This window comes from Thamnophis sirtalis, unplaced genomic scaffold, assembly GCF_051295495.1.
Source record: "Thamnophis sirtalis isolate CommonGarterSnake01/CBP01778 unplaced genomic scaffold, rThaSir2_p1.2 scaffold_8, whole genome shotgun sequence".
Lineage (NCBI taxonomy): Eukaryota > Metazoa > Chordata > Lepidosauria > Squamata > Natricidae > Thamnophis > Thamnophis sirtalis.
The window spans coordinates 50,152,220-50,426,459 of record NW_028261388.1 but is presented as its reverse complement, the minus strand read 5'-3'; the positions used below and the strand labels follow the sequence as shown (position 1 = coordinate 50,426,459).

At 38.1% G+C, this 274,240-nt stretch overlaps 6 protein-coding genes across 11 annotated transcripts; 4 read left to right on the top strand and 2 right to left on the bottom strand.

Moving 5' to 3' along the window:
• Positions 1-37,377: 37,377 nt before the first annotated feature.
• On the bottom strand, positions 37,378-39,423 carry OLIG1 (oligodendrocyte transcription factor 1). Its single transcript, XM_014068071.2, has one exon. It carries the CDS (start codon positions 39,208-39,210, stop codon positions 38,515-38,517), a length of 696 nt encoding a protein of 231 aa, XP_013923546.1. The 5' UTR covers positions 39,211-39,423; the 3' UTR covers positions 37,378-38,514.
• Positions 39,424-68,064: 28,641 nt separating this feature from the next.
• OLIG2 (oligodendrocyte transcription factor 2) lies at positions 68,065-71,897 on the bottom strand. The gene is made up of 2 exons (XM_014068060.2): positions 71,759-71,897; positions 68,065-70,377 (listed from the first exon to the last, which is right to left on the bottom strand). Exon 2 carries the CDS (start codon positions 70,353-70,355, stop codon positions 69,429-69,431), a length of 927 nt encoding a protein of 308 aa, XP_013923535.1. The 5' UTR covers positions 70,356-70,377; positions 71,759-71,897; the 3' UTR covers positions 68,065-69,428.
• Positions 71,898-151,323: 79,426 nt separating this feature from the next.
• EPCIP (exosomal polycystin 1 interacting protein) lies at positions 151,324-154,126 on the top strand. Its single transcript, XM_014070042.2, has one exon. It carries the CDS (start codon positions 151,915-151,917, stop codon positions 152,557-152,559), a length of 645 nt encoding a protein of 214 aa, XP_013925517.2. The 5' UTR covers positions 151,324-151,914; the 3' UTR covers positions 152,560-154,126.
• A 640-nt stretch (positions 154,127-154,766) lies between these two features.
• On the top strand, positions 154,767-186,624 carry PAXBP1 (PAX3 and PAX7 binding protein 1). Its single transcript, XM_014070041.2, has 18 exons — positions 154,767-155,373; positions 160,075-160,200; positions 163,201-163,377; positions 165,346-165,567; positions 167,088-167,191; positions 168,162-168,379; positions 169,763-169,952; positions 174,896-175,019; positions 175,907-176,006; positions 176,758-176,873; positions 177,801-178,000; positions 178,632-178,776; positions 178,867-178,988; positions 179,996-180,072; positions 180,184-180,250; positions 181,126-181,272; positions 183,245-183,399; positions 185,611-186,624. The coding sequence occupies exons 1-18, from the start codon at positions 154,893-154,895 to the stop codon at positions 185,726-185,728; spliced, it is 2,889 nt and encodes a 962-aa protein (XP_013925516.2). The 5' UTR covers positions 154,767-154,892; the 3' UTR covers positions 185,729-186,624.
• A 3,656-nt stretch (positions 186,625-190,280) lies between these two features.
• Positions 190,281-249,401, top strand: SYNJ1 (synaptojanin 1). 5 transcript variants are annotated; one of them, XM_087721601.1, is made up of 32 exons: positions 190,281-190,334; positions 192,667-192,720; positions 192,862-193,007; positions 197,413-197,499; positions 198,717-198,984; positions 199,736-199,961; positions 200,858-200,941; positions 201,646-201,707; positions 202,124-202,220; positions 202,823-202,992; positions 203,230-203,311; positions 204,701-204,853; positions 208,689-208,854; positions 209,647-209,670; positions 210,858-211,049; positions 211,145-211,229; positions 214,240-214,380; positions 219,505-219,697; positions 221,753-221,911; positions 224,140-224,296; positions 224,702-224,819; positions 224,923-225,138; positions 226,737-226,815; positions 227,789-227,951; positions 229,387-229,599; positions 232,266-232,394; positions 233,149-233,187; positions 234,912-234,956; positions 237,220-237,290; positions 242,024-242,141; positions 243,401-243,609; positions 246,644-249,401. In XM_087721601.1, the coding sequence occupies exons 3-32, from the start codon at positions 192,884-192,886 to the stop codon at positions 247,460-247,462; spliced, it is 4,689 nt and encodes a 1,562-aa protein (XP_087577727.1). In that variant the 5' UTR covers positions 190,281-190,334; positions 192,667-192,720; positions 192,862-192,883; the 3' UTR covers positions 247,463-249,401. The 5 variants fall into 5 exon arrangements, with proteins under 5 accessions (XP_087577727.1, XP_087577731.1, XP_087577728.1 ...); XM_087721602.1 differs by lacking the exon at positions 209,647-209,670 and having other exon boundaries at positions 190,282-190,334; XM_087721603.1 differs by lacking the exon at positions 233,149-233,187 and having other exon boundaries at positions 190,282-190,334.
• A 9,960-nt stretch (positions 249,402-259,361) lies between these two features.
• On the top strand, positions 259,362-273,692 carry CFAP298 (cilia and flagella associated protein 298). 2 transcript variants are annotated; one of them, XM_087721599.1, is made up of 8 exons: positions 259,362-259,445; positions 266,650-266,790; positions 267,402-267,569; positions 269,619-269,686; positions 271,277-271,435; positions 272,492-272,623; positions 273,152-273,247; positions 273,341-273,692. In XM_087721599.1, exons 2-8 carry the CDS (start codon positions 266,652-266,654, stop codon positions 273,452-273,454), a joined length of 876 nt encoding a protein of 291 aa, XP_087577725.1. In that variant the 5' UTR covers positions 259,362-259,445; positions 266,650-266,651; the 3' UTR covers positions 273,455-273,692. The 2 variants fall into 2 exon arrangements, with proteins under 2 accessions (XP_087577725.1, XP_087577726.1); XM_087721600.1 differs by lacking the exon at positions 259,362-259,445 and adding an exon at positions 262,090-262,306.
• Positions 273,693-274,240: the final 548 nt, after the last annotated feature.

The window sequence follows — 274,240 nt, the reverse complement described above, 5'->3', positions numbered from 1 at the left end:
ATCATTACTGTTAGGAAATTACAGTGACAGAAAATGGTAAGATAAAGCCATTTAATAGGATTATATTTAGAAGAAGAATTTTCAGCTAGTTAAAATATTGTCCATTAAAACCAAGTGGGAATAAACATTCAAGAATTGTACTTAAATTTAAAATAATTAACTTTATCCTATTTCAGACCTTTCAAGTTCAGATTTTCAGATTTTCTATTTCAGATTTTCCAATGCTTTTGTAAAATAAGTTTTGAAATGGGCTAAGTGTATCACAAAAAAATCTAGTTTTCATCTATGACTATCATAATGTTGAACAGAAATATAATATAGATACGTTTCTCTGTTAATTTGCTTTATAATATTGCTTAGTAAGTAAAGTAAACTTTACATAATTATACTTGAAACTTCTTCATGTTTCAAGCCCTGGGCAGCAGTGCTAACATTTTACATTTTATTTATGCTTGGCTAAAATCCAAACTTTACTTTACTTTACTTTTTTTGAAGATGAACAGGATTAACTTAAATTTGAATTTTTGGGGCTTGCATTGGGTACAATATGGATTATGTACATAATGGTACAACACTGTGAGTTCTATACATGACTTTATAGTTTGTGATAATGAAGTTTTAATTTTCTTTATCATGGTAATCTTTAAGCAACAGGGCAAACATGCACATCTACTCAAGGAAAATAAAAGAATGTTCTAAGAAAGAGATCAAGGAAAATAAATGCAATGAATAAAGGAACTTTCCTAAACTTAAAGAGTATACTTTCTATAGATCATTTTCTTTTCAAAGATTTTGTTTCTGTTTGCCAAGGGATCAGTTACAGACATTTTTGAACTATTATATATGAAAATCTGCAGCTGCTTCTTCAGAGCTGGATCTATAAAAACAAGTTTTTATTGGGTAAGTGGTTGAAGTAATAAAGATTCGTGTTAGACTGCAATTGATAAAAATGGCCCACAATGAAGTTTAAAAACTTCTACAGTAGCTTCCAATGTAATTAATTAACCAATTAATTTTTGTTTACCTGCATGTTCCTTTGAGTTTGTCTTGACTCTTGGCAACTGCATGGACTAATCGCTGCAGTTTTTTGGGCAACAGTTTCAGAAGTGATTTGCCATTGCCTGCTTCCTGGGGCTGAGAGAGAATGACTGATCCAAAGTCCTTTCCCAGAGGCTTGGAGGGTCTGGTTGGGGGAGAACAGGCTTCAGCTCAAACCTGGCAAGTGGCAGTTGCTGTGGATTTTAACATCCTCTGGCTCCATATTTAACTCTAGATGGGGATGCATTTCACAGTTGGTGTGCATTTGTGGGGAGGTCCTCCTGGGCTCTCATTTCCTATTTAAAGAGCTACAGGTAGCCATGGCCAGAGGGGGAGGGGCGCATGTCTTCTCCACATCCTTTGGTTTACTCTAATGTACTGTACATGGAACTGGCCTTGAAGAGCATTTGGAAGTGACATTGGTCCAGAATGTAGTGGTGCAGACAGTTTTTGGAATTTTGAATTATGCTTAGGCAATATTGCTATTCCACAAGCCACGCTTGCTCTCTATAGGCTTTGAGATGCAATTCAAGGTGCTATAAAGCCTTCCATGGCATAGGGCCAAGATAGTTGCAGAGCCACCTTTTTCCTATTGTTTCTGCTCACCCCACCAGATCTAGAAGAAAGGGGTCCTTCTATCCAACAAATCATCTTGTTGGTCCCAACCCCAAAGTCATGTCCCTTAGTGGCAGCATTTGCCCTATGGAAAAGCATCCCCCTGATAATTTGGATGACCCAAACCCTATTAGGCTTTTGCAAGACATTGAAGACAAGGCTGATTCTCCAGGCATTTGTGTCAGGTGAGTAAATGACCTCTGCTACTATTGATGGTGAGTGTGGTCATTGTTTATCCTTGGGCACTAGGGGGTGATGTTTGGTGAGTTTATATGTTTTAATCCTGTAAGCCACCTGAAGTTATTTATGTGAGACAGTTGGCTATATAAATTAAATACCATAAGTAAAACAAAAATAGAATAGTCAAATATGAAAATATTTCATTTACATACACACATATACAATTTTGAAGATACTCTCCCTCTGAGCTTTTGCCCCTTTCCCAAACATCAACTTTTTAATTGTGCATGCAGTGAAATCTATATTTTTTAGAATTCATTTTGTCCTCCCCCCCTTCCCGTTATATTAGAGTATTTTCCCAATTATGTGCAACTGATGAAGTAACCTAATGAGAATGAAGCCCATAGGAATAACAGAGAGAAGAATAATGCATGACTAATCCTTCGGGATTGGAGGGATTTGAGTTTCAAGACAATGAAAGAAAATCCATTGAGCCAATATTCTCTGACCCAACACCCTCCAGATGTAATGGACAGCCACTCTCAACATGCTAGCTGGGGAAACTGTTGCATAAAGCTAAGAAAAAAAGTGGAGGTACTGCTAGAAAGTAAGTTTTGAATAGTTATTGTGTGAAACAGAAAGATAAAATGAATGATAAACTATGACCAAAGTCTGTTAGTTCATTCCCAAAAAAAGTCTAGAGCAGTCATTTCTCTCCAGATGTGAAAAATAAAAGCATGATGATTAGAGAATTCTGGGAGTTGAACTCCAAAAATCTGAAAAGTTGCCATGTTTTATATGTCATTAAAAATCCCAAAACCTCACAACAGAGGCAGTAAAGGTGAGTGTCGCTCTGGCTTTAATTCACGTAATCTCCCCCCCCCCCCAGCAATGTATTTTCTTTCCAGAGTGTTCTTCAGAAGCACATTTCTGGATAGCGTTATTGATGGGCGATGAGCCCCTCCCCCTTGAATTTTTGAACTCCTGCAGTTGAATGGTAGAAGTTCATTTATATAGAAATCATTGTAGTTTCCCCCCTCTTTAGATCCACATTATCAGAAAAAGAGCACAGGAGGGTCTGCATGATCTGTTCACTTAGTTTTGGCAAGCTTTAATAATACTAAACTTCTCCATTAAGATCTGGCCTGACACTAAACATTGAAGCCTTGGTGCCTGATGTTTGTGCACAGGTGCCCGAGTTTCCACTCAAAACATCTGGTCCCTTGACAAATTGTTACAGTTACTGTTCCTCACCACACTGTTGGTCCCTGGAAGATTGCAGAGCCCTACGGCACACGTACTGCTAGGGATCTGTTCTCAAGTTGTTGCCATGAGCCAGCCGTATGATGACAATTAGAGGCAGTTAGTGTGCAGATGAGACTTGCGAGTGGCAGGTGGTGAGGATGAGACTCAATTAACTAACATGCACAAAATCCCTTCCTAATGAGGCTAGGCCAGCCCAGATGAGCAAAAACCATGTGTCTCTGACAGCAACAGAGGACTGGAAGTTGAAAAGGAGAGAAAGTGGTCAACAGGTATTAGCAGTACAATGAAAATACTCTTTCAAGTTCCTTTTGGGCTAGGAGTCAAATAAATTGTTATTTTGGTAATAATAAAGACTGTTTGCTTGTCTTCAGCAAATAAACCCATTGTGTTTGAATGTGCTTTTGGCCCTTAATCATTCCTTGGACACTCATTTACGTGTTTCTTGCGCTGCATTTTATTGTGTTTTTTTTTCATTGTTACCTATTCAGTGTCTGTCAGCATTTGATGAGATGTACATCCTGGAAAACAAATACTGGGTGTTTGTGTGTTGTGTGTGTGTGTGTAATGTATGATTTCAAATGCCAACTGTCACCAATCCATCCCCTTGATTCAACCTAATGGAAAAAAAATTGAAAATCAATCTTTCTTTACTATTATCTGGCATGTTAATTGGTCCAAAAATATTACTCTATCATGAATTATGTAGAAGTATATTCTACATTTTAGTTGTCTAGTGTGTAAACATATAGCATCCATAATATTCTTTATTCCAATTAATGTGTATTCTGATTATTTTTCTTTTTTAAAAAAATCTAACAATGTAAAATTTATCTGCTTCTTTTCTTTTATCGTTTGCCTGGTTTCCCTGCAGTTCATAAAAAGTTTGAAGTATTGTCCAACTACATAGGATGAGAGGGTGTCTAAAGGTGGAAAATAAGGACCAGTGGGAGTGGGAGTAGGAGGTTATTGATCTTTACTTGCAGATTTTTCTTTGGAAATGATCTCTTAAACCAAGCTCCAAAATGGAAATAATCCTGAATGGAAAATATCAGAGATACGAGAATAATTTCATACATCCACAGAGATTTCATCCTACCTCCTCTCATCCATCTGAATCATTTTAGTTCATGAATCTCAATCTGGCTTCCTGATGTATAATTAGTACTATTTTGGATGCTGTCTTCAAAAATATTTTGGAATACAGGTGACAGAGGGAAAGGCCATGGCTGTTTTGTGGAGTTGCAAATATATGCCCTGCTTCTATTTCTGCATGTTCCCAATCCTAATCCATGGTGCTACACAGTCTGCCTCTCTTTTATGCTGTTATTAAAAAAGTAATTCTAAGACAGAGGAATCTTGAATAAGGGACAAGAGTTTAACTTAGCCCAGCCCAGCCCTCCCCAACTGATTTCTTTCACAGATCTTGGGCGCTCATTTTCAAAAAGACAATTCAAATTGGTAATACTAGAATCATGCTACTAATTCAGCTAGAAGGCACCAAGAAGAAAGCTGATTTGGTCTATAACAGTGTAATATTTACAAGATCTTTACAAGATTTACAAGATCTACAAGTTTTATGGAAAAATATCCTTAACTAGGTACAGGTTGCTTCTGCAACCAATGGAAATCCATAATGGCATAAGAGAAAAAGTAAAATCACGCCCATTCTAATCTATTCAGAACTTTTAAAAAGCCCCAATCAACTGGAAATGTCCATAAAAAGTTCCTTGCCAGCAATTGAGCTGTCAAATTATGTTTGTCTGAAACAGTACAGAGGTATTGTTTCTAATTACTGTGATAATGCTCAGTTTTGACAGCTGCAATACCTGGTTCAGGATAGCAGTTAACAAAAGTCAACCATTAAATGTGTTTTCTAAAAACATGAATTAGGAAGTTATTACCTTTCAGCAGCTCCAGCTAATTAGATGAGACAAGTTGAAGTTAATTTGGTGGAAAAGATTTCTTGACTTAATGACATTTATGGGTAATTAGGCATGTTGTAAGGGAGGAGTACACATTTACATTTCAGCTTATTTTCAGTACCTAGTCACCTCTTTTTTTCACCAGAGGTTTCATATTCTCTAAGGAGCAGCTTTAACCACAGATAGCAAGCTGGATCCCCTTGTTATTCTGGAAGCTAACAATTATTTGTGCAACAGCTTATCACACAGAATGGAGGAATATGGAGCCAAAATGAGGCATAATAATAACAGTAATAATAGCAATAGTAATATAATTCTTCCTCTTTGTAATTGCCCTGACTAAGGCTTCTTTGAGCACTTTCCGATCCAATTCCTTCTAATAGTTTTGTGTTTTGATGGGCTCTGGCTTTGCTCTGCAGATCTGTCTTGTATTCTCAAGAGTTCTGCATTGTTTTATAAACATCCTCATCCAATTATGTAAAACTATGCTGGATCATATCAGCCTGTGTGCCTTCAGATAATAGCCTGTTTTAGCACCACTAGAAAACTGAAACAGACAGATAGGGACAGATCAACTTACTTAGTTAATGTCCATGAATTCATACCAGCTTGATGGCATATTCTAGATTAAAATAAAAACACCCAACTTCATAAAAATAACCTACTGCAGTGAATATCAGAACTAAATATTATGTTTACTTTTCTGTGCTCAAACAGCCTTGGTGGTAGCGTTTAAGTTAATCAGTGTTGCATTCGAGATGTTTGTTCATCAAATACATTTGCAAAACAAATACAGTCAGGGACTTTTCAGGGTGGGCAGTAAACTGAGCAATTGGTGTAAGTCTCACATATAGAGGAGACTGTGCAAAAATAGTTCAGAACTTGGAACAATTGAATTGATGAATATTTTGTTAGAGGGGGGAAATGGAAACAGTTCAAATATACCAGCAAAAGATATTTTGTTTTTGTCTGCAGCAGGAGTTTTTACCTTTTCCATTTAATCAAGTCAGTAATATGATTCGTTTAAATTTATGGTGATTGCTTATTATAGATTGCCAATGGCTAGAGAGGTATCTCTAATTGATCAGCATACTATAATAGAACTATCAATTAAATGTATCTTCATTCAACATTTTTAATAAGCTTACCAAAAGTTGTGATAAATCTGATAAAAATAATAACTGATAAGTAACAAAACAAAGTTTTGCCAAGAAGTGAAAAAAATAAAATGGCTCAGCAGGTATAAAATACACAAATATGGTGGTGTTTCAAGCTCTATATCAGTGGTTCTCAACCTTCCCAATGCCCTGATCCTTTAATACAGTTCCTCATGTTGTGGTGACCCACAACCATAAAATTGGTGTTTCGGTTCCTAAGACCATCAAAAATATATGTTTTCCAATAATCTTAGGCGACCCCTGTGAAAGGGTCGTTCGACCCCCAAAGGGGTCCCCACCCACAGGTTGAGAACCACTGCTCTATATGTTCACCTGTCTCAGAGCATTTTTATTTTTGCATGTTTCACATTTCTGTTTATTGAGTTCTGACACTTCTGTCAAATAGTGGTTGTGGCCTCATTTCTGAAGGTCTTTAAAATTCCATATACTATAGAAACAATGTTTCCTCACTTCCTACTGAATCACATTTAATTTTAAATCAATTCCCCTTGATCTATGGCAGTGGTTCCCAAACTTGGCAACTTTAAGACTTGTGGACTTCAACTCCCAGAATTCTCCAGCCAGCTCTGCTCTGCTGGCTGGAGAATTCTGGGAGTTGAAGTCCACAAGTCTTAAAGTTGCCAAGTTTGGGAACCATTGATCTATGGACCTTAACATTTCATATTTCACAGAGTGTCCCTGACATGAATCACAAACTGGTTGGACTCAAAAGGGAGAGAGGGCAGTTCCACTGGTGCCAACTGAAGCTTCTGTTGCCTGACCTAATGGAGGTTTGCTTAGCCACAGCTGCATTGGCTGCTGGCCACAGATGGCTGAAATCTGGGCAAAGATTCAGTGTAAACAAGGCCAAAGATCAGCAGGCCAGGATTTTCCTCTCTAAAGAATGCTGTTGTTTGAAGTACCATCAGTCATCTTTGGCAAACTGCAATAGCATGTTAAAAAAAAATTTCTGGCAGGAAAAATTTAAGAAGCTCCAAGACAGAAATGGAATTGAAGATGCAGGCAGAGGAAAACAATTAGCCTAGATTTAATTGATCCTTAACAGTTTGCTAACTGATGATATTTATGCATCACAGACTCCAGTTTGCTACCCAAGGAAAAGATGGAACCCATCTCTATTATGCACAGAAGATGATCAGACATTAACACCAGAGATGAGATGCACAATTTTAAGGTAATGGGGTATTTACATTGCACCCCTTGTTCTTGTTTCTAGTTTCCAAAATCTCAGGCAACTGCCCCACTCTACCTTATGACAACCTGGCCTTCAAAGAAAACAGTCTGCTTCTCAATACTTCTCAAGGCCTGCTGTGAGTTTCTCAGAGGCATCTGACCAGCCTCTGTGGATACAGAATACTGAACTAGAATGGCTTTTGGTCGAATGTAGCAAAGACATTTTCTCTGAGAATTAAAAAAACAACAACCCTAAAACAAAGAGGCTCTTTATTATTTATATACTTCTGCTTGGGGTGAGTGGTGGGTGGGTGGGGAGAAAGTATGAGAGTGAATCTTACATTCTTGGTGAAGTATACAAACAGCAGATTCATACCCACTTGAAGAGATGTGGCATTGGTAATTCCCACTGGTGGTAATTTGAGAGTGATAGAATGGGGTAGAAGTGCCTCTCCATTGGCAGACTCTTTGTCCACAGTGGCATCTTGATATTTCAATCAATTGCCATATGTATGTAGACCTTCTGTCAGTGGTGTTTTCTCCAATGATGGGTTCAAAAGTGGGGCATGTGGGGGACATTCCAAAAAACTGATATCCAGTGCATTGATTTGTTGGATCAAAATTCTCTTCCTGTCTCCAACAATTCCAAAAATCTGGCCTCACTCCTACATATCTTCTGAACTGGTAGTGGTAAATAATTTACTACACAACAGCCCATTTCTATTTAGGATTACTTGGCAAGAAGGCCAGATGCTTTATAGACTGCTATTAATCACCGCTAACCCAAATTAACTGATAGGATCTGTGTCTGGAGGTTGCAACTTTCCCCTCTATTCCTGTCCCATCCTAGCTATGAGATTTTACCCCCATTTATTTTTTGTGTAATGTTACTTTATTGGGAATTAACATATCTAAATGTAATTTTAATTGTAGGAATTCTCTAGATTTAAAACTAGAAATTTTAAATCTGAGATATTTTATTTGAAGCAATCTACCACAGCTATTTTGTAAAAGAATCTGGTAAACTGGGTGCATTTTTGAGTTTGTGTAATATTTATGCATCACAGCATTTCCCCACAATGAAAGAAATTTTCTGTGGTTACTCACCCAATTTGAAAAATGCTGCCTTAAAATCTAGAGTTACAAAAGAATGATACCTTCGAGGGCCTATTTGAGGTTTAGTATTCTGCCTTACATTCAAAATGAACTTGGGGGAGTTCCTGCGAGAAAAGGAATTTTAGAAAATTAGTGACTGAGGTCAAGAGAAACCGTGCATTTTTTAAACCCTTTGGTTCTCTGACCAGTAAGGGGCACTGTTAATCAGTCAGTAACATAAGGACCAATAGTTGTTGGGGGCTGCTGATTCACAAAGACACAGACACAGACACAATACTACAATTTATATTGAGCGAGTTGTTCTCAAATCTAACTATTTCATTGTAAGTTGATGTAGTTCGACAATCATCAACTAATTAGATGTGTTCACTATAAGCTAGAGTTAAACAAGTACATGTAATCACTTTTAGTTCTTTATTTCCTTCAGGTAAGACATTTTAGGAGGGAGAGATTTGGCATGAAGAAATACAGAGGGAACGGAAGGAGTTCATTTGTTTAAATATTTATTATAAATAATAGTTTGTCTTATACTAAGTGGCCAATTGACTTTGATTTTACCTGGGACTTGTGACCTGGCAAAAAGCAGTTATAATCTCCCATTTTAAAATCCCCAGAGTTTCATCTGGCCTCTTGCTAATACCAGAGGCAAATGCTAGTTAGATATTCAGAATGACTAAGGAGCAGACAAGCCTAGAATGATGTGGGATGCACCATATGAGTTCCTCCTCAAGTGTCCATCCTCAAATTCCCATCCCTATTAAGGGGAACTGGCGTGCCTGCAAAGGGTTTGTGTGTGTGTGTGCTGTACATTTCCAGATGGGGCAAGGCACATGGTGGTCAGAGCAGTACTATGGAGGGTGTTGCAGAGAAGGCTCGCTCCTTTCTTGGCCCTTCACAGATGGCTTTTGTCCCTATACCGTAAGTCAAAGGGTCAGCACTCTGTGCTTTGCTGTGTGCAGACAAAAGCGTTTCTTGAAAGGTAGGCAGGGGTTCTGGCTTCTCACTTTGTCCAGCTGGATATTCACTTTCCTCCCTGCACAGAGGATGAAATGATATGCATTGTAGCATATAGTATTTCCTCTGGGCAGAAGCAGCCGTGAAGATTCTCCCCCTCCCCACAAGAAAAGGACTCTATGCAGGACCAAATGGAAGGGCCAGTGTGTCCTGCATGTGCTGAGCATTGGATGACGTAGAAGGTTCAGCTTTTTGGAAGGGTTCAGTTCCCTTGTCCTATCTCTGGATATCAGGTAGAAACACTGAGCACCCGGCCTCTGAACCAGAGTCACTCTCCGTTAATTGTGCACACATCTCCTTTCTATGTGGTCATTCAGAGAGAATCATTTTGCATATTAATTCCTCTCCTGAATCAATCTATGCAATTCTAGGATATGCCACATATATATTACACCACAATTTTAAATTCTATATACTGTGACTATCTTTTATTTTCAGTAATTTAGGAATAATGCTATATGGATGGAATGGATGCTCCATCTATATGTTGGGGAGGGGAAAAAGTAAATCAAGCTTATATGAAGTTAAGAATTTCTGGCTGGCAATGCAAATTAAACTTACAATCATTTTATGAATTGCTTCTTTCTTTCTTTCTTTCTTTCTTTCTTTCTTTCTTTCTTTTTTTCTTTTTTTCTTTCTTTTAAAGGAAGGCTCATTAAAATGGGACTATAAATTCACCACCTGCAGAGCACTTGGTTGTTTCAGATTTGGGACAGGAATCCTTCTTTGGCATGTTTGTCTGGGTGTGGGGGTTGTCCCCCCTTAGGGTAAAAATCCAGCTGCTTCCTATGGGGTTGACCAGATCTCTTCAAATGATTGAAAGATGCCAGAAAGCAGGAATTGAAAGATAATTATTCCAACTGTAGTGAGCTACTTTGAAAATGAATAGAAGCTGTCAGACAGTCATTTGAAAGCAGAAGTTGCCTGCCAGGACAGAACATATTAAATGGATATATGAAGAGGCAAGCAAGGTGGCATTTTATTTTGATAATAAGCATGAAAATTTGAAGGAAAGCAAGCAAGCTATGAAGATATTAGAAAAATAAAAATGCTATTTTTTTACCAGGAAAATATTTTGTCCTCTATCAACTGAAAGCAAAAATATCTTGTTTTGCCTATAAAGATTTGAAAATGAAAACTTCCATGCTACTTTGAGATTTTCCATATACGACTGATGTTTTGTTCAACAAAATAATTCCTGTTTTCCCCATCTAATTCTCCTACTCTCAACACATTTTTTGGGAAAGCAATCAACTTGCAAAAACATTCTTATGTAGACATGTTTGATCTCTACACAATGACATGTACACATTTGGAGGAATCTAGCATTGGGGTTAAAATTGGTGGTAGGAATATCAACAATCTCCAATATGCAGATGATACAATATTGCTCATGGAAAGCAAGGAGGATCTGGAGTGGTTAGCCCTCAGAGTCAAAGATGAAAGTGAAAAATTTGGACTTAACATCAAGAAAACAAAGATAATGACAACTGCAGAGAACAGAACTGCTGACAGATCGACAATGAGACCATCAAAATAGTAAAGGAATTAATCTTCCTGGGCTCTAAAATCAACAAAAGTAATGATTACAGACCTGAAAATAGAAGGAGTATAGTACTTGGAAGAACTGCAATGTCTGGCATGAATAACATCTATAAGAGAAAAGACATCACAACCAAATGCTGATTAGATAACACAATAATTTTTCAAATTGCTTCTTATGGCTGTGAAATTTGAACTCTGGAAAAGGAAGAGGGATTAGGGTTAGGGTGGATTCCTCTGAACTGTGGTGCTGGAGACAACTATTACACATCCCATGGACTGCAAAAATAACAAAGAAATCATAGGTTGACGCTCACTGTATCACTTGAAGCCAAATTCACAAAATGGAGGCTGTCATACCATACTTTGGTCATGTCATGAGAGCTGACTCACTTGAAAAGTCAATCATGCTGGGAGTGATCATCAGAAAAAGGAGAAGGGGCCACCCTAATACCCACTACAAAGGATGACAACAGGATGACCATGTCAGTGCTGAAGGAGGCAGTGTGAGATAGAGGGGCGTGTGGAGTGCTGAGCCATAGAGTGGCTGAGTGTCAGACACGACTGAATGGCTGCTGCTGCTGCTGATGATGATGATGATGATGATGACTGTCAAGCAAATAGCCAGTGATGGCTACTCTCACTGTTGCTGGTGAAAGGTTCTTCGCAGCCTTTTACTTCCTGAGATTCATTAGCCCTAGCTGTGTTGGCATGTTCCAGATCTTCAAGGATCTGTTCCTCCAGGCAAGATAGATAGATAGTGATAGATAGATAGATAGATAGATAGATAGATAGATAGATAGATAGATAGATAGATACATAGATAGATAGATACATACATACATACATACATACATACATACATACATACATACATACATACATACATACATACTAGATTGGATGAAGAGGGACAAAGAGAGAGAGCCGAATAGATGCTTAATTGTTTGCATGGTTCCTTAAGTTTTTATTTAATGTTGTTCTCTTTTTTCTCATTTCTATTTCCAATTTGGCTCCTTGGTTGCACACCTGCTCATCTTTAACAGTTTGTTACTTCGTATTTTATTTCTTCTATTAAAATAATCCTCCATCAACCAAAAATATCCCATTTTTACTTTCTTTCCTTTTAAAGATGTTAATGGGAATCCCACCCCGGGTACATGCGAAAGCTTCATAAGTGCTGATGGTACCAGGTCTCAGGCAGTAAGCATAACTTTGACTAAATGATGTTGATATATCTTGCCAGGCAGTCTATACTGCAATAGATCTAACATAACACAGAGACTGGTTAATGGTTTCAGGTAAACGCTAATTGAAGAATGAAACACAGAGTTTAATAGCATCCTGAAGTTTGATTTCTTAAAGACCAGAAATCCAGTTAAAAAAAGGCAAACTAGTCGCTATTAACTAATCGTGAACTTGTGTTTTTTCTTGAGTGGAATATTTTAGAAAATGCCTAAAAGGAAATTCATGCAGGTACATTGAACTGTAGTAATTGATTTCCCCACTCTTCAGTATAAGAGGTTGCTAGTTCCACACTATGAGTAATATCATTAAGCATTACTTTAAAAAAAATAACCAGAAACCCATTGTTGGAGTAAGTCCTATCCAAAGGTATTTCCCCTTTTCTTCTCCTCATAAAAATACAACTGCTGCTGCTCAGACCCCAAAACTAGTTACCATCCTAAACCAGTTATTTGAAATAGATGTTGGAACCAAGACTAAATGGTTCCAGGGAATCCTATAACAAATTGGTAAAAAATCTCCTACTGAAATATTCAATAGAATTAATTAACCTCTAAATATGGAAGGCAGGTTACACTGGTGAGGATGATCAATACTTTTCTTAAAAGGAAAGGAAAGGATCAAATGAATGTTATTAGAGAAGAGAAAAGTAATTATATCATAGTGAGCTGTGAAAATTAATGTAGCCCAGGTTTAATACTAGTAAGGTCCTCTATGCTGATGACAAGAAACAATACTTACCAAACATTTTTACAGTAACTCCAGATACATGGATACCTTGGGTCCAATAGACATCCAGAAGAGCAAGAATTTTGTGTCATCAAAGAACATTTTGTTTAGTTCAAATGATTAACCAAACTGCCTCCTCTATATTGGTCCAGTTTCATATCAGTGGCATGGCCTTCCTTAAATACATTCATCTTTTAATTAGACTGTATTTTTCTTCTTTGCTATTTTTTTTCTTTCAAAACTGCCACAGATCAAACCTTGTAAAAATAAATCAACCTTTTTAAAAAGAAAGTTATTTTTCTTTCCTTGAGATGGGTCCTTTCTTTGGTTAGCACTCTCCCTTTCCCATATTCATGAAACAGCCATTCAGGTGGAAGATCATTATGAGTGACTTCTTAAGCTAAGGGACTATTTGTAAGGCTGTGGCAGACTTTGGACATTCCAGTTGGCATGAGGAGAAAGAGCTGCTTGTTTATGGAAGGGCAAGAAAAAAGACGGGTGCAGGTGGTGAACCATCAGTGAAACATTGTGGTGAGAAAAACTTGCAGGTGCTAATTCTGCAAAGAGATGTGTACTTCCTGGACTGAGCTCAAGCTAAAGACGTCTGCCAATGCACAACAGAAGTGTACTGTTGCCTTAAGAGTGAATAAGAAAAGATGTTTCAATGCTGTCGTCGGACCTGGATGATTTGCCACAGAGGACAAAAAGTCTCCTATAAAATTTGATTTCAATAGTCCGATCTCACTTGCACCCTGGGTGACCAGATTCAATTGTGCTGGTGTCTCCTATACAGTATGATATCATAGCTTCAGAGGAAGCCTTTCTTTGGAGGTCACATTAGTTTGTCCTGTGGATGCAATCATTTTTGTGGCACGGACAATGTTTTACTGTGACGATATGGGCCAGATGGCTCAGTCATTTGCAGTCCAGAACTGAACAGTCTCTTCATTGTTGGGGGATCAACAGAACTGATTGTTTCTCGTTCATGAAACTGTAGTACCCATCACTGTTTCAACACAAACTATTATATTTTGTGTCTTGGTAAGAATATGCAAAACAACCAAGGGTGGGCCACAGATTTTGACATTTATAACACGTCCCCATTTAATCCTCCACATTATTACCAAAAAATTACCAAGCCACCTACTCGATACATCTTTGAAATCCTTAACTTCTACCACGGATGCTGCCACGACCTTTCCACCAGTCTGAGCACAGACAAAGCAGGAGTGGAAAATGAGATGTCAAACTACAAATCCCTGCAGCAATAAACAGGACAGACAGTCAAAGATGTCCTGAGAAAACCACAAAATCTTAATTCTTGGTAGAAGATATTTACCCATCTGGTTCTTCCTGATATCATGTTATACAGTGCAAGTGATGTACCTCTCAAAAGAGTGGGAGCAAGCACTTGGGCAGCATTACGGGAAGCACAAAACATCCAGTTGCCAGCCAAGCAAATCAAATATCAATATTCAGCATTCCTCATTCCCCAAATATATCTCAGATGTCTGGTACAGATTCTCAATTATATGGTTCTTTAATGAATTTATATCTTGTCTGAGGTTTTCTAAAACTCAACCTAAAGCTTTTCTATGCTGTGTAAGACATCAATTAAAAATAACTATTAGATCAAAAGCTTAGAAATGAATGAAACCAGCCAAACAAGACCAGATCAATAGGAAAGTGAAAGCAGCAGTTCAAGTATTTTTGTCATAGATTATTGAAACATGGAAAGCTTAGGAAAATAAAGCTGAAGCTTAACAGCTGATAGGGCAACTTTAGCACCCCCATGTAAAGAGAAATTCTTATAAAGCCCCAAACTTGCTATTTATTATAAATTCCCACTTGCTATGTGTTTGAACTCTCTGAAGCAAGATGTTATGGAAAAGAGGAGGTCTGATTAAATGAGCAATCTTGTGCTAGAGAAAATTATCCTTTAGGAACCTGGGCTCCAGTATTTCAAAGTCAAGTTCCTATAGGAGATGAGCAAGCTAACCCCAAGGGCGGGGTCAAATACGTCTTCAGTTTGGAGTCATTGCGCTCCCACGAGAGACCCAAGTCCATCCACCCCCCAAATTTCAAACTTCCAGTGCCGATTTGGCTTGACCATTAGAGGATCAGATTTTTATGTATATGTAGATATAATAAACTTTTAGAGCTTTGAAATTAACTCATGTTCCTGGTTACTTGCACCTGACAGTTCCAGCACTTTCAATTTTGCACAAAAAGGATCAAGAAGTAATATAATTGTTTAAGCGCTAAATATGTTTATTTTTATTCTTCCCAGTTAGCACTTGAGCAGTGATTTTTAATGTAGGTATTATTTTAAATGGATTTCAAAGATAGCGCTTTGTGATTGGAAATGTACTGGTTATGAGATATATCCTATTGGTAAAAGCTGTTGGACAGCATAAGTAAGTTCTTCACTGAATGTTTTTAAGCAAAAAACTATATGCTGTGCTATTGTTCCTGAACTAGATTAGAGGATGTCCAAATTTATTTTTATTTCCATAACTTTGCAATTCTATAACCCTATACTGTATTATAAGAGATGATTTTCACATCAAATGGCATGACCTTCAAAATCTCATTGTGCTCAAGAAGCACAAAATAAATGCCTTCCAAAACATACCCAATTTCTACAAGGAGCGAAGTTAAAGGAGTATCATGTGAAAATAAATGAGTGTGTTCTGGATCAGTAAAGTACAATTCTTTCCTTTATCTCCTTACATTATGTATAATTTATCTTCAATTATTGGATCATGGAGATTATTTTTCCCTTTCAATGAAATTGAGTTCTTAATGTTAACTTTCTTGTACAATAATTTCTGACAGATGAATTATTTTTCAATAAGCAACTCCATGGGCTTTCCCCCACTTCTGTCTGCCTTATCCCATCTGTGACTTTCTTTGCAATGTCAAAAGTTCCTCTTTTCTCTCTTTAATTGCATCCAAAACTAACCTTGACTGGCAAAGGGAAAATCGTGACAGCTTTGGGCTCAGTCCAGACCTTCTCAGAGATCATGTCAGCTGGTTGTTTGACAGTATGCAAATATATGTAAATACAGGGGCACTGGATAACACCTGCAAAAAAGTGACCATTACCAGTCCTATGAAATATCTTATAGAAGACACTTTAAAAAAATAAAATCTTACTTCATGTCTCTCAGTTTTATTGTGAATTTATCAGCAGAAGATGGAACAAAAAAAAAAGTACTTTTGTCCTGATGAACCCCAAAGATCCACATGGAATTTCAAGTGCCACCAATACTGAAATAACTTCTTCCAACCTTCATGGGTCTTTATTTCTTTTCTTTTCTTTTGGTTGGTGTGCTCACATCAAAGAAGGCCATTTGTTTATCTGGAATTAAAGGCATCTACTTCCTTGACTCTTTACAAAATGAGTGAGATTGTTTGAACAAATTGAGCATCTGGAACATAGAAGCTTTTAAGATACTGCACGAACAAACCTAAAATCTGCATCCGATTTGCATTAGCTATCCCAGAAGGACAGTCTTTAGGCTGAACTAGATAAACTATGGAACTACAAGATGATTACATTTTTAACTGTTTGTTGACAATATTAAAGTGCTTATTAGTTTCCAGTTAAGTACTGGGCCAATAAACACTAAACTAATTGTACAGAATTGTAAACTTAAATAGTGCCCCAATATTAAGCATTCAACTGGACATCATAATGGTGCTATTCTGCCCTTCAGGATAACCGTAAGACATTGAATCTCAAAATGGAGGGGTGATGGAGTTGGTATCTAAATTCAATTTTAAAAAGCATCAGTCTGTAATTTAGAGAGTAAGGAAGAGAAATTCCTTAAAACAGTCTAGAACAGAGACCCACAAATGCTACTAATGGCATCTTTCCACTTTTCAGGACTCCCATCTGTTCAGTCTCACTCCATCAGGCTGTTTTGTAGTATATTATCTACAGCACCCAACAAAGGAATGTGTGATTCACACATAGAGCTTTTATTGGTGCCACTGACTCCTCACTTGTCATTTCTTCAGGTTCTTTACAGGTTTTAGCTCCTGCCACGTATCTCCCACCTGCCTCTGTTTACCATGTTGTTCTTCATAAGGGTTTTGGGAGACTAAGAATGTTTTTGATGACTTCCAAGGCAAATCAAGAGTCACAGCTTGAGAATACTTGGGCAAACAGATGTTCTAGGCGTGTGATTACTATTATTTAGTGTTTGGATGGAACCAATAATAAAAACAATAAATTCAGCAATGCAGCTCTTTGCTACAATCATCCTAGCTGAGCTGTAGGGTCACTGACAAACAGATGTTAACCTCATGCAAACAAGTAGCCCAGCAGAATTTGAACAAGGCCATTGAGACAGAAAAGACTCTTGAGAAGCAACCCAGGACAAAGGAAATCTTGAAAGAATGCACATGCACAAGCAGGGATACACAGCCGCACACACGTCCATTAAATGTGGCCGCCAGTTTGCTGCTTTGACTGCAGAAACAAAAAGATCAATTGAAACTCATAATATACAGAAAATAGAATCTCTGAATATTGCATAATTTCAGCTTAAGTTATTTCAGGTGTCAGTGTATTGAGTACTAACAATACATGGTGTACACATATACACATACATACATACATACATACATACATACATACATATAAATTAACGTGGACAGTTCACTTTTCCGACTGGAGCTGAATCACTTTGTAATGATGAACATTGTTTATGAGAGTTCACTCAGGGAAGTGTGTGTGTGTGTGTGTGTGTGTAGATATAGAAATTGTTACTTAATGCTGGCTCTCTCACTCTTTCCTACCCCCCAACACATTGTGAAGCCTAAGGTAGTTGCATTTAAGCTGCTGAATGAGCTTTCATTGCTGCTGCTACTGCTGAAGAAGAATTGAGGTCACTCAGGCAGCAATAACTTTGAAAAAATGACCCGTCTACACCCAAACAATAACAGAATCCCCCTTTTTATGTTGGCAACGCCCACTGCTTTCTGTTCATTTCGAGACTCCCCACGTAGATGCAACTGTTTGACCAGCCTTCTTCTGAACAACTTAATTAAGCAAAAGAAAAAGTGTCAGTTACTGCCAACCTCAGAAAAACACAGAGCTATGGAGGTAAAAAGGGTGGGCTGCATTAACCCACATTTCTTAACTGGTTAACGAAAGGAAAGCTTTGCTTTATAGTGCTGCCAAGAATATTCTTTCACCAGCTTGCTATTCAGATGATCAAGACATATTGTTTTGTACATCACACCAAACACAATCAAGAGCTCGCAACAACCTATGTCTTAACAACTGGAATTAAAGTGATCCTGAGAATTACAAAATCTTTGTCAGTACACAGCACGGACACTCTCCCTCCCTCCCTCCCTCCTCCTTCTCTCAGCCATTCTCCATTCATTTTGAACTGCACAGGGGGACCAAACAGATTGTTCAGTGCTTTGAAACTGGAAAGGGTTTTAATTCTCTTCATTCTCCTTGAACCACATACAGCCTGAGAAATCGCAGTGTGAGATATTTGCTCCTGATACTCATAAAAACATTTGGAAGTTGGGAATGGATGTGTCATTTATTGCATTGCCCAGATTCACATCCAGGGTTATAGGGAGAGATAAGCATCCACATGGATAGACACCCCACAGCGCTGCAATAACCACCAAGATGAGAAGGAATAACAAATAAAAAGTAACATTTGTAGAGAGATTTGAATTTCTTTTGAAGGAATAAATTCTGGAACTCAAGTATGAAAGGACACTATTCCAAGTGATGTGCCATTTATGTACATAGCACATATTGCCTCATCCATTCTTCATACTGATGGCAATTGAAATAAAAATGATTGACAGACTTATAGTAAAGCAGCATACATGCAAACATATAGGCACATATCAGGCTTTTCCTTTGGGGGCTGAATAACATTATGCAAAGTGCAGAAAGGAGGTTCGAAATAAATAGCAAGGTCAAGAAATTTAAAGGCAAAAAAAAAGAAGGAAAGGAAAGGAAATACAGCTAAATCTAATTTACAACAATACAATCCATTCTATTTCTCCATACCTTTCTATCTTTGAAAATCTTTTTGCTCCCACCATGTCTATATACCAATTACATGATTAAAATGATGGGTCAAGGAGTCTGCAGCCCTCAAATATTGCCAAATTCATATTTCTAGCATTCCTTACACTTGGCAAATCTAGCTAAATGATTTTTGGGGTATCATTAGAAAGATCTGGAGGGATGTAAATGTAAAACATAGATCTTCATAGCAAACAAGAATTATATTTCATCTCTTCGCTTGATACTGAAGTGTTTTTATAGGACAATACATCTGAGAAGGCAGTTTTCAATATATATGTAAACAAATATGTACGTGCCTAAGTTTCTGAATATTAGGATTATTTATAAAGGGAGAGAATGAAATTAAGATTGGTGCATTAAATTAGATCTGGATCCTGACCTCATCATAGTAAAAAAAAAACACCACTGAAATCAATAGATCTTATTATTGACTTAAACTAGAATCAATGAGTGTTTTTAAAGTATAAATAAATTTGGAACCTAAAGTCAACATACTGATATCAGCCATCCCTGATGAGGTGGTTCTAAATATTTAAAGATCTCACAGAAGATCCTACTCCTTAGATACATTGTTAAGAAACATTTCCCTTATTAATCAGCACAATTGTAGTCACCCAAGTGAAAAGTGCCCATTCAATACATCCCAGTTTCTCATGTTAGGTGGTTCACAATAAAACTGCTAGAATTGCCGCTTCCTCCTTCAGCCAATTAATAATAAAATAGTAAGAAATGAGCAATCCCTCCTTTTTCATCCTGCAAGCATTTCAGTCTTTCTGCCCAACAGTACAAAAACCATAGACTTTATTGTGATTAATATCTGGGAGTGTCTTGAACAAGGCCAACTTGATAGGGGGCTCTTGTTGGGTGAAATTTATGGCTGGGTACTTCCTCAGCAAGACTTCCCACGTTGAATTGTTGAGCACCATTGACCTTACTACCCAGCACAAGGCAAGGGGAGGAGTTAGTTGGTGATTGGCTTTACAGAGATGTCTGGTAACTGTGGAAGGTGCAGAAATCCAGAAGGGGAATAACCTGAATCCCTTCCATTGGAAGGGGCTGGTGAACAGAGGTCAGAGGAAGGCTTTCATCAGGATGCAAGTCTCAGTATTTGGGGGCAGTTTTTTTGTTTTTTTTTTATATTAGTGCAGTTCATGGCCGGGCCATCCCACCTGAATAACAATCAGTTTGATTCACAGCAGTCCTGAAGAGGGCAAGGGATTTCTGCAGAGCTGTGCATATGGAGCCAAGCCTGGGGAAGTTCAGAACCTTCTCAGACCCAAATGGTTCTGCCTGACACATTTGGCAACTGACCAGAAACCACCTATGGGGACAGAAAAGCCATCAAGATGTTTCATAGACTGCATTTGCGAAAACAAAGCCAGATGGGAAGGAAAGTGCTGCTTTTGTGTTAGTGACCATTCATGAATCGGAGTCTCCTCTGTTGTTGCAGTTGTTTTACAAGACAGTTGTTAATAACAGCCTTATATTCTTTTTTCATTTAAATCAAGTCCATTGACCATTATCTATTTTTAAGAATAGATCTTACAAAATATAAGATTTCAACACTCTTGTAGAAATGCTTTGTAACAGATTTTTTTTAAAGTTATTCGGGGTTAACAAAAGGCCAGAATCACAGAAATCATAGCTTGCTCTTCTGATTCCAGCTTTCAGGCAGGCCAAATGCCACTTTCCTTAATGCTAATCCACCATTTTAGGGAAAGCTAAAAGCAGTAGAAACTAAGGATTTTCTGGTCGGCTTCTATTGCTTAGTTCTAATACAATCATCCCAGATAAGCAATGAATTTAGAAAGATGGGTGTACAGCCCACATGCATATAGAACCATGCACATCACACATAGACCCTTAGCCCATACTTTGCTGGGAAAGATACAAGCTTTATCATTGAGATTAAGAAAGAGCAAAGAACTTGAAAGCACTCCTAGATCAAACTGTAGGTCCAGAGCTTATGTTGGGAGAGTGAAATTTTAGTTTTGTCTTCAGCCGGATTCTCTCCTCTCCCCCACAAATCATGCCTCTGTGGCTCTGCAGGCATTAAAAAGGATTCAGAAGAATTGCTCAGGATGTTGCACGTGCATAGGTACCGTACCTCTCTGCTATACATTAAAAAACACACATCTTTTTCCTGACTTCACATGAGCCTCAAAGAAAATGCCACCATTGTTTGAGACATTGGTAAATCTACCCCTGAAACACTGGTTTTATTTTTTCAGGTTTGCCTGAGGCTCTGAAGTCCTTCTCTCCTAAACCATTTTCAAAACCTGCACAGGCTTCATAACTTTCACATACATTTATTCCATAATTATGACTACGTTTCTAAGCTGACTTTAAGCAGGAAAATCTCAAAAGGCAGTTTACCTATAAAACAACAACAACACGTTAATAAAACCTAAGATAAAATTGAAATAGTACCATAATTAAAACATCCATCCTAAATATCAGATTCTACAAGCAACCTTGGGCAGAATGGTGAGATCTGGTAACCTCTTCCTACTGAAACAGGCAGAAACAGTTGGGCCATCCACTTCAAGGAACAGCAGCAATTGCCCCCATATCTTGGGAGATTGGATCAGGAAACCAATCCCTGAACTTGCCTTGAAAGGTATAGCTCTTTCTTTGCCAATGACTGAAAGCAACCAAAAGAGCAACTCAGACTGGGGAAATGGTGAATGGTTGAACTATCTACCTACTGCACCAGTATGATTTCTAGTTAAATTAACAACCAGTCTAACTCCAAAACCTTATTAGTATGCATGGTACCTCTAGCGTAGATTGTCCCATGCATAGTAATGGTTGGAATGAATTCACCTCAGGGCCTCTTAAATCCCCTAAAATTCTTTGAAGTTTAGCCAAGTTTGGAGACAATACAATATGATTTGAGGAGATCCCAATGTGCTTTGTATGGACTATTTGTCCTTGAACTGTGTATTATTAAAATTAAATTAAATTGTTAAAATGTGATCAGCTGGGATCTACAGCTGTCTGCAGCAGTTAAGCTGTAATATTTTTTACTTTATATTTCCTTGTCATTCCTTATCATTTCTTGCTTTTTTACCATTTCTCAACAGTCATTTCATTTAGCAATTGTGGACTGAGTGGACTTGCAAACATATTATCCCGTGAGTCAAAAAGTTTTCCTTTAGGACTTGCTATAAAACAATAAAACTTATCCCGGGCACAAAGAAAATCTCAAAATGATCTGAGTCAAATGCTCTTTAAGTTTCATGGCCAAAAAGAAATAATAAAAAGATTAAAATAAATAATAGTTGTGCAGAAGATTAGTTGACTGGAGTCCCATATTGTTAGTAAATTTTTCCAGCTCTACAGAAAAAACTGAACTTGAAAAAAAATCAATACTAGTAATGTAATTAGGTAATGTAATAAATAAAAAGAAACAATGCATGATTCTGGTGTGATTCCTGAAAAACTAAAAAATATATATATGAAAATCTGCTGGAAGATGATAGCCAAGACAAGCAATTTAGCCAATGCTCTTTGCATCATTTCCACTGGATACCCAAAGTTTAATTTTGCTTGGAAGGACAATTCAAGAATTATTATTTTTTTAATCCACAGGAGGATGGCTAAGACCTTGTTCCATATTCTGTGTTTCTTCTTAACTGGTCCTCTCTTCAGTGTCCTATTCCAGAATAACAGTCAAAAGTGTTTAGTGACTTTGTCACACTACAACTTCAATCTTTTGTTCTTTAAAATTGACCGTCTTGTTTTTTCACGTGAGAGCCTTTGGGCAGGGTTATTAAAGACAGCTCTTCTACTTTGGAATACAGTTCACTGAATGGGAAGAAACCAGGAAGTACCTAAGTCAAGCATAAGGTGACCAGATGTCCCGATTTCAACGGGACAATCACACTTTATAACAATTTGTTTAGTTTAGTTTAGTTTAGTTTCACTTTATTTGTATGCCGCCCTTTTCCCTGGGGGGACTCAGGGCGGCTCACAGTTCAAAGGGGGGGGGAAGGACAAACAATTTACAACATAAAGGCACTACATCATTTAAGAACTCAACAGTCATACAATTCGAGAAGGGGTTAGAGTCTTTAATCCCAGGCCAGCCGGGATAGCCAGATTTTAAGGGTGGCGTGGAAGGTCTGGAGGGTGGTGAGGATCCGGATCTCCATGGGGAGTTCGTCCCGTTTGTCCTGTGTCCCGGGCCGTTTTTAAAAAGTCCTGATTTTCTGGCTTCGTGTTGAAAGCCCAGTGGATTTGCTTAAGAAATCCTAACCGGGGCAAGACAAAAGACACCCTGTCTAATCCCTCTCTCTGTCTCAGTACTTTCATTGAAGATATTAAAACGTTAAAGCAACAAAACGGACCCCTCCCCGTACCCCTTTTACCTCATTTTATAAGAAAAAATGACCAAGTACCATAGAGCTCCAGGAAACACTTGGCTAGAGAGGTCGCAAGTGTTATTTCCTGGATTTTCCGGAGGGGCACGGAGGTTGGAGGTCTGCTCGTATGCGAAAAATGGTGGCAAAGTTTCTTTGAAAAATATTTCCCTGACTAATTTCACCATTTCAATTTGCTCAGTTCTTTGTATTAACATCTACATCATTCTGGGTTTACTTGGAGTGCAAGCCTGCTGGTAAGTGAGCTAGGTTTTTTTCTTTTATTTTTTTAATGTATTTTAAAATAATATTTTATTTATTGTGCATAGGATTTTTAAAAATTCTGTGTGGATTCTTTTTTTAAATTGTCTTAGGCTATTTAAAAAAAGATTCTATCCAAAATACAAAATACCAGTTGCAGTTATTCACTTAAGAACTGTGGCTAGAAAGGTGGTATAAGGGGCTTAGTAACCAAAGTTACAATGGCATTGAAAAAAGTGACTGATGACCATTTTTCACACTTAGCAACCATTTTCACACTTAGAGACTGTTGCAGCATCCTCATGGTCACGTGATCAAAATTTTGATGTTTGGCAATAGACTCGTATTTATAATGGTTTCAGTGTCCTGGGGTCATATAATCACCTTTTGGCAAAGTCAAATGGGGAAACCAGATTCACTTATGTTACTAACTTATCAGCTGCAGTTATTCACTTAAGAACTGTGGCCAGAAAGGTGGTATAGTGACCAAAGTTACAATGGCATTGAAAAAAGTGACCCCCGGTCAAAGGTGTCCCTCTTTACCAATCTGAAAATCTGGTCACCTTAGTCAAGCATATTGTGAAATTTAAAATATGAACCCCTTGAGATTTAATCATTATTGAGTTAGATCTTTATGTTAATCAGGCAAATAAAAGAAAAAAATATCAGAAATCAAACTTACAGAAATCCAGATGGTTCTGGCTAACTCATAGTCATTTGTCCATACCTACGGATTGAACTAGAACTAAACTGGCTCATAATGTGAAGTTGAAGACATTGTATATGTTCAGAATGGCTATGTTTAGGCCTTATCATAAAGATAAACATTTAAAAAACTTAGAAATGCATCTTTCTAATTTTTTAAAAAAAGATACAACAGCTGAAGTGAAAAACTGCAAATATTTTTAACTCTCAGAATTCAAATCTGCCATTTAAATTTATTTCAAATTCCACCATATTACCTGAAAAAATGATGACCCTGAACTTGACAATCCCTCACAAAATGTAAGAAGAATACAATTATAAATTGAATATTCCACATTACTAACCTTATCAAACCTGGTTGAAACCAATTTTAGAAAATTTCCACGTAAATAATATGTACACATGATATATTTCACATGCATGTGTACATATATACATTTGCCAAAAGCAACATTAAAAGAGGCTAGGACCAGGTCAAGAGATTAGAGATAGAGATGATAGAGAGATAGAAATTGATGCAAATATGACATATAATTGCCTATGAAATAATATACATTAATTACCGATAAACCCAAAACACTTTATTGTGATTTATTATTTATGCACTGTAATATATAAAAGCATAGTTTTTAAAAAAAATTATACCCTTCCAGATAGATATGATCGGGGAGAGACACATGCTATGAACATTTTCCAGTATGGTTGGACCCAGCCAATGCCTTTCTGAGGAGGGAATGGAAATAACGCCTCCCAGTAAACAGAGATATAGTGTTTAATGGCATGTTTCCATTACTGCCTCAGAAAGTTTGGCTACGGTACTGATGATATTTTTATTGAAAACAGAAAATAAAAACTCTGTATGGATACCACCTTTGTATATACCATGCAGGATGTTATTGCCTGATAAGTGAAACAACTGAGTCCATTACATCCCTATAAAAAATCACCATACAACAGGACATGGGTGATGGTTTTGATTTCTCAAATCTATAAGTAAGTTTTTTTTTTTTAAAAGTATCCACCCAGCAAGGAAGCAGATGACAAGGTGTTATGCTGTGTCCAGAAGGATTCCCTCCTCAACTTAGGGAAAGATGTCAGACCTTAACCTCCAAGCTGCAGATAAGTACTCTCACACAAGAACTAATCACTCCCACGGATAGATATAAATACAGGGCCTCCCCTCTCCCCTTCCATAAGAAAAAACAAAAAAAGAAACATCAGGGGTGTCATAAGAAACTAAAGATGAGTAGAAGACATAATTGAGAGACAGAGAGTGAGTGAGTGAGTGAGTGAGGCAGAGAGAGATGTCTTGTTTAGATAGAACAAAAAGTGTTAAATGATGCAGGACCCTAGCCCCTCACCACCATCTTAGTTGGTCCTGGTGAAATTCAAGAAAGGTTGAATCTGGTTAGTACTTGATCATGAAACCATAAGGAAATCTCAGAACTATAACGTAGAAAGAGAAGTAGAAAAGACATTCTGGAAAAAGGCACTTTCACACCTCTTTCTTATATAGGAGGGATGTGGGGGACCCCTTACAGGGTAAGCCTGAGGAGTATGCCCAGTTCTTAGCGGACAAAGTTGCTCGGTTTCGGTCGGACTTGGACTCCACCTCTGCAGACCCAGCCGAGACACAGGGGGATTACTTGGCAAACCATCTCTGGGATGAGTTTCAGGATGTTGCCTCTGGGGATGTGGACAAGGCCATACGAGCTGTGAGTGCCTCCACCTGTATACTGGACCCGTGTCCCTCCTGGCTGGTTGCCAACAGCAGCGAGGTGATACACGGCTGGATCCAGGCGGTCGTGACCGCCTCCCTTCGGGAGGGGCACTTCCCCACCACGCTTAAAACGGCGGTGGTGAGACCCCTCCTGAAGAAACCATCCTTGGATCCAGCCGTTTTTAACAATTACCGTCCAGTCTCCAACCTCCCCTTTGTTGGGAAGGTTGTCGAGAAGGTGGTAGCCTTCCAGCTTCAACGGTCCTAGCTACCTTGACCCCTTCCAGTCCGGCTTCAGACCTGGTTACAGCACAGAAACCGATTTGGTCGCATTGACCGATGATTTCTGGAGGGCCAGAGATGGAGGCCATGCGTCCATCCTGGTTCTCCTTGACCTCTCGGCGGCTTTCGATAGCATCGACCATGGTATCCTTCTGCGACGACTGCGGGAGGTGGGGGTGGGAGGCACTGTGTTGCAGTGGTTCTCCTCCTACCTCTCGGACAGGTCGCAGTCGGTGTTGGTCGGGGGGCAGAGATCATCCCTGAGGCCCCTAACATATGGGGTGCCGCAGGGTTCGGTCTTATCCCCCCTACTATTTAACATATACATGAAACCACTGGGCGAGATCATTCGGAGGCACGGGATAAAATACCATCAATACGCGGACGATACTCAATTGTATCTGTCCGCCCCGTGCCAACTCAATGAAGCGGTGGACGTGATGAACCGGGGTCTTGAGGCCGTTAAGAACTGGATGAGTGCTAACAAACTGGTACTCAACCCAGACAAGACCGAGTGGCTGTTGTGTTTCCCTCCCAACAATTTGGCCAGTGTTCCATCGCTCAGGTTGGGGGGTCAAATTTTACACCCCTCAGATAGGGTTCGCAACTTGGGAGTCCTCCTGGACCCACAGCTGACTTTCGACCATCATTTGTCGGCTGTGACCAGGGGGGCATTTGCCCAGGTTCGCCTGGTCCGCCAGTTGCGACCCTACCTGAACCGGGAGGCCCTCGCAACAGTCACTCGAGCCCTTGTGATCTCTAGGCTGGAATACTGCAACGTGCTCTACATGGGGCTGCCCCTGAAGTGCATTCGGCGACTGCAGTTAGTCCAGAATGCAGCCGCGCGAGTGATAGTGGGCGCACCGCGGTTCGCCCACATAACACCTATCCTCCGCGAGCTGCACTGGCTACCTGTTGATCTCCGGGTGCGCTTCAGGGTATTACTTACCACCTATAAAGCCCTCCATGGTAGTGGATCTGAGTACTTGAGAGACCGCCTCCTGCCGATTACCTCCCTCCGACCAATTAGATCGCACAGATTGGGCCTCCTCCGAATCCCATCCGCCAGTCAATGCCGACTGGCGACTACGCGGAGGAGAGCCTTTTCAGTAGCAGCTCCGACCCTGTGGAACGACCTCCCCGTCGAGATTCGCACCCTCGCCACCGTCCAGACCTTCCGCACAGCCCTTAAGACCTGGCTATCCCGTCAGGCCTGGGGATAAGTTTCTAATTCGCCCCACCCGAGTGTTGAGTGTTGAATGAAAGTTGTGTTTTTACTGTTTATTTTATTCACATATTGTTTATGTCTATGTATTGCACCCCCCTTTCCCTGTGAATGTAAGCCGCCCTGAGTCCCCTCAGGGAAAAGGGCGGCCTATAAATCCCAAATAAATGAAATAAATGAAATGAAAAATTGTTGTGAAGGAAACCATATGAATGTGCCATGCATGTCACTGAGAGTTGTGCTTGACTGAAGGGCATTTTAATCTTGAAATTATCAGTGATTTTCAGAAGTGACATCTGTAGCCATTTGTACTGTGGGCTAATTTCTTTCTTGTTGATAGCTCTTATTGTTCTCAAAGTGTGGAAGGCAAGTAATTATTTGAGGGAAAAGACTCCATTCACATTTTTAAATCTTTCAGAGGCTGTTAGTTATCAATTGCCTTGCATGGCATATACTATCAAAGGCTCAATACTGAGGGGAGAACTTTAGTGGAAGTGTGTATGAATCTATGTAGGAATGCTAAGGTAGTTATCAGTGATAGTATATCCTGTGCACATATTTTCTACTAATCTCATTTTTTACTATCCCACATCAAGAATCAGAGTTATTTCTATAGCAATAGCAGTAGACTTCTTTTTCAAGATGAGACTCCATATATCTACTGAAGGGGCCTTAGTCCAGGAAAGCTAACACCATAATACTGCTACTGTTTAGAATAGGATACTATACAAAACTGTGTGTTGTCCTTCCTGCAAGCAAGATTACACAGTGATAACATGATGAAACTGGTTGCTGCTTTTTTTAATGTACAGAATCCTAAGCAGCTGTGCAACTGTGTACAGAAGGAAGGTAAAGACATTCATATTCCTACTGCAACAAACATACTACAGTAGATGTTCTGCATGGAGCAAATCTCCACCTTTTGATATAAGCTGTTCTTAGACAGGTATGGATTTATTTGCTATTTGTGGGATCTCTGTTATTGTTGGTAGAAAACTGAGATCTACTTGTTAAAACTGGTGGAAAAGTTATGCTCTTATCACTATACATCATTCCAAAGTGGAGGTTATTTAAAATGTTTTCTTAAATCTGAGCTTTATTGTTAACTTACACAATAAAACATAATGTATGATGAAACTTAATAAGCATCATTAATCCAATTACTGATAAATTAGGAATGTATAATATATATTTCATAATGGATGAACTGTCTCCAGAAGTATAAACTGAGAAGATAAACATTTACTAATAACTTTTCCTTTGCTAAATTATTGGCAGACCTCTACTGATATATAGATTTTTTTAAAGCAATTTTCCAAATTTCAAACAGAATGGTACATGTGCACATTGAGGCCTTTTGAGTCCATTGATATTTACTTTTGAGCCACAAGAGCTGGATAAAATTCTACAGGGAACTGAAGAAAAATTGATTAAAAAATATATCACTATTTATTAAAAATCAAAATGGAAGAAGAAACTGTGAAAGAAACGATGATAACATGGGCGATAAATTTTGGGTATAGTATAGAATTGGCGGAATGGGAAAAATTTGGGAAATAAATTACAAATTAACGATGGCAATGGCATATAGAGAGAACATGTACAAGATGTTCTACAGATGGCACCTTCCACCAGCGAGAATTGTGAAAATGTTCCTGGAGTGTTCACCTATCTGTTGGAAATGCAACCAACAACATGGAACATACTACCGTATGTGTCGTGGATGTGTACATCTGTGAAAAAGTATTGGAAAAAAATAAAAGATTGGCTAGAGGAGATTACTACACACCAAACTGTACTAAAACCTGAATTATTTTTGTTAGGAATTATAAAAGGAAATTATGAAAAAAATATTGGATACTTAATTCTACACATAATTACGGCAGCAAGAATTACATACACACAAAACTGGAAAAATAATTATACACCAACAGAAGAAAATGTAATTATAAAAAGTATTGGAATGTGCAAAGATGGATAGGCTCATGAAAGAACTAAGAGAAAGAAGAATCTGAATGCTACTCCGTATGGGATTTATTGTGCAATTGGCTAGAGAAAAGAGGGGGGAAAGCAGGAAAGCAAAAAAAAAAAAAAGGAAGAAAGATCGATAAATCAATAGACAACTACAAAACCGGAAAATGATTAAAAAATAGAAATATAAGATAGACTATATCAAATAAATATTATAAAAAACGACTTAAATGTAGTAAAAACTGTTATACATAGAATATATAGAATATTATATATAGAATGAAAAAAGTATGAAATAATGTAAGTACACAAATATATAAAATTATGTAAATGTTTTGCAAAGATGTGAAGTTTGTACAAACAAAATTTAAAAAAGAATTAAAAAGAGAACAAGTATAAATAGTGTTGCAGCCATAATATTCAATGCGTAGACAGTATTTAAACATAGTATGTGAAATTATGCTTTGAAATGGGCCTTGGTCTCTGCCATTGATGATTAGACAGAAACTGCACCTTTTTTTTTCTTTCATTGTATGCACCTTGGCCAGGATTGCCTTCCATTGGAAGTTCTACTAATGGCATCATGGTTTCTAAACTTCCTTCACCAGTAATTAGTCAATTCTCAGTGGAACTAAATTATTATTCGGGTTGATTGTACAGGCAGCCAGATGTTTAGACTGGATTTGGCATTTTTATTCACCTTATTATTATGGTTAGACACACAGTCAGATGTTTAGATTGTATTTGGAATGTTTATTCACCTATTGAGTCCTTCCAAAGGACCTCAGATAGGCAGAAATTGAGGGTATTAAATGCGTTGTTTCAGGATATAAACTGTTCAAAATAAAATTGCCGTTTGCAATTGACTGATGGTGATTTTGTCAATGCCAGTGATGTTCAAGTGGTGCTCCAAATGTTTTGGGATTACATGCAAGTTATCTATTACTGCTGGTACTATCTTAGCTTTCTTTTGCCATAATTGTTCTACTTCTATTTGCAGGTCTTTTGTGCTTTTATTATTATTATCCTTTAATAGTGGTGAGAAGGGAGGTAAAGGAAGACATTTCTTCCTTTAAAATACCTTTCAGAACAAGCTGTTATTCATTTGAATGTGTGCCACATAAACTTTGTTTCAGGAGTGTATTTCATTGATAATGAGCTATTAACCAAACAACTCAGCCAATTCATGAACAAATGTATTGGATTGCATTTTTGTATATTTTGGTGGCAATGCAAAGCATGCATTCTATGTTTATTAAGAAGTAGCCAAAATTTCTATTTTTTATTACTCTTTTCCTTTAATTTACTTAAAGGAAAAGAGCTTGGTTTATGTTCTCCAACTCCTGCTTGTATGAAACTGTTTATCAAAGCATACAAGTTTGTGTGGAACAACAAACTTTCAAAGTTCAAATATATATTGGAGAAAAAAAGATAATGGCTTTTTTTATTAATTAGAAACCAACTGTCCCCGGTTTGATATGTAGGATTACAACCCTAATCATCAGCCATGCTGGCTGGAAATAATTGAAATCTTAGCCCAAAACATCTGAGGTTTCTCCAGTTAGAGAAGGCTGATTAACACCCCCTCCCCCAAATAACCTAGTGTTCATTTGGCATTAATTACAGCATGGGTGGTTCTCTTAGGATTAAAAGAAGGTGCATTCATGGACTGAACTCCTATAATTAGCAATATTGATATTTTGTGGAGGGGGGGAAGTCAAGAATAGATGTATAATTTATTACAGCAGCTTTTGGTAGCTTTTTGTAGCTAACTGATTATAGCTATTCTATTCTTGACTCCTTTGCTTAAAAAACTTAATGGAATTAAAAATTTACTTGAAAGAATTATGCATGGACTTCCATGAATAACTATAACTCTTAGCTCCATCTTATTAACTAAAAGCAATTTAGAGATAAATACAATGAATTTTAATGAAAAGCAAAGAATGGAAAATTGTTTAAGTGGCCAAAGAAACTTTATCCTATTGTGATGCAAGCCAAGCTATGCCAGCTATATGTAAATGTATGCAGTAGCTTGTGTGCATGTGTCCACTTTGAAGTTGCCATCTGAATTTAATTCTGCCTTTGTGATTAAATCAGGCCATTACATTTAATCTCACTTAATAGTAAGAAACGCTCTTTGTTGTTTTCTATAGGAAACATATTCTGCCCCTAACATATACAGCTTGGCATTCAGACTTTACTATTAATCCCCGATGGCTGATAATTGCTTCATCTCCAAGTTCTCTGTTCAATTCACAAGAGAACTGATTGCAACTATTCTTCCCCTATACATTAATGCACTGTTTTGGTCTTACTTCTTTGGCTCAGTGAACCCTATCAAGCTGTCCACATTTTCTGGGCATGTGGATGTATTGTAAGTTGTTAAATTAAATTCTGCACTGCCCCTCCACCCCCTTCTTAACCATCAGAATCTATTAGCACCACAAGTTAGCTTGACTATCAACTAAAGGTACTTTTCTACTCAAGAACCTGATATTTTTTTAAAAAATAGAACAAAACACAAATGTCTATTTCATGTGCAAATCTGTGGTCTTCCACCTGATGACTTTCCACTTAAAATTTCATTACCACAGCTGGATCAGTAGTTTGTCTTGATGTTCAATCATTGATCTTACAGTTGTGAAGTTTCTCTAACTTTCCTTGGAGTTGAGATTTTGAACTGAGAGTGTGAAGAATTCCACTACGTGTTACCATGAAATGCATTTTTAATGAAGCTCAAAGCAAAATTGTATCTCAACTCTTTACTGTGTGCATTTTCCATTTGGCATAATCCATCTCAGACTGAGGAAAATTGTTATTTATTGTTATTTATCACCTCATAAATTTAAGCATCATGCCTTAAAATATTGAAGAAAAGCAATATTAGAAAGAGGCCCATCCTGCCCAGAAGTCTGAGCTTCCCAAATTTATGTTAAACTAAACTAGTTTAGTTTAACTAGCTGGACCCCTGGCTATATATTAGACCTCTTCTTATGTTCCTTACAATACAATTCAAAGCTTCTATAGACATTTCTCAGTAGTAATTCCAGTGTTCTTTTTCTAGTAAATATTCTACCCAATATTTTCATCCATCCATTAATTAATATTGATGTAAGTTAATCCCAGTGGTTAACTGCACAGTGGTTCAGAAAATACACTTGCAAATACTGCAAGAGATGCATACTCCAAAGTACTACAATTAAAGAATCATTTCTTTTGCAGCCATTTAGCTTCCATTTCATAAAAGAGGAGGAGGAGGATTTCTCTGAATTCAGAGGGCAGCTCTAAAAAATATTCTCTGGAACAAAATTGATAGCTAGGGGTATATTTACCCATCTGATTTTGATTTGGACCATTTCAAATTCTGTTTTCTATATGTCAAAAGTATTTGAAATATAAATCAAAGTGAGGTTGACTGTATTATAAAACAAATTGATGCTGATGTAACTATTTTTATACTTCCAGGGTTGGGGGGGGGGATACATGTAAAATTTCAAATCAAATGAGGAAAAAAACTTAGTTGGAACCACATGTAGTAATTTCAGCCAGGATATAAATATTTGCGTTGTATGTGTGTGTAATTTTCAATTAATCATGATTAATTTGATTTCTTTCAGAAGTATAGTCACACTTGTGCCTATTCTGTTGCATAGAATATTATTAAATATTTATTAAAATGGAACACACACTCTTGGCATAAATTAATTAAAGTAAGCTGAAAGTAGATTGCAATCTACTGGCAGAACTCAGAATTATCTGTGATAGACGAGCAAAGCTTTTTTTATTACTTTGACTTGTTCAACAATAATCTTCCACTTCTTAAATTATACTGCTAAAAATTAAGAGAAGATATAACCAGGACTGAATATTTGCCTGGAACAAAACTAGACTCTGACCCAACACGAAAATAGAAAGCCTGCTAGGTACGGTAACTATTAGTTAACTGTGGCTGATATTCAAAAAACTAAGTATGGTTGGCCATTGGTCATATTTGGAAATTTCAGAGCTGAAAGTTGAACTGCAAATTAAAAAGAAATTCCCAAAAGAAAGCAGTGGCAACCTACCTTCATATTATTGTCAATACAATTGCATGGAGGGTGGAGAGTGCCAGGGTGGTTATCGGAAGTTGAGCTTGACTGCAAGGAATTATTACTCTAATAACAACACACCAAATTCCTGGTCTTAGAATTTAATTCTAATTGTGTAGATGTCCATAGAAGCCATGTTACTGATTGCTTACGAGGAGAAACAGATCTGTTCCCCTTTGTACCTCTTTCTCCTTTAGAAGATTCTACAGCTGGTTGGGTTGCAAAAGGGGGAAAGAGGATTCTATATACTAGTGGAAGTCTGCTAGTATGACTTCTGATTCTGTCTTCTATACTCTTGTTTATGTAGATTCAATGGAGAAGTGGCAGATGTGAAAAGGTCTAGTTAAAACAAAAGAGAACAAAACAAAACTACAAAGTAGATACTTGAAATCTGCTCCTGATAGAATGTGAACAATCCACTCATGGAACAATTCCCTATGCAGATATCCACCCGGATTACTCATAATGTAAAGAAGTGCTGTAAATTAATAAAGCTGCAGACATTTTTCCCTAATCTCTTCCCAGGAAGTTAATCGATCTTTATGTGCAAATGATGTTCTACCTTATCAGTGCCTGCATCAACTCTCAGGAGCAGGAAATAAAAATATTATAGCGTTGCATAAGCAACATGGACTCTATAAGGTAAAGATAAAGGTTCCTCTCGCACATATGTGCTAGTTGTTCTCGACTCTAGGGGGTGGTGCTCATCTCTGTTTCAAAGCAAAAGAGCCAGCACTGTCCAAAGACATCTCTGTGGTCATGTGGCCGCATGACTAAGTGCCGAAGGTGCACGGAACGCTGTTACTTTACTACATATTTTTCTACTTGCATTTTTATGTGCTTTCGAACTGCTAGGTTGGCAGAACCTGGAACAAGTAACGGGAGCTCACTCCATTATGTGGCACTAGGGATTCAAACCGCTGAACTCCCGACCTTTCTGATCAACAAGCTCAGTGTCTTAGCAACTCAGACACCGTATCACTTGGCACTCTATAGCTCCATTCAAACAAAGGTAGTTCTCCCTGTAATCCAGATCACAAAGAGCAGCTATAAAACTTGCCCTTAAATTCAGTTTATAATCATCAACATTTTAGTTATTTCTATATTTTTAGAATCCTTTCAGATGCAGAGAATCTCAAGGAAGAGTTATGAGCTTAATAGTAACAACTTAAATATCTGAGATCTCCAGGTAAGGCTTAAACTTTGGTTTCCAAAGCTAGACAGTCATTGCCAAATAATATCAGCAACATCAGGCAAGTTGAACCAATTCTCTGACTCAGTATAAGGCAGCTTCTGACATTTCTGATTCTTGGCTAGTTTTTGTACTGTAAAAGCTATTGAACAGAGGAAACCATTTTTTTAAAAAAAGTTTAAAATCCACAAGGATTTTAAAAAGTTTATTCAAACCATGTTTTTAAATGTTAAATATTTTAAAGGAGTGAATTTGTGCTGTGACTTCATTATTATTGACATCCTTTCATCTGTTATTTCTTTTGTTTTGTTTTCTATATTTTTAAATATTTTTATAAGTGATTTTAGCTTTGTTGTACATCCCCAGAGTCACTTTTATAAATAAGATAAACATGTCTCATGCATGAGCATTCCAGAGTTTTATTTCATCTGATGGGTAGTTTCCCCACCCCCATTTTTCTGAAATTAATTGTGGAATTAAGAAATAAACTTTCTACAGGCAATCCTTGACTTACAACCACGACTGGGATCAAAACTTTCATCACTTAAGTGATACATTCATAAAGTTCGATGTCATGTAACCGCATCTCTTAGCAGTGGTGATTCCACCACTCGCCATTGTTATTAATCAAATTCCATTGGTCAATAGTTGAGGACCCACCCCAATTCAAGTCTTCAAACCTCAACTGCCCCAGTCCAGTCCCAGCCAGTCACCCTTGCCACCCTCAACTCTGAGACTCCTGTGGCCTCAGCTGAATTCCACTATCTTCTTGCTTCTCTTCACTGAGGTGTGCCTGCTCTGACCCTTCCCAAGGCAGCTGTGAAGCCATCTTCTCCAGATCTTATGAAAAAACCATGCATGGCATGAGGAAGGAAGTCTCATGTGGCCAGCAGCTGCTTTGTAAGGGGCCAAGCCAGGCATATATGGTCAGCAGCAGGAGGAAGAATATGGTGAACGTCCGCTAGGGCAGCAGGGGCCATAGAATGCAGGGTGTCACAGGGCATAGATGGGGGGAAATAGAGAGGGGGGAGTTGGAGTGCATCTACCATCGTAAACATGAATGGGGTAACAAGCACCCGAATTTTGATCACGCAACCATGAAGCCACTGCAAAAGCTGTAAAGTCAGGGACCAGTCATAAGTCCCTTCGTTCAGTGCTGTTGTAACTACATCGGAGTGAATGGGATGTATTCTGTAGCAAAACTGTGCTTTATAGCACCCACATCCTGCTTTTAATATAGTCTATCCTAAAAATGTTTGATTAATTTTGTTCTGTATTACCTTGTAAATCTAAGCACCAGCAGTTCTTCAGATATCCAGTGTGATTTTCTGACTATACAGTTTTGAGATATGGTGCAATATTCTTATATCTTATTGAGAAGTTTAAGTTGGTATTCTTGGCATTGCTATAGAGGTATCTTCATTTTTGCTGTTACAGAAAAAATATTAAAATAATTTTAGATTAATCCATTACATTAAGACAATAATAATGCATCAGAGTACTGTGCATGCAAATTGATGACCACAATATTGGTAAGAAGCCTACAAGCATTCCACTCAAAGTTGTGAAGTCAGTACATTCATGTCTTCTCTCAATGCAATTTAGAAGTGCTCTGATAAATTCTGTTCCTGTTTCCTTAAAAGTAAGGCCCAGTAATTCAGTGGATCTTATTTCCTAATAGGTGTGCTTCTGATTGAAACTCTTAATATTATGTGATTGCTATATAGATAATTCAGCTGCTGGCATTGAACAAAAGTATGTGAATAACGCTGTATTTAAACTAGTTTAAACAAAATCAATCCATTACACTGGGATATTAGTACATAAAATGAACTGATCTATAGGATTTAACTTCTCCATAAGCAGAGACATGTTGTTTTATGTAATTTTTGAAAACCAAAAATTATTAAGTATTATTTTCGCAATGCAATAGCTGTGGATTGTGACTGATAGACAATCTACAACTAATATAAGTAGCCAATAAAAATACAAATGTCAGTCTCGGAATTGCAAAGACTTTCATCAATAGAAGAGAGACTAGTTATTGTACTGAACAATGGAACAAGTAGGACTTAAGCAGAGTTAAGTTTCACTGATTTCATGGGGGGAAAGCCTGAGCACACCTTGGAAATTAGGGACACAAATGTGATCTTATACATCTTGTTTGAAAGAAAATTCCACTGCATTTAGGAGCAACTAAATTAAAAAAAAATATTACATGACATTTTGATTAGTTAAATAATGGTTGGCTGGTATATCTGTTAAGGGGATCCATAGCCGGCTTGAAAACTCTGCTCAAAGAATACTAATTGAATTGCAGTTAAGTATCACAGGGCTAGGCTTGATTCATTATTTTCATTAATGTGGATAAATTGGTGGAAGCAAGTGCTTAACAGGTTTGCAGATTATACAAAACGGAATACAATAGCTAATATATTAATAGACAGAAAAAATCAAGATAATTTAGATATATTGACTGAAAAAAAGAATGAAATTTAATAGAGAAAGTTCTTCATGTAGAAAAAGAAATCAAATACAAGATATCGAATGGGGGAATCAGTTCCTAAATATGAATCAGTTGACATAGTTGCTGAAAAGGCAAATACAGCTTAGTATATTTTTCAAATCCCAGAAGTAGAGAGTTATATTACATTCTTAGTATCATGAGTTTCTGGGCGCTGCCACTTAAGAGGGAATCTGAAAAATTGGAACAGGTGCCCAGTATAAAACCTTACCAAGATTATCCAAACACTGAATATTTAGCCAGGACCTCAACTAGAATCTTATGGCATTTCTGAATGTCACCAAGCCATGACTGAAGTGTTTGAAAACTTCTCTCCTTGCTGTTTTAGATGCCAAAAGTCACTACTGTAGTGTGAATCCTGGTTGCCTTACAAGAAATTGGGAATGTTTAAGACCAGAAATAATGAGGATGGTTAGAATCATACTTTTCAAGTGCCTGAAAATGGCTCCTATAGAAGAAAGACTTGTTCTCTGCATCCCAGAATGTGGGACATAGAATAAGATGTCCAATTACAGGAGGTTATTCCAATTGATAAAGCAGTTTGACAATGGAACCAAATGCCATGGGCTGTGACTCTCCTTTGGTGGATGTGCTCAGTCAGAGGCTGGAGGCCATTTGTCATTTGGATTTTGCACCAAGCAGAGGAAAGTTTCTTCCCTTCTGGTCTTCCATGAAATCTTTTATAGATCTTAACAGGCTTATACTGATTTCATATCCTGTGCAAATCTGTATTCATCACACGGCCACCTTGGGTTATAGTTGGACTAGTTATTTGGACCTATTTAATATAATTGTCCCATTCTCCCCCTCTCTTTCACATTCGTACCCGAGGGCCAAAATCAGACTTTCGTCCCAGTGATCGTGTAACCGATTTGAGAAGAAAACGTGCAAAACTGTCCTTTTCAGGGTCTTAAAACATTTTCGTCTCTCTGCCCCCAGCTGTCGCTCCATCCAGACCGAATAATACAAATAGGAGAAGCCGCGAGGAGCCTTGAGCCCTCCGGGCCCCGTCCTCCCACCCGCTTCGATTGCAGCCTGCGGGGCCCCCTCCATTTCCATCCCTCCTCAGCTCAGGAGGGCCAGGCTCATTTGGAAAACTGCGCCTGCACAGCGGCCACCCCGAAGGCGGAAGGAAACAAGTGAGGGAATTTGCAAGCGGCGCAGGAGCAAAGGGTCGCCCCATCGGGTACGCGCCCTTGGCCGCACTGCTGCTCCTCCAGGGCCGCCGAGAGGTATTTGTTGGCCGGTCGCAGCCTCTCCGGGTGGTGGTGGTGGTGGTGCAGGTGATGGTGACTGACCGGGCTCGGCGTTAGCAGCACCGGGCCCGGGGCGACGGCGGCGGCGAAGAGAGGCAGTCCAGCCAGCAGCAGCCTGGGACCCGAGGAGCCGCTAATCTCCCCTATGATTCTCCGGAGCTCTTGCAAGGAGCTGCCCAACAAAAGAATGTAATTCCGAGCCAAGAGCAGCGTGGCGATCTTGGAGAGCTTCCGCCCCGGCGAGCTCTGGCAATGAGCCGTCGAATAAGGCAGGATCACCTCTCGCAGCGCGTCCATGGCCAAGTTGAGGTCCTGCATCCGCTTCCGTTCGCGGCTGTTGATCTTTCTCCGCAGCTGTTGCTGCTCGCTCTTGCCACCGCCCGCCCGGCTGGTCCCAGTCCCGGGTCGCGTCTGGAGCTGCTCCGCCGCGAAGTCCGGCCTGCTCTCCTCCGCTTGTTTGGGAAGCAAGGCGGGAGGGGCCTGCGTGTAGCGAACCAGCTCGTACGAAAAGTGTTGCCTCAACATGATGGCCTTGCGGGCTCTTCAGAGCGGGCAACGGGCTGTCATCGCCTTAAAAAGCTCGTGGGAAGAAAAGGCGGCAGGGAAATGGGGGTCGGCGCTCGAAGAACGGTTTCAAAAGGGGGATAAGGATCGACCGATCAGTTACTATTTTAATCTCCCTGCTGCGATTAGCGCCGAGATGTGAGGAAATGGATTATTGAGCGCAGATCCTCTAACTCCAACCCTGTATTCGAGCGAAGGAATGACAGGCTGCAGCCAATGGGAGTGCAGATCTGGAGGAAAAGAGGCGCTCATTGGCTGCCACCAGATGCTTAGGGAAACCGTTGCGGTAGGACAAGACCTTTATTGTGAAGTCTGGTGCTCCAGTTTTTCAGTTTTGAGTCTTCTGGTAGCTTAGCCCAAACTTACAGAAAACCCGCCCTTCACCTCTGTTTTCTAATTATTGTTGACATTATTAATGCCTCTTTTTACAGGTGCAGAATTTATAAACAGGCATTTCAGATGGCAATTTTAAAATAAAATAGGGCCAAGCTCATGTGCATCCCAGAGATAGATGTCTATGGACATTCTCAGTCATCCAGGTCATGATTGTCCCAAAGGTGCTTTTTTCAAGAAGCAACTGGAGTTTATGTTTTTTCTTTGAAGATGTTTCGCTTCTCATCCAAGAATCCTTCCATTCCCCACCATCCAGTCAGAGCTGAAGAAGCTTCTTAGATGAGAAGCAAAACATGTTCAAAGAAAACCAGAAAGTGCAGTTGCCTCTTGAAAAAGCACTTTTGGGACCTCAAAGATAGGTTCACACATACTCTTATGCACTTCTCTGGATTAATGTCTGTCAGCTTTCAATTTCTTCTGCCCTGTGTTTTGTTTTGCATCCAGAATCCCGTGTAGAGAAGACAGTTATGGATAAAAGTTCTAGATATTTTATGTCCCATTTGTGTCTGATACAATACTGACAGAGATGAGTCTACCAACCAAGATATATGTCTACCCAAGCCTACTGCTTTTCAGCAGTGGACAATACAATGGCATAGCAAGCAAAGTGTAAGGCTATTATATTCCTATATTTTTCCTTCTCTTAACCTTCATAATTAGAATTCAGAAATATCCAGTTCTCTCTGGCTTCACTCCATGTTTATATCCTTGCTTCTTGAGTCCCAGTCCTTCACAGTTGATCGCAGTCAAAACTAGGAATAATCAGTAGAAACCTCCTGGATGAGATGTTAGGCCATATAATTCAGCATTTGTTGTCAAACAGTAATGAATAGATGTACCTGAGAATATCTAAGAGGTGGACCACTTAGCAGTAACCCCCTAACAGCCATCAAAGAAGTAGTTACTTGTAGCCTGATCTTCTATAAAACTGTTAAGTGCCCTTTTAAAATCACCCAAATCAACTATTTGCACACCTGCTACCATTTCAACTATATGCTGTATGGAAACTATTTCCTTCTGTCCACCATTAATTTTCAGTGATGACCTTGAGCTCTAACATTGAGAGAGGGAGGAAGATTTTTCTGTCTCTATCTTGTGTCACCTGAACCATAAGGTGGGTGGCAAATAAATGACTGATAAATATATGCCATTCATGATTTTATGTGCCTTTATTTTATATTGCCTCTTCTATAACTTTCATTCCAAATTAAAGAATACTGTTGCTTTAACCTTTATATGGGAACTGCTGTAGCTCCATAATCATTTTTGTTGCAATCATTGCATAATCTTGAACAATATAATATGCCTAATACACCATGTGATGTATGGACAATGGTGTGATATATGAACAACACTATTTTAGCAATTCAGTTTTCAGTTTTCTTCCTAATGATTTCAAGCATGGAATATGCCTTTTTATTAAAAGCAGTTGTAGGCTCAATTGACATTTTTACTGAACTACTCACATGACTTCAAACTCCATAGTAAGTCCATACTATCTCAAATCTCATTAATTAATTTATCTCATTACATAATCCAGATGTTTTGTGTCAGCACTATCACTTGATACTAAAGTGCATTTGCCATTTGAAATCCATTCCTCCAGTTGGGAAAGAGACTATTGCAGTTTCTTACAGTTCTTTTTGACATTATCACCCTAAAGATGTTGATAGGAACTGCCAAAATGGCCTGTTCACTATCACCCCATGGATCACTAGTATGCCTGTTTGCTCCTATTCTTTTTGTTTTTAACAAGTCATGTGAGAATACAAGATATTGCAGTAGCTTATTTTCCTCTAGACTAAAATCCAGGGAGAGGAAATCATAGGGGTTTTCCCTGTCCAGTTTGTACCTAAATTTTAATCAGGATTGTATACATCCAATAGCGGATTATTGGTATACATTATTATCTGCTGCTATTTTAAGTGAATTCATAGTGAAATGACCAGCTGTTAGATATACAGTATATGAAAGCACAATAATCTAGCTGCAATACAGAGTATGGAGGGGGGGGGGCAACCTACAGAAATTTATTCAATGACTTTAAACAAAAACATTAAAATATACTAAAAATCACATTTTATAAACATACATTTATCAAAAATGGATAGCTGCTTACTGCAATTAAGTAAAAGAACAATATATTGAAACATGGCAAATTTTCTAGTTTTAAAATTAAATGCTTTCATTTCTGTATCTTCTGGCTAGATCTATTTTTTCCAATGAGAAGAAAATTACAGTCTGTTGACAGAGAAAAAATGCCCCCCCTGTTTGTGTGTGTGTGTGTGTGTGTGTGTGTGTGTAAGGAGAGAGAGAGAAGTCTCTTCTTTTACTTTGTAAATGAGTTTAAAATAGGCCATCAACATTGATTTTAAATTTTGGAATAGGCTTTAAAGTATTCTTGTGTGTAGGGCAGTTAAACAGTCTTAAAACAATGTGATTCAGTGTGCTGTGAAATTGCATCCACAGATCTCTAAAACTTATTTCAAAGAGTGAATTTCTTTGGAAGTTTTAAAAAAAGACAAAACCTCAACTTAAACCCTTTAAGCCATTCTGTAGTTAGTAGTTTAAGCCAATTCCTGTGCAAGCTTTCTCTGATGCAATAAAAGAGACAGTTTGCTTAGAAGGCGCTAACTGATTTATAGCACAATGGCCAATGGCATAGTCAGGGCTGTTTTTCTGGGGGTGGGGGTGTCCTTTTATATTTTGTTTTTGTTGCAACAACACCCTGGCAAAAGTCTCAGGAGTCGTCAAAAGAGGCGAGTGATTCTGCTTGCTTCTGGGATGTTCCAAACGTTCAAACAAACCCGTTCACTGGGACGCCTGGCCAAGTGTGTGTTCCAAGGAATGAAAGGGAAAAACAAAGATTGCTCTGAAGTAATTTCCCTGCACTAAATCCAGCCATCCGGTTTTACTCTTTCTTCATTGAATGGTCAGAATGCAACAGGAAGAGCAAGGCTGAAAGAGAACAACTGGCCAAATGTACTGGCAAAGGGAACTGCAAGAGACGGCAGGGACAGCTTGATGCAAAATGACCATTCTTTGCTCTTGGAAGGAAATGAATGATCAATGTTAATAAATGTGTCTTGCTGCAAAGCCAGGGCCAAGTTCCTACGACACCTGCAAAGACAGGAGAAGCTTTATAGATCCAAGCAGCAATCTCTTTATTGGAAACAGACGGGAGATAGCGGATAAAGAGGATACTGTTTGTCATTTGCCTCATTCCTTTACTGCGGCTGGCTCAGTCTTCTTATCTATTTAGGCAGCAGCCATGCCTGCTGCCCTTCTGCATAAAACCCCATTAAGGGAACCGGACAGAGAGGGAGTGCACAATTGGCTGCAGAAAAGTTAATACCAAATCTGCATTTCTCCCTGGCTGCCCCAGGATCAGTCTGTGGGAAATAGAAATAGGGGACCTGCAGCATTCCAGATGTTCCCGGATTATAACTCCAGGCCGCCCTGTCAACCAAGCCAATGAAAAAGGAGGTTCAGATTGTAGTAAAATCTGCTAGGGGGAAGAGAGTACCCAAATTTTTCACCAGTAGACTAAGGGTTATTCTACCCCATTATTAGAAAAATGTGAGCTGAGGCCTAGCTTGAAATCCCCACCTTGGATGCAAACAGACTGTCATTCCAGATCCCATAATGTTAGAGTCTGCAGTGGCACAAAACATTTTGAAAGACCATATAAGATGACTTGAACACTAACTGGCTAACTGTAGAGAGTAAAGAAATTTTCTTCCAAGAGATATGCAGAACTGTTACCTAGGCAAAAGGGCCCAAATATTTTGTAAAGCCAGAATAATAATATTCAGAAGCAGCTCAGGCAGATGTCCCCCCCCCCATTTCCTGAAACATAAAAAAAGGAGGTGGAGGTGGTAGAGCACATCAGGCTTGCAAGATTCTGTTACTATAGCAATTGCAGTAAAAGTAGTTTAACCTTCCTGTGGGGTTCATTTCCTGGTCTGGTCTACTTAGTGGGGCTGACACCAACCCTGCTCTCTTTTGTAGATGCTTCTATCAAGGACTTCTCTTTAGGATTCCAGCCCAAACCTCAATATCAAACCACATTTGGGGTCCCTGGGATTCAGCACTCCACGTAAGGGTGCCTATAGGGTATTGTCAAAGAAATCAAGATGATGGGCAGTTGTGGCAGTATGACTGAAATTCTGCTCATGCAATGTATTGTGGCCTGCCAGATTCAGACAGTGAGGAGGTTGGGGAGGAATATGGGCCAGTTCTGGAGTCTGGGGAAGGTTCTGATGAGGGCTCTGTGTCAGAGGCAGAGAGGGGGCCAGAACCGTTTGCCAGTTATCAGCTACCTTCAGAGTCAAACATCAGTGAGGCAGACGAACAGCTGGAGCCTGTTCCCAGTGTGCGCATGCACAGAGTTGCCAGATGAAGGGGATAGCTAAAGAACACATATTGACTTGGGAGTAAGGCCACAGGTGGATGATGAATGGCCCCTCCCAGAGGAAATAAAAGAGGAGCGAAAGGGGAGTGGAGTTTGCAGGAGACAATTAATTTGCTTAATTGGTTTGTGACCCTCTGAGACTCCTTGCCAAGTTTTGCAGATATCGGCCTGTCAGCTCTCCAAGCCAGATAAGGTCTGTGACTATAAATCCTCCCTCGAAAGACCGTTGGATGTTAATGAGCAGAGTTCACATTAAATTAATAAAAGGGTTTTTGTCGGGACAAGGAGTTTGCTTCATGATCTTGGGAAGCCTAGGTCAGAACACAAGCTCATAAAGGTCACACCATCAAGGCTGCCATCCTGATCTTATGGACCTGACCCTAAACATGCCCCTGACTCCAGTGGTGGGATTCAGCTAGTTCGCACCACTTCAGGAGAACCGGTTGTTAACTTTCTGAGCAGTTTGGTGAACTGGTTGTTGGAAGAAATCATTAAGGCAGAGAACCTTAATGATTGTTAAATTGTTTGAATCCCACCATTGCTTCACTCTATGCATAAACGTAAGGAAGAAGGCAAGATGTCATGATTCCCAGTTAGACTGAACTCTGAGGAGCTGTTGTTGGAGAACATAGATGAATGAATTTAGAACATCAGGGATTTATCTGTTAGCCAACAGGGATCGAAGACACTGTTGGGGACCCTTCTCCACTGGAAAAATATTTTTACTACTAGTCTGCTAAGCTGGACTTTAGTAAGCTGATCTTTGGCAGTTTGTTAAATGGTGCTTAGTGCTATTAAGTTAAAAGTATTACTTTGACATTTTGGCCTCCTTATCTGTACTTTGAAGTCTAATTTATAGATGGCTGATTAGTCAGAAGAGAGTTAACCACTTTGGAGTATATCTTTAATTACCATTGTAAGTAATTTGGGTTTTTGTAAATATCTTGGTTTTTTTAAATAGACATTTTATTAGCAATATCTTGTTTTAGCTGTAAACATACTTTACAAATGGAGATTAATATTTGAATTTGCCACTCTTTGGGAGTTAAAGGAGTTGGAGAGGGGTCCAGAAAACCAAGGCGATTATGACTACTGAGTCAAAGCCCTGTCTCTTTCTAGCGTATGGGTGTGATGTGTATCATTGTTGCACCTAAAACAGGGGTAGTTTTCAATCTTGTGGTCATAATCACCATTTTGTATGATCCTATTCCCATAGACATCTCCGTTGGAATATGGCATGGGTGTCAAACTCACATCATCACGGCATTGTCATGTGATGTATCATGACTTTCCCTCCTTCGCTAAACCAGGCATTGTGTGTAGCCAGTGTGTGTTGCATCCAACCTGCAGGCTTCAAGTTTGACATCCCTGGGATATGGCATCGACAAGCTTTCCAGACATCCTCAGTGCTTTGATATGACTTTAACTATCTAAGATTTGGAACAAAAGCAACCAGGGGTTCTATTGTTGGTATAACAATAGGAGTGTCCAACACTCTGGCCACACCCAGTCCCGGTATAAAGCTGTATTTATTCATGTGTTTATTATCTTCGGTATTTACATCTGAGGACTGATGGCAGGTGCAAATGGTCCAGGAACCCATACCCAGATGCAAGTCAGTTTTGTTAGCCTTCTAGTAACAGAAACTTAGAAGAGCTCTGCTAGAAACCTGTCTCTCCTTCCTCTCTGTTCCAAGTTGAAACTGTTTTTGCCCTAGCTCTCTTTCTCCATCCACATTACTATTAATAATTCTTAATAGGAGGTGAGGTACCCTGGGATGCAAGAAGGATTGTCAGCTGACAATTGGTGAAGTTGTTAAAAAGAAATGTTGGTTTTTTCCAAAGTGCACAGATGATTGTTCAGGAATTCATGGCCAGCCATGTTCTACCAAGTCTTTTCATCCAGATGTTTGATGAGCATACATCATCTCCTCATCCTTTCCTGGGGGCGTTGCTTCTGTTATTATTACTACATTACAACAATGAAGCAAGGTTTTAGTTGTGCTGCAGATGAGAGAAATCCTGCTTTAAAATCAGCTCCAGTTCCCATATGGACAAAAGTGATGTGTAGATGGATCAGTATACAGAATCTTATATTGAAGAAGATAATACGTATCTGTGGTATTACAAAAATATTGGACATTTTTCAGAGTTGTCATTTCAGGTACCCAACCCTTTTGATTCCCATACAAAATCCACCTGAGATCAAATTAGGCTCTTTCTGAATTCCTGTTTTTCTTTCCTTAGAACATCCTAGGACCGTGATGACGAACCTGTGGGATGCGTGCCAGAGGTGGCGCACACAGCCCTCTCTGTGGGCAGGCGCACCATCGGCAGCTGCTCTTCCGGATTCTGTTGCGCGAAGACCAACTGGCCGGAGTGCATGTGCGCACGATGGAACTAGCTGCTCTCTTCCAGGTTCCAGTGCTCTGGTGCACGTACGCACGCACCTGCGTTCCACTTTTTTGGGAAGAGGGTGGGGTGTCAGTTTCAAAGAAAATAGCTGTCGTGAGTGGGGAGACAGAGAATCAAGTTTTCCTCTCTGATTTAGTCTTAATAATCTCAGGTAAAGTAGGTCTTACCCAAAACTTTTCAAAATGAACTACTTCATAGTTTCAGAAGCTGTAAGGCTTCTGGATCCGATGAATTCATATATTGTGCAAAATTATATGTATATTCAATATTCACAAGAATTTCTTGTTATTGTTTTTCAAAATCTCTTACTTAAGATATTAAGACCATACTTTATTTAAATTAAAACTTCTAGCCCTTTCCTACCATGGAATTAAAATGCTGTCCACCATCCTTGAATTAGTATAAACAATATGCTGTTGCTTGTTGCAAGTTCCCATCTGCCTCTATTTTATCTCTTCTGAGTCACAGTCAAAGCCCTGCTTTGTGAGTGTGCAACATATTGTTCATACATTTCCCTAACTACAGCTGAAGCTACCTCATCATTATCAAGGACACATCATAAGACCCTTCCTGTTCTATTCCTACCACATAGTAATAATGGAGAAACTAAACTTGGCATTTAGTTGCTCCAGCATCAAAGTAATATTTTCTATCTTCTAACATAAATCTTGTTCTATGCATAATTTCTGCTGTTTCAGCAATGATGGTGACATGATCAGGAGCCAAGATAATAATCAGGAGCCAAGATAGGTAATTGGCCTACTGCCAATTACCTCCACTAGACCGATAAGATCGCATAGATTAGGCCTCCTCCGAATTCCATCAGCCAGCCAGTGTAGACTGGCAACTACCCGGAGGAGAGCCTTCTCGGTGGCTGCTCCGACCCTCTGGAACGAACTCCCCGTGGAGATTCGGACCCTCACCACCCTCCAGTCCTTCCGCACCGCCCTTAAAATCTGGCTGTCCCGGCTGGCCTGGGGTTAACGATTCTAACCCCACTCGAATTGTATGACTGTTGTGTTCTTAAATGATGTAGTGTCTCCATGTTGTAAATTGTTTGTCCTTCCCCCCCCGTTTTTGAACTGTGAGCCGCCCTGAGTCCCCCCAGGGAAAAGGGCGGCATACAAATAAAGTGAAAATGAAAAAAAAAATGAAAAAAGATCTGGCCAGCTTCCATTGGTCAATTTGGCTCCAGTGCACTAGCACTCTCCCACTTAGCTGTTGAGTGTTGCCTTCCATGGCCATTGGGGTCCATGTGGTTGGACTGACATGATATCTGGCTTCTGCAAACAGTTGCTCATGTAATGGCTGATTGGCACTTTCTGAAGCACTGTCAAGTCTAAGGCAGGCTCCCCATGAACAATATTCACTGCTTTTGTGAAGTAGCACTAGACTTCTTTCTAGCACTAGAAAGACCATTAACCTATGCCTTTAGAAAATTAAACCACATAACACAAAATCTTTTTCAAAATCAACTCTCTCACAGGTCAATTTTACAAGGTAGAGAAGTTCATGTTACCTGTTACTGCTGTCAATGAAGGAGCATTCCTTTGACTGTTTCTAATTTATTTTGGGTGCTGTTTGTCTACCCTCTAGAAACTGGACCATCTTTTCCTTGCTTGCTGTCTCTCACAGCAGCAAGATAGCTATAAATACTGTGGCAAGATGGCCATGCAGGTAGTTTCTATTGCTACTGTAGTTGCTTGTAGGGCAATGGGAACAATTGTGGCAAGAAACCTTAGTGGCCTTGCTCTTAAACTTTCCAGCAATCTGTCAAAAAGAGTATTCAGCTGTGCAATGAAGTGGGAGAGCAGCTCAGCTGGCAATCTCTTTGGGTTCCCTCCAACTTTATTCCATGTCCCCTCATTGCATCCCTGACCTATTAACCTGAGGATCCTTTGAGATGTGTGTCTCTTGCTCTTCTGAATAAGCTAGAACCAAGTTTACAACCACTCCAAGTGAGAATCCTACCATCACAGAACATCTTAGCACTCTCTTTTGGGCAACTTTAAAGCAGGTATGTGGCATGTATTTTCTTTCAATTTGATTAACTGTGAACAGATCTGTGTCACAACTTCTGGTAAAGGAAGAGGGCCAAGTCTCTGATAAGCTCTTGTCACTCAATCCATCCCACCATGGCATCAAGGAAGACAATTGGTGGGGGGGGGTGGTTTCCTGATTAAAAAATGTGAGAATGAACACTCACGAGAGGGGCAGTGGTGTCACAGGACTAGCCCTTAACTTGTTTCTCCTTAAAAGTATAAAGAGCAGTGCCATTCATCCAGCTTTTTACTGAGCCTGATTAGAAATTGGTTGTTGGAAGAGCATGTTATATCAGCATATTTTGCACCACTTCACAGAAAGGCGGAGAGCATATTAAAACAACTGTGTGATTTAACCCATGGCCAAGTTCTTTTCTTGATCTTTTCCTGTGACTTTACTAATTAACTAATTTCAAAATGAATGAGGCAGGGAAAGGGGAAACAGTGAAACTGGCAAATGCAGGGAAACAGGCAAATATAAACATGTCCTTTTTCTTTTGCAAATGACATCATGGAGGTCTACTTTCTCTTCTCTAGCCTGTTGGGAGTATGAAGAGAAACTGATGCCAAGAAGAGACCAATGGGTAAACATAAAGTGCTAATGGAGATAGCAAACACAGGGAGAGAAATGGCTCTGATGGAAACTAGCTAGTGACCAGAGGAGAGGGCCATGCTTTTCAGCACAAAAAACACTTCTGATCATCCACAGTATTAAATAATCTGGTTTTATATCTAAAGTAAAGGCAAGTAGATTGAAGCTGCCCTTGGATATCTGTATACTTACAGTTTCCTGTTAGCAAAGTGGCTCAAAATTCTTCAGGGTGAACTTTTATTTTTAAAACAAAAGAGAGAAAACACAGCTTAAAGAATTGCTCTCTATAAGTGCTCTAGCATCACTTGCTCTAGTTGAATCCAAGAAAAGTAAAGAGGGGGAAATACTTCTTGACATCACTGGTGTTCTTGAAAATTATTTCTCACAGTTGCAGGTGACACCCTTAACAAATCCCCAGGAGCAGATGAGAAATGTATGGGCTGTTAATAAACCGTAACTAATCAATGAATGCTGCTGGACTGTGCTCAAGCTGCTTGGGGCCATCCGTTCTTGGGAGAAAGAACATTCGTTGCCCGCTTTAATTCAGGCCTGCAGAAGCATGTGGCAGACCTCGATGTCTGTTAGTCTGCAGAGACATATGTCCCTTGCCCTGCCATGTAGCATATTCAATTAAATCACACAATAATAGGTTGTTGCCCAGGGCAGTTTCAAATAAGACATTGTCATTCTTTAGTCACTGAACCACCACCACCACCACCACCACCAAATTAAATGGGCTCTCTATGGATCTCAGACAATATATTCTCAAAACACTCATGAATAAATGCACACATGAATGTAAAAAAGATCCCTCAGCTATGCTGAGTTATTAATTGTCTGTACTGCTTTTGATTATTAGGGTTAAGAAACTATACTCACTCATTTCTTTATTCTTTGTGTCATGAGAATCAGATTAATGGCATAAATATATGCAACTGAACCCAGATCTGCCTTTGGCAGACAGAAGACTTCTTCTTCACTCTGAGTGTTTCTGAACTGAAAGAGGATTTCTACTGGCTTCTTTCTCTACAGATTCTCTGCAGATTCAAATCGCTTCCCTGGCACTTAGGAGAGATGGTGCTGAAGGCTGTGGGCCCAAGAAATGGTGACTTTTCTTGCTTGCTCACTGTTTCATTCCTACTGGAGTAAACTATAGAGGATGGGTGGGATTTCGGAAAATATTGAGCACATCCAGAACCAAAAGTGCCAGGGCCTCCTATTTTTTCCCCTTTATTTTTCCAGTGGAAAAAACACATTAGTCTTTCTAAAAAATAAAACTGCCACATTTACAACCTCTCAAAACTCTTCATTGTTCTCCCTTCCCTAAACCATCTTTTTTTCTCTTTCTGGTTCCTCATTTAATATTCCTTCAAATGGTTTTTCAAAACTAAATATCTTGTAACATTAAGCTAACAGCCAACAATGGTCCTGAGCGAACAGGTTGGCCTTCTCTATTGCAGAAAAAGAGGGAAATGACAAAAACATCGCAGTATCTTATGGCACTCTAAAGGTTAACTCATTTATTGCTTCATAAACTGGAATATACAACTTTTATAAAGTACATTGTGTTTGGTGTAGGTTGCTTTTGAAATAATAACTTATGATGCCAGTATTTGGGGAGTTACGCAAAGAACGAATCACATGTTCAAAAGTTTCCATGTACAGTTGATTTAATTAATCATTTGAGAGAAATGGGTCATCTGAATGTCTGAATGTATGTCACTATTTACACAAATCAATGCAAATGATCAAATTATAACAACTTTTCAATCTGCTCTTGGATTGTTGTTTGGACTGTGAAGTAAAACTTTTTTCTATTAATTCCATTGATTGGTCTATTGATTCTATTAATTGAATTGTACTTTGGAAAATTGAAGTTTGACTGTACAATTTTCCTTGCAATGCTGAGCAACATTTTCTGTATTGCTGCAAAATAATAAATTCTGTAATGCAGGAGATATGAAAATGATGAATTCAATAATTTGACAGAGATATATCCTGACATTACATTTGAACTGGTGCAGGGATGCAGGGCACAATCATCAGGAAAGAAGACTGTTTCCCATATAATTTAAGACAAGATATCTGAGGTTTTCAAGATTGAATTGCCAGTCATGGATCCCTTGGGCTTTGCTGCAATTCTGTAGCATGTTTCAAGCGCACTGGGAGTTTTTGCAGGACTTGCTCAGCTATGCTTTCCATTACATGGTGCTCAGCAAGTTAATATCCAAGATGGGAAAATGACAATGATTTTCTCCACACTATTCATACTTCTAGAAAAACCTACCATGTTCTATCTTTTTTTCACTGTTGAGGATCCTCAAACCCCATATATTATTTTATGATAGGACAGTTGCTAGAGAAAATATGTTTTTAGACGAGGTGACTAAAATTGTTCATAATGTTTGAAGTGTCACTGGAATATAGATACACATAAAGCTATTATGATAGCAGCAGTTACATATTCAGTTTTTTCTTAATGATATTGACATGAAATTGCCTTTGCTATGGTAGGAGTTTATGATGTGAATGAGCAATCCCTCTTTTTCAGTCATTGCACTCAGATCTCAAGAAAGTGTACAATATGTGAATTTAGGGTCTCGAGAGGTAGCCTTAATATGCATATTTATACCAGCTGGGTCTTAGATAAACAACTCTAGGATTTGTATTTAGCTTTCATTAATCAAAATCATTCCTACCCTCTCTCTTCAAAACTATACATAATTTATTCAATGCTTTTATAATTAAAGTCAGGACTTCGAAAGTGATCAGTGACATAATTCAAATTGAATAAACAAACTTACTGATATGAATTATTGATGAATTCATAGAACAAATTCTGGAAATTAGTACTTAAACTGTAGAATGTAATAGGAGATAAATCTGATTTGATTTTTATATCACATTGATACATTCAGAAGGCAAGTCTATAAATGTCTTTTGATTGAAGAGATATATTCAGCACCAATATCTATTTTGATATTTAGTCAATCAATGATCAATTTAACATTAGGAATGATAACAGATCACACTAAATAGTATTTATGCAACAGGTTGATAGCCTATTGTTTTCCAGATTACTAAGACATATATAAGCTCAAAAGACTAGCTATCATTATTTTCAGTTAAAGACGCATATTTTACTGAAAATAATGTAACAATTGTTTTTTTATTTGTCTAATCCCATACAATCCGGCACTGTAATCAATCTCCAAGCTGGTGACATTGATGGATGGCCTTCTCTTCTAAGGGGATCAACTCGGGGAATATATTAAAACCCAAAGGCACACTTCTTACTTCCAGGAAGCCCTCTTGTGCACTGGGCCTGATCCAATTGTATTGGTTTGGCAGGGGAAATACTATGATTGATGGTGGCTGGGCAGCCAAGATCTGCTAGCAGAACAGTCTGAGTCTCTTGCCTTAGAGCTCTCTCCAAAGGCTCCCTGCTGGCATAAGAACATACAGGAGAAAGAACAATGGAACTGGGTGGCCCATCTAGAAAGCCCCTTCAAATGCATATGGCCAGTTCTGACCTACCAACTCAAAAAGAAAAAAGCTGATGGGAAATTAAGTTTGTTGAGACATTTCCAAAAGTGAAAATAAATAGGACAAAACTTCTAAAGATTAAACCCAAGTAGAGAGACAAAGATGGGAGAAGAGGCGAGCAAAAGAACCTTTTTCAAGAGCAAGTCATGGACAGAAATAAAATGATGGAAATAACTTTGCTTCCAATAAATACCAGTACTAATAAATAATATAAAACAATGTGGCTCAATAAATCTTCACATCTATAACTATAAAAATAGTGGTTTGATTAATCAGCTTCAATATACTTATTGACAAAATAGGAAAGGTTTTGCTTTTAAAGGCTTGGAGTGAGATGCTTTGTTGTCTGTATAGTTAGCCATCATTATCCATTGTAGCTAAAAGACTCTAATCATACACTCTCCAGATTACTATTTCCCTTTAGTGAAAGTTATTGTTTCAATGTTCATTTTAAATATTTATGTCATGAACACAATCTTATAGCACGTCTTCAGATTATAATCCTGTGAAAAGTGTATGTGTGTGTGTGTGTTAAGGAACTTGAGCTTTTATAAAATGGATGAATGGTTTACTGTTTCTTTTATTTGGGTAGAGATGCCAAGGTAGATGTCTTTAAGTGCCCATAAATAATCTTGCTGTAGAAGAAAGATACCCACTCAAAAGTCTTGCCCTGTAAATCATTCAAAGTAATTGGTGAATTTAAATAACCCTCCTTCTCTCCAGGTTCCTTGTTTGCTCTCAGATAAGAATCTCCATTATCCCTACTCCAACAGAAGCAAAGTGTGTGTGGTATCCCGGTAGGAACTTCTGACTACTAGCAAAGTCTGGTTAACTAACTACAATGAATTAATTTAGAAAGAAGATGAGTTGTAGGCAATTAACCTGAACTGGGATCAGCTGCTAAGAGGCAGAAGCAGTAGTTTTCTAATTCTATGGTAGTCTAAATGCTACCACCAGCATCCAGCATGTTCAATGATGCTAGGAACTGTAATTAATTGCAATTAAAAATATGTAGATTCCACATCCTTGAAGTGATCCAGCGCTGAAACTCCAAATATAAGAGTTGTCCTACATAAATGCTAGTTCATAATCTGATTCTACATTATCTGTCAGTGTGATCTAACTAAAAACACAGAAAACACGGTAACATGATAAACATATTTCTGTCCCAAAGGACAGAACAGGAGCTAATCAGTAGAAAGAACAATAAAAGAGAGAGAAGTATAAGCTGGCCAATTTCTATGCCTTAATTAGGAGGTTTCCTTGCTCTTCAGACAGAGAGCTGTAAATTAACTGCACTATATATTCTCTACTATCATTGCCTACAAATCTTCCTTATGCTGCAGGCAGTGTAGCAAAGATTTGAAAAAGAAAAAGAACAGTTCCCCAAAAATCTGGGGGAAATGTCTAAAAGACAGTTCCTTGCATCCATAATGATTGATTTGGCTGGCTTGGGTTGAATGGAATTGCATTTTAAAGCAACCAGAGGGACACAGCTTGGTGAAGGTTGCTCTAGAGACTATGAATGAGAATTCTTGGACAGGTGTCATGTTTGGCCAGCTGGAGAATTATGGCCAAATGAAGAGGAAAGGTTATCAATCAGCAATAAAACACAACAGGTAGATTAAGAATGAGGGCAGTTAAAAGAAGTAGAAATGTTTGTAGGGTGTTAAATGAGAATTGCATAAAAATAACATTTTAGAGATAATCATAATACAGTTTAAAAGCAGGTTTATTAAAAAAACCTTATAAAATGGATAATTATTTTTATTTTAAATATTTTATTTGCATAGTGATTCCTATTATTGTAATCAGTTCATAATTATATAAAACTCTCTAGTTAAGTATTTTCTTCTTACAATAAGCCTAACATAAAATTGTAACTCATCATGAATTTTAACTAAAAATAAAAATAGAACATAGATTTATTTCTCTACTGAGTGAGTTGAATCTCTATTGAGTTTAAATCTGTTTCTATTAACTTTAGATAATATTTGACACATGGTTTCTGCCATCTTATTATACTGTCTGGATATCAAATGAAGGTTAACTGTTGACATGAAATTCAGCCTTATTGGACAATGCAGTTCAGATAAGGCTCTTCAAAGGATCAGCTTTATCAATTTAGGAGTTGAAGCTTAAGCCAGACAAAAAGACAGAAGTGGTTGAGAATTTGAATGAGAAGCTGGAAAGATCTGTTTTACTTGTTTTCAATGTCATTTCTTCTTTGGAGAATAATTATAGATGAAGTATATGCAATCAAGTACTCTTTTGGGAAGATTCAGGAATATTTAGCATTTATGATGCCATTCAAGCTGCAAGTAATACAAGTTTCTTTTACCCTCATATAGGCAGATAAATGTCTTCAGTTTTGGACCATACTTCATGACCTAAAGGTCCATGTAAGTTGTTGTGTGACTAGGCTGAAACTGCCATACCTAAGATGAAGCAGGCAAATAAGCAGGGTGGATGAAAGCCAGGAAATTTGTCTACAAGATCCTTTGGGGAGTTAAGAAGGAGTCAAGTCATTAAGGATACAAAGAAAAAATGTCACCTGAATGAGACAAAAGAAGTTGGGCTTCAGCACATGGAATCCGTCCCCACAAGTCCCATCAACCGCTACCAGACTTGAAAACCAGCAAGGCAAGAGTAGCTGTCAGTCTTGTGAATCAATAAAGTAAAAATTTGGGGGATTGAAAGGACCCTGAAGTCCACCCACTCTTTGAGTTGTCTTTGAATCCAGACTTAGTGACTTCCATCTCTCTGACTAATGCCTGGCAACCAAAATGAGAAGGACGTAAGTAAGTATGGATGAGTGAAAGTGTGTGCATATGGGAAAGAGCAAATGTACATTGTAACCAGTAAATTTTTGCTGACACATCAAATTCACTACCTCTCTATGTATTGTAAAAAAACCTTTTGTGACTCAGTATTCATCTGAAAGTGATTTAAGAGTGTTATTTCCCAGAGGGAGGAGTCACGTCGCGATGTTACAATGTGCAGTCTCGATACTCTGAGACTGCGGTTGATACTTTTGCTGCTTGGGGGTCCATTGAGACCTAAACCATCCCATAGAGATGGTGATCAGGAAGACAAAGCCTTGCTGGTCTCAGGGATATCGCAAAATCCCTGATAGACCCAAGGGAAGTGCTTCAAGCCCACGGTAAACAGGTAGCTCCTAGGCTGATGAAATTGGAACATTCCGGAAGGAAGGAAGTGAAAAGAGAAAGTGAGTCCATCTAGTGAGGTATTTTTTCTATTTTGCTAAAGACTGCCCAAAGAAATGTTTCTTTAAAGCCAAATTAGATCCTTAAACAAAAGAACGGAGCGGCGAAAATAATTCTAATGGGATCACTGTGGAAAGGTTTTTTTTCCTTTGCTTTCTAACTATTTTTTGTGGATTGAAATGCTCGTAACATTCTTCATCTCTCCTCTTAAAGTGAATGGATTGATTTTTTCTTCTGCTGCTTCTTGCTGCTTTATTTTTTGACTTCTGGATTAAAACCTTCCTTTTTATTTTAACAATTCTTCCTATTACTTGTTATTAAACCACACTAAAAGAAATCTAAAGAACTTTGTTTCCTACAGAAGGTGAATATTAACTGCGACTTGGAGTTTTTTTGAAACAAGTATCTCTCTTCTTACTTGACTTCACTAACTTTGCAGCTGAAGGGTTTGCAAGTTGTTTACAGAAACTGATAAAAAACCAAGGGCACGAACTGTTTTCACAGGTGCCTCTGAGAATTATTTTGGCAGGGAAAGAAAGAAAGGGAGGGAGGGAGGGAGGAAGGAAGGAAGGAGAACAGAACCCTTCCCCTTTGAAGAGTATAAAAGAACTTGTATTCAAGTCAATTTAAAATAAAAGTAAGAGAGGCCTGGAAGACTAGAGTTGCAGTCATTATTAGTTTTTTTTTCCTTTTTCTTTCTCTCTTCTGTTTTGGAAACATGAATCAATACTTAGATGAGGAAACCTTAAGATTCCAAAATATCTTGGCTGGAATTCAAAATCTATTGGAAGGATATGGGAGAATTGAGAAGAAGTTGGAAAGACTAGTCTTCCTCACAGCAAAAGATGATGGGGTTAGAGCCCCAAAAATTAAAGTGGAGAATGAAGATATAGAAGATAAAGATAAGACAACAGATGAATTTATTAATGGAGCAAATGTGGGTGAAAATGGAAAGAAGGGAATATGGAAAAGGGAATTCAACAAATTGGAGCTCTACCCCAGATTCCAGGACACAGAAGAAAAAAAAATACTAATGATGATAGACATAAGAAAAGAATTTTTTTCAGAAGCAAGATTGACAAACAAAAACAAGTTAACTTTAGTAGCAACTGCTGGGCAAGGAGATTATCTTAGAGACCCTTCAAGCAACGAAGTGCAGAGAGAAGCCTATAAAAACCTTATAAATGAGATAAAAAGAAGACTGACTCCACAATTGGCAAGAGAGATAAGACTGTTTTGTTACTGGAAAGATACAGGTTGACAATGAAAGTTGGTAATAAAAATAGTTTTTTTAATTATTGGTGATTAATAAGTAGGAATTTTTAACTCCTAGATTGTTTTAGATTGTTATTAAATGTTTGCTCACTAACAATTAATTAACTATAAATAATAATAATGAAATGATAATGGATATAGCTTAATGATATATACATGTATTGACAATTTAGTAAAAGAAATTTGGATATAAATTGTAAATTGTGACTTGGGAAAAAGACCTATAAATTTTATTAACAAATTTTCATTTAGATCTTCTTATAAAGGTGTAAGGTTTTGGGGGGGAGGGTGGAAGCCCTGATGAGAGGAGATGGGGCATAAATAGTAAATGATTTTAAGCCAATTATAATAACAACAAGGAAATGTTAATGGACATTGTTTAACAATATATACATGCTATGGTATTGGCTAAAGTAACTTGGATATAAATTTTAGTCAGTGAGTTGGGAAAAAAGGGGGGAAAGGCTTAGAAACTTTATTAATTGACTTTTACTTAAAAGATGCTATAAAGATGTAATGTTATTGGAGGATTTTTTTGAAATAGCTGATGAATGCCATTATGTGGTTGTGTCTTTAAGTATGAATGATTTGAGGTAAAAGCATGTTCAAATAATTGTAATCAAATGAAAATTGTGGTATATTGATAGTAAGATATACAAAGATTTTTGACTTAAAGTGTATAATCTAATATGAACTATAAGTAATGACTGTGGAAGAAATGCACGAAAGTTATCTGTAACCAATTGACACGCTTTCTACAAGATATAATGAAGGATGATTCTTTTTTGTGTTTTTGTTCAATTAAAATAAAAATAAATAAAAAGAGTGTTATTTCCCAAATTATTTCCCAGCTGTTGACCAGGACTGTGAGAGTGTGAGTAAAATGATCATAAGCCAAACCTGGGAGAGCATGTAACAGCATAAAGAGCTGGATCATTGTGAAGCATCTCAAGGATTGACTTCTTTCTGAGGACTCTTTTCTGTGCATACGGTACTAAAGTTCTTCATGAAAAGTGGTTGTTGTTAGTCGCGAAGTCATGTCTGACCCATCGCAGCCTCATGGGCAACGTTCCTCCAAGCCTTACTGTCCTCTACCACTCTTCAGACATTTAAGTTCATGCTGACCTCTTCAGTGACTCCATCCAGCCACCACATTCTCTGTCGTCCCCTTCTTCTTTTGTCCTCAATCTTTCCCAGCATTAGGCTCTTCTCCAGTGAGTCATTCCTTCTCATTAGGAGACCAAAGTACTTGAGTTTCATCTTCAGGATCTGGCCTTCTAAAGAACAGTCAGGGTTGACCTCCTCTAGAACTGACTGGTTTGATTGCCTTGCAGTCCAAGGGACTCTCAGCAGTCATGAAAAGTAGGGCTACCCAAACTAGGCTGCCTAAACATGAACAACCAATAGATAGCAGCAAAGAGCGCTCATCCACATTCTTGCTGACAAGATCTGATATCCCGTCAGGATTCACACTCTTTTTGGGGAAGATTAAATCATCACATGAATGAACAGGACTTTCTCAGCAGAGGTCCAAACTTGGTGGAATTACCTTTTTGAAAAGGTTCTCTCTGCTTGAGAAGTCAATGCAGTATGCTTCTTTGTATGCTTCTTTGACCTTTGTATATTCCAGAAAGCTTTTGGTTAGATAAAGATATGGATATATTTTGGCAGCATTACTATTGCTAACAATCCCATTTTTAAAGGTTCAATTTCCCAAACTTGTATGTTTCTGAGACATATGCAACATGTTAGGCCAGGTTAAAATCAGACAGAGTAGTGTTGTAGATTCCCACATTTTGTCTTAGCATGTCTTATAAACCTGGCAATCATGTTAAGCCATACTATAGTTTATTTAGGCATAGTATGTGGCTCTGAACATAACAAATGTATTTGGTTAGCCCAGGTTTAATGCCCAGTGTGTTGCGTGAACCCAACCAATAAGTAACTGTGTAACTTTAGTTCTAGAATTAGAAGTTAATGGGACTGGATAGTAGTAGGTGAGGGGTCCTTGATGGTCTCTGAGTTTGGTTGTTTTCTTGAAAACATTTCATTACCCAAACTTGGTAACATCATTGGTACACCAATGCATTACTAGTGCACTGGTAGGTGACCCAATTGTCGGGGCTCATGTTTTTACATTTTATATGTCCCAAAGTTTATTTAGATTGAAGCAAATGAGCTATCCTGATTAGCAAAGAATCCCTAAAAACATTTTTACAATGTTATCCAAATTGCGATTGCACAATCACTAAGAAGTTATGCAGCTCTATGCCTGAATGGACACACTTATGACACTGGCAGCTACATTTCCTATGGCTTGAGACATCTTTATAAACTCACTGCTGTGAAACCAGAAACCCTGCAATATCATTCCCTCCATGGACCAGGCCTTGTGATCATCTGTTAAAGGCTGGATTGCATTCCCCCCTGAACACCCTCCTCTGCAATATTATTACAGAATACTATTCTGTGCCAAGTGCCTATAGCAGACTTGATCCAGAAGTACCTCCCTCCCTCCTTCCCTCTCTCTTCCTCCAGTTAACTTAAATAACTCTCCTGTGCAAAGAGAGCTGTACTTCTTGTTCATTGATCAGAATATCAGGGATGTTATGTTGCTGGCTGAGCCAGTCTGTAGGAAGGGCTTGTTATATTTTTCCAAGTTGCTTCTCAGCTTTTATTGTTCCAGGCTTAATGGAATAAAACGTACAATATTTATAACTGCTTTAAAACACATTTGATGATAGCGGGAATGGATTTTCCAAGAGACACCAGGAAGATGGGTGGTGGGGGAAGATACATCTGTATTGGTTGTATCTAATTTAGATAACAACTACATCGTGTCTTTTTAGTGCCAATTAAGTTTCCTGCAGAATCTGCTCTGCCGAATCTACCTGCCCAATTCCATTTTGTAGCCCTTGGAATTCCCCCATAGTTTAGGAAAGTTAGTTTTTCTTTCTTCTGACCTCATTCACTTGCATCATGGAGTTGTAATGACATTCACTGCCGTAACCAAGACCCCTTTAAACTGTTAACTAAAAACTGGAACTTTTTAAACAGATTCCAAAAATCAATTAACTAAGGGGTCTGGAAATGTCACTACTTCAAGTATCATTAAGTGAAGCTGATTTACTTTTAACAAGAGCCCATAATTATTTTAGTTTTTTGGAACTTTTAACCTTTACACGAGAAACAGAACTTTTGCATGGCTGTCCACTCTCTGCTTATGTACATCAAGTAAAGTGAAACTCATCACTCTTTAAACATTCTGCTCTGTTAACTCACTCACATATAAAAATCTTAACATTTCCCTTTAGCTAAAGAAGTCATCACCACCATCCTTGAAGAGAGTTCATTTTTCAAAACAAGACTATTATTGAAATCTTGCATTTACTGGGATTTAAATGGAAGCATTATTATTTTTATTTAGGATTAAAGATGCCAAGAGCATAATTATTACAAGTTAACAGCATCCTGCTATATATATGTTTATAGAATATGTTTATGTGTTTATCATCAGTGTAGCCTCAAAAAAGCTTGTCTAAGCCTCCTAATCACATCCAGAAAATCTGAAATAAAAGTGACTTGGTGAAATGTGAAGCATACAGAAAATCCCCATTACCTCAAATCCTGCAATTTCAGATGAACTGATTGGATTGAAGTACAATAGCTACCAAAAATATAATAAACAGGATCCTCTGGGGGCTTCCTTGGGTAGAACCAACTGGCAAACATATGGGAACAACAGAGTGATGATAACATTGGTAAATGATACTTCCCGAAAGGTAATCATATTGCAAAAGCAGCAGAATTTTGCTGCATTTTAAAAAAATGATCTTATTTATTATGGCACTGATCTTGTGGGCTGCACTTGTTTAGATGCATAAAAGGCTGGTCTCAGGGCAGGTACTATATATATATATGCACATCATTTGGAATAAAACTATAATTGCTGACGTTACAGAAATGAAATAAAAACTAAATAAGATGTGCACAGACACACAACCTTCTCACTCAACTAAGAAGCATTTTAATGATATTTTCTTCCAACTATACATTATCTGGAAAAAATATTAATTCCACTGAATTAAAATGTTCCCTGGGTCAATCAGAACAAACCCCCTTGCTTGGAATAAAAAGCTTCCCTTTTCCCCTACTCTCTGCACTTTTTGAACTAGTGTCGTCAGCAACTGTACAGTATATATATCATCTTGTCTCTCGGTGTGTGCACACACAATAAATGCTTCCAAGTTCACTACAGGAGGATTATAGCACCTGTTTGCCACACCTTAAATAGGGATCTGTGGGTCTTCAGGTTCAATGCCAAAAGGTGTTTCAAAACAAATGAAGCATCATCCCAGGAAGACAGATGCTTTAAGAGTTGCAGACAGATATGACTGGTACCTTCAGAAAAAGAAAATTTTTGGCATTAAATCTGGGTATTGTATGGGTATTGCAAAACCCAGCATCAGCCTGGTAACTCTCAGGATCAGTTCTAATCCTTGCCTTATGGCCTATGGTGGACTGAGCTCCATTTGTTGCAACCCCACTGATGAAAAACTTCCTCTTTACAGTTTCAAATGGAATAGACAGAAATCTTTTGGTTCCCTCATCAGAAGCATTATAGAAAGTTCTCCCCATGCAAATTCCAGTCACTTTTGACAAAACTGGGCTCTCACATTGTCAGGCTGAGCACAGGTGTCTTAGTCAAAGCCAGACAAATCAGATTAGGATGCTGTGCATTGTGAGGCCTCAGTTTACAAGAGGGGGAAACATGAAGGAAATCATGCGGAGGTCCTCTTGGAAAATAAGTTTCAATTGAGAATTCTCATTCTATCTCCCTGGTTTGTCAAAATATGAAGAAAAAATGTTCATGCCAATGCATGAGAACAAGGGCTATTGAAGTCAATAAGTCTGCCTTTTAAAACAGAACTTAGAGGAGCACAGTAAAATGCCTCTGGCAGGTGAAATCTACATGGCTGGGCTATATGATCAGAACACTTAGAATTAAAACAATGGGTAAATCAATAAAAATCATCTCAAAAGACAGAAGAGTTTTAAGGGCACTAGGAGTAACACCAGCCTTTATTGCCCAGGAATACTGCCAACCTAGGCTGTGTCTTTCCGGGTTCTATACCAGGTCGCCACATTCCGTTATCATGTGGTTTGTTGATGGGGCCAAAGTGAATATCATACTCCACACCGCGATATTTATCTTAATGCCTGGTACTCGCGGTATTGTTTTTAATCTTTCTGAAAGCAGCCGCAGCGCTGTTCTTTTCACGCCAGCATTTGCTTCTTCGTAGCTGGCCCAAGGCCGGCTCAAAACCCCGGAGCTTGGCAAGCTTTTTGAACCGGGAATCCAAACTTGAGCGATCGGCCCGTTGCACTGAATCCTCGCTTTGGAGGCAAACCTCGATCCGTTCTCCTGATGCTTACTTGCCAATTTAGGCCTGGAGAATAGGGAAAGACTCAAATATTACTATTGAAAAAAACATTTCTTTCTATAATTTTGACCCGGAGAAAGGGAGGTGAGACTTCTCCACGCTTCCAACGACCGCGTCCTCGGAAATGCCTGGAGTACACCTGGAGTTTTTGACTGTCTGAATATACCCGCCCGTGGGAGCAAAAGTGCATTTTCAGGAAGCAACTAGACTTTCTTGGGTTTTTTTTTCCTTTTGAAGACGTTTCGCTTCTCATCCCAAAAGCTTCTTCAGCTCTGGCAGGATAGTGGGGAATCCTGTCAGAGCTGAAGAAGCTTTTGGGATGAGAAGCGAAGCATCTTCAAAAGAAAAAACAAGAAAGTCCGTTGCCTCCTGAAAAAGCACCTTTGGGACAACCAAATAATTGAGCCGGGGATCCAGTCTCAGTCGGTCCCGTTTACTTGGACATAAGGAGCGATAAATTCGGCCGGATGACTTTCCTTGGAGTAAGAAGAATGCGGAGAACGGCGCACCAGCGTTAGCGGCAAAAAGTACGCAAGGCTACTCCAAGTAGGGTTTACTCTCAAGAGTCCGCAAGCGTTCCGTAAACCTGCCTCTTCTGGCAGCCCAACAATTGGGGGACGACGGGGCGCTTACTTACTCCAACACCTGTAACGGGCAGCATTGACAGAAGGGATGTCCCTGATTCCTTCCTTGGAAATCACAAATCATCACAACCCATCCTCGGACCGTGTTCACACGGCATGATTAATTTAGCGGCTAGATCTAACTGCCACGTCGTTAGTTGATGTGTGCGATTCCTGTTCAGGGATGGTTTTCTCTATTTTGCGCTTCGGCAGGTTACCTTATTGTGTGAAGTCTGGTCGTTTGATTCGTTTAAAGTTCATTGCATTGTGAGATCCATCCAGTATATTTTTTTAACTCAGTAACTATCTTTCTAAACTGAGGCCAAAATGGCCTCTGCCTCTCTTCCCATCATTTCCCCCAAGATGGAGAGGCGAAGTTTGCAGAAGTGAAGAAGCCCGGGGGCCAATGGCCTTGCAAGATATGCCGACCCTGGACGATCACTTGCGTTAGTTGTACGGCCAAGGCAGAAACCTTTCCTCTCGCTAATAGTCGCCGCGCTAACAGAGGTTTAAAAAACAACCCAAACCCTCAAGGCTGTAGATCAGAGGTAGGGAACAGTGGCCCTTTGATGACTTGGGGACTTCAGCTCCCATGCTGTCTCAGGAATTATGGGAGTTGAAGTCCACAAGTCATGAAAGGGCCATAAATGGCTCTCCACCCTTGCTCTAGCTCAGCAAGGAAGGAGTCAAAACAGTCAAGATGGCGATGCTCATAAAAAGCAGAAGTGTCAATACAAGGACCTTGACTTTGACCTCCCCCTTCGGACACCCCTGAACCTGAGGCTGCTTTTCCTCCGAGAGGTTCAGGACTCATTCCATACCAAAACTTGTAACCAGTGATTGCCCTGATCCTCACCACATTCAGTGGAAGCGCAAAAAGGTCTGGTTCATTCTAAATCGGTGTCAAATCGCGCTTCCTAAGAAGCGGTTGGTAAATCAAGGGTCAGGTTAGCTCCACATACGAAAGAGGTCACAAGCCAGAGGCTCGGCTTACAAGGCAATTGTATTATTTCGTGGTTATTTTGGATTAAGGGGAAATCGTATTTTTTACAAGCTTTGATCAGAAGAGTCTGTGTTCCTTATTTTTCCGAGAAAAAAAACAGGATGTCGCAAACTGATGCCTTTTGGAACAAAAGGTAGTTTAAAAAAAAAAAAGAGCCGGGCTGAAATCTCACCCGGGAGGGAATCTACCTGTGTCCTGTGTGGACTATTCGAGACTTGAGCAGGCAGCTTCTCCTTCTTTCATCTCCCATTCTCTGGAAGACCAGGACTCTCCCAACTTCTGCCTAGTCTTTTGGCGGGTTTCGGCGGCCTGCCTTTTCTAGTGAACCTCCCCACATTCCTTTAACACATAGGCATCTATGTTGGCTTGCCTACACTAAAAGAAAATCCTACTCCAAGTGCATATACACTTATGTGGCGATGCTCCTGTTCCAAGCGACAGGTGCTCCCCACGCACCCCAGTATGGAAAGAAAGGCCGAGAACAAACTCCAGAGGGGCGCTTTTTGCTGGAATGAGCCCCCCCCCGACGCCCCAGAGGAATGTATGAGGTTGAGGATATGGCTTTAGTCGCAGGGTGGTCGTCCTGCAAACGTGAGGATCCCTACTTTACTGAAAAAAGGGGGTGCGTGTATGAGTGTAGGTTGGCTTTAATACCCTGCAAGATGGAATAATCCCGAGAATAGAAAATTCCTTTGGAAAACGGGATAAACTGCGTGCAAAACGATTCCTATTAGTTTGAGATAGGAATGCACTGAAGGTCATAATCTACACCATCCGGGAACCGTGGTCCATCTACTACTTCCGGTACAAAAATATTTCTCCTAAAGCAGTGTTTCTCAACCATGGTGACTTTAAGTCCTGTGGACTTCAACTCCCAGAATACCCCAGCCACCTGGCTGGGGAATTCTGGGAGTTGAAGTCCACAGGATTTAAAGCTGCCAAGGTTGAGAAACACAGTTCTAAAGGAAGGGATTTCTATCTTGAATTGCCTATAAGCAGGGAATTTGGAGTTGGTCTCCGGGACGCGTTGAACGAAGAGAGCGCAGCTTCCCTCTCCGATGCAAGATGGTGAGAACTTGGCAGAGGTCTACGGCCGTAGATCTAATGAGTCTTTCCGTTTAGCAGGTTGGAGGCAGCGGGCCCCATTAGTTCACCTCTCGGGATTAAAGCTCCGACAATTGAGCACCCGGCTACTTGATCTGCGGGATCTGATTTCTGAAATAACAGATGTTCGAGCCTGCCTGCCTGCCTACCTGACTTTGACTTTCATGCTCAGAGATCCCAGAAATCAGATAATCATTTTATTTTTGATAATAAGAGACACTTTGATAAAAATATCTTTTCTTTCCTCTTCTCTGCCTCTTTCATGCAAGGGTCACTTGGAAGTTAGGGAGAGCTTGGAGAGCTTGCATTCTTTTCATACCAGGGAGGTGATTTCCTTATTTTCTCTCTCAAAACAAAAACAAAAATGTTAAAGAACTAGCTCAATGGTGGAAGCAGTGAATAATGATGAACAGGTGGTCAGTCAAATACAAACCTCTTTGAAAGTTAGAGTAGTTTGTACTCTGATTTATATTAATGTATTCTAATTTATATTAATAGTTGAACCAGATCTGTCTCTCATGGGCTGGATTGCACATTCTCTCCACCACTTTCTCCCCAGGTTCATTCCTTCTTGTGCGTCTTAGCCTCTTTCGGCTCCATCCCCCCCTCCCCTAGATTTTTTTTTATCTCCCAGGAATGCAAGACAGACGGGATCTTTTTTCCTTTTATCTCACAACAATCCTCAGAGGTTGAAAGAGGAAAACCGTGACAGGCCTCTAGTGAATTTTGTGGGTGAGCAGGGAGCCTCCAAACTTTGGGTGGTCTTGGGTGGATTGGAATAGGTTTACCTAAAACTTGTCCAGATATGATTCTAGCTATAAACCTATGAAGGCTTACTTTGAGAGGGGGCAGTTCCAAGAGGCAGCCAATTTGGTCTAGAGACTGTGTGGGTTCTAGCTCTGCCTTAGGCACAAAAGATGACCTTGGGCCAGCACCTCTCTCTCAGCCCTAGGAAGCAGCAGTGGGAAATCATACTGAGATTTTGCCAAGAAAACTGCAGAAGAAAAACAAGGCAAAATCATTCCAAGAGATGAATTTAAAAACTTTTCCCTTTTTGTCAAATGATGTTCTTATGATATATGTCACTACAGCATTTGTCTAGCATGTAAACAGGCACTTCTAAATTATGTTGGAAATGTGGGCAATAGGTGCATTTTATCATGTTTGGTGGGCATATAAAAAAACCAGAAAGTTTTGGATGCAGATATAGTCATTAATACAGAAGATCTTAAAAGCTAATATACAATTGAAACCAGAGACTTTTCTTTTGGAATTGATGGACAGAGAGTTGGAATAAAAGTCATAAAACTTTGTTTTTATGTATGATAACTGTAATGAGATTATTATATACTCAAACGTGGGAATACTTAGCGCTATCTTCTGGTAATGGAATAGTTGGAAAAGATGGTGGAAGTTGCAGAGATAGCCAAACAGGCCACCAAGATTAGAAAAAAAAAGACAACATATATGTTTATTGCTGAACTGGAAATCCCTTATAGACTTTTTCATGGAACAGAAGAAAATGATCAAATTATTTGTGGCTTTAACTATTATAAAAAGCAAATTGTAACCATTGAGGAAAAGGTAATTTTGTAGTTGTACTTATATTTACCGCAAAACTAAAAGATTAGAAGCTACTTTCTTTTTCATTCTTTCTATTTCTGTTCTCTTTTTCGTTCTGTTAGCTTTTAACATTTTTCAAAACTCTTAATTAAAAAATATAAAATAAAATGTATCTTGAATGTATTTTGTCTTTTTATGTTCTGTTTTGTTCTATTCTATTCTATTCTAAAATCCCTTGCCTCCCGCCTAGTAGGAGCATTCTGAGGACGTCAAAAGGTGCTTTTCAGCCTGGCCGAGAACCAGGCTGAGCAAGATTATGGTGAGGGCAGAAAAACCCTGCCCCGCCCCCTCACTGGTTAACCTCGCCCAACCTTTGGAAAGTGTGGCAACTTTCCATCCGCTGCATCCCGTTGTTGGGTTGGGCAAAAGTCCTGCCGAATTCTGGATTCCAGCTGGAAACTCCTTTCCGGAAGAGGTGTAGGTAGAAAATGTGTTCACATTACATTTTGATCATATTTCCAGAGCAAATGAATGCCCTCACTCAATGAAAGAGCCCGTTTGGTTAGAAAACAGGTGACATGAAATTAGAACCTCCATTCTCCCCCCTGGGGGGGGGTGTCATTTCGCAATCTCTCCCCTAGAACAATTCGGGTGGCAATTCGACTGATTGAATATTAACTCATCTGTAACACAGGCAACCCGAGTATCATTATGGGGTGGGTGGGGGTTGCCAGAGGCGGGAAGAGGCAGCCCATGAGGCGCCTAGGATCGTGGCGAAATAAAAGTGTTGCCCATTCAAGCCTTCGAATCAGTGGCCATAACACACCAGTGAGCAATCTCAACCGGCCTTCTGAGGCCACATGGGAAGAGTAATAGTATGCCCTCAACTTTGGACTCGGCTTGTGTCCTTTTGATTTTAGGTCTATGTGGCCTGTTAGTTCTTGCAGCTGGCGTTGATCCGTCTTTATTTGGCAGCGAGTTTTTCTACCGTAGTGATCTTTTGGAGGCAAAGGGTACATTAAGACTCTCAATTGTTGAAGGAGCATCAGTCAAGTACCACCCAACTGCTGAGCCGAAGGAGTTAGTGGGCTGCGCTATGCTGCGAGAGCCTGAGCCCATATTTCTGAAGACAAGAGCACTTCAACGGAAATGAAGGGACAACACAACAGACGTCCTTCTTCTATCTCTCTTTCTTTTAATTATTCTCATTATTTTAAAAATGTGAACAGCGGGTCACTTTTTTTTGCAACCAAATAATAAATATTATTTAGGAACTTTTCCATTTCTTTATTTTATAGATATATATAAAAATAAACAGGTGATTAAAAAATCTCTCGAAGGTGACAGAGCTAAGAAGGGGAGAGGGAGACCTTATTCAGAAACAAGCCCTGAAGGGCGGGAGGGGGGTTTAAATATAACAGCACAAGCCAATCTTAATGTCTCCCTCCCCCTCCCCTTTTTTCTTTTAACCTTTATGCTCGAGCAAGAAAAGGAAGTGTTGTGGCTTCTAAAAGGGGAAGGGGGAAAAAGATCCATAGGCCCACACACTCAGGAAACTCTAAAGGACCCCCCCCCCCTTTGCTCCTGCCCGGAGAATGGATCGAGGAATGCCACCCTTAACCCTCGGAGGCAACCCCAGATGCGGGGACTCCGCTTTATCTTGGTTTCCTCGTGTTTGCTGCTCCAAATACAACACTAAAGGCCTTGGGCTCCATCCAGCCAGAGCTTCTAGGCAACGCCTGCGACCATCTACCCAGCGTCTGACTCCCTTTGGAATAAACTTTCCAAAGTCAAGATGGAAGATCTTGGGGCTTAAAACTGCTTAACTTTGATTGGATCGCGCCCAAGACGCTTTCTTCTGAGTAGAGTAACAGGATCATTTTGTTCCTGAAAGCCTTACAAATCTACATTGTGTTTAGGCTAAAAGCCAATTATACTCTGAAATCAGTGGAGTATATTTCCACATAAGACTCTCGAACCAGTGCTACGTTTATATTGTTACAAGTTCCACTCACTCAGGGACACCCAGAGAGAAAGCTAGGCGATTTCCCTCCGCGCGATCTCCGGCCCCAAAAGGTTTCCCAGTTTTAGCGAAATTGTAGATCAAACAATTAAGTCGGCCTGCAAATCCTCCCCATCTACTTTTTAAAAGAAAACAAAAATAAATTTCAAGGTGGCAAGAAACGATGGGCGTTTGGGTGCCTATCTTTGAAGGCGGCTGCCTAACCCAGGCCTGCGTCCTTCCAGCCTTTACAAAGAGAAAGAAAAGAAACCCGACTTCTCACTTCCAACAGCGGTGCCTGCAGCGTTTCCACCCAAACTGGGGCTGGCAGGGGAGCGAAGGCGGCAGCGCAGTTCCGCGAAGGACGGCCTGTAGCATCCGGGGCTTTGGATTCGCTCTCTTGGAAAGTCCTGGAGGAAACCTACCTTGGGCTGGTGGACGTGCGCAAGTCCTGGCGGGCGATTTCCTCCCCCCCAAGGCGTCATCCCCGCTCCCGGTTGCCTGCCCTCCCCTCCCTCCTTCCCGCCGCGCCGCCTTTTATTTGGCGTCGCCGGTCAATCTGGGCAGATTGGGCGCGTTCAGCCCGGAGACGTGGTGGTGCGACGGGGCCGGCACCTGGCACATGCTGCAGGGACACGGCATCCCGCCCCAGTGCTGGAAGCCGCTGCTTAGAGGAGCCGCGGCGGCGGCGGCGGCAGCTGCGGCAGCTGCGGCGGCGGCCGCAGCGCTTGGCGGAGACTTGAGCAAGCCATGCGAGGGTCGGATGGAGCTGACGGCCGACAGCCCCGCGGAGCCGGGCAGGGAAGCGCTGGAGACGGCGGCGGGGGGCAAGATGGGGTGGTGCACGGCGTGGGAAGCCGGGTGAGCGGGCAGAGGCGCGGCGTGGCCCACCAGGCTCCCCGAGCAAGCGGCGGCGGCAGGGTGAAAGCCTGTGGCGTGGTGGCCGCCGTAGATCTCGCTGAGCAGGCGCTTCATCTCCTCCAGTGAGTTGGTGAGCATCAGGATGTAGTTGCGGGCCAGCAAGAGGGTGGCGATCTTGGAGAGCTTGCGCACCGAAGGGCCGTGCGCGTAGGGCATGACCTCCCGCAGCCCGTCCATGGCGATGTTGAGGTCGTGCATCCGCTTGCGCTCCCGGCTGTTGATCTTCAGGCGCAGCTGCTGCAGCTCCGGCTCCGTCATTTGCTTTTTGTCCTTCTTGGACGCCGAGGACGAGGAAGAGGAAGAGGAGGACGAGGAAGACGAGGGCGACTTGAAGGCCAGCTTGTCCACCACCACCACCCCGGCGGCACTCATGGCGCTGCGCAGCTCTGCGCTGAGCTCGGCGGGGGAATCGCTGGGAGTCGAACTGGATACGGCGCCGCCCGCCGAGAAGCCCCCGCCGCTCTTGCTCCTGGCCGACACGAAGAGCTCATCGGGCTCCGGAGACGAAGGGCGGCTCGACACCAGGCTCGCGTCCGAGTCCATGCTGGCCCGCCGCCCCGGCCGCCTGTGGAGGAAAGAGAGAGACAAGCGGCGTCAGGCAACGGAGCAGCCCAGTCGATTGCCGGCAAAGATTTCCAAGGATGGCGGTCGGGGCTTTCAGCCGAGGGTCGGGCGTCGGTGAAGCCCCGAACCGGGGCTCGAAGAGGTCAGCCCAGATTCGCGCGCGCTTGCCGGCAAACGCGGATAAAGCCAGGTGCCGATACTGAAAATGTGGGGCACGTCTGAATAACGGAAAGTTAAAGCCCCGGGACCTCAAGGGGTGGGTGGGTTAAGAGTTCCTATTTAATTTAGTTGGCTTGTGGCCAATATGTTGGCTAAACCATTTTTTAAAATTAAAAATACACCATTATTTATTTGTAAGCCTGAAAAATGACCCATTCCTCTTCTCTGGTCTCAGATCTGTTTGCCTAAATCATTAAAGATAAATATCCACGAAAATAACCTGCTCCCCCCCCACCGCCCCATTTCCAGCATTAAAAAAAAAATTAAAATCGAGAAACGGGGCCGCTGTGGTGACTCTGCTGTAGTTTAATGTATGGTTCCAAGAAACGGTTCAATTGCTTTGAGGACCACACGATTCCTATCTATTTGAAATCTCAGCATACCTCCTTGCTTTCTCCCTTCGCGCCAGCAGAAACTTTAAAAAAAAAAAAACGGCCTTGCTTTGCCTTTCTCCCGCCAAACACCAGAGCTCCACCCTTACCCGAAATTAGATGTTAAACGGGCAACCTGAAAACAAACTTTTGACAAGTTTTTTTTTTTTACATGATTGGCCAAAAGTGTTGTGGACTTTTCTACTTGAACTGCATTTATGTCCCATTTAAATTTGCTTTCTATTCTTTCCATTGATTTAAGATCACCTACTTTAACAGATTGCATCAAAGTATTTTTTTTTAAAAAAAACCCTACCCAAATAAACCGCAGGGCTTTCTAGAGAAGTTTTATCACTGGGAAGCGTTCCTCAGCCAACTACGCTGGCGCCCTCTCTACTCGTCTCTAGTCCGAAATAACTCTATGCCAGGCGGCTGCAAAGAAAACCTTCTCCATACCAAGGAAAATTTCTTCTCCAAAGAGTCCACTAGAACAAGATAAATATTTCCTCGTTGTATTAGTTCTACTTTGACACTTGTTTTTCTCAATCCCCTAAATAAAATTAAGTGGTGCCGGAACTACAGGGTCCATAATATTTCTTGGGGAACAGGTTCTCCAGAGGGAGAGGTCTTCCGAGCGCCAAAAGGAAGCCTGGCGAGAGAGAAAAATCTAATCACCCACGGCTCCCGCCTGATACGGCGATCGGCTAATCTGCGCAGCCTGCCTGGGGATGAGTTTTGAGTGTGCAGCACGAAAGTGAACCAGCCGGCAAATGAATGGGACGGAAGACTTACAGTTCGGAGCGGGTCTCCCTGGCCAGCCGGATCCGCTCCAGCTGAGCTGCGGGCTGCCCCCAAATACTGTTAATAAGAAGCACCTTTCCGCCTCCGGCGCGCGTTTTTATAGCCACGTTTCTCAGCCGAGCCGCTTAAAGGACAATGAATATTGTCCTGGACGGGCGGCTGCACCAATGAGCGAACTGCTGCGCGGCTGGGGGCTGGGGGTGTAGGGGCGGCAGACTGACGTCACGCCGCCGAATTCCGCTCAATGAAACGGGTTCGGACACACGCCTTCATCGCCTCCCAGCCAATAGGGAACAAGATCGGGGCCCGGAGACAGAAGGAGAGTTTTGTGGCTTCTCGAATAAAATGCTGCAATGACAGCACCCGCAACAGCTGGTGGGGGAAAGAGGAGTCCAAACACCGCCTCGGACCTGACAAAACAATAACATTTGGGGAGCAGGACGGAGCCTGGCTCTCCACTTGGGCTGGAGAATTTGAATAGGTTTCTCAGCCACTTTGGGACTTCAAGCCCGCCCCTCTCCCCGCCCGCCCAATGTAAACACTCACGGGCCACAATGCGACACTATCCCGCACTTAGTGAGCCACTTATCTCCGGCCCGGGTGAGCCCCCTTTGCCCTGGAGACCCATCCATATCTCTTGCAGACACAGAGAGATGTAACTTCTTCTATGCTCAAAGGACACCCTGCCCACCCGGCGCCCCCACCCCCCATTCTGTCGGCAATGAATAGGAGTTGCCTAAGAAAACAGGCGGTGCAACTTTCCTTTGCTGCTCTGGCCAAACTAGGAAAAGGAAAGGGGAAAAAAGGAAAGAAAAAGGAAAGAGTTAAAGAAATCTAGTCTAAGGAGACCAGCTATTTAAGTATAGAGAGAGAAGAAGCGTGGAAAACTGCAACGTTTCTACCATCAGGAATCGAAAAATCCTTCCAGTTTTAATGCCTTTAAAAGGATCCCGAACTATGAAAAGTTGTCCCTCGCAGTCAGTCTTTCTCAAAGACTTAATCTTAAAAACGAATCGTATCGTATCGCGGATTTTTTTTAGAGTCTGTTAAGGTTTCCATTAAAGGCAATTGGGAATTAGGCCATTAGTCATTAGGAAGAAGGTCCTCGCGAGCTGTTTGAAACGATTTAAATCAATTTCAGACCGCCCAAACTTGAGAACATCGCCTTAAAGCTGGAACTTCTGATTTGGACAAAATGCGCTAAGCCGCGAAGCGCTTTGGCCAGCCCTTCAGATTTCGCCGCTGGCAGAGAGATTTCGGCGCGCTTAATGGGAATCCAGGCACGGTGGTCTGTTTCTTCCGATGCGTTGAGCCTGGAAAATTGGCTTTCTGCAACTTGCTGCCGAGGCGAAATAAATTCCTTCCCTGGTGGGCGGCCTTGGGACCGAAGAGCAGAGACAAGTTACTGGGCAGTGTTCGCTCTCTTTTGAACAAATTGTGGTGCTCGGCTCGCCCAAAGCCTGTCTTTCTTTTTTGTTACAGCACTCTACCGGCTTTTTTCCAGCTGGCTCGGGAACTCCCAGCAATTTGCTTAAATATCTGCCCCCCCCCCCCAACAGTTTGAAGTGAGGCGCGAAGAATGTTTATTTTTTTTTAACGGTTCTTATGATGATCCATGATGGGACAATTAGACTAGAATGTGGAGGTAACAGGCATATCCTGGACTCTCGTTGGCAAGCGGTGGAAGGGAGGAGATTCTCCCCCCTCCTTACCAGCTCTCGCCAAGAACTTTGAGCCAAAGTAGTTGGAGAAAAGGGGCTTAAAACTATGGCGGCGGACAAACAAAATCCCAAAACGGTTCTACGGAGATCCTCGAGGGCGCCGCTCAGTCAATGGGCAGGACTCTGCCAACGCGGAGCACTTTAGCCACATGGTGAGGTTGCCTCGCGTGACTTTTCAGATAAACGATTTAAATTCCTATTAAGTCCCATGGGTAATGAGGTTTATGCCAGGTAAAAAAGCCTTGCATCTCAGCCAACCTCCTCTCACACCTTCGCTCTGGATGGGAAGGAGCTGCTGAAAGGCGAGCTTTTTCTCTTAAAAGGTCGGAGCCCAGAGGCTCTCCCAGGCTTAATTTTGCATCTGAATCAGGCTGTCCTCAGGACACCGTAAAAACCCATTATACAGCAGAATTGAGATTACATGGCTTTAGATCCTGGTCTTTGTTTAACTGGATTATGAATCGTTTTACCCAATCCTTTCTCTCTCACATTCTTCAGTTCCTCCCTAAATTCTATAGACACGTATTGGCCCTACCATACGTGTCTATTGTAGGACTGAAGCATTAAGATACACTCACTAGAGGAATCCAGTGAAATTATGCAACCTGGTAACTTCCCTATTTTATTCGTAAAAATACAAGGCCACGTAAAGATCGACCAATCTTTTCCTTGCAATGGCCAGCCATTGACTATGGGAAGCCCACAAAGGGGAAAAAACACCATTCTCATGTTCATTGACAACTGAATAAGGAGGCTTGTTGCTGCAAACCCTGAAATTAATATATGACTATGACAACCATTAGCAACAGCCTGATTTTCTGTCTGTCTTACTTTCTGGTAAAATTGCCCAAATACCTGACCTCTAGCATATTCCATAAACTGCAAATCACTGTTTATGTTCATTTCTTAATTGCTGTGGGAAGCAGAAAAAAATTCTTGTCTTTTTCATTACAACCTGCACCTCTTTTAAATACGTAAATAAATACTGTAATAGACTATATTACAGTAATACCATAGTCATAAATTCCTTCCTTCCCACTAGCTTTTTTTCCTTGTAACTGTTCCTCACTAGAGGCTGTAAGTGCCTTGCCCTCTTAATCAAGTTGTTCCTTTTCTGATTGATTCCTAATTCTACAATATCCTTCTTGAGATATGGTGGGCAGATCTATGCAGTATAAACACAGCACAAGTATAAAGCCCATATTTTCACTGAACTGTCTCATACTCAATCCAGTATCTTTTTCCTGATCACATTTTCTTGACAATATATTTTGGAAGAGGTTTGCCATTGCCTGCTTCCTAGGGTGGGAATAGAAGGATTGTTCCAAGGTCACACAGCTGGCTTTGTACCTAAAGTGGGACTAGAATTCAGCCTGGGGCATTAGTCACTACATCAAACTTGCTCCTAATCAATCTAAAACAGAAATTAAGATTTCACAGAGATTTCTATCTCAGATCACATCAGCATACATTTGAAATGAAGAGGATGTTATGAGCAACACCTTCTTTGTGCATACATAGTCCCTCTGAGAGGCACCCAGTTGTTAAAAATCAAAAGTCGTATTTTATGGAATACCCAGAACTCCTGTAGATAAAAAAAATATAGAGGGCAGATTTTAGGTGAACAAATGCAGAGTTTGTACTGAAACGAAATAAAACACTCTTATAAGGGTCTTATAAAATCCTCCTTTTTTATTGTAAATGTTTTTTTACTGTAAAAATGGAGTGTCAGCTACTTTTTCTTAATTCTTCCCAAGGTTGTAATGTAATTTAACATTATTTCTATACTACAAAAAATATTCATTTAATTTGTATCCCAGCAGCCCCACTGATATACAAATTTAATAAATAAACAAACAAACCACTTATCATGCCTAGAGTGTCTTTTTTATTCTACCTGAAACTGAATCACATAGACTTTCAGCCAGCTTGCCTGCTGAAGATTCCTTAGATCAGTGTTTCTCAACCTTGGCCACTCGAAGATGTCCAGACTTCAACTCCCAGAATTCCCCAGCCAGCGAATGCGAATGCTGGCTGGGGAATTCTAGGAGTTGAAGTCCGGACATCTTCAAGTGGCCAAGGTTGAGAAACACTGCCTTAGATATTCCAAAGTTTGTGACTTTATAAATCTTGTTGACTTAAGGAAGGTATTCTTTAATAGGGATACAAGAGTATATGGGCAACTATAATACTTTTTCCCCCAGATGGAGTCTTGTCATAGGAGATGGCAACCCCTGGATAACCTTGCCTGATCTTGGCAGCTAAGTAAAGCCAGCTGATTACTACCTGGATAGGTGGGACTTTCTAGAAAATCACAGAACTGTGACGTTGAACGAGTCAATTGCAAAGCAGTTCTGAGGCTTACTTGCTTCTGAGTAGACATGCAATGCTAGTTCCCACTAAGGCAGTGTTTCTCAACCTTGGCAACTTGAAGAAACACTGCACTAAGGCAATCTTAATTTTTCATGATTGAAATTAAGCAGGGGGGGGGGGAGCAATAGCACATTTTCAAAGAAAATCCAGTTGCTTCTTGAAAAAGCATCTTTGGGACACCAATGTTTTTAACTACACCATGACTGAAAAAAACTAATTTAGACCCCAAAACTAGGCGCTAAAAGAAGCCCTGGCTACATTGCTGCCTACCATAGACACTTCAAGGATCCAAATCCCTGTCAAAAAGGAAGGGAAGGTTTGAGGCTTTGTGAAGCTAACTGTCCTATAATTAAAATGTCCACAAACTAGTTCCCTTTTATAATGATGACTGTTTAATCAATCATAGTTAAATAAATCGTAATTTTGCATAATGCTTGAATTCTTCATTTCAATGAATTTAATGCAGGGATGAAATTCAGCAGGTTCTAACAGGTTCTGGAGAACCAGTAGCGGAAATTCTGAGTAGTCCGGAGAACCGGCAAATACCATCTCTGACTGGCCCCAGAGTGGGGAGGGAATGGAGATTTTGCAGTATCCGTCTGCCACGCCCAACAAGCTACACCCACAGGACCGGTAGTAAAAAAAAATAATGAATTTCACCACCGATTTAACGCCTTTTTCTTTTAAAAGAAACATGATCAGTGGTCAGTTATGGGGAATTCAGACCTCACATCCCAATGATATTTTTGCCACTCTGGAGCCCCTAGCTAGGAGGGCACAGATCGGCTCACGGAAATCTCTGTTTGGGGAAATCCCTTCACACAGAAATGATGAACAGGACGGTGTAAGGGAGGAAGGCTACTCCACTTCAGCAGAGGGAGGACAGTGGCATTCCGTTTGGGGTTGAAGTTAGGAAGCCTGCCGACCGCAATGACCACCGTCGGGCTCCTGCTGGCCCAGGGGCTCTGCGCAGCCCAACACCCGCACCTTCCCCCCCCCTCCTGCTCCTCCTCTCTTTAAGGGACGTCTCTTTCCCGAGGGAAGCGCTTGATCCTGGTTTCTCGCCCTTCCCTTCCGGCATCTGTTGAGGGTCAGCATCCCCCGTGGGGTTCAGGCGCGGCGGGGAGATTGAATGAAGGAGGCGTCGGGGAAGAGGGCAGCGTCTCCAGAAAGATGCTGAGACGGAGGCAAAGAGAGGCCCGGTTCTCCTTTTTGCACGAATCCCAGAATTGTCGTCTGAATAGCAATAGACGTGTCCGGGCTTCAGGGGGATGGATTTAGGAAGGGGCTGCTGGTGGCTTAGCTGCGTTCGCTTCTGGCTACCGATCCGCAGGTTCCAACCTGCTTCTTTCAGACGGGTCCTTTTGATGCGCGGCGGGTTTGGGGGTTCCCGCAGCCTTCCCCGTCCATCCACAGTGCAGGGAAGGGGGAGCGTTGGCCATAGCGGTTGCAATTCAGTGCGGCCGGGGGGAGAGGCGGGGTGTGGGAGACTGACTCTACAGAGGAGGTGCTGTACCTTGTTCGGCAGGATCTGAGGAGTCTGGCTCTGTCGCCCGACTTTGGCTAGGCCTTTTGCTTTGTCCACCGGGGCTTTGCCAAAGCCGCTCGCTTCCTCTCTGCCTCGTTGCCTGGTAGCCAGAGAAAGACACCCCCCCCCCCAAATCTGGAACAGAGGTCTCCAACCTTGAGAACTTTAAGACTTGTGGACTTTAGCTTTGCTGGCTGAGGAATTCTGAGAGTTAAAGTCCACAAGTCTTAAAGTTGCCAAGGTTGGAGACCTCTGTTCTAAAAAGCCCCCTGGGGAGGGAGGAAGAGTGCTGCTTCATTGTTCACTGGTTCAGCAAAGGAGAGAGTCTCCTCCCTGTTCAGTGTTCCCCAGGGTTTGGATTTCTTTTTTTCTTCTTTAATTTTTATAGTCGTCAACGTGTTATTTTTAAATAGTCATCAAATCACTGGGATTTGATGAGAGTTGTCCTGGGAACCTGCTGGATAAGATGATGTCCTGAACTTCCCCTCGGAAAGACAAATCTGAGGATAGAGTATGACTGACACTTTCTTGCTAGTTGAAGGCATTCCTTATTGTTAAATTGCTAGCCCACTCCTTAAAAAGAAGAGGCAGGAATGCAATAGAGACCATAGAACATCAGGAGAAATAGCAGAAGAGACCATGCCATCCTGAGCTGGAGGGAAGCCTGTGTGGGTGCATGTCCCGCTCTTCCAAAGACCCTCACCTTATTAAGGGGCTCTGTTAAGCTGTCAAATTCTCTTTGTCCTTTAAGAGTTATGAGGCATTGCCCTTGTAGCTTATCTTTTCACCTCCAGAGAGCATGGGGATTCCTCTGGCTGTTTTATTCCCATTTCTTGGGGAGCAATAAAGTAGCAGCTGGTATCTCAATCTCTTCCCAGACTTACAGAAATTGCAAATCTTCTGTGCTCAGAAGCAGCAGCAAGCTCAGCCAATGGAACAGCAAAATCCTGAGCACCTCCTGTGTGCCTTATACAGTAGTTTCTTTGAATATCCATAACATTACTGGATCTATCAGTCACTTATAGGGATTGAGGAGTAGCTAGATCAGTGATGGCTAACCTTTTTTTTCTCGCGTGCCAAAAGCGCACAACAGCACATGTGCATGTGCCTACACCCATAATACAATGGGCGCTCCCTCTCCCACCTACCCGCAATTCAAGGTGTTGGTCATTACTTTTAAAGCCCTACATGGCTCAGGACCAGCGTATTTGCGAGACCGCCTACTGCTACATACCTCCCAACAGCCGATAAGATCCCACAGGGTGGGCCTCCTTAGGACGCCGTCAGCCGGACAGTGTCGGCTGGCGGGGCCTCGGAGGAGAGCCTTCTCTGTGGCTGCTCCGACCCTGTGGAATCAGCTACCCCCAGAGGTCCGGACCTCACCCACGCTCATGGCCTTCAGAAAAGCTGTTAAGACCTGGCTGTTCCGGCAAGCCTGGGGCTGTTGACCTTATTATGTAGGGTCCAGCCCCAATCAGAATGTATGCGTGTTGGAGAATTTTAAATTTTTTATTTTTATTTTGTTTGTTTTCTTTGTTCTGTGTAAGCCGTCTGGAGTCCTCCGGGATTGGGCGGCCTATAAATCTAATAAATTAAATTAAATTAAATTACCCTGCCCCCTGCACCCATTTTTGGACTAGCAGGCCTCCCTGCAGCCTCCTGGGATCAAAAATGAGCCCCCCTGCACATGCCTACGCTGTTACAGGAGTTATGTCGGCCTTGTATGAAACTTTATTCCTCTCTAGCATTCATCTCCATTGTTTAATGATGCATTTCCTGCCTCTCTAGGATTTACCTCTCTCTGCTCCTGTGAGGCACTTCCTGTTCCTGTTGGATGTATATTGATGGCTTGTATAGTGCTCTGCAGAGATCCAGCAGCACATGCTTGGTGGAGCTCAGGTGGGCTGAGAGACTTCCGCGTGCCACTTGTGGCACGTGTGCCATAGGTTCGCCATCATGGAGCTAGATCTTTACAGCCTGATTCCCTATACCCAAGCAGACTCTATATGATTACATATCTTCTATGATTTTCATTTGAGATTCACAACAAACCTCTTCAACAATTGCTTCAGTTAGGCATAGTGTTCATTAGCCTGTTTTGATCCTGAAAACGACAGATACATAAAATGGGGTAGGGGAAGTGTGCATCCCAAAATAAATATTGGGCAATCCCACACTTGGTTACCTATGTGAAATTATTCACATTACATCTTTGCATTGCTAGAATCTTTTTAAAAACTGAATTCTTTACAGTGCTCTTTCTTTCTAAAGTGTAAAGTATAAAGTATAAAAAAATAGGACCGTATCAAGCATGTAAATTAATTAACACAGGACTGCTGTAAGTATCATCTACAATTAGCTTTGTCCCACATCAGATCACATATCAAGCAACTATCTGGGTCCATAAAGATGAATAATTCCTGGGCAACCACAATTCCTACTTCATTGTAAAGGACAGTAGGAGTGTGACTGAAACTGAGAAATATAGGGAGCCTGGCAAAGAAGTAACAAAAGTCTAGTTCTACATAATTGGTTATTTCCTGGACAATGAAAAAGTATCTGCTATTGCTAAAATTAATGATTTCCACTGGGAATATTTCAGTGTTAAAACAGAATTGCCCAAATATTCCCTCTATTTTTCCCCAGATCATGTATTGGATGACTGGTAATTTCAACATACATAATCATTAACCCCTCCAAGATCATGGGCGCCAAAGCGCTACAGGTTTTACATACCTTGAAGTTGGGTAACCAATAGTATTGGCTTAAGGAGGAAAGGCCTACTTTTATATATGTAGTCTTAATAACAATTGAAGGTTATTTCATTCATGAGAGGAGGATGAGTTGAGACTTAACTGTATGACTTCTTAAAAAGTTTTTTTTTACTGTGTCCATGGGAATATTTTGTGATTAAGGAATTAAGTCTGCTAAGTTTGAGCTGAATAGATTTCAGATACATTGTGAAAAATGTTTTGTGTTTGTGTCTGTATTTTCTATGGAGAGTTACCCGTATTATAAATGTGTAATACAAATGTTTCCATTTGTTCTGATAAACACAAACAAGTACAAATGTAAGGCTGTTGGTTTTCTCCTCAGTTGGAATCAGCATCACAAAAAGTGAAATAAAAGTGGACTATGGTTGTGTGGAACATGTAAGGAAGGAGGACATGAACACCTGGCATTTTCCAAGCAATAACTGAATGCTATGGAATTCTTATTCAGTAGAACTCATCAAACCAACTTTAATATTTCTGCTTTTAAGAGAAAGAAGAAGCAAACAGTATTCAAGGCTAGAGTCATGAAATGTATAGGTATGTATCAGTTTCATCATCAAAATAATTGGGAATTCCCCTCTTGAGAAACCATTCAAGAATAACAGAATAACAGAGTTGGGAGGAACCTTGGAGGTCTTCTAGTCCAACCCTGTAGCTATCAGATTCAGATTAAAATTGCTTTGGATTTATCTTATTCCAGTATACTGTATTTGTTCCTTTAATATCTCAAAGCTAATTTTATATTTGCAATTTAACAAATCTGATGTTGAATGTTAGTTCTTATGATGATTCCGAAGGCACATGGCTAAATATGTCATGGGACTTGGGGGAAATAATCAGTTGCCACAAGATTAAAACTGACAACTTTCAAAGCAGAAACCGGTTTATCTATTCACTAAACCAAGTTGAGTGAATAGAGAAACTGGAGAAAGTTCTTCAAGTGACTGCCCATTGCACTAAGTATCTGCAAGAGTGCTTTCCATTGGCAAAATATCATATTCCTCTCTTCTACTAAAGGGTGGGGATGGACCACATAACCTGTTTTTTGCTCTTTAGTCAGCCTTTTACGCATAAGTATGGCAGATGTTATGATAATTTAACAAGGTATAAAATACACAAATTAATCTAACCTAGGTAGCTTTCATATGTGGAACAAATGAACATCATCATGTCCATTGGAGGAAACAAAAATGTTTTGGGTCAGTCAGATCTTTGTATGTTGCAAGAACAAACATGTTTTTCCCCCACAAAAGAAGGCAGCCTTTGCCATCCTGAGGACTTCCAGGCATGCTGTTCTAAATCTTCAGTCATTCCCACATAACTAAAGGAATTAGGAGTTGCAATCAATGTATCTGAAATGTATCAGGTTGAAAAAACTAATGTAACATAGGTACTGGGCACCCTACAACAATGCTCAATTAATAGGCTGTTATTCAAATCAATTCCCCTTCCCCTCTTTCTTTATACTGCTTCCATTTTGGGGAGAAGGAGGGAAATTAAAGGGTACACAACAAAGCCCAATCCACCAAATATTATATTCCTCTTCATCCTCACAATCTATTCCTTGGATTGTAGTTACTAATATTACCATTCGCACCTCCCAAGATCTGGTATGATCCACTTGTGGTACCCAAGAATTAGAGACACTCCTCTGAAAATGAGAAACTGTAAATGAGAAATGCCCGCTTTAATGAATGTATAGTTTGAATTTTCTTGGTTTTCATTGTTATTTTAATTTTTATAAATGTCTTGACTTTTAAAAAAAATTATTGTAAAACACTAAATGGTTTGTGGTATACTATGTTAGATAAAAGCATCAGAGTTGCTCAGATTGGAGTGGTTTCTAAGTAGTGTTCAATAAAGGATACATAATCACATCTATCCTTTATTCTAATCTAGCATTATATTTATATTGGATTTGGATTTGGATTTAACTTTATTTGTATGCCGCCCTTTTCCCTGGGGGGACTCAGGGTGGCTCACAGTTCAGGGGGAGGGAAGGACAAAACAAGTTATACACATGAAGACAATACATCGTTAAAAAAGCACAACAGTCATACTATTCGGGTGGGGGTTGAAGTCTTTAGTCCCAGGCCTGTCGGGACAGCCAGGTTTTAAGGGCTACGCGGAAGGTCTGGAGGGTGGTGTGGGTACGAATCTCCACGGGGAGTTCGTTCCATAGGGTAGGAGCAGCCACCGAGAAGGCTCTCCTCCGGGTAGTTGCCAGTCGACATTGACCAGCTAATGGAATTCGGAGGAGGCCTAATCTATGGGATCTTATCGGCCTAGTGGAGGTAATTGGCAGTAGGCGGTCTCTCAAGTACCCAGATCCAATACCATGAAGGGCTTTGTAGGTGACAACTAGCACCTTGAAGCGCACCCGGAGATCAACAGGCAGCCAGTGCAGCTCGCGGAGGATAGGTGTTACGTGGGTGAAACAAGGTGCACCCACGATCGCTCGCGCGGCCGCATTCTGGACTAGCTGAAGTCGCCGAATACTCTTCAAGGGCAGCCCCATGTAGAGTACATTGCAGTACTCCAGCCTAGAGGTCACAAGGGCACGAGTGACTGTTGTGAGAGCCTCCCAGTTCAGGTAGGGACGCAACTGGTGCACCAGGCGAACCTGGGCAAATGCCCCCCTGGTCACAGCTGACAAATAGTGTTCAAAGGTCAGCTGTGGGTCCAGGAGGACTCCCAAGTTGCGGACCCTGTCTGAGGGGCGTAGTATTTGACCCCCCAGCCTGAGAGATGGAACACTTGGCCAATTAGTGGGAGGGAAGCACAACAGCCACTCGGTCTTATCTGGATTGAGCACAAGCTTGTTAACCCCCATCCAGTCTCTAACAGCCTCAAGGCCCTGGCTCATCATGTCCATCGCTTCATTGAGTTGGCACGGGGCGGACAGATACAACTGTGTATCGTCCGCATACTGGTGGTATTTTATCCCGTGCCGTCGGATGATCTCACCCAGCGGTTTCATGTAGATATTGAAAAGAAGGGGGGACAGGACCGAACCCTGCGGCACCCCATATGTTAGGGGCCTAGGGGTCGATCTCTGCCCTCCGACTAACACCGACTGCGACCTGTCCGAGAGGTAAGAGGAGAACCACCGTAAAACAGTGCCTCCCACCCCCACCTCCCGCAGTCGTCGCAGAAGGATACCATGGTCGATGGTATCGAAAGCCGCAGAGAGGTCAAGGAGCACCAGGATGGAGGCGTGGCCTCCATCCCTGGCTCTCCAGAGATCATCGGTCAACGCGACCAAAGCGGTTTCTGTGCTGTAGCCAGGTCTGAAGCCAGACTGGAATGGATCAAGATAACTGGCTTCCTCCAAGGACCGCTGGAGCTGAAAGGCCACCACCTTCTCAACAACCTTCCCCACAAAGGGGAGGTTGGAGACTGGACGATAGTTGTTTAGAACGGCTGGATCCAAGGATGGTTTCTTCAGGAGGGGTCTCACCACCGCCGCCTTTAAAGCGGGGGGAAAGACCCCCTCCTGCAGGGAGGCGGCAACAACCGCCTGGATCCAGCCCCGTGTCACCTCCCTGCTGTTAACAACCAGCCAGGAGGGGCACGGGTCCAGCACGCATGTGGAGGCACCTACAGCTCTCATAGCCTTGTCCATGTCCTCAGGGGCAACAGCTTGAAAATCAATCCAGCGATGACCTACCAGATTATCCCTTAGTGCCTCGGCTGGTTCTGCAGGATTGGAGTCCAGGTCCGCCCGAAACCGAGCAACTTTATCCGCGAGGAACTGGACGTAGTCCTCAGCCCTGCCCTCCAAAGGATCACCCATATCCCTCCTATTTAGGAGGGAACGGGTTATCCTGAACAGGGCGGCTGGGTGCGACTCGGCGGAAGCAATCAGAGTGGCAATGTAAGTTCTTTTTGACGTCCTGATTGCCCGGATGTACTCTCTGATGCAGGATGTTAAAAGTGCTCGGTTCGATTCGGATTTACTGGCTCTCCAATGGTGCTCTAGGCGTCTCTTTCAGCGCTTCATCTCCCGGAGTTCCTCAGTAAACCAAGGAGCCCTCCTGGATCCACTGCCTCGGAGCGGCCGTAGAGGCGCAATCCGGTTAAGAGACTCCGTCGCTGCCGAGTTCCAAGCAGCAACCAGAGTCTCCACCGAACTGCGGGCGAGGGTATCAGGAATAACCCCAAGTTCCGTTTGGAACCCCAAAGGGTCCATAAGTCGCCTGGGGCGGAACCAACTGGTCGGTTCCTCCTCCCTACAGTGGGGGTTTGGTCTCCGAAAGTCAAGCCTCAGTAGGTAGTGGTCTGACCACGACAGGGGTACGATCTCACTACCCCTCAGACCAAGATCACAAGTCCCCTGCTCTGAGAGAAATACGAGGTCGAGCATGTGACCCGCCGAGTGGGTTGGGCCCCGAATTACTTGGCTGTCATGGAAGCCATGAACTCCTGTGCTCCATCAGAGTGTTCACCGAGCGAAGGCAAATTGAAATCCCCCAGAACCATGAGCCTGGGGAACTCAATTGCCAGCTCGGCTACCGACTCGAGGAGCGAGGGGAGGGCTGCTGCAACACTGTTGGGAGGCAGGTACGTTAACAGCAAGCCCACTTGACCCTTGAGGTCCAACTTCACCAGCAGGGACTCACACCCGACAAGCTCCGGAGCAGGGATCCTACGAGGTACTAGAGACTCTCGGATAACAATGGCCACACCCCCACCCCTTCTCTTAGCTCTCGGCTGATGGAGCACCTGAAAACCCTCTGGGCACATCTCTACGAGGGGGACTCCTCCCTCCGGGCCCAGCCAGGTTTCAGTAATACATGCCAAGTCTGCCCTCTTGTCTACAATTAAGTCCCGGATGAGGGGAGCCTTATGAACTACAGACCTGGCATTTAGCGACAACAGCCTGAGACCAGGGTCCTGATTACTCGCGCCATCTGGCCTTGGAGTGGGACTCATAGGGCTGGAAGGAGGGATCTCTGTAACGTAGCAAGCCCTCCTTCCCCGGTAATGGCCAGCCCTAAAGTCCCCGCCATATCTGCCCCTCCCTGTTACGACCGTAATGCTCCAGCCCACTCCCGTGTCCGCAATTCCCCCAACCACCCCAATGACCCCCGCGTTCCTCGGCAGGTCCTCCAAATCAAACACACTCATTCGTTCACCCAAACAGTCCCCACGTAATAATTAAAACACACAAAAATACAACAATAATAGGTTAATAAAAGTGGGATCATTCACTCAATCACATGCATATCCCATGCATATCCCATACAAAAGAGAGAGAAAAGAGAGAGAGAGAAAAAGAGGGGAAAGGAAGATTGCACAGCTGTTAAAAAAGGTGCAAGTTCAAGTAGTGCAAATGGCTCTTAACGTTCAAGATGGTTAAAGTGACTGAAACCCAACAATGGTCCAAAGGAGGCGTACAGGGGGATATCTCGTATCTCCCTCTCCTATAAGTCTGGGAAGGTCCAAAAAGTCCGGGGCAGTTGAGGGGAGCAGAGGGCCTTCTTACACACTGTGAGCACCCCCACTCGTCCAGGGTCCAAAGCACTGCAGCGAATGGAATTAAACAAGTGCTGTATTTTGATTATATTGACATGTTTACAGATAATTCTGATTTACAATTTATTTAGATTTGAATTTATTTATTCAATCTTATTCAGTCTTATTTACTAAAGTTAATTCCAAATCTATTTTATTTTATAGAATGTGGAAACCCTCAATTCTACAGGAATTTTTCTTCTATATTGGTTTTATCTTATTTTTCCCCTAAAGTTGTAGATGTTTACTAGTTCAAACAGATTTGCCTTGTTACAGTGATCAACAGTCATAGAAAGACATGAACGGAAGTCAATCTCTTTACCACCATTTTCTTAGCCTGGTCATCACTAGTGGCCTGAACACAGTTTCAGCTATCACAATCTGTTGTATATTGGTCATGCTTGTGGAGACCACAGCCTCAGATTGCAAATAAGAGGCTCACCACTTACATAGAGGAACTATTTAGCTTGTCTTTCTCATACATCTCAAAACAAAAGTTCCATAGTACAACCTAATCATGATTTTTTAAAAACCTGTTAATGGTTTAAGGGGGAAAGTAGTGGTATTTGGAGTCTTGAGTGTGGGCCAAGGTGACACTGAATGCATTGATAGAGTAACAGCTGAACTAAGGTTTGAAAATGAACATCTCAAAGGCCATCATTGTTGTCTTTGCCTATATCCCATAATGTCAAAGGTTGCTGCAAATATATCTCGGGCTTTCTGGGTGGCATCATTCTGGATATTGGCTTCAGCAGATGGCCCACAGCACACCTCGGCCCAAGCAAAGGGGACCACATATGCTGGAGGAGAGATGCCTCATTAGCAAGTAAAGGGTGAGATGAGGGAAGAGAAAAAGAATACCCGAAGACATTTACATATTTACATTGTTTCTGTTGCCTCATTTCGAATTCTCCTTTAGCTGAAGTGTCAACGTGCTTGCTTTTCTCCTTCTGTTTGTATGTTTACTTGGGCTAAATAGATTATGATAATCAGCTACATAAATGCATGCAACTGTTATTATGGCATTTAATCACAGAGGTTTTTTTCCACTGGAAGCCTTCATTAGAATTCTCATAATCTCACTTATTAGTGTAACAAACAAAAATAAATGCCAAGGAACTTGGATTAAGTCAGAGACATTCAGACTTTAAAGGAGGAATATGGAAATGATATCAGATCTATGCATTTGTTTATCAAAATGTCACACAAATAGTTTAAGACTTAAACAGTACAAACTTGTGCATGTGTATTCAGACATAATCCTGATTACGTTTGGCATGCCTTGTTTTAGGGGGGAGTTGTATAACGTTGATATTTCTGCCTCTTGTTTATAACAGACAGTGAGCAGTACAAATACCTGAAAAATCTAATTATATTTCGCATGATGAACTACCACCATATGCTTCATATATATTCTTTACAGCTTTGTTGCACTATTGAATCTTTTAGAATTTATCTGTTTGCAAAATTCCAACTTAGGCACTATCTCCACTTGCATATATTGCATATATTTTTCCTCTAGTTCATGAATGATTTGTTATTTTTATATTAGAACATAATATTTCCCCTTTGTCCATCACCATACAACCTCACAACATGTATTTTGCATCCAAATAACCAAAAGGCAACTGAACTTTTGTGGGTGTGATTGAGGTGTGTATTTATATGTTTAGGGGGGAAAAAGGGATCAGTATTTTTATTATGTTTTCTAGAAATTATTAATGCTATGATGACATTTGGTTTTCATTTTTCCTTTCAGCTGTAAAAATACCTTTTATGTTCTACATTAATTATCAAGTTTTATTATTACCGGTTTGAGTTAACTCTTTTAAGTTTCTCTTGGTGGAGCGTTTTGGATTTATTTTATAGTTGGGAATGTGTAGGGTGCTATTACTATTGCTAGTTACTTTTCTGTAACTTTACATCACTGTTGAGTCTTCTTTTGGGATTTTATTGAATAGTAAGCCAAGGAGGATGCTGATCAATTATCCAATGAAATAAGGACATTCTTATACACCTCTTGGTCGCCTCATAATGAAGAAAGTATAAGAAGTACATGATCCACCCAAATGACACTATTTCAACATAGTTACATGCCCCTTTAAAAGCAAATTTCAAAACAAATTATCTTTCATCCAATCAAATGAACATGTAGGATAATTATTCAGTGCCCACTCAAATTACTAAATAGCCACCTTTGGAAAATGTCTTTATTATTCTATTTCAAGATTATAAAATTCAAAGCAAACAAAAGTTGAAAAAAAGCAATGTTCTGTCAGGGGCCTAAGAGGAAAGTTTAAGTATTTGGGAACATTTAATTTAGGGAGACTAGAAACCCAGGGAGGCTGTAGTCCAACAACTTGTTTGTTTTGGCCTTTGGCAGACTGCTGGTGCTCTTCCCCACACAACTCCACAAGAGCCCATTGCTGGAAAAACCTACTAGTTCAGCTTAATTGTCACAAGTGGAAGGACTTTCTAACGAAGAAAGAATTGTTTCCCAGAAGGCAAACAACCTATTGAAAACAAGCATTGAAGCTGCAATTTAATTTTCTCTTCTGTTTGTGTCAGTGAAAAGAATGCACAAAAAACCAAACACACAAACAAAAATCCCAAAAATCAGGACATACTGAGAAGAGACAAATCCCATCCTTGAGGGCTGCCAAATAGTGTCTCCTCAGTTCAGATTTTCCAATCATGAGCAGAGGGAAGGCGAGGAGCTTGAGGAATTCATGGAAGATCCTATATAATAACCACATAAAACGTCTATGCTAAGGAGCAGCATACTTCTGTACAAATTGGTTTGTACAGTATATGTGATTGCACTTAACAGTAACAATAGCACTTAGATCTATAGACCTCACAGTGCTTTACAGCACCCTCTAAGTGGTTTATAGAGTCAGCATATTGACCCCAACAATCTGGCTCCTTATTTTACCAACCTCAGAAGGATGGAAGTCTGAGTCAACCTTGAGCCGGTGAGAATAGAACTGCTGGCAGTCAGCAGAATTAGCCTGCAATATTGCATTCTAACCACTGTGCCACCATGGCTCATTGATCACATACATTTAATATCTTTCTAATGCTGCAGTCAAGCAGATCTGGGGTCCCCATGTTATTTGCTTCTAGAACATGGATTCTCCTTTCTCAAAAGATAGCATTGCTCTATGGTAGAACACATTTCTTAAATGAGGAGACTTGTGTCTAAATCCTGATACATACAGTTTTAAAAGAAGATCAGTTGTGGGTTGATCAGAAGAAAAAAAGACGTAAAAAGTGTCTGCCAGTCAAAATAGAGATTGCTGTTTGTAAGGCAATTTCCTCAGTTGATAATCTAACAGACATTCTTAGGCAATGCTATCGGCTACTTGGAAGAAACATTTTTTAAAAAAAGTAATGTATGCCTTATTGAATTTTGACTTTTTCAACATATTTCTATTTTTTATATATATATTTTTTATTATGTTTTCATTCTATACAATCACATATTCACTGTGCTTAATCAGGGCATATAACATTGAATAATAAACACGGCCCTCACTTATATAGAAAATGCCCTCTACAATACAAACCCAGTATACCACCTTGGCCCGCCATACACCCTCTTTCAACCCCCTCCAACTTTCATTCTTCCTTCTCACACACCCCTCTACGCCTACTTCCCCTCCCCTTCTTTCTAACCCTAACCCTATCACTCCCTCTAATCCATTCCCTCCCTCCCTTCTCCTCCTCCTCTCTCTCACCCTCTCCACCCTCCTTCTTCTTTCACTCGACTCTTTCCTTCGGTATCTATTACCTTCCACTATATTCGGTTTGTTCTATTTTCGCACTAACATTGAAAAGCCACAGTATACAAATACAATCATGGAATTTAACACATATTGTATTTCCCCCCTCCCCCCTCCCCCCTCCCCCTAAATCCCCACCTCCCTTCCCTCCCCCCGACTTCCCAAAGACCATACGTGGTATAACTTTTGGACAATCACAGTCTAAAATATCTCTACATTGAACTCAGCTTCTTACTGTTACCCAAATTTTAAACAATTTAAATTGTTACTGATACTAAGCATAAGCTATCTGGAGTTTCTTAGTCCCATATTTACTTTTTATGTAATCCATCCATTTTTTCCAGTCTCGTTTATATCTCTCGTTTGAATGTTCTTTGAGATATGCTGAGATTTTGGCCATTTCGGCTAAGTTCATAACTTTCAAAGTCCATTCTTGAATTGTAGGTAAATCTTTCTTCTTCCAATACTGCGCCACCAAGAGTCTTGCTGCCGTTATTAAATACAGAACCAAATTAGTCTCTGCTGCTGTAAAGTCAATACATATACCCAGTAAAAACAACTGGGGGGTAAATTTTATCCTTCTTTTAAAGATGTTTTGCAGGATCCACCATATTTTTATCCAAAATGCCTTGACATTATGACATGTCCACCATATATGAAAATATGTAGCATCACAAGAACCACATCTCCAACATTTAGGTTGAACATTTGGATACATAGAGGCAAGCTTTTTAGGATCTAGGTGCCATCTATAAAACATCTTATAAAAATTTTCTCTCAAGTTTTGTGCTTGTGTAAATTTCACATTTCTTACCCAGATTCTTTCCCATGTTTCAAGCATTATTGGTTCCTCGATATTCTGAGCCCATTTTATCATACAATCCTTAATCAGTTCCGTTTCAGAATCCATCTGTATTAGTACATTATATATCCTCTTTATATGCATTGAGCTTTGATCTCTTATTTGTTTAAACAAATTATCCTCAACTTTTACAAAGCCAATTTTTTGATCTGTTTTCCACCTAGCCTGTAGTTGACCATACTGAAACCACGTTTGAACTACCTTCTCTTCTTTAAGTATCTCTAAAGATTTTAGTTGCATCACCCCTCTTTCTGAGATAAGAAGTTGTCTATAGGTGGTTCTATCGTGTTTTTGTTCTACATTCATATTTTCAATTGCATGTCTAGGAATTGCCCACATGGGCACTTTATCATTTAATTTATGTTGATATTTTTTCCAAACCCGCAATAAAGCATTTCTTAAGATGTGATTTTTAAATTTCTTATCCTTTTTCAACATATTTCAACCCATACATATTTAATCTTCATTTCAACAACATTGATTAAGGGGTATAATATGTCACACACCATGTACATTTTGTAGGCCAGTGTAATTTAAATAAAAATTTCAATTTATGTTCTTAAAAAAAACAACTAGTTTCTCACTTGGGCAAGTACATGAAGAGAAATTCCTTTAGAAATCCTGTTCACTTAAGACAATTGAGATTACAGATCTGAGACAATTGAGAATACAGATTCATTTAATTCCAATATTTTCTCAATAGAAAACTATCATTATTTTACTCAAAAGAATGCATCCAGTCACCTTGGTAAGACCACACTACATCCAATACTACATCCAGTTTTGGTCGCCACAAATCTAAAAAAAGATGTTGACACTCTAGAAAGAGTTTGAGAAGAGCAACAAAGATGAACAGTTGCTTGGATGGGATATGTCAAATTTAATGAAAAGAAGGATTAGGGGTGACGTGTCCAATATTTAAGTGTTCCAATATTTAAGGGATTGCCACAAAGAAGAGAGAGTCAAGCTATTCACCAAAGTATCTGAAGGCAGACAAGAAGCAATGGATGGAAATTAATCAAGGAGAGAAACAACCTAGAAATTTCCTGACAGAACAATTAATCAGTGAAACAACTTGCATTCAGAAATTGTGGATGCTCCAACAATGGAAGTTTTTCAGAAGAGATTGGACAACCATTTGTCTGAAATGATACAGGGCCATGATGGTGAACCTATGGCCTGTGTTTTGCCCTCCCCTGGCTCTGGAGGCTTTCCTGAAGCCTAGGGAGGTTGAAAATGGCCTCCCCCACCTCCTCAGGCTTCAGGAAAGCCTGAGCAGGGGCTTAGACTAGAAGACTGCAAGGTCCCTTCCGACTCTGTTATTCTGTTAAATAAATAAAATAGATAAATAGAGTTGGAAAGCAGAGAGAAAGAAACCAAAGTGCCTACCAGGAATTTTAAGGTTGGAATGATAGATCAATAAAATGATTTTGAGTAGTATGACATTCCTATAGGGAGTTTGCTCAGAGTAAGGCTACTAAAAAGTTGAAATATAGATCAGAAAAGTTGATAATGTATTTGCAAAAATGTGCAATTGATTGTACAGATCAAGATCCTGAGACTTGCTGCATTTTAAGTAAAGCCTTATGTTCAATTTCCTATACTAAGTAGGCCTTCAGAGCATTTATTTCAAAGGATTCTGATTCTAGGATCCAGACTGGTTTCCAAGATTTCTCAAGAAACAATTGCCATGCAAGAAAGAGAGAGAAAGAAGGGGATTTCCATAATAAAAAAGCAAAACAAAACAAAGCTTTCTTGAACTGGTTACTCATAAATATGTGACAACTAGAACTCTCATTTTCCAGAAGACACTGCTGATGCTCAAAATTAGAGGGAAGATAAATTAAAGTGGGGGATTTATTTAATTTCCTTCCTTCCTTTGGGGGATGGTTTCTGCAGTTTTTGTTTGTACAGAACCAAAAGGAGATGGAATAATAAATCTAAAAAAATGGAAATAAGGAGATGGAATCTGTGAATATTCTTAAAATTTAAACATTGCCACATGGACCTTTCTAGAATCCTGAGAGTCTCAAGAATGGGAGACCTCGCCTGAACTTTATCGTATTACTATTTGTGTCATGACCTTCAGCAACTGCCCCCATTCACCCTGCCGATCACTACACAATAATCACCACTTTGCCTCATTCGAGGAAGGCAGGCATTTGATTTGATCCATAGTGTTAAGAAAATGCAGTTATGTAGTTTTGAATACATTAAAATATAAGTGAACACTGAAAAAGCATTTGTACTAAATAGCTTCTAAGAAATATCTAATATATTTTGCCTTATTCAAATATTAGTTTGTTGTAAGAATCTGTAAAACAATACAGTATATCCAAGTTCAATCATGCTTAAAATATAACTATTTAAATTAATGCAATTGAGGTTAAGTCATTTATGTTCCATTGTTTTTAAAGACTCATAATTAATCTGGTCCCAATTCAAAATATACAAAACACCTTGATCCCCTCAAATGTTTTTGATAGATGATAGAAATGTTTAATAATAAAAAAATAATGACATGAACAGAAGTCCACTCTAATTCTTAGAATTGTATGAATTTACTGTTATGTTAAATTTAAGCGGGGGGAATTAATTTCAGTTTTCACTGCCAGAAATGCAGGAGGTGGAGGTGGGAAAACACCAATATTCTCAACAAGAGAATATTTTCATATATGTGTTATATACCCTTTTAAAACATCTGACAGGCTGATGTATATTCCCTGCAAAGTGTTAACTAAGCTAAACAAAAAATAAAGTTTAACATCCAACAGTGTCAAATGCATAGATTTTCTTATACACACAATAATGAGACTTATATGCACAAACCTAAATTTCACAATCTACTGATAAACATAATGATTAGGTTACTACAAAATTGTAAGATAGTGTACTTTGATCTCTTTCTTTCTTTCTTTCTTTCTTTCTTTTTTTCGCGCTCTCTCTCTTTCCTCATTTCTCTTGAGCTGCCTGGGTGGTAGGGCAGTTGTGATGTCTTGAATACCAATAGTGAAGTTGAACATATGTGAACCTTTCCTAATCCTGCTAATCTTGCTTCAAAAACCTTTTGGAAAATGTAGGCAACAACCAGATTTGAAGGCAGAAAAACTACTGAGCATTTTAATGACAAATAATCTTTGTAAAGGGGGAAGGAGTCTGCTGCTTCAGCTGGAGATGGAGCTTATGAACTACAGCAGGTAGAAATAACCACTATATTACCTCATGTAATCTCCACCATTCAGGGTCAGATTAGGTCTGAATGCCAGATAAAGTAGACTTCTTTTTTCAAACAGGAGATTTTGTCCCTTCAACAGTTATTAGGCAGTAATTAGTTGTGACATAGAATTACCAGCCACACAATGGTAACAAGAGCCTACAAGCCCTTTGAAATTGATTAGAAAAATGGCACAGATGTGACTTGCTATTCCTAAATTTGTTCCGTGGTGTGAAATCAATCTAGTTTCCAGTCGTCCCCCCCCCCAGTCTTGATTGCAAAAGGGTGATATTAGAGAGAGTAAAGATGTAAACTCTCTCCCAGGCCTCAAGACTCCTTGTGGGAAGATTGCCCTACCTGTAGCTGATGTATAAAGGCATTCATTTCCGCCAGCTAAAATGCTGCGGATAGAATCATTTTGACAATACACAGAAATGGTAACTAGCACATGCAAAGGAAACAGAAAAACTGGCATATTCAGCCCCAAAGCTACTCTCTTGACTAGACAATTTTGACTAAAGATTGGCCATCAAAATGGAAATAGAAAATGTTTTTGGAATCTACATAATATTTTATGATCTGGTGTCTTGTTTATGTGATTTCACACCATGGAACCATGGCAAGTTGGAAATGTGTTCTTTAAGAACTAACTAAATAAGGATAAAAATAAATTGTGTGAATGTTAATTAGAATTGAGGGTGTACAACTTTAACTATTTCATTGTAATGATTGATACACACTTCTGGACGATGGGGTAGCATTTCAATTGTATATAGCAAATGGGGCCTAAGTATTCATTTATGCATACTTAAAACAACCAGCAAGAGAATCCTTAGATTAGCATGGCAAAACAACAATTGTTAAAAGAAAATAGAAACAGATTTTATTTGAAGTTACAAAAAGAAGGAAGCGTAAGCTTTAAAAGATCAGTATGTTTCAGAATATGACTTTAGTAAACAAAATCAAACTTTCCTGAATAAGTTTTGTATTTTCTTAAAAAGCAGATTTTCTTTGATGAAAAACAATTTATATCTTGAAACATATTGAATGAGAAGTAGACTTAAACATATTCAGAGTATATTTAGTGAAGGCACATTATTGTGCAAGGCATACATTATTTCTGATTAATCCAACTTCTTTGCATTTCAGTGGATCTGCTCTGACCAAATCTGATAACTTATTGGATCATTGTGAGTGGCATGGTGCTCTTTTTTTTAGACTATTTCAATTTGTTTTTCTTTTTCATTCTTTGACAGATTACTTTTATCTGTACACAAATCATGAAGAATTAACCTTGTAAATCTCCACAATAATCATGAGAACCCCTAGTACTCTTGATAAAGTTAATATTTGAAATAACTTTTTAAAAAATCCTAAACTACTAAACTAAACTACTATCATGCTTTAAGCTGAAATTATCTGAGGGTAACTAATGTTGAATAAAAAAGATATTTATGAATAACTTATTAGAATTATGATATAAAATACGAAACAATCTTTCTTGATCAGTAAGAGTTTTCCCATATTAGATTTAATATCTTACGATGAACTGCTTCTTCTGAAATTAATGAGAGAATTGCCTTTTAGATATGTATTTTGCTGGCACATGCAGAATTTTTGGTCTCAGTGAATCAGTTTATTCTACTTAAAGATCCACTTATTGGAGCACTTCCTGACTCTTAGCTTTTTTCACATTGTGGGCAGCTCTTTGAGCAATGCTTGACCTCTTGTAAACTTTTTGACTTGACTTCCTGACATAAATCTTTAAATCTTTTTGTATTTGAAATTCATTTTATGTAGCTTTTAAAGCTTCTTTGACACACATTTTGGACAATAATATTTTGCATCCCCCCCCTCCCTCTGAACTCTGCCACATTACTTCCAAAGACACCTAATCCCTTTGAATATAGTTTGACAATAAATGGAATCTGGCCACTATGTACATAATGCAAAATAAGTTACCCTCACACTTCTTCTGAAATACTCAAAAAATGTTCTTACAGGTGGGACCATGTTTTTAGAATATTTTGGTCACTAATGTTTCCAAATATATTTCAGAAGTGATTTCCATTGTTCCAATCAGCAGGAATAAATAATCAGAATATAGCAAGTTATGAGTGACAGTCTAAATTGTGCTAATAAATTATATCAATGTTTTTAATAATGTGGACTTCCCCATCCTAGTGCTCTTCAGATATGTTGGGCTAGAATTCTCAGAATTCTAAGCCATACACAAATTGTAGTCTAAAATTTTTGAATAACACACAATTGTGGAAAGCTTTTATATTGTGATATTTATGATCCTCGTTTATCTTAAGGCAAGAAGCAAATGAAATAAAGATAGAATATGCAGCATAAATATTCAAATAGTACTCAGAACAAATGCTTCTTCAGTTACAGAAATTGAGATGACCATTTTATACATGACAGATAATGTGTGCCATAAAAGCACATAATATCCATATCTGTGGGGTTCCTGTTAGCTTTTAAATTATACATATACAAGTAAAAAGAATATAAACATCTACAAAAACTGATGACTCTTCAGAAAATGAATAGAAAGAAAGAAAATGAATAAAATAACTCCTATTCAAGAGAGAGCCACTACGCACATGGGTACATTATGTAAGCCAATGAGGCATTTTGAGCATGATATCACCAATAATCCCCTCCTTCCTCTAATAAAGGACTTTCACAACATATTTGATTTAATTTGTCACTAATTCTGCAATGGTTGTAAGAGCTATGTTGTCTATTGTAGTGTTACAGAGAAAAGTAATGATTGATATAGCATTTTCAAGAAATGGGTTAAAGTTGGACATATCCTCATAAAAAAATACTATGGCTCAAAAAAACTACTGGTAGAATAATTAAAGACTCTGGAGAAGTAATGATGCTTAGAGATAACTAGAGACTAATTCTTCAGATGGCATGCTAGGTTTTGATACCAAAGTATGCAACAACCTAATCTGAAACTCACTCACTTATTAATTCCCAATCTTCCATAAGAAGCAATATCAACAACAGAAATGATAGTCATAAGAACAATGATAGAAAACAATTCTCCAGTGAAGCTCAGAAAAGACAATGCCATATGCTTAATTGCCTGAAATCTCCTTTCTTCTACTCCATTAATAATGTTATCTATACATGAAAAACTTGTTGAGATACAAGAAAAAGGCAGGAGTATGTGTCTATTATACAACTGTTTCTTCACAAACAAAAGATTTCTGGCATAACAATGCTATGAGAACGTCCCTATACCTGATTTTGTAACAACTCAGCTCTTACAACACAGTGGTTGCTGGACAGCTCCTAGTTAGTGCAGGCCTTCAAGCTGAACTTTTGAGCTTGTAGTCTAAACATTGTTGGACAGTTCCCTAGTTATGATAGCACACTGAATTATTTTTTAAGAATACCAATAAATATATTTAAATGTTGGGGAAAATCAAGGAAATCTATGGGGGTTGAAACTTTCCCTTCATTTCTCCAACATTTTAATGTCAATCTCATTTTGGAAAAGGTCACTTTTTTCCATAAATAGCGATAATATCTTTATAAACATCTATAAAGCATGTATTAAATATAGCAGGTGGAAAGAGGCAAGGAGAATTCACAGTATAACTCACATCAAATATTATGGTAATGCAACCATGTTTCTAAGTGAAGATTTATTATTGGATTGATGTCCAGTTCAAACATTTGAAAGCTAGTGTTATTCTCCATAGTTTACCAAAGTTTATACAAAAATGTGGTTTGGTATATTGGAATACCACTTCAAATTGTTAAAATTCTTTTAAAGCTATGGTTTAAAGTTGTGGTCGCTAGGGGCAAATGCTACTTTCTAAAATACATTTTGATATTTCAATGATTTAAATACAATTTTTATAGTCGTAATTTGGGGTGGCAAATACCAACATGTCACTGATCTAGTATGTTCCTGTACTTTACATTCAAAGCTTCTCAGTGCTACAAGCCAATGGAAGCCTGATTTATGGAGGGGTGGGTGCTTGCTGCTGTTCTCGTATTAGTAGTAATTTACAATGCTCAATGCCCTCATAGTCACCTTTCTCCCATCTCAAGTAGGTGAATACAATGTAATTGTCTTGGTTTCAGGAAAAGGGATGCTTTCTCCAAGGCTCCATTAATTGGAAAACAGTACACCAGTGACAGGAGTGCCATAAGCATGATTATCAGCACCAGATGAGAGCTATTAAGAAAATGGAGAGTGTCATCTTCAGAGCACAAATATTTTCTCTTTTTATAATACCCTCTTAAGGGGACCTGAAGTGGGTAGGCAACTGTCACGTGCTCCCCAGCCAGCACTGCCAAGGGTTTTCTTTTTTAAAATAATCACTGCAGCAGTTCTCAGAGGAAAAAATTAGTGAGCCAAGCAATTTTATTATTTAGGGCCTATTGTGCTTTATCTTTTAGTTCAAGATTCTGCAAGACCAAACTCTCTGCATATCTACAGAAGCAAAAGGATGAGATTTTTATCTTCAGCTAGGCATCTGGGAGAAGCATCCCCAAGAAGTTGTTGTGAACATGCAATTCTTTTATTCCCAATAGATTTTAAAAGTTTCTTCATTTTCTTGCTTTCCCCTATTTTTTTGTGGTTCAAAAACCATGTGGAACAGAAGATGAGTTTGTAGGCCTGAATTGGAAGAATTGTTTCACATCATAAGCCTATTCACGCAATCCCCTCCCCTGTTGTAAAACACAAGACATTGCCAACAGAACAGTGGCAGCATTGTGCTGCAGCACGATACCACCCAGATTTTACCTCAGCGCTCTCTGATCCCTTTTTTTGTTTTCAGTCAAAAGAGCGCATTTGCTGAGGGGAGGGGAGTGGGGTGTTCCTATTGCTTCCACTAACATGGAGGTTAAAAGAAAGATTGATGGGAGAAAGTTCACCTAGAAAACCAGGATAAATTTCTTGCTCGCCAAGGCCAGTTGTTCCATTGTCTAGAGGCCATGTTTTTTGTTAATTATCTCTCACTCTCTCCTTTTATCAAGGGAACTGGCAGCAAAGCATGGAGAAAGGAACAGGATATAGGGGTCAGAGGTTCCTTTTGGGCCACCTAGGTATTCTGCTTGAAATGCTGGCTTAGGCACCACTAGCTTGAGGGAGGCGGGTAGTTTGGATTCACCAAGCTCAAAAAAAATCAATACTACATTTTTATAGAAATATTGATGCCCCAAATGGCAGCTTTCATTTCTATTGCAAGTAGAATTCACACACACACACACACACACACACACACACACACACACACAGAGAGAGAGAGAGAGAGAGAGAGAGAGAGAGAGAGAGAGAGAGAGAGAGGGAGAGAAGTTGCTTCCACCAAGTATGTGTTGTCAAGGAAATAAACCTTAGCAAGGGCAGGCATTAAACACACAGCTGCTGGATTTGGCTAGCCCAGAGACATTGGTTGCAATGACAATGATGCTCAATGGCAGCAGACCAGAGCTAAACATAAATAGGACTGCATAAAGGAGAGGAAATGGAACAAAACCATTCCTTAGGTGCCACTGGCAGAGGAATAACATCAATTCTGGAGGCAAAGCAAAAAGATCCTCCTGTTTCCACACATTTGTTAAGGCATGTAAATTCATAATTCACCCACAATGTACCTTTGAGATGCAGCTGCACTCAACCAATAGGCCTTTTTTTAAAAAGTCGTTCAGAGAAACTGCCCTGTTTCAAGGAAGAAAAACAACTATTGAGAGCCCACAAGAAACTATAGAAGTGAGGAGGGATATTTTGTTAGGGATGGGGATGGAGGAAGAAATGTGCTCTTTTTGGCAGATGCCACAGAGATTCACATTCCTAATATAATGAAGCCTTCTTTTTAGAGTCTGGCTGAGATGAATAGCTATTGGATCGCTCTGAGGTTGCTCTGGCCAGTCATACTTAGGCAGCTGTTTGTGATGTTAAGAATGAACTAGAACTGCTTTTGTGCTGTTCACACAACAGGACTTTCTCTACACTCCAACCTAAGCTATCCTTGGGATACAATCATGGCCTTGAAGATCTCACATTCTGACATTCTTGGCCACTGCTCCATGTTTCTAACCATGAGAGAGATGGCAAATGCAATTTTGAGTTAAGCTAGTGAAAAACAGGGCATAGTTACATAGGCAGTTGTTTTGCATTATAGCTCCCATAATCTTTTGTGATTGGTCATCCTGGCTTTCGCTAATAGAAGTTCAAAAATCTGAAGGGCATTAAGTTTCTTATTTTTAATAATTTTTAATAATAATAATAATAATAATAACAACAACAACAACAACAACAACAACAACAACAACTCCGCCGTTGCGGATCTTGACCATCTGATTTTTGGTGACTTTTTCAGGCTGATGTTCCCACCAGTTTGTTGCTGTTTAAATATTATAATTTTTGCACAAATTCCAATGGTTCATTTGTGCTACTGAATTGTGCTGCAATTTATAGTCAGTCTGCGCGGTTTTTTTTACAGCAGCTGAGTATGTGATCAACAGTTTCATCAGATTTTAGATTTAGATTTAGATTTTTTTTTTTAGATTACTTTATTTGTATGCCGCCCTTTTCCCTGAGGGGACTCAGGGCGGCTCACAATTCAAGGGGAGGGAAGGACAAACAAGTTACAAACATGAAGACAATACATCGTTAAAAAGCGCAACAGTCATACTATTCGAGTGGGGTTAAAGTCTTTAGCCCCAGGCCTGTCGGGACAGCCAGGTTTTAAGGGCTACGCGGAAGGTCTGGAGGGTGGTGAGGGTACGAATCTCCACGGGGAGTTCGTTCCAAAGGGTCGGAGCAGCCACCATTAGCTTCTTTGCAAAGTCTGCATCTGGCATCATTAGAGGATTTTTCGATTTTGGCCTTAATGGCATTTGTGCGTATAGCTTGTTCTTGCGCAGCCAGGATTAGTGACTCTGTTTCTTTCTTTAATGTACCTGTTGTTAACCATAACCAAGTTTGTTCACTGTCCACTTTATCTTTTATTTTTTCCAGAAATTGGCCATGCAATGCTTTGTTCTGCCAACTCTCCATTCTTGATTTTATCACATCTTTTCTGTATTCTTGCTTCGTCTGTTGGACATTCAATAGATTTTTGTTCTTTACTTCGATTAATAGATGTTCTTGACTTTCTTTTAAATAATCAGCCAGTGCATGTTTTTCTTCTTCAACTATTTGCTTCACTTGTAATACTCCTTTGCCACCTGATTTTCGGGGCAGGTATAATCTATCAGTATCACCACGTGGATGTAGACTGTAGTGCATTGTCATTAGTTTTCTGGTTTTTCGGTCCAAAATGTCCAAATCAGCTTGTGTCCAATTAACTATACCAGCTGTGTATCTTATAACTGGTATTGCCCAGGTATTTATGGCCTTGATTGTATTTCCACCATTCAATTTAGATTTCAAAATTTTCCTAACTCTGTTGGTATACTCTCGCCTGACAATAGTTTTTACTTCTCCATGCTTGATGTTATCCAACTGCAGAATGCCTAAGTATTTGTAGGCTTCATTTCCGCTGCATTTAATTAGTTGGCCATTGGGCATTTCAATTCCCTCACATGTAGTGATTTTGCCCCTTTTTATGGATACAGTGGCGCATTTTTCCATGCCAAACTGCATTGAAATATCGGTGCTGAATACTTGGACTGTGTTTGTCATTGATTGGATTTCTATTTCTGACTTTCCATAGAGTTTCAAATCATCCATATATAATAAGTGCGAAATTTTTTCAGCTTCTTTGGCTGTTTGGTAGCCTAATTTCATTTTTTTAAAGATTACTGATAGTGGGATCATGGCGATGATGAAGAGAAGAGATGAAAGTGAATCACCCTGGAAAATTCCTCGCTTGATATTAACCATTCCGTAGTTCTCATTCCCTACTGCCAACTCAGTTCTCCATTGTTTCATTGCCTTTTCAGTAAAGGATGTAATATTTTTGCTAATGCCAGTTGTTTCTAAGCATTTTATGATCCAACTATGTGGCAATGAGTCGAATGCCTTTTTGTAATCAATCCAAACCATATTCAAGTTCGTTTTTCTGTTCTTACAATTTTCTAATATTTTATCAATTAGGAGCTGATCTTTTATGCCCCTGCTCCTTCTTTTGTTGCCTTTTTGCTCTACTGGCAAGATGTTGTTTGTTTCCAAATAATCCATCATGTTATCTGCAATAATGCCTGTGAGTAATTTGAAGGTTGTTGGCAAGCATGTTATTGGTCTGTAGTTTTCAGGTGTTGTTCCTTTAGTTGCATCTTTCTGAATCAAGTATGTTTTTCCAGTTGTCAACCACTCATCAATTTGGCCCTTTTGTAAAATTTCATTCAGTTGCCTGGCCAATATTGCATGTAAACAGGTCAGATATTTGAGCCAGAAACCATGTAATTGGTCCTTTCCAGGTAATGTCCAATTCTTTACCTTTTTTACTCGATTTTTGACCATCTCAGTTGTTATTTCTAATACTTGCATTTGTTTGTTGCCAATGCTTTTCTCAAAGTCATGTATCCACTTTGCTTCCTTATTGTAGTCCTTTGCATTTTCCCACAATTCTTTCCAGAATTCAACTGTGGTCTGCTTTTCTGGTTTTTCACTTTTGGTGTCACCATTCACATTAAGACTTTGATAAAAACGCCGTTGGTCTGATCGAAATTGCTGATTTTGTTTATATTGGATGATTCGTGCCTCATATCTTTCAATTTTTCTAGCTGTTGCTGTTATCTGCTGTTTTACAATCTCTACAGCTTCATTGACGTTTCTTGTATCCAATCTATATCTTTTGATTAGCCGATCTATGATTTTGTTGTTTTTAAGCCGTTGCTCATGCATGTTCTTTAAGTTTCTTAGGCACAGTTTTTAGTGATGGTAAACGTTGCCTTTCCTCATTAAGCAGAAAATGCTCCATGATCTTATCCTTCGATTCTTTTTGTTTTTGAGTTAGTTATTATTATTATACAATTGTATCACAGCGGCCAGTTGTTTCGCCGGATTTGGCATTGGTTACTAGTCAGGCCCCACCCAGGGGCCTAGGACGTTGTAACGTATTTTCGTAACATGCGTGCAGATCCAAGCAGTGCGGCTTTTTGCATTTGACTGATGGTGATTTTGTCAATTTTTAACTGTTTTAAATGTAATTCCAGTGCTTTTGGAATAGCACCCAGTGTGCCAATTACCACTGGAATTACCACTGCTGGTTTGTGCCATTTTCATTGAGTTTCAATTTTTAAGTCTTGGTATTTTGCAATTTTTTCATGTTCCTTCTCAGCGACCCTGCTATCACCTGGTATTGCGATGTCTATGATTGTGATCTTATTTTTCTCAACCAGTGTGATGTCTGGTGTATTATGCGCCAGTATTTTGTCTGTTTGTATGCGAAAATCCCACAAGATCTTGACCATCTGATTTTCGGTGACTTTTTCAGGCTGATGTTCCCACCAGTTTGTTGCTGTTTTAATATTATAATTTTTGCACAAATTCCAATGGATCATTTGTGCTACTGAATTGTGCCGCAATTTATAATCAGTCTGTGCGATTTTTTTACAGCAGCTGAGTATGTGATCAACAGTTTCATCAGCTTCTTTGCATAGTCTGCATTTGGCATCATCAGAGGATTTTTCGATTTTGGCCTTAATGGCATCATTACTACTACTACTACTACTACTACTACTACTACTACTACTACTACTACTACTACAACATCTTTGTTAGATATTTGGGTGATATTTGATTAATAATTTTAACTATATTTTCTTTTAGATATCTGAAAATATTATATTTCTTACAAGAGCTCTCATCTGTTGACATATCAAACTGATTCATTGGTTGGTTGGTTGGTTGGTTGGTTGGGATATATTTAAATAGATGTTCCCTGCTTAAAAAATGTCTTGGAGAAAGGTATTTACAAAACAATTATTGCATAATAGTAAACAAATATGGAATAATATAGGTGATTAAAATAAAACTTTAAAAATACATATTGAAAATTAAGAGATACAAAAATGCGAGTGACCTAAAAGGCCTGAGTAAAAACCAAAGTATTCTGGTGCTCAAAAGAAGGAAATTGTGACACCAGTCAGTGTTCTGTATCAGTGGATGTTATTGTCAAAAGCTTTCCAATGCTGAACCTTTGGAAACACTCACAGTGCAAGACTACTCTTGGTTGTTCCTGGATGCCTTGATGTTGTTAATCTTCAAGCCATAATCTCACCAATTTGAGGTCTTCTTGAGTATAACTACAACTCTGAATTCCTAGCAAAGAGTTGATGGTTTGTTGGGAATTTTGCCATTGTTATCCATCATAATCTGAAGGGCATCAGAGTAGAGAAACTTGTCCTAAAAATACAGTAAATAATATTAAAGAAGAAATATTTTAAAAATTGTCAATGAATTTTACTGCCAATTGTTTCCAACTCTGACTTTTAATTAATAAATACAAATTATGACAGAGTACGTCACATAAAGTTCTACCTGCTCAAATCATTCTGTAAAATAAATTCTATATGCAAGAAAATATTTGAAATTCCATTTTTCTTTTGTCTTGAGTTTCTTTTATTTCTTCTGTCACGACCAAACTAATTGTTATTCTTCACATATTTTTTTCTATACTCTATTTTGTTTACTGATTCTTTCTTAACATGCAATTATAATATGGTTCCCCATAATAATATGAAAATACTGAAAATATTTTTTCTTTAAGTATTTAAAGTTTTCTAAGTTTTTCTTTCCTGAAAACAGAATAAGAACATTTTTAAGATTGTAAAAAAATGTATCAAAATGGGTGCTCCTGCATGTATGAGACCAAAAGACAAGCTGCTAAATAGTTTTTCTCCCCAAGCTACCATGTAATCATAAAGTTTCCAAAATAAAAGGGATTTGTTTTTTCTTGAAAAGTCAGCCTTTGTTTTTCTGTTATGAAGAAAGAACATGGAGAAAAGATGTAGAGTTAAAATTTTCAAAAAAAGTCTAATGAGATTTTTGTGTGTGCAAAAGTTCAACTTCTTACAAGACCAAGATATTCCACAAGTTGGCTACTGTTCATTGGCCAAGCAAAATGGTTTCAAAGTTGCATCAAAGCATGAGAGTTCAGTAGCAATAATAGTGTAGTCGTTTGACAATTGTAACCTCATGTTTTACTTGGGCAGAGTGCACAGAACTCTATTTTTGTTTATATTTCTTTCCAGACAGTTGTGAATTCCTGAGAGTACACAATTGTCAATATTGCAGAAATAGGTGACATGATCTATCCAAATAAGCAGGTTCTTCTCTATTCCCCTGCTGTGTCCTAAAGGAGAACATGGAGTAGAAATCACATCCCTTAGAAAACATTCCTTGCTTTCTTCAAGAAAGAGTAAGGGGCAAGGTATTACTGGAGGAATGTTTCTTGTAGGTGCTCCCAGAAGTGCAGGATTTCAGGGGTGATATGATGTTTGAAGTCAAAAGGGATAAACTGGTTGGTTGGATCAACTGATAGCTGAAAGTTCCTCACCTTTATTCATAGGGTTCATGAAAGCAGTGCTTGGATCTGAATCTAGACAATAGTTGATAGTTGATTAGAAGGCAATCTTCCTATACTAGACTTTTCATTAGGGAGTACATATGTAATTTAACAATATTCTTAGCTTGCTCCTAAGTCTATTGTTCAAGTCATAGAAGTCATTGTGACACTTTGCTGGTTTACTTCATTAAGAATAGTCCTACCTCTTGAAAATATTTGTGCTTCGGTACCTTATCAAATCTGAATATTTTCCACGTCTCATCAATTTATTATAAGAGAGGTGAGGGAAGAAAACAAAACCGATAGATTTTACAGCGGTCACAGTCCCTCTGAAACTTATTCCTTGAATAGATCGAAAGGGGACAACTCATATCTCAGCTGCTTACATTGGACAGCTCCCTGCAGTCTCATCTATTGATAGTGGTTGGAAGAAAAAGACAACCAAGCTGGAGAAGGAAAGAAATGGGAAAAGCATAAACCCAAAGGAGATGCACTTTAAAGGGGGCTACTAAATACAGCAATTTTTGTATAATATTAGTGCTACACACAAGAGGGGGGGGGACTCAAAGAAAGTATGTCTTCTCCTCTCTAAAATTTCAGTATTGCATACTGTAATATTTATTTATTTGTTAGTTTTTTTAAAATCCTTTTTTTAACTTTATAAGCAACTCAAAGTAGTGAACATACATCATACTCCTTCCTCCTTCTTTTTCCCCATAATGGCAACTCTGTGAGGTGGGCAGTGCTGCGGCACACAGGAGGTGCAAGCCCTTTTTAATATTTTGTTTTTCCTTGGCCATTTCTTTCCCCCCCTTGCTTTTTTTGAGGATCATTTTCAGGTTAGATTTCTTCTTCCCTCCCCCTTCAAGGTTTATATGCTGAGTTTGTTTTAATATGATATTGATGCTTTCCAAATTTAGGGAATTATATGAATCATCAAATATCAAGAGATGAATGGAAAGTCTGTAAGAAAATCAAAATCTTTTCTGTAATTGAAATACAACCTAGCAAATGAATACATCATGGATTACTAAGGAAAAGTGTAAATTCCTGATCTCCCAAGTATTTTTATAGTGCAACACTGCAATTAGTTCTATATATTATAGTCTAAGCAGAGAGAAAAAATGGATTTCACTGAGATGGCAAGAAAAGATGATGATTTAGGTACCATGCCAGATAGTAAATTAAAGTTTTGCAAACGCTAACATTACAAGACTCATGCAAGTGTGATGGCTGGTATAGAAATTTGATAATAAATACACACAGACCCATATACAGCGTTCAAAATAATGAGCACATTTATTGACTGTCCTTTCTTCAGCTATAATATACCACTAATTTACTCTATAATGTCATCAAAGTCAATGGCATTGGCCTGAGAAAAGAAGATTAATCATTGCAGTTTCAAAATAGATGTTTTTCTTTCACATAAATGGCCACATCAGTTTAAAACAAAATTGACAAGTATAGTAACTTTTCCATCTGTAAATTTGTAATTTTGTCTTGTGAAATATTTAAAGGCATACAGTATATTGTTGATCCCATGCCTATTTCTTTAGCACTAAATCAAATTAAACTAAATTTTGCAGAGTCTATGCATATTGGAAACATGATTTTTTTTAAGAAAAACATGTCACAAAAACAAAGGTAAAGTTGATTTATTACCGCTGTTTGTTCAGATCTCCGGTTAGCTTGGCTCTTCATCAAACTCAGTAGGAATTATTTGTGAAATTCGGACAAAGCTAAATTTCCTCATAAATTTAGCTTTGTCTAAATTTGTAAAGTCCCCAGCATGTTTGCAATTGTTAAGGCTAGAATTTCTTAATTTGCATTTTTTTAAAATTGAGGATGGCATGCATCTTTGTTTCTTGAAATTTGGGGTTCAATTAATTTTCCTGGGGCTGCCTCTTTATCAATATAATATCACTTTATATTATCACAATTGAAAGCTAAAGTTCATTTTCTTCTGCATTTCTGTCTGATAACTTGAATGGTTTTGAAAATAGTTGCAGCTCAAAGAGTTGTTTTTTTAAAACATGTATCTGAAGAATAATTTCAGCACCATCTCCATCCAGTAGTGTGGAACCTCTTTCAGCTACTATTTAACTTGGAAACATTTTATATTTGACCCATATTGCTATCAACCCTCCTGGAAGGGAGAGTTACCAATATCCCTTTATCTCAATTCATACCTGGCAGAAGAAGTCAGATCAGTTGCCCGTATATTACTCTTCCGTCCCTTTTACACAGCTTAGTTTGAGATAAAGAAATGATAGAATCTGAGAAGAAAATATTCTTCTCTTAGACAATAGGTCAGCTGCAATTTTCCAAAGAGCTGCAAAATTCTGCTCCACCACCATTGCAGACCTCTATGGAATGGAATGGTCTAATATTACTGTGGGTACTTCTTTCTTTCCTCCACCCTCAGTGTATCTATAGGTAAGGATGTGTTTTGGCCTTTCACTGCATACAAATAAGATTAGACAACCTAATCTTATTCTAAACTTATGTAAGTTAATTATTCTCAGAGAAACAAAGTCTTGTGTTCTTAGAATCAGAGGTATATTAACAATAATGGTAATTTCTTTAATATGGCAGCTTTTATTCAGCATTTACAATTGCTATTAGGACTGCATTGCAATGCAATCTGTTCCTTCCATTTTGCTAACACCCCATCCTGCCATTCTAGAGATGGTAGCTTGTAATGTAAAGAGGCAGTGTTGTTATCTTAACATCAAGTGACAAATTATTTAATTAGCATATATGCCATTTACCCCACAGCTGTGTTCACATCCCTCTATTTGCATCATAGCCTTAATTCCATAATGATATAGGGCTCCCTATTTCTAAAACTGCTATTATTTGAATCTCATGCATTTATTTAAAAAAATTCCTCTACACAGCAATATACATTTAAGTAATGGTGCATCTGCAGTGGCAAACATACTCTGAGTGAAATCTCTTGTCTTTCCCCAAATAAATATCAGTTCTTGTTTCGAAATCTTGCATTGATGATAGCTCATTCAGTGTGATAAAAGAGAAATGCCTAAAGCATCAATGGATACATATAGTCCTTTGTGGACATCTTTAGCTTGAAAGCCTCATCCTTCCCCAAAGCATTTAGCTAAATGTCTACTCAGAACTATACCTTACTGAATTCTGTCAGGCTTACTCCAAATATGTTCATACTTATATAGGAGGGAAAAAAGATCAAATTCAGTAGGAATTATTTGTGAACACACAGGAATTCAGTTTTGCTGATGCGTATTCTTAAGGCACGTACACATTTCTGTAACAAAGAGACTTTTTTCCTTTTATTTAGTTCATTGTCTCTTAAACTTCTTGCTCTCCCACTCCCTACCCACTCTTAAAAATTACAGAGGATCTCCAAAAGGTTTTGTTTGTATAGGTTATATTTATTAATATTGACTATATTAAAAATTGGAATGGACACATTTGGAGAACAATTTTAAGTCCATCGGATATTAACATGAATAAAGTGTTTTTTTCATAAAAATATTTTTAACAAATAAAAAATAATTATGAAAAGAGTGAGATTGTTTTAATTGTTTAGAATTATCTTCATTTGGCTAAACATTTGATTTTGTAGACCACTGAGAAAGTCTTGGGGATGCCCAGGGTCAGCTTGTACTGAGTGGATTAATAAAGTCTCAAAACAGAATAGCATACCTCATAATGGGTTTCAGGGATACTCTTTCTGCTGTTCATGTAACTTTTAAAATTCAGACCATGCAAAATAGAATGTGTTTCACAGTCATAAATATCCCCATTTTATAAATGGGCAATGTGCCTGAGAGGAAAACAAGTTTTTGAAAGTCACTTATGGTAAAAGACCATTGGTCTCTCAGATTCAGTTGCTAAATAGCCTACAACTTCTACAACTCTGTTTTTATGTGTGTGTTTGTGCATGTGTGTGCATGTGCACATCTTTTTGAACCAGTGTTGATTCCTGGTAATTGCCTGGACATGCTTTTTCTATTACCTTTTGCCCAAGGTCAAGTCTGGTACAATATGGGATGTGTTTTATAATTATGCAAGTCCATCCATTTTTAAATATACACAAACGCACACACACACAGAAACACACACACACTTCTAATTGCATGCTTCTGTTTCTTCTTCATCCTTCTCTTTCTACTTAAGCTTTACTATTTTTTCCAGAGAAAGAATTAGAATTGGAGCAAATAAATAGCAAAGTGTCTCTCACTGCTTGTTTTTCCTCCATTCCATGGTAGATTTTCCTCTGAAGTGAATGTGGCTGAACCAATTAGATGAATCCAGAAATATGTCTCTGTTTTCTGGTGACAGACCTTCAAGACCTCTTCAACTGTGTCTCCTTGCCAGATGCCACATTCAAAATGGCAAATGTAGCTGTATTCTCCGTCCTCCTGGCCCCACATTTTTTCAACACAGAATATAAGGCCACTGCCAAAAACATATCCAGCACAATCAAACATCAGATGGTGACTCCTTTCCCACAGCTTGTGTGAGTGAAAACAGTGAAATTATACCCATGTTTGAGTAGTGAATCCCCTAGTGTTTAAGCAAGGCAGGCCCAGCACAGGCTCTTGTTCCACTGCTTTTTGTTCCTGGGCTTGCGCTGTTTTTAGCACTGGACACCATTCAGTCCCCATTCAGTATTGTATGTCACTTCACATATGGTTCATCCGTTCCAAATGTGTGCATGTACCCAGAAAATGCAGCTTTTCATTATGTATTCTCTATGTAACAGAAAAGATTAAGATGTAAGCCTGGTGAATGCAGCAGGAATTAGTTGGACAGATGAATAAGGGAAAAATGAATCTGGAATGATGGCGGATTTAGTCTAATGATTGTGGGAGGGCGTTAAGAACTTGGTGGTAGGTTTGAGCCCTTTTAATCCTAGACCCGGTGTGTTTTGGCAGGAGACACATTTCTTCAGGTCCGTAATTTGAGGGTTAGAGTAAAAATGCTGTTAACTTGGTGCAGATGGAAGAGGAAAATATTTTCATAGTAGTATTTTCTTTACTTTACTTGTTTGTAGTAATACAATTAAATACCTTTGTATATTCTAAAATTTAGAATCGAAAAGTACAATGACACCCATTCCAAAATAGATACTACACAATATTGCACTGTATAATTATTGTCCCTCAAGTAAAAGTAGTGGACTTTCTTTCCTATTACATTAAACAGCAATTGATGAATCATTAAATAGCATAAACAGACATTTAAAGTTTCAATCCTATATACATAAATGGGAAACAAGCCTTATGATGTTTGGTGAGATTTACTTTATAGTAGATATGCCCTGAATTGCTATAAAATGACTTTGATTTGAATAGGTACCGAAATACCTATATATATTTTATTAAGCTCAGAAATGCTGTAGAAAAGTATATAAATGCACTATTAAAACAGAGATAATATTTAAGATTCTAAACTCAATTAATTCAACTAAATACATTGCTGCATATAAAACAAGAAAAATAAATTTAAATATCTTTAGTTTAAAAAAAGAATGGAGGGAAGCATATTTACTTTTTGCAACCATTTTTGCAAGGCTCTCCCTCCCCCTCCCACATTTTGTTTTGGATTGAAAAAAATGAACATTTGCATCAGAATAGAGGTAGAGATATTTCAGTAGCATAAACACAAAGCTTCAGAAAGTAGTCAGGTAGCTGTATTCAGCTGCTTCTTTATCAGCTTGAAATAGTATCATGAAAGAAATATGTACATGAATATCAAAATACCAGGAGGGAGTCTGTCAGCTAATATGATGAAAATATAAACATTTGTAAGGGAAAAAAACAGGTATTGTAATTTTTCCTTTGTATAGTTTAAGCTATAGACAGGCTTTATTGCTATCACTTGAAATACATTGTTTTAAATTATTATATTTCATTTTCTTCAGCAATACTTATAGACTTCACTAACAATATAAGCCCAAATAGTGCAGTATTAAGTATTGGCATTCAGATTTCTCAGGAATGGATGGATTCTATGCAAACCTATCATTCAAGATAATCAAGTCAATTTGGTGTAGTGGTTCCGGCCCAGACCAGGAGATTGTCAGTTCTAGTCCCACTTTAGGCATGAAAGTCAGCTTCATTCTCTCTTAGCCCAACTCACCTCACAGGACTGTTGTGAAAAATAGGAGAGGAAGGAGTATTATGTATGGCCACTGCCTTGAATTACATATAAAGTAATAAAGGTGAGATAAAATCCAATAAATAAATAAAAACAATCCCAGTGAAAATACTTGAAATTTTTTAAAATGGTAATTTTAACATTTATGTTTATTCAGCATTAATCCAGCTAAGCCTAAATCTACCTAAGTCCCACGTAAAACATTGGGATTTAAATCAGTTATAAACAAATTGGTTTTATATTAGTTAGGCATTTGGTAGTTGCTACATAAAGAAGGCTAGCACTGGCCCACCAAACTGCGGTTTGTCTCTCCTGATGATCAGACAATGAATTTTCTAGAACTACCTGAAGATGGCAGAGTTTGAACCTGAGATTGTTTGCATGCAATCCATGAGCCTTGGTTTGGATGAGACTTAGTCATGATAAACTTTGGCTGAGTTAAAGCCCTAAATATTAAAACTGTCACATAATTCAATCAAAACATAGCACATTCCTCAGAGCCTCCCCCACTTCCTGTTATACTTCATAATTTGAATTAAATTCTCTGAACTGATTTACACTTGTTAATTATCCCAGAAATGTTACTATTTTTCAGAATATTTAAGAAGCCTGCTGCCAACTGACAGGAGGAGAGATAAGGTGCATTTATATATTGGAAGTAGAGAACAATTTCCTCCTCAAAACATCTAAATTCATTATTGCTACTTTTCTTGCCTCTGGAGGGCAAAAATCCACTGAATTCCAAATGGCAGCACAAATAACTCTGTTGCCATCTAATGATTTGGTGGATTTTTGAAACTCAGTTCTCTGAACTCTACCTGCAGACCAAGAAAGACCATAGAAAGGCAGAAATTTGTTGAAGTTCTTAGCTACAGCGAAGGACAGCTGTACCTGGTATTCAGGAGTAATGTGCTGGTGGAAAACAGAACTTAATTGGGGTGAGCAGTACTTTCATACAATTAATGATGATTTATTTCAGTGTTTCTCAACCTTGTCAACTTGAAGGTGTCTGGACTTCAACTCCCAGAATTCCGGAAACACTGATTTATCTAATCGACACGGACTTAGTAATGTTTCTAGAATAATGTTATGATGCTTTCATAATTCTATGAAAGTCTTTGTGATTCCTGCCATAGAACTTCTAGTTGCAAAGACCCTAGTAACTGAACCTTAACAAGGTTCATCTTTGAATTCTCTTGAGGCTTCTACAAATATAGATTGCTGGTGAGTCTACTTAAACTGCAGAATGTAAGCATATGAGATAATTTCCGAGGATTCATTGCAGTCAAATAAGTGCAACTGTTAGTTGTGTTTTGACTGTATGCTCTTTTATGATGGGATACCATATTTGAAAATGTTATAGAAAGTGTCCATATATTGATGATACAAAGAAATGACACTAGAAATCACAACACTATATTACATTTAGCATTTTTAGTAAATGGGCCATCATAATCAACACTTAAAGCTAAAATAGAAAGAGGTCATTAGCCTTTTCCTTTTTCTAATTTTACCATGCTATACTGTTCTAGGAACAACTGTCATCAAATTATTTATGATTAATGCATAGGATTGGACTATAATTAATTTATTTACTGGTTTTAAAGTGTCCTTCATACATGTTCATTAAAAAAAATCCACATTTCATTCAAATGTAAATCAATCAGCTTGTCTCCCTGGATGATCCTGTATCTGCTTCACAGAGGATAAATACAAATCTTTTCATTAAGACTCCTAATCTGTGGTTAATTTTCTCCAATTTCTTCACTGCTTTCCCAACAGGTGTTCTGATTTATTTTGAAATCCTGAGTTGAATTTCACTTCTGCTCTTTTTACCTTCAGCGCATTTAATTTAACACTATAGTGTAAATAACTATTATAAAATTACAATAAGAAAACCAGTATAGTGTAGTGTTTAAGGTGCTGGCCTAGAAACCAGAAAACCATACATTCTAGGCCAATTACTCTCTTGCAGGCCAACCTGTTGCTATTGTGGGCAAAATTAGAGACAGGAATATTAAATATGTTCATCACCTTGAGATATGTATATATACACATACACACACATACATATATATATACATCAGGGATGGGCTTCAAACATTTTTGCAAGGGGTTCTCTGCCCGGTTGCTGGGTGGGCTTTTGTTATGGTGGGCATGGCCTAGTTGGACTCCTGCACCATGATGGAGGGGGGTGGGAGAAAGCCTTCCTGGGCTCAGGAGGCTTTCTTTGAGCCTCTGGGAGAGCAAAAATGACCTCCCCAAGCTCTGAAGACAGGAAACGGGCCCATTTCCAGCCTTCCTGAACTTCTAGTAGGCCTGTTTTTCGCCCTCCCTGAGATGCCCTGCACTTCCCTGCATTTAAAATGGGCTGGGTGTGCACTCCTGGGAGGGGAGGGGTGGTGTGGGCAGGGCCAGCTAGGAGCGGGATTTGGGGGTTCTCCAAACTGCACAGAATCTTAGCTAGAGGTTCTCCCGAACCCCTGCGAACTCCCAGCAGCCCACCCCTGATACATTCAGGGTAAAATATAAGTATTCTAAGTAAATATAAGAATAATAAATGTTATTAATATTACATAAATAAAGTGCAAAATCTGGATAGTGGACATTGCAATATCTGGAGATAGCAGAATAAAAAGAAAGAACTGAGAAAATAACAAAATATAAAGACCTGCAAATAGAAGTACTGTGTAGAATGACAGTAGCAAAAGAAAGGAAAGATAGAACTGATACTAATAGATGTTTTGATGCAGTAGTGGGTTCCGGATCCGGATGAACCGGTACAGTGCAACGGGGCCCAGCGTCTCCCACATGCACACGCACAGCACGCGTGCACACGCACGCACACACATGTATGCGTCCTTACCTTTATGACACCTCCGTGACACTCTAGCTGCTTGGCAGAGCATTGCGGAGACACTGTATGCTCCGTGCACATGTGTGGAAGCGCCAAAGAGCTCAAATACAGGTAAGGAGGAAGGGCGGGTGGGCCTTCCGGAGCACCGTACCAGAATGGTATTTGGTGCCCCCGGCAGGCACCGGTACACTCGTACCGGGGTGTATTGTGTGCAACCCACCACTGTTTTGGTGCAATCTCAAAACATCCGGACCACTATTTGAATATCATAACCACTGACAAAATCATCATCAGTCATTTGCAAAATAGTCACTTGCAAAATACTTAGAACAGCTAACAGCTACCACCTTCAACCTGTAACAATATCTTTAATACCATCAAACAACCAATTGGTAGATGGACAAGAATGCCAAATCCACCTACTGACTGTTTGACCAATCAGAAAAATAAGCAAAAATACAATATATAGACCTTAATTTGTCTGTAGCAACTGAAGAGGTCTGCTTTAACCTTTGTTGGTGTGCACAGCCAAGCTAATTATCACTGTTTGGGTTTATAAAGTATCTTTCTATCCTAATCTTGGGCAGGACTATGGAGAATCAAAAAGAAAAATGGCATTTTTTGGAGCAATAACTTTTTAAAAAAGAGAGGAGGAGAGAGAAGGAGGCTGCATTTCCCTCCTATTATCTTGGACTTACTTCTGGGTCTGTACATCTTCCAAGGGAACAAGCTGAGAAGGAATACTCCCATTCCACATTACGCAGATGGATCACCCACATTACCTTAAATCTTATACAAGCAAAGGACAGAGACACCTTCTCAGAACCCTTTCAGAAGCAACAACAAAACTTCTGTGTGTTCTGTAGATAAGTTAGAGGCTTACTGAAGAGAAAAAGATATTTCACACTCAGATTTTGTGAAGTTAGAAACTTACCGTATTCTAGAATCTTTCCATTAAGGGTTATGTCAATAATAGCTTAATTAATAGATATAGAACTAAAATGGCAAAGCAAACTTGTGGGGATTTGTTGTTCGAAACAGTCCCTAAATCATCATCTAATTGAACTTAAATTTAATAAGAGTCTCAGATCTTTCAAGAGACTATTTCATGAATTAGGAATCTAAGTGATCTATTTATAGTGTACTATAGAATCCGGTTGCCTTCAGAGTCATCTTTATGGCCATGCAGTGTTTTTTTAGACTGAATGGGTGGCTTGGCTTTTCAGTGATTGGTGGGAGAACTATACTGTAAAATACAGTGGGTGTGACTAAGCAAAATGAAATGAGATAGTTAGTAGGTTTTCCTCTTCTGTCATATTAAAAATGAGTATTCTCTAATAAGTTTGAAAGTCTCTGCAAAATGCCTAAGCCTTAAATTACATATCTCTTTTGTAGATGATTGGTTCTTCAATGAAATAATAAACCTCCTCATAGATGAACTTCCGTTAAAGAGTAAACACCATAGAACAGAGTAAAGCACATAGCAAAATACCCTTTGTGATTATTTAAATGAAAAGTCTCTCTCTCTCTCTCTCCCTCCCTCTTCCTCCCTCCCCCGCTCTGTGTGTGTGTGTGTGTGTATGTTTGTATACTGAATATAAGAAACATTTCCAAACTTATATCTGAATTCAGTGATACAGTCACTGCAAATCACTGAACAACTAGTAGATGGCAATAAGTAGTTAATGATTTGTGTGGTTCATATTGTCCTCATGATCATCCAGACTTTTGCAACATAGACCTGCATAACATTTATATGGCCTGCCAGCATTTTTGAAAAATCATTGATCCACTGATGCCAAATGTCACTATCACTAAGAAGGATTTGCCATCATTGCCGTTTAGTGTTTTTTTTGCAGCCACTTCCATCATAAAAGACATGCTGACAAGCTTCCCCAGCACCTCCAGAACTCATCAATATTGCCAGCTGCTGCAGTGATGCTAGCCACCAAACAACCAATTGGCAGGTTCTATTTGTTATGATTTCAGCAAATGTTAAAGGACATTTCCAAGTTTGATTTTTTTCAAGTGTTCTTCCATATGATGGATTACTTCTGGTATTCAATGCTCAGGAGATACTGGCTATTGCCTTCCTTGGAGGCTTCTTTTTTCAATCTAGATACCTGGCATTGAGATATGGATTATTAAGAAGTATGGGATATGAATATTTGAATATGCTCAGATGATTGTATGCATGGCACTTTTATGAAACAAGCTTATAAAAACAAGACCAGCCAATTAAAATTTCCTGCCTGAAGATGAACTAATGAATAACAAATGGCATTTCTCCATACCAAGATGTGCAGTATCCAAGGTTGTTGAAATTAGACCCGAGGTGGCGCAGTGGTTAAATGCAGCACTGCAGGCTACTTCAGCTGACTGCAGTTCTGCAGTTCAGCTGTTCAAATCTCACCGGCTCAGGGTTGACTCAGCCTTCCATCCTTCCGAGGTGGGTAAAATGAGAACCCGGATTGTTGTTGGGGGCAATATGCTGACTCTGTAAACCGCTTAGAGAGGGCTGAAAGCCCTATGAAGCGGTATATAAGTCGAACTGCTATTGCTATTGCTAATTTAAAACCGGAGGCAAAATCAACAAATACATATCTGTTCCAAAGAGGAGTATTACTACTACTACTACTACTACTACTACTACTACTACTACTACTACTAATAATAATAATAATAATAATAATAATAAAGAATAAGAAAAACACAGCTTGAATGATTACATCCAGAAAAGTGAAGAACCAATGATTAAGGAAATAAATAAAGGAGGCCTTTTAAAGACAACTAAGTCAAAAGCTGAATATAAGAAAGAAGTAATTGAGAAGCGAGCTAAAAATTGGAAAAACAAAGCTATGCATAGCCAATACTTGAAAAATATTGAAGGCAAAGCTGACCAAAAGCTAACTTGGAACTGGTGAAGATCTGGAGCACTGAAAAAAGAAACAGAAGGCTTTATTTTGGCAGCTCAAGAACAAGCCTTAGCCGCAAACTGCATGAAGGCAAAAATTCAACATGCTACCACCAACAGCAGTGGTGGGTTTCAAAAATTGTTCGAACCTACTCTGTGGGTGTGGCCTACTTTGTGGGAGTGGCTTGCCACCCATGTGACTGGATGGGAGTAGCTTGCCGCCCATGTGACCAGATATGAAGATGTCGACGACACTTGTCAGAACCACCTTAAATTACACACAGCACTGGCATGCATAAGAATATGATGTAAACTTGTTTTTAAAAGGCATCTTTGGTTTGCGTTAAAACAACTTCAACACACGCAATGTTCTGATTGCACCACAAACACAGTAGTCATCCTTACCTTTCACAGAGGCACTGAGTTTTATAAATATGAGCATGATAATGTAGAATAATCATATCCAAGGACCAGTGGTGGGTTTCAAAAAGTTTTGGAACCTCTTCTGTGGGTGTGGCTTGCTTTCCGGGTCCACTGGTGGAATCTCTTCTAACCAGTTCGGTAGATTTGACGAACCGGTTGTACCGAATAGGTGCGAACTGGTAGGAACCCACCTCTGACCAACAGCAAATGTCACCTCTGTAATGAGAAAGACGAGACAGTCGACCACTTGATCATTGGGTGGAGCAAAATTTCACAAACTGACTACTTACAATTACTAAGATCATTCACTGGAAATTGTGCCAAAAATTTGGATTTGAGTACAGCAAAAATGACTGGGAACATCAGGTTCAGAAGGTTTTAGAGAATGAGAAAGTCAAGATCTTGTGGGACTTCAGAATTCAGACTGACAGACACTTGGCCCACAACACACCTGACATAACAATAGTTGAAAAGAAAAAAGTATGGTTCGTTGACATTGCAATACCTGGAGATGCACGAATTGAAGATAAACAGCAAGAAGAAATCACAAAGTACCGGGACTTGCAAATTGAAGTTGAGCAACTGTGGAAAAAGAAATTGTGTGTTGTCCCAATTGTAATTGGAGCCCTTGGAGCAATACCTAAAGGGCTACCTTGCTATTTGGAAATTTTAAATTCATCAGACTTGAACATTCTGATTCTACAAAAAACCACCCAATTGGAACAGCTTATATCCTCCGACGTTACCTTAACAGTTCCTAAGTCCTTGGTTAGGACTCAAGCTGTTGAGCTACCAACCAGTCCCAAAGGCTGTGAATCTCACCAAAGATTAACCACATAATAATGCATTAAACTACTTTTTATTGTTCTTACATGATATTTAAAATATGCCAATCTAACATTAATTATAGTTTCATCCATCAATGTGCTAAGTCTGCATCCTGCCTCATCCTGCCTCATTCCTGATTCTAAAATGTGAATTAGGAAAAATGAAGGTATGTATTCCTTTATCTAACATGGGAAAAATTACAGTTAATCATACTTTAAAAACAGTTGCCACAATATTAGTGTATGATAAGCAAAAATGATAAACAGTTTATAGAAACAAATATAGAAGTTTTGAACTGCATAACTTTCAACATGGGAATTACATGCCTTTAATTTTGTTTAACCATATGGGTTTTTTTTTGCTTTTAATAAAAACTAACTGCAATTTAGAGTCTGGCAACTGTTAAGGAAAGAAGTTTACCACATTGCAGAGAAATTGGTGCTTGGAGGAATGATATGTGTAATCACGCATATCACACACATAAGCTAACAGGGGTTATGCAAAGGGAGGGAATGATAGCAAGGTATAATTATCCTTTATGAATGGAATGGAATTCTCTGTTGGGAACAAAGGAGAGGGGGAAGTAGGCGAGATTGATTCATTCATCTTTTTCATACAAGAAAATTGTCTATCAGGAATTTTCTTCTTTCAACTTGTAAGATGGAATATGTGGAAAGCAGTGATCAGCAAAAGATTAATTAGGGAAGTACTCTTTCTAAAATGCTATAGATGCTAAAATGTGCTATCCTAAAAATGCTAGGATTGAAAAAGTCATTAGTAACCTAACAGAAGAATTACTTCTTTCCCCTCCCTCCTCACTAAGGCAGTTGATGTGCGTAAATACTAGTCTCCTTTTCTTTTGGTACATGACAAGGTTCTGAACTATATATCTGAAGTAGAGTTCTGTGAAAATTCAAGGTGAAGGGAGAAGGCTGATTAGGATAATCAGTCCTGCAATTTAAAAACTTGTCTAAATCACCCAGTCTGGGGTGATTTTGAGTTTGCAGTGTGTCAATTCTAGAATCCAGCTAGTTCTAGATAAACTATTATTAAGCTATTTTTAGCACATTGTCTGAACCTATTAACTGCCTAGCAGTATGGCTGCCTTGCAACACAAACACATACTTCCCTCCTAAGATAAGCCTTAGCTCTGGAACGAGAAGTATGATCTCTTGAGCTCTGGTACATTTTGCACATCTGAATGCCTTTATCAAAGAATGCCTTTATCACTTCATTTTTCAGGAGTACCTTGCACAGGAATAATATTGCAAGTAAATGATTAAAATACATAAACAATTAGAATACATATATACATTCTGGTATATATATATCTCACATTATTAGTGTCCAGTCTTTAGGAAAACCTATGGAGGTGTTAACCACTTCCTTAATATAATACTGAATTCAATGTATAAAAGGTAAAGTCATGACCCTATAATGGTCAATCAGCCTATTAGTTTGTGACATGCGAATCAGTTCTATTGTTGAATTTATTACATGGGATGCTCCTTACTTAACAATGAACTCTTTTCAGCTACAAGCCATCCCTCCACTCTTTAAAAAAATAATAGGCCGAAATCTGTAGTTTAAAGTGAGCTACTTGTCTTTACATTGGTAAGACATCTGCAAAATACAGTGTGAGCAGGTATTGCAAATAGGTTCTACCTAAAGATTCAAGGATGCCAAAGACATGATGTTAGCCAAATTTACTGAGAATCCTATTAAATAATGATGTCTCCACTCAGCCTACAACACCTTTCGGGTGATTGATTTAAGAGGAAATGAACTCTTCCTCTAGTCTTTCCCCCCCCGTTGAACAATTAGTTTATGATATGTTATAATTTCTAAGTTTTTTTAAATGACCCCCAAATCTTGCTGCATTTAGTCTCCTGAGAATATTGGGTCGAGGTTTTTGATCCCTGTTGCTCATTGATTTGAAGGCTGATGTAGTGCAAGGGGTCCTTATTAGTGGCGTCTGTCACTGCTGTAATGTTTTTGTTATTTTTCCTCATTTGTTCATTCTGACATCATGTCATTACAGAATGGTGCTGTTCAAGCCCTGCCTTGGCTGTTCGTTAGCGTGTGTTTAATGAGCAGCTTAATTGAGCCGTCTAGTAGGCCACCTGTCACCCTCCGGACTTATTAACATACTAATGGCCTGACATTGTATTCTCTGACAGGCAACAGGGTCTACTGATTTGATGTCTGGACATGAGGTTTTTATGCAGGAATGAGAGAGGATATTGGGAAGGAGGTTTAAAAAACACAAATTAACTCTTTGCTATCTCTGTATTATGGCTGCCAGACAAAACAGAGACAAGCAGAGAAACTGTGCTGGTTTGCAAGTCCTGCATTAGTCCTGCAGTTTCTGTGCATGTCTCCAGAAAGAAATATGTTCCAGGAAAGAAGAACAGGCTTTGCTGCTTTGCTTCTATTACAGTATTATTGTGGGTTGCTACTTCAAAGGAAAAACCTTCTAAAGCACAGGGGAAAGTTTTGTGACTAGTCTTTTCTCTACTGTGGCTAAACAAATAAAAGGCAAGAAATTTCCAGTTAAGGGATTTAAGTGCATTGCATTGTCCCACTTGTTGAATCCAGATGAAGACATTCATAGTCAGTGTGCCTGCTGCCAAATTATAAAGGTTCAAAGGAATGGTTTAAGTGCATGCAAGTTTAATCAAAATACTTGTTTGGGGTTTTTTGTTTTTGTTTTTTCCTAACAGCAAGGGGTAGACCTTCTGTCATAGGCAGATAACACCACCAGATGGGGTGGCTTAAAGTCCAAAGCTACAATAACGGCATACCATACACATTTGCTTTAGAAAAACAAACAAAAAAGAGGGGGACATGTGGTTTGTATTCTTCTCCTTAAATAAGAGTCTTAACAGAAGATCTTATTTTGTACAGAGGCTTTCTTAAGCGTTAAGGCACTGAGATAACTTTTCCTAACTTACTTTCTTGCCCCCTCAAACAGATACCACAACAAAGAGATCTTGTTAATCAGAAGGATTTTTAAAAAAATCCTCAATGAGCTTCAAAGAGATTAGAAATCGTAGAAAACCAGGGGATTCTGCCCTACCTGCCCCTGCTCCAGAAGAAATGGATATCAAGTTTTGAAATTTCCATCTACATCTGCTGTGTGTGTGTGTGTGTTAGATATAATATACAGAAGGAAAAATATGTTAGTTTTATGCTTGTGTAGAAGCACTGAAAATAAACTATTCTGTATTTATTTATAGATCTAGATTATTCTGGCACTCCAAATTTATAGGAAATGAACTTGGTAGTGACAGTACACTTCTATGAGCTAGTAAAATCTAACAGAAAGTAGAAAGCATACCAGAGTCAAATCGGAACTAGAGAAGAACTACCATATTAGATTTTAGTACAAACTATTTTAATATACACATAATTTAAATAGTCTAAAACATCATTTTTACAGAGCAGAGTAAATTCAAGTTAAATTTTTTAAGTTAAATTGAAATCTGGAATTAGTTGTTATGTTTCAAATCCTACTAAAAACAGATATCCTTGACTTCTTTATCTCTCCCTCCTTGTCTCATAATGTTGCATTATGTGACACAATGAAATTGCTCTAATAATTTTAAGTTAACTTATTTCTGGCATCCTTTCACTGACATTTTTGCAGTTAAAGCAAATTCATTGTCTTTACTTTTTTATTTTTCTGTTATTTCCATTTTGGGGGAAGAAGGGCAAAGAAATGCAGGCGTATTATTTTTGAACGCAACTTTGGGTTCCTTATAAGGTTCTTTTCTAAACTATTTGGAAGATATTATTTCATTTTCAGTTCAATTATTTATTTACTTAGCATACACCATCTACATAGGTCATGCAATCATCGTTACACAACACTAATAAAACACATATATACAAACACAAATATAAGTTTAAATAAGGCATCAACAAATACATATATGTAAAGGTAACAAGTTTTAATACATAATGAGTTAGTTCCATTCATGCTTTTAAGAATTCATCCATTCAAAATCCATTGGGAACATTAATAAAAGTAGGGGATTCACTTCAGAGATTAAGCTGTGGCAAAGGAGAGCCAGGCAAAGCAAAATACTGTTTCCAGAAAGGCACAACAGGAACAAATGGCAAAGTAAATCAATAAAGCAAAAGAGGTTAATAGTAAGGCCGAAATTCAGGCAGTACCCTGGACAGCTCCATGGGGATCCCTTAAGGGGGAGTAAGCTTCAAATACAAGTTCAACAAAAGCCAATCTTAGTTTTGTAGCACCATCTAAGTAGAACTTTAACAAGCTGTTAACTCCAGTTTTGTAATTTAGCTCTACTAAACTTGTAGTTTAACTCTACTAAATTTAGAATAATTGGAATCAGAAATGCATTTTTTTTATTCCAGGGAACTTTATTCCAGGCCAAAAAGGCTCTCAGTACCCCAGAATTTCAGAATAAATTGCTGAGAGCCATTAATTGTGAAAAGCCATGATCTCTCCTCCTGTAAAGCTTCCTATTGAAATAGAGAGTCAGTTTCTTGTATACTGAGTGGCAGGTATGTGTCCTTAGAGGAAGAAAGTAATGGAGAACTTGAAAATAGCACTATCTGGGGAACTACAGGTGCTTGACCAGTCAGAAGATTTCTTACATTTTAAACTCATAATTCTTTCAGTAGAGTTGCCTCATGCCTTTTTCATGTGAAGTAAACAAGATGCTTATTTTCACTTTTCATTGTACTATCTAAATGGAGTTTTAAAACAGGCTGAGGGGAAAAAACTGATTTAGGACGAATATAAAAATAATAAATGCCACTTACTTATAATAATCTCTTCCCTATTTGAAAATTAACAACATAATAAGAATAAAAGATTATACAGAAGTGTTGGAGAGACTAGGAAATCAACTAGTACATTTCTTCTCACTGAAGCAAAAGATGTCATGCCTACATGATCATCTTTAAATCACAGATTTCTTAGCAAATGTGTGAGGAAGTCCATATCGATCCATTGTAAATAATTATTCCCACTGGATGTAACATCCTGTGTGTTCTATACCAATTATATCTCTTTACAATCGTACCTAAAGTGAGGAACTTACAGATTTCCTTCTTTTATTGATAGTTTCCTGTCAATTTTCTTTAGCCACCTTTCCATTTTTCACTGTGTAAGGATTGTTAAAGGCTGTCTTTGCAAGTTTATGCCTGTTGCAAGTTGACATGGCACCATACCAAGTAGGAGGTGTTGGCTTGTGTGCAAGATTTCAAAGCCGGTTTTGTAGTAAGTTACAATGCTTATCAGGGAATGATCCATGGGAACATATGGTCCCTCCTGATTAAAATGCATAACATGAGGAATGGAAATGAATGCATAATGAAAGTACTTTCCAGTGTTTCCTGGTAAGTAGCTGGGATGTAGTATTATAATTCAGCATTTTTCATAATAGTATTAGGCATTTCATCTAGCAGGTGAAGAGCGTGTAATTGTTGCATAGTATTTGATGGTTTGTTATAAGTAAGTAGACACAAATTTTCCTAAAACATCTTATAATAATTATATACAAAATATTTAATGAAACCATGATGAAAATACATTTTCAAAAAAAGATATAGGAGGATAATAGGATTGATGAAACTTGAGAATGGGAATGAAATCTATTCATTTCACTTTCTTATTTATAAATTAGACATAAGGAACAAAACCAGGGTCAAAATGACTTATAAAACCAATTTACCCACTTCCATAAAGACAGACTTCACTTTCTTTTGTCTAAATCTGACTTTCCCTCCATGATAGCTATCAGTGCTTTATGGAATATCAGTGAATTTAATTTTGTTTCCTCTTTTATTTTTCAGGCACACTTTCTAACATACCAAATGCAATAAGCATTCCTTTCAGCAAACATGGCTAAATAGGAGGGAGACGGGGGACCCCTTACAGGGTAAGGCTGAGGAGTATGTTCAGTTCTTGGCGGACAAAGTTGCCCGGTTTCGAGCGGACCTGGACTCCACTCTTGCAGAGCCAGCTGAGACACAGGGGAAAGACTTGGCAAACCATCTCTGGGTTGAGTTTCAGGAAGTTGCCTCTGGGGATGTGGACAAGGCTATGCGAGCTGTGAGTACCTCCACTTGTGTACTGGACCCGTGTCCCTCCTGGCTGGTTGCCAACAGCAGTGAGGTGACACGAGGCTGGATCCAAGCGGTTGTTGCTGCATCTCTTCGGGAGGGGCACTTCCCCACCGAGCTTGAGGCAGCGGTGGTGAGACCCCTTCTGAAGAAACCGTCTTTGGATCCAGCTGTTCTTAATAACTACCGTCCAGTCTCCAACCTTCCCTTTGTGGGGAAGGTTGTTGAGAAAGTGGTTGCCCTCCAGCTTCAGCGTACCTTGGAGGAAGCAAACTATCTTGACCCCTTCCAGTCCGGCTTCAGACCAGGTTACAGCACAGAAACCGCTTTGGTCGCATTGACCGATGATCTCTGGAGAGCTAGGGATGGAGGCTTTGCGTCCATCCTAGTTCTCCTCGACCTCTCAGCGGCTTTCGATACCATCGACCATGGTATCCTTCTGCGACGACTGCGGGAGGTGGGAGTGGGCGGCACTGTTTTGCAGTGGTTCTCCTCCTACCTCTCGGACAGATCGCAGTCGGTGTTGGTGGGTGGGCAGAGATCGTCCCCGAGGCCCCTAACATATGGGGTGCCACAGGGGTCGGTCTTGTCCCCCCTCCTATTTAACATATACATGAAACCGCTGGGCGAGATCATTCGGAGGCACGGGATAAAGTATCACCAATATGCGGACGATACACAATTGTATCTGTCCGCCCCGTGCCAACTCAATGAAGCGGTGGACGTGATGAACCAGGGTCTGGAAGCTGTTAAAGACTGGATGAGAGCAAACAAACTGGTGCTCAACCCAGACAAGACCGAGTGGCTGTTGTGTTTTCCTCCCAATAATTTGACCACCGTACCATCAATCAGGCTGGGGGGACAAAACTTATACCCCTCAGATAGGGTCCGCAACTTGGGAGTCCTCCTGGATCCACAGCTGAGTTTTGATCACCATCTAGCAGCTGTGACCAGGGGGGCATTTGCCCAGGTTCGCCTGGTGCGCCAGTTGCGGCCCTACCTGAATCGGGAGGCTCTCACGACAGTCACTCGAGCCCTTGTGATCTCTAAGCTGGAATACTGCAATGTGCTCTACATGGGGCTGCCCTTGAAGAGCACCCGGAGACTTCAGCTAGTACAGAACGCGGCCGCGCGAGTGATTGTGGGCGCACCTCAGTTTCGCCCACATAACACCTATCCTCCGCGAGCTGCGCTGGCTGCCTGTAGATCTCCGGGTGCAATTCAAGGTCTTACTTACCACCCATAAAGCGCTCCATGGTAGTGGATCTGACTATCTGAGAGACCGCCTCCTGCCAATAACCTCCCTGCGTCCCATCAGATCGCATAGAGCGGGCCTCCTCCGTATTCCATCCGCCAGTCAGTGCCGACTGGCGACCACCCGGAGGAGAGCCTTCTCAGTTGCTGCTCCGACGCTATGGAACAATCTCCCCGTGGAGATTCGTACCCTGACCACAGTCCAGGCCTTCCGCACAGCCCTCAAGATCTGGCTAGCCCATCAGGCCTGGGGATAAATTTTCTTGCCCCTCCCGAATGCTGAGTGAATGTTGTGTTTTAGTACCTTTTAGTTATTTCACATTTTTTTTCTGTATTTTGTCTTTCACTCCCCTTCCCTTACTATTGTAAGCCGCCCTGAGTCCCCTCAGGGAAAAGGGCGGCCTATAAATGCTAAATAAAATCTATAAAATCTAAAATCTAAAAATCTTGTAACCCAAATCAAAGTAACTCATTAGAACTCACTCCTTCCTGTTGCTATACTTCTTTGGTTCCACATCAACCTCACACAGTTGTAGATTTTCTATAGCAACCCATGATACAGTAAGTGGTGCATAAAAAAAGATATTCCATAAGGGACAGATTTCTTCATTATACCCTAAGGTTTCTTTCACTTTTTTAAACTTGAAGCCGCCCAGCAATTTGATAACTGTATTGGACTGCAGTCTTCCAGCTGCACTTTCTCGACTAAGCACATAAAAATTCAGCAGCAGAGCCATGAGATGAGTTGCATCACCCTGATAACACCACTGATGTGCCACATTGTATTAAGCAAAGTGACAGCAGCAGCATCATACCTGCTTGATTTTTCCAAGTTGCCTTCCCCCAGGCTATTTGAATTCTCTCCATTCCAAAGAGCTTGCAGTGGCAACAGGTTAGAGATTATTACATTACTCTGGAATCCTACCTGTTCCGTCAGCAATTGATGGCTTGCCATACCCAAAAACAAAATACTTATTACAGCATTTCAAACAGAAGATAGAGCACATGTTTTTCAATCCTGCATAATTTAGGAATATAGATAAGTACATTGGTAAATTTAATTCGTAATGTTGCTGAAATAAATCTGGAGCTAACAAAAAAATGAATTAATTTCTTATGTTGCCTCATTTTATAATGATGCACAAAAAGCCACATTAGAATTAATTAGCAATGTTTTTATGCAGTACTTCCAGACATATATGTACCAATTTGTTTGCAGTATCCCCCATAAAATCTTGAAAATTTCTGATTAGGAAAAGGCCCTTTTAAGAAGGTTGATAGCATCAATTCAAAGACATAGTGTCATAATTAAATTTTGATGAGTTACTGAAATTGGTTTGAAGGGAATTGTTAACTCAATAAGGTGAAATCCAAGGTTTTCATCCAATGTTCTTCTTTTAAAAAGTATTTTTTTTCTCTTGAAAGATTTTTTGATATGGGTAATATGAAAACTTTTCTCTTAATATACAAGTTAAAAGTTGTGTGTAGTGAAAGGGCAGCATTAAAAGCCATGATGGCGTAGTGGTTAGAATGTAATATTGCAGGCTAACTCTGCTCACATTGCCAGGAGTTCGATTCCCTCAATCCTGACTGGCTCAAGGTTGACTCAGCCTTCCATCCTTACAAAGTCAGTAAAATGAGGACCCAGATTGTTGGAGGCAAAATGTTGATTTTGTAAACCCCTTAGAGCGGGCTGTAAAGCGCTGTGAAGTGCTGTGTAAGTGCTATTGCTATTAACACAAAAACAAATATATTATTGATTTTTTTTACCCATATTACCTCCAAGAGGAAAAGGGAGCTTCATTTTATCCTGATAAGAATAACTCCATTTCGGACTGAGAGAGAGAACAGACTCAAAGATATGCAGTGGGTTTCTAATCCAAAATCTTACCAAAAAGTCCCAATCCTAATTTAATCCTATAGTGCACTGTTTCTCTAGCCTTAACAACTATTTTTATAACTGTAGCCAACATGTTTTTACTTCAGTTGAGCAGTAATTTGATTGGTGTGCTGGTTTTATTCACTGTAATTAATACCATTCCCTCTTTTTAGTGCCCAAGATGTGATCTACAATCTGATGGCTTGACTTGTACCCTCTTATGCTTCTGACCCACTTTTTCATGTGAGGGACTGTCAACAACATGCCACTTTCCGCTTGCCCAGCAGTGATGTGAGAGGCCAGGCACTCAGCTGAAAGAATGGCAACTCATGTCACCATATGCCTGCAAGCATACTGGCTTGCAACAAATGAATCCATCCTGAACCTGCATGTATTGAGAAGCTAATGATGGCTGAAGCCCAAGTAAGGAATTTAGAAGGTTTTATTGTCGTGTTTTGCTTTTAGCAGCCTTGTCCATAATGGCCCCAGCCTCCCCCTGTTATTATGCTTTTGGGGTCTAAATGTTATTAGGTTGGGACAAAAACCTTCAGGTAGCCTTTCCTGACTTCACAATGACAATGGTTAGAAAAGTTAGGCTCCTGCTGAGATGGACAAGGCACGCTGTGAAGGGGAATAACCAAGGTCAATGGTGGGGACATAGGCATCTGCAGACAAGCACTCCTGCAAGCACATATTCTCTCTCTCTCTCTCTCTCTCTCCCTCTCTCTCTCTCTCTCTCTCTCTCTCTCTCCCTCCCTCCCTCCCTCTCCCCCCCTCTCTCTCATACACACACACACACACACACACACACACACACACACAGTATTTTACACTCAGGGTCATTGTTACTTTCCACTGACCAGCTGCCTACAAACCCTGGACCAAAAACAAAATGGGTAACACAGCCTCCATTCAATGGAGATTAAATGCCTGAAATAAGCCACACCTCTGAACAATCCCTTCAGAAAGAGGAACAGCATTCAATAGGCACCAAGACCCATTGATCAGCTTTATAAAAGAGGGGAAGGCCTCCATGAAAAAAAGTTTTACACCACCCCTTAAACTAGCTCAGATTTTCCCTTTCCATTCCGACTGCCCATTTTGCTCACACTGTAATCAAGTATCTTATCGTTTATATCCAAGATTCAAGCCATGAGCTTAAAAGAAAAAACCACACACGGTACTGCGAAGCATCTTATTTCTCACTGATGACATTAGCACTGTAATTTGTACAACTTTACTACTTAAAAAATTAGTTGCTGTTATTCATACTGGTTAATTGACTGTTAAATCCTCATTTATGTTAATTTGAATTTGAATATACCACTTCGTGAAATGTTAGATTGCCATGTTTACAAATATACTACAGGTATTCAGAAATGTAGATGATAGAAAACATGCTGCTTAATCTAGTTGTTTAAATAAATTAAGCCTATTTATCTGACACTTAGTAATTCTGGACACACATCCTCAGTCCTTTTTGCATGTTACCATTCCTGTCAGCCAGCATGTACATTTTGTAGCTTTTATTTTTAATAACTGGTAATCCTAATGATGAGATTTCAGCTGATAAATACTCTACATAGGTACATTTTAGAGGGAACATATTTTTCTAATCCATGGAGACACTGTTTCCAAACCAAACAGTTGTACCTAAAAGAAGAAGAAGAAAGGAAAGAAAGGAAAAAAAGAGAAAACAATTTGACAGCCATCAAGTTATTTTGGATATCACTCTTCTTGGTACTGAATGTATTTCTTTGCAGTGCAAGAAGGAACTGATAATAAAATCATAGCTGGCATGTCTGAAAGCAATCTTTCAGATTAAGTATGTTGCTTTATTTCTCTGGGAACATCTAGAAGTTTTGACAGTTTTAAAATGTATAAAAACAACAGAATAATCATATGCTGAAGAGTTGATGGCACATAGCCAATCCACATATCAAAAACTATGTCACAGCAATGCAGTGCAAACCATGTGCAAGAACATTACAAGAAAGGGATATATGGCAGGTATACAAATCATAAAACCCATAGAAATGAATGAAATAGGTCATTTAGGTCAACAGCTCCTGCTAAACTCAGAAATCCAAGATGAAGAAATTTTAGTGTTCTAACTGCTTCTTAAATATATTTAATGAAGAAGAGGACCACGGCTTCCTCGATAATTGATTAAATATCAGTCTACATATCAAGTGTGAGAAGAGCATTTGTGCTGATTGGTGCCTCTCATTTAGTAAAAACTTTAAAGGCTACACATATATGCTGTGTAAGTATGATGGTGAACTTGCAAAAGTGAAGGTTCAAAATCTAGGATATAGAGCTTTTGTGTCTATCCTTTATGCATGATTAGCTTCTTCCATGGATTATATCTAAAGTACAACGAGACAAGAGCAGTGCCAACAGGTCTGTGCCCATTTTTCTCTCAGTATACATTTTCAATATAATGTGATATCATTCATTTCTGTCATCTCTCTGTCACAAAGAACCCCTGAACTGGTGCTGGATGGTGGTACTCTGATATCTGGAGGCTGACGAGCAGCACACTGAAGACCAGTTGGCCGGCGTTGAGGCAGGGCAAACCCCTGGTCTTCCCAAAAGTAACACATCTCTTTCACTTGAAACTTGAAGACTACGTACTCTGGCCTGTGGGTGGGTGAGCAGGTGGCTCCTGCAACACTCTGCCGGCTGTGTGGAGGTCCTGGGAGGCCTTGGCACACACCGTTTTTGGTCTCCCTCTCCTCCAGAAGCACTCTGCTGGCCAAATATGGCCCATTTTTGGCCTCCGCGTGCCCTATTTTTGGCCTCCACCACCTCCAGAAGCACTCTGCTGTCCAAAAACATTGGCCTTACCTTCCAATTGCAGCATGTGAAAGTAAGTTCTGCACTCAGCCGAAGGGGGGGCGGTGGGGCAATGTGGGTGGGGCAGCCTCATAGTCCCCCGCAGGCCAGATGAATGGCTTTGGTGGGCCATATCTGGCCCATGGGCTGTAGTTTGAGGATCCCTGTTATAAACCTCTGAATTGAGAAACACATTTTTGTAACTATTTTTTTTACTTAGCTTTCGAAAATAAAATGTTCAGCTGGAGAATAAAAAAAATCAAGTACTCAGAAAATGTATAGGTGAAAAAGAAACTTGGGCTTCTATATAATTTGCCTTCCAGCAAACTTACCAGTGAGTTTGAAGCCTTGGTAGAATCTATAGGAATTTTAACAACATTACAGAACTGATTTCCTCAGTAAATAGTTTTTATAAAGAAGTAAGAATTTAAAAATGAGATAGGTTGCTGTCATGTTCATTCTTGTAAATCATTAATGTGATTTATTTTAATCTTCTAAAAAGACTTGTTTTTGCATAACACATTGTTAGACTGGCAGAAATATATTAATATTTATTTTAAGGCACTCTTTCAAAATAAAGACGAAAATCGTTGTAATGAACAAAATAGCTTTGTTTCCATTTTCAAAGTGCCTCAATTCTATGAAGTTGTAATCCATCGGGACTTAACCATTCTCAGCAGAAGGCTTTTTTTCCCTGTTCACACACCTTGAGACAAAGAGCATATTTAAGATGAGGGAAGGAATGAAATGGGTTGCAGAGGGTGGAGGGTGGGTGTGTGCGTTTGTGCAAGATGTGGAGTAAATTTATTCCAGAAAGCGTCTGAAACTGGATAGAGTGTCTTCGAAGAAAAGGCCCCTAAGTAAACCTCAGCACCATTCAAAAGATTTGCTCTAACACTTAACAAGTGGTGCAGGAAGAAAGAAAAATCTGTTGTCAGGTTGGGGTGTTTATCAGCTTCCCTCAGGACACTTGACCTGATGCTGTGGACCCCCTAATCCACTGATCTGCATGCTACGAGTCCTGCAAGATGCAGGCCCAGGGCTGACGATGAAATTGACTGAAATACTTGTCCTAATACGCTGATCTTTCAGTGCATTGTGTGCCACTCACCTACTCCTGTCTAGTCCCTCCTTCCCTCCCAGACAACCCTTCGAAATTTAATTCTGCTCACAAATTGTGAAATAAGTTGTTTGGGCTGGATTTGTAGGGTGAATTGTCTTCCTAATGAAACAGTCTGTTCATTATACGGTTGTAGAAGGAAGATTTAGCGCTCCCATACCCCAAGACTCATGCAGGTTAACATTTTTAGACTGATGGCTCACAAAGAATGAATAGCCTAGGCAGTCAAATCAGTCTTACAAACAGCTTGGCATAAAAACAGTTACTGCTTGTGTGCATGTGGATTTAGAGACCCCAATTTCTTAATGCCAAAGATTTGTAAGTACAAATGAGTGAGCCTTCAAATTGTTTACAAAGAAAATAAAGTGACTCAAAAATGAGTTTGCTTAAGGCCAATTCCTTCCACATGTCACCAATTGAGGCACGGTAAAATCTGACTGGTACAATAGCACATATGCCCTTACTCATCTGAAGAAATAGTTATTTCCTTCAAAGACTCATAGTTTTAATAAAATTAATTAATGAAGGACAAGTTTTAACGCTAATGCCAATTTGAGGAAAAAAATTGGACTGTACCCAAACTAAATTATTTTACAGTATATTTTAAAACACGATAGGTGGATATACAGGATTACCGTAAGTTATGGCACAGAGTAAAGACAATGTTATACTTTCCTGCTGAGGAATACTTAACTCTGAATACAAGAAACCTGTGTTTACAACTTCCAAAATAAAATCCTTTGAATTAAATGGGGCCTATTTCTAGGTAGGTGGATATGGGACTACAGCATGAACATGAATTTGCTTATGCCTTATAAATGTTCTCATTTTCATTTAAGGATCAAAATTAGCATAATGTTGACAATGTGTGGCTTTTTCGTATCCTCTTTTCTGCCACAGGTTTTCTCATCAACTCTAGGTTTTCTATCACTCCTGGCTTATTTGAATGAATAACTTTTTATATAAATCACAAAATCAATGTCACTCATTCAGTGATCTTGAAATAATCATATTTGGCCAAGCATTAGTGAGTTTAACAATTAAATCACTTTCAAATGCCTTTAAATGACCCCATATCCCAAAAATGGAAACAGTTTTGAAAATTGTTGTTTACTTTTTAATTATATGTTATGTTATATGTTATTGTCTGTATCCCTCTCCCTATAAGTTGTTAGCCGCCCTGAGTCCCCTCAGGGAAAAGGGCAGCCTATAAATAAACCTATTCAAATTAAATAATTCAAATTCAAATTCAAATTGTTGAAAATATTCATAACAAATACTGTACATTTATGCATATTTTGTATGAACATGTAATGAAATGTTGATATGTATTGAAATATGTAGTCATATTTCAATAACTCTAATCCTAACTGATATGTTTTAGAATATAATCTTGAAAGTAAGCTCTACATTCAATGGAAATGATTCCCAAGTCAATAGTTATGGGATTTAGCTGCAATGTCTTGCACAGAAACAATATTTTTTTGAGAAATATTGAAGAAATTGAACAACTTCTACTTCTAAGGATCATATAGTAACTAATACTAGTACCGTGACTATTTGCTATTTCAAATTGGTTACCTTGCACCACTGGTGCTTCTGGGCTTCATTTGGAGCATCATTGAAATACTGCAGAAGCATTTAGAAATCTGCACCTACTGGTAATTTATTCTTCCTGACTTTAGAAATAAGGTGATTTTATTTGTGCTGAAATGCAATTGCAGATTACTTTTTTAATCCTTAGAACATACCGGTGAAAGAATCCTTCTCAGTGATTTAAGGTTGGCAACCTGTTGTTCTCCAGATATTTTGTACTACTTGTTCAACTCAAACATCCCCATCCAATTCATCCAGCTCACTAGCAGCTATGGACATTGAAGTTTAAAATATCTGAAAAACACAGGGTTACTATTTCTGTCATGAGTTTCAGAAGTGTAATAACTGCATTAAATGTGAGACTTAGAACTTGAGTTCCTTAAACCTCCACTCCCTATCTCCAAAAAATATACAATATACACCTGCTTTGGAGTGAGGGGAACTCTCACTTGTTTCTAATTTTGTTCTATAGAATTCCCACTAATGTTTCTAGTATAAAGGGAAAGGCTGTAGCAATGTTACAGTCTCTATTGGCATGCAGAGTTTCAGATTTAGTCTAGGCAAGGGTGGGAAAATTCCAATGATTAATGTAGAATGCCACTGCACTCCTGGAGAGCACAATACTAAATTCAATGATGTGGTACATTCCTATTCTAATTGGAAGTTATTATATTTCTGTAAATATGATATTACTACAAAATTGGGCTGTTCCAGTCATGTGCACACACCACAGGTGTAAGGAGTCTTTATTAAGGCTTCTGAGTCTGAATTGGTATTCCCCAACAAGACCCTATGCCAATATCAGATCAATCCCAATGAGTTCCACCAGCTACTCAAATGAAGCCAACACTAGTCCTCAAGGCAAAGGCAAGTCTAGTCCACTAGGCCAAAGCAAGTTCCCAAAGGAAATTCCCAAAGCAAAGGCAAGTTCAAATACAAAGGCAAATCCACAGGCAAAGGAAACAAGTGAAAAGACACAACCCCAAGGTACAAGGCAAGAACACACAGCAAGAAAACAAACATGTTGTTCCAGTAGTGGGTTGCAGGCAGTACGCCCCGGTATGGGTGTACCGGAGCCTGCCCGCAGCACTGGGTACCGTTCTGGTACAATGCTCTGGAGGGTCCACTCGCCTGCCTGTGCTCCTTACCTGTCTTTAAAGTCTTCTGCACTTCTGGGCACATGCACGGCACATACAGCGCCTGTGAGGCACTCCGCCGAGCAGCTGGAGCATCTCGGAGGCTCGCGGAGGCGTCACTGGATGGCAATATGCATGTGCGTGCTACACGTGTGTGCACACACACCATGCACGTTCATGTGGAGGACGTTGGCCCCTGTATCAGTTACAACGGGATCCAGAACCCACCATTGCATTGTTCCCAGCATCATCTCCATCTGTCTGCTGTGCTAAATAGCCAACTTCTTGTGCAGCTCATAAAGAAGGGTGAGACTGCCTCCTCACAGATAATTTGGCTGACCTTCACTGCTCTTCCCTTTTGTCTGCCCTATATGTTCTTGGATGCAATTCTTCTTCCTCATTGCTGACCAGCTGCAGCTGCATGCTTTCCCCACTTGAAGCTTCAGAGCTGTCCTGCTGCAGCTTTGCTTTAGCCAAATAACACTCAGATGGCTGCTTGGAGCCATTGACCAACTCCCCTCCTGATTTGCCTGGAACTGGTTCTACTTCCTCCGAACTGACATCTGAAGAGATATCTGGGGAAGCATTGGGGGAGTCATCACAAAAATACCAAGTAATATATAGATGACAAATAGGAAAAAATGTTGTAGTGCAGGGGTGTCAAACTCAATTTCATTGAGGGCCACAATCAGGGTTGTGTTTGACCTCAGGGGACCAGGTAGGGCATGGCCAATTGGGCGTGGCCAGCTCAACATCACTTGTGTTGGGGGCACCTGTGGTGGCCCGAGTGCTCTGCCAGTGAAAATGGGCTCCCAAGCTCCGTTTTTGGCTGCAACAGCCTCTTGCCACCTTCTGCCAGCAAAAATGGAGTTCCATTTTCACTGGCAGAGGTACTGTGGGCCGGTCCTTTTCTGTTTCCAGGGTGGCCCCATGGACCAGATCTAAGCATGACATGGGCCTGATCCGGGCCTGGGGTCTTGAGTTTGACATCCCTGTTGTAGTGGTTCATGTTACATGTATAAATTACAGTCATGTCCGATATTGCAGCTGAACTCTCTCCAAGGGAAAAAAAAACACCTATATTTGTATTGCATAGAACACTTGAACACTTTGATCCAAGTTTAAATTGTCATTCAAACCATCCCACTTATAGAGTCTAATAGATTGGTAGGTAAGAGAATCTTAGAGGAAAGACAGTATTATCTAAAGTTCTGCTATAAATAAACAAGGCATTTACCTTAGCTCTTTAATTCTTGCAGGCAACATTTAGCAAATCAGGCTAAGGGGTTGGCAAAGGGGTGAGTTATACCTCTCTAGGACCTCCTCTCTTGCTACTCTTTTGACACTCTAATTGGCTATTATAGAGCAATTATGTCTATATGCTGACCCTGACTTTGAGGAACAGAAAAGTCACCTTACATGGAAGGACTGTCAAGGCGCTTCCCAAGAAGTGTTTAAGATGCAAAACCACTAGCATTTGAAATGGAAGACAGTTGAGTTGCATGGAGCCATATAAAATTCATTAGAATGAGGGAGAATAAACAATATAAAGTTTTTTTTCCATTCGGATACAGTGACTAGAAGTTCAATGATTGGTTTCAACAATCAAGCATAAAGGACAAGCAACACTTTAGCCCCAAAGTTGAAAAATAATTGCACAATTAGCTGCTTGGGGTCAATGATGCCAGAGCGGAATGTTTCCAAGATAGAAATAATCAATTCAACCATGTATAAAAGATACAAAGAAAGTAACATTGTGTATGCATTTCAGCATTATAATGAACACTAGCAAAACCAGAATAATTATTCTTTTACTTATTAAATGTTATTGTACCAGCATAACACTTTGATTAAATGGAATCCTTGGTGATCTCTATGTTTGGTTGTTTTTATGCAGATGTTTAATTACCCAACTATATAACATCATCAGTGCTACTGAGAGTGGGGTTAGTTCCCTGTTTATGTACAGTAGCTTGCCCTGCCAGTTTTGATGGTGTGCGGGTTTTTTCCTTAGAAGTTCCTTAATTAAGGTATCATTTACTGCTTATTGTTTGCTTGGTGTTAATCCATAAAACCAATGATTCCACCTATATTGCTACATATTTTCTCTTCTATTGGAACTTTAACTCTTGCAATGAATTTACTCTTCTTTTTCTCAATTGAAGTTACATATACATATGGACACCTTATTATGAATTATTCTGTTTGCCATAATCAGTTATCTCTGTAATGCAAAATTAATTGTGGAGTTCTTGGTATCTCTGAGATTGGTTGTTTGTTTGTAGACATTTCATTATCTGACTAGGTGACATAATCAGTGTCACCAGTGTGGGTTTGCTCCCTGTTTATATATAGTAGTTTGTCCTGCCAATTGATGTTTGGTGGTTTCTTGATTAGAGTAAGCATTGTATTCTACCTGACTTTTTGTCTGGTGTTGATCCCTGCTCCTCGGAAACCTGGCTGCTGTGGAGGGGGTGTGTTCTAGTCTTTTTGTTTCCTTCCTAAGTTTTTTTTTAATTGTCTCTTTTGTGGTGTGTCAATATGTCTTATCTCTATGTGTGCATTGATGGGTGATTTGTTGAATGTGAAGCTTCTAGGAATGTCATAGCATTTCTTGATTTGTTTTGGACTAAAATGCTATTAGTTTCCTGGCTGAAGCTGTGGTTCATTCTATCCTTGTGTTATGAGATTAAGGAATTTTCATATCTGGCAGCTAGTTGATGTTTGTAGATTTGTTAGACTTTTGCTTGTCTTCCCAAATTCCTTAATCCAATTTTGGAGCTATTTGAAATCCAGATTCTTAAGACACTAATGCTATTCATTGACTGCTTTTGTCAGTGTATCTTCTCCTCATGTGGAAGAACTGACAATGATATCTATTCATCCACACAGGCACTCAGGTGACTTCATCATGATGGTTCTCTACAGTGTACATTAATTTATAATTTATTTTAATGGTGGAGGGTGGCAAAAGGACTAAAATGCTTGTGACATCAACTTTCAGAGGTTAGAATTATCCAGGAAACAGAACTGTAGCAAGGTCAAACAATATTGAATTACAAATAAGTTACAAATAAGAATACTAAATATTCTTACATACAGAAAAGTAGCACCCTGAAAAAAGTGCTGTCTCTCAGGAGTTCCTTTCTTTTATATATTGTACAGACATCACACATCATCGGAAATCCACAGGAGTTGGGCAGCCAATACATTGAAATGAACAAATATATACAGACAGACAAAGGTATGTATAGATATATCATTGAAGTGAGAAAAAGACCACAATAGCCAAGTGAGCCCAATTTTCCTTACTGTAGTGTACTACACACTTTTGTTTTTGTATATCTATATCAACAGTGGGCAGTTCTCTGGAAAATATATTCTTCTCCAAGATCAACAATAGCTAAAATCAGACAGTACTATAAAACAACAGAGCACCTGCTACATACCAAAGTCACATATAACTAGATTCATTTGTACAAAAACTCCATTATTTACAATGCTTTGGCACAACTCAGCTATATTGTAATATTTTAGGATCTTTATGAAAATAGAAAAAAGATGTAGGAATTATTTGGAAAAATCTGTGAACATTGATACAGTGGGTGAGATTACTTCACATATCCCTATAAAACGTGATCCATTTGTATTTGAATATTTGTCTAACCCAGGAAGGAACATGTTTATTGGATGTAAGTCTCACGGAATATTTGGGACTTCCTGTTGTGTATGTAATTCAACTGCAAAAAAAGTAATTAAATAGATTACTGTTAACATCAGGCTAGGTCTAGTAATTCACTGTTCCTCGCTTAAGAGACCTGCCAATACAATGGCACATGATTTCTCAAATTAAGAGTTAAAAGAAGAATTTAAAGAAACCATATGGATCTACTTCAAAAGTAGTTAGCTGGTAAATTGAGGACATCAACTCGTCCTTATCTAGGAAATACATGAAAAGAATTTACAATTCTCCCACCTCCAAATTAAGTAAGATGCAGTCTATTTTAATTACTGTCAAAAAGGAAAAAATATTCCAACCATAGTGATTTGTGTAGCATTGGAGAAAATATCCACATGAATGGATATTTTTTCCTGTGGACTGAGACACTTGGTACTTCTTTTTTCTTTTTAGCTCAGCAAAGCAAACAGAGAGTTAATTATATCTCTGTGACCAAACAGAAATAAAGCTTTGTAAACAGTTGTTAAACCCCTGCTGAAAGAAGAAAGCTTTCATCTCTGGAGGAGGAAATGTCCCAAAGCTGCAAAAGGAAGGCAACTGTTTCGTATAAAACCCTATTAGAAGAGACAAGTCATGTTCTGCCAAAGGGATATACTGTATGTGGCAATGCATAAAATATCACAGCTTTTTCAGTTTTAAAACCAAGTAGTCTTTTTTTCACCACCTGGCCCCAGAACTTAGTATGCAAAGTAGTATACTTTCTTCTTCTTCTTTCTCATTCCCATCACATCATTGGAATGGAAGGGATGATTAGCAATGTTTAAGGACAGGACTGGCCCTGAGAAGAAGCACAAAGTGGCATCTTCTGAACTTGAAGGGAGCAGGCTAGGAGGCTCAGGAGAAACTGTTTGGCTTACTGGATGTGTCAAGACAGTTTCTGCTTGAGAAAGAGCAACCAATTCCTCTTAAGCAAAACCGTAGGGGATGTAGATTGAGATGTAGCTGAAGTATTTTGGCATTTGAGGCAAATTCCTTTCTGGGATCAAATATCTATCACATTCAACATGTGAGCATTTTTGATATCCCCTTACCACCTTTGCAGGAAGGAAAACTTAAGGGAGTCAATAGCATTTGAGTGTTATCATCAGAGGTATAACTTTTAAAGCTTTTGTAGAGTGAATATTCAGGTTTTAATAATATCCAAATAAAATTGCAGGAAGTCCTTCATCTACTATTCTTGCTTTCTAGCTGTTTCTTGCCTTGACAAGTGTAAACATACATAGATGTACACATGCAGAAGATCCTGCGCCTTCTCATTCTCTCAGATTTCCCTTCCCTGATGCAAACTGTCCTTGGCCTCCTACCCCTGTTTCTCTTTTAGCTAATTTCCATGGAACCAGTTTCAAAAGAAAATAATAAATACTGAAAGGGCCATCTTTTTAACTGATTGATGGCATTGTTATAGACAGCACTAGTAAATGAATGGAAGGTCTGGGGCATGCCCATCAATAGCATCCATTAGGCTATTGTAGCAAAGTGATTGTCTACAGCCGTGATGGTGAATCTGTGGCACGTGTGCCCAAAGTGGCACGTGAAGCCATGTTGCCCGGCACGTGCAGCCTTGCCTGTTTGTCTTCCAGGTGTCTGGTGAGCATGCATGTGTGACGATCAGAGGTGTGTGTGCGGCAGTGCCGAAAATCTGTGCGCGCATGTGTACCGGCCAGCTGATTGTTGAGTGTGCATGCGTGCCAGAATACAGAAGTTTGTTTTTTCTGGAGCCCAACCCTGATGTGTGTGTTCGCGCAATGTTTCCACACAACCTTTTCGGCAGCAGGATTCGCCATCACTGGTCTACAGTGAAATGAGACACAGCACCACATGCGGTGGCAGAGGTTAAAAACACTATTTTTGATGCAGGGCAACAAAATATGATAGGTACAGGTAACTCTGTGATGGGCTAGTTGAAGTTATGTGTTCATATCCTCCTAAATTGGCTCTTCTCAGGCTAATGCAAACAGGATGGGTGAGTGTGCCGTACCCATTGCTCTCTGGAACAGTGTCCTTCCAGAGATTTAAAGGGTTTCTGTCCTGGTGATGTCATGAAACTCACTGAATACTGGAAGTTTCCTTAAGACTCTGGTTTATTAACTTCAGCCTCACTCTTTTGGGATGTATATTGTGCTTGTTCTGAGTTTTTCTTTATTTTTTTCTTTAAATTTTAAAGTAGAAACCACTGAGAGTCGTCTTATAGAAAGTAAAGAAGATTACCTTGATGGAGACATAATGGAACTGTTGCCTAGGCAAAAGAGACTGAAGCATTTTTAAAGTCAGGAATGACGTAATATTGTGATAAGGTTGATTTTCTATCTGGCTGCCCAGTGAGGTTGACATATTTGGGATTGAGCAGCCATACATACATACATACATACATACATACATACATACATACATACATACATACATACATACATATTGTTAAGCTTTCCTATAACTTGTTCTTTTTATGCTGCACAAGTAGGCTACTCCATATAATGCAGACTGTTTTGCATTATTTATTTCTTCTTTATAAACTGGTTTGTGAGCAGACATCTAATTTGAAAAAACAAAAAGAGATCTAGCACAGTAATTACAGTAGAGCAGCACCATCTTGTGGGTTGCCAAAATCATTCCCTGTAGTTTTATAATCTAGTTTCACATAGGTAAAGGTTACCACACACACGCATGCTAATCGTTTCTGACTCTAGGGGCAGTACTCATCTCTGTTTCTAAGCCAAAGAGCCCGTGCTGTCCAAAGATGTCTCCATGGTCATGTGGCCGGCATGACTAAATGCCAAAGGCGCACCGAGTGCTGTTACCTTCTCACCAAAGTGGTCCCTATTTTTCTACTTGCATTTTTTTACGTGCTTTCGAACTGCTAGGTTGGCAGAAGCTGGGACAAATAATAGGAGCTCACTCCATTATGTGGCACTAGGGATTCGAACCGCTGAACTGCCGACCTTCTAATCAACAAGCTCAGAGTCTTAGCCACTGAGCCACCACGTCCCTGGTTTCACATATAATAGTTTAATTTCCCTTAAAAGAATTGTTCCTTTGTGTGGTTAATTTATATCCAAAAGATTGGTGGGAATATGGACTGAACCTCTACATATGGGACCAGGAAAGTTATACTTGCAATAGTATTTTTTTTAAACTATAAAAATTTCATTATTTCATCTTTTGATCCACAGAAAAGTAATGTCAGTTTTAAGAACTCTATGTCTACTGTTAGAAGAGATTATTTATAGCTTAGTGTTGAACTGTGGGGACCTTAGTGCTTTGGTAGCTTGGTTGTTTTTAACAGATGTTTCATTACCAAACTAGGTAACATCATCAGTGCTAACCCTATGTCTCTCACAGACCAGAACTGGAGGATGGTGGGAAAGGGACACAGAATTTGAGGTCTCCTGGAAGATAAGTAGTAGTAACAGTAATTACCAAGGCAGAAAGGTGAACTATGATATGTAGATCAAGAGGGCCTTTGGAAGATGAGTTTTGAGATTTCCAGCACTATACTTTATGAGCCCAGTTGTGCTGTTATACATCATAACAAAAATCTATTTTGGTGGCTTAACAGGAAAAGCATGAAACATTACCTTATGCAACCCCCAGCCCCCGCAAAAAAACCCTATTCATTTGAATTAGAAATTCAAAGTACTGAGCAAAAGCTATTCAAAAGCCCTTTTCACGTTCCAGCAAAAAGTAATTGTGTTATATTCAGTGGAGTTCTAGCTGTATAGTAAATTTATTTGGGGAATAACTAATTGAACCCTGGGATTTTCTTGAGAGTACATACAGAAAGATTGTAATGTCATTCTCTTATAAACTGGAAAGTGAGCAATACTAGCAGAATTGTATTTACAACATACTCATAATAAAAAGTGTTTTACTACAAAATGATTTAAAATGTGCTTAAATGCTTCTCTAGAACCTTCATCCTATTTTCCAATAGGATTTTCCAATGCCAAATTTATCCCTTGGTAAAGGAAAATAATGCTTTTAAAAGAAAAATATATGAAGTAAAATATTTTTTTATTTCATCACTTCATTCATTTACTATATGTGATAAAATGCTCAAAATTAACAACAATTAACCAATTTAAATTATATAATATCTACCTATTTGATTTGTGTATACCAATAATTGAAAATAAGCTTTTTGCACTTTTTAAAAAGAATGGAACGCTGCCATTTATTCTACCTAATCCATTCCACAATGTTACATGCATTTGGAAAGGTACCAGGCCGAGAAAGAGTAATACACACCATGTGATTCCTCTAAATATAAAACCTCACTTAAAAAAAATACTGTATTGCATGTATGTTCAGATGACATTCTAAGATAATAATGAAGTATTTTTCTTAATAGAAGCGTCTGAATATCAAGAAAATCTGATTTTCAAAACTGCTATGACAGAGCATGAACTAAGAATGAATAAAATGCAGTGACCCTATAAAGCCATTTATGATGTTGGTGATGTTTATAGCAATAGCAGTAGACTTATATACCGCTTCATAGGCCTTTCAGGCCTCTCTAAGCGGTTTACAGAGAGTCAGCATATTGCCCCCAACAATCTGGGTCCTCATTTTACCCACCTCGGAAGGATGGAAGGCTGAGTCAACCCTGAGCCGGTGAGATTTGAACCGCTGACCTGCTGATCTAGCAGTAGCCTGCAGTGCTGCATTTAACCACTGCGCCACCTTGGCTCTAGCTGTCAGCTGTGACTTTAAACAGAACCATGCTTGTCAATAATTTTTGAAACATGTACAATCAGAATGGACCCAACGGGACAGGAGGTGGCGTCCTCTTTAATCCCATATTTAGTGGCAGAAGCTGAAGACAATAGCCACAATCTTCAGCCTCTTTAAGCTTGATTCCATTTGACACATCCACCCTTCTTTTATCAATCTTACAAGGATATCCCACTTCAGGGCGCTGCATATAAGATCTACTTTACTAGTGTCATTGAGATGGAACAATCAGAAAGCTGGTTGAAGAATTTGTAATTCTAGGCAGACACTTTATTTAAATTTTCTGCTGTCAAGCTATAGTTATCAAAGGAGAGCAATGAAAATAATACTGCTCCAATGTATACCATTAATTTTTTTTACAGAAATATTTTGAGTTTTTAAAAATTGGAATTGCTTTTTTGGAAAAGTATTTCATTCTAATAAAAACTATGACATTCATTCAGAGATCATGTCAATATTATTTTAAGAAATATTTTCAGTTTTCTATGTGGTAGATACACCACAAATGTACTGTAAATTCCTAATCTGCTTAACACAAATGTTTGGATCCATATCTGTTTATTCTATTCATTAATATTTATCAACTAAACATCATTTTTATTTTTTTATTATAAAGTATAATGAAATACAAATAACTTCAACATCAATAAAACAGAAATACCATAGGGGTTATAAAAATAAAAATACACACATACAAAATGGTAATTAAATAAGTAAACTAGAAGAAGGGAGAAAAAACTAATTTAACAAAAAGATCAATATATTGATTTGAATAAATATTCAAATGTAAATTTACTTGTTGCACCAAGAATGAAAAACATACTGATGAAAATGATGCTGAAATATAAAATATAATGTATATTTTTATCAATATTTTCCTTTGAAAGTATGAATGTTAGAAACAAAACTACCTTAACAGCCTTACCAAACTTCGAAGGAACCAAAGTAAGCTATAGCGTGCCCTCTAATGAAATTATTTTGATAATGCCTTCAGTTTTCCTATTGCCAATGAACAATAATTTTATACTTATTATACTGGCAATTCAGTATCATATCTATGTACAGAGAGGAGCAGCTTGTGATCTACTTTAGAGCTGGTCTAATTTTTTTGCATGCTGTACTTCTAGAGAGAAATAATAAATACTTCGTTAATCAATACCGCCATGCTAGATAAATCAAAGGAACTGTAAATCCAAAATATTAAAGGAATAAGGAAAGAATTATTTATTCTAGGACCAATAAATCAATCTTCCTAGGAATTTATTTCTATACATATAATGAGCAACAAGCTGCAAAAGTCTGAAGTGGGAATTTAGAGACTACTGCATTATTACTACCACAAATTGTTTCAACTTCTACCCTCAAAACGACACTATAGGGCACTGTACACCAGAACAACTAGACACAAGGACAGTTTTCCCCCCGAATGCCATCACTCTGCTAAACAACTAATTCCCACAACATTGTCAAATTATTTACTAAGACTGTATTACTATTATTCTTATCCTTCCTAGTACCTATCTCTTCCCACTTATGACCATGTTGCTTGTATCTCCACAATTTATCGTTTTATTTATTTCTGAGTATGATTTGATTGCTTATTAGTAACCTATGACTATCATTAAGTGTTGTATCTTATGATTCTTGATGAATCTATTTTTATATACACTGAGAGCATATGCACCAAAGAAAAATTCCTTGTGCGTCCAATCATACTTGGCCAATAAAGAATTCTATTCTGTTCTATTCTATTCTATTCTATACTACTGCATTATTATATAATTAACCATAATAATAGTATTGAAATATCACAGTAAACTTAGTGAGAGAAGGACTAGAGCAGAGAATTTGAACAAGTAGATATTTTGCAGGAAAGGAGAAAGTTGCCTCCTTCCCACAATCTACTTTTGTTTGATAAATACTGTAAGATAAGCATTCATGGATTCTGTAGTTACCAATTTTGTCCAATTGATCCCTCATTTTTCTGTTTGCTGATCTTTTTACATAAATTATCTTGTTCCCTTTTGTAATATATTACAATTTGGCTTTTTAAAATATATTCTCAAGTAACAGGATCCAGGATGCAATATTTTACATAATTTATAAAGTTTATATTACAAAATAGGAGAAAAACATTTAGTAGAAGAGAAAGAAGAGAAGAGAAGAAAGGGACCTTGGAGGTCCTCTTTTTCAACCCCCTGCTCAGGCAGGAAATCCTATACCATTTCAGACAAATGGTGGTCCAATCTCTTCCTTAAAACTTTCAGTGTTGGAGCATTCACAACTTCGGGAGACAAGTTTTTCCATTGATTAATTGTTCTGTCAGGAAATTTCTTAGTTCTAGGTTCTTTGATTAATTTCCATCTATTGCTTCTTATCTTGCCCTCAAGTGCTTTGGAGACTAGTTTGACTTCCGCTTCTTTGTGGCAACCCCTGAGATATTGAACTCTGCTACCATGTCATCCCTCGTCTTTTTTTCATTAAACTTTGCATTAATCTTTGTTATGCTTCACTATTTTTCTGTGCAAAACATATGCATTAATTAGTACAATTAATATTACATTGAGTGATAGTTTTTATGTGTACAAGTGATATGAGAACAGCTATAATGTCCTTAAAAATGAAATTCTGAGATTTTGAAGAGTTGTTGCCTGTCTAGAGATTACACAGGATAAAAAAATAACACAATTAAATGTAAGTTCCACTGATTTTTGAAGGACAGCCTTTTTTTAGTGGACTACTTCCACTAAAAGGGGAAATAATATACACTAGACTGCCATGAATATTCAATGCTATCATCCCAACTTGTTTTTAATTTGAATGTTCTTAAGAACCCATTGTGATATGTTTGCATTGTGCAGGATGATTTAGATCAATGGGTTTGGCATTACTGAAATAATCCATTGTCTGGCTTCATTTTGTATTAATTAATTGGAATCTGAACAACACAATAAGCCACATATACATGCATACCCTTCTTATCATAATTAACCTGTTTAACATGTCATATGACTGCATGGTCTGCATAGTTTGATTAAGTGTTTGTGGACACAATCATTTGAGACTCAGATAGTATTTCATGAATGCCTGATTGATTAAGCTCCATTTGTTTTATCCCCCACTAGAGAAATTTCTTTTGTTTAATAGGGTAAGTGGAGAAAAATGCCATTTCCTTCCCTTTCCCTTTTGCACGTACACACTCTTCATCTGTACCAGTATCATAAAATCTAGTGCAAAGAACTGGGACTTTTTGCTGAAAACAGTAGTGCTTCTCTGCAGAAAGAAAAACATGGTTAGTTTGAACTAGGTGGCATAGGTAATAGTAGCAAGTGGCTTCCCATCCATCCCAGGTTCCTAAAGCGACTCAAATCGTCAGCATTTTTACCAGTAGGGGGAGCTCTGGTATTGAAAAACATCCCCAGCCATTTTAAATGCTGCAAAATCCAAGTATGCACAGACATTAAGTTCTCAGTGGAAGTAAGGCTTAAAACAACTGGTTTTAAAAACCATGAAGAAGATCCAGGGAATTGAATAGTCATGGCTATAACACAAGAAGACTATACAGTAACATCTTCCTTTACACACATACACACAAATAATCACCTTTAAAAGTTAATTTTTGACACAAACATACGTGCATTACAAATCTGGATTGTACTGTTTTGCTAATAAAAACATCCTCTATATGGGTTTATGAAAGTTTACACAACCCAGATATGTAGGAACATTTTTTCAAGTAAACACTAATAGAATCAATCATTATGACACAATCAGCAAGTTATGCATATTTTATACCATTAGCGTAGGTCTGACAGAGAACAGGTAAGAAAAAGAGCTGCTCTTACCACACAGACATCTAAGAAAATGCAAGGATTTCACTTCAAAACTGCATGGTTGCTTTAGAAATGTACTCATATTTCCAAGAAAAAAATCTAATGGCATGAAGCCCCCACCAGGAATGCAAAAAGGATTAATAAACCAGGTATGTGATTTATTTAATTATTAATGAAGGCTTCCAACATTGGTCCTGGTTGTCATGGCAACTAGGGCTGCTGCTAGTTTCCAGAAAACATAAAAGAACAGCAAGTGCAAGGCCACACATTCCACTTAGTCTTGCGGATTAGCCAGGCTGTCAAAAGAAAGGAAGGGAAATCAACAGTTAGAAGACAAGATCTACAAAGAGAAGAAATATATACAGCGAACCTGCTCACAAGCTGCAAATGTAAGTACTCTTTATATTCAAAAACAAGTATACCCTGGCTATTTCAGAAAGAGAGAACCGACTTGTGTTAAGAAATAAGCAGCTCCACCTCAGCAGCATTGCATCACAGTCAACCAGAAATGTCTGTTGTCAGGGAAATGTAATTTTGAATGTTGAGTTTTGTGCTGTTTTACTATGAAAAGATTTATAATGTCTTCTTTCACATCTATATGTAGTCTTGTAAAATAAGTGGCAATCCAGAATTACCGCTGTAAGATGTATTGTATATGATTGCTTAAGATGATTTATAGGAACAAAAAATAATCCCATCACCTCTCTCCTACAATCAACTGCCACCCCCAAAAAACTTTTTGAAATGCTAGGGGATATGGAGAAAGGCTGCTGGAAGAAGAGTAAATAGGAAACATTTTTCCATTAACTTCCTTAGCAGTCTTCTACAGATTTAGCCAGAGAACTTTCCTCCATTCAACTAAGATCAGTCATAGGCTGCTGCGTACCAAACTACAATTATCTAAGGTTTTAAGCCTGATTTGATGAGTCTTGTTTTATCCCTGAGGAATCTGCCATATCTTACTTCACCTTGTTAAGAAAATCCCATTCCGGCTTGTAGAAGCACAGGTGTAAAAGAGGATGCCCTTAATAAAATAGTATGATTGTGGTTTGTTTCACTTATACAGCTTCCAGCTCTATGTAATATAATCAAAGATGCTATTCTATGCAGTTATTTGGCTCTGAAATTACTGTAATTAAAATGAATAGTTTATAACATTTTTGAAAAATTACTGAATTGATTGTAAAGACTAGAGTTTTTAAAGCATTTATCTGGAAAAAAGTCCCTTTGAACTCAGTAAGACCGATCATGGACTAATTTGGACTGCTTTTAACAACGTAAACTTTAAGTACGGTTATGCTATTATTTTTTCTGTCTATTTGATGGATTAAGATAATACGTGTATGACCAAAATAAAGTTGGTACCTGTTAAGTGTGCCCTGAGTACATGATAAAAAGCAGATATATTATGAATACATAGATCGTTTTCTGTGGTATGATTGAATCAACACAAGTATTACAATGAAACAAAATAAATTCTGTAAGAATGATTGATACCATATTCCAGTTTTAAAACATTTTTAATGTTACTTCTCTTAAATTACTTACAAACTGAATAAATAAATCATTCAAACAACATGAAAGAAAAAGCAAAGTAAAACTGAACTATATTCCAACTGACTGCAGAACAGAAGGAATTCCCAGCCACATTCAGAGTGCTGATTTTGACCTTTCCAAACTTTTTCCTATATGCCGCAGTGAAGGTATATTGATGAAAATGGCTTATGCCCATTTAAGCCACAACTACAAATACTTATAGCTGGCAGATTTGGGAAGTGGGGGGAAACAGGGAGGGAGGTTTTGTTTGTCTGCAGATAAATGTCTTGACAAATTACTAAGGAGGCTCTGTTTCTTGCCAAGATTAATTTTGCCTATGCTACAAACATACATAGAACCCAAATGTATGATTTCAAACTTAGATGAAGTTCCTATGAGAATAACTGCTATGCTAGCCAGAGTTCAATTCATGGAATATGCCAAAATTTAGAATTAAATTTGAATACAGTTGCTGTTTAATTAGAATATTAGATGAATGTATAAAACTATTGGGGATAAAAGATGCTGCTACATTTGGATAAATCATATTTAATATAACTAAATTGTGAAAATGGCAGTCCAGTTTCAGTTTTTTTCAACACCCAGAAACTCTGTACCTACTAATTTAAAATTTTATTTCACTACTCTTCTGAAATGAATGTGTAAGATTTATATTTGTTGGCATCAGCAATCAACCCTACACCACGATTTTTTAAAACGTGTGCTATAAAAATATATTTTAAGACCTATTGAAAGATGCCTTGTTATGTATTGCACAGCAATATACAATACTTTAGTTGCCACTTTTGCAATATGTCTTACAGAGATTACAGTTTCCTGGCATTTTATATTAAATCTTTTAACTTCGAATACCTAACTTGCTCAATCTCAGCTTAAAAATCTTCCAGTATCAGTACAAATATTTCGTGGGAGTGACAGGCTGCTATGATACCACATGCTTGGATAAAACAAACATTGCCAATGTGATCACTCATTGGCATTTGCAAGTTTATTTAAAATAAAACTAATTCCAGGAATTGAATATGAGGCCTGGTTTTTCCCCCATATACCTTATCTAATTTTAGAATGTCATTTTAAAATGGTTTTAACCATAGTAACTCTACTGTGTGATTAAACTATGACTTAAACATATACTGTATATTGAAAAGCATAGCTATGATTGCATAATGCTTAAAAAACATTGTCACTATAATGTAGAGGTGGGCAATAGTGTACAGAAAATGAAGAGTATACTTTTAAATTAATCAAAAGCACATTTTACTCTTCCCCTATGGTCAGGGAGAAGTACTAGGGGTCAGTATAGTTAGGAAGGGTGCATGGGGAGGGTTGCAGGAATGTGAGGGAGGTGCTGACTGGCTTGGGGACAGCATGTACGGAATGCAAGTTGGGAAAGGTGCCATGTAGATCAGTGGTGGGTTGCTAACAGGTTTACTACTGGTTTGCTTGTGCTTGCACGGGCACGTAACACTTCTGCACATGCGTGGAAGCGTCTGGGCGGATCCTCCAGCCGCCGCCACTACCGGTTCGGCCAAACTGGGCTGAACGGGGAGCAACCCACCTCCGATGTAAATCATGAAAGGTACACAGAAGGAAAGGTGTGGATTGAGGAGGTGCGCAAGAGGTGCTGCACAGGCTGGGGAAAGCACAAGGGGCAGTGCAAGGAGGGGAGGCTGAATGGGATGGGCATGATGTTCTGTACATTTTGGACAAGGAACATGGAGGATAGCATGGAACAGGAAGAGTGTGTGGGAGTTCCTTCCCCCCTGTTCCTCTGTTCTTTCCTTCCTTCTTCCTATTCTACCCTTTCCTTTCCTTTCCTCCCTTCTCATTGCCAGAAGGTAGATAAGTGGTTGCTGCTGGCTGGAGGAAAAAGTGAAGGATTGCACAAGTGGCTGGGAAATTGTCACAGAATGTTGAAAACCACATCACTACAGCAGCCTGACAGCATTGAAGCAGCAGCAACCAAGCAGTGGTGAAATTGCTACAACTTGCTCAAATTTCATTCTTTCAGATATAATGAGTGCCAGTACTCTGTAACTTGGCCATGTCAGGTGAAGTAGGGCATCAGTAAAGATTCCTGGGGACACTTTGGGGCAAATAGTCACCAAATTGTGTTCCTCAATTTAGAATATTTGTTGTGTGAACAGAAAATGTAATTTTTTTGGACACTACAAATGTAAACAGACAGTTTGTATACTTGCAGTTTTAGAATATAAGTCCCCTTTCACAGAAGCCGGCTTGTAAATGAGCATTGTTTCCTCTAAGTATAGTACCTTGATCAGCATGAAGAACAGAACATTCTTTCTTGAGTATAAAATTAGAAATATATGGGATGCTGCTTATTTGGAATGAGACAGAAGCTGGTGACCTTCAATCACAACTTCCTTTTGAATTCTCTATTCAAAGTGTAAAAAAGATTTTGCAAATTCTGCCTGCAGAAACTATCTCATGAAAGCTTTTGGACCAGCCATCATCCATAAGTGGAAGACTACTCTCTCTGAAAAATCATTGTAATGGGAATAAGTTCTGATTACTAGAAATTTGCCTACAGAGAAAAAATACAGTTCCAAATATTTCCATCAAAAACTATAGTTCGGGGATGTCACTGCTGTCTTAATTCAGTCACATATTTTTCAGTCACATAACTTTTTCAAGAATAGATGAAAATTATGGTAACAGAATGTTGCGACTGTTTTCCTTTAGAAAATGATTGGATGTATTACTATTTTATTTTTTAAAAACTGCTGTGTAGATAACTGGTGATTTTTATCCTGGAAGGCTAGGTATTAGAAGGTATTTTCTAATGCAACTGAAATGGGCTGGAGAATTCGACCAGTCACCAGCCTGTGAGAAAATCAGTGCAACTACCATACTATTGATGAAAACCTGATGCCTACAGCAATGGTGGGTTTCAATTTATTTTATTACTGGTTTGCTCGTGCATGCTCACCCGCTCGCGTGAAGCTTCTGTGCATGTGCAGAAGTGTCTGGGTGGGTGGGTGTAGCCTCCTGATCCTTGGTGAACCAGCAGGAATCCACCTCTGACCTACAGTTGTGTTTACTGTCCCTTGCTCTGGGTCTGAAGTTATATTATGCAGACCCCTTGTAGGTTATATCTTTATTACTGTATTTTTTCTTCAACTGTTTTTAATGCATTATTTTTTCTTACATCCTGCCAGTCTGGAATGGAATAGCATAGAAATCTTAGTGATAAATAAATAAATAAATAAATAAATAAATAAATAAGTAAGTAAGTAAGTAAGTAAGTAAGTAAGTAAGTAAGTAAGTAAGCAAGCAAGCAAATAAATAAATCTTATTTGTTTTTCAGATCCGCTGAAGTGACCGCATATGGCCCTGATGCTTATGTAAGACATATTTCAGTATAAAAGAAAGTCTCTGAACATCTCTGAGCATTACCAGGCATAATGATGTGCATCAAGCTGAACCTCAAGGAAAGTTCTGGAAAATTGGTTCCAGGCACATCTTTCATCTGATTATTATATTTAAGCCTGCAAGAGAATTATACTGAAACCTACGAGGAAGCAATACCGGTCTGCATTAATACTTGGACATATCCAGCTTTTTATCCTTCCAATGATCTTATGAATTAGATCACTCTTTCCTCAAATTTACAAAAGAAGAAATGAAACTAGAAGACAGTCCCAATGGAAACAAAAACTAGAAAATGAGGAAATTTCAATAAAGAAATAAGAATTTCAGCCTGGGTTTAATCCATTTCTGTGCTGTAAAGAGAGTGGAATATTTTCCAAGAACCAGTAATCCCAACTCTCAACCTTTATTGTGCCCCCACATGTAAATGCACGTTGTAGAAATCTTTGGGGCAAAACCTGTTTTCTGAATGAAATGTCCCTTCCAGTGATTTAAGTAAGTGAGGGTCCCAGAGCTATCAGCTCCACAAGAATTATGTCTTTTTCAGCCCACAGGATTAACCTCTTTTGGATTGGTCTCTTAAGCTTCTGTGTAGACAGTCCTGTGTGCAGTGAAAAAAATAACACACTTATTTTTACCAAAGAAAATACAATTCGTAAGTGCATGTGTCCTGATAGTATTAATGACTGTGATTATAGCTTGGCAAATCTAATTTGTAACTGTAGAACTATTTTGCCCTATACAGTAGACAAAACCTATTATAATAATTTGGTAATTTGGTTTACTGAAACTGATATGTTGAGGATCCTGTTAAATGTTACATCTGTACATAATCTAAAACTCTCACTCTGTGGCACTATTCCTTTGACAACAAAATATTTGACTATTTGGGGATTACAAAAATTACAGATAAGAAGTGAGAATAATGGCCAGTTAAAACAACAAAGTTTAACAATCTCTACTAACTGTGACAATGGAGCCCAAGGCAAGTTAATGTCATACAAAGACAAAAACATGATTACTCATGTTGCTGTTTTAGACACATCTCTTTTCAGTGGAAGTGGCCCATTGAAAGCATACAGTGTAGAAAATATTTCTAACATTTCAGACAACTTTCCACACTTGGACAATTTTTTTTCTCCAAGTAACAAAAGTTGTATCATAACATTCATTTATTAACATACAAATCTTGGCCATTTATATAATATAAACATTATAAATTGGGTCATCCTGATATATTGTAGCAGCTAAACTTCTATTGCTCTTTATATTACAAAATAATAATAATAACAGGGAGATGAATAAACTTTAGTCCTAATAGCCCCTATTTCAGTATAATCTACAGAATGCTATAGAATATTTTAGCTTAATTCAACCCCAGAATAGTTTTGTTCCAAAACTATTAATATTTGTAAGTCTGAGCAAAATAAGAGAAAATAGTTTTCTTGAGAACATATCTGGAAAAAATGCATAAATCTGCTTTTGCATAATGGATTGCATTGGCATATAATTAAAATGTTTGCATTAAAGATTAGTATCATTTAAACTGGAATTGATTAATAGCTTCTAAAATAATCTGGGTTAAAAGCTAATATTACCTGAGTGGGCATATAACATATTTTTTGTAGTATAAGATTAGAACGCTGTTTAGATGTTAGAAATTGCTATCTCTATCTGATCTATTTGGCCAAATAAAGTTTTTCTTGATCTCGCAGTCCGAAGCTCCCGATTTTCTGCAACATTTATGATGAGCCTTAGCCAGGATATTGAGGAGCGATATTTCGCTGAGGACGGCGCCAACTGACCAGTGCCCAATTGAGGCCGTCTAGTCCTACCTTCAGGTGCCAACAGAGAGTTTGTCTGGGAGGAGACTCACGACCCCCCTGGGCACTTGGTGGACACCAACCGATCCAAGAACTAAATAAAGTTTTTCTTGATCTCACAGTCCGAATCTCCTGATTTTCTGCAACACGAGAGCTTTATCTTTAATCAGATAGGACTATTCTTTATCTTCTTTTTTCTGTTTTCTTTTGCTAGCATGCCAGGTGTAACTTAAAACAATGATTCATGGCCTTACCAGCATGCAATTAGAAATAGCAATGCATTTGATTTTGTTTCTCCTTATCGTCTTATCATACATATTCTTCTTTTATATTCATTAGTTTGCCATAATGTATGCATAAACCATGAATTAGAAACAAGTGGATATTTTTCGTAGGCTTTCAGCAAATAATTACCATTCTCATTCCTTTTTGGGTATCACAACAACATAATCATTTTTCCTGTAGTCTTTCATCTTCTCAATCTCTAGCGCTGAGACAGCCAATTCAGATGCCTACTTGGGACAACTGATTCAAAGGTAACTCCCCACCAAAAGTCCTGAAAGAAAAAAAGTGTATTATACAATTTTGATATAACATATTGTTGCAGAGAGATGTCATTAAATCTGACATTACACCCTCTGTATTACAAATTGATATGTATGGCAACTGTTGCAGCAAAAACTTGATATACCAGATATGCCTGTGATGTAATGGACATTACTCAGTTAAATGAGAATGAAGTCAAAACCAAATTTTATCCGTTCTAACAGAAGTCCATTAAGCCACGATTATAGTGTTGCACACTTTAATAAGGAATGATTAATATGTAGCCTACTATATTTTATTCCCAGCGCTTTGAAAAATCCCTTGCTGCTTGGCTGGAAATGTATGTTATTTACCATATTAAACCAAAGGATATTTTGAAAATCTCTGTCGAGTTTTGGTTTTTTTTCCCATCTTTCCTATTACCTACTCCTATTAGTATCTTTTGACTATCACTTGTTGGTTGTATATTCCGACTTGTGATTGTATCTTTATGAGTTATCACTTTGTTGCTTGTATGTATCTGAAAGCTTATGAATCGGAGACAAATTTCTTGTGTGCCCAATCACATTTGGCCAATAAAGAATATTCTATTTTTCATTTCGCTATTAGTATAAGACAATCGATCGATCGATCACAACGGCAACTTCGCTACCCTACGGTCATTTCTATACACTGATCATTTTCCCGCCCTTCCACATCCGTTGCCAAGGGACCATTCACGTCACAGGCCTTCCTCCACTTTCCCCACCTACGTTATTTCCCCCCATCTCCCTCCTTCCCAAAATGGCCGACTTCTTCTATTACCATCTCGGCAGTGACTCTTGCCTCAATCTATGGTCTAACGAGGCGCTCTAGCCAACAGGGCGAACTCGACGATAGAACCCTGTCTGATATTTCTTCCTCTGCCCATGGCAGCAAAGAGAAAAATAGTCAAAAGCGGCGGTGTACAGTAGAGGGCGCTATGATGATTTCTAGGCTGTGACGCTGCTCTTGCTGCAGCAACAGGGAGGGAGCGAGGAGTGACTCGCGGCGTGCGCGCTCTCGGCGCCGTTGCGGTAGTTGGGTTTTTTTTCCGCGCTTGTCTTTTCCTCCCCGATTCTTCTTCAAACCTTCCCGCAGCGGCGGCGGTTTCGTGGAAGAAGAATGTTCCGCAAGGCACGGCGCGTGAATGTGCGGAAGCGGAACGAGTCCGAGGACGACGACGAAGAGCGAGATGAAGCGTTACCGTCGCAGCCGCCGCCGCCGCCAGAAGGTGATGGGCCTGCGGCAGAGCCCGAACTGCCAGCGCCTAAGCCGCCGTTGCTGCCTCTCCCGACCGGCTGCGTCCCTCTGGTCTCCGCCGCCGCCGCGTCCTCCGGCGGAGGCTTCGCTTTCAGCAGTCCTGAGGCGGTGGTCCGGGGAGGCCCCAATTTGCCGGCCCCGGAATTGCAGCCGCCGCAACCCCCGATGGCGCTTCTACCGCCGCCGCCGCCGCCGCCTTCGCAGCAGCTGCCATTGGGAAACAACGGGCACGTGTCCTCTGTTTCTAAGCCGAAGGAGCGGAAAAGGGGCAAAGAACTGGGGGCCGCGCCTGGGGTGCCCCGCGGAAGCCGCAACCTGCTCAGCTTCCAGGACGAAGAAGAGGGTAAGCACGCATCGACCCGGCTCCTTTTCCTTTTTTTCCTCCGGGGCCTAGGGCTTCGGTTTTTCTCTCCTTCCCCCATCCGCCCCGCATACGAGCGCTTGTGCTGGTCACATTTAAAGCTCGACGAACTCGTTATTCAGAGATACAGGTAGTCCTCGACTTACAACATTTCATTCAGTGACTGTTCAAAGTTACAACGCCACTAAAAAGGGACTTATGACCATTTTCACATTTAACGACCATTACAGTGGCCTGATGGGCATGTCCTCAAATTCAAACACTTGGCAGTTGTCTCATATTTGTGATGGTCTCAGCATCCCAGGGCCAGGTGATTACCTTTTGTGACCTTCTGACTAGCAACTAAACCATGTTACTAAATTAAGGACTGCAATGATTCACTTAATAACTGTGGCAAGAAATGTGGTAAATAGGGCAAAGCTCACTTAACAAATGTCTCACTGAACAATAAAAATGTTGGTCTCAGTTGTGGTCGAGGACTACCTGTATTAGATTCCCCAAACACACCACATCAAGCCTGACTTTTTCCTTATACTTATTTGCAACTTGATATTTTTCCCAAGCTAAGTTTCCTCTACTTGGAAGAGTTCCCATTTAGAAAACAGCACAATTTGTATCAAACTTGGAAATGTTTAAGTTTTGTAGACTTTCTCCCAGACTTGGAATTAATTAGGCAGCCTGTTAACAGTGGATTCTGGGAGTTTGTTCACACATCTTAATAGTCAAATTTGAAAAATACTGGTCTACATACAGCATATGGATCTTCCTTCCCCAGGCAAGTGCCTACTAAAACATATTTGGCTGTAGTCCATAAACTCCCAATAATATGTTCACTACAGGGAGACACAGTTCAAAGTGTTTAGAATTGTAAGGCATGGGAGAAAACTCTCATTATGTATACGTTTAGCAAAATTTGGGATTTATTATCCCTCAAATGTATAATTGTTTTATAGGTGTGTGGAAAAGAGGTGCTTGAGTTCCCAATATATCTTGGTTAAATATTGCTGTTATAAATGAAAGGTCAGCTGTGGGACTGGAAGGAGGATAAGAAACATACATTATGTTTTCAAAGAAGAGACTGAAAGTTATCACAAATGTTTGAGATGTTTTGGATTTCCAGGGAAATCACTGTGACAACTACAGCAAAATAAAGAACTGGCCAGTAGACCAGCTCTTTGTAATTCTTTTCATGACAAGAAGAAAACTTGAGATTGCCCACCAGTGCTACATATAATTGCTTGTTGTGAGGAAACCACAAGACAGCATTCTCAGGGGGATTTAAAAGTCTGGGAAATAAAGGAATAGCCATCTTTCTCAAATCACAACTGATGCCCTCAAAAGGACAGGGATATGTGTGTGTGTGTGTGTGTACATACATACATACATACATGTATATATATATATATTTGTGTGTGTGTGTATATATATATATATGTGTGTGTATATGTGTGTGTGTATATGTATATATATATGTGTGTGTGTGTGTGTGTGTGTGCATATGTATGTATGTATGTGTATGTGTATATATATATATATATACAAGCTGTGTATGTGTGTATATATAAAAGCTTTGATTTTAGACAATTAAAGGGTAAGTTACAGATAGATTTTAAATAAGTTTTGGGGATCACAAAAATCTTTCCTGTGGAAAAGTGCTTAAAAAAACATGATGTAACAAGACTTTAAAGGTGGGAAAGTAGAGGCAACCAGAAGGAACGAAATATTACAATTGAAGCAGAAAAATGTTTACATTTTATTTACTAACACAATGATAGAATGTTCACCTATAGTTGTGATGGCGAACCTACGGCATGTGTGCCACAGGTGGCACACGGAGCCAATTGTTAGGGCACGTGAGGCGTTGCCCTGTCAGCTCCAGCGTGAGGCGTTGCCCTGTCAGCTCCAGTTTCCTGAAGTCTCTGGAGCACAAAAAACTACAAGCAAACTGGAAGTTCAAATGGACTTCCGGTATGCTCACAGGGCCATTTTTTGCCCTCTGGAGCCTTCAGGAGGCTTCCCTGTAGTGCCGTTTTTGCCTCCAGGAGGCTTCCGGTGGCTTCCAAGTGACTTCTGGCTTGGCCGTAGACTGTTTTTCACCTTTCGGAGCCTTCAGGGAAGCCTCCTGAAGGCTTCAGCGGGCAAAAAACGGCCCTACTGGCAAGTCTATTCCTGGTTCTGGTTTGCCCAGAAGGCCGGTCCTTTGCGCTCTGGAGGCTTCAGGGAAGTCCTGAAGTCTCCAGAAGGCCTGTGCGGGGAAGGCAGGAAAGGCTGTTTTCATCCTCCCCGGGCTCCTAGAAAGCCTCTGGAGCTTGGGGAAGGTGAAAAAAGCATGGTAAAAGCAAGGGGAGCGCTGGTTGCGCAGAGGGGGAAGCATGCACATGCGTGCTGGGTCGTACACATAGCATTATGTGTGTGGCACGCCTGTGCATGACCCCCCCCTGCGCTCCTCCCACTTTTGGCATGCAAGCCAAAAAAGGTTCGCTGTCACTGACCTATAGGAACAGTGAGGGAAAGTTTTGGCAGCACAGCTTTCTCGGAGAGAAGCCTAAAATATTAGTCCTACAATCCTGAATTGGATGGGGGAAGAGGGAAAGCGGTTCAGGGTAACCACACCCTAGAATCTCTCAGAATGTATATTTTGGGTTAGATGGTTGTAGTTTGACAAGGCAGTTTAGTTGGCAAATTCTATTAGAGTACAAAGGATTGTACTTGATCGGATTTTCCTGTATTGTCTCATGGCTGATGAATACAAAATGAAGCAAAATATTTTAACATTGGACATATTGAAGGATATTTTTGAACAGCAGGTCCAGAAGTTACCTATCTTTAATAGACAGAGTGTTTTAAGATATAGTGAAAGAGTAACAAGTTGTAACGGACAAGATTGAGACTTGTCTGAAAGCGGATTTAAAAATAACAGGCTGCAAGAATGCTACCGAAAAAGATGTTACATTGGACATACAAAAGAAACCACCTTATGTCTTAATAATAATAATAATAAAGTGTGACCTTGGTCATTTTCCTATATTGGATTCACAAAAGAGGCTTATTAAGCTTCAAAGAATTTTGTGAGAAGAGATAAAGAAAAAAAGGGGGGGAAATCAAGTTCTAAGCCATTATTTGAAGGGACTAAGGATCAAGATTGTTAAAAGGAATATAAAGTTGGCTTATTTGATCAGCTTAAAATAGATATGTTGTTATTTCTGGTAATCCTCAATGGATTTATTGTCTTGGCTTATGTACTTCTCATGTTTCTTGGCTTTGCTCAATAAAGTTCTGTTAGATCTGATATTTCCATGTTACCTGTCAGTGACCTGATATATCCTGAAAAGTGTGTTCTCTACATTCCTTAATCTCTTTTGGTTAGGCAAGTAGGAACTGAACAACTAACCTTTTTTGATACCTCACTGATGTGGGATCCATTTTAAGAATCCTATTTCTGTATTGTAAAGAATATCCAAAATAATCATTTAAGTACTACATTTGAAAAACTATATAATTTTGGGTGAGTTGTACTAAGCAACAAGAGTCAAAGCAATTGTTAGAATTGTGAAGATGATTTTCCAGATATTATTTTATAGCTGTATAAGTACTGTCTAATTTTATTATTTACCTATTGACTAGCAATCTCGGGAGAGTTCTATTTCCTCAACACCTTATTTCTCCTTACCTCTACCTCTTATGCTTTGCCGTATTTATATCTCATCTCAGTAGCTATACTGGGTGAGAGACTACCAAGAGCAGCTTACAGTCTCTAGTAATTTATAACCTAAAGCAGTTTAAGATAAAATGATTTAAGGCAAGGAAGTACCTTGAGTTTAGCAAATGAGAGTAGCTAATGAATCCATGTTTTTAAGAATTACACAAATATAAATAAGCAAGTTTATTCTTCCCATAAAATGGATTAATTAGTTTTGAAATTTCTTTGGCTTCACACATCTCTGAATTTGTTAAGGAAGAAAAGAAGGCTTTTTTCCAGTGTATCTCTCATACGATGGCTAGAAGGACTCCTTGTGTTCCAAGTAAAATAGGAGGTTGTCTTTTCTGGGCTGAAAGAATAAAAATGTGATTTTTCCTAACATCTTTCTACATTAGAATAAAGGCAGTGCCTTTTTGCTGCACATGAGATGGATAGGGAATATGCATTCCCTATACATCCGAGTCAGAATAAAGAGTGCATATATGCCATATTTGTTCTTCTGGAAATGGAACAGCTTGGAAAAGCATTGAGAGTTTTGTTTCCTACTTAATCATGCCCAATCTCTAACCAGACCATGTTGTTTTGGGATAATTTGATGTTTTGAAATAAAGCTTTCAAATTGAAAGTGGTCTATTGTGTCCTAAGGATAGTCTGGCCCTGAAACAGGATGTTTTGCATAGAATATGTCTGAAACACCTCAGTGGTTTAGTATATTTCTTCTGAAAAATGCCAGTCTGTTTTAGAACTCTCTTGAATGTTCTGTACCTAAATCAATGAATTTTCCATATCCCTAGTGGAAGGTTTGGCAAGTCACTTGAAACCTTTTCTGGAGAAATCTGGAAGTCTGCATTCAGCCTGAGTCTTCATTCTTGCATTAGTTGTTGTGGCTTCAGAATTTCTGTCTGTTAAAATTATTAGTAGTTATTCTGCTTCAAACTTCAGAATTAAATTTTAACAATTTTAATGTGTTTTTTTTCTCAAAGAAATCGACGTTTTTAAAGTGAAGAAATCAAGTTACAGCAAAAAGATAGTAAAGCTGCTTAAGAAAGAATACAAAGAAGATCTTGAAAAATCAAAGACAAAACCAGAAACAAATTCTTCAGTAGATGGTAATCTTATTTATATATTTTAAAAATAGTTATATTTCTCCATTAAAGATTATATCTATTTCAATCTATTGGAGTTAAGAGGCTAATACAAACACTTTCAATGCACATTTAAACATACTTTAAAAATGTAACATTTGGACTGTTCTGAATAGAAAATAAGCAGCATTTTAGAAATGTTTGGTGCACATAACAGTCACTTTTCATTTGATTTATATAGACCCATTTTGCAAAACATTATGCTCGCTCCCCCCTCCTCTGTCTCTCTCTCTATATATATATATATGGGGTGGGGGAGTGTACCAGAGGTGCGTTCCTACCAGTTCGCACCTATTCGGTAGAACCGGTTCGTCAAAACTACCAGTGGACCTGGAAAGCAGGCCACACCTACAGAAGAGGTTCCAAAAATTTTTGAAACCCACCACTGGAGTGTACACGCACCCCTGCTAAATATTTTCAGTATATTTTCTCAAAGATGCACAAAATTAGTGCACAAAAATCCTCTTTTTAACTGTTCATATTAGAAAGTTGCATGAGGCCAAAAAAAAAAAAAAAAAAGATTTCTGCTTAGAACTTTCTTAGTTGACTGTTCTCAGCAATTCCACAAAACTGCAACGTTCTGTTATTCTTACCATTGGAAACAATAGTACTTTAGTATTAATTTTTTGCTCCTTTCCTTTTTGACTTCAGTGCTGCAAGAATAACTGGGCTGATAATTGATATTCAATGATAAGAGCTAATGAGCTTGCAGAAAAGCTAATCACATCATTTTTAAAACTTACTCCCAAGATAGAATTGTAACAGATTGAAATGCAGTCTTATTTATTTATTGTATTTTTAGTTTGGCAAATAACCATAGTTTTCTGACAGCATACAAATCTGTAAAAAAATAATATTTTTGCATTTTTGTTACCTGAACTTGTTTCTTTTGCTAGCTTTCTAAATCATGAAGTACCGTATTTTTTGGAGTATAAGACACACCAGAGTATAAGACTCACCAAGGTTTTGAAGAGGCAAATTTTTTAAAAAGTTGTTGCGCTCTGCAAACCTCCCAAAAACGGGCTATTTTTTGTGAAACTGAGCCCGTTTTTTTTCATTAAAAAGTGGCATGAATACCATTTAGGAGGCTTGTAGAGTGCTCCTTGGGGGCAAAAATGAGCAAAACAAATTGTCAAAAAAAGGACATGGATAGCCTTTAGGAAGCTTATAGAGTGCTCCTGGGGGGCGGGGGGGAGTAAACTTGGTGTTTTTTGTTAATTTCTGCCCTCCCCAGCCCCCAGGAGCTCTCTGAAAGCTTCCTAGAGGGGGGACGGGGTTTCAGGAGGCAAAAAAAGCTGTATTCCGTGTATAAGATGCAACCAGATTTTCAGCTTCTTTTTTGGGGAGGAAAAGGTGAGTCTTATACTCCGAAAAATATAGTAGGTTCTGTATTGAGGACAGAACATTTAACATTCTTTTTTTTTTTGCTGTTTTTATGGAGATTTAATAGGAGTTCTTTGAAAATCAGAAACTCCTTGATTTTGTAAATTTTAGAGGTGAAAAGTAACAATTTGGAGAACTGCTTGTCTTTTCATGTTATTGTTTAGATTTTCCTCACCCTGAGCTTGTTCTCTTGTGTTCTTGTTCTCTATTCATCTTAGGATGCCATATATAGGTATTTGTTGTCTCATGGGACTTTGAACTTTTCAAGACAGGAAAGACAGGAATATGTTCACGATGTACTGGCAGTAGTTTTTAAGAATGATATTATTACTGCTTTAAAAAGACAACAAATAAAATTTAGAATACCAAAATGCAGAAAAAACATATTTTAACACTTAAAATAAAGTTTTACAATTTTTAAAACTATTACAGTTCAATGTTTAAATTGTTTAACAAAGTATTGACCACATGGGATCATAGTGTCTGGGTTTTTTTTCCCATTGCATCAGTAAAGAGCCAATTCAAGTGCTAAATGCACACATTTCTTTAAACCAATCTTTGAAATTTGGTGCCTTTTTGGGAACATGTATTTTTGTTGTAATCCAATTACAATACAGCCATTGTTCATCATTTGATACATTTCAAATTTTAGGAGTTTCATTCAATTTAATTACATCTTGAAATATTAGTTCCTTTGATAAATCCTTATTAAGAATACTAAGGAAGTATCATCCAAGAAGATATGCCTAATTTATATGTGGCAACATGCCTTCAAATATCTGTGTAAACAGCAACTATCAGTTTTTTTCACCATTGGAATAGATTTGAGGCTAAATACGATAAACTATCTTTTTTGTAATCCTTATAATATAGCATTATTTTAAATAATAATATACTATTATGAAGGGATAGCAATAGAAAAGGTAAACAATATCATACCATCAACCGCAGTGTCATTATTTGCAGTGATTCTAGCATTTCCCCCCTATTTTTAATGTATATAATTTGAAAATAGGAGGCATACCCATTCACAAAATAAAATTGCTTATGGATTGGATCCATGTTGTGTTGTGCATTGGAAATCTCCCATTTGCTGTCCTCAACTTGGATGGTTGGCAAATAAATAAATTATAAAAGAGAGAACACTTTGAATAAATTATAAAGCAGACTGTATTGCCTCATAATTGTGCACAGGCATTTCCCCCAGTCAAAGATATTTCTACTAATTAATTCCTGTTGCATCACATTCTGCCAAAATCAACTGGATCTCTTGACCAAACTTTTCTGTAACAGACAATAGGGCAGAGGTCCTGATTCTACAATAGAGAGTAGGTGAAATCTTTGGTTACCTTGGTGCATGCAGGCCCAAACAAATTTGCAGAAGAATTGAAATACTTCATGTTTGATAATTATTTCACTTCTGTGAAAATATATTCCAGGTGAACATGTATATGCAATGCATGATGTTTTAATGAATTAAATTTAATGCTTCACTGTAATGAAGTGAAATCTCTAAATGTATTATGTGTAAATAACTTTTCCATAAGGAGATTTGAAGTACTGAATAGATTTGTTTCACAGATGAACAAACTGCAGACAAACTAGAACTGTTTAAAGATCCAGTTCAGGAAGATGGGGCTACAAATAGTGAACAAGGGGAAGAAGAAATGGAAGTTGAAAGTGAGAAGGAAGATGAAAAAAACAAAGCTGCAGGAGCATTTTCCAGTGCTTTGTCATCTCTAAATGTTCTTCGTCCAGGTTAGCACATTTTCCTTCATATTTTTCAGGAGTTAAATAATTCTTCCTTGCTTGATAGGTAAAAATAATGTAAATCCATACAGACTACAGTAATAGCGTACAAGAGATACTTATTTTCAGAAAAGAAGTGTTTCTAGTTCTGTTGGTATGTTTTTCTGTGGTTTTCTCCATTTTTAAATACCGTATTTTCACGACCATAAGCCGCACTGAAAATCCTAAAATTTGATCCAAAATCGGCAGTGCGGCTTATAACCCGGTGCGCTTTATATGTGGAAAAAGATCTCCCAGCTGCTTTGCTCCTCGCGACTGCAACAGATGTCCAGAAGCGGCCCCTGGGGCCAATGGGGACCGGACCCCCAGCTCGACAGCCCCTGTCGCCTCTGGACGTCCACCGCAGCTGTGAGGAGCCGAGGAGAGCGCGGAGAAGAGCGCGCGACGGCCCCCGGCGCTCCGGGAAGCGGGAGAGGCGCGCAGCCCGGCCTCTCCTCCCTGGACGCCGCAGCAGCAGCCCCAAGCGCACCGATCCCCGCGCCCTTCGCATCGGGGCATGCTCTTGCAGCACGCCCCGATGCGAAAAACACAGAGATCGGTGCGCCCGGGGCCGCCGCCGCGACGTCCAGGGAGGAGAAATCAAACCGCGCGCCTCTCCCGCCTCCCGGAGCGCCAAGAACCGTCGCGCGCTCCCCTCCACACTCTCCTCGGCTCCCCACAACCGCAACAGACGTCCAGAAGCGACAGGGGCCACCGAGCCGGAAATCCAATCCCCACCAGCCCCAAAAGCCGCTTCTGGACATCAGTTGCAGTCGCGAGGAGCGGCACGAAGGCTCCCGGCGCTCCAGGAAACACCGAAAGCAGCTGGGAGAAGCGCGCGGCCCGGCCTCCCCTCCCTGGACGCCGCAGCAGCAGCCCCAAACTCACCGATCCCAGTGCCTTTCGCATCGGGGCGCGCTGCAAGAGCATGCCCCGATGCGAAAAACACAGAGATCGGTGCGCCCGGGGCCGCCGCTGCGACGTCCAGGGAGGAGAAACCAAGCCGCGCGCCCCTCCCAGCAGCCCTCGGCGCCCCCCGGAGCGCCAAGAACCCTCGTGCCGCTCCTCGCGACTGCAACAGATGTCCAGAAGCGTCGGGAAATGTGCGGCTTATAACCCGGTGCGCTTTATATGTGGAAAAAGTTTGAAAAATTAACGTTAATTGATACTGCGGCTTATAATCCGGTGCGGCTTTTGGTCGTGAAAATACGGTAATTTAAAAAGCTAAATATTTTACTTCTTCTTTTGAATATATTTACTTGTAATTCTATATTCAGTGGTACCTAGGTATTCATCATTAATTTGTTCTGGGAGTACCAGAAACAATGAGTACCAAACAAATTATTCCCAAAAGGAACAATGTGATGAGTCACAAGGCAGTCAACATTGTCAAGTTGTAGCTTGTGTGCTGCATACCAGGACAAAATGTTCACGTCAAAATCTGTTAAATACCAACTTTGATCAGTTTTGAGTACCAAAGTACCACTGTACATTTATTTGACTGCTTGTCTCTTATTTCTTCTTTCATATCCTATCAAAAGTTACCTTTTCTGGACAAATTCATCGTTTATGTTGTGTATAATTTTGTACATTTTTGTTTCTATTCAATGCGTTCAAAATTATTTTCTTAAATCTTTTGTTTGATATTACATTTTCTTTTTTATGGTCTGATAATATGTTATCTTTTTTATGACTGTTTAATCTGCAAATATTCAAATAACTTTAGATCTTTACATATCCACAGGGTTGCAAGTAGTGTATTAGTTCTCTATTGAAAGAGAATGAGGGAATGGCTGCTGAGGCAGAAAGCAATGGAAGAAGACAAGCTGACTGCCTATTTTTCTTATGCAGATTTTCAGTTAGAGTTGCAGTGTAACAAATATACCCTTTATCAAATGTAACTGCCAACTTGAAAAACCTAAATCTTTTTCTCCTCAGGAGAAATTCCAGATGCTGCTTTTATTCATGCTGCTAGGAAAAAGCGCCAAATGGCTCGTGAACATGGTGACTTTCTTCCCCTTGACAATGATCCTGGTAAAGGGCGTCTTGTGAGAGAAGATGAAAATGATGCCAGTGATGATGAGGATGATGATGAGAAGCGAAGAATCGTTTTTTCAGTGAAGGAGAAGTCCCAAAGGCAAAAGATTGCAGAAGAAATAGGTAAGCTTTTAAGAAGAGAAAAAAAGATAAAATTACATTTCAAATATTTGCTATGACTATGTAAAACGTTGTAAAAAATCAAATATGCTAACTCATACAGGTAGACAGAGGAAACATTCTACATTCTTACCCTTCTCAGCTACTTTGCAAAAGCCTTAATTTATTTCTCAATGGGTTATTTCATACTGGCGGTTTGATCAGGCTAGATCACCAAAAATTGATTGAAATTTCCAATCTGACTTAACAGCAGATCATATTTGACAGTAAGTACATCTGAATCAAAAAATTCAAGGAAATCTAGATTTTGGTCTTCTGTTTTCTAATTATGGTTTGTTATATGGCTTCCTCCTGCACTGTTCACCATAAAGTTAGATCCAGATGTGCAAATTTTTTTTTCCAGTAAGTAGGATGGAATTGTAGACCGCTCTCAAAGAATTGGCCAATTAGGGAAGTTTTAAACTTCTCCCTTGCACAATTACTCCTCCATGAATGTGTATGGTAGATCTTAGAAGACACTAATGGTAATGGTTTATTATATGGAATCCCAGGTGTTCAGTAGATCAAAAGAGAAGCATCATATCAATTTGCAGAATTATCTTAGTGATTATACACACATATACACATATATACATAAACACACCTTTTTTGATTCTGTCATCAATGAATTTATGTCAGGACACTACAATTAATAACCTAATTTCAATAACACACTGTACTGGTTGTAAAATATGACTATATAACCTGCAATGACTACTAGGGCATTGAATTAAAGTGGGATGCATATTAATGACGATGTAGGCTAATAGTGAAACATATGTTGTCACGGGTGAACAGTCTTCCTGATTTCTATGACTAATTTTAAAAACAGCTGTAATTTCTTTACACTTGTGCATTAAATTGTAATTTAAAACTCCTATAAAATGGCCTGTTTTTATTTATTTAAACGTTAAAAACATGCATTGTGGTATTGGAAAAATTAGAATTCTGGTGGCTTGCTGAATTCCATTTCATCAGGTTAATTTATATAGAATTCAGAAAGATATTTAAGTCAGTGTAGACTACTGCACAGTGTAGAATATGAGTAGAAGTTCTGGAACAGGAATCCTTAAGCTTTTGATAAGTATCTGGACTTTTTAGAGCATGGCTACTTGTGGAAACTTTTTACATAACAATTGCTAGATGAGAGAGATTTACCAAAATGCAACCTGTCACTTTCCCTGATGTTCTTTTCCAATCCCTGTTTATCCTTCTCCTTCTTAGATATGCATACTTTAAACAAAAGAATTGCATCTGCCTATCACTTTCATTTCAAAGAAAGTTTATGTGAGGTATTTAAAAAAAATAATTCAGATGAAGCAGGAAGCCAGAGATACCCTGAGTAGATGTCTCAAGGCATCTCTAGACACCAGGCCATTCTTGATATTTCTCCCTGAAAAAGAATCACAGAGACAACAAAGCTTTCAATATTTAATTCTGATAGTTGTACAAGTCTGCATTATTATGTTTATCTTTATGTTTAGGTATTGAGGGAAGTGATGATGAAGCTCTGATTGCTGGAGAACAGGATGAAGAACTATGCCGGTGGGAGCAAGAACAGATACGGAAAGGCATTAATATACCTCAGGCACGTATTCAAATATCTTAGATGATCCAAGCTATTTGCCAAAGCAAAAAAGAAAGTTGTGAATGAACACATGTAGCAGATGGATTTTGCCCATGAAAACTTTAGGATAGACCATTTATCTTGTCTCTGGTTAGAGTTAGGCTGACCTTAATATAGAAATTAACTCGGATTTTTAAATTGTACCATGTCAGATTTCCATACAGTACAATTAATATGAATGCTATAGGCCCATCCATCTTTCCATCCATCTAATATTGTGTGGGTGCATGTATTCAATATTGCGTATGCTGAAATAATGTCTTGCTTGATGAAAAAAAAATCACTATTTGAAGATGCTCCTGCTAATCTTGTTACAATGGAATTTTGAAATGGAAAAATTCATTTTTTTCATAACAAACTGATATAATGAGCTAAATGCCACGCTAATAAGTTGCTTTGGTCTTCAAATTAATTGATCATTAGATTTAATGGGTTTTTACTCTAATATTTTGTGCTAATGGTTTACTGTCCAGTACTAATTCTTTAGCATAAGAATCAGCAATTGGTGATCCCTAGACTAGTCTACTAGTGAATGCCATCTGCTGCTCGTGTACCAGTACACCAGCAAGAAGCATAAATGGTACATGTGATAGCAGTTCACGTCAGGAAACCTAGGTAGTACAGCATTCTTTACCTTCATCAAAGTGATACTCCTGTAAGCTACCGTAATCGTTCACAAAGAATACACATACAACTGGAATTTTGAAGTTTATTGTTGGTGCTATTTTTATGCTTTCTGCTTCCTAGTGATAGTTTTCAGGTGTTGCTTTCTTTGATACGTACGGTTTTGCCCAAGGAACATAGTTAGTTTGGTAATTTCTCACAGTAACTACTAAAGTTGTTTTTTTGACAAATACTCTTGGTTTGTAATAGAGTTTACAGAATCCCAGTTTTTATATGTCTGTACATACAATATGTTTCATTCCTGTAGGTTCAAGCAAGTCATCCCGCTGAAGTGAATAACCTCTACTACCAGAATGCTTACCAGACTATGCCTTATGGTTCATCTTATGGCATGCCGTACACATATGCTGCATATGGATCAGAGACAAAGTCTCAAAAAACAGATAACATAATACCTTTCAAAACCCCCAGTAATGAGATGGCTCCTGTTACTATTGATTTGGTAAAGAAACAGCTTAAAGACAGGTAGGGCAGATCAACTTATTAAAATGTAAGACCTGTCCTCTAGGTTTCAGTCTGGGGGGGCAGATCAGAATTTCATCAACGGAAGCCCACAGACTGGATCCTGCGTTGTAAAACGTAAGAAAAACTGTTCAATAGGCTATTTGCATTACTTTTCTGGAAATGAAGCTTGAATCATTTTGAAGACTGGTACATGTTCTATTCTTGGTAAAATAATTTTATAATTAAGAAAAATGAAAAAAAAACATGTTTTCAACTTGCTATATAATGATTGTATAAGAATTTAACTAATTCATACTAAGAAGGTAAAAGTTTTAAATTCTATATTTTAATTGGAAATTCAAAATATGTATAGTCCATTAAATATCTACTCATGTTTATGAAAAGTAAACAAAAATAGTAAAAAAAATAATAAATGAAAGGTTAGCTATTTGCAAACTTGATGTTAACCTCCAAGAAATTGCCTTTCATGATTTTTGTGTGCTTCTCTGATTTCTACTGAGACCATCAGGAATTAAGGGTCCTGAGTACTATGCCAAAGTGATACTTCTGTAGGTAAGACACCATATAAGAAAGTAATAGCAGAAGTAGCCAAAATTATTTCTGTCTTTATTTAAATCATGTAGTTTATCTAAGCGGTTAAACTATAAATCACTGTATGTCAAAAATCACTGGCTTGTATCTATCATAAGTGAGAATTGGTGATAGTAAAGTAGTAAATATGAAGGAAATTTGCTGAATGGAGATAAAAAAAACAAAATCATTGATTGAGTATGTAGCTTTCAGGCTAGTTGCTGTTTTAAAGGAACACAAATGTCTTGAATGTCTATGGAGGTTCTCAGTCATCCAGGTCATGGTTGTCCCAAAGGTGCTTTTTCAAAAGGCAACTGGAGTTTTTTCTTTCTTTTTCTTGAAGATATTTTGCCTCTCATCCAAGAAGCTGTTGCCTTTTGAAAAAGCACCTTTGGACAATAGCCTTAAAATAGCAGATATGTGGTATTGTACTATGAAACTATAGTTTTCCTGTGTCAGAAAACACTTCCCACAATTAATTAATCTTGTTTTATTTTTTTAATAAAACAGAAGAAATCATAAAAGTTAATTAAAAAGAAAAATGCAATTACAGAAAGATAAATTATAAAAAAAGTCTTGAAGATCCTACAAGATTCTTCATATAAAAAGTTGTGATTGTAGCAACTTACATGACAAGTAAAAAAACAAATTTGTAATAGAAGTAAGGAATGTGCTTTGTCTCCTGAAAGCAACCTCGTCACTGTTAGGATTGTTTCTTGCTGTACAACCTCACCCCCACTCCCACTCCCATTTGTATATACTGTAACTTATACTGTGCTTTTGGATATAAACATGTGTGTTCTTGACCTTTAGGTTGGAGTCAATGAAAGAATTTCACAAAGCGAATCAACAACACCACGAGAGGCATCAGCAAAACCGTGATGATTCTATCAAGACAATTGAAAGATTAGAAGGGTCTTCTGGGGGTATTGGTGAACGGTATAAATTTCTGCAAGAAATGCGAGGGTATGTCCAAGACTTGCTTGAGTGTTTCAGTGAAAAGGTAAGAATGCAAAATATATCTCATCTTTTTCAGTAACGAAGTTTACTCTGTGCTCAAACATGTTGTCTTATACATGCCAGTGAAAGCACATGTTTGAAGATTTGGCTTTAAAGGTGGTAAAAAAGCATAGTAAGTTAACTTTTGGAATAGTTCTTGAAACAGAAGATAAGCTTTTGATACCAGCTTTATAATTCTTAGAAGATATCTTCTTCCAGAAAACCATTGTGATTCACAATTATGCTCCAATACTTTTAAAATTACATTTTGCAGTTTTTGAGGCATTACAAGGTAATTACAGGAAAACATTGGATCCAAATAAATGGTGTATACACCAATTATTTACAATTAGAATTAGCTAAGAACATTAAAACCAGCCCAACTTCAGTTTCATGCCAATTTCACATGTTGGTTTCCATGGAGAGTTATAGATTGTAAAATATACCATTATTCTATGCCTCTTGTTCTGTAGCCTGACCCTTTGTGTCAAATACCATTTGACACAAAAACTTGACTGCACCCAGTTTAGTATATATCTATAATGTTTAATTGATATTGTGGTTGTTGAAGGATGCCTATTTGTTGACATTTACAACTATTTGCACGCTGTATAAGTCCTATTACATATCATTTACTTCTGTATAAATAAGCAAAGGCTTGCACCGTAAGCTTAAAGCTTTTTAAAAAACCAAAAACTAACTTAAATTTATTTTTAAAGAAATCTTGCTCTGGAGATAATTGGAGCCTGATTAAAAATTTAAGCTGTCTACGCAGAGCCCTACATAATACCATGTGCACTATAAAATGTATAATGTATAATATATATATCACACACACACACACACACACACACACACACACACACACACACACACTCATGTGATGGAATAAGTAATTATATAGGTAGTCCTTGATTTACAAATAGTCAAAGTTATGGGGAACACTCCCCCTCCCCCAAAGCTAGTTTTGACTTGGTCTCAAAGTTATACCCACTAAAGTATCCCCACAGTTGTTTGCCTTTATAACCAATTGCAGGGAAGCTGTAGTGCTCCCCTGTCTTATCTCCCTTCCATCTCTCACACTGGGTGCCACAGACATTGGACCTGCTTCTCACCCAACGGGACCTCACGCTCTCTTGTTCACCTTTCAAATGATTCGAGAGCCCGATTTAGGGAAGGAGGACAGACTGCTCTGTTGTTGCAACACTGCGGAGCTCATGTTGGAAAGCATAGCAAGCAGCTTTGTTGCTGGGACATGCAGTGCAATCCTGGAAGCAGACATCATTTTCTGAGTAGTTGCATTGAATTATGGCTGCTCAGAAAATGGCCGCTTCTGGGATTGCGTTTTATGGACTAGCAATAGAATGGTTTCCCCTTCTTCTTTATCCTGAAATCCAGAGATCTTCTAAAGGTAAATATGTGATGGGTAACATAGGGAGGAGGAGGGTGTGAGGCCCAGGGGGAGTGGGAAGCAAGTCCAAGGCCCTAAGGGGACCCCAGGACAGGAAGCAGAACACTGGGTTCCTAGGGATGGGGGAAGCCTTAGAGGCCCGAGACAGGGCTTGTACTAGGTGTCCCCAGGCCTGCTTGGGGCCTCTGAGGCACCCCATTGTCTGCTTAATGACCCACACATTTGTTTTAACAATTGCATTAGGGAGAGCAGGGATTGTAAATGAGGCAATCACATTCATTTAACAGTTGTCATGACATCAGTTTGTAATGGGCAGGTTCCATTACAGTCATGAATCAAGGACTAGCTACTAATAATCTCATCTTTTTTATTATACAAAAAGTATAATATATATTATACTTTAGTATATATTGTCTCAGTTCTTTTCTGCTAGTACAAAATGGAAAATCTAATCTGGTGTGTCAAATCTAATACTCTGATTTTCTTTGTGTAAATTACTTCACAGATATTTTCCCAATTCCCTACTGGGAATGCTTGCACTACTAAATACTGGTGCAATTGCTAGCTGAACATGTAACTGCTACTGGAAGATTTCTTTATACTCAGTTTTAAATTGAGTACTATTTACTGTAATTTGATTATGTGTTACGGCAGCATACTGTTTATACTGCTAAATATAAACATTTTATTTCAATAATACACAATCAAAATGAATAAGAATTTTTAACTTTTATCTCTGTGTATTAAATCTATTTTTTCCAGTTGAAATTTAATATCTTGGTTATGTGCATGGACAATTCAATCTAATGTTTGTACTTGGGGGGGGGATATATATCAATGAAATATTTAAATCACAAAAGGCTTAACAATAACATTAGAGAGTAAAATCCATTATAAGAAAATAAAAACATTTTTTAGATACCATGGCTTTGACATAAGCAGTGGTTATTAAGCATACAACTTGCAAATAATTTCTCTTTAGTTCAAAAATGGGAGGTGAGGTCGTGTTCTCCCCCCCTCCCCCAATTCCATGATTTCTCTTTTCTTACTTCCATTCTGAACCTCACATGTCTTGCTGTTAGAAAACATCTTGAAAACCTTTGGAGAAGACTTTTGGGAGATTGAGAAAGAAAGAAAGGAGACAAATACTCTGTTAATGAAAAATAAATGCATCTAATATAATTTATAAGATTGGTTTAGAAAGTAAAATTATTTATACAGCAGGAGCCAAAATAAAAACAAAGCAAAGAAAATTTGAACAGGCAGATCTGGTTTTTTTTTCTTCTTACCAGATACTCAGTATACATTGATGTCTCAGTTTGAACATGTATATGATTATGATATATTATAAACACTTATAATCAGCAGGAGAATCAGCAGGATTATCTAATTTTGCCCTCATAGCTATTCACATTCAGATTTATATTAATTTTACAATTATTAGTCTGTAGATTATGGATTTTCAAAGAATTATTTTGCTATAATTTAAGTTTCAAATCTTTCCAGAAAATCAGAAAGAGGATGTGCATAGTTAAACTACCTTTTATTGGAGCATCTGCTAAACAAACTTATTGTAGTTATCAGCAGAATTTACACTGATCCTGAAAAATATGTGTGATTCAGACTATTTCAGTAATAAGTTCTTTATGCATCACAACACTGTTGTGTATTATGAATTGTGAGGTCCATGTGGGATAGAGTTTTCTCACAAAAAGAATTTCTGTAAGTGGAACAATAGTGGGTTATGCATCAATTGTGCTGCTCTCTTTTTGTGTTTTCACATGTTTCTTTCATTTTCTTCTTACTTGGATTGGCAAAATTCAAATTGAGAGGCAAGGGGGAAAATATTGAAATTATTTTTGAATTTTAAGTTTAATTCATACCAAATCAGCAAGGGTAACATTTGTGAAAATATAAAGTATACCCATGTGATTTGGATTATTTGATAACCTGTTTTAGCAGATCATATTTCGGTTCCTATTGACAACATAGATAAGAATAGACTACTAGTACTAAAATAGTATAGCAACAGTGAAATCCTGGGATCTAGTGTGAACACCAGATTTGGTAGATACTTTTTGATTGATTGTAAGTGCTCTTTCGGCATTTTGCACTTACTCAGGTTTCTGGTTTCTTAAAAATATTTTCACTGGTTCACAACATATATTTCCTTTTAAAAAAAAAGTTCACTAATGAAAAAAAGTTCCTATCAGAATAAGACATTTTTTTGTTTTCACATTCATATTTTACCCATTTTCTTTGGGTAAAAAGTTGTCTTTGCTACTTCCTCTTATAACAAAATCCTTGTGTGTTAATAGCTTAATTAGTTTTCTGAATCTTGGTATCAAACTCCATATTATAATATAAACAGTGGTATTAATGTATCAGTTAACATTGTTGTAACCATTTGAAAATATTGGTTGTGTTAAATTGGTAGAAAAGGAGAAATAGAGGACAGATTCAAATAACAACAATAAAAATTATAAAAATTTAAATGTAGTTGTCTGAAAATTGAAGAGTATTTTTTCCCTATAAAAACTTACAGAAATAAATTCTAATTTTCTTAGCATCACTGGCAATTTTCAAAAAACTAAGAATCTCACATTTTCCCCATCTTTCCTTTTATTTTAACTTCTATTATTGAAACTTCATTTCAATATTAGAAACCTTTTTCATAGCAGTAGTAACGTACATAGGAATATCTGTTTCTAAATAAATTCAACTAAAATATATCTTTTAAATAAATATGTTCAAATCCAGGTATTAGATTATAGTCATGTCAACTTTAAGTAAACTGCTGATAAACATCCATGCATTTTTTTGGAACACTAGAGATGTGATTTGCCTTTTCTTTCTCCTGGGAATTTTTTTTTTATTTCCCAGTGTCCTCTACAATCTTTAGGATATCATGTTGGTCTCCTATTCAAGTACTAACTATACCCATCCCTGATTAGCCTTTTGAAGATCAGCTATGAGCAGATAGGTTTCCAGGGATGGTGTTTTGCGAGAGAAGACCAGGGAAGTGACAGAATTGACAGATCGCATTGCTCAATTTGAGACACTGAAACCTGATAGGAGACATTTCAGAGTATTTGGAAATCCCAACAGGCTTCTATAACGGTTTTTTGTTTTAAAATCATGAAAAAGCTTCTAAGAGACTTACATTTTATTGTGGTTTGCAATCTACTTAGTCATCTAAAAACAATCTCCATTTTTATATAAAGAAGCCTTGGAAACAATTTTTTCTTTCTTTCAGACTATTCCAAATTAACCATTGTTCCAATGTGGCAGATATTGAGGGCAAGCTAATGAAAATGTGTGGTAGCTTTATAACTTTTCTGTATTTTTTTTTTTGTACAGGCTTGATAGTTTGCTTCTAGTTAGAGAGGTTTAGTTTTGTTCTTTACTATTAAATATCCAGTAATTAAAAGTTAATAGTAAACTGAAAGTGCAGCAGTACACTTTGGAATAGTGTGGCATCCCATACAATTAAACACTTGAAAATATTTTTATTACGAAGTATTATATTTTTACAGGTGCTCCTGATTAACGAACTTGAAACAGCAATGCACCAGCTGTACAAACAGCGCGCCTCCCGCCTTGTCCAAAGACGACAAGATGATATTAAAGATGAATCTTCGGAGTTTTCAAGCCATTCAAGTCAGTCCATCTTGAAGGTTTTTATTATTCATTAAACAACCTTGTTTACATAGTTCAGTTATAATATAAAGTGAAATTTCAAAGTATGTCTTGGTTTAAATCTGATAAAAGAAAAATCAGATTAGAGAAATCTAGCTCATACTTTTAAAGTAATTTTCCCAGACTTTTTTGCCATGGCTAAAAATAGGAAAAATTATTTACAAGTTAGTAACTTATGTGACAATATACCATCTTACTCACTCACCAAAAGTATTTCACAGAAAGTTATCTGAACCTGAAAATGATTAAGGCTATTCTGCTAGCAGTTTTCGTTTCAGTAATACTGGTTTCTGATGCTTTAAAACAAACAAAAAAGGTACAGTTTGTCATATCTTCCTATTTTTAAACATTAGTGCTAACTTGTTTTGTTTTAAATAAATTCATATTACACAATTTTGATTGGACTAATTTATAAAATAAATGCTGCAAAATTTCCATTAAAAATGAACATAAGCCCTTCTATGAAACCTCATGCTTTCAGAGTATGTTATTCAGCAGGATATGGAAAAATTATTCTTTATGAAAACGCCGAACACTATTTAAAAAATACAAATATAGACTTAAAAAGTATTGTTAAATATTCTGTTTACCATTTAGAACTTCTAAATGGTGTGATAAAACATTTAAAATCCAATATTTTTTAATATCTATCAAAAAATAAAATTCATTTGACACCATTTTTTCTATACAAGAATGGGTAAGAAGTAGTATAATCAAACTTAATAGATATATGCACATATGTTGACATTTGTTAAACATCTTTAAAACTGCTATACACGCACAAACACAAAATATTACTTTTCTTTACAAAAGATGCAGTCCTAATTTCAGTGTTTGTACTCTTACAGATAAAGCACTGATGGCACCAAACCTTGATTCTTTCGGGCGAGATAGAAACCTCTACCAAGAACATGTAAAAAGACGGACTGCAGAAAGGGAAGCTAGAAGGTACTAAAGCATTACGAGAGTTTTAAAGGATGATTTTTACGGTCTACTAATATTTGGAGAATGATTCATTGTCCTTGATCATTGATCAACTTCCATCAGCTCTAGACAACATAGAAGTTTGAAAAGATAGGAAGGGCTGCAGATACTTCTCCATTATAGTATACAATACATTTTGGTGTGTAACTATTCCAAATGGTAACTTTCTTTTAAAAGAGTTTTTTTTTTCCTTTTGAATTTGCAAAATGGGAGATAATTGCACAAGCAAAAGTATATGTCAGTAGCCTTTTAGTTGTAATGTTTGGATCATGCACAGAATAGTAGTGAAGCAGTTGCTAGGGATAGAAAATTATAGGCTAGTATATGAACAATCTCAGACTAAAAGAAAAGGGGGAAATAATAAAATATTCAAGTTTTGTCATTGAATAATAAGAACATATAATATTTTTGTGAGCCTTTGATTGATATCCAAGAGCCACACTTCAGAATATTAGAATAAAGAATTAGACAGAATAATGTCAAAAATTATTTTTAATTAAATTTTCCTGGGGAATAGCTTTAAAAATCTGATGTGGTGGCTACAAAGGTTTTGGCTGAAGGTTGTATATTCCACTACACTTTGTGGTGGGCGGGTTAAATATATTTCTGCTTCAAATGAAAAAGGTAAGGCATATTTGCCCATACAATATTATGCATCCTTTGTTACTAGGAAGTTACTTCAATTCAGCAACCTCTCATTTATTCTTTGTAACAGAGCTCGTCGTAGACTTGCCAGAGAGCAGTCTGGGAAAATGGCTGATCATCTTGAGGGTCTTTCTAGTGATGATGAAGAAACCTCAACAGACACAACAAACTTCAATATGGAACGAGGTTAGACGATTCATCTTAATGATAGAAATAGTAATTTTTAAAACACAGTGTTTTGCAGAAAACATTTGAGATTAATGGCATGGTTTAATATAAGGTATGAAGGGAAAAATTAAATTCTAATTTATTATTATTTTAGTTTTGGGTTGAGATAATAGTGTCCTTGACTTGCTGAAATATATGATAGTGTAGGATATGCTTTTATTCTCTTTCATAAGTAACCATTATAGGGAGGTCACTTATGAAAGAGTGTAGCGCTAAAAGTATTCATTCCTCTTGGCAGTAGCAAAAACAGACTTACTGAAAAGTACCTTTCTTCTCTTCATACTCTTAATTAAGTTCAAATTGTTCTGAGTGACTATAAGAAAAGTAATGACAGGATATCCTTAGGCCTTGTTTGGAATTTGTTACATATTAAAAATAGGATACATAGTTTGTTAAAAATATATTTGCTTAGACAGGGAACTTAGTTAGAACCTTGCTTCCATGAGATAATCTTTCAGATCATTATCATATCATAATTGTTTGACAATCATCCATACAAAATAAATCACAAGATCTGTTCACAAATTTAAGCAGGCAGGTTAAATATTTGTTTAAAACCAGCTGGGAACCCCCCGCCCCCCCAAAAAACAATATAATTAAATATATAGAGAAGCTAGAATAAAGCATTTAAATTGTTAAGATTTCCTTACTTGTTTGATTGGTAATGAGGATTCGTTCAATTTATAGCGCTGACTGTGGGCAACTTCCAATTAAAACATAGATTATGCCAAAAAAAAAAAAAGCAACCATGCAAACAATGCAAAACAATAATATGGAATGCTTCATGAATTTGATATAGTTAGTATATTAGATTACAGAAACATCCTACAATAAACTAGAAAAACAGGAGATGAACTTTAAAAAAAAATTTTTTTTAAATCCTAGATCGCATTTTGAAGGAGTCCAGCAAAGTTTTTGAGGATGTATTAGAAAACTTTTCCTCCATTGACTATATTAAGTCACAATTTGAAGCCTGGCGTTCTAAGTATTTGTCTTCATATAAAGATGCTTATATTGGCCTTTGCTTACCCAAGCTATTAAATCCTTTAATAAGACTTCAGTTACTTACCTGGAATCCTTTGGAGGTAAGAGCAAGTTAAAAGTCTGTTTAACACGAATATTAAGTATAAATTAATATAATCATATGAAATAATTCTTAATTGACAAGTTGTTTCTCTTGAGCATTAGATTGAGCCTATAGTGTACATTTCCACTTTAATGCTGATGTGCCATTTTTAAAGTTTTTTGGTAGTTTAATTACTTGATAAATGTCAAAATGGTATGAGGTGTAACATCTTAACAGCTTCATCAGTGTACTTAGAAAATATTTATGATATTGCAGTGAGGAAGAGGTATATCAGGATAAGATTGGTAGCTTCTGCTGTTTCTGATTTAGATATATTAACAAAACAGTTCAGGAAAGGAATGTGTTTGGAAGATTTCTGGCCTTCTAGATAGTCCTAAATCACAGCATCAGTAGCTCAGACAGGAAGGCCAGTGATGAGGAATGTAAGATTCTGGTGTCATAAAAAACACAGGACTCTTATTTTTATGAACAAGTAATAGAGTCTACTAATAGAATTTGATGTGCTGACATTCAAGACATCCTGAGAGTGAAGCTCACAGCTAAAAGATTTACATTGGTGAATTTATGGGGGTGTTTATACGTCTCACGCTTAAACACACTTGATACATACAGCATTTATTTTTTAATAGGACAAATGTCAAGATTTTGAAAGTATGCTGTGGTTTGAATCCTTGCTATTTTATGGATGTGAAGAATATGATCAGGAAAAAGATGATGCTGATGTTTCACTATTGCCTACTATTGTTGAAAGAGTGGTTTTACCAAAATTAACAGGTACTTTGTATAGTATTTAATTAAAAAAATTTTTTTTCAAAGTAAAATTCAATGGAATTTTGAGAAGTACTAATTTTTCTTCTTTGTTAGTGCTGGCTGAAAATGTATGGGACCCCTTTTCTACAACCCAAACATCCAGGATGATTGCTATTACCCAGAAACTAATTAATGGATATCCTACAGTAGTACATGCAGAAAACAAAAATACACAGGTGACAAAAAAAATTGCTTAACTTTTTTTGATACATGATTTTCTATATATTGCTTCAATTACTAGTATTGAATTATAATTTTCATGATGCTTCTGTATCTTCAAAGACCTAAATTCAGATAGGATATGTTCTTGCTTCACATACGAGTAATTTGTCAAAAAAATTAGAACAGAGTAACTTAGTGATTTGAATCTAACATCCATGCAAATAGATGTTAGATTCTCAAATCGCAAATAGATTGCAATTTCTACATATGCTGTTTTGAAATCCAGAACAAAAAAGTGGGATATGTGTGGTGCAATGCTTAAGATACTGAATTAGGAGTGGGAAAACACAGGTTCTAGTGCACACCCACATGAAAACTCAGGGTGATTTGGTCCAGTCCCTCTTAATAAAACCTGAACAGGGTGTTTGTTGGAAAATTAGAAAGAGGAAGTGCTATGAAAAGTGGGATTTTTTCCCCCAGATTTGAGTGAGTTGCATCCAAATGTACAACCTTTTTGCTGTAGTCGTTAAGGCACTCACATGGTCATTAGGTAAATCTGGCTTCTTGACTTTGCTTCTTGGAAGCCTCCTGGCAAGGTCCAAAATGGTGATCTCATAACCCTGGAACACTGTAACTGTTGTAAATATAGGCCAGTTGTCAACCAAACCAAACTTTAATCATGACTGTGGAAACAATGAGACAGTTGTATGTGTGAGGACTTTAAGTCACTTTTCAGCACTGTTATAACTTGGAAGAGTTGTTAAACAAATGGTCATATGCTGAGGATTATTTGTAGTGAGAACTAGTGCCAATCTTAGATGTGAACTTTACTAATTACTCGTTTATAGTAACTTGTTGCTGAAAAAATTTCCATGAACAATCTTACTGGAAAATACTGTTAAAACAAAGTAGGTTCTTAATTAGAGTGATGTACAGCTAATATGAAGAAGAAAACTTGGTCTAGTTTGGACTAAAATGCATTATAAAAAATTATTTTAACATAATTTATATTAACTTTCAGACATTACTCAAAGGCCTCTTACTTAGAATGAGGCGAACACTAGATGATGATGTGTTCATGCCGCTTTATCCCAAAAGGTAAGCTTTCTAGGCTAGTTTGTTTATTTTATTTCAGAATCATTTACCTTTGTAATAATGTAACATGTTGGCAACACTTCTATGCTTATTGAAATATCTGTTGTCTTTCAGTGTTTTAGAAAACAAGAACTCTGGACCTTACTTGTTTTTTCAGCGCCAGTTTTGGTCTTCAGTTAAGGTAAACTGAAGAAATGAAACTAATCCAACTGATTTTTCCCCAAATGGATGAGTTGATTTGCTTAGTTTTGGAGTGCAGTGGATTGGAACCCCATTACCTTTGAGATCTTGTATTGCTATGAAATTTAGCTAATCTTTAATATTAATTGTACCAAAAGGATGTGATTCTCGAAAGCTATGCATGTGACCAAAGCTTTCTGAATTGCATTTCCCCATCATATAGTGAAAAGAGCAATGAATCAATGTGGCATAGAGTTTGAGAATATTGTACAGGCAAAGAAGATGGGGAAATGCATTCTATTTCAGGCATTCTATACCTGAAACATCAAAAACTAGATATAAAAGTATTCACATTCAAAATATACCAACTATAACCAAAAAGCAACAGTCACTTTTACAAAGTAGAAGATATGGTATTTGTAACTACTGGTAGATAATGAATTTCCTATTTATCAATTGTAGAACTTTATACAATTTTTTAACTTTTTAATTCTGGAAATCAGTTAGCAATTAGGTTGGTATTTCCTAATAGGAATAAATTACTGATTTAGCCAGCCTACATAATTTTATGATTGATCAAATTTATTATTATATTTTGCTAGCAAATATTGATAATATTTCATGTTTTGTAGCTGATCATTTCACACAAATGCCTTGTTACTGAAAGAATTTTTTTTAAATGGGACATAGTCAATTAAATTGTAGCATATTGCTCTATTTTTAGATAGTAAGCAGCTCTGAGAACATTCTAATTGTGGCTGTTTGCTTTCAGAAATATTTCATTTAAAATGTTTGTGTTAACTACAAATAATAGCAGCAAATATTGATACAGCTCTATTAATTTACTATTTATGTTAATCTTTTCTATTTCTATAGCTATTAGGAAACTTTCTGCAGTGGTATGGAATATTCTCCAACAAAACATTACAAGAATTATCAATAGATAGTTTGCTAAATAGATACATTCTTATGGCTTTCCAGAATTCTGAGTATGGAGATGATAGCATTAAGAAAGCTCAAAGTGTAAGTAAATATGTTTTAAATTGCACTTCATTTTTTAAAATTCCTTTTTTAGTCTATTGCCCATATATTCAGAGGTAATGTGTTATAATAGCTATAGTAGCAGGGATCTGAATATGTTCAAATACACATTTAACCATGGTTAATTCATCAATTAGCCCAGGTCTTGATGTTCAGGTTAAAATACAACAGTGAGCCCAGTAAATCCTATTTTCTATCACTGGAAGAGGAGCAAAACAAAACCGAAAAGGTGTAAACTTCTGTTTTACAACAACAACATTGTTTGAATTTCCATTTCTATCTAGCACTACTATTAATAGGGCTGTGTGATGGCAGTTAAGATGCTGGCCTCGGTGGAAAACTGGCAGCCAAAGTTTGAGACCCAAGTGCCATGGGATAGGATGAGCTCCCGTTACTTTCCCCAGCTCCTGCCAACAGGAAGTGGTACCTATTTATCTATTGACATTTGCATGCTTTCAAATTGCTAAAAAGTTTGAAAGCATGCAAATGCTGGTAGATAAATAGGTACCACTTCAATGGGAAGGTAATAGCACTCTGTGACATCCTGCTGCTCACATGATTGCAGAAATGTCTTTGGACAGTACAGACTCAAAAGCTTTGAAAAGGAGATGAACACTGCGCTCTATAGTCAGCAATGAGTAACGGAATAAAATCCGCAGGGACTCCTTTTCTGTTTTTTTTTTTTTTACTAATGTTAATAGTACAAAAACTAAAATTAACATGTTGTGACTTCACAGCTATACTCCGCTGTTTATTTAAGTTTAGTTCCCAAATGGCTTACAATAAGATCCACTTAAAGTTTCAATACACTAGCAATAAATATAAATATCTGTGGCAGATGTCTGATCTTTGGCAATTGATAAGCTAGTTTGTATTTCCCTAGTAAAAACAATTAATGGAATTGTTAACACATGCATGTAACATGAACTAGCTTTTGCTAAATTCTGGGCCATGGATGGACAACGTTCTGAGCAGTAGTTTGTTCTCAAAAGCAACTGGAAGGTCACATGTGATACCAGATGAAAAAAAAACAGTCTCTGCTCTTCTCCTCCCCCCCCCCCCAATTATCTTGCGTGGTTTGGAGGGATATAACGAATAGAAGAAGAAAGCATCTAGGAGGCAAAAAAAAAAGCATTGTATTCTTTGAAAAACCTCCCCAAATGACTCAAGATGATATTGACAAAGTTCAGTATCAAAATAGTCAAATTTCAGCTCCATGATTTTAGAAATGCTGAGTGGGAAGCAGGGAAGAGTGGAAAGTGAAATATTTTGCTTCAATTTCTACTCTTATTTAGCAATAGCAGTTAGACTTATATACCGCTTCATAGGGCTTTCAGCCCTCTCTAAGCGGTTTTACAGAGTCAGCATATCGCCCCCACAGTCTGGGTCCTCATTTCACCCACCTCGGAAGGATGGAAGGCTGAGTCAACCTTGAGCCAGTGAGATTAGAACCGCTGAACTGCAGATAGCAGTCAGCTAAAGTGGCCTGCAGTACTGAACCCTAACCACTGCGCCACCTCGGCTCCTTTGGAGAAAGAATTAACAATTTTGTAGCTGAAAATGGCACTATGCTGCAAAACGTTTGGTGGTGCAATTCCATACGGCCTGCATTAAAATGGTCAGCTTTTCTTCTCCGATCCTCTAATGTAAATGGTTTATTATACTGCAAATTACATGGAAATCAGCTTATAATTAGTGTTTTCTTCCTGTTCCCTATATATGAAAGATTTAATTAAATAATGAGAGGTGAATACTGAAGTTGATGAACAATCTGTTTAAAATAAGATGGCAGATACTGCTACAGACAAATATCACACATTGTAGTTGGTAATATATTTTAAAATCTTGCCTTATGTACTGTACAAACAACTAGATATTTTGACTTTATAATACTATTTTCTATACATGATTGTTCTGTATTTTTAATTTTATTTTTAAAATAATCTTTTTCTAGGTAATTAACTGCTTCCCTAAACAATGGTTCACTAATCTTAAAGGAAATAAGACAGTATCTCATCTTGAAAATCTCTGTAGATATCTTGTTCACCTTGCTGATACAATGTACAGAAATAGCATTGGAAGCTCTGATGTAGAGAAAAGAAATTCAAGGTACTCTATTTTAAATAATGTTTTGTTGATTGGAGTCATTCTACATAAGCAACAAGAGTTTTTAAAAATTTTATTTGCATCAGAAGCATTTCAATTAAAATAAGGCATACTATATGACATAAAATTTTAAATATAAAATACAAGATTAAAATACGTACAAATTAAACGGAAGTTGCCTAGAAACTACTGTGAGTCCCCGGAAATAAGACAGGGTCTTATTTTCTTTTCATCCACAAAATATGCCTTATCAGGGGAGGGCTTATTGTTTTGGGGTTTCCGGGCAGCTGATCCCTTGCGAGCGGGCTCCCGAAGAGCCGGGCACAGCCTCAGGGGCAAAGCAGCCATGAGGTGACTACGCTCATGAGCAACCGCCTGACAAACCCCCTCTCCAGCTGGGCAGAGCGCCATTCACTGACCTAGGGGGTATCACTAAGGCGCCAACGCACCTGGCGCTCTGCCCTCCCCCCCAGCTCCTGTGGCTTGGCACATTAGGGATACCCCCTAGGTCAGTGCATGGAGCTCTGCCCGGCTGGAGAAGGGTTGCGCAAGCCTTCGGGATACCGCTACGTCTATGAGCGGTTCTCTGCCTGGCTGGAGGGGGGGGGTGTCCCCAGGGCTTATTTTCGGGGGTGGGCTTATATTTTTGCCCACCTGAAAAATGTGCAAGGTCTTAGTTTCAGGACAGATTGTATTTTCGGGGAACATGGTTGCACCTGAAAAGCTATTGATAATATAGAGCCTTGCAAGATGGATATAATGTGATCATAGTGCCATGCAGCAGTCAACAAGCTGAATGCTTATTTTCGACCAAGTATGATTTCTGATTGGTCTTCAAACCAATTTCATGAAGAGCATGAAAAAGACAGACAATATCAAAGGTATTCTCTGTTTGATTGACATTTATTTGATGGGCTGTGATATTGCTGGTGCATCACCTGTTAGCATAGCTGTCCTTTTTCTAGAGCAAAAAATTAAGCATCTTTAAAATTCTAAACCATTTGGAACAAATTGTTGTTGGAGGGATAATGCCAAATCTATTTTGAACTGTGCACTCCACGGTCATTGTAGGGATGAGGCTTTGTGAGCATCTTAAATACTGCTACACAATTGTATCTGTCTGCCCCGTGCCAACTCAGTGAAGCGGTAGAAGTGATGTACCAGTGCCTGGAGGCTGTTAGGGTCTGGATGGGAACGAACAAGCTTGCGTTCAATCCCGACAAGACTGAGTGGCTATTGATGCTCCCTCCCAAAGATGGTCCAGCTATTCCATCTCTCAGCCTGGGGGGTGAAATTATACGCCCCTCAGAGAGGGCTCGCAATTTGGGAGTCCTCCTGGATCCGCAGCTGACTTTAGAACATCATCTGTCGGCTGTGACCAGGGGGGGCCTTTGCCCAGGTTTGCCTGGTGCACCAATTGCGACCCTATCTGGACCGGGAGGTCCTTCGGATAGTCACTCACGCCCTCTTCAACTCAAGACTGGACTACTGTAACACGCTCTACGTGGGGCTGCCCTTGAAGAGTGTTCGAAGACTTCAGCTTGTCCAGAATGCAGCCGCGTGAGTGATTGTGGGTGCACCTCGGTACACCCACATTACACCTATCCTCCGCGAGCTGCACTGGCTGCCCATTGGTCTCCGGACACGCTTCAAGGTGCTAGTTGTTACTTTTAAAGCCCTACATGTTATCGGACCTGGTTACTTGAGAGACCGCCTCCTGCCAGTCATTTCCCAAAGACCTATTAGATCCCACAGACTAGGCCTCCTCCTAATTCCATCTGCCGGCCAATGTCGGCTGGCGAACCCCTAGGGGAGGGCCTTCTTTGTGGCTGCTCCGGCTCTATGGAACGATCTCCCCGTTGAGATCCGGACCCTTACTACCCTTCCGGCCTTCCGCAAAGCAACTAAGACCTGGCTGTTCCGGCAGGCCTGGGGCTGTTGAATTATCCAGCCCCATTCGAGGTTACGACTGTTGTTGAATTTTAAATTGTTGTTTTCTATTTTTATCTTTGTATCCCCTTCCCTTTTTATTGTTAGCCGCCCTGAGTCTTCAGGGAATAGGGCGGCATACAAGCCAAATAAATGAAATGAAATGAAATGCTACATGATTTATTTGATATACTTGTATTCCATATTTGCAAATACTGTAGATATATCTGTACTTTGCATGTTTTTTTTAAAACAATCTGACTTTTTTGTCCTTTCTCTTTGTAGGGAACATATAAAACAGGTAATAAAACTTCTATCAAGTATTCGAGCACTGGACCATGCTTTTACAGTCGCAAATGATCATAATGTGAAAGAGTTAAAGAACCTAAGTGACGGGAAATAAAATTGTGTCAATTAATTCTATAATATAAAATCATTCCTGAATTGTAATTTTGTACATATGTAAAGTTTTCTTAAATTGTAAAAGATTGTTTTTAAGACAAAGTGCATTCTTAAATACATCGTATGTAATAGTGTTGATGAAAAGTGAAAGCCAAGATTTTTCACATGCATTTTGTTTACAAAAACTTTTATATCCCATGATGGCCATCTATTCAATTAATTTCAGAGTAGGAAAATGATAAAATGAATAGATGATTTCAGATATGTATACCTCCATAGTTACGTGTTTGAAATGATACCTTTTGAAGTAACTTTTTGTTGGCTGGAATTGGTCACTACATAATGTGTATGGCCTTGTGAGAGTAAACAAGCTTCCCAAATAATACTTTGTTGTTAAAAATACACATATTGATCATAAAGTAATATTCTTAAAATTTAGTGGGGGGGAGGGAAAACCTGCAGTCATAGTTTCAGTTACCCAATAAATTATATTTCAGTAGAAATCATTTGTGCCATGTAAGCTAGATTCTTATTTTAGGAGCAACACTCCTAAATTGCATTTTTTTCCCCTAATTCTCCGGAATGCATTTTCTCATAACATACCATAATTTTAAATCCCACAATGTCCATAGGATTTTATATTCTGTGATCATTCACTTCCAAAGTTACTTAGATTGTTTAAGATTAACCTTTCGGTTGTCACGGCTTGCTCCTAAGTTTAGTTTGAATTGAAAAGAATGTTGTCAGTGTGGATATCCTTCTTGATCTTATCTTGATTGTAGTCCTTTGTACCTGAAAAAAGAAATGGACTATCAAACCATCGTGCTTTATCATGGTCTTGTCGTGTGATGGAAAGAAAATATTAAATGTACAGTTTGCCTTTTGGACACTAAATAATTTCTGAATTCCTTGCCATGATTATTTTCAATCGTATCCCCAAATAGTGTAAAGCCTTTAGACTTACATAGTAACATCAAGAAATTGTAATTCATATCACCATATTGACAGCAGACATCAGTAGAATTCAATGTGGGCAATTTGCAATGATTTTCTTCTCTTTTTCAGAGAGGAAAGGTGAGAAAGAAATCTATTTCCATATTTTTATGTGACTAAATAGAATTAATATACCCAGGAGTATGAAAATACTATCTATATTGATAAATTCTTGGCATTATTTATGTTGGGCTGTCATATATATTAGAATATTTCTTTATTAAACGTAGAACATTGAACGGGAAGGACAAATTTTAGCAATTTTCTTTCCAAACCCCACAATGTCTCCAATGTTATTCAGCAGCAGAGTTTTGCCACTGGCAGGAAAACATAAGGGCTGATATGCAATAGTTCTGTCCCATTTTAATTGTACAGTGCTATCAGAAGTCATCTGAATACAATTCTATCTTATGAAGTTATATAACCAAATTCTGTTATGCTAAAAAAGGAAGAATTGGGATACATTCTTATATAAAACTGATTACAGTAATAGATATTTTACGAAAATTTCTTTTAATAGCTCACAAGCTAAGACTAACATTGAAATCTTGGAGGTAAATGATACAAAGAGTTTATTAAGCTAGGTATGAAAAGATGTAATCCAATCAAAGGCTTAGACATCTATGAAGCTACAGAGAGATTTTGTCACAAGGGAAACAGAATTAAGAATGCAGATTCATCTTGTGCCTGCTTGCAGACAGTGTTAAAAAAAATTATCATTCATTCACATATTATCCCATATTTTACACCCATATCCAAAGTCAGAGGAAGGTGTATTCCCCAGACTAGATTTGTGGAAATTATACTGTATATAAGGAAACCTTTTCTAAAATTTATTTTAGAAATGTTAGGGTTTTTTTTTCCGGATAAATCCAAAATCAAATTATTTTATGTATTCCTTAAGATAAATTATAATTATTTACATTTGGCCATCCTTTTTTAGAGCTTGCTCTATTTTCATACAACTTAATGTAAAAAAATCAATTTTTCACATTTGTTTGAGTAACATGGATAGCTTTTTCTGAAAAATAATATATTAGCATTATCTAGGGCCTTTATAAATTTCAAAATACTTTCATTTTGAAATACAGTTTGAGAGTAATTGTGCTAAAAGTTTGTCTAATGTATAATGAAATTCTTCAGCTGAAAGATTTAACAAAACTAATTCTTCAAAACAAGTTATTAATCTAAAATTCCAACAATTTATTTGCTCAAATGTGCATATATATGAATGTTCACCTGATCTAACTGAAATAAGTAGATGTATAAATAATTCAGTCTCTAAAAGAAACAATAATTGAAACTTTTCAAATGTAACTGCTTTCTCAATGCAGTATGTGCATTTTTAAAAATTCTTTAAAATGTAGCAACGTATATATTTGAGCCTCTTTACTAATATGAGATTAGCACAATTTCTGTTTCATTCAATGTGGCTTCTACTTTAATTCTGTAAAAGGCAGTAGTTTATCAGGTTATCAATTAACTGTTTCTTATAGATTGTGACAATAGCAATATAATTATATACAGTTAAAAACTACTGAAGTAAGTAAAATGCCCTAGTCTCACCCTGATAAAAATATTTCAAGAGAGAAAGGAGCTTTTAATAACTTATGAAAAATATTCCACATATCCAAATTACATGCACTACTAAATTTCTTAAGGCACATAACTTTGTGAATACATAGTGCAGGGTGCTAGGAAAAACAAGTTTATACAACTCTAAAGTCTGCTTTTAAGGTTGTTACTTGGCTTTTTACCTCAAATAATTATTCTTACAGTTCTAATTAATGTAGTTGGACAAAAATTATAGGACAGATAATTCAGTGATGGCATGTCGATAAATCAGTCATGTTATATACTCTTCGAAGTCTGCATACTTCTTGCCATCATTTTTCTCATATTTCAGTATATAGAAGCTCACATTCTGAGGCAGTTGTATACATTAATAAACATTTAAAAAATAATGTATTAAAAAATATCAAAAAACAAAGCAATGATAGCAATACTAATTACCATTATGCAAAATACAAAAAAATACTACTACAGTAAAATACTGATTCTTTAAAAATAACATTATGCCTGACTGTCACAGAACTTCCAAAGAGTTGAACATTCAGGGGAAAAAATATTTTTGTTAGAATGTCTTGTCAGTTACCAAACATTTTAAAGTAAAAGCCAAAACAAATTTTAAAATAACAAGCATGTTTTGGATAGAAGTATTTACAATTCAAAATATGTTACATATAAGAAGTCAAGCATTTTTTAAAGTTTTGGATTGCCTGGAATTATAAAAATTACATTAGGATACAATCCCTTGCCTACTTAACGTCCCACTGAAATTTCTAAGACCTGTGTAAACTATCATCTAATGGTTGTAAGCCGCCCTGAGTCCCCTCAGGGAAAAGGGCGGCCTATAAATTTTAATAAAATATAAATATAAATCATCTCATTGACCATGGATTTAGTCTGCTGAAGTCAATACTATAAACCTGTCAATGTCTAAAGCGCAAGTTTGTTAGTAATATAGCTTGGCTGGAGATCAGATATGCTTAAATATTTTCAAGTATTTCAATGGCCTTTAAAAAAAAACAAATGGTAAACGTTTTTACTTTACCATTCAAAATTACAAATGAGACAATACCAACAATGAAGGCACATTTGAAAACCAAACTTAGCTTTATTTGCGATAGGAAAAGTAACTGATCAGAGAGGTCCTTGGTGCTCTGTGAGCTTGCTTGTTTTCTTGCAGACGTTTCATTACCCAAACTAGGTAACATCAGTGCTAGCTAGGAAAAGAGCCCAAGAAAGTGGGCAAAAAATGATACAGCTCATAATCACAGACGCACACCTCAAGATTGAAAAAATATCTGCACACCAACCTCAAGAACAGTTGGAACAGACTTACCACATCAGAGTACATGGAGAGACTGGCCACAACCATCATGAATACAGTACATACCAGAGACATGCTGGGAAAAGAAAAACCAAAATGCAAAGCAAGCGCCTTAAACTCAATATTTTGGGTAATGAAACGTCTACAAGAAAACAAGCTCGGAGAGGACCAAGGACCCCTTATGTCAACCCTAAACTACAAATATTCAATTTTATCGGTACTAACTGATCAGCTTTAAAAAAATGGTTTTGGTTGCCAGAGCAGAGATCGGTCACTTCACATATAAGACGGGCAGTGAGCAACATGCGTTTACCTGCACTCAGAAATGGGCGGGGGGAGGAGGGGCTGGTTTGACAAATGAAATGGCCACTTTAGTTATTTGCATGGTTTATTTATCGCTTATGAGTCGGAGAAAAAAGCTCAGACTTCAGGGGAACTTTTCGTCCACTATTGGGGTCTATTACCACATTCTGAAGTACTAAGAGCCGAAAGAGGGGTGGGGGTGGAGATGCCTCTGAATCAGAGGCAAAACAAGCGAGACACAGAAGCCCCCCCCTCCTCTCCCCTCCTCGCGGAAGCCAGCGTTTTCTTGCCCCACTCTCCCCAGACTCCCTCCCCCACTTCCGGCGAGAGGCGGTATAATGCGGAAGTGATGGGTCAGTCACAGAGGAAGTGAGGCAGGTGCCTCAGACAGCAGCACCGAGGAGCTCCGTTGGAGGAGGTAAGGAACATCGAACTAAGAGGTTGATTTGACCTGTTTGGAGTCCTCGATCTCACCCTCTGGCGAGCCTTAACTGTCCTAAAGAGCCAACTCCATCTTTTCCGGAGTGACGGATCTCCAGAGGTGTGAAGGGAAGTGGTGTCCTCGCACAAGATGGAGGCTTTATGAACCGCGGTGACACCCCCCATTTTTCTGTGTCAGCCTGTCAAAGGGGGGGGGGTGTTGACTCGGCGGCTTCTTTGTTTTTATTATTATTTTCTTCTGCCTGGGTCTAGGTATCCCTTGCAGCCTCTCTTCACAACCACCAACCCAACAGTCCAACGAGGAAAGTCTGGTGGTCGCAGTATATAGCCTGTTCTGATATGGACACCGGAGACCTCTTGCAGTTGCTTTGCTTTGCTTTAACCCAACTGACGAAATAGCTTTTCTGCTGCTTTCCTAAGTCTTTGATGCGAAAATGCAAAGATAGCGGTGCTGGGGGCTGATACTTAAGTGAGCTAAGTCATCTTCAGTGCGGTTAGCCAACATAGAGAACCTGGAAGGGTTGGGTAGTAGAGACGGAAAGGGAACTTGACAGTACATATTGCTTGAGAAAAACATATTTTTGTGCTGCCTCTATTAATTTTATAAGGTGCAGTTTTTGTTCCTGGAACTATTGCGTTTTTTAAAAAAAATATCTTGTACATCCCTTACCGCTACCATTAGTAGTCAGTTTTCTCTTGTTCATGCTTCCCTTAAGAAAGCAGTTTTCTTTTGGAAAAATACTGCACATTCCAATAAGGGGGGTTAAATGGAATACTGAAACCCTACTTCATAACAGAACCATTGCTTTATATTCTGCTATATCTTTTCCTAAATAGAATGTTTTTTATGTATTTAAAAACATTATATACATTTTTGTATATATAAGCAGGAAGAGGAATATACATAAACCAGAGAATTACTTTGTCTCTTTTATATACGATATTCAATTTATTTCTAGGTGTCTGCAACAGTGATTTATCACTCCATACAAATTACCTATTATGTTGCTGCTACTGATATGACTTATATTCTACTCTACATATTTGCTTCTTGGAATTTGATTACTCTCCTTTAGCAGATGACAGTAAAAGCAAATTAATTTCTGTGTTGTGAAGCTGAGTCAGATTATCCCAGATCAAGCTAAGTCCTAAATGAATGTGGAATGCTCAGTGGTAATTAGAATGATTATTTGTAAATGCATCACCTTTAAAAATACCATTTCTCATCTTTACTTTTGGGTATGATAGGGTGCAAGTTAAAGTAAATGTCACTTTTTTCAATTTTAGTTACTAGACCACAAATGTTTCTAATTGTAATGGAACGGAAATGCTTCTAACACATTTGCAGTTATATGTTGTTGCTTGCAAGCTGCTTAGAGTCAGGAAACTGAAGTGGTTTAGAGGGATCTTTTATATATTTAAAATAGGAATAAAAGAATAGAGAAACTTTCTGGTACATTTACTAACATGCTTTATCTGGCTTTCCTGTTTGGGATATTATGGAAGTAAAACATATAAATAAGTTAGCCAACTTGCTAACTGCATTAACAGGTTCTAGCATTTGTAATACAAATATGCCAGTGAGAATTGAAATGTCTATCATTAGTAGACCAAACTATAAACAGCTTTTCATTTATTTAGCTTGTATATTACAATGATTTTCTGTATCTATATAGATATTTTAATTTTATACAAAAAGGAATGTTTCTTTTGCATCTTGTGATCTTTCAGTTCTCTACAAATTTGGATGTGATCCTTAACCTGGAATAAATGCATTCCTTAACCTGGAATGCATTTATTCTCTCCCTGTTTTGTTTAGATGCATCAGGATGTATTTTATATAAAATGTGCTTTGATAGATATGCATTTTTACCCATACTGAAACAATTTGCTTTAAAATGTTTTAGTACTTTAATGTGCATATATTAAATGTGATTCTTCTTATGAAACAATATTATGAAAAATATCACATTTTTATCAAGTGCTGATAGCTTTTAACATTCTAACTATAAAAATATATGACTAATAATATGAAAACAATCCTTTCAGATGTTTAAAAAGGAACAGCTGAAGCAGCTTATTAAAAGTATGTTTTGGAGCTTAAAGGATGAGTAGTAGTGGAAGTAAACAGCCTATCTTCAGAAAAATTTCCATTGTGTTGGAACAGTCAGTTCAGATATCCTGTGTGATTTTTGAAGAAGGCATAAAACATGTAATAATAATTTGAGCTAGAAATAATAATTAGGATAGATAAATGCTTGATTAACATAATATTAAATAACAATGGTTATATGTATTAATTACTTTAGATCATCAGTTTCTGAATTGAATCTTCTTGTGATGTGATATCTTGCATTAATCGGGTGAGTATAATGATAACAATTACGTGCATATAAAATCAGAATTTGTTATGTCAGTTGAAATGATATTAATTTAATTTGATTATGGACATCTCTAAATATTTAGAAAAATCTTGTGTTTTCTTTTTTGATTTTGCTGTACAGTTTTGTCTTTTGCAAAGGAAAAATGGCATTCAGTAAAGGCTATCGTATCTATCATAAGCTGGACCCACCACCATTCAGTGTAATTGTGGAAGCTAGAAACAAGGAAGAATGTCTCATGTTTGAATCTGGAGCTGTGGCTGTTCTCTGTAAGTTGACGATCACTGCAGATATAAGCAGGTTGCTGATAATATGTGCAAAAATGAAAGATTGAAACAGAACAAATGGTGTTGAGTCACCATTTGTGTTTTGCTAGTAACTTCATCTGTCCAATGATTTCTAATCTTTTTCTTTTCAGTCTTTTACATTGCAGTTTTCAAATTAGCATATTTTATTAGGATAGATAGATAGATAGATAGATAGATAGATAGATAGATAGATAGATAGATAGATGATAGATAGATTTAATTAAAAAATGAATAAAAGAATAATAAATTCTTGGACATTGTGCTAAATGTAGTCTACCAGATATTACTGAAATATAATTCTCAATAGACCAGCCAGTATGCCTAATAATGATGCCATGATTTTTGGGGGGGGACAGAATAGCTTATAGCTTGTGCGTTCAAATGGCTTGCAGTTAGCGATTAAATATGAGCACACGTACACCATACTCCATCTATGACTACTCTCCTCACAAGAAACAAAATTAATGCCATTGAGAATGCTAGAGGGTTAAACTTCAAACTATCCTCTCCACTGGCCTGCCTCATCCTGCCTTACCAGTTGTGCTAATGAATTTCTGAAAGGCCTGAATCACCAAACAAATACGAATATTGTTTGGATTCTATTTTCAATACTTGGCGGTTACACTGGCCCAATTCAAATTTAAAAACATTTCAGATTAATTACTTTCTCTGATTTTTATAAATAAGCTACATTAATGAATCTCCCTTTAATAAAAGCCATTTTTTATTTTTGACAAGAAAGATAAAAGCTTTACTCCTATCTATTTGATGTGATATAAAACTGTTTTTAACTTGTCTGGGATATGATGTTGATGCATTGTTAGATGTTGCAACATCAACTTTTGCTTTTGCAATAACTGCTATAAAGGGGTTAGCAACTCTGAATTTGAGTGTTTGTTTTAAACTTACTAGATAAACTTTTCTAATATTTGCACTCCAGTCTTAACCCTGAATAAATGGGGATGGTTGAGATAAAACCTGGTAACCTACTTTGTAAAAACCTCCTCAAGAAAATTTTATGAAAAGGCTTTTAAATTAATTAGAAATGATGCCGAATGGAAGGATCCCAAGACCAGAAGGTATGCAATAAGCTAAGAGGGAATAGCAAGGATCTGTAGTGAGTAGTCAAAGCATTAATAATGTGCCTGAGGTAATTCCAGCAGGAATCCCAGCTATTGATGCAGGCACTGATAAAAGCAAGGATATGTGCTTTACAATGGCACATCCAATAGCAACTTGGAATGTCTAAGGAATGAGTCAGGGTAAAATGTCAAACAGGAGATGACCTTGACCTCCTAAGCATCAGCAAGCTACATTGGATAGACAATGGCTATTTTACAGTCTGGAGAATTCACTATAGAGTATATTACTGGGATTAACACCAGAAAAATGAACGAAGTGGCATTATCACAAGCAAAAAACTTACCCAAGCAATGGAAAATTTCCAACAGTTAATCATCACATTTTGAGCATACAAATTTGTGCCAAACCCCTCAAAATCATAGTTGTCCAGTCTGTGACCCAACAATTGATGCAGTGGAGCTTGAAATAGAGGGTTTCTGCTCCAGTATTGAAAAAACTGGTGGAATTCATTAGTTCAATTTTTCCATGGAAATCGATTTTGAATTATGAATACCTGGTTCAAACAGCACAAGTGTGCTTATACATTTGGACCTCATGAAATAAATTGCACTGTGATCAGATCAACTGTCCTCTGCAGTCATCACTGGTTTAGTTCAGTCCTCCCTGTCAAAATGTACCCAGGTGCTAATTGTGGTTCAGATCATGAATTGTTGGTGGCTAAGATCAGAGTCATATTATGTGACATCAAAAATGCAGCATCACTGAAGAAGTTTAACATCACCAAAATTTCTTCTATGTGTGCAATTGAGGCCAGAAAAAAAGGTTTCAGCTGCTGGATGTTGCTGAGAAGATGTCAAACAAACTGTAGGAAAAAATAATACTAATTGGCCATCATTAAAACAGCCGGTATACATATACCATACAAGAAGCCAGAGAAAAAGTGTAGTGTAGGTGGTTCTCAGATAAAAACAGAATGGCCAAATGAAGAACCGCAGCCAAAGCAGCGGACAAACAAGAAGCAAGAAGATTAAATGTGTATTTCTAAGGAGCAGCAAGGTGCAGTCACTATACACAAATCAGGAGGTCAGTGTGCAAATACAAGACAGAGACACTGATTAGTTTGAAATGTTATTTATTGGTAAAATATATTAGCTGCCCATCTCACCACAAGATAACTCTTCAAAACAGAAAAAGGAGTGTGGCAAGGTTGCATTTTTTAAACTTTATTCTACCTATGTGCTGAAGTGATCATGAGGAAGTTGGAACTTGAAGAATTGAAAATCAGTGTCAAGATTGAAGGAAGGTTCATCAACAATATTCAATATGCTGATGACACAGCTGTCAGAAACTAAAGAGGCCTGAAATTTTTGGTGAAAAAGACTAAAGAAGAAGATAAGAAATTTGGCCTTTTCCTAAATGTCAAAAAGACCAAACTCATGATCTGTGATGGAATTTGCACTTGCAGAAGCAGAAGGAAAGGATTTTGCCAAATCAGAACTTCCTTGGAAAGAGACCTGTACCAAGAGACAGTGTAGTCCCAAGCTGGGAGAGTGGAAGAGGTTCCGGTAACCACACCCTAGAACCTTCTCAGGATATATGTAATATCTTAGAAAGTTACGGCTATAATTTGGCAAGATTCTGTCTATTGATTGTAAGCAAATAAAGAACTGGACTTGATTGGCTCTCATCATCTTGTCTCTGGATTTAAGTCTGACATGACCACTGCAAAGAATGGAAATGTCAAAGTAACAAATGACAGTGAAGAGATTAAAAGCATGCATCAATTCCCTTTCCTTTCATCACAGATTGATCAAAGCAATGCATATAGTCCAGAAATGAAGCATCAAATCCCCGAGGGCCACACAGCAAGCATGAATCAAATACAGAAAAGGCAGGACACCAGCCTAGCAATTAAATGCATATTAGTATGCGCTGTTGTGTTTCCCATAGCTATCTGCAGTTATGAAAATTGAAAAAAATTAGACACTAGGAAGAATATTGAGTAATTCAGACTGTGGTGTTAGAAACAGCTCCTGCCTCGAATGGCAAAAATGTGACACACACACACACACCCCCAAAAAAATATAGGGCTAAACACCATCAAACTGTCATCAACAAGAGCATAAAACAACTAAAGCCATACAAGACTGCAAAATGTGGAAAAAACTAGTCCAGTTTGTACACATTTGAACAGATAAGATCATAATGTTTAAAGTAAAGGATGTAGTTGAGTGAAAAAGAAAGCTTCTAAGGATTATATTGTACTTGAACCTGTTCAGAAATGAATACTAGAGTTTATAAATCAATGCAAGATCAAGCAATGTAGTGTCATACATGAATCCATGATATCTACTGTTTATTACATGAGATCTCATGAGATTTCAGCCATTTAAAATGAGGGAAAATACATTAAATTGTGTAATTGTATCATTACTTGTAAAAAGTTGCTGAATCCTCATGCAGTATGAAAAGAGATTTCCTTTTATTTTTACATTCATCAATTAGAATTTGCTTCAATACATACTGCCTTTTGTATTAATAAATGTTTTATTGCTATCATGAATAAAACCTACTTGGTCTTGATGAAATAAATGGTTATCAGATTTGTTAACTGACCCATTATTATTGCAGTACAGGCCTCTGCCTCCAAACTCTCATGCAAGTGATTGGCACATTAAAAGTGATTTGAATTGCTTAAAATATAATTTTTTTAAAAAAAACTAACTAACTTGGGAATACAACAGTTATAACATTCAAAATCCTCCTGGCTTGTGCAGCCCACAGTAGTCTCTCAAAGGACCAAACCTGGTTATAGCAGGAAGAAGGCAATGAAGGTCAGCTAGAATTGCAGGGGCCAAAAGAACATAGATAGGGGAGATGGGTGGGAAATTTGAAATGCTTTTTCAGTCATAAATTGGCAAGTGCCTGAATTTTGAACATGTGACAGCGGGAATGCTACAATGGCTGTAGCTTTTAGGATCTGGTTCAGCACCGTCATAACAGTTACTGAGCTAATGATCGTAAATTGAAGGCTACCTGTAGTTTCTCATGGAACCTGTCAGATTCTTGCAAAATCTTGAGAGTTCTGCAAAACAGTTTGATAGCTCCATTCTAAAGCATATACATTCATCTATTTTCTTAAGTATTCAATCATATGACAATTATACAAACCTAGTTGCTTATTTGGAATTGTAAATACTTTGAAGTAAATGAAGAACTTTAGAATGAATTTGTAAACAAATTTTTTAGCAGATCTGTACATTTTGAACATTTATTTAAACAGCATGTGCTGAGAAAGAGGCAATCAAGAATATGTACTCCAAGGTAATGGATGCATATGGACTCCTAGGTGTATTAAGGTTAAACCTTGGTAAGTACCTTCTATTTTTTATTTAGGAAATTGTTTGCCTATGTTTTCACTTCAGAAAAATAATAATCGTTAGAATTTCTTTCAGATTGTGATGTTTTTTCTGTAGCTTCTGTAGTAGGTTCACTTTTCAAAGAAAACTAATTTTGTTTATACACCAAGATGTTATTGAAAATCAATTACTGATAATTTTATGTACTGAGTACCGTATTTTTCAGAGTATAAGATGCACTGGAATTTAAGACACACCAAGGTTTTGAAGAGATAATTTTTTTTAAAAAGTAGGTAGGTAGATAGAGGGATAGAGAGGGAGAGAAAGAGAGAGAAATACAGTAGGTAGGGAGGGAGGGAGAGAGAGAGTAGGTAGGGAGAGAGAGAGAGAGAGAGAGAAATTAGGGGAGGAGAGAGAGGGTAGGTAGGTAGAGGGATAGAGAGAGAAATAGAAAGATAGAGATAAAGAGAAATACAGTAGATAGGAAGGGAGAGGGAGAGAGAGAGTAGGTAGGTTGGTAAGTAGAGGGATAGAGAGAGAAATGTATAAATATATATAGAGAGAAATATCAGTAGATAGGGAGGGAGAGAGAGAGAGTAGGTAGGTTGGTAGGTAGAGGGAGCAAGAGAGAGAAATACAATAGGTAGGTAGGGAGAGAGAGAGAGAGAGAGTAGGTAGTTAGGTAGATGTTTCCAAGTGTATTTATCCATGTGCTGGAGAAGGAAATTGCTGACAAATCTGCAGCACCTAAGACTTTGTTTCTGCTGGCACAGCACTTGATCAATGTAATTCTCATTACATTGGGGGCTTGCAGAGTGCTCCTGGGAGATGGGGTGGCAAAAAGAAGCAAAAAAAAATTTTCGTCAAAAAAATTGCATGCATAGCCTTATGAAGGCTTATAGAGTGCTACTTGAGGGCTGGGGGGGACAAAAAACAGCCCGTCTTTTGCTCATTTCTGCCCTCCACAGCCCCCAGGAACTCTGAAAGCCTCCATAAGGGTATGCACGGCCATTTTGGTGAAGGGGGCGGGGCTTCGGGAGGTAAAAATGCTATATTTGGTGTATAAGACACACCCAGATTTTCAGCCTCTTTTTTGAGGAAAAAAGGTGCGTCATACTCTGAAAAATATGGTAATTATTTTAAAATAATTCAGTTCTGTGTTGAAACAGTAAAACAATTGACAATTATTTTTTCTTGAACAATAGTAATCAGTTACTATTTATTACAGGAGATACATTACTGCATTATTTAGTACTTGTCACAGGATGCATGTCTGTTGGAAAAATTCAAGATTCTGAAGTTTTTCGTGTTACTTCCACTGATTTGATATCACTAAGAGCTGATCCTTCAGATGAGGAACGTGTCTCTGAAGTACGCAAAGTATTGAATTCAGGAAACTTTTATTTTGCTTGGTCTTCTGCTGGAGTCAGTTTAGATCTTAGTCTAAATGCTGATCGTAACATGCAAGAAGAAAGTACTGATAATAGGTTTTTCTGGTGAGTTTTGTTTTAAAAGTTCTATCCATTATGTTAGTTTATGTAACTGTTATGAAATGTCTCATGGTTTTTACATATCTACTTTTTTAAAGTTGCATTTTTTTTCTTAAAGCAATATATTATTTTAAAGAATCAGATCTTGCAGTGATTGTTGAAGAAATTTTCTTGAATATTTAGTTTCCATGTATGGGGGGAAACACAAATCTGAGTTTAGAAGTGGATTGTAAATTTCTCTCCAAAATTACAGAAACAGTTTAAAGCACTCCACAGAAGACTTTAAAACTTCTTTGTTTTAAATGTGTAGTGTTTTATCATGTTATTGTTTAAACATTATTTAATTCTTTGTCTATTCACCTGAAAATAAATTTTATTCAATATAGTCAGTGTTAATCTGGAGAAACAAACAAATGGTTGGGAAAAATATTCTCAAGTAATATGTTAAATGAGAAATTCCATCTGCTATTTTCATTTAGGCTTCATTTAGACAACTCTGTAAGTTGTCATTTGAAATTCCCAATGAAAGTAAACTGAAATTTGTTGAATGTAATTTATTAAGTCTAATTTATAAAATATTGTTTGATGTAGAAATATTTGAAATGTTTTGAATTTCAAATGTACATTTTAAAGTCTGAATAATTTTTATACTTTCTTCCTATTTTCCCAAATTCACATATTATTTTTTTAAATATATAATACATATTGGTTTAAATTTAATTTCAGAATTAAATTATGATCCTTAATTTTCTGATAGGAATCAATCATTGCATTTGCATCTGAAACATTATGGAGTAAAGTGTGATGAGTGGTTATTACGACTCATGTGTGGAGGAGTGGAGATTAGAACTATTTATGCAGCTCACAAACAAGCAAAGGCTTGCATTATTTCTCGACTGAGCTGTGAACGAGCTGGGACCAGATTTAACGTTCGAGGAACAAATGATGATGGCCATGTAGCCAATTTTGTTGAAACAGAGCAGGTATGGTAAGGATTTAACTGTTCATTAATCTAATTAGAGTATGTAAATTGGGTTTTTTTCTGTAGGTGATAGCAGCCAAACTACACCTGCAAGAGACACATTACATGGATTTTGTCATTATGGATTTGAAATTATAGGGCATAGAAACAAAATCAGTTTTATTTTTACATTTCTGTATAAATTTGCCCTTTGAAGCAAAAATTCTCAAAGCATATATTAGGAAGTAAAATTTATTGAACATGTTGCACAGAATTTGGTACTATAACAATTTTTCTAATAAATAAACAAGCAAAGAAACTTTTTGAATTATTGTTCTTGGTTCTCTCTGAGCTTGGTTGTTTTTTTGCAGACATTTTATTGTCCAACTAGGTAACGTCTTCATTGCTAGAAGGGAGTGGAATTTGCGCTCTGTTTAATATACAGCAGCTGTCATTGTTGCCCTGTCATTGTTGGTGGGGGTGTTGTTTTCTCCTTGGTAGTTTTTGTTAGTAGTTACTTTATTAGGGTACTGTTTGTCTACTATTTGTGTAGTGTTAATCTTGGTGTTAAACCCTGCTCATCTGGGTGTTGATTAGTGGCAAGGTGGTGTTCTGGTATTTTTCTTTCTTTTTAGTTTTGGGTAATGAAACCTTGAAAATAACCAATCCCATAGAGCACCAAGGACTGCACATGGAAGAAATTGTCATAAACTAACAGAGGAGCCTGAAGAAAAATGATTATCTGCATTTTAAGTAACAGTTCAATGTTAATTTCATTTTAATCCATAGAATGCACTTCCTCCATGTTAAAATTTAAATGTGGAGAAGTGTGGAAGAATATGTAAAAAAACAAAAGATAAACCCTGATTTATTTATTTGTTTTAAGACAAATTAATACAATAAATATATGTCCAACAGGTGATATTTCTAGATGAATGTGTGTCATCTTTTATACAAATTCGTGGATCTATTCCATTATTTTGGGAGCAACCTGGCTTACAGGTATGAAGGGTATCACTTTTCCATTGTGTTTTCTGTAATAATTGAATAAATTGTTTAGAGGGCAGGTAGCCAATACATTCTAGAGAAATTAATCTCTGGAGACTGTGAAAAACACAATTGTTTAAATTGTCAAAGTTATTGTTTATGAAGACATCAGAGTTGTTTCTGTCCCACTTATTTGTAGCTCAAGTGATTTTTAAAGAGCTTTCCTCTTTGAACGTTTTGTATTTTAACTCCTATAAATACACAGTAGGATTTAAAGAGCACCGAGTTGGAGAACTTCTTACAAGAATCTCAAATATTGGAAAATTGAGATTAGAAGTCTCAGTCCTGCCAAAACTGAGTGGCTATGTTTGCTCACCCCACTCCACTCCCAGTTTGAAGGTTTTTCACCTTTGGACTTGAGTGGGCTACCATTTCCCCATTTGAAATTAGTGCACAACTTTGGTGTTGGAGAAGATTGCTAAGAATTCAATAGAAAGTCAAGATTGAAGTGCAGAATTCTCACTGAAGATACAAATTATCTAGCTTCAAGTTATCATATTTTGGACAGTTCATGCAGATCAACTGCAGCACAATGGATGGACTTGATCCAGTGAAAATGGATAGGAGTAGTTAAAAATAAAATTTGCTGAATCCAAATGTTTTTGTGAAACAAGAAATGAATCCAAGGACATAGTAATTAAATCACTTTTCTGTTTCAGGTTGGATCTCATCGTGTCAGAATGTCAAGAGGATTTGAAGCGAATGCACCAGCCTTTGACAGGTAAAATTCTTTTCAAGAAGAATTCATATCTTCACAATTAATATGTGATTAATTTCATTGGAACTAAAACAAACCTAAAGATTAACATGTACATTGTTGAATTCTGATTTAACAATTTGTAACATAATTTATGTTAGTATCTTAATTATCTAAAAATGATCATATTTTGTTTTCTGAGTAATGAATACATGTCAAAAGTAAACTTTGTTATAAGCTTAACTTGCCTTTGCCGTAAAGATTAAAATTCTTTTGTACAGTTTCCATATAATTTCATGCACAGGGTAAGAGTTGGAAATTGCAAAAGCTTCATCTGTCTGTTTGGTAATAGCCAAAGAATAAGAGCATCTTCCACTCAAATGCTTAAATTGCTAGATTTTTATCTTTCTAAGAGATAACAGACCTTTTTCACTTTTCAGGCATTTTCATACTCTTAAAAATATATATGGTAAGCAGATAATTGTGAATCTTCTTGGTTCAAAAGAAGGAGAGCATATGCTTAGCAAAGCTTTTCAGGTAAGAATATTGTAACCATTACTAAATTTCCCATTCTGGCAATATTGAACAAGGGTTATCAAATCTTGCATTCATAAAGATAGAACAATTGGATTTCTTTGCAACTTACTTCTATGTAACATTTGAAAAAAAATTTATCTGACATCAATAAGATTGTCTTTTGAATTTTAAAAAAATAAATGAATCTTGAAAGTATAAACCAATTAAAATTAGTTCAGTATTAATTTTTAAAACATGATATTAATAACTCAAAATTATTTTAAGATCATGGCAATGAATTAATACTGATTTTATAGACAAGGTTCAGATCTTAATATATGACAGGTGAAGTATCAGTAGTAATATGTCAGTAATCCCACTAAAGCATCTTGATTTTCAGAAAGTATCTTACACTAATTTTAATAGAAGCATGGTATTTTATCTAGAATGTATTAAAATGTTCATTTACAACTATTAGTAATAAAGCTAACAGTTAAAATAACAGTTGTTGGCAGCATCGTATCTTTACGACTATTGAAATCATACCAGATGTCATTGTCATCTGTCTACTTGTCAGATGACAGATACTGACTTGTCTATCTTGTCTTCTGCTATCTCAACAGAGCCACTTGAAGGCATCTGAACATGTTAATGACATCAAAATGGTAAACTTTGACTATCATCAAATGGTGAAAGGTGGAAAAGCAGAAAAGCTGCATGGTGTTCTTAAACCACAGATCCAGAAATTCTTTGAATGTGGATTTTTTTATTTTGATGGAAAAGAAGTTAAAAGGTTTGGTTATTTCATTTCTGTTGATTTGCAAATATAAAATTATATTTTGCTTTTGCCCTAATAACACAGTTTATCCCGTGTTTGTCTTCTTCCACTACAGATATAAATGGTGAAAGTCAGTTTTTCACAAATGTGTGTGAAGTAGCACTTTAATTTTGATATCCTGACTAACATTTTGTGAAAGAGTTTTATGGTTTATATGCAGATTATTTAATATTCTTCTTGTATTTGGTGCAGATCACAGAGTGGTACTATAAGAACAAACTGCTTGGATTGTCTAGATAGAACAAATAGTGTGCAGGCATTTATTGGCTTAGAGGTAAGAATTTAATTGTATTGCACAATTATAGTTTGGGGGGAACCATTGAAATTAATATTCATTGAATGTTATATCTTAAATATTAAATCAATGTAAGAGGGTGGATTATTTTTTCCATTCTATTTTTCATTTTTGTAAAAGAATAGATCATGGCATACAAGTTTAATAAGTTAGTCTTATTATTGAGCAAATCATAACAATACAGGTTTCCAGTCCTTTATTTTTCCTTGTAGTGTTAAGTTTCCATTTCATAGAGTTAATAGATTTATACAAATTTATACAATTACTTTATTGGAGCAAAAGTTAACTAAAAAAAGTTCATGCTACAAACCTTCCTAATACTGACATTTTAGGAACCAAAACGCTTACAGTCAGAAGGTGAAAATATCAATAAATAATGCACAATATTAAAATCTCCATGAATGCATTTTTCATAAGCATAATTTTTTTGTTAGCCGCCTCTTTTAACAGCCATCTATTAAAGTATCTTGAAGAGTGAAGGAATTGTGATTAGTCCATGAAAATTTTTATTTTGAACATGCTTTTAAAAAAACATCCTGTGAAAGTTTCAGTAGAGAAGATCTTGCCAATGCATATACCGCAATATTAAAACGTTAATTAAAACTTTAAAACTTTTGGAGTATGAAAGTATTGTTTGAAAGTATTGAGGCACATGGATATTCCTGCTAAGTTTTAATAGTAGAAGATAGGATTAGGCTTTCAATGGACAACTAGATGTAACAGAACATATTTTAATCAAAAATATATACATTGAGGTTAACTTTTCCAGTTATTTATTTGCCTCCCTTCTGCATCCATATGCATACTATCAAACACTTTTACTGGCATGTTCATCGTTGTCATGCAGTCTTAATAGGGACCATCTGCAAATAGAAAACTGGGTACAATATAATTTAAAAAACAGCTAAGATTGCATGGCAACGATCATCATGCCGGTAGATGTGTTTGATAATATGCATATGGATGCACAAGGGAGGCATTCACACGGGGGGGTGCTCTTCTGGTTTCCGGCATGTGCACATGCGCTCCCATTTCGGCACTTGGTGCTGAAAAGGTTTGCCAAAACTGACCTATAAGTTTGGAGCCTTAATCACTATACTAGACTGTCCCGTGTTCATTCTGTCTAAATAAATAAGGCGGGAATGAAGAAAAACATAATAAGACAGTTTTTGCTCCTCTTATCGTGTAGATCTTCCTGTCATTGCTAATTTTAATTATAATAACAATGATATAATCTACCTTTAGAATATATTCTATAAATCTAGAAACTGATTAAATAGTTTTATAAGATTGCCCAAAAGGGCTTTTTTTGTTTAAAAAAAAAAGGTTGATATTGTTTAAATTAACTTTTTCATTACTTCATTATAGATGCTAACAAAACAATTAGAAGTTTTAGGCTTAGCTGAAAAACCTCAGCTGGTTACTCGATTCCAGGAAGTTTTCCGGTCAATGTGGTCTGTTAATGGTGATTCGGTCAGTAAAATATATGCTGGAACTGGAGCTCTTGAAGGAAAAGCAAAGGTAATATTTTAATAGTAAATTCACTATTGGTATCTTAACTTTATGGATCTTTCCTGTATTTTGGACTACTATATATTGTAATCCCAGTGAAGTGTTGCATTTATCCTTGAGTTAGGATATTTGACAATTGCAATCTCTTTTAGTCATTTTTCTATAGTTCTTTATCATTTAAAAATCATACAATGACTGTTATAAAAACCAATATTTGTCTTGTTTTCCATTTTTACCACATTTTGCAGATAATCTTAAAGATTTAGCTCAGCAATGTGCATGAATAATCACACTAGATATATGTTATATTAAGTAGCTGTCAGCGAGCTGTAAGTGATACTATATAATTAGAATAGTCAAGCTAAAAATTTCATATAGCTTATCTTTGCCTGAATTGCCTGTATGTTGTATATGAAAACTAAATTACTAAATATATATTTTACTTATGGATTTCTATGTATTTTATCTATGACTTTTCAGAAGCTTATATAATCCCTAAATTGAGGAAAATAACATATTCTGTTATTTTCATTGCATGCATTTCTGTAATAATACCACGAAGATTAACTTTTTCAAATTAAAACTTGAAATATACTCATTTTTTTTCTACTGTAGTCTTTAACATCTTAACTAATCTTTCTTTTCCTTTTCTTTCGGGTCATTTCTATTGCCTGATATGTAATTGGTGAGTGTAATTCTTGAATATTATCAACTGTTCTGTATTGTGTTTAAAAATACTTACCGGTACATAGACCAAATGTAAGGAAGCAAAATGGTAAGATTTGATATTAACTCTTGTTTACTTTTTTAAAGGGCAGCTTTCCCTTTAGGATACTTTTTTTGTTTTGTTTAAAGGCCAGCATCCTTCAATATAGTTATTTCAAACCTCAAAAGTTAGTACAGAATTAATGCTATATAAATATTTTTAATTTAAGAAACTTTTGCTTCCAACAATTTCTGCTCCCATCCCAAGGGTTGGTTACAAATGGTATTATATCATATTAAAAAAACATAAAAATAAAGCAATTAATAACTTATTTGGGAAAAAAGGTTGAGATGAATGAAATGATACAATGCTCGTTAGGACATTTTATATTGGCAGAACTATGTGTGGGCAAATCTCACAATTGAGATTCCTCTCAGTAATAAATTAGGTTGGAATATTACAATGACTATACTTTTGTAAGTTACACTTTATTTAACAGTGACCCTGAAACATGTAGACGATATTTTTTCATCCATTTCAGGAAGTGTTCAGTTGTGAAGTATAGAATATTTTGAAAAATAAATGTTGAGAATTGGAAGATATTCTTTTATCCTGTTTACAGGGTAGGCAAACCTCATGCCTTCCATTTCTAAAATAAATATATTTTTGTTGGATCACAATTGCTGCAATCTTTTTCCATTAGCTATGATAGTTTAGGAACAATGACAAATGAAATTAAAAAACTGCAGTGCATTATGCTGCCTCTGGAGTAAATCAATTGTTAAAGAAATGATTTTTCTTGTATCTCCCGTCTTTCTAAATTTTAAATTATGATTTAAACACACATATATAGGGACATATAGATAGATGCCTATACATTATAAATGTGCTGTAAATACATATATTTTTTTGAGTTGTAAACATTTGAATGTATCAGTAGTGTATTGTCAGTAATTTTGCTATTTGTTTTCTATTGTTGTGTACCCTCCTTTTTCTTTGGTCAAAATAAGGTTAGGAGTGCTATATGATGTCTTCTAAAATTTACCCAATCTTTCAAAAACATCTTTATATGAATTTAATCTTTAAAAAAAACAGTATTTCCTGAGATATCCATTAAATAAGCCATTCCCTTTTCCTCACATGTTGTTCTATCTTATATTGCAATTTCAAAAATATGTAGTATGTGGAACACTGATCTTTACTTTCTCAACAGTTTAACACACTATAAATTAACTACTAATGATACTATGCAGATTTCCCCAAACACCATTAAATTTGTTTGAGTTCCTAACAATACCTTTTCACACAATAATTGTCAGAATATTTCTTCAGGTAATGTGTTAATGTTTGTGCTTGTGTCTAATTGAGATCCGATTATCAACATACACTAAACCATGCCATCACATTTTAAGGACAGAATTAAGACACATCCATGAATAAACTATTCACATTTATCTGATGCAGTTTACAATGTCCATGTTCTGTGCTACTTGTAACAATATGAATTGTGCATGCCCCCACAGAGTATTCTTTATTTATTGCAATTGTTTTTCAAATGTGTGTTAGATCTAAGGAGTAAATAGCCCATGGTGGCTTCCTTTTTTTGGACTTTATGCTAAACAGTTCAGTTCTCCACTCTTTTCCATGTAAATTCTTATTTTCATATCATCTTACATTACAACAAAGCACTACTCTCAGGGCCATAACCAAAGCAGTCCTACAGATTTTCATTTAAAAATAAATAAATTCTCTGTCCTGTAAATTTATCTGTAACCCTAATAAGGCGTCTATGATAGTTCAAAATTCACAATTGTCACTTTCAACTGTAGTTCAGTGAAAATTTAAGAGTCTTAAACTGAAACATATTATTTACCTATGTACTCGTCAGTTACTGTTCAAAAACAATATTTTTATATGGGATGCAGAATCACTTCAGGACTTCCTTTAACTGTGGGACTTTATTCACCTCCTCTCCCAAGAAAACCACAGTACAGACGGATTTTCTTTTATGCAGTGTAACAACTAGTCTCCTACTTTTTCTAATTTCCTGCAGTATTACTTTGTAACAACAGTACCATTGTGGAACTAAAGGTGACCATTTTGATAGAAGATATTCATTTCTTCTGCAGAGAGCCTGTATCTTCAAACAACACTTACTTATAACAACATGTAGCATGTATCACACTTTAGCTTTAGGCAACCTGAAATAAACCATCTTTATTCAGCTCAGCAAAAAGGCAAGAATGAAAGACAGTTTGAGAGAATAGGCAGCATTCTCTCAGTGAGGAGAACAAATTCACACAAGTGAAGTAGATGTAAAAATTGAGATGAAATACATAAAGATATAACATCACCATGACAGGAAAAAAGTTTTAGGAATACCACTGCCGCCTTCTCCAATGCAAGCAGAATTCTACTAAGAAAAAGTCTGAAATCAACCAATTGCAACTGAAACCCTTAAGAATAGTTTCTCCAGTGCACTGCTCGGAGAGTCCAAATGCTGGGTTAACACAGCCTATCTGCCCTTGGACTGAGTGATGTTTTTGTTGACCACGCCTCCCTTTGCCTCTGCATGCTCAGTTCGAAAACTCAGTCCGCGCGTTAGGACTGTTTTGGGAGAGCTCCAGTCTAAGGTCAGATAGGCTGGAAAAAGTTTCCCACTTTGGACCACGTTTAGACTCTCAGATAGAGAAAATTACAGCTACTACAAGAACTGTCAAATTGCCTCCATTGAGGCTTCTGTCGCTTTAAAAAAGGGCTACCGGGCTTAAGTCTGAAATCAACCAATTGCAACTGAAACCCTTAAGAATAGTTTCTATAGCATATGCTAAATAAATAGCTTTGTAATAGAAGGGTATTTTACTTTTCATAAATGCAAGATGTGCATGACCACTCTATGTAATTTTTTTGTCATTTAAATATTTTTTGGCTTGTATGTCTAAGGATTTTATGCTTGTCTTTGATCCTATCCCAGCATAAAATGTATTGATTTGCAAATTTGTAAAAATTCAGTTTAATAGTCCATGAAAACTAATTTATTTAATAGAAGACTGTTAATTGATTTAGAACCACATTATGTGTGCTTGCCAAACTGTATAAATAGCTTATAAAATATTTATACATTTTCCTCCCTACCAGACCGGAAAGCTGAAGGATGGTGCACGTTCCGTGACTAGAACAATTCAAAATAACTTTTTTGATAGCTCAAAGCAGGAAGCTATTGATGTTTTGTTGTTGGGCAATACCCTGAATAGTGATTTAGCAGACAAAGCACGGGCTCTCTTGACCACTGGCAGTTTACGTGGTATGTATTTCTAGATTCTTAATATGTATGGCTGCTAATAAAACTGGTTGCATCGAAGGTTTCACTTCTACATGTGGAAGATTAGCTGCCTAAAGTCAATTTAGAGCTGGGTGGTACCAAAATCTAAAGAAAGAAACTCATTTTGCAAAAGGCAAAACCAAAGTACATTCTTCTTGCAAACATTTTGTAGAAGTATGAGAATTGCTTTATAATCCATGCACTGTATTGTTTCAGTACACAAATTCATGCTACTGTAGAAAAACTAGCATTTTTTCTGTTCATAATTTTTGAGCTATTGTATTCTATGTGCTCTAAGAAAAAATCAAAATATTTATTCTATAACAACAGTCTCCTTTCTTTAAATACTTGGCTATGCTTTAATTAGATTATTTTTGAGAACATCAGAAAATAAAGGAATCTCATGTTTATTATATATCAAATGTATGTATGAATAGACTATATTAAAAAGAAAAAATCCCATATTTTCAGCAAATCTAACTACTGTTTGCAACTCCCTCTGCATGACAACTATTTATACTTGTACTTTAAATGTCTAGATTCTGGTTCTAGTCTGAATAATAATTTCAAAGTTTATTTAATTAAATTTGCAGCTATTTCCAAGTTACATAACATTATATAGACAGATATATTATGTGCAATACTCTGCAGAAGATTAGGAAATTGTTTTCTAAATTTTTAACATTCAGTGTAAGGTATCCTGGAAATCTTCCAATATAACTTGGTAACATCTAACTGTTCGTTTAATTCTTTCCTTTCTCACTGCATCCATAGTTTCAGAGCAAACTTTGCAATCAGGTAGAGTATAGCACCCATAATTATCAATATATGGAATTATAATCAATGTTAAATTATTTTCAGATATTTTTGTTTCCTTGAAATGCATATAGAGTATTTTATGCACTCTTATAATGTAAACAATTTATTCTATTATTCCAAGAACTATTTCCTATCTGTTAGTTTCAGATATACTCGGTCTTAAGGCCATCTTATTTTTATTCTTAAACAGAAAATAACATTGTCACTAGTAAAAGGCAAGTAGAGTGGATAGAGTATAAACTTTAGGTTTACTGTTATAAGAAAAATGGAATTGACAATCCTCAGTTTAAAAAAATGACGCTTGATTCTTAGCAATAATGCAGGAGACTTGTTTAGCTTGGGAAATATTTTGCAATTAACACTTTGAAAGACAAGTTATAGAAATTTTTGGTGCTAAACTTCAGATTTTAAAAGACAAAAATTTGGATTCTATGGCTCTTTCATCATGCTTATCCAACCAAAATAGTAGAATCATCTTATGAACTGAAGTGGTGAAAGCATGCTATTGTTCATCATTAAGACCAAGAAAATGCAAGACATGGGAGAAATACTGTTGAAGCATTAGGTGCTGAAAGTAGCTGACCTTTGCTACTTGCTGAAAGCAAGATAAAAAATACCTGTCGAGGTTTACATTTCAAATGGCCATCACTGTTTTATTTAGAATTTATTTTAAGATTCTGTCTGCTAGTAAGAAGAGAAACAAATGTGAATTTAATTTCTCTTCTTAGCAGAAGGCAGACAATTCAAAAAACAAATACTAAACTATCTGGTGGCTCATAGAAAGCACTGTGAGGAGAAACCAAATACACAGATACAATCAATAAATCGTAATCTGTAACAAACTTGTTCTATGTTCATATAGAATAAATGGTGAGTCTACTAGTTTCAAAAAAGTAGCTCAGATATGCCACAGATATTTAATATAATGAAGATTTTTAAACATGGCTAAATGTAACTTTAAAACATGCTTCAGAATTCAGTTCTCTGAGCTATTATTTATGTAGAACTATCATTTGAAAAATTGATAAACCCTTGAGAAGGTACTTGCTCATTTGAATGCTTTTTTGTGGATTTATTTTTAAAGCTTAATGCTTCTAGCTTGTTGACTTGGAGATTAGAAATGTACTTACAAAATAAAATACTTTTGTGTAAACTACATTTTGTAGCATCATCAAAAATACTGACGAGCATGTGTGAGAACTTTTACAAATATTCAAAGCCCCAAAAAATTCGAATTTGTGTTGGAACATGGAATGTCAATGGAGGGAAACAATTTCGAAGCATTGCTTTTAGAAACCAGACTCTGACTGACTGGCTTTTGGATGCACCAAAGATAGCTTGCATCAGTGAATTCCAAGGTAAGCCTTGCTGTGTTGTTGTTGTTGGGTTTATTTTTATTTTTATTTACTTTGCATCTTTATTCTTTAAAGCAATTTTCACTCTTGAATTTCAGATCGAAAGAGCAAGCCTATTGACATCTTCGCTATAGGGTTTGAAGAAATGGTAGAGCTAAATGCAGGAAACATTGTGAGTGCAAGGTAGGTGCCACTACTTTATAAATATTAAATTAAACAGACTGCTAATCTGTAAGATACTTTCAAAAATACAACTTGCCTATTCTGAATCCTTGATGTCAATATTCTGCAGCTTTTTCCTATAAAAAATCGAGACAGTTGCTATGAATGCTTACCTGAAAACTATCACAACTTATTTTTTAAACAAATGGAGTATACACAGTTAGTGCACAAGGAGCAAATATGAATTCCCTAGGCTTTCTTATTGAGAGCCAGTTTGGGGTAGTGGTTAAGCCTCCAGGCTAGAAACTGGGAGATTGAGAGATCTGGTCCTTCCTTAGGCATAAAGCCTGCTGAGTAACCTTAGGTCAGTCACTCTGTCTCAGTCCTGAGAAGAAAACAGTAGCAAACACTTCTGAAATCTTGCCAAGAAAACTTGTCAAAACTGACTGAGAGATAGCACTCTACTTTCTTCTTATTTATTTATTTATTTATTTGTTTATTTAATCAATTTGTAAAGCTGCCTATTTCAATAAATTACTCTGGGCAGTGAATGATAACAAGTAGAATAAAAGCAATGACATAATACATATAAAAATACACTCCCACCCACAAAGACAAGCAAGTCACCAGAATATAGCAAACAGCATTCCTTCCTACAGTAGTATTGATGATGACTTACCTAGTTAGGGTAATGATATGTCTGCAAGAAAACAAGCAAACTCAGAGAGCACCAAAGACCCCCTCAAATACAAAAAAAAATAAATACAAAAATTAAAATATAAAGCAGCAAGAAAACAACATATAGTCAACAGAGGTAGTATAGCCAGCAGATTACACACCTTTTATACACTCAGACCCAAGATCAGAACAAGATCTTTAGCACCTTACAGTCAGCAGTGTTGAGACCATCCTGGCCTCTGGATAGAGAATGTTCCATAGAATGATCACTATGGAGGAAAAAGGGGAAAAAATCTTTGTCCCTACCAACAAGCATTCTTCAGCTAACAAGACCTAAAGCATGCCTATCCTGATGGACCAGATAGGATAGGAACAAACAATGGAGCAGAGGCAGTCCCTCAAGTGATTTGGTCCCAAGATCTTTAATGGTGGCAACTAGCAGCTTGAGTTGCACCAAGAAGCATGCTGACAACTAATGCAGTGCATGAAGTAGTGGCATTATATGCACCAAATAACTGGTGCCATTAAGTACTTATGTTCCTGCATTCTGCATCAATTAAAGTTTCCAAAGGCACTTCAAGGGTAGTTTCACTACAACACATTGTAGTAGTCCAATCAGGAAGTAAGTAAGGGTGTAACTGGTGCAAAACTTAAAGATATGCAAAGGCCCTCCTAACGATGGCTGCAACCTGCTCCTTCAGCAAGACCTGTGATTCCAAGAGTACCCCCAGATTTTGTACCAAGTCTGTCTGAGGTACTGCTACCCCACATCTCTAACCAAAAATAGAAAATTCCTAGCAATAAAAGATCCAAACACCCAAAGCTACTTTGATTTGCTTGGATTGAGCTGAAGTCTGTTGCATCTCTTCCACACCCCTAGACGTTTCGCGCACTTGGACAGAATGTCCATGGCATCATTCAAGTAGTCTAGGGTGGAGATATATAGCTGGATATCCTCAGCATTCTGGTGACACTTCACCTCAAACTATCAGATGATCTCACTCAGTGGCCTCATGTAAATGTTCAACATGGGAAAGTCAACTACCATATTTTTTGGAGTATAAGATGCATCTTTTTCCCCTAAAAAGAGGGTAAAAATCTAGGTGTGTCTTATAGCATTTTTGACCTACTGAAACTAAATCCCCTTTGCAAAAATGGTCGTGCAGAGGGTTTGGGAGGCTTGCAAAGTGCTCCTAGGGGCTGGGGAGGGCAAAAAGGAGCAAAATATGGCCCGTTTTTGCGACCCCCCCCAGCCCCCAGGAACACTCTACAAGCCTCCCAAAGTTCTGCAACCCCCCTCTTTTTTTTTTTTTTTTTTTTTTTTTTTTGCAAAAAACGAGGCGTGCAGATGGTTTGGGAGGCCTGCAGAGTGCAAAAACCTTTTTTTTAAAATCACCTCTTCAAAATCATGGTGCGTCTTATACTCTGGTGCGTCTTATAGTCCAAAAAATACACTAAGTCCTGCAGTACTTCCCAAGGCAGGAGTTGTGGACTGGATCTCTTCTCCACTATTAACACTGATTGAAATCTACCTCAGAGGAAGAACCAGCACAGCCCTGTACTGCCGACCCCCATTATTGGTCTAGAAGGATACCATGGTCAATGATAATGAAAGCTGTGAGAGGTCAAGAAGAGCATGGATGACTGCACTCCCTCAGAGTGTATGTATTAGTGTGTACTAGTATTAAAATATGTTAAATGGCTGTTTACATCAGTTTCAACAGCACATCCCAATTATGGAAACAATTAAGTCTATGTATTTTGTAGACCGCTACTACAGGCATTTTTGTCTGTTCCGTATGACTTTTTTGGGTAAATACATGTAATCCTCAATTACCAACCACAATTAGCCCAAAATGTCTGTTGCTAAGTGAAACAGTTATGTGAATTTTGCGCCAGTTTACAATCTTTCTTGCCACAGTTGTTAACTGAATCACTACAATTGTTAAATTAGTAATACGGTTGTTAAGTGAAACTGGCTTCCCCAGATCTGGCTTGTCAGAAGGTCATAAGAGATGATCACATGATGCAAAAGATGATCAAATGATTTCGGGACATTCCAACCATCATAAATATGAATCAGTTGCCTGACATTTGAATTTTGATGACATGACATGGAGATGCTTCAGTGATCTTAAATGTGAACAAAAATATTGTAAATCACTTTTCAGTGCCATTGTAACTTTGAAGGGTCACTAAACAAATTGTTGTAATTCTCAGATTACCTGTATTACTACAAATTCCTACTTTTCAATTTTAGGTGTTTTTTTTTAAAGAACTTACCGTAATTATTTTCAGAAAAAAATAATGTACATGTCCTATAAAAACTAAAATATTTTGTCTATACTGGCAGTACAACTAATCAGAAGTTATGGGCTGCTGAACTGCAGAAGACGATCTCAAGAGACTACAAATATGTTCTCTTGGCTTCAGAACAATTGGTGGGTGTGTGCCTCTTTGTATTCATCAGACCTCAGCATGCCCCTTTTATCAGGTAAATGTTCTGATATGTTAAAACCAACCATTTTAGGTCATTTTATCACTCTGATGAATGTATTTCAGCTATGTATTAAAAACCATGAAACAAGCTTACAGATATAACCACAGATAATGAATATTCCTATCCTATTTTCACATTTTGTGACAATAATCAACTTTTATGTAATTATACTTACAAAAGTATCTGATAAAGAGAAAAAAGTTTTGATACACATTCTATTTAGTATGTGCTTGGGAATATTTTTCTTGCTATAAAATGCACTATAGAAAGCTCTCCAGAGAAATTGAGAAACAGAGAGGAAGGATACACTCAATTGGACATTTTTGAGTGTGTCAGAGAAGTTAGGGATCTGCTAGTACCAAACAGATTACATGTTCCTCATAGAATCCTTGCTGTGACATCAAGTTGGATTTGATATAACTTGATTTCCTCATCCTTGTTGCTTTTCTATTGGTGGGATATGCACAAATTGAATGAAATCGGGCCTTCCCTCACCACCCATCCCTCCCCCCCCCCCCAAACAATATTAATTGCATTTTGATGTTTTGGGTTTCCTGATTAATTTCATTAATTACCTTTTTTTAGATTTCTTTAATTTTTCATTTAAAAGAAGCTGGTGTACAGCAAGTAAAGTCACAGCATCACCCATAAAGTCATAGCATTTTGCATCATCATCTACTCTCCTTTAGCTCTTTAGTAATCCCTAGAAAATATATACTGTATATCTGTCTCAATTCACAGTACTGAATTGAGGTGGCAGAGAATGTCCAGGGTGGCAGTTAAGAATTTTATTGGTCACCATTCTGACAAAACAGTGTTTGTGACTGGTCATGCCTGCTTAGACAGCCTTCAGCATGCTCTCACAACCCCAAATAGGAGTGAGAAGACAAAACATTTACCAAATGAAAGAAATGGGAACAACAAGTTAGTAAATAATAGAGTTAAACTAAGCAAACATTTATTCATGGAAAGCAGGAAGATTGGAATATCTGAGGAGTACAAAGGTGGGTTTCTAGCATCAAAAGTCCAGGCAGGGGGCCTTCTGGCAATTTGATACAGAAGGCTCAAAACCATAATTGAAGGGAAAGCTCTCTAACATACTCTGTTTTGGTTTAAATACTATAACTGAATTACTTCTTAAATGTTTTTATGTTATAATAACAAAATAATCTTGTAAGCGCTTTTTTTAAAGTAAAACATATTTTATTCTATTACCAAGTTGACTATAGTTACAATTGTTTTAAGGGGCTGTCCATAGTATATTACAACAAATACATATACTATTCTCCTGAGCGCTGCTTGGAGAGTCCAAGCATGGGTTAACACAGTCTATCTGCCTTAGGACTGAGTATCTTTTTTCCCTTTGACCACGCCTCCCATTGCCTCTACAATCTCAGATTAAAAACTCAGTCCGCCCAGTGAGGACTTGAATTTGGGGAGTTCCTCAGTCCTAGAGCAAATAGAGTGGACTTCCCATCATAAGTACTGTTCTATTACCATTACATCCCTAAGACCACCTCATCTGTTGGACATCTGATTCTGCTGAGAGTTGTGAAGTGTCTTACAGCTGCTTGTCGCTGCTGACTCTGTGCAGCTGACTGCCGCTGGTGGAAGCGGAGCGGAAGCGTGAGTCGTTCGCCCGGCGTCTGCCAGTGAACGGTGGGGGGAGGAAGACTTCCCTTGTCATTCCCTTCGTGTCACAGATGTTCCAGGTAGTGCGGAGCCTTCTCGCTGGCTCGAAAAGGTTCGGGCAGCTTTCCCTGCACTGTCGGCTGTTGCGTCGGCCATTTTGGAGATTCGCACGCTTTTCCCCAGCAACAGGGGCAGGAACCGTGCATGCAGCGGCAGCCATTTTGGACAAGCCGTTTCGCAGCCGTGTGTAGCCGGTGTGAGCGAGAGACGTTTACGTGGGCTGCAGTGAACCAGGGAAGCGGTCTCCATTGTCTCCTGCTTGGAGCCGCTGCGATCGGCGGGCCGCCCCACCATACCCCAGCAGCATTGCGGATCGCCGTCTGGGAGGCCGGAAACTTGTCTGGGGTGCCAGCAAGTTGCATCCAGCTGGAGGGCTGTGGATGGCCTGAGGAGGGGCCTAGTCCTGCGGGCACCCCTCTCCTCCATGATCTGCGGGCGCCATTAGCCAGCTGGCTTGCGCCCAATTCGGCCTAGTGAATCAGCTCCTCGTTGCCTTCTTTTTGGCTGAACCACCATTCCAGACGGCGGTTTGGAGCTTCAAGAGGCCCAGTCACGGCCCTCAGCCAAACGGGCCAGGCTGGATCACCCGCCCAAAGGGGACAAAGGGAACAAAGGCTCTTCCAGTAGGCACCCCATGGGGCCTTCTGAGGGCAATGACCATAAGGATAGTGCCAAGCACCGCAAGGGGGGTTCCCCTATTCTACGGGAGCATCACCCATCCCCGGAATGCAGGGAGGCACCTGATCCCACCCCAGGGCAGAGGCTTGAGCAGGGACCTGGCTCCCCCAGGGCGAGCAGGTCACCGTCATCAGCAGGGGATATATCCAGGGATTCCTCCCCTGCAGCTTCATGGTGAAACCCAGATTCTCCCAGTTCTTTCCTGAGGGAGGAACTGGCGCCCTCACAAGTTTTCTCTCCCCTCTGAGGAGGGCTCCACCTCCAGGGCCTACAGGAGCTGCAGGAATTCTAGTAAGGCTCACCGCAGGGAGAGCAAGAAGTCGGCCCTGTCCGCAGAGATGAAGGAGGTCATATCTCTGGCCATCTCCCAGGGCATTGCTGAGGGCATGAAGTATCGTACTGGTAAAGAGGCCCCTTCCAAACCTAAGTATGGGTCCAAACTGACCCCTTAGCAGGCTCCGGCCTCCCCCAGCACTTTGGTGGCTACGGAGGAGTCTGCTCTGGAAGAGGGGGAGGGGGAGGACTTTCAGTTGTGGAAGACGAGGACCTCCCTCCAGACAAACTGACCTTCACCGGCCTTTTTAAGCCTTCTCTCTTTAAGTCCATCCTACATAAGGTGAAGGCGGCCACAGAGTTAGGAACCACTCCCAAGGGGTCCACCTCTGGGGCCTCAGGCACCAGAGACCACAAAGAAGGCCTATTTAAGGAACCAGCCTCGACACAGGAATTCATTCCAGTGCCGGAGCTCTTCATGGACGTGGTCCAGAGGCAGTGGATTCAGTCTGGGACCTTGACCAACCCTGGTGGGGGTGACACGTCTTTGTACACTGTTGAGCAAAAAATGGAAGAAGTCCTGAAGCTACCTGAGGTAGATGTTCCGGTGGTCTCTCTGACCTCTACCTCCAACCTGCCGGCGGACCTTCTAGAAGGTCTCAAGGCGGAGGATAAGAAGTCAGAGAAGGCGTGCCTTAAAACTCACCAGGCAGCCGCCTGGGCTATTAAAGCCTCCACCTCCGCCTCATTTTTCATAAGATCTTCTCTCCTCTGGCTGAGGCAATTGAGATCCAGACCCCACTCTGGGGGATCTCGATGGAGGCACGACTTAACAAAAATCATCACAGCGGTGGAATATTCCACTGATGCGTCCTTAAATGCAGCAAAATTTGCATCCCAGGCACTAGCTTCTAACATTACCTCTCGCTGTTTGCTCTGGCTTCTCCAGTGGCCGGCAGAGATGAAGGCAAAGTGGAAGCTGGCGTCTGCCCCATTTAAAGGGGGTCTCCTCTTCAGAGACGCCTTAGACAAATTCACCATTGAGACAAAGAACAAGAGAAAAATCCTTCCTGCCACCCTGAAGAAAGCAGGCTGCAAGGGATCTGGCTCCTTTCGGAGGATAATGCCCAGCCTTCCACCTCTTCTTCCTACCATAGATCCTACACCCAGCAGGCGATAGGGGTCGGGACAGGGGCTCCTTTGGAGCACAGGGTAGGCTCCAAAGCTCCTTTTGCAAGCCTTTTCATGGTGGATCCAATTCTCGAAACTTCCGCAAGGGGAAGTGACCACCACAGGGATCCCCCCATAGGGGGTCGGCTGCATTTTTACGCCGACAGGTGGGGGCAGATAACCACAGACAAGTGGGTACTGAATACGGTCAGGAGGGGTCTCCTTCTGGAATTTCTGTCCTTCCCCCAAAGAACATTCATCCGCTGTCCATCTCACAGGAGTCCCATGAAAAGGGAACTCATGCAAGCGGAGATCCGCCACTTAGTTCAGATAAGAGCCATAGAACAGGAGCAGGAGAAACGGGTTTTACTCCATACTGATCATCCTGGGTCGGACGTTGGCTGCAGGCCGGCATTAAACTGGCGTACGAACTTCATGGCAAGGCCGTGCCGTGCCGTGTGATGGCTCACTCCACAAGAAGTGCGGCCACATGTGCTGTGTGGGCGATCCAGGTATCAATCATTGACATTTGTCGGGCAGCCATGTGGGCGTCCCCCACAGCCTTCATTCGCAATTACAAAATAGACACCTTTGCCTCGGCCAAAGCCTCTTTGGGGCGAAGAATTTTACAAAAGGTTGCAGAGGCTCCGGACTCTAGGAATTCTTCCCGCCCTGGGACTCTTCAAGCAGTGCTCAGGAGAAAGACCGTTGGCTTACCTGAACAGTCGTTCTCTGGGCGCTGCGGGAGAGTCCAAACCCGCCCAGGGTCTTATTGCCTCTGGTGATGACTTCGAGGAACAGTGGAGGCGGTTCTGAACGGAGTCTTCTTCATTTTTAATCTGAGATTGTAGAGGCAAAGGGAGGCGTGGTCAAAGGGAAAAAAGTTACTCAGTCCTAGGGATTGATAGACTGTGTTAACCCATGCTTGGACTCTCCTGCAGCACCCAGAGAACGACCGTTCAGGTAAGCCAACGGTCTTTCTGAGGGGAGAAAATGCTCACTTCAAAATTGGGGAAAAATATTTCCCACAGTATTTTCTATTCGAACAGTATCAAAATGTTCCCAACCAGCATGAACCCCAAAATTCAGGTTGAAACTGATATAAGAATAAATATTCTTGGTAAAATACTATACTATTGTATGAATATCATTGTGCAGGACCATTGAACATACTCAGTGATGATAGAATCTGATCATATCAGACAGTGAAAATTATTTGTAAGTGATAAGACTTAAATGCTTTGAAAATTTGAACAAAAATGGAAATTACATCTTTTGACTATCTAATTTTAATTCTCATTGTAGGGACGTTGCAGTAGACACTGTAAAGACTGGTATGGGAGGAGCTACTGGTAATAAGGGCGCAGTAGCTATTCGAATGTTGTTTCATACATCCAGTCTTTGCTTTGTATGCAGTCACTTTGCTGCAGGGCAGTCACAAGTCAAGGAGAGAAATGAAGATTTTGTGGAAATATGTCGCAAGCTGAGCTTCCCAATGGTAAGATGAAATTAAATCGCCTAATCAGATATTGTCTGAAAAGATTCTAATACCGAATTTTAAGAAACCCTCAATAAATATTACATGAACAGATTTGTGCAAAAAAACATGACCATTTAGGTATTTATTTAGTAATTATTATAAAAAACCTATTTCTAATAATCTGCGCTTACTTTCTGTGATATATCAAATATTTTGAAAGTAAAAATAAATTTTAATTTTATTAGTTTTTAATGAACAATATCAAGTGACATTAACATAAATCTATGCAAAAAAGGGGGAAATATGGAAAAAATAAAATCTGCTGCAATGAGGATAAAGGAGCAGGTACTGTGCATTTAAAAATTGTCATATATATGAAGTTTACCAGTTTATTTATTACTATTTTGTTTATTAATTTATATGCTGGCCCTGTCACATATATGGATGGATGGATAGATAGATATATTTCAAAAGTTACATATATAACTGAAATCAAGGAAATGGTTGGCACGAGGATAAGATTGTCTCACCCTGTCAACTACCTCCAGCAATCAGCAACCCCCTTAGCGCCCCAACCCAACTGGCAGAACCAGGATTTGGTCTTTTTTGCTATTGAGATAAACCATAAAGCCCATCCAACTATCATAAAATTGTGGTTCCTGTCTTTGATGTCTCATTAATTAACTTTATATGTGGTTCCCCACTCCCACCCACCTCGATATAATAGGTTTTACTTTTACTAACCTGCAACTCTATGGTTATATTACCTAGAGTTTTCCAATGTTGCATTGAGTTTTTTATATTTTTAACCTTGTGATTTGGTCTTGTAAATAAATGCAGTAAATCTATTTCTGGGGAGCATTCAATTCTTTGATTAGTGATGGTACCTATCTCCCCAAAGACTTGATGTGAAAAAAGCTATAAATTTATCATGTGACTACTACTACAAATGAGAAAAAAATATCCATTTTTGACCTCTCCACCATTTAGAAGAATAGTTGTGGTACACATGTGCCAATCCAACAGGAAGTGAATATAAATTAGCCTTGTAATTGGACTTGCAGGGCCAGGCTAAGAAATAGAATAAACATCTTAGCACTTAGACTTATACACCGCTTCATAGTACTTTTACAGCCCTCTCTTAAGTGGTTTACAGAGTCAGTATATTGCCTCTAACAATCTGGGTCCTCATTTTGCCCACCTCGGAAAGAAGGAAGGCTGAGTCAACCTTGAGCTTGGTGAGATTTGAACTGCCAAACTGCAGGTAGCAGTCAGCTGAAGTAGCTTGCAGTAGTGCACTCTAACCACTGCGCCACCTTGGCTCATGATCTAAATCAGTTCATTGAAAATAAATATTTATGGTTTTCTTCTGATGTCCTGTACTTATGTGCTGTGATAATCTGCTGTGTAGTTATGTTTGGTTGATGAAGGATTGTAGAGGTAGAAAAAACACTCTGTACATGTATTCTGGTTGCTGTCAGTTGCAGATAAATAAAAAAGTGTCTGAAATATATACTGAAATGGATGATGCAGTTTTGATAGTGCAAAACTGAAATTACCCACATCTCTCTTTTTTCAAATGGAGACTGACAAAAGATTGCGAATACAAGTATTGCATATATAGGTAGTCCTCGAGTTACGATCACAATTGAGCCTAAAATTTCTGTTGCTGAGTGAGACAGGTGTTAAGAGAATTTTGTCCCATTTTATAACCTTTCTTGGCACACTTGTTAAATGAATCACTGCAGTTGTTCAGTTAGCAACATGGTTCTTATGTGAATCTGGCTTCCACGTTGAATTGGTCTTTGAGGAGGTCAAAAAGGTGATCACATGACCTCAGGACACTGCGACCGTCATAAATATAAGTCGGTTGCAAGTGTCTGAATTTTGATCACATGACCATGGGGATGGCAACAATGATCGTAAGAGTGAAAATCAGTCATATGTCACTTTTTTCAAAAGGTCACTAAATTAACAGTTGTATGTCAAGGACGACCTGTACTGTAATTTAATAACAAATATGTGTTGTACCGAAATTCAAAATGGTCGCACTGATTTCTTCTTGTATTTCAGGGCAGAATGCTGTTTTCACATGACTATGTATTTTGGTGTGGTGATTTTAATTATCGTATAGATCTTCCTAATGAGGAAGTAAAAGAATTAATTCGGCAGCAGAATTGGGATGCTCTTATTGCAGGAGATCAACTTGTTAATCAGAAAAATGCAGGGCAGGTAACATTGCATATTTCCTTTAAAGATATATGGTTTCCTCTTTGCTGTTAACTGTTGCTGTTAAATGTTAACACCTTCAGTATCAAAGGCTAGTTAGTTAACTGGCTTTTTAGAAGTATTACTACTCCGATGCGTCGTATCAGTTATTTTGTGTCCCAGAGTAATATGTTTCTGTTTCCAAATAGGAGTTTTTCAGTTCATATTTGAGGCTCTAGAATCTCTTTTAATTGCACTTAAGCAAAGAAAACCTTAGCACTGCTTCCTTTGATTTTGCACAATTTGAAAAGATTGGATTTTTTTTTAATCATAAAAGCTTTTATTTTTCATTGCTATTGGGCCATTAGGAGCCTTGTTTTCTTGATATTAATGAACCTTTTGATATTTTATCTGCCAGAGATCCTATAAGCTCCAGTCATAACCAATTTGCATATATTGTACATGTGGTGTTGGTAAATTAAGTATCATTTGAATACATTTGTTCTGCTCAGATCTTGCTTTCTTGATGCTTAGTGTATTGCTTTACCTCAGCCAATGGAAGCTGAATCCAAATAAGATGGTCAAAAATGGCAGGTTATAGTTTGATTATGATTGTCCAGCCCAAACGTGCATTACAAACGGAGATATACTGTACATAATAAAGCATAAAAAGTTTTTCAGAAGCCACTGAGACTTGGAACACTTGTGGATTTCTCTTTTGGCTGATGAAAATAAAAGCATGCAAGTAAAAAATTGAAACAATGCTCCCTAATATATACCATGAAATAATTTTCTCTAGTTTTAGTTCCATTTCATTTTTAGTGGTCAATTCAGATATAATTAATAGGAATAATAGAATGATACAAATAAAGTGTCTACATAAAGAAATAATAAAAAAGAAATAAAAAATATCATTTCCATTGCTTGTATTCTTTTTAAAAAATCAACAATCTCCACAGTCGCCATTCTGTTTGATCTACAAGTAGAATATCTTCGGTAATAATTTATTAAAATTGTATGCTATCTGACATGATTTCCAATAACTCTGGGTAGTTCATAACAATAAAAATACAATAAAATCAATAAAGATAATAAGCACAAGAAAGTAGATGAAATTTAGCAAGGGATCTCACTCTTCCTTCTCAAAGACCTTGTTGAAACCCCAAGGGTCTTCTTGGTTATTCTAAGCAATAGCAGAAAGAAATCCAGATCTCAGGCGGTATTTCATTTTCAATGGGTAGACAGTGCTACAGAGAATGTATTTTCCAAGGGTCCCAATAGATTGTTGTTTAATTGAAGGAACCCCAATTGTACCAACTCTGGAAGATTGAATTAGGCAAGTAGATACTATGGGAGACAGGTGGACCCTCAAGTAATCAGGTCCTATGCTGTGTAGCCCTTTATAGGTAACAACCAGATACATAAGTTAAATTTTGTAATTTCGCTTTAGTTTTCAGTTTTCAAATTCTTTGTGCAAAAAAATCAGACACAACTCTTTTTGATATACTGGCTTCCTTTGAAGTGGTATAGTAGAGGAAGACATTCTATAAATTCAGTCAGACTAGTCTTTAGGATGTAAAAAAAAAGTTGCTATGGGATCACTCATCATACATATAGCCTCAATACTAGACTATGCACATGAATTATATGTATATCTTCTTCAGCCTATTTGGTTGGAAACTTCAGCTGGTCCTGAATACATATACTTTGGTAAGGATCGCCCTATTTTAAGATCTTGCCAACCTTAACGCTGAGAGAGAGTAGTATTTTAACTTAGTAAGACTAGTTACAGTAAATGCGTTTCAGTATACTGGCATCTGATAATGTGGAATCTAGGTTATTATAGAGTACAATTGAGTATTGTAAAATGCCACATTTTTTTCCATCTTTGAAGACCTATGGATGTCATAAGAAAAAAAAAATCCCCAACATCAACATTCATAAAATATATCTTGACTATTTTTAATAATTATATTTGGTCGCTTTTTCAAATATATGTGTCATTTATACAGTCTGCAGCACTTATTTTTAGATTTTTTTTCTTTCCTCTTGTAGGCAGAGTTCCCCCCACCCTCCACTCCCTAAATTCTACCTAATCTACTAACAGTGTCAGCTATGGTATTAATGTCACTTATAATATTCAGAATTTCATAAATAAATTTTATACAGCAAAGTTAAGTTTTGCTTTGTAGCTTTGTATGATATTGGTATAATATTAAAGTTTTCCTAATGCTCTAATTTCCTTCCTACAGATATTTAGAGGCTTTGTTGAGGGAAAAGTAGCTTTTGCTCCTACATACAAATATGATTTATTTTCGGATGACTATGATACCAGTGAAAAATGTCGTACACCAGCTTGGACAGATCGGATACTGTGGAAAAGACGAAAATGGCCTTTTGACCGATCAGGTGAGATAATGAAATGTAATATTGCCAATACCAAGTAGTCTGATAAGGATTAGTTCTGTAAACATTCTGTACAAAAATGGAAAGTATTAGAATTATAAGAAATAATTATATCTGATTCATGGATATTTTTGGTTTTACTTTCATGTGGGAAGGCACAAACATTTTAACACTAGAAATTCATTAAATATATTCTAAAAGTTTCTTTCTAATAAAAAGGGTATTGTGAAAAAAGCCCTGAAGTAAAATTCCGATTTACTGCTTCAAATATTTTAATTTATGTACTTGTAGATTATATATGTATGTTTCAGTACAAAACTGAAGTGAGAATTTCAGACTGATTTCCTTTTCCCTTTGTAATCCTATAATCTGAGGTCTCTAGAATATATCACATTTTTTTTATTTTAGCGGAAGACATGGACCTTTTGAACTCCAATTTTGACGATGAAAATAAACTTCTTTACACATGGAATCCAGGAAGTCTTCTATATTATGGACGGGCAGAATTAAAAACATCTGACCATAGGTTTGAACTATCCTTTCATAACAGCTTCTCATCCTTTGAAAAACTATTCCAATATGATCCATGGCCTTGGATTAATTTATGACTTTTATTTATATATTTTCAGGCCTGTTGTTGCGCTAATTGATATAGATATTTTTGAAGTTGATGCAGAAGAGCGACACAAAGTTTACAAAGAAGTAATTGCAGTTCAGGGACCTCCTGATGGCACTATAATGATTTCCATTAAAGGATCATCATTAGAAGATAACTATTTTGATGATAATTTGATTGATGAACTTCTTCAAAAATTTGCAACTTATGGTGAAGTTATACTTATAAGGTTAGAACGAATTCAATTGTAAATACTGCATTTTTTTCTTAAAATGTTCAAAATCTTTTATTTGGAGTAAGCTAAAATAATAAATCTTTATGTTTAGAATATTTTGGGGAAATTATGGTAGGACATAAAGCAAAATTATTCCAATTTTCAGAGAGGCTTCCAGCATAGTCTTTTCTATAAGACTAATGATAATACAATTAGTCCTCAACTTACAAGAGTTCATTTAGTGTCCATTCAACGTTGCAACAAAAGTTACTTATGACCTTTTTATGACTTTCTGACAAACAAAGTCAATGGGCATTTTGGACTCAATTGTGGTCAAAAGTCAAGGACTACTTATATATTTTCAGCAGTAGAATAAAATACAAATGCTAGGTATGCATTTTAGAGTTTCTTATATGTATTGTTTCAGGCCTTTTTATACTGCCTATGTCCTTGGTGCCACTGGTGGCATGCGGAGCCAGTTGTTAGGGCATACAAAGCATTGCCCTGTCAGCTGTAGCGCACCAGCTGACCGGCCTTCTTTTTTGGGTGTTTTTTTCCTTCCAGAGGCTTCCCTGAAGTCCCTGGAGGGCGAAAAAACACCCAATGTGCAAACCAGAAGTTCAGAAACCGACTTCTGGTTTGCGTGTTGGGCAGTTTTTCATGCTCCGGAACCTTTGGGGAAGCCTCCTGAAGGCTCCGGAGGATGAAAAATGGCCCTACGGACAAACCAAAAGTCATTTCTGGGTTGCCCATAGAGCTGTTTTTCGCGCTCTGGAGCCTTCATTGAAGCTGCCTAAAGGCTGGGGGGGGCAGGAGAGGCCCTCTGCAGGCTCCTAGAAAACCCCGGGAACCTGGGAAGGGTGAAAAAAGGGTGCATCGCGGGGGGGAGGGTAGCATGGGACGTATGCATAGCATTATGGGTGTGGGCATGCCCACGAACGCCTCCCCCACGTTCCCTGCTTTTGGCATGCGATCCGAAAAAGGTTAGCCATCATTAGCCTATGGTTACAACCATAAATACCTTTGTGTTTCTATAAAAATGCATTGCTTGTAAATATGAGTATACCTGTGATTGGATATTCATCAATATCCAATTCAAGTGATGTAGTATAATATTGTATGATAAGAAGCATTGAAACAATCCAAATGGTATGGGAATAATATACAGAACAATGTTGGCACTTTCGGTTGGCAGTGTTTTACTTTAACTTATGAAAATTTGTAAATAATAATTTTTAACATATTTGGACATTTCCTATGCCAAAACATTTTTATGGCTTAGTGTTGTATGTCAGCTGGGCTACCACTGCATGTTAAATATATAACACTGTCTTAAGAATTATGGCTGTGTATTCAGTGTTCGGGTCTTAGAAAAACCAAATTGGAATGGCAAAAGGGTTCTCTTTATTCTTTTTATAGGTATTTTTTATTTCTTTGGAGTAAGTTTTGTAGCTATTATTGCATCTACATTTTGTTTCAGGTAGCCATATCATGCTAATCATTTGGGCCAAAGTAGAAATATTGAAAAAAACAAACTACAGAGAAAACATATAGATGAGTAGTAATCTTCAGTATGTTGTATCATTATTTTTAAAATTTGTTATACTTTACAGATTTGTAGAAGATAAAATGTGGGTGACATTTTTGGAAGGCAGCTCTGCTTTAAATGTTCTGGATCTCGATGGTATTGAGGTAACAATCATTTCTATTCTTATTTATACCTCTGTAAATAATAGTAGTGTAAGCAGAGTATGTGATATTGTGATGTATTTTAGTATTCTCTAAACATTAGATATAGATATTTGATAAGCCATTCTTGTGAAATTTGGGACTTAAGGTTGAGGGGCACTCTGCTTCAGTATACATATTCCTTCCTGAGTCAGTGGTATATTAGGACGCATGGGAATGATGAAGCAACATGAAGTGGTTGTTTCTAAGATTCTGATTGTTTCCACATATGTTTGCATGTATAACCTTATTTTATTTTGCAGCTAGCACAATGATGTCAACCTCAGCAAAACCTATAGGGGCAGTCCTCAACTTACAACCTTTTGCTTACTGACTCTTTGAAGTTACGACACTGAAAAAAGTAACATTACATTTTTCACATTTAGGATCTTTCCAACAGACTCATGGTCAAAGTTTGGACGCTTGGCAATGGCTCATATTTATGACAGTTGCAGTGTCCAGGAGTCATGTGATCACCTTTTTGTGACCATCTGACAAGCAAATTCAATGGAGAAACCAAATTCACTTTACAACTCTCTTGCTAATTTAACAACTGCAGTGATTCACTTAACAACTGTGATAAGAAAGGTTGTAAAATGGGGCAAAACTCACTTAACAACTGTCTCACTTAGAAACAGAAATTTTAGTCTCAATTGCGGTTGTAAGTCAAGGACTATCTGTATTGTATCATACAAAATTCTACTCCTTGTGAGGGAAGTCATGACAAACAAAAAGGGACAGAATATCATGTGGGTCATGATATCATTTGGCACAGTTCTGCAGATGTTCCTATTTCTAGATTAATTTTTTCAAATGATCATGTTTGTTCTTTTCTCTCTAATTACCGTGTAAAGAAGTTTTGGTTTGTGGGGAGGAGGGGTTGATTTGATTTTTTAAAAAGAAATTGTGTGAACTATTCTTTCTGGTTGAAATTCAGGTTCTTGGGAAAACTGCTAACATTTCTTTGAAAAACCCTGATTGGATTAAAAGTTTAGAAGATGAAATTAGTTTGGAGAGAGTTAATATTGGGCTGCCTTCATCAACAAGTTCTACTTTGCTTTGTGAAGATGCAGAAGTTACTGCAGACTACGATATGGAAGGTTTGCTAGATTCAAGATTGATTCTGTTCAGTGGGTGCTATTTTACAGCTCATGTTACTAATACAACACATCACAGTTGAATCTATTAAATTTATTGAATTTTAGGATAAGAATAAAAACTATTTTTCTCATCTGTTAATACCACATTCCCTTATTTGGTTCCTAAATTTGTCTATCAACAAAATCTTTTCTAAATTTACCTTATTGATTCTGTATGGGACCAAGTTAGCCAATTTATATGAAATTATTAACTTTTATTTGGCACATATTTACCAGAATGAGATGTTAAAGTGTACCTAAATTTCAAATAGAATACTGAGGAATATATAATAGTTAAGCTCCTGTTTATCGTCAAGATGTCAGGGTTCCAATAATTTAATTAGCAATAAGTTTGCTAATATCTATATGGTTTCCACTGTGCTAACGTTTCCGAAAAGTTGAAACACCTGTCGTCCCAGGTTTTGGATTTGGGTGGCTGGGGTCCCTGTCAAATTGTATGAGGCTTAGCTTAACTTGATCCATCACCAGTTCTTGTTTGTTTATTTTTATTTTTATATAACTGTTAATATTTATTTTGTCAGTTTGGAGTTGAGACGTGCCTAAATAAATAAATTAAAATAAATTACATTGCATTATATGACTCTTCTGACCTAGGTTTCCTGATACAATAAAAAGCACACGATTAGGTCCAAAACCCTCTTTTTATTTCAAAGGATGTGAATTATATTCATTCACAGCCGATAATGAGTCCCAAAAAGTTGGAAAGAGTTCTACAGGAGGCTGCCAAAGTCCTTCAGAATAAGGCTGATAAGCACCCACCTTTATCTTCTTTGAAAATGCTGCTAAAGACCTAATTAGCAATCAGCTTGGCAAGGCCACACTGAGCAAAGAGTCTAAACAGAGTTTCAGAAGGGAAACTGACCAGCATGAACCAAGTTGCTTCCTGCAAAGGCTCATGTGCCTTTGCTCCTCCTTTATGTTCTATGGGACGGCCAATCACCTCCAAACTTTACTCCTGAGTCGTGCCTTCTGTTTTAATTGTCCTTGCCTTCTGAAAGCTCTGCGTATGCGTGCACTGGGAACGCGGAACCTATTTCTCTGCCTTATTGCTGTCCAACTCTTTAGAGGCAGCACATAACTCCCAGATGGCCCTGGCCCCCTCTCTGCCTCTGATGCAGAGCCCTCGTCCAAGCCTTCTCCAGACTCCAGGACTAGCCCATGTTCCTCCGTAACCTCCTTGCTGTCTGACTCTGCTGCCAGCTCCACAGTCCACTGGCGAACCACAACAATGACATTAAAATAAATGAAATCTGAATGTATCTACATTTTAAACTTTGATTGAAACTACATATTAAAGTGTAATATTTCTGCATAATAGTTTTCATTTTATATTAACTGTGATACAATTTATAGCAATATTTTTCTTCATTTCAAGGTGATGTTGATGATTATAGTACTGAAGTAGAAGAAATTCTCCCACAACATCTACAGCTAGCTTCAGGCTCTTGTCTTGGAGCCTCACCTGCCTCTTCCCCTCATTCAAGCCCTTGCCAGTCCCCTACTCCATCTGAGGGTATGCCTCCAACTCTTCCATCAAGGCCAAGCAGGACACCTAATAAGACTCCTGGACCTCCAGTGTCTTCTCAAGGTAGAAATTTATTTATTAATCAAACCTCTATACTGTCACAATCAAAGGCACCATCATTAATTATAGTGGATATAGAAAGTCTATACACCACTGTTAAAATGCCAGTTTTTTGAGATGTAAGAAAAAAAATCAGATCAAGATAAATAACTTCAAACGAATTTCCAGGTTTAGTATAATATAGAAGCTATACAATTCAATTGAAAAACAAACTAAGTTCTTTTAGGGGGGGGGGGAAATAAAATAAAAATGTATAATAACATGGTTGCATAAGTGTTCACATCCTCTTATAAGTAAGGATGTGGCTGTGTTCAGAATTGACATATCACATACAAACTAGTGTTAAATAGTAATCAGTACGTACCTGTCATCAATTAAAGTAACTCTGATCAAGTCCATATAAAGTTCTAGTAGGATTTTTCTGACAGTTACACAGCTGCCTCTTACAGCAAAAGTCATGGTCTTCAAACAGCTTACAAAGCGTCAAAGGGATCTCATTGTTGGAAGGCATCAGTCCGGAGAAGGGTACAAAAAAATTCCAAAGTATTGGATATAGCTTGGAATACAGTGAAAGACGGTCATCGTAGAGAAAATATGGCATAGCAGTGACATTAACAAGAGCTGGATGTTCCTCCAAACTGCTGAAAAAACAAGATGAAAACTAGTCCAAGAAGGCCTACAGCATTAAAGGAGCTGCAGGAATTTCTGGGCAAGAACTGGTGGTATACTACAAGTGACAATAATCACCCATGTTCTTCATTTGTCTGGGCAAGACAGAAGCATTTTCTTACCAAGAAAACATGCAAGCCCACTTACATTCTGCAAAACCTACATCAAGACCGACAAAAGCATGTGGGAAAATCTGTCTGAAGACTAAGGTTGAATTTTTTGGCCATAATTCTGAAAACTATCTTTGGCACAAAAACAACACTGTGCATCATCAAAAGTACACCATAACCACTGTGAAAAGTGGTGGTAGCATTATTCTTTGGGGTTGCTTTTCTTCAGCAATCACTAGGGCTATAGTCCAGGGTAAGAGAAATTATGAACAGTTCCAAATATCATTTAAATTTGGCACAAAATCTTCAGGTCTCTACTAAAATTCTGAAGATAAGGAATTCCACGTTTCAACATGATAATGATCCAAAGCAAACTTCCAAATGAACAAAATAATGACTTCACCAAAAGAAGACAGCAATAACAATAGTACTTAGACTTATATACTGCTTCACAGTGCTTTACATATCTCTCTCTCTAAGTGGTTTACAGAGTCAGCAGATCACCCAGTGGTGGGTTCCGGATCTCGTTGCAACCGGTACGGTTGCAATGGGGCCCGGCATCCTCCATATGAAGACGCATGGTGCGCGCGTACATGCACGGTGCGCAGATGTGTTGTACTATCAGTGTACTGGCAGTACGCTCTGTACTCCGTGACGCTCCAGCTGCTCGGCAGAGTGTTGCGCAGGCGCTGTACACACCATGTGCAGAAGCGCCGAAGGCTTTAAAGGACAGGTAAGGAGCTTGGGCGGGTGGGTGGGCCCTCCGGAGCACCATACTGGAATGGTACCTGGTGCTCCGGGCAGGCTCCAGTACGCCTGTACCCGGGTGTACCGCCTGCAACCCACCACTGATATCACCCCAAACAATCTGTGTCCTCATTTTACCAACCTTGGAAGGATGAAAGGCTGAGTCAACCTTGAGCCACTGAGAATTGAACTGCTGAACTGCAGTCAGCAGAATTAGCCTGCAGTACTGCATTCTAACCACTACTCCACCACGGCTCAAAGTTTTGAAAGGAGCCCAATCAGTCAGCCAGAGCCCAAACCTGAATCCAATTGAAAATCTGTGGGATTACCTGAAGAGAGCTGTGCACAGGAAATGCCCACACAGTCTAACAGATTTGGAGTGTTTGTGCAAGGAAGAGTGGGCAGAGATTCCTAAGGCTGCATGTACTGTACCATGCTGTTAGGCTCCTGCCCCAAAAGACTGAATGCTGTCATAAAATCAAAAAGGGGTTTCAACAAATATTAGTTTGAATGTGCACACTTATTCAATCATGTTATTGTACTTTTTTTTTGTTTTCCTCTCTAAAAGATTTCAGTTTGTTTTTCAATTGAATTATATAGCTTAAATGTTATGTTAAAGGTGGGAAAAATTCTGAAGTCATCTTGGTCTGATTTTTTTTACATCTCAAAAACCTGGTGTTTTAACATGGGTGTATAGATGTTTTACAATATATTCACTGTACATAAAGTCCAATTCAAAAACACAAAGAATAAAATATGAAAGGAAAAGAAAAATGCACAAAGCAACTAGAAAACAAGATGGCCTCAGGTATAAACATAAGAAAAGACCCTCCCCTCCAAGGAGTTAAGTTTTCCAGAAGGCCAGCAAGGAGGGAGCCAGCCTGATCTTTATTGAGGCCAAAGCACCTTAACATATTTACTTTTATTGGTGCCAGTTTAGTTCTGTGATTAGGGTGTGGGTATCTGTGTGCGCGCACATACATATACATATATTAGCCTCTTCTGGTTTCTGCTCTCCAAACATCTCAAAAATGTGAAATTAAGATATAATCCTTGAACTGCTTCCAATAATACACACACTAATATAGTGATAGCATTATTTGCTCTTTGAACTATCCCTTTATATATTTTCACATTCACCAGCAGATTTTCAATCTATAACGCAACTAAAAGAGTCTACTCAAGGCTTGGAACCAAAACGCCCACCTCCACCTCGACCAGGAGTGCCTCCTCCTCGCCCTGCTCCACCTCAAAGACCCCCTCCTCCATCAGGTAACATAATAAAACATGTAAACAGTATAATCATAAGATTTTTCTGTTATTTTTAGATAACATAAGTTTATTATCCATCACATTTAGATATGCTGAACCATAATTCAGCATAGTGCTTGGAAATGTGTAGTCTTCCAGCTGTTGGTGTTCCATTCATAACTGATTATTGGATATGCTGGTTTGGGGTCATGATACTCATTAACAGCTAAAAGACTACAGGTTTTTTGACTTTGGTTTGACATGGGAAAAACAGATGACTCTCAGGCTTGTATATTTACCCTCTTACCTTTTTGCTTCCGTTTTAGAAATACTTCAGAATTGCTTCTGTTATTACTTAATGGTTTACCCATATCCTGTCAATTCCGATGATTTAGTATTAACTATGCTTTGTTGAAACAGTTACAACCATGATTTCTATTGATTCAAACCCAATTATAATTAATATTCTTCACATTTCCCAGTAACTGACTCACATTGGATCTCCACATTTTGTTCTATCCTAAATTCTCTTTGTAACCACATTATTATTTTAACATAATTTAGCAAGACCTCTTAGCTTTCTGTAGGATAGCTGCTTTGGATTATCTATATACAGGAGTGCTCTATTATAATTATTGTCATTACACATTATGAGCCTGAAGCTCCCATATAATGTACAATAATAAATTTGTTTACTATGATTCTTAATTTCTTTCTAATCCTTTTTTTCAATTAATACTTTTTTTTACTGCTGCCTTTATCTCTTACTCCTAAGGGAGTAAGAGTCCTGCACTTACTAGAAAAGAACTTGGAGGTAATGATTATTTAACTGTGGCTTAACAGATGCAGATGTTTTGTTCATTTATTTATTTATTTGGTATTTCCATGCTGATTTTAGTTGGCTGAATAGCTCACAAAGTAAAGAATAACATAAAACCAATCAATAAATAAGGATACAATAAAACTAATCCAAAAACATTTTATAAAATATTTGCAAAAGAGTCAACTTTTTACAGCTGTTTACAGCTTTCCAGAAGGTTAAAACAAAGACTAAAGAGCAAGGGTGTTCTACAGAACAGGGACCGTCATAAAAAGGACATGCTTCCTAGATCCCACTAGATAGCAACATTAAAGGGAAGTGGCTGGAATATGCCTGCTTTATCTGTTTTGGCTACTTGAAATATTCAAGTACCAACAACCTCAGAAGATTTTATTGCCAGTTAGGCAATGGAATCCAGCAGCTCAGACAAGGATGATGCTGGGTACCATGAAGGAAAGTACCCAAAACAATCCCAACTGTTCTCTAGTGCCCAATTTTAATCAACAAAACCTAAATCTGTAAAACAGAGATGGCAACTCCCTCTCCATTCACCTCCACTAGAATCTCAGCTGATGTATAAACCAAAACCCAGCTGGCATAATTCTGATAGAGCAGGGGTGTCAAACTATTTCATTGTGGGTCGCATCAGAGTTGTGTTTGACTTGGGGGGGGGGGCTGATCAGGGTGGGTGTGACCAGCTTGACCACTCGTGTCAGGCTGGCGCCAGCGAAAACAAGCTCCTGAATTCCATTTAGGCTGCAATGGCATTCTGCAACCCTCTGCCAGCAAAAATGGAGCTCAGAAGAGCTGCACCTAGCCCTTACGAGCTCAGTTTTCAGCTGCGACGGCCTCTTGCAACCTTCTGCCAGTGAAAATGGAGCTCAGGAGGACTGTGCGGCCCTCCCGAGCTCCATTTTTCCTGGCAGAGGCACCGTGGGCCAGTCCTTTGCTGTTTCCAGGGTGGCCCCACAGGCCAGATCTAAGCACCCTGCAGGCCAGATCTGGCCCCTGGGCCTTGAGTTTGACACCCCTGTGATAGAGGGACACCCTCTTTCAGGCCCATCCAGATTTTGGTTAAGCATGTCAGGTTGGCACTCTCATCTATTATAAGATTACAGATGAGGGTAATCTTATTACAAACCAATCTGACATTCAAAAACAACAGCAGAACTCAGGGTTCTGATAACCAGGGACCAAAGTTTGAATGTGTTGCTGTCAGACAGAAAGACCACTTGCAAATTCTGGATCCTGTATTCCCATCACCATCCTGATGTTCCTGTCTACCCACTCACCTCCTTTCACAAGGCCATTCACATTCACACATGCATAACCAACACTACAACCTATCCCATCTCTCAAGGGACCCAACTTCTCTTGTCTACACTTATCCAAGCACTTGGTGGCCTCAGCTCAGCCCTTCTAGGGCAAACAACACACATTTGTTTCCCCTAGTTGTGGGGGGGTGACCATTTCCTCCTAAGGTCTATGGAAGTGGTAAATTGGTATTTGCAGCTAGCTATTTGTGTTATCTAAGAGTGATATGTCAGCTTTTATTTTTTTACTGAGCATTACAATAATATGCAATGTAACTATTGTAATTAAAAACATGTATTAATCGTCTTATTAAAAAGCCTTGCAATTCTCTTTATTTTTGCGTTTTCTTAATCTAGTATGTTGCTTACATGTTATATAGTACTTTTCTGCTTTCCTCTGATAAGGTTTTGGTGCTCCTCCCAGCCCTGTTGTAGCTAGGAGAGAAGAAGGTAACTCTTATTCTTAATGTCACCCTGAATATTTTTAAACTGAATATGTAAATATTTAATCTCTAAATTTCATATGTAGTGAACATTTAGACTTCTATTTATATTTCATAAATTTAATGTTAATGTTGGAAATTTCTTACCAAATGGAATCATGTTGCTAGCTATTTAGAGACTTTTGGAACTGAGCAACTTATTCATTTCAATAATAATTTATTGTTAATATTCTGTGCTGTTAACAAGCTGTTTCAATGAGGAAGTGATTTGACAGCAGACAAAAATTCTTGCTAGATAAATCATTCTGTAAATGATGCGAATTACAAAGGTGAGATTTAATGCTTTTTTATAAAGTCTCCCAGATTCCTAAATAGGAATATATTGATGGGTATGCTGAACCAGTTTCAAATACTAATAAAGAATATAGATGCTATTCAATAACTAATCCTTAGAACAAAGTTATAAAGAGTACAGTATACAATTGTAATTTTCTTTTTCTCCCCCCCCCCTTTTTTCCTATCCAAGAAGTCATACTAGGTGATTTTTTTATAATATTTTTTTTATTTTGAATGCAAATACAAAGATAATACATATAATTCTAAATACAAAAAAGGGGAAAATACAAATATTACAGTGCACATACACACACTCGGGGACCTTTTTTTTCTTATTACAACTAAAAGATATACAATATATTTCAATTGTGCCCTTAACGCCTCCAAAACAACATATATTCTTGAGTAGGTTTATTCCCTTTGCCTTCCACCAACACTGTTTTTATAAAATCCCCCCATATTTCATTATAATTATTTACTTTAATCATCCCTTTCTTAAATTTAATTTCTATTGTTAATTTATCATTTGTTGCCATACTCCAAATTTCATTATACCACTCATTTCTTTGAATTTCCCAATTTGGTCCCCAATATTTAGCCATCACTAATCTAGCTGCCATTATCAAATTTACAATCAATTCCTTTTTTTTTTTCATTTATATCCTGTTTTTCCACCCGCAACAGTAATGCAATCATCGGTGACATATCTAAATTTACATTCAAAAGTGCTCTAATTTCCCTAAACACCATGTCCCATATTTTTTGTGCATTATCACAATCCCACCACATATGTTTATATATTCCAACTTCTTTCTCGCACCTCCAACAAATATTTGTATATTTAACATCTATTTGATTTAATTTACGTGGTGTTAGGTACGCCTCCATATCACTTTATATCCATTTTCCTTAACTCTAACTGACATATTCTTATATACTCTTCAGTTCAAAATATTTTTCAAATCATTATCATTTATTTCTCCTAAATCTGATTCCCAAATTAATTTTAAATTTTTTGCCTGATCTTCTAATTCAGTTAATATTCTATATATTTTCCCAATTCTTCATTTACCTCAGTGGTGGGATTCAAAAAAATTTACTACCGGTTTTGTGGGCATGGCTTGATGGGTATGGCAGGGGAAGGATACTGTAAAATCTCCATTCCAGGAGAAGGTTACCACAGAATTCCCATTTCCTCCCGATCAACTGGGACTTGGGAGGTAGAGAATAAATGGGGACAGGGTCAGTCAGAGGTGGTATTTACCGGTTCTCCGAACTACTCAAAATTTCTGCTACTGGTTCTCTAGAACTGGTCAAAACCTGCTGAATACCATCTCTGCTTTACCTATACTTCATTCACTTCACTTTTTTTATAATCATTTCAAATTTTGTTGTCTATCTTTCTCTTTGAATATTTCTTCCATTTTTATCCATTTCTCTAATTGTATTAAATTCAACCAGCTTAATTTAATATCTTATAAAACATTCTTTAGTTGTGTTATATTCTTTAGCTTGTTCTTCCAGTCTTCCCATTTACTGTATATATCTTATTTTCTTTTAATTTACTAATCCATTCTTTCAATTCAATCTTAGGGATTTTTTCCATTTCCACTACCGGTGTTAACAGAGAAAATCCTGGCATTAACCAGTATCTCCATTTATTCCATAGTTTTATCAAAAAAAATTAAAAGGGATTTTAAAATTACAGTTGTAATTTTCTAGTACTGCAAGAATCGTTAGTATTTAGTGTGTAGTTTCAGTGATCAATATACATGACAAATTTGGAAGGGCGGGGGGCATCCTTTCATATCTGAAAATCAGAAAACCCCTACTCCACAAAGATAATAGATGCTATATATCAATATTAAATATTTATTAATTATAGAGAATCTGAATTTAGAAATATATTCTAATTAAGCATCCCATTTCTTTAGCTTATAATCAGTCTCTGCCTCCCACTGGACAAATAAACACAGGAACATCTGGACCCAGTACATGTAGACCGGTAAGGATATAATATGTTCTGGTAAAACTAAGAATAGAATAATGTTTAGTTATGTAACATTTAAAAAAATATTTTTAGTGATACTAGTTAGAAGGTCCCTGGTGTGTATTTTTAACGAAGAACTTAGATATTCTAAGTTTTCAGTTTAAATCTATATAACTAAATCTCAGGATATCACTATAATAATTACCATCTATAAAAGAGTGTGATTAATTTTAATATTACCAAAAGAAATTCTGAGTCTATTATCTCAATCACTTTTCTTGTTGCATGGCTCATTTCCATCCTCAGATAGGGGCTGGGGTTGAAAAATGCATGCAGTGAAAGTAAATAAAAGGGTGAAAATCTAGCCCCCTGTCATCATTCATTTCACCATTTTATAAATATAAACATAAACCATAGGATATGTCAGCAACAAACATGGTTGTATTTCTGACATGAGTTAGTTCCTAATTAGTGAATTAACTGGATACATTTAAGCTTATATCGCAGCAAACTAACTTCACTGGAACTGGAACTGGACACCTTCAGTCAGATAATCATATTGTTTACTCCCCAAATTGTTTACTACATGGAAAACAAAGAAAAATGATATTGCTTTCATGGTTGGGCAAGATATAGCAAGAACATTACTAGACTACCATAACTATTCAGCCATAACATTACTAGACAGTCATAATCCATGACTGAATGACATCAATTAGACTTCATTAATAACACATTGATTCTCTAACTTTATGTTTTAACCTCTGATACTGAAGAAAATGTTGAGGAGTTCAGTTGACAATGCAAGCAGGATGTGCTGCTTGTGATTAGAGACTGGAATACCGAAGTTGGAAATATTAGGGGGGAAATATAATTGGGGTGTATGGGACAGAAATTCTTAAAATGGGGAAATTGAAGTTTGTGTGGGATGGTTATTTGGGCAATTCCTGGAAGTTTTGACAAAGGGTCTGAGCAGCTAACAATCAAAATATAAGAACTCTTCCAGCAAGAATTTGCTAATTTGCTGGTATTCTGTTGCTGTTATTAAGCCCCTCTTTATATTTTTATATTTACCTTTTTGTCCCTCAGTTTGTTAGAGAGCTCTTTGTACAACCATGCCAAGCTCCTTAGATGTCTTGTTTTTCTTCTCTGTGGTATTGTTTCTGTTTGGGTCTTTTTTATTTCATTTTTCAGAATTTCCCAAGCATCTTGAACTGTTTTTCCCTCCAGAATTTCTATCCATGGAATCCTCCCTGTTCATCCTCCTAGTTTGTTGAAGTTAGCTCTCTTAAAATCTAGAACATGAGTCTGACTTTGTTCGGTTATCCTTGCCTGCATTGTGGTGAATGACATGGTCACTCTCCATTCCCTCAATCATTTTATCCCTATTAGTAAATATGCAATCCAGTGTAGTTTATCCTGTAGTTCTTTCCCCATCTTTTGGATAATAAGGTTGTCTACAATGTGTGTTAGGTACCTGTTCCATCTTCCACTTGCTGCAAAGTTTGTTTCCCAGTTGATGTCAGGGTACAGTCCCCCATTAGTACAGTGGTGCATTTCCTGCATACTTCAGCTTACTGATTTCCAAAAGGTGCCTCTATTTCCTCTGTTGGTTGGGTGACCATGGTTGGATATACACCTATACTTGTGTGATTTCTTTTTCCTCTTAGTATTCACCCAAATACTTTCAAGAAAACCTTCATACTTAGTGTTGTGTATTTCTGTAAATGTCTAGTATTCTTTAATACAATACAATACAATACAATACAATAAAATAGCAGAGTTGGAAGGGACCTTGGAGGTCTTCTAGTCCAACCCCCTGCCTAGGCAGGAAACCCTATACCGTTTCAGACAAATGGCTATCCAACATCATCTTAAAGACTTCCAGTGTTGGGGCATTCACAACTTCTGGAGGCAAGCTGTTCCATTGATTAATTGTTCTAACTGTCAGGAAATTTCTCCTCAGTTCTAAGTTGCTTCTCTCCTTGATTAGTTTCCATCCATTGCTTCTTGTTCTACCCTCAGGTCCTTGGAAAATAGTTTGACTCCCTCTTCTTTGTGGCAACCCCTGAGATATTGGAACACTGCTATCATGTCTCCCCTAGTCCTTCTTTCTATTAAACTAGACATACCCAGTTCCTGCAACCGTTCTTCATATGTTTTAGTCTCCAGTCCCCTAATCATCTTTGTTGCTCTTCTCTGCACTCTTTCTAGAGTCTCCACATCTTTTCTACATGGTGACAAAAACTGAATGCAGTATTCCAAGTGTGGCCATACCAAGGCATTATAAAGTGGTATTAACACTTCACGTGATCTTGATTCTATCCCTCTGTTTATGCAGCCTAGAACTGTGTTGGCTTTTTGGCAGCTGCTGCACATTGATGGCTTATATTTAAATGGTTGTTCACTAGGACTCCAAGATCCCTTTCATGGTTACTACTGTAGAGCAAGGTACCACATATAGTATACCTGGTCATTTCATGTTTGTTGCCTAAATGTCTTTTCACCATTGAATTTCATTTTATTAGATAGTGCCCAATGTTCAAGATCCTTCTGTATCTTTAGACTATCTTCTGGAGTGTTGGCTATTCCTGCCAGCTTGGTGTCATCTGCATTTTGATGAATTCCCCATTTATTTCCTCATCCAAATCATTGATGAAGATGTTGAAGAGTACTGGGCCTAAAACAGAGCCTTGGGGTACTCCACTGCATACTTCCCTCCATGAAGATGCAGTTCCATTGAGGGCTACACGTTGAATGCGGTTGGTCAGCCAGTTACGATGGTGGTGGTGCTGTCCAACCCACATTCTTCTACTTTATCTAGTAGTAGGTTATGGTCTACCTTATCAAATGCCTTACTGAAGTCCAAGTAAACTATATCGACGGCATTTCTCTGGTCCACTAATTTTGTCACATTATCAAAGAATGCAATAAGATTAGTCTGGCATGATCTGTTTTTGACAAACCCATGTTGGCTTTTGGCTATTACTTTGTTTGCTTCTAGGTTTTCGCTAATTCGTTGCTTGATTATCTTTTCCAGAATCTTTGCTGGTATTGAGGCCAGGCTGATAGGTCTGTAGTTTCCTGGATCTGTTTTTTTCCCCTTTTTTGAAGATGGGAACCACATCAGCTCTTTTCCAGTCCTCTGGTAGTTCCCCGGTGCTCCATGATCTCTACATACAGTGCAGCTCCCCTTTTGTTGCATCTGTTTCTTTTGAACAAATTATTTGTTTTTATCAGTATGTTCCAAACATAGCTTCCATCACACCAATTTTCAGCAATAGCAACAATATTGTATCTGCCCTCCTGCATTACAACTTCAGGTCCTCCCTGTTTGTTCCCCATATTTTTATTAGTGTACAGGCATCTGAACCCTTTATGGCTGACTTGCATTTGCTAGCTGCATCTCCTGTTTTGTACCTGAGTATCATTTCCTCATCACCACTTACTTCCTTATTGTCAGATTCGTTGTCTTGGTATTTATACTTTGGGTTTGGTCCTAGAAATTGGCCAGATTCAGTTTAAAGCCTTTCAGATGACTCAAACAAGATGTGTTTCAAGCCCATACTTCCCAGTCTTTGTGAGCTGCACCCTGTCTCTTGCCAGGAACCCTACATATAAGTAGGTAGACCCATTGTCCAGGCAGCACTATCCCTTGAGCCAATGGTTTACCTCAGAAATCCTCCATTCTCTCATTGGATGTTGACATCACCTGTGTTCCTCTTTTCCTTTCCGCCTCCCTTGATTTTTTTTCCAGGCTCTTTTTTGTTGTATCATTCATCCCAACATGAATGAGGAGAAAGGAATAATAACCAATGAATTCAATTAGTTGGGTAAGCCTCTCTGTCACATCTTTGAACTTTGTATCTGGAAGGCAGCTTGATAGGTTGTCTGGTCTGCAGATTGCTGATTCTATTTCTCTGAGAAGTCATGAACACATGCCTTTTCCTCTTCTGGATACCCAACAGACTCTTCTTCTCTGTGACAGTCTGAGCTACTTTTCTTCCTGTTATTGTAACAGTCGATGAAGATTCTTCTCCAGATATCTGCATGTGTTCTTCCAGGGGGAGGATAAGAAACTGAATGTTAAGCTCCAGTGGCAATCAAAGTCCTCTCAGGCGTTTTGCCTTCTGAGTGACCTGTTGCCTCCTTTTTCTTCTAAGGCTCCATTTTTCTTGGTAGTTGTTTCTTCCTTGTTGGGTTCAGTTTGTAGACGGGCTTAATCTCCTTTCCAGAATTTCTCATTTCCACAGATAAGTCTCAAAATGATTAAACGTTTGCAGATCTTCTATTTTCCCCTCCAGTAATTTGATCAGTTTGCATTTGCATTTGATGCTGGTATAAATTGGAGTCCTCCTCAGGCAGGAATACAAACATAGCACATTGCAAGTTACCACAGGTTGGCCTCTTTCTCCTTGACTTTATAATTTATAAGAGTTGTGCAGATCCAATAGATATTTTCTTGGTAGATGCCCAAGATCCATATATGTACTTATTTTTTCATTGAAGAATGTAAAGCTTTTATTAATTGCTAGGATATCAAGAAATATGTGAAGCAGCCTTCTCTAACTTGAGACCTCCACATAAATGGGGCATCTAGAGACTATCAGTCTGGAAGACAATAGAACCGAAGCCCAATGAATCTGCAGGACACTAGGCTAGGGACAACTGGCTTAAGTTCCCAGCCTACTTTGAAACAAATCAATTCCAATTATAGTCATGCTTAAAAGTCTATATTTCTGTTTCAGATTGTTCCTCCCCGAGCTGGAGTTATTAGTGTACCACAAAGTCATGTGCGTCCTTCTATAGGAAAGCATGTGCCTGAACTCCACCCTAAGCCACCAGAACTAACAACAGGTAAAATTGGTAAGTATATTATGCATTTTTTCTTTTTTTTTTAATGTAATTCTTCTACATAAAAGAGTGTTATAAGTGCATTCAAGGGAATATAGATGCTATCCCTTGGATGAAATCTAATTCCAAAAAACCCACTTCTTATTTTTAAAGCGAGTTAGTATTTAGGTCAACTATAAGGCAAGATTCACTGTGAGTGAGTTGGGCCATCATATAAATTTTATTAATAAATAAAATAAAAATTGCAAAGCATGTTTTGCTTTTTTTGTCTATAAGAAAGAATTGCTACTGGTTTTTTTCAGGGCTTTTAATAAATGAACATTTAATAAATGAAATGTCTTGACAGTGATTTGGAAAAGGAAATTCCCAATTATTTTTTAAGACGTTCAAATCTAAAATAATTACTGCATTATGTGAAACAATTCTAGAATCCAGGATTTGTGGTGTAGCTTTTCTTGAGTAGTGGTATATCTATATAACATCAAAAAAATAGGGGAAATTGGTTGGTCATTGTATTTCCAACTCTTTCTCCTTTAAATATTAGTATTTTTTCAAAATTTCAAAATATTTAAAAAGCAATTTAAAAATTACATTCTAATATGAATGTAACAAAATATTGTATGTAATACCAGTACCTATTATTAACGTTTGGCTTTTTTGCACTTGGGGGGGGGGGTTCAAGGAAAATACACTGTTGCTGAGCCAAATTAATTACAGTAGTAATGCAAATTATAAAACAATTGGAGCTATTTATAATGCAAATGTGCAGTGTTAAGCAAGATTTCAACTTCTCTTCCGTAGAGCTTCACACTATTTAAAACAAATTTTGAGACAGTGGCATACAACTGCTCACAAATTAGTATTTTTCTGCTGTATTGCAAAGAAATTGTCTGTTAGTTAAAATGCAGCCTAGATATAAGTTGCACACTGTAGTGAGTGTGCAACTGAATTAAAGAGTTAAGAAAAGTATTTATTTATTTATTTATTTATTTATTTATTTATTTATTTATTTATTTATTTATTTATTTTTAAGGTTTATATCCTCTGTTTTCTTCTAAAATGATGCTCAAGGAATAGCAGTTTCTTGTTGTTAGGTTGATTAAGTGTATGTGTGTCCCACTAACCCATAGATTTTTTTTTTAAAAAAAACATCATAGTCTGTTGCACAGTCAGCCAGTTGCTCAGACTAGATTTGGCATTTCAACTATTATCTCTATCATTATTAAAAACACTTTTGGTATTGGAACTAAGAAAATAAAATGTATTTATAGGGTCACCTATACTTCCTGAACCACTTAAACCACAAGGAGCAGTTCCTGTTCAACCCACCTCTGTTGTAAAGATGCAGGAGCCACTTATACCTATGACAGCAACGTCTCAAGCAGCTTCTCCAGCAAACCTGGAGGCACCACCACAACCTCCCCCCCGCAGCAAATCATCCCAAAGTTTGCCTTCTGACAACATTCCATCACAAAAGCAAGTACGTACAGAATATTTTTTAAACATTTTGTTTTGGGTGCAATTCATGTACTGCTACTCCTGTATACTGCTCCACTCAAAAATACTGCTGTATCAGTATAGAAAGCTGAACAACTTATAAATTGCTAATATAGGCTTAAACTATTCAAGTCCAAATTAAGGCTGAGCTGTTCTATTGCTTCCTAATCTCTGTCACAAGGAAGCATAGGCATAACTCAAGTGAAGGGATTAACAAATTATGTTTAGAATTATCTTGGATTCAGTACATTGGACCTTAGTTAGGTTTATCTTCATCATAGTCAAAATCTGTGCCAAAATTTTAATTCCTGGAGAGGTTCTGTTTCTGCAAATCGTTTCCTGAACAGAAACAGAAAAATATTTAAACTTCCAAAAGGCAAAAAAAGAAAAAAAGAAAAAAGAAAATATTGAAATTAATACAAAATAAAATTTGCAACAACAGAATACCAAAATAAAGAGGGGGGGAATTAATTAAGTCTTTAAAACGTGGACAAATAAATTCAATTTCAATTTATTACAGTGAAAGATCAGCCAGATGAAAAAATACAGTTTTTCATTGGCTATAAGAAAATAATCGAAAAATGTAAATTGTATGTGCCCGTTTACCTTTGTTTACTTTGTTAAAAGTAAAATAACTTTCAAAAATGTATCTTATAATTTAAAATCCATTTTTGATGTATATTAGCAATTGTACATACATAGCATACTATTGTGAACTATGAAGCAAATGAGGAAATTAATACCTTTATTAACTTGTCTTCAGAAAATAGAACACCAAGAGAACACCAGGAGAAAAATTGTGAACCTTTAGAATATTTCATAATTTGGCAATTCCATAATGTACAATATAATTGGTATTTGATCTAAGTAACTTTTGCCCTATATCCAATTATATTTCAAGAGAATTCATCCCTCATCCAAGCCCTGCCCAACTTTTCATAGGAATATAAAAAAGTTTGAGTAAGGACAGGAATATACCCATTGTTGTTAAGACGACACAAAATCCACTTCTTGCAACTAGCAGCCTTCTTTGTAACCAGGCCCAAAGAGAAACGCTGTTTGTTCTGAGGTTCTCAGGTTAGTGCAGGAAAAAGATGTCTGCATGTACATTGTACCTGAATTATAGTTCCCCTTAATGTGGCCAATGTAATACTGAGTCTTTTGGAAGCATGTTACCTTGGATTTCTCCCTAATGTTTTCTTTTGATATCTGTCTCCTTCTCACAAGCAGGATCAACCTTCAGGGTAAAAGGTACCTGATTCTTTACTGGTCTTACATTTTTTCATCCATTCTATGTTCTCCATAAATTCTAGCATAAAAGATGTATGAACAATTATGTTCATACATCTGTGCTTGCACTGAAATCACCTGCCTGTATGAATAGGCAAATATGCATCATTATTGACATGTAAGGCAACTTACTTAACTTGACATGCTATGCCCTATAGGGGCAAGAGTTTTCAAATTGTGTTATATATGTTTCAATATACCCATTTGTCCTAAACATTCTTTGGAAGTGGAAAGAATGGAAGTAGTATGACAGCATACTAGAGAGACTTAACATTTATCAAAAATTGCCTTATTTTTGTCCCTGACACATTAATTGACAAGAGAGATGGGGATGCACAGCTTCTTGCTATTGCCATGGTAAAAGGGAGCAGAACAGTTTAGCAGCTTATTTAATAAAATAAAATGAAGTCGTCTTTATAATTCTTCAAGTGAACCTTACATTTTGAGAACTCTTGCAACTGAGGGTGCTTGATTCTCTCACTATCTGAAACTATTTAACACTGATCAACACAAGTAGCCTGAGAGACAACATTACAGAATCAGGAAAAATATCGGTTTCAATTTTTTTCAATTTTTCTTGTTGGTTAAGTCAACTTTCTCTGTCATATTTTTTTAAAAGTTACATTTCACATATAATCTATCTAGTTTAACTTTAAAATAAAGTTAATCTTAGATATTTTTAAAAAAACTTCTTTGCATCTGAGATCAATGCAATAAACATAATTTAAAATGTAGTAATCTGATCTTTCCGGTTTTGGTAATAACCTAGTCCATAAACAAAATACATTAATTACTGCTAAACTGTTTTGTTTCTATTTATTCTGCAATTAAGCTTCAGTGTTATATATTGATCATTGATTTTTAAGTATAGTGAATTTTCAAGTCACGCTTTGCTAAATGTAATGTCAATATTAAAGCATAATATTTCAAGTCATAACCTTTGATGGTTTTACATTGTGTCCAATTATATTTATTGGAGTTTAGTTTTACATAATAGATTTTTTAATATTAAAAAAATGTAGAATGTGTCTAAATGATTAAAAACAACTTGTCTTTAAGTTTAAACTCATTTTCTGTACTTGGACAAGGCATCTTATGTTCCTGTGCTGGGAGGGTGAGCCAGGCCATTGGCTTGAATCACCTTAGGGCAATTGTCTGAGCTCACTAGAGAAAGGCATTGGATGGGTGAGAATGTTAGGTAGGGCTGAGGAGCTTGTGTATGATTTCCATTTCCACTGTGCTTTAATTCTGTTGAAATTCATGGGAGATATTTCTAATAGATAAATGACAGAGAAAATATTTTCTATTTTGGCCTGTTTATCAAGCATGAGTGGAACTTTCTCATTACTCTTTTCAAATTAATATAACCTGTACTTAAAAATGAGAAGACTCAAGACTTAATTACTAAGATTTCATTATGAAAAATATTTTATATTAACTTTTTTCTGCACATGAATTTGTATCAGTTTAATGCTTCAATTCTTTATACTATGCAGTGCTTTTAATCCAAACATTCTGTTGTGATCTTAAAACTTCCTGTAATTTTTCTTTCATACTGTAAGTATATAGTATGTTTGTGTATATAGTAGATCCATTTGTGTATATATTCTGACAGGGATAATGCAATGAAAGTAATGAGGCAGATGTTCAAATCCACTGCTTCTTTCACAAACAATGGATCTTTTATCAGACAAGTTACATATTTGAATGTTATATTTATTTTTCAGATTAGAACAAATGGAGTCCATGCTGTTCAGCTTGAAACACAACTAAACAATGATCCTTTTGAAGATCTGTCCTTTCAGCTGTTTTCTGAATCTAAAATTCAGTCAGTTCAAATGTCACCGATTGTATCTTTAAGTCAAAAGAAGCTGACAAACCTGCCTTCTGCAACAGACAATTTTAATTTCAGTAGCATAAGTACGCCACATACACTAGCACACAGTAAATCTGAGGTATACATGTCCAGTTCCCTGAATCCATTTGCTACCAGATTAAACAGCACAAACCCTTTTACTGAAAAAAATATTACCACTGGAAATCCATTTAGAACTGAATCTGAAGAATTTGGAGCAACTTCACATTGTTCAGCAGAAGGACCCACTTCTAAACCTTTTCCATCTCTAAAGCCGCCTATTCATCAGAAAGGCAAAGCTACATTTTATGTTGATACATTTGAAGATGATTTTAGTTTGCAGAGTACATCTTCTATATCTAACAATGGAAAACAAAAAGGTTGGGTAACATTTGAAGAGGACGATTTAGTATTAACCCTGAAACCATTGGCCAATCCCACTGATTTAAAAAGAGCTTCTTCCCTGCAAACAACTTATTTTTCACTGGGCACTGAACAAAATATCACTGACTCAAACATTACTGTTTACAGTGGTCATAACAAAAGTTCTGGATCTTTTCATCTATTGCCAGCAAGACGCCCTCCGGCACCTCCTATACCATCCAGATCTACCAACAGCAATTCGACCACAGATCCTTTAATTTGTTTAGCACCTAAAACATTACCGACACAAGATTTTATGGAAAGATAAATTATTTAAGATATAATTATTTAAACTTGGTAGAAAATATTAGTTAAAAAATAACTAATAGAACTGGGCATTGATTTAATTCTGTATGTGCAATACTTTAATCAGATGCACTGAACATTAATTCTTAGGTTACTACACAAAGGTGACAGGGTGGGGAATCATGCACAGAATTAATCTTAAGTAGTGATCTCATTCTGTTCCTTTAATGGACACAATGCAAGGAAAGTTATGCTTGTTTCAATTCCACTTTAGTTCATAGGAAAGTATAACATTAAGTTTGTCTTTCAAGGCCAACAAGCATGTATTAGTTTCTCTGAATAACGCACATAAGAGTTTTAAACAATTGTTTCTTGAACATTCTTATATAAGAATTTAAATACCATTTTAAATGCCCTTTTGTTAGAACGTAGAACCACTTCCAGTATCTGATAACTGGTATATTTATACGTAAGTATTCACCAAAGAACTGTGAAAGTTTAATTAAGATGCCAATTGTTTAATATTAATGTTGGGAAATAAATTATAATAGAGGTTTATGAAGATTTGTAGAAGTGAATTCCCCCAACAATTGAAATAATTTTAAACAATATATAGTAATATATTTTTCCTATCATTGCACATGCTTTGTTTTGCAGACACGAGAAAATTTGTTGCAGCTTTATTGTTATTCTCCTCCTGACCTTATTCTCATTATATAGCTTTCTATTCTAATATGAATGTTGCTTTCTAAGTTGAAGGAAATTTTATATTCATTTTGATAGGAAGATCTGTCTAAAGTAATTGGATAGATGGTCCATATATTTCAACTCTCCTAGCTTTTTCCTTTACAAATGTATAGAAGTAATGTCTCTCAAATATGGTATCAAACAAAACAATGGTTTATGTACTATTCTGACAAGTTAAATATATCACTTTCCACAGACAAACATCAGTGTTATAGGTGATGCTTCTTGAGGCAGATTCTATAATCCTCTACATAATGCTTTGTAAACTTGCAATAGTCTGCTTTCAAACTTTTTGCAACAGATGGCACTTAAATGTAGTATTTTCATGTTATGAAGGAAATATATGTCTGTCCCATACTACTGTTAAGCAAGATAGTCTTTTCTTAGTCATATTGTCACACCTATTTATATTGCTTGCTTTTTTAAATTTATGAATACCTTTTTTGAGAAGGACCATGCTAAATACGTCTGTTCCTTTTGCTGTATTTGCAGACTGTTATAGTATGCTCTGTTTACAAAATATTTTCCTTTTGTGGTATCTGAGTGAAGCACCTCATTCCATGGAGCAGTAAAAATAAACCATCATTTCAATTTCTCTAATACTGTTCCAATGTATTTATATAAATCATATCATATAACACTTCTACTCATTAAAGAACAGTCATTATACAGTGACTTCTATATTGTGCTTTTAAAATTGTACATTTTGGAACAGCAGTAGAACTATAAATTTTCTGGTTCCATAATGTTAACATCTGTGTTATGCATTGGTATTATAATGTTATCAACACAACTGTATTCTCGGTAGTGCAATTTTATGCGGTCCTTGTTTGAACATTTAATTTCAGTTACTATAGTTCTCCTATTAAATTTCAAATACAGGCCTCAGCATCTTCAGTGGATTATAAAATCTGGCAGCAGAGTACCACAAAAAATGCAACAAAGCATGTATGAGCATAGGATGAGTAGTTATGTGTGCTGCTAAAGGAAATCAATATTCGAGAGTCAAAGTTACAACAGTCTAAAATCCTATCTATTTTCTTTAAGTGTTTTCCTGTGCAAATTGCTTTGTTAATGTATAACAAGTTATTGCTTGTGGTACACAATAATTGACTATCTCCATTACAATATTAATATTGATGGTTTACAATACTGCATATACATATACTGTGAAACATGTTACTTTATGAAATAAATTTTCCCATTGTTAGGAATATATCTCTCTTATTGATGCTGTCAGAATTTGGCTTTACCCTTGTGGACTTAAAATTTTCAGATATCTTTCTGATGATGATCTAAGATCATCGAGGTAATCTTTATATAAAGGCCTGGGATATCGGGAGTCAACAAACTTCTTGAAGCCAATAAGATTGATGAAAGCTTTAGCAAAATATCTGGTCTGAACGTTCTGCTTGGTTCTTACTTCCATCTCAATTCTGCCTCAGTTTCTATTCCCTAACAATTGTAACCTGGAAAAACAGACCTGGAAAAAAGTGGAAGACATGGAATGGCTCAATAATTTTTTTATGATAATTCTCATTCTACTGTTGTTTTTTGAGCCCCCTAGAGCAGAGGTGTCAAACTCGCATCATCATGAAACGTATCACAACTTTTTTCCCCTTAGCTAAACTGGGCATAGCCAGCACATGACGGATCATGAGTTTAACAGCCCTGACCTAGAGGCTTAGATTGAAATGCAGCTATATAGGTTTGATTTAAAATAATTGAAAATTGATTGTGGTGTCAACTCTTAACAACCACATGGGTTTTCCAGGACAATCCTTCATGATCCTTCAAGTCTTCCAATAGTGTATACATTGCTACTGTAATTTAGTCCATATTGTCCTCTCTCACCATCCTAATACTTTTCCTAGCATTATGGACTTCTCCAAAGAATTAGGCCTTTGCATAATGGGTCCAGATTGTGTTTGTAGCTTCCAGGTTTTTTGTCCTGCATGGTAACATCAGCAACTAGTCCTTTCAAAGATTTTAATATACCCATATTATAAACAACATGAGATCCTCAGCTCTTCCTCAACAAGGTGTTGCGTCCATGTGACCTGAGGAGTTCATCATCTGGCACTACATTGCTAATCACTTTACAGCACATCTTTCCATGCAGTTTTCTTGGTAAAACAAATACTTTACCATCACCTTTCCCTGCATAGTATGAAATGATGCCTTTACTGTCCCCACTAAAGTGACCATTCATTTATGGCAGGAGTCCCCAAACTTTTTAAACTGGGCCGATTCATGATCCCTCAGACTGTTGGGAGGCCAGACCCGCTGGGTGGCCATGGCTAGGTGGGCATGTGGCTGGGTGGGCATGGCCAATTTAGCAGTCCATTTTGTCTTTGTCCTTGCTGTACTTTCCCTTACTCATCCACCGGCCCTGGATCATATGATTAATTTCCACCCAGTGCTTCTTGTTCTGCCCTCAGGTGCTTTGGAAAATAGTTTGACTTCCTCTTCTTTGTGGCAACCCCTAAGATATTGGCACACTGCTTTCATGTCTCTCCTAGTCCTTTTCATTAAACTAGACATACCCAGTTCCTGCAACCGTTCCTCATGTTTTAGCCTCCAGTCCCCCAATCATCAGCAGTCCCTCCCCTATTCACCCACCGGCCCCGAATCATGTGGCTGCACTGGTGAGATCACCCCTCAGCGGCTGGTCCTCCCCAGCATCCTTCAGCCTTACATCCGGCAGCAGCGGTGTGATCAGAAGTGCAGCTCAACCAATGATAAAACTAACCAGGAGTGCAGCTGGAGTGGATGCTCCTTGGAAGATAAGGCCAACAGTGAGGTGCAAGGCTGAATCCCACCACTCCACAGGCCAGATACTTTCCATTGGCGGGCCATATCCAGCCCATGGGCCATAGTTTGAGGTGATCTAAACATACCCAGTTTCTGCAACCGTTCTTCATATGTTTTAGCCTCCAGTCCCCTAACCATCTTTGTTGCTCTTCTCTGCACTCTTTCTAGAGTCTCAACATCTTTTTTACATTGTGGCAACCAAAACTGAATACAGTATTCCAAGTGTGGCCTTACCAAGACTTTATAAAATGGTATTAAGACTTCACATGATCTTGATTCTATCTCTAAATTTTGAGTATAACTGAACTGAAGTTTTAAACAATCAGAAGAAACAAGACTGGATTTGTTGAGAACCTGGGATGGTGATGAATGATTTTTTTTTAAGTAAGGTCTTAAGGAATGTTTTATAAAAATTTATAAAAGCCCCCAAAGTTCAAACATTTGTTTGTTTGTTTTAAAAGCTTTGAACGATACATCTTTCGAGAAAATCAGGGCTCCCATTCAAGTTGTATTGCACCATAACAAAGGGAGATCATTGTTATGATTCCCACAAAAATTAAGATCTTAATAACCATAAAGAATGCTTCTTAAAAATTAACAAGGTTCCTGGGTTGTTTGCGTCATACATCACATGTTTGAGAGAATTTTTTACAAGGGTGTAATGGAGAGAAATACCTGATTAATCAACCTTTCTGTTGTGTTATCTTGGGATGAATGACAATGCCAGAAAACCTGGAAAGAATATCAAGAGACGAGGAGGAATAAGCTAGCTGAACTATAAGAAACCAACAGGTAGTTCTCAACTTACAACAATTCATTTATTGACCATTCAAAGTTACAAAGGGCACTGAAAAAAGTGACCTAAGGCATCTTTTCAAACTTATGACCTTTGCGGCATCCCCCATCAGGCCTGCAGCCATATTCCTTTTGGATGTTTGGCCTGCCACACTTTCTATTATTCTACTATGCCTTTTCTATTATAGGAAAATGGGAGGGGGGATTGTACGGAGTTAGATGCTATGTAGCCAAAACAAAATTCCTTCAAGAAAGCCAAGGTCATCCTTTGTCTCTGCACCTCTGCACCTGACCAGTACTGGATGGGTGGAACTGCCAGCATGGCAGTGGAAGATTGGACCATGTGATGGGTTTGTGGGTGTGGGGCAAGATCTTGAACTTTCAACTGGGTAGGGAAAACCGGGAATTTTTCAGATTCACGTTTTCCCAGATGTGCCAACATGACTCTCTTAATAAATTGGAACTTTCAGCAATACTTTGCCTTGGACTCTGATTTAATTTTGGATGCTATTTGGAACCCTGACAACTCCATGGCTGTGTGATCAAAAGTCACGTGATCAAGAGGCTTGGCAACAGACTCATATTTATGACAGTTGCAATGTCCCGAGTCATGTGATCACCTTTAGCAACCTTCTGACAAGCAAAGTCAATAGGAAAGCCAGATTCACTTAACAACCATGTTAATAAATGCAATAATTCATTTAACAGCCATGGCAAGAAAGGTAGTAAAATGGGGCAAAACTCACTTAACAATTGTTTGTCTTAGCAACAGACAGGTTGGGCTGAATTGTGGTCGTACCTCGAGGACTACCTATACCCCAAATCTGTATATTTTATCAAACATGAAAAAACTCTCTAAAGCAGAGATTGTCTTCCCAGTTGATGCTTGTTCAGTGACTCCTATCGCTGTCTGGAAAATCCCGGGAAGCCCCAAAGTTGTGGGATTCATTGTCTAGTTTGGAAATAAACAATCACCAGCCAAAACTTCCAAGAGAAAACAATGGCAATTTTATTCTTCAGTTTGCAAAGCGGGTGAATCACGCATACTTAGGTATAGTGGACACACCCTAAATCATCAATACATTTGCATTGTATTCCCTAGTACCGTTACAAATTTACCTCACACCTCTTCTTCACTGGCTTAGTAATAATGATGTCACAACCTATCCAAAGTGTCTAAAACGAATACATTAGCTCCGCCACCGATTACATCTCCCACTATCTAATTCTATCCCACGTTGCCTTTATTTACAGATTTCCTTTTATGGCCCTAGTTCCTAGGGGTTGTCTCTAGAGTAACTATCATATCAGTAAATTCTGGTTATGGCTGGTTTCTAGCATAGCAAAGGCCTCTAATCCTAGTTCCTATGTACAATTCTCAGCCTTCAGCCTAGCTTGAGGGAGGGATTTGGTTGGGGAAGGATATTTTCTTTCTCTCCCTCTCTTGGACTTGAACTTTGTTGTGCAGAAGAAAAATGAGGGTGCCTTTAAGCAAACAGAAAGAATTGAGAGGGTGGAGCTGTGATGTGCACCAAAGTACAAAAACTACTGGCAGAGAGCTATCATAATGGTTTAATAGAACTTCCATACTAACGGGCAGTCTATCGGCCTGTTGGATAAAAAGGAAAGATCTGATCCTTTGGCTTTCTTAAGAACCTGTTGCCTCAATATTGGAACTAGTCTAAAAGAGAGTCATGTGATTTGAGGCCTAGGATCATTAAGCTCTGAAGGTTGAAACTTTTCCATCAATACATTTTCTTTCTGGCCTGAATTGCTGTATGAGAAATGATGTCTGAAGTTCAAAAGCTCAGGAGAGAATTTCTGTGCTCTCTTTCTCTGTCCTTAAACTCAGACTAACTAACAGTAGTTTGGCATGCACAAAAAGGTATCTGCACCTAAGCAGAAAAAAAAAAGAGGGAACTGACTCTAGACTCAGCTGAATTAGTGAGTTTTGCTTAGTCAGAGAGCTTAATGGAGCTTGTATATAAAAAGGCAGGCTACATACAAAGAGCTCTAGCTTCTGTACCAAAAGATGAGAAAGAGGCAGCTTGAGAGATTTGCTAGTAGGTTCCTAGAGATATTTGGCCGCCAACTGTGTACGCAGAAAGGTTGGAGCAGGTCACCTTTGGTAGATCCCAAAGGAGGCCTTCACCTCTGTGGGAATTCTATTGGCGGTATGACTTCATCCATCCAGAGGTGAAAAGTCAAAGGTCACCAACTGCCACTGTTCACTGAGCAGAGTGAAAATGTTTTCGCAGATGTAAGTCGGTCTTCAGAAGGGATGCTCTAAAGAGCTTCTCAATGGTTTTTCTTGTTTGGGGGATGGAAGGTTTCTCAATGATGCTTTGCCCTGGAATGGGGAAACTGAGAGGGGTAAGGTAGGGAAGGGATGCCTTTAGGACTCGGCTCCTTCACAGAGATTTACACAGAAGGAGCTTCTCTCTTTGCCCAAATGCTCTCCCTGTCCTGGACATAGAGCAGGCAGAGCAGGTAGATTCTGGAAAAGAGGATTTACTCCATTCCATTCCTTTTCCTAGGTTCCTAAGATTTTGAGAGCGATGTAGGAAAGTCTTCCAATGCTGTTTGGGGACAAAGGAATGCCAGGCCAGCAAGTCCTTCAAACTCCACATTGGAGGATCCAAGGAAGACAAAAGTTATTATTGAAATTGAACTCCACAAAGTGGAGCAGCATGGTGAGTACATGGTGGGGATGGAGAGGGAAAGAGAAGGAGCTCCTTTAGGAGTGGACTCTTCTATGTAGTGTAAGATTCCAGCAGTTTCCCCAAGCCACTGAAATGCCAAAGAGATTGAGACTCAAGACCAGGCTTGCAAAAATATCAGCTTTTATTAATGGCCATAGCAAAAGCTAGGTGGCAAAACTATATCCAAAACATACAAATGCATGTAAGGAATAGCCCCCCCCTGCAAGAGTGGCTCAGAATATTATATATATTTTAGGCAGATAGCAACAAAGTTTACCCAATCAGAGACAAAGAATCGTTACCAACGTGATCTTTAAAGTGTTCTTTTGTTCAAGTTCCTGTCTGTCTACCTTATCTATGGAGTATTCCTATAGCCTTGTTGTAGGGCAGTGATGGCGAACCTATGGCAGGCGTGCCAGGTAGCACGTGGAGCCATTTGTCAGGGCACGCGAGGCACTCCTTTGTCAGCTGGCCAGTGCACATGCGCACGCTGGCCAGCTGAGTTCATCCTTTTTTAAAGCCATTTTTCGCCCTCCTCAGGCTCCAGAGGCTTTATAGGAGATTGGGGAGGGTGAAAAGAGCCTCCCCCGTCCCCCCCGGAGGACCTCCAGAGGCTTCATGAGCTTCCCTTAAGCCCCCAGAGCTAAAAAAAACAGCCCTAAGGGCAAACCGGAAGTTCGGGAACGGACTTACGGTTTGCTCGGAGGATCATTTTAACTGCTCCGGAGGCTTCAGGGAAGCCTCCTGAAGGTTCCTGAAGCCTCCGGAGGACGTCTGGGGGGCAGGGAAGGCTGTTTTTGCCCTCCCCAGGCTCCTATAAAGCCTCTGGAGCCTGGGAAGGGCAAAAAAAAGTATGCAAAAAATGGGGGAACACCTGTAGTGTGTGCATGCGCACTGGGGGGGTGTCGTGCATTGCATTATGGGTGCGGCATGCCCGCACACGACCCCCCTGCGTTCCCCCCACTTATGGTACACGAGCCAAAAAAAGGTTCGCCATTGTTGTTGTAGGGGGTGACAGCCCCCTTTTGCCAAGATGTTTTTCAGCAGAATGCTTTAAGGATTTATGAGCCAGGAAAGCTCCCTAGTTTGGTTCCTTTATCTATGGAGCCTCATATTCCCGTGTAACAATTTCTTCTATATTTTCAAGAATGTCCCTAGCTTTGAAGCGAAGAATAGAATCAAGACGCAGCAGTAAGGTAACATTTGCAGTAATGCCATCCAGTATTAAGATTACAATTTGCTAGGCTAGAAAACAACTAATTTCTGACAGTATACAATAACATAAACAGAAGCCAATAACAAAGCTTAATTCTTAAAAAATGATTTCTAGCAGTATATCATATCAGAAGTAAACAGCAAATATTGGTTTAATCAATAACAATTATATAGTAACATAAGCAATTCATTATAAAAGCAAATAGTCAGTATTGATTCATATACTCTTTCAGTAGGCATCTAGAGAAGCCAATTCTGCCTCTTCCTATATTCTAGGTTGCTTTTAGGGGCTGGGCTGAACCAAGTTGCTCCTGACCCTCTAAGCACCCCTCCTTGTGGAGCTTCTGTATCCACAAGAACTTTCCACAAGTTGTTATGCTTCCATGAGACTCTTCTGGGAAACATCAAATTTGCTCGGTGGAACCTACAGTATCTATATACTGGGAACTGGGGAGGAAAGAAAAAGAGAATGCAGTTTGTCTTTCCCCTAAAATAGACATAGCCAGCAACCGCAAAAGTATTTGAATTGGGTCTCCGAGGGAATGATGCTCCAAAGGGCTGGTTTTACTGTCTTTTCATCTGGAGGAAACCCAAACCTTTACTATGATTCCATCATCTGTGTCTCCTTTCCCAGATTTCTCCACAAAGTACAGCCGAGGGAAAGAGAAGGTCCTCTTCGAGAGACAGGACCTGCCCCAAGCAGCACTATCAGAGCTGGCCTGTATCGCAAGAGACCAGGAGATGACCCAATACCTGTGGCAAGAGGTCTCTAAGAGGAGGAGAGAGACACAACAAATAGTAGGTACCCCTTGGAAGTAGAGGTTTCTTACGCTTTGCCTCCGGGTTTCAATCCCAGTCTTTTTTGTCCAATCTCAGTGTAGGACAAAAGATTCCTTAGGATGGATAGTCTCAGAAGGGTTTCAAGCTTTCTTTGTAAAAGGAAGAGCACTGGGGACTCTGGGAGAGTAAGCTGTTCTGACTGACAGACGGACTCTTTTCAATTGCACAGGAGCATCACCTAATCCAGGTCCTCTGTCAGCCTCCGCTTTGCTACTGCTTCGGCTGCCATTGAAACGGGGAGGGGGGGTATGGTGTTTGGGAGGGGAATCATTGTTGTGCTGGGGGAAGTTTCTAGACTCTGAACTGACCACCTTACTGCGCATGTGGAGGAGGAGTGTTTCCCGCCAAGGCCAACGGTCCAGCATTCCATCCTGGTGATGCCTTTCGAAGTTATCTCACACCTGACATTTGGGAGAATTATGATTGGACTGTGCACTGGATGCCAAGGGGAGGGGAATGAATTATGCAATATATTATTCGCTTTCGCGCCTAATTAACCAGACTTAGCTTAGCTTTGCAACTGTTCATTTATAATTAGTAAAAGTACACTTGATTTCAACAAATGGAGTCCAGTGGTTTTCTTTCCTGATTACTGAATGAAGAAATGCTGACATCCTCAGTGCAATGACTGCAGTTTTACCTTAAGAAAAGTGTGCAAAGGAGGGTTCCAAATGCCCAGAAATAAAAATGTGATGGGAAGCGGGGAGAGTTAATGAGATATCAGAAGGAAAAGGGGAGGAGGAAAGCTACTATGAATTCTCAGAAGGTTTACCAAAAGCTGAAAAGGATCCTTAACATGGGGGCAATTTTCCTTTGGACTGAAAGGTGAGCTGTTGCAGCAACATAGCAGGTTAAAACAGGCTGGGACAAAAAAGTAGTTCTGGAGCAATTTGGTTGAGCCTAAATTTTCTGATTCTCTCCTCTTTTGTTTCCTGGCAGGCTCTGTTGCAGGACCACAGCTTCGTGAACGGATTAGCTACCTTGCTAGAAATGTACGATCTCAGGCCAGTCTTTTGTTTTTTTTAGAGTGGGTGAGGAAAATCTGTTTGGGGTACTCAGTGAGTAAGAAGGGGTAGACCATTCAGTTGAGCCAGCTTATCCTATTCTTATGGGGAAAATGAAACTGAGGCTTGCTCACTAAGATGGGCATTGATTTCTCTTCCTTCTTTTAATCTCACAGCAAGATCACACCAACGATGGACGAACTGATAGAATCCATGCTGATGGACCTTTCTGTTTTCTACTGGATGGCTACACTGGAGACACAGGACGATGTTTCTGAGGTACCACTTTAACCAAAGTTTCTGGGATTTCCTTTCTGGTGTTGCATGGAAGGGAAAATGCTCTCCCAAAAGAAATAGCAGCATCTCTTATGTTTCCTTTCAGGTGGAGCAGAAGTTGTTGGAAGAGGCTTTTGGCCTCACACTTAGAAGCCTTCTTCGACAGTATCTCACCACAGAGCAGTTCATTTTTATTCTGAAATTAAGGGTCCAGAAATCCCACGGCAATTTGAAGGAACACTTGGCCATTGCAAACGTTAACAGAATCAAGTGTGAAAACTCCTCATGAGCAAACATGTCTTTGTCAATTCCACAGCACTTGGACCCATGTGGGGACTTCTTCTTGCTGGTACCGAACCAGCTTCTCTACTGTGGGAACCACCATCCCAGGATCCATGTACATAGCAAAACTAAATTAACATGAATTTGAGTCCCACACAACTCTTGGGACCCCATCCTCAAATAACCTCCCTCTTGGAGCCAAAGAGAGTGTAGAGGGGGGGTGGCCTTTTGCTTCTCAATCCACTTGAGGAAATTCTGGGAAGGATGTTCTGCTAATAATATTTGAGTGATAGGCCAAGGGAAGGAGAATTACTCTCCAAGACACCTTGGCAACAGTGTGGCCTTATGTGACCAGTTGGGAGTGCAAATGCTTGACATACAGTACATCCCCAACAATCTTCCCTCATCCCTCCCAGGAATGTCTCCACCTCCTGATGAAGCAACACAGCAGGACCTGGGTACGTACCATTGCCATGATTAACATATTTCATTTCATCGTTTCCATCTGTTTTCTATAAAAATAACATGTATCTTCAAATTCAGTTTTTTATATAATAAACATTTTACTTAATTAATTTACACAACTAATAATATTGGTATGGTTCACTCATATCTTAATTAGCTACGTACCCTTGCCATAGTTAACATATTTCAATTTTAGTAATCCCCTCTTCCTAGATTCCCTCCCTCCCCTTTTTCTTCTTTTTATGTATTATATCTTTTCTTCTGATTTTTTTCTAGCACTTTTTGATAGATTGTTTGGATGACCCTCCCCAAGACTTTTCTGCTTCATATTGTTTCTCTCTTTATTTTTGGCTAATTTCTTTTTTGGATACCATTTTCCTTTTTCCCTCTCTACTATTTTGATGCCTCTGTAAATCTCAATATCCTTGTCCAACTGAGTTTTATTTTTCATTTCTTTTTCTACATTGTTAGCTTCTTGTTTCCCATTTGTATTCTTTGTCAATTCCTCTCCTCTCCTATCCCCTGTTCTTTGTATTTCAATATTTCTTCTGGCTCCTTTTCTGGTTCTTTATTACCTTTTAATGTTGCTTGCGCAACTTTTAGCATTTTAGGTAGTTTCTCAAACATCCTATGCTCCATGTTCAACTTTAACACACTTTTAATGTTTTTATATCTTACCACTGTTGATTAAGTCCCTTCCTCTTGCTTCCAGTCTTTAATATCAGGTCCCAAGGTAGTCGAATCCACTTCAAAAGTCTTTTATTTTCTTTCTCCACTGTAGACAAAACAAAGTCAAATAATAAAAAGGGACCATCCCCTCCTTCAACGTTCTCAATATATTCCACTTACCTCTTCTACAGTCAAGGTTAGATTTTACTCCACAGTTTTGTTTTAAAATATTATTATACTTCTTCTCTCCAGTAGGTGGCTTTATAGTTCCACTATACCCGGGATGGCGAACCTATGGCATGCAGAGCCATTTGTCAGGGCATGCATGCATGCGCTGGCCAGCTGATTTCAACCTTTTTTAAAGCCATTTTTCGCTCTTGCCAGGCTCCAGGGGCTTTCTCCCCAGGCTCCAGGGGCTTTATAAGAGCCTAGGGAGGGCAAAAACAGCCCCCGGAGCACAAAAAAACGGCCCTATGGGCAAACTGGAAGTTCAGGAAGGTCCTGGAAGGCTCCAGGGGACAAAAAACGACCCTATGAACAAACCGAAAGTCCGTTCCTGAACTTCCGGTTTGCCTGCAGGGCCGTTTTTTTGCACCCTGGAGGCTTCAGGGAAGCTCCTGAAGCCTCCGGAGGGCCTCTGGGGGAGTGTGTGGGGTGGTGTTTTCGCCCTCTCCAGACTCCTATAAAGCCTCTGGAGCCTGAGGAGGGTGAAAAATGCATGCAAAAAATGGGGGGTCATGCCTGTCATGCACGTATGCGCACTGGGGGGGTCGCGCATTGCATTATGGGTGCAGCACAGGGAGGCCGACACACGACCTCCCTGTGCTCCCCCCGCTTATGGCATGCAAGCCAAAAAAGGTTTGCCATTGCTGCTCTATACAATCGAATCAATAATTTTTCAAAAATTTCAAAAAAATGAATTAAAAGCTCTCAATCCAAACACAAAATTTTCCATTTTTTTCCTTTTGTTGTTTTTGGTTTCTCCAGTTCTAATTTTATTGATCAAATGTTCTTGGGCTTGGTGTTTTAATTACCAATCATTGTTTTCCCCCTTTTTTTTCCTCCCTCCATGTTACACTCCGTCTGTTATACTGCTCCTGCTCCAGTCTTATTCTGGTTGCCCCAGCTCCAAAACGGCCATCTGAAGATGGCCGCCACCCCCACCGTCGATCTTTAGAGAAGGTTGTTTCTGACCTGTCGGGGAGCTTGCCTCACTCCTTTCAGTCACCCGAAACACCTCTTCTTGTTCCCTGTCCCTTCAGGATGGTTTCAGTCTGAAAAAAGACCTCTCAATGCCAGTTTGCCGATTGGTTTTTCGAGTAGCTTCAGGGAGCTCGCTATTTTCCCAGCCATTCTCGCCATGTTACTTCTGGGTTCCCGATCTTCTGGGTTCCCCATGGGCTGGGAATTTGACTGCCCTGCAGTAAGGCAAAAATGCCAAGGTATAAAAAAAAACACATCAATAGCAAGAAAAATACCTTTAAAAATATCTATAGCCAAACTTAAAAACTACAAAGTAGTGCAATAGAGACTTCTAAATAATGCAAAATGGCAAGTAATATAAAACAGTGTGGTATTACACTGCATTTCATCACCCTCCAGGGTAAGCTCTGTCCCCAATATCCTATCCTTCAGCAAGAGCCTGGCTTTCAAAGTGCTCTCCCACCCCCAAATGTGGATGTTCGGCTGCGAAGGTGGTTTGTTAGATTGACAGCAGACTTCCTCCTCTCCTGCCATACCCATCTTCTTCTTCTTTTTTTTACAAAGGCAAGACAAGAAACAATGGAAACAAATCAAAGAAAGAAGCAACCTGAAATTAAGGAGAAACTTCCCAACAGTGAGAACAATTAACCAGTGGAATAGCTTTCCTTCAAAAGTTGTAGGTGCTTCATCACTGGAGGTTTTTAAGAAGAGACTGGACAGTCACTTGTTTGAAATGGTATAGCGCAGTGGTGGTGAACCTATGGTATCCATGCCAGAGGTGGCAAACAGAGCCCTGTCTGTCGGCATGGGCACTGTCGCCCTAGCTCTGTTTCAGATCTCTGCCCTGCAGCGCACCTTCCACCGGCCAGCTGGTCTTCGTGTTTGCCATGCATGCATGGGCATGCTGTTGTGCATGTGCCTACACCTTGTAGTTTGGGAGCACGGGAAAATGTGTGGGATGTGCGCGCATGCAGTTTGGCTGCACACACACACTTTGGGCACGGTGCCTAAAAGGTTCGCCATCACTGGTATAGAATCTCCTGCTTGAGCAGGGGGTAGGAGACCTCCAAGGTCCCTTCCAGCTCTATTCTGATTGATTGATTGAGATGCACCAATAATGGAGAATATCTGCAGCTCAGGGTTGAAATGAGGGGTTGAGGAAATGAGGGGCCCCTGATTGAGATGTTTTCCTTTTCCTTGTTTTTTTAAATTCTATTATTTCACTTTCGCTTTGTTTAACGCTTTATTTCTTTGGTTTTTAATTGTTGTGAGCCGCCTAGATTAGCCTGCGGCGAGATACGTGGCCAATAAATTTAATATTTATTTATTAAATTTATCGGCAGCCCATCTTACCACGAGGTACTAATATAAAACTCCCACAAGGATAGTAGGGAATAAGAAAGCAGACAGTAGCTGCAGTCCGTTTTGAGGCTATACAGTTCAGTGACCCCGCCTTCAGCCTCAGGCAAAAGGTTGCCCAGAAAATAGTAATATATAAACTCAGAGGCCGTCGCCAACGGCTCCAACCCGCAGATCAAAGAGCTTCCGGGGGCTCGCGCGTTTCCCCTCTCTTCAGCAAAGCGTGTTTCTATAGCAACACTAAACGGCCAATGAAACGCGTTCTGTCCCTTTTAGAGGCGGTGTGGGTGTCTGAGTGACGGGGAAGTTGCGGTCCTTCGACGAGGTCATCGCCGAGCTCCTCTCTAGGATTGGCTTTCAGAACGAAGGCTTCCTGGGTCAAGAGTAGCCTTAGGTGCACCAGGCAGGAATCTGCGAGTCCCGCTATTGCCGAACTTCTGCCGGACTAGAGAGGAAGTTCGGTCTCCAGGCTTAGTTATAGGTTGACCGATCCAGGTGAGAAATGTTTCATCGTGACTGTTGGGGTGATCGAGAAGGTTCGGATGTTCAGAAAGCCACTGCGTCTGTTGGTTGCCATGGATACCGACTACAGCACATTCTTCGCCCTTTCTCAGGCTCCTTTCCTTTCGCTTTTACTTATTTCTTCAACAGTTGTGGCAGATGAGTTTGATAAATGCAGTCGATTATTTATGAATCAAAAGCTGGTAGTGGGTTTGAGGCCATGGTTATTAGAGAAGCTTGAAATTCCAGGGTGATGAACAAGGCATTGAATGCTCTATGTTGCAGAATCGGAAATAGATTTTGCAACTTTGTACTATCAAAGAATTCTGTAACAATATTCATATGCTGAATTTTCAGTGCTATTGTGTGGAAAGCACTAGGTGGAAAGATTCATACATCTGTGAGCTAGACATCAATGGCAACAGATCTATTTTAGCTTCATTTTTTAAAATAATCATTTGTGCGGTTTCTAGTTATACAATTATTTTTGGTATTGTTTGTTTAATATAGTTTTAGGCTGTAGATATCTCCTGATGATTTGTAGATCACAAATGTCAGGTTTATAAAAATCTCAGTATGAGGTCATCAGAGATAATTACATTTTATGAGCTTTCTTCAAGTGAAGTTTTCTGTGGATAAAAATAAGCATTATAAAGTTGATTTGTCAATCCTAAACCGCTTAAAACTTTAAAAGCTAAAATCAATATTTAAAATGGCTTAAAATGCACCAAATCCCATGAATTATGTGGCTAATGGTGAAAGTACTTTATGTCCACATTCTACACCTCTTGAATTTCTAAACTGTCTTTAAAAGTAGCATCATATACTGTCCTCAGTATCAGTACTGAAAACTGGAAGCAAGTTCAATTTTTACCTATTTCAGCAACTGCACTTATTTAGAAAGAACTTTTACTATTATCACTTGATCTACCCTGAGGTTCATCACTTTAACTGTAATTGCCCCTGTTGATTCTGAACTCAATCAAAATTATGTTCAATTACAAAATGTTCAATGGCCTGTCTGAGATCAGGCAATGGTAATTAGAGGAAGATTTGAAATGTGGGGTCCTTGGTGCTCTCTGGATTGTTTTCTTAGAGATTTCATTATCCAAACTAGGTAACATTATCGGTACTGATAATGTTACCTAGTTTGGGTAATGAAACTTCTGCAAGAAAATAACCAAGCTCAGAGAGCACCAAGGACCCCACATTTTAACCCTGTGCTACAAATATTCTTTATTGATTATAATCTGTAAATTGATATGTTTTGATTCAAGTTCTAGACAATTTATTCTGTACTTTTATGTAGATCTTGGCAACACTGGACAATAATGCGGAACTTAATTGTACCACACATAAAACTTGCCATGGAATGGAAAATAGTTAACCTTCTAAGACAATGCCAGGAAGGATTGTTGTGCTACATCTTCTAACTTTGATCCAAAACCTTGCACCAATATCAAAAGCTGTTGCAAGGTTCAGGGCTATCAGTGTTGTATTCTGGGGGGCGGGGATCGTGCTGTGGACAGGCAATGACATCTTGGTGGTGATGAGAAAGGGAGATATGGTAGGAATGTGGGGTTGCCTTTCTCAGGGAATATGGCATCAGTGTTTAGTGCCAATGTCATATTACAGTTTCCTGGTTTCTGTCCCATTGCCTAGCCAAGGAGGCCCTGGTACTCAACTGTTGCTTTTCAGTGCCAGGTTCATTGTAATAAAACCTCTCTCATCCATTATTTAATCTGGGATGAAAAGGCTTGTCCAAAATGCATTACCAAGACCTGGTTTGGACAGAATTGGGGTGAGGGGTAACCAGCTCAGAAATGTTCAAGTAGAGCACCCCATCCCCGTCTCTCTTTAAAGGTGAGGCCAGGATACCATTATATTAAAGCAGAATGAATGTACAGGGCGGGGCATAACCTTTTCCTAGGGGGTCACAGCAACACTTGTAATAACAACACAAATAATTCATACACCATTCGAAAGCCCATCAAAAACTGAGTTTATTGACACGATTTAATAGTCAGTATGACCACCATTAGCCCTTCGAACAGCATTCAAACGAGGTGGATAAGAACACAACAAATCTTCAAACAGTTCCGTTCGATTTTCAGGGCGGGGCATAACCTTTTCCTAGGGGGTCACAGCAAGATCGACAGCAGTTTACAACTTCCGCGACACCTCATTTTAAAGCCCATAAAAAACTGAATTGAATGAGCTATTAAATGTTAAATTTGTTTCGGTTGAAACTTTGAGAATGAATTTGGAAACTCTGTTGAAAAATCTGGAAAATCGAACGGAACTGTTTGAAGATTTGTTGTGTTCTTATCCACCTCGTTTGAATGCTGTTCGAAGGGCTAATGGTGGTCATACTGACTATTAAATCGTGTCAATAAACTCAGTTTTTGATGGGCTTTCGAATGGTGTATGAATTATTTGTGTTGTTATTACAAGTGTTGCTGTGACCCCCTAGGAAAAGGTTATGCCCCGCCCTGTATTGAACAAAGGACAAATGGGATGCAGAACCTCTTATATATAATGTCTCTATTGGATTAGCTGTTTTTTATTTATAGTATGTTACCCACATTATTGGTTATTATCATTATACTTTGACAAAATTACCGCTGTTGATTGGATTGGTTAATGTGTATTTTAATATTTAGAGTGGGAAGATCAATGAGATCACCTTTTCCTGCTTGCATAACAGAAGCCTCTAGTTAAATAATAAGTATATTGTTTATGCTTCATATATATCTTAAATATGTATACATCCCAAAACTAACTCACATTCTTGCAGTTAACACTTTCACTTATCTTGTTAGCACTTTGTTACTTTAACACAGCTAGGAATTTCAGGCTCCAATTCACTTTTTCCCAAAATACAAAGGATCCATTATGTTATTAATTCTACTCTGAAGCAATAGCAATATCACTTGGACATATACCGCTTTACAGCCACCTCTAAGCAGTTTACAGAGTCAGCATATTGCCCCCAATAATTTGGGTCCTCATTTTACCCACCTCGGAAGGATGGAAGGCTGAGTCAATCTTGAGCCTGGTGAGATTTGAACTGGCAAATTGCAAGCAGGCAGCAGAAGTAGCTTGCAGTACTGCACTGTAAACACTGCCCCAGCTCATTAAAGCCCTTTAAGGCTCTTTAATAAATAAAATTGGAGTTTCTCTAAAAATTAGTGCCAAATTCTACTTTAGTGCCTAATTGGGTTTTGTATATGGCATCAGCTACAACCCCAGCGTAGAGGGTTGTCATCTAGGAGACCTTTTGACATTCATGAGTGTTGTTCCACAGTTAATTGGATGTAAGATCCTATTAGTAAATTAGTGTTCTAGATTAGATGCAATTGCCACCTTGCTACTTAATTGCTTTTCTATCCAAACTGCTGGATGATGTTTCCAGGTTGGCAGTGTAGTTTCCAAGCCTTATCATTTTGTGGGTCTTCAATCTTCCTTCTCTAGACAGAGAGTCAGAAACAGCTTGGGTCATCATGGCTACCATGGAGAAACAGACCTGACCTAGGTTATTGAAAGCCTGACACATATGAGGAGTCATACACCGGATATGATTTTTGTCTAGGTGCAATGATAACATGATCTGGAGCTGGGCAATGATGTTTTACCCCCTTTTCATTCCCTGCTATTCCCTTGCATAGAGAAAAACTTGTTGGATCAGTACCTGTTGTGTACAGGGATCTGATGGGAACTTGGACATGTCTGAAGTTCTGAGGCAAAGTTCCACTGAGGTCTTAGGTGTTGCCTGACATGGGTGGAGGATGGCAACCTTGGATCAGATTGTACCTGTGCAAAGTATTTTGGCTTCTGAGTGCCATGACACAAGATGGGGTTATTTGCAGGACTGCTTTTTCTCAGTTGTTTGTTCCCATCACCCAAAGTGGGTACGCTTAAGGTACCATTTCTAAAGGAGTACCATCTAATGAGATCTAACAGAATGCCCTCTTTGTTGCTGCATATGCCCTTTGGATTAAGCTCCTTTCCCCCAAATATAGGGCCAGAATGGAAAATGAGCGTAGTTTGTGATATTAATGTATATTATTGTCACCAGCCTTGATTCTGTGTTGTTTATATATTGTTTTTACTTTCCTATATTGATTTTTTTTCAATCTTGACTTTTTAATATTTATTCTTGTATAAATGAGTACTAGATTATAAATAATAGAAGCTGTATATTTTCAACAAAGTTTATTCACGTCATCCCTAAGGGGAAGCGTGATTATTCTCTGCCATGGGTCTAAATTTCAGGCTGCCAAGGCAGAAAAAATTAATATATACCATGCATTTTTTTTGTGTTTCTGCTTTAATAGAAATGGTTCTGCTCCATGTGAAGCATGGAGATGAGAGCCAATTTCTCCTGGAAACAACAGGTAAGGTTTCCATTGAAGACTTAACACAGGAAGTGACCAGAATCTATAATGGAAGACTCAAAGTTCAACGTCTTTGCACAGGTATTAAATATGTCAATTTATTATTTTGTCCTTTTACCTAAATGTCTTAGGTAAAAATATAACAAATAAATAATTTAATAGTAATGTATTATATTACATATAATTATACTATAAATATAATAAATGTAGTAAATAATAATTGTAATAATAATTTATTAAATGCATTTATTTATTTGCAACTCTGGGCCGTTCTGAATCCTCTTTTTGCTTACTCTTTATAGCCAATATATTAAGTTCATGTCACAGGTGAATTGTCTGAATATTGGAAACTACTCAACCAATTCTGCTGGTTGTACATTTTTCTAAAGTTTCTGTACATGGATTACTGTTGTAATACATTTTGTGCTTTATTTCAGTCTGTTATGAACTGTTGTCTCTTTTTCTAAATATACCTTTCAGCAATATTTACAATATATCCAAATATGAAAGAATTATAATCTTTTTTAAGTATGACTGTGTCCTCTGAGAAATTTCTAATATTCTAACAACATTAAATAAATTGCAGAATTTTTTATATTGCTGCAGTGGTACTTTATTTTAACAATTTCTCAAAAATAGATGGTTAAAGGACATTTTATTTCTCCATGTCTCACTCTTTGTTCTTTTCAAAGAAATGGAATTGCTGGCAGAACACGGTATTTTCTTACCTCCTAACATGCAAGGCCTGACAGATGAACAAATTGAAGAGCTGAAACTGACAGATGAATGGGCAAAAAAATGTATTCCAAGTGGTGGAAGCACATTTAAAAAAGATGACATTGGACGAAGAAATGGTCATGGTAAAAATATGTGTATATATGTATATATACATAAAATATGTGTATGTATGTATGTATGTATGTATGTGTGTGTGTATATATATATGTGTGTGTATGTACATGTGTGTGTGTATATGTATATATATATATATATATATATATATATATATATATATATACACATACATACATACATACATACATACATACATACATACATACATACATATATATATATATATATATATATATATATATATATATATATATATGTTATATTTATGCTGATAAATAAATAAAGGGAGACTAGTATAGATCTATTTCAAGCTATTTAGCTCTCATCAGCTAGTCATACCCTTGCTGGGAATCGAACCTGTGCTCTATTGCCTCTTAGGCAGATGTGTTAACCATTGAGCTACAGAGCTCGACTCCTTATCAGCCAGGCCAGGGTGAAAGGTATATATTTAAAGTCACAACCCCTGGTATGCCCAAATATATATATATATATACACACACACACACTTGCCAAGTTTTATAAAAAATATGTCATGTTCTACACTTTCAAATTTTGATTAATGAATGTCAATGTTAGATACAACATTATGTGCCCTGTGTGTAAGAATGTTCAGCCAGCCACAACTTAAAACATGTTTCTAAAATTCAAAGGAAATTGCTCTATAGACTTTTGGCACTATATTTTTGAATGCGATAAGGTTCCGATATTAAACATTAAATCCCTTTATCTGAGTATCTTCAGGGCAATCTTCAACCAAGTACCTTTTAGATCTCACAGGGAATAGCTGCTAATGATTCCATACTTTGAAGCGTGAGAGTAGCTGGAGCTTGGTGGCACTGCTTCTCTAGCAATGTGGTTGCTTTGGAGTGGCCTCCTCTTAGAGATTAGACTTGCCCCCTCCCTACTGGTCTTTTAGAAGCTATTAAAGAATTAAAAACCCAATTATTTCAGAGAGCATTTTCATGATTTTACTGACTTTATTTATTGCACCATTTTTATTATTTCATTCTTTTATTTATTGCCATCTCAGTATTCTACAAATATATTTCAATAGACCCTTTTTCCCATTTCCATTAATCCTGGGGCCTATATTTTAATGAGGTAGGTGGGCCATAAGATTCCAAGGTACAGTTGGTTGTTGCATACATCCCACTCATCCCTCACCTGTCATTTGCCATCTTTCTCCTTTTTCTCCCATCCTAGCAATTCAGAGAAGGTGGTAATAGCCAATATTCCAATAACCAACAAAGATTCCCTTTGTTGAAAAGGACAGCCCTGCTCTCCTTTGCAAAAAGTCAGTCAGTGGCTCATTGCTTTTGTGTCAGTGCTTCTCTGTGGAAAAGGGAGGAATGTAGGACTTGGCTCACATTCTTGTTAATAACGATATTAAGCTACTTGGCATGCTTACTACTGGTCTGTTGACTGCTCCCTTTTCCATTCCTCTTGCCATCTGAGGCTTATATATGGCTTATTTTGATACCATCCTCCTACAAAGCTTCCCAAATCTGTGCTAGGTAAAATAACATTTCCATTGCTTTTTCTATTCAATATATCCCACTGCCCACGTATTTCTTTAACATGCTATATTGACAAATGCCATGGTTATATGGGGCTAAATTACCCAACAGAGCCTACTACTGTTTGTATTTTTTTTATTGCTGTGTAAGCTCTCTTTCCTTTGTTTAACCCTTATTCTTTGTTACCTCTGGCTCCAATATCATGCTGTGCTTTTTTTTTCTAAATTAGATCTAATCCCTGCTGAGATTTATTCCTGAATAGACATGAATTTTTCTGTTTAACATTCTTGATCAAAAGCTTTGTTGTTGGCTCACTTGGGCCAATTCCACACACTTAAGTTTTCTAATGGGAATAAGCTAAAGCCCAAAGTCTGCAAATCACTGGGTTTTGTGATCTTTTAATATTGGATAGTTTAAGATAATAGCTGATTTTTAATTTAGAGGCCCTTTCAATACAAAATATTATTATTTATATTACTTCCATAGATATACAAAACTATATAGTATATACTATCATCTGCATATTTCTTTTTTAAGCTCCAAATGAGAAAATGAAACAAGTTTTAAAAGCAACAGTAGAAGAAGCCAAGGCATTGATTTCTAAGGTAAGGTACAATATTATTGGTGTGAAATATAATTTAGGAGCTATGTTAGACAATTATTCTTAGTCTTTTCAAAGAATAGCAGGAAGTCCAATTCTAAAACAAACCACTAATTGAAGTAAGCTTGTATTTATTTAATTGCACTTTCTTAATTAAATAACCACATTTCTGGATTCACACCTAATGCATTATAAAAGATTTTTTTAAAGAACCATTTATTTATTTATTTATTTATTTATTTATTTATTTATTTATTTATTTATTTGACTGTCATATAATGTAGGTACTATATAATCATGTAAACTCTGTAGTTTAGTACAATAAAATCCATAATAATAAAAAAGCTAAATATGCTTCAACCCCCATTAAAAATTTGTCATTTCAAACTTTACAATTAACCAGAATTAAAAGTTACCTAAAACAAAAAGGCAGTCCAGTTCTACTCTTTACACCTGAATACCTATCACAATAGGCCTATTTTTGCCAGCAACTTGGGAATAAGCAGTTTCATGAAGCTAATATTTGAAAGACAGGTTCATAGTTCAAAAGAAACTTGAACACTGGGTGCTATTCAATGAATATGCGGTGATAAATGTAAAGTTCAATACTTAGGAAATATCAGATGCACAGGTATGCAATAGGTAATCTCCACTTTAACAAAAATGTTTAATATAATTAATTCTGAAATAGATGATAAATAGATAGTAGATAATGCTAATAGAGAAATGTCATTCTAAAAGTGGGAAAATATTTTTGTTATTTGGCTTTATCTTATACTGTACTGTCTCATTGTAAATTTCAGAGAAAATCTGGGTGCATTTTATACACTGAATACAACATTTTTTGCCTCCCAAAACCCCGCCCCTTCACCAAAATGGCCATGCATAGCCTTTAGGAGACTTTCAGAGTGCTCCTGGGGGCTGGGAGGGCAGAAATGAGCGAAAAATGAGCTGTTTTTGCTTGATTTCCCCCACACACACACAATCTCCAGGAGCACTCTATAAGCCTCCTAAAGGCTGTGCATGCCCTTTTTTTTGAAAAAAAAGAAAACCATTTTTGGGAGGCCTGCAGAGTGCAAAAGCTTTTTTTAAAATTGCCTCTTCAAAATCTTGGTGCGTCTTATACTCCTAAAAATACGGTAATTGTTCGGTCAGGAAATTTCTCCCTAATTCTAGGTTACTTCTCTTCTTGATTAGTTTCCATCCATTGCTTCTTGTCTTCCCCTCAGATGCTTTGGAGAATAGCTTGACTCCTTCTTTGTGGCAACCCCTGAGATATTGGAACACTGCTATCATGTCATCCCTACCTCAATTCCCGTTCTTTATATGTTTTAGCCTCTAGTCCCCTAATCATCTTTCTAGAGTCTCAACATCTTTGTTACATTGTAGTGACCAAAACTGAATGCAGTATTCCAAGTGTGGCCTTACCAAGGCATTATAAAGTGGTATTAACACTTCACGTGATCTTGATTCTATCCCTCTGTGAACTGTGTACTTTTTTGGCAGCTGCAGCACATGCTCATATTTAAGTAATTATCCACTAGGACCCCAAGATCCCTCTTTTTTGTTTAAGTTGCTTCTCTGTGTATTGCAGAAACAAGTGGAAGCCAATGTATGTGTTACTGCCAGTATGGTGAAAGATGCCCTTGACCAGCTCCGAGGAGCTGTAATGATTGTTTATCCAATGGGGCTCCCTCCATATGACCCAATTAGAATGGAATTTGAAAATAAAGAAGATCTGTCAGGAACTCAAGTAAGTGTTAGTTTTGATTTTATGATTTTTATTTTTTAAAAATATTGTTCTTCCAGAGAGATGTTTTGAAAATGTAATTTATTCATTATCTATGAGTTTATTTAGTTTCTGTACTGTTGTACAGTATACACCATTTTTACATAGTGCTATATCTTTACACTAAAAAAAGTCATAAACCGACCCTCCAAGCAAACTGGACGTGACTTCCGGTTTGCTAGTACGGTCAATTTTTGCCTTTCGGAGGCTTCAGGGAAGCCTTCTGAAGGTCCCTGAAGCCTCCGGAGGGCCTCTGGGGAGGGGCAGGGGAGGCTGTTTTTGTCCTCCCCAGGCTCCTATGAAGCCTCTGGAGCCTGGGGAGGGCAAAAAAAGCATGGAAAAATGGGGGGAGCATCTCTCATGTGCCCATGCACACTGGGGGGGGGTTGCCATTGCATTATGGGTGCGACATGCTCACACATGACCTCTCTGTGCTCCCCCCTTATGGCACATGAGCCAAAAAAAAAAGTTCGCCATCGCTGCCCTAGATATTTCATCATTGCAAAAAAGTAAATTCTGTAAAAAGTAAACTTCCGCTTGTTAACTGTAACTGTTGAAAAAAAAAGTGTTATGTATCAAACTTGGAAATCAAAGATTAACCTGGAGATTTTATTGAAAAAAATGATATTGCCACCCCTCATCACTGTTAAATCCAGGAATTTTTAAGTCCTTATATTTCCTTCACTAAGAGTTAATTAACTGATAAGACAAAATCACTGTTGCTACCAGCATTCTGCAAAAAGAAACTTTATAAGTTTTGATCTGTGTGTGTTTGTGTGTTAATAAACTCAGTTTTAGTTACAGGTGATTTTTAGTAACTGCATGGTAGATGAGCAATTCTCTTTTTGAGATCTTTTATATAGATTCCAACAATGTTCTAGGGAATCTTTTAACCTTTCAGAGCAGATTTAAAGGCTAGGAAGAGTAGTACAAGGAAGAGAAGGAAGGATGTCTATTGTGAATAGACGTCTGCTTCTGTGCCCTTGGATTCTGCCTATTGTAAAGCTCAGTTTGTTACAGGCTGCTCTTGAGGTTATTGAAGAACCAGAGGCCCAACTGTGGTGGGCAGCAAAGGAACTGAAAAGAACAAACCAGCTTTCTGACTATGTTGGCAAAAATGAGAAAACAAAAATTATTATCAAAATACAAAAAGTAAGTATTTGTGACTTAAGAGTAAAGTGAGTTTTTATATAGGTTTACATTCATCCAAAGCAATATTTTGCCAGATTTATTATGTTTCAGATTTTATTATATTTTACATATATTTTAACTTCATACAGGTAAGCACGATGTTCAAAAGGAAGGTAGACTTCATTCACTGCTATAAAAAGGATAATCATACCTCTGCACTAAAAGCATTATGGCAAGCTGTCCCTTTGTTCCAGTTTGAAGGTGGCCAAATTTAGCTACTGAGTGTCTCACAGTACAGAGAAACTTGCCTTTGTAGAGTAGCAGTAGAGAACCCAATTCATTCCATGTGTGGCTGAATTACAGCCTCTAAAGTTCTTCATCGTTCACCATAATGACAGTACAATTCAAGATCTGGACTTGTATATTGCCTATTCCTGCTCTGGGGGGTCTAAAGTCTGCCTCTCCTGACATTTTATTCATCATAACAATAGGCATTCCATTGTCAGATTAAGGCAGGTTGAAATATATTAACTTCTGTTATGTTTCCAGAAAGGGCAAGGACCTCCAGCACGTGAACCTGTCATAAGTGGTGAAGAACATAAACAGATGATTCTTTTTTATCACAGAAGACAAGAAGAACTCAAGGTATCAGGTGTCGTTGCTGTGTTACTCTATTGAAAACAAGATATTTACGTTTTACTTGCAATAAATCATTCATTTTCTTTTTATGTTTTTCAGAAATTAGAAGAAAATGATGATGATGATACATGTTTAGATTCTGAATGGGCTGATACTCATGCCTTGAAAAGACATTTTCATGGTGTCAAAGATATTAAGTGGAGACCAAGATAAAGCAATTTTTCAAGAAAAATAGTATAAAAATAAACTAACTCAGCAAGTTACAATGGTAATATCAATGCACACATTAAATTTAATCATTAAAACTAAATAAAATATTATATTTGTATTTATTTATAATTTTGGTTGCCTTGTATTCAATAAATCTACATTACTAGGATTGTTGATGTTCATATTTTAAAAAAAATACTGACATTGCTAATATATTATTATTAAAAACTATTAAAAACAATACAGTTATCTTCTCATTACATTTTTGCATTCTAAATAAAATTATTCCAGTTAGTTTGGCTTAGCTTAGAAGGAACTGAAGAAACTCAAACTTTGTGGAGGAGAAAATATTTATCAGGTAAGTTTCCAGAAAACATTATGTCTTAAACAATACTGGTTTAGAACATCATGTTTGTGTAAAGTATAAAGAATATCAGACAATCCAGTTGGGAAGATAAAATTCTTTAATAGTGCAAGTAGAAAAACCTGACAGCACTGTGCCTTGTTTGAATAGTACAGTTTCTGCTCATATTCAACCTGCTATCTGTTGTAAGTATACAAGGTATATTTAGAGAAGGCGATATAAATAAATTTGCAGATTAGGTAACTGAGCAAAAACAGCACTGAAATATCCAAAGAATCACATGTGAATTTATCTTCTAGAGGCAATAGTAGAATTTGAAAGGATATTTTTTTTCCATTTCCAATATTCACTTTTAAATAGCAGTCCTCTTGAAAAAATTGTATTATTTATTTATAAATACAAGATTTTTGAATCAAATGAAGCCA

What these genes read in the sequence shown, in the direction of transcription:
- EPCIP (XM_014070042.2), top strand. Translation starts at nt 151,915, where the DNA reads ATGTCTTTTTCAGCCCACAGGATTAACCTCTTTTGGATTGGTCTCTTA.
- SYNJ1 (XM_087721601.1), top strand. Translation starts at nt 192,884, where the DNA reads ATGGCATTCAGTAAAGGCTATCGTATCTATCATAAGCTGGACCCACCA. An exon ending in ACTGATAATAGGTTTTTCTG is followed by an intron (nt 198,985 to 199,735) that starts GTGAGTTTTGTT and finishes ATTTTCTGATAG; the next exon opens with GAATCAATCATTGCATTTGC. An exon ending in TGGATCTCGATGGTATTGAG is followed by an intron (nt 226,816 to 227,788) that starts GTAACAATCATT and finishes GTTGAAATTCAG; the next exon opens with GTTCTTGGGAAAACTGCTAA.
- PAXBP1 (XM_014070041.2), top strand. Translation starts at nt 154,893, where the DNA reads ATGTTCCGCAAGGCACGGCGCGTGAATGTGCGGAAGCGGAACGAGTCC. An exon ending in GGAGTTTTCAAGCCATTCAA is followed by an intron (nt 175,020 to 175,906) that starts GTCAGTCCATCT and finishes GTACTCTTACAG; the next exon opens with ATAAAGCACTGATGGCACCA. An exon ending in CAGAAAACAAAAATACACAG is followed by an intron (nt 178,989 to 179,995) that starts GTGACAAAAAAA and finishes ATTAACTTTCAG; the next exon opens with ACATTACTCAAAGGCCTCTT.
- CFAP298 (XM_087721599.1), top strand. Translation starts at nt 266,652, where the DNA reads ATGGTTCTGCTCCATGTGAAGCATGGAGATGAGAGCCAATTTCTCCTG. An exon ending in TTATTATCAAAATACAAAAA is followed by an intron (nt 272,624 to 273,151) that starts GTAAGTATTTGT and finishes TTATGTTTCCAG; the next exon opens with AAAGGGCAAGGACCTCCAGC. An exon ending in GAAGACAAGAAGAACTCAAG is followed by an intron (nt 273,248 to 273,340) that starts GTATCAGGTGTC and finishes TATGTTTTTCAG; the next exon opens with AAATTAGAAGAAAATGATGA.
- OLIG1 (XM_014068071.2), bottom strand. Translation starts at nt 39,210, where the DNA reads ATGTTGAGGCAACACTTTTCGTACGAGCTGGTTCGCTACACGCAGGCC.
- OLIG2 (XM_014068060.2), bottom strand. Translation starts at nt 70,355, where the DNA reads ATGGACTCGGACGCGAGCCTGGTGTCGAGCCGCCCTTCGTCTCCGGAG.